General features: G+C 40.8%; 2 protein-coding genes and 2 long non-coding RNA genes across 11 annotated transcripts; 1 reads left to right on the top strand and 3 right to left on the bottom strand.

Moving 5' to 3' along the window:
• Positions 1 to 764: 764 nt before the first annotated feature.
• KCNH1 (potassium voltage-gated channel subfamily H member 1) lies at positions 765 to 180784 on the bottom strand. Of its 2 annotated transcripts, none has more exons than XM_066546469.1 (12): positions 180712 to 180784; positions 169500 to 169623; positions 169147 to 169253; positions 159257 to 159385; positions 151619 to 151737; positions 142935 to 143327; positions 130063 to 130492; positions 96131 to 96330; positions 92307 to 92559; positions 78226 to 78422; positions 6789 to 7832; positions 765 to 2890 (listed from the first exon to the last, which is right to left on the bottom strand). In XM_066546469.1, the coding sequence occupies exons 1-11, from the start codon at positions 180782 to 180784 to the stop codon at positions 6984 to 6986; spliced, it is 2874 nt and encodes a 957-aa protein (XP_066402566.1). In that variant the 3' UTR covers positions 765 to 2890; positions 6789 to 6983. The 2 variants fall into 2 exon arrangements, with proteins under 2 accessions (XP_066402566.1, XP_066402565.1); XM_066546468.1 differs by having other exon boundaries at positions 765 to 6735; positions 6858 to 7832.
• A 4774-nt stretch (positions 180785 to 185558) lies between these two features.
• On the bottom strand, positions 185559 to 189042 carry LOC136554476 (uncharacterized). Its single transcript, XR_010783337.1, has 2 exons — positions 187465 to 189042; positions 185559 to 185981 (listed from the first exon to the last, which is right to left on the bottom strand). It is a non-coding gene; the product is annotated as an uncharacterized lncRNA (long non-coding RNA).
• Positions 189043 to 189050: 8 nt separating this feature from the next.
• On the bottom strand, positions 189051 to 195552 carry LOC136554474 (uncharacterized). Of its 2 annotated transcripts, XR_010783336.1 has the most exons (4): positions 195363 to 195552; positions 191587 to 191660; positions 190903 to 190974; positions 189051 to 190240 (listed from the first exon to the last, which is right to left on the bottom strand). It is a non-coding gene; the product is annotated as an uncharacterized lncRNA (long non-coding RNA). The 2 variants fall into 2 exon arrangements; XR_010783335.1 differs by lacking the exon at positions 195363 to 195552 and having other exon boundaries at positions 191587 to 193264.
• On the top strand, positions 195407 to 222785 carry RCOR3 (REST corepressor 3). Of its 6 annotated transcripts, none has more exons than XM_066546464.1 (12): positions 195407 to 195441; positions 196638 to 196694; positions 202690 to 202767; positions 204257 to 204309; positions 206027 to 206188; positions 206545 to 206669; positions 208116 to 208212; positions 210854 to 211072; positions 212736 to 212813; positions 213425 to 213482; positions 218670 to 218911; positions 219340 to 222785. In XM_066546464.1, the coding sequence occupies exons 2-12, from the start codon at positions 196646 to 196648 to the stop codon at positions 219682 to 219684; spliced, it is 1506 nt and encodes a 501-aa protein (XP_066402561.1). In that variant the 5' UTR covers positions 195407 to 195441; positions 196638 to 196645; the 3' UTR covers positions 219685 to 222785. The 6 variants fall into 6 exon arrangements, with proteins under 6 accessions (XP_066402561.1, XP_066402560.1, XP_066402559.1 ...); XM_066546463.1 differs by lacking the exon at positions 195407 to 195441 and adding an exon at positions 195932 to 196149 and having other exon boundaries at positions 208116 to 208194; XM_066546462.1 differs by lacking the exon at positions 195407 to 195441 and adding an exon at positions 195932 to 196149.
• Positions 222786 to 225634: the final 2849 nt, after the last annotated feature.

Raw genomic sequence — 225634 nt, 5'->3', positions numbered from 1 at the left:
CCTCAAGAGTCAAACTTTGTATGCACTTCCAGCATGGCTTCTGGCCCGCAGGAATGACTGCTGGCTGGGATCCTGTCACGTGTGTCCCTCCTGATCTGAAAGGATCTCCCATTCCCATGACCTTTGGTTATCCTTTGCTGAGGTAGCCAAGAAAATAATATTCACTGCTGCCTGTTGCAGCAGGGTCACTGCCAGGGGCTCCCTCTGTGGGAGCTGTCTAAGTCCATGGTGAGGGCTCTCTTCTGCAAGCAGGTGACAGGAAAGCAGAAGGTTCTTTGATCTCTGGTTTCCATGAGTTTTGTAAAAGTTCTCAGATACTGCAGCAGTGAACACAGTCTAAAACACAGACCAACTACAGACATGTGTGCCTTCAGGACATGGGATGATCATTTCAGACAGGTCACAGCCAGTCCTCTGGTGATCTCTTTTTGCTCAGCAGATACCTGGGCTAGACTGAGGTCCACAGCACAGGACACTGCCTGAGGTGTCAGGATATTCACTTTAAAGGGCACCTGAGTTTAGTTTACAGTAAACCTGGAAATGTGAATCCCTTTGAACTGATACACAGCAGAAAGAAATCTAAAAAACAACCTGAATCATTTACAGTCAAAGCAGTAATATCCCACTGCTCCACTGGTAACACTTGAGATACAAACCAACAGCAACAAAACTGCTAGCCAGAAGTTCCAGAGAGTAATTTAAAACCACCTTGCTGATCTTGTGAGCACATATTCAACACAGAGAAAAGCACACCAAAGCAACTGTAATGTATAAAATAGTTTATTACTATAATAAATAAAATTAAACTTCTTTTTTTTACAAATATTATTTGTGCTTGTTTAAAAATGTTGACTAGGGATATCATTAATGGAGGTGGCTGCATTTGTATCTGAAACATTCCCAGACAGTGCGTATACATACACACACACACTGTCTATCTACTGGCAGCTGCTTTGCTGACCACAAAAATAGTATCTACTCATTCTCTGTTTCTAGTCATGCTTCATTGAACAAAGTGACAAATGCAAAGAAAAAGAACTGAGAGTATTTGGTGGATTTCTGAAAGGATAAAAACAAGTGAAGTACACTGAAAAGCGCCAAAGCAACTGCATTAACTGCATATCAATCAAGTGTCCATGCAGTGGTGGCTAAATATTGAAACGCAGACAGGTCTCCAACAGATGTACAAATATTGATTGTATGTAGGTACAGTAATATAACACATTCATTGGAAAACTTGTTATTTCTTTATATAGCAGTTCATCCTGATACAAGATTATTGAACTTCTTTCATCTACAGCTAAAATGATTCTTTTTCTATGTTAGTGGTCACAGATTTAGTGGGAAGAAGAAAGAAACCCGTGAGCCTTTCAGAACAGTTAGTGAAAACCCCGAACTGTTTTGTTAACATTAGGCATTTGGATCCAGTTACAGAGATGTTCTGGGATTACACATCAAATATGTTTACACAACACTCAACAATCAGCTTGGAACAAATTACAGTTGCAGGTAAATTCACATTAGCTTTGTTGATCTGTAAAAAAAGCCTCTGAAACACTTTTGCAGTATGACAGGTTGGCTCCCTGATATACAAAAGTGTTCAGACAATAGCTATGTCTCTTTGTTTTATGAGGGGAGAGGGCAATTGGAGTAATTAATTATTCTAATAAGAAGGCAATAAGTGGAGAAAGAAATGTGATTACCAGCAAGTGATTTCCATTAGATTTAGAAAGCTAATCAAAGTGCTTCATCTTTAGGCAACACTGTAAATACTACAGAACATTAGAAGGAGAAGAATGGAATCACAGTTTGAATTATATTACTTATGAAAGGGTCTTAAGGCTAAATGCTGGATATATCTTATTGCAAAAAAAGCTTTATTTTTATTTAATTGAATCAATGCTTCCCACAACAATGTGGTCAAAATGATGTCAGATTGGAGGATACAGTATCCTACTGTGCCTCACCTCAAATTTCTGGAGCTCCCCCTGCATGGGACTCTCGCTGAAAGGTTTATCTTGATTTATCACAAGTGCAGCAAAAACACAGACTTTGTTATTGCCAATACACCCACAGGAGACTATGTGGAAATGAAAAATTCAGTAGAAGATGCTTTTTGCCACCTAACACCAGGACAAGAAAGCAGAGCTGCAGCAACCATGTGTTATGCTGCCCATGAGAAGAAGGATAGGCTCAGCACCTTTGAGACAGCCCCTGGTACCAGAAAAAAATAAATCCATCTATTCCACCATCTCTCTTGCAGGAAAAGCCATGATAAACACTACCAGGGCAGCTTGGCTTCAGAGATACTGTGAGCAACAAACACCAGCTTGTAAGTCTTATCCCCACCAACTAGGATAAAGCATTTTTCCAATTTCACATGGATTTCTCTTTCCTGACTATCGTGACCCTCACCAGATCTTCTCTTAGTCACACTATTTACCAGACTCACAGTATGAAGTTGAGGCCAGCTAGAAAAATCAAAAATCATGGCCTTAAAAGTTCAACAGTTAACAAACAAGACACTAACAGGACACTCAGTGGATGTCTACTGGGAAGATTTAAGCTCCCTTCTTGGATTGGAATCAATGAGGAATGTGCTTTTGCTTAACAGAAATGCAATCCATAGACTTATCTATACACAGATATTATATATATATGTGTGTATGTACACGCATCTGCACAAGCGTAATCATACACCTTGTTGTTTATATAGTAAAGACAAATTATGTAGTCAATTTTTTCACAGATTGGTTAGGAGTGATTGAAAATATATCAGCAGATAGTCACAGTAAGTATCTTGTTCAGTTCATTAAAGGGAAGTGCTGTAGAAACAGAGCATCGCCTCCGAAGCTGTTAAACAGGGTGTTCGCTGGGGCTCAGGGCAGAACTGTGGAAGAGATTTAAAGGAAGAATGGTGTTTTCAAAAGTATACTTGTAATACCAGACAAAAGTAACTGTATCTGAACAAGGCAGGGGTGAGGGCTGGGGTTTGCTTTTTTAATCCTTTTTCATGTGCTGCATATTTGTATTCTTTGTAGCCATTTAAGCATGAACTTTCAGAAGTTCCCATTTGACCAAATCATAATACAGGCTCCTTCCCTCAACTACCTTCTTTTGGCTGAAATTTAATTACACCATATAACCAAAATGGAACACATCATCGCTTTTAGAATGATGCAGGTCGTTTAGCAGGTTGTTAAATAGCAGAAGCACTATGCCAGAACACAGTTAAAACTGAGGCTTTGGTTTTTGTTTGGGTTTTTTCTTTATACCATCTACAAACATTTGCTTGTGAAGGGACAGAGTCTTATTTTCAGAGATCCTTCAGTTCGGAACTGGAAAATAATTAAGTGAAAAGGCTTAGCCAACATGTAGAGAGGAACAAGAGAAAAAGGAAAAGCTGACAAATAAAATCAAAGAACTAATAACATTTATGATAGGTCCACATGCCATCCAGCCATAGGCATCTGTCTGAGTGTAAGGCTCAGTGGAGAAAGACAGATTTGTAACACAGGGGCTTTTAGCTACTCTTTAAAGGAAAAGTGCTGCATCAGCAGAGCCTGAGCACCATAGCACAGGTTCAGATTAGCCTGGGGTTCAAAGGAGTGGGCATGGATTTGTTCATTATTGAACCACTCAGTAGTCCAGGGAATCCAAACTCCAAAACTCATCCTAGACGGTATTTTTTTCAAATTCTCTTACAACAAATACAGGTTGCTAAGGGATGACGTACTCTTCTACAACCAGTTAGTGCCTGACAGTTCATAATAATGGACCTAATCTCAGTTACAGCTGTACAGGTCTGACTGACACTGACTCCTGTCAGGGCTCACCTGGAGCAGACACGCTGAAGGTGTCACTGTAAGGAGCAAGCAGAGTTTCTCTGCCATTTCATGACCATAGCAAAGTTAAATTTGGCCGTAATCTTCAAAGACGTTAGGTTTTAAGTAGAATTCAGGTGTATGTTACAATCTTTGAGGGCTTTACAAATAATACATGTCTTTATAGGCCATTGTAAGAACCTGAAAAAAGCCTTAGAAAAGGACTGAGTTCGCCCAATCACTGTTATACAGGGTGGGGAGGAGTTTGGTATCATTCTGAGCATCAGGCTACACAAGGAGCATCCCAGAAAATGGGGACTTGTCTGCCTTTGTTCACAGGCCTGGGCAGTTATTACAATTAGGGGGCTTCTGGGGCTGGTCCTGCTGGGGTTCCAGGCTGGACAATCAACAACAGCAGAATAACCTTTAACATATCCCTGAGGGCACACAAAAATATCACTGAGAAACAATTCAATTCAGTATCAGCAACAAAGGGCCAGTAACCTGCAACTGCACATTTACTTTTAGGTTTGCACTGCAGTTCTGGAGATACTAGGCACATACTTGGGAGGTTGTAAATATTTCCTCCCTTGTCCACCTGGGATAAGCTCAGGTCCATGTTTATCCAACTGCAGGTAAATGGGTGACACTTTCACAAAGGACTTGCTAAGACCTTCAGCCTTTCAAAAACTTTATGAAGAAAAGTGTTGTGAATATCATGCTGGTGAGGAATTTGCCTGGATCAGGAAACTGACTCCAAGGCAATCTCTAAAAACTTGCTGGAAATCAATTACAAATCCTTGGGTATCAGTACACCTGGGGTTTACTTAGGTAGTAGTTACTGTCTAAGCAGACTAGAAAGAAAAAAAAATCATGACAAAGTTTCTCACAGAAACTGTGGATGGATGAGTTTCTCACAGAAACTGTGGATGGATGGGTTTCTGTGGCAGCCATGCCTTTGCTGTTGCAGGTAACTGCTGCCACTTACAGTGATTAAAGCACCAAACACAAACAGCGTGGCTTTGGTCAGAGAGTGCCTTCCTCAGCACTGCAAGTCTGCAGTGAGCAACTGGAAAAGACACCACGTACCACTGGAAAAACCTAAACATGGAACCAGAAATAGTTAAGGAAGTACCTTCTTGGTTTCAGAGCAACTCACCTCCCTGCTTGCCTTTTCTTGTGGGAGGGAAGAAGGTAACCTACAGGTTTGAACCTGAGAGTTGTTTCTCAGGAGTATTTAAATCCTTGGGTATGAATTCACAGTCTGTGGGCACCTCCATACCAAAGCAAGGAGAAAGGCAATAAAAGCCAATCCTAAACCACCTGCCTCTGGACTTAGAAATGGTGGTGCTGGCTTGGAATAATTGTTATCTTTGAGAGCAAGGGCAGTTACTGCAGGAACAGGTACAAACAACCACTCTTGACAGCAGGACCTGAGCTGGGAGCTTTGCACAGCACAGCCTCACCACTGTGCCAGTCATCTGTGGACATCCAAGCTCCCCAGGGATGTCTGGCACTGTTCTGCATTGCACTGTGCAAACATCAGGCCAGCAGAAATCATTAAAATTGATCGTGTTCCTTGCCTCTTCTGTACTTAACATGAACAAAAATCTTCCCCCAAAAAAATCCTGTGTTTCTTTGTAAATGACTTAGTACCAAGGAAAAAGAACGAGACTTAACACACACAGTGTTAAGATCTGTTTACATTAAAGATGAAAACCCTTTAAAGTGTGGTATGGCACCATGCTTCTGAGATCTAAGCTACTGTTAAGCAGTGAACATACCAGATCAGTGGAGTGAATGTATTGTGAATATACACCTGTATCCCAAGGTGAGAACACAAGTCATGATACCATCTATGCTACCCTATGTGAATAATGAAGAATAGTTTTGGTAAAGTGCTTCAATCTTCCTCTGAAAAAAGTTATGAAAATATAAGTTTTGGAAACATCTCCTTCTTTAAGAAGCAGATCTCTTTGTTTCCTTGCTACAATAGCACTTGCATACAGTAAGCACTGAATTTCTGCCTCTACTATCCATTTGCTTCCAAGCTAGATTAGATCAGGAACAATATGTCTGGATGTAGAGGAAAATGCCACCGTCTGAAACTGTTAAAAATTCTGTGAAAGCCTTTGGCTTCAATGAACATTATCAAAACAGAAACTTCTGAATAATAATTAACAAGAATTAAAAGAGCAGATTCATAGCAGAACAGGACATAAATGCCACAGTATATTTTCACTGGGAGGCAAATCTGCAGGACCTGTTAGTGATATTTCAAATATGTTGTGCTGAGGGCTGCTCTCAGGTACACTTCACACCCAACCCTCCAGCAGCTGGAGTTGAAAGCAGAAGTATCAAATGCTGAAAGACATCTGAGACAGAAGAGAAGTTTTTTGAAAAAACATAAAAAGGTTTGAAAAAAACATATCTTTGATTCAGTGAATGACTGTGGAAGATCCCATTTATTAACAGATCTGAAATACTGTGGCTATTTTTGAAGATGTTACCAAATGTAATTGTTTTAGCAATATGTCAGTTTGAAATTAAAAAGCACAATTTTTTTTTATCTTATTAGCCCTTTCTTGACTACCCAAAAGAAACCTAAGCACACAATGAAATACATGTCTCCTACTGCTCTTTGCATTATTACAGCTTTATGAAAATATACTGTGACATCCAACGTGTTGTAGAGGTGACTGAGACAGTGACAGCAGCAACAAAACAAAAAAACAAACAACCCACCAAACACTGAAAATATAAGCACCCTGGCAAGTGCTTATTCATATAAGCATGACCCAAGCTAAGGACATAAGGCATGCTCCAAAAACCTCTGAGATCACCTGGGGCTCATGGGGATGGCTGCTGCTGTCAGAATTCTAATTCCAACATCCCGAGGCAGAGAAGGGGGCTGGGGGGGGGAATGAGGACAAAGGAAGGAAAGAAAAACTTTAGAAACTGTACCCTTGCTGTCAAAAAGGCTTCAAAGTCAGCTGCCATCTTGACATGAGGTTGCAATTCCTGTTACCATACCTTTTTAGACAGAGGGAACATGCTTAGTGAACGGATCCCTCATTTGTTTTCAAGAAAGATTAAATGTAAAGTGTTAGGGGGCTGTTTCTTTGTTTGTTGGTTTGTTTGTTTTTAAAAAGAAACACCTCAGCTAGCTCCAAACACGTCTTTTTCTGATTCTGGAGACTGGGGCCTCGATATTTCAAACAACTCCTGGGGTGACTGGGAGCTTCTTCTTGAGGTCAATATCCTAAGTATCTCAGCAAGCTGGTTTTCTATATTGGTCATTTTTGTGTTTAAAGCCTTGATGTCCTCTTTCAACTCATGCTTCACTTCTAGCATGGTGGCCTGAAGAGTCTGTTCTGGGATGGGATAAAAGGAATGCTTGACCTCGGTGAGGACCGGGCTGTGGTCCTGCGGGCTTCTCGTCTCCCCGGCGTTATCCAAGCGCAAGTCACTTTTTGTAATGCCACTGTCACAAGAGTCTGTCTTCTTCAGAGTAGCTTCTCCTGAAGCTTTAGTTCTCTCAGGTAAAGTCTCCATGGACTCTGCTTTAGAGACCTTGTTCCAGTCTTCACCCTTCCCACAGGCCTCCTTGAACTTGGCCCAGCCTTTCCGCCGGGGGTATTCCCCCGAGGCCTTGCAGGCCGCGTGCTCCGCCGGCGGGGCCTGCAGCTTGGCCTGGTCGGAGGCCGCGGAGGTGGAGGCGGGCTGGTAGGACACGGGCGTCGCCGGGCTCTCGCGGACCGTCACCACGCTGGCCTTGACCACGGCGCGAGCAGAGGATTGCTCCCCGACGGCATTGCCCTTTTCCACATCCAGCTCGTCCGGATCGCGGCCCCTCTCCGCCGCGAGCCGCGCTTCCTTCTGCTGCCTGAACCTCTGGAACAGCCGCCGCACCGGGTGGTCCGGGGGCAAGATCAGAGGCGCTTCGTTCTTCCTCTTCATCCTCTCCTCTTCTTCCCGCTTGACGTCGCTGATTTTCCGGAACACAATCTACACGGGGAAAGAGATTTCACTCTGTGATTAACTGCACGCTTGTTAAGGGGAAAAAGTTGGAGAAAGAATTGTTTGAAAGAATCTATTTTAACTGAGACTTGCACAACCTCTGCACATTTATAGCAACATTTTCAAATGTCTTATGTTGTGTGGAACATGGTTAATTTCATTATTTAAGAGCAGACACCATCTGTCTTATAACACCAAAAAGAAAAAAAAAAAAAAAAACAGAAGAAAAATACTTACCGAGCTCTGAGAGTCAGAGCAAGGCAGTGCCATTGTAAATATAATGATCCCAGGAAGATACTTGTTCTATTTTGTGTTTAAAAGTGACTTCTTGTATTTGTTTTCCTGACTATATGGTTTAGTACCAAGTTTCTAATGTTACAGAGCCATTCCCATCAGTCTCATCTCAGAGCTCACTCACTGCAAATGATCTGATACTATTTTAGTGCACCTTGGCCACTCGTGGTGCCAGTACAGCAGAGACTACTCTGGACTCTTCAACAGTAGTTTGCAGAGTGCTTCTTGCCCTCCCTTCCTCCCACATATTCTTTCAGAAGCAACGTGCAGTTTAAGGATGCAAAGCTTGAGTCAATCCCAAAGCCAGGGGAGCTGCTCATGGCTTGATTACCTCAGAAGCTTGTAGAGCTTCATGCCTTAATTTATCTCTTTATTCCTATGCAAAAGAGAACATTTTTGCACAAAGAAGCATTAATTTTCCATCTACCCTCCTAATTATATCTTCCTGAGGCTCTTAGGCTAAGTGCTCTCTATAGGAGCAGCCCAAGGATCCCACAGTACTCAAAAAGGCCTCACAGCATCCCAACCTGTAGCCAGGCAAGGTTTTTTCCTTGCATGTGATAGAAATACATTCCCTTCAAAAACTCTGTGCATTTTACATTAGTATTGGTATTTTCCAGGCTAATGAAGAACCAGTAAGTAGCCTACTTTGAAAATGAGAGGTCCCCAAAGCTAAAGTTTGCGATACAGAGGGTAAAAGATGCAGCCCACAGCTTCTATTGAACACTGATACCTAATCCCTTTAGCTGCTTTGGAGAAAATCCACTTAAAGACCTTACATTTCAACGCAGAAATAACTTTGAGATTCAAATCATTATTAGGAAATGTGTAAATAAACCCATCCCTCTGTTGCAGACAAATTTAAATTAAGCTAAAGTTAATAAGACTTCTTCACTGGCACACAAAAAATTAATGTTTCTCCAGACTCCAATGCTTCTTGACAGTTTTGTCATTGTGTAGCAGGGAGAAAACCATCTTAACAGTGCATCTTTGGAAGGAAGAAGTTGTCAGACTTGGCAGCATTTTCCTAAATACAAAAGAATAAAATTAGCAGGAAGGATATTTTATTTCCAAGCTGTAATTAGGAAACTAAATATGAGATAAGAATAAGAAAACAGGGTACTTGACAGTCTTTTTTTTTCTTCCCTCCAGGAAACTTACTCTGCAATGAGCTCAGTAGAAAGTGGACAAAGCAGTGTAATCCTTAGAAGTGAAAGACTAGCACTCACAGTGGGGGGAATTCAATGCAGTCCTGCAGGCTAATGGCTTAACTAACACACTGCCAGTTTCCCACTTTACCAGAGGGATGAGTGCCAGCCCAGCGTTAGGGCAACTGCCCCTCTTGCTCTGCTGGAGCCAAGTGATGCCAGGCAGGGTCCCAGGGGGTCACTCCAGCAGCATCCTGAGGCTGGCTCTGGGGACACAAAGCCCCAGCACACCAAGGCAGCTACCTGACCAAGCCAGGTCAATTTGTCCCTGCAAAACTCTGTGTCCCCAAGCCTTCCCTCTCCTGGGGCTTGTATGTTAGGTATGGATATCCACATCTGTGCCAGATGTAGCTAACAGGGCTCACTTTGTACATGAGCATGTTGTCTTGGTCTGACCTATGGATCAGGACTTGCCTTAAATGCTCAGAAGGGATGTGTGACTGACTGGTGCAGTGGTCACATTCACAGGGATCATCAGGGAAGGCTTTTCAGACCCAGAGGCCAGGATGCTTTGCAGAGTCCGTGTCTGGGCCAGCCACTGCTCCACACAGCCCAATCAGCACTTGTCTGGAAAGCACTGGAGCACCTCTCGCTGTTTAATGCCTGGTTTTTGGGTAAATGGTAAATGGGTAAGTTATGTGACAGAGGCTATCTCTGCTACAGCACCATGCAGGAGAGACAGCAACGACCAAGTCTCAAGCAATCAATCCCATACTACCGGCCTGGCCCAGTCCATATTAGCCCTAGCCACTGCACCTCAAGCAGTTAGTGATCTCTGTGGTGGAGGACACAATGATTGTACCAGCAAATGCAGAAAGGTGAGCACTGATGGACAGCACTTATCCACCCATAGCCGCCACTGCTCTCCATGGCACTGCCTGGAGAGCCCCCCTTGTGGATGCCAGGCACACTTGGCCATGGAGGAGCTGCCATCAGCCTTCCCACTGTGTGGTGGCCAGCCTGAGAGACCCAAACACACCTTCCCTGCTTTGCCTTCGGGAGATCCCACTGCAGCAGGAGCAGGTGTGTGCATAGAAGGAGATGTATAAACACTGCCTTTGCCATGGGTGCTGACACCACGCCAACGAGACCCCTGATTTCCATTTTCCACAAGGCTTTACACCAGCTCCAAGGGAAGTGCACCAGGGCAGCAGCCACTGCATGAATGCAGAAATGCAGCCCTTGGGTCTCCCACCCTGCCTGACATCTTCTACGGATACACATTTATGTGGCAAGCTGTGCTCACACAGTGCAAGTCAAACATACACACATTTGCCAGGGGACATCCCTCCAAATCTTGGGTTGGCTCCTTTTAACTGACTCCTGAGACACTGGAGAAACAGCTGTCAGAGAGCAACTTCTCTTTGGGAAGCTCAGACAAAGCTGTCACTTGTGTCCCTTTCTGCAAGTTCCCCAATGCCATATTTTCTCCAGACAGCTCCATATTTATGTTGTAAGCAAAAATATTATAGCTATGCAAAACTCAGCAGTAATTGAAAATGCATTCATAAACTCCATTTTGGATTTTTTCTGCCCTTTTTTAAGACTAAATGCTCCTTATAAATAAAAATACACATAACTTTAAAGTGGACTCTTTTCTTACAAATGCTAAGGAAAATACCATTTTCAAGTGGTTTATCTTCAGCAGCAGCCAAGTTATTCAGAAAATTTGGTTGGTATGCCAATGGATGTACACCTGCTCCCAGAAGCAGTAAGAGTACAAAGGAAAAGAGAATAGATTTCATTTGTTATAAGGAAGAGAAGTCTGGATCTACACAGAAATTTTCATATGGAATTTGATAGGGCTACAAATATGGACCTTAATCAAAGATAAAACCCAAAATATTGTGGCAGAGATACCAAGCTAGCTTTTAGAACAGTCCCTCTTTATCTCTTTCTCCAAGCATTCATGTCTGTCTGGGAAGGGACAGAGCTTTATACCCTCAAAATCTCCTAGCCCATGTATCATACACTGCTCAAACACAGGGGACTTCACAAGTTATGCAGTTCTCCAGAACACTGCACTCTTCAAGACCTAAGCACACAGGTCCCACAGAAAAAACCTAGTGGGAGCATTTTAACAGTATGTCAAAACCAAAAGGTTGACAAAGAACCTGAATTGAGATGAAATAACATGAAATTTAAACACCGGGCTTAAAGCTGCGTATTTCACACCTCCAATCTCAAATCTCACTTCATAATTCTACTTTTATTAAAAAGGTGCTGAATCTTGTACCTCCACAGGGAAGTTGCCCAAGCTGCCAGAAGTTGGAGTATTGTGGAGGTATCAACCTAGATTTGCCAAAACCTTGAAAAATAGCCCTGTTAGGCACAGATTCTTGCAATTGTATGAACATTTAACCAAGGCATGCAGTGATGAGGACTCAATAACAATTTCATTTTTTGGAAAATTCACTCAGAATAGTGGAGAAATGCACTGACACGTCCTGATGCACTCCTGCTCCCCTGTGTCCCTACAGGCCTATGACAGAATGTTCTCTGTGACCATATTCCTGCCTGTGCAGGAGTCCTGTCCAAGAAAGAAAGATGGGGTTACAACAAGCACTTTCCCCTTTCCTCAGTATTACCTAGTTGTGAAGTCTTAAGTGACTTTGGGTAAAAATTCTGCCTCTTTTGAATCATCATAGAATTTTCAAGTATTTCATTTCTAGAATAAATGTTTTTACAAATTAAAAGGGAAGTATTAAAAAAATGAGGTAGACATAATTGAATACTTGGTTGTGAAATGGGGAGTACCCAGCACTGAAACCCAAGCATCATTTAAATAACAGAGTGTGGACATTATTTGTGAATATGACTTTCATAATTTCTTTATGATAAGACCAGGAAAACAGATGGCAATGGGACCCCCAAGATTAAGGCAGGCCATAGGATTCCTCTGAAGGGGCATTCCCTGGGAGGAATCTTGTTACCACTAGATTGCATCCTTTAGAAAAACACCCAGTTTGATGGCAAAAAAGAATCCATTGTGACATCTAGATGAAACATTGCTTCAGTTTTTGATTCAAGGCTAAGTTTCATTGAATAATAGAATTATAGAATCATAGAATGGTTTGGGTTGGAAGGGACCTTGAAGATCATCTAGTTCCAACCTCTCTGCCATGGGTAAGGACACCTTCCACTAGACCAGATTGCTCAGAGCTCCAGCTAACCTGGCCTTGAATGCTTCCAGGAATGGGGCATCCACAGCTTCTCTGGCTGGCAACCCTCACAGTGAAGAATTTTTTCCTATTATCTAATCTAAACCAACTCTCAGTCTGAATCCATTCCCCTTGAACTGTCACTACAGGCTCTTGTAAGAAGTTCTTCTCCATGATTTTTGTAGGTTCCCTTCAGGTACTGGCAGGCTACAATAAGGTTGCCCCAAATTCTCTCCAGGCTGAACAATCCCACTTCTCTTAGCCTTTCCTCATGGGAGAGGTGCTCTACTATGTTGTCCACTGTCAGTAGCTGATGTTGTCACGAACAGCCCACTGTTGGTTGCTCACAAACTCCACCAGAACAGTGCTGCCTGCCAAGTCATGGCAAGTCCATGTTCTTTGCCTCTCCTCACACTGCCAGAAAGGCAATCAACAGAAGGGCAAGGCAGGAATGATGTATTAGCCACCAGATTTTGGACTTGCATGCCAACACTGCATGAGACAGACTTAAAGATCAGGGGATACTACATTTAGACATATTGTGAATGTATTGAGAACCTTCCCCTGCAAATCCTGAAAGAGACCTACCTGCACCTGATATGAAAGGATCTTTTAGTCTTGTGCAAAAACATCCGAGGTTTTTTTCAACTTTGATTTGTAAGGACTGATCCAAGGCCCACAAGAATAGATAGCAGTAGGATTTAGAATAGATAGAAGTACATATTTCATCATGTTTTGAATCAGACTGTCATCATGGGTTACAATTATGAAGCTTCTAGCCACAAAGCTGCTGCTATTATTAGCTCTGCCAGCTTCCCTTCTTTCCACCTCTATAGCATGCACAAATACTGCAAGATTTGGCAGGTCTTCCTCAGCATAACAGCAAGTAGCATGGCATTTTTCTCTGGTGCTTAATAATTCTCTTTCATAGATACAGAAACATTCCCAGAGTCTGGAAGTGCCAAATATCATAAACAATTAAAAGCTTAAAATTACTTCATACAGTGCTCACAGAAAATGAACTTAAGCGTGAGGAAAACAATCATGAAAAGGCATTCATTATTACACAGTCCATCCAGGATCTGCCAAGAACTGATGAAAATATCTTCAGGCTGATGTTAGTCCGATGAAAATTGGATCCAATCTTTCTTCCTTTTTTATTTAGTTTTTTTTAAGAAGCAAAAGGGGAGGAAAAATGGAAAGAGACAGAAGGCTCAACAACAAGAACGCTTTTGACACTGATGTTAAAGAAACCAAAGCTGCACGTGATCAACATAGAGTGTGATGATGAGGAATCCCTATAGCAGTGCATTAGCAGGTGTCAGGGCAAAAGGAGCCTGTGTCTTTTGCAATTTTATGGGATGGCTTGTCAGAAAGGAGGGAATCACTGGTCCTACATTCTCATTAAATACAGGATCAAGAGAATGTGCAAAAATGTTGCAGATGTCATTAAGTTCTCTCTAGCTTTACTGTCTATAACAGCAGGATTTCATTTCTGCTTCTGAAGAGGAACGAGTTTCTCTCCAGCTAAAGCCACATCCCTTCTGAGCACTCTCAAATATTTCTAGTTTTCATTAATTATCTGAAAATTCAAAGCAAACTAAGATTCAGAAGGTCCTGGCAGTGGGGCTGTACAGGGGTGCTGGTACCAGCAAACCTCAGGGATCCCTGGGAGACACAAAGCCCAAGGGCCAACACGTGGATGGGCACAGCCCCTTGTGCTGTGGGGTGTCATGACCCTGCCCTTCAGACAGAGCAATACCCAGTTACCTTCCAAAAACCAGGCTTCTGTGCACTTCATTAATAAACAAGTGCTCAGAAGAGACACAACTTCATCGTTTCATGAGCATCCGGGCTACCCAGATGAACAGAGGAAACAAGGGTTTCAGTCTCTACAGAACAACATCTGGGCTAAATGTTACTGTCAGGAGCACTATCAGCTTCAACAGTGCTGAAATTCTTCCCTGTGACAGCCTGCTTTGTAGCCTGATTACAAATTCTAGAAATATCAACTCAGATATTAGTGTTTAATCGTGTCACTATTACTTATTTAGAAGTTCTACACAACTCAAGGCTCCACTTCTCTATGTCAAATTCCTCATTCTAATTCAGCTTTACAGGCTGTGCTAGTGTTGAGAGAAAAGGGAAAAGCTTTTACAAAAATACTACTGAAAACAAGACAGAACTATGTCTAAAGCAATTAGTGAAAATAATAAAAAACCCCTGCCTGGTCTGCAACAGACTCCCTAGCAGGTTTTGAGGCATTAAGAGATGTCTCTTCCCCAAAACAGATTTCAAAACACCGTCAACAGTAAACTTAGACAACTACACAACTAAAAACCACACTGATTTGAATAGACACAATTACAGCACATTATAGCTAATTTAGCAACCTCCTTCACTAATAGAGAAAGGATGCAAGAGAAACAGAGAAAAAGAAACCATTGAAATACATATATTGCTAAAGATCTACTAGAACTTCATTATTCTGAGATGAAAAGTAGCTGTCACAAGCAAATACTTAATGTGCAAACAAGAGCTTAGGGAAATTATGCCAGATCTGAGTGGTGGAATGTTATACCCCCTGAGAGCTACTATGTCCATCAAAATGTGAAATGCTCTGTAGGACATTCTTGTTTCTAGTAAATGAGGAAAAAAAGAATGTTTATGGGTTTTGACAGCCAACTGTCAGCAGTTTCTAGCAGCAACTCCTATAAAATACTATATTCATGTTTGTTTGGGTGGGGGGGTTTGCTTTGTTTTGGTTTTTTTAATCTTTTTTAGCACATGGAGTGCTTTTCTAGCTGTGGGCAGACATCAGACATGCTACCAATTCATGTAGTGTCATCTTTTATTCCAGATCAACATACTACCTGCATTCTTGGGCAGAAAACACTGCCTCAAAAACTGCTTTAAGGAGAGCCCAAGGCACAGCAGGAACTTACCTCTCTGTCACCTAAATTACAACTATACAAAACGTCATATAATCTGTACAACATGCTTTCTCAGGACTCAGAGTCTGTTTCTCCAAGCTCCCTGTGGCTTGCTGCCATTTACTAAGTGTTTTCTGGAAGAAACCAGGCAATTTGTGAGAGTCAAGGATTTGGGATTTTTTTTCCCATCTCTAACTCAGACGCAATTTCACTTGAGATCTGAAATGGATGCAGAGGTCGTAGAGCTGAGAAAAGCAATGACGTGTTGAGGGAATAGTTAAATTGTATAGTTTGCGTTCTGTGATTACATTTGGATACTAGCTTGCTATTAAGATAATTTCCTCTTAGCTAGTGTCTTCATTCCCTTGTTTTTCCTTCTGCTTTCACTTATCTGCTTTCTGTCATTAGGCTTACAGTGATTGACAGGTATTTTACTTTCCAAGAGAGGAATCAAATGCATTTTCAAATGTATTCAAATTAATCAGAGCTTACCAAGAGCTTACAAGTCATTCAGCTACCTTCGAATGCCCACTCACAAACCAATCCACACAAACACAATGCTCCGTGCTCCCAATGCACAAGGGTTGTGCAGCTCTCAAAATTATAAATTGAGAATTACACTCAGATGAAAGTTGCCTGCATAAATTGCCTAAGATAACATGAACTCTCTTTTAATGTGTCTCTCTATGAGTTGACAGGCCTAAAGTTCAGCTATAATATTGAAGAAAAGCAAACTAACCTGCAGCCCTGCACAGAAAGAGAATAAATCTTCTACCCAAGTAGGTGGCCCAGTATGGCTGCACAGTCATGCACAGCCAAGCACCCAGTGCCACCCAACTGGTCTGTCCTTTTCCTGTTCAAAAGCTTGGATAACATTATGTGAGAAGGAAACAAACTATCAATAACTGAATGAGAATCAGCAACAGAAAAAGTGCATTGCTCACCATTTCCCAAAGCAGCTGTCAAACCCTCTCAGCCCTAACAGCCAGGAGCTTAAAACCTTGAAGGGAAGACAAGAATTGACTGTAGTGAGGTGTTTCACACTTTTTCATTACAAGAGCTCCTCTAAACTCTCAGTTCCTAGAAACATTCTCTGCCAGTTTCCCACAGCCCAGCTGGTTGCAGCTGGTGATGGTAAGTGAGGGCCCATCTCCCTAATCAGTTGTCAAAACTGATAGCTGTCTCCCATCCACTAAATCCACAGGTCAGCTAATTAAAATAGCCAAGGACTGGCTGGTCCCTCCAAGTAACTTCACACAGAATCCTTTAGAGCTGAATTTCTTGATTTTGTTTCAGGTATTTTAGTTCTGTGAAAGCAGACAGAACTATGTCCCATGCTGAATGTAGATTCCAATACCAGCAATGCTTAGGGCTCTATTGGGATTTCAGCTGATACACATACAGAGAAAAATGTCAATATTCAGTGAGATAAAATGGCCTGTTTCATGGACGACATCACAGGCCCAGCACATATTGCAGTGTTTCATGTCAGCCACACAAGTATTTATCAGCAGTTTGAACTGTTACTTGTGCAAGACATCCTTTCTGATACAATTGGTGAGAGTTCACCCTTACAAGTTTCAGATAAGAGATCCTCAATACAATTTGTCCAGTGATTTCAGACACGCTAAACTTTTATTAATTTCTCCTGAAGAAAACACCTGCTCTAGGAGAGGAAAACCAGGATAATTCAGCAGGAGAGCATTGTTTCTTCACAAGCAGACTGAAACCCTCATTTTTAAAATATTTACTATCATCTGTATTCAAAGAATGACAAATATTTGAATATTGAAAACCTTTAAATTTTGAAGATATTTACCAGGAGCAGTAGGAACCCCAAACTCCAGACTCACTGAGACCATCAAAGGAGAGTCTAAAAGCCAGCTTTGACCCAGCCTTTGTTTGTATCACACCTCTCCCTCTTATACAGACATGGGCAGATACACAGTGGTTCACTCATCCCCAAATGACTTTTCAATCACCATTCAGGCTGCATTTCCAACCCGTTTTGGTAAAAGACTTTGTTTAGAAAAAGTGTGTGCTTGCATCTGACTCTCGGGACACCACGGTCATGGTTTTGTCTACCTTTTTTTTCCACGAGTAGTTGCCAGTACTCAAAGACAGCAAAAAGCAAATTCCCTTCTCCCCTCTGCCAAAAGGATTTGAACACCCCTTTAGGAAGCACATCTCTTGTCACCACATTATGGGGACAAAACCTCAGTTCAAACTCTGATGTGCACAGAGATGCCATGAGGGAAGCTCTCCCTCCCCTTCCCCCCCTTCCCAGAGCTTTGCCCCGTGATGAGGTGACTGTGATGAGATTCCTGCCCACTGCAAGTGAGACACAGGCCAGGATGGCTGAGGTTACCCCAGGGAAAGCTGCTCCAAGTCTACCCTGTGTGTCATTTTGGAAACACACACAACAGGACATCACCAGAAGGGTGGGATCCCCACATTCTAGCTCCTGCTTCAGCAAATGCCTCCACCACTGATTCAAAACAGAAAAATCTCAGCTGGGGAGACAATGACACCTAATCCCAGAACCCTCCTGGACAGCAGTTTTACCATTCTCTTCATCTTCTCAAATCAGTGAAAAAAATTAACTTCCTGAACCTGAAAACGATGCCAGTTTTATTGAATAGTCCCCTCCTTCTGCTCTGCAACTCTAACCCTTCATTTCCCCGAACTAAAATTTTCATTTCATCTTACAGACAGCTTTTCATTTAAGCTTTCTCCTCTTCTCCTATTTTTCCACTTCACTGAGACAATGCAAAGCATTTAATTTTCACTGGAGAGGCAGGCAGGCTTGAAGAGTTCAGCTTCAGTAGCTGAAGTGAGGAGAGCACAGAGTGTACGCTGCCGTGGTTCGTGCTTTTAAGGGATCAATAAAATATTGATTGTTTAACTATCGTGCTTTGCCATCTCTACCTTCCCTGTTCTAACGTCACACTGGGCTAAACTTGAATACTTCAGGTGACATCTCCTTGCTTCCTCCTAAGGAGCACTGTAAAATCAGTTTTCTCCTTGATCCCCTGTCTGAGATAAGAGAGAGACGTGGCACAGAGCTCACCCTTGAGCAAACTGCTTCTCTTCCACTGGTAGTACTGGGACATTAAGCCTTCACCTCTAAGCATCACTGAAATGTGATACATTCAAGTTTCAGAGTTGTGCTAGTATCCAGGAGAAGCCACCACCAGTGCCATACCTCAGATTAGGAGTGCAGAGAAGCTTTGTAATCTCAGCTTAACTCCTCCTCACACTGCATCACAGGCTCTTTAGTTCCCCATGTGCATTTATGGTTTATATTTACACAGCATAATCTTCTTATTTTTAAAAGAAGAGAGGCATCTTTCAAGGAGCTTGTCATATTATGTTTTGTTACCCATTTCTAGTCTCATCTTTCACATGAAATGATTCTTATCCCAAGTGTAAAATGTAAAACACCACCATCCTCATCAGAAATAAAGTCTGTGAGCAGTATGCTATACTCTCACTTTCCTGAAAACAGGAAGAACTACAGCCATGGAGAGGTTGGAGAAGCTGCTGGAAGTCAGGTGGGTTTCATGTTGCCACAGAGCCATTCTGCTTTGTCACCACCACATTGCAAAGTTGTGCTTGAGGAGAGGAAGGCAAAGGTTTGCCATGTCCCTCATACAACTTGGGGGACATAACCAAGGCCTCAGGCACTTGAGATCCAGTTGGGAATGGTTCCCAATGCAAAGCAGTACCTAAGAGTAGACATTTCAATGGTGCTGTAAAATTTTTCTGTTATGACAATGATTGTACTTGACTACAGTATACAAATTTGTTTGATTGCTCAGAATTAAGAAAACAAAGGCAAAAATCCCTCTCTTCCTGTCTCCATGAGAGCACTTCTCTCCTTTCTGCTTTCTCTTATGCCTTTGTAAGGCATCTAGTCTGCAAGAATTACTAGTCCCAAAATTCACTTAAATTTGTCCTGGTGAAAAGATGTGTGATCCTATACTAGAAGCATAGGCTGAGACATTAGAAATATTTATCAAGGGAAGGAAATTATTTCCTTAGCAACTGAAGAGTGCAGCAGACACTTCAGCAGTTAAGTAAGCAGACTCCACAAAGAGAGTATTTCAATATAGTGGAAATAGTCATTTCATGAAAAATGCTATTTTGAGATCCAAAAAAGACAGTGTTATCCAAAATAATGTTAGTCATGGATCTAAACTCAAGGAAAGACAACAGCAGATATGGCCAGTGCATCCCCCTGAATCTGAGTAAACAAGGCTTAGATCAATCTGTTATGTGTGCACACCTGACAAAGACACAGCTGGACAATCTAACAGAGAGCTCAGAGAAAATAAAAGTGTTTGCACAAACAGCAAACCATGCTGGAGAATCTCTTCCTGACATTGTTTTCAACTAAGAGGTTACAATCCTCAGAAACACAGAGCAGTCATCATTACATAACCAGCACCAGAAACTGAAAGCTGGATTTTGGCAACAGCTTCATCATCCCACAGAAATGAAAAGTGCTCTTAATATTTTACATAATGACTAATCATAATCCTAATCAAATGAACTGCTTTTAAGACCATCTCCCTTACTGCATAATAACCCCATTTCTCATGGGAACTCTTTCACCAGTTTGAATTTGCCACCTAACTTCTGTTAGTTGCACCCACTTTCCTGTGCCATCACAACTCATGGGCAGGTGGCCCCAAGCCATCGCGGTGTTGTTCTAATTGCAGATTATCCCGGGGCTGGGAAGGACTGACAGATTTGAGAGACCCAGTGGCTTGTCAAAGATGCATCTCATCCTCTACCCCTGCTGTCCTCTCAAATGCTCCTGAACTCTCCCAACATGCATCTTCATCACCAGTCTGCCCACAGCATAGAATTATATCAGGCTTTATCTGGCCCTGTGCTACTGATCACACAGGGGCCTCACTGCAGAGATTTTGGCACCAGATTCATAAAAAGAAGCTACAGTGCTTTCACACTTCCAGCAGGTTTTTCAAAAGCCAACAGGAAAAAAACATTTTTTCTTGAGATGAAACAGCACAATTCCTGTAACTCCTGGCATGGGGACTCCATGTTGACCCTGCTGAAGCAAGCCTATGGCACACACATACACCTGGGTTACTCTGCACATAGTGTGCATGCTTTTAATTTATCCATTTCCCAACACTTGCAGCTACTATTATATCTACCAAGTAAAATCTAGAGAAACTTTAAAGATGTGACTTCCAACCCTCCCTTCATGATTTTTATCTAATGCTGCACTTTCTAGCACATACTTGACTGCAAAGGCACAGAAGGGGCAGAGATGGTGCACTCATTACACCAGCACACTGGCAAATCTGCTTCATATTCAGATGGAAACCATTTGGCTCAGAAGCATCATTGCATAGTAAATCAGCTGTAATTTCCATTATTCTCATTGTGCTGCAGCGGCATCCAGCCCAAAACGCCTGTTTGGCTGAAGTGGATGGAACCACCAGGCAACTGCTGGATCCAGCTTTTGTTCTTCAGTGACAGAAGGCTCTGGAAAATGCTATCAAGGAGGGCATGGCAATGCTGGCAGAGACCATTTAATCTCCCTAAACTCCAAAAGCTGCTCACTTATAACTTGGATCTGATGCCAGCTCTCAGGACAAGAGTCCTCCTGGCAGGATGCCAGTACTGGAGCATCTCTTGACATGCTGCATGCTTTCATTATGTGGAAAAGCTGTCCTCCAGCTCAGTGGTGGGTAATGAGCTCCCCACTGTGCTCCTCACCTGGGTGCCTGTCCCCATCCTCAGCAGAGCCCTCACAACCACCAGCCCCACAAGCAGAGGGTGACACATCAACATGTGGGGTAAGAGTGGTGTCCTCGCTGCAGGGCAACATGGAGAGGAGGAGGCAACAAGCTCAAGGGCTCGCACTGCCTCCAAAATGTGTCTGAGAACAGTAAATACACTGCCTGCCTTTGCCCTCTCAAAGCCAGGTCTTGCACCAAAGGAGGTCAAGAATTAAAATATTTGCCAACATCCCTCTTCTCTCTCTCTCTGCTCCCCAAAGCTCAGAAGCAGAACAGACAGGGCACAAAAATCTTTTTTCCAGCACACAAAGTTGAACACACAAGGCCCCTCTCTCATGCACAGACAGTAGGGAGTGCTGAAGATCACCAGTTTCACCTGCAGCCCATTTATGTCTAACACTGTGCCAGGCCTGAAACTTCTTAGAAGAGTTTGGGGAAAAGAAAAAAAAAAAAGAGTTTTGAAAAATAAAATAATAAAATAAATATATTTGACCTCTCAAATCCTAGAGGGCCCTTGGGAAGATTTGTCAGAAATGTCCTATGCTGTTGAGCATGGGCACTGGGAGGAGCAGGGGCTGTCTGCATGAGTGTGATGAGCAGGGTGGTGGGAGGTCTGCAGGCAGAGGTGCAGACCTTGGCAGCACATGAGCCCAGATGAAGAGGCATTCCTGTGCACACAGAGGCAATAACTTCCCCAGCAGACCCAAGCTATAAACTGTGGTTCAGCTGTGATGTTGGACTAAATGAAAACACCCTTTGACAAGTGGTGCTCAGGAATCTTTTCAATTTTAGTTGCAAATTCACTTCCCCCCCCTCAAATAATCTGTCTTACCCAGCTAGAAAAAGCCCAATCCAGCTGCTATTAGATATTTTTTAACAGGAGAGTTTATGAGATCTGGATTTTGAAACAGATTTTGTCTTTAATATTCCTTTTACTTAGCATTTGCTGTTTCATACATGACTTCTTAGGAAATGTGGTTTATTAATAAAGAGGATTATTTCTAGAACATTAGTTTGCATTAAACCAACTAAAATTCAAAGTGCCGCTCTTCAAAATCACCATCCTCAGAATACTATAAATTGAAAAGCTGTTGCTTCAGTAAGTCATACAATTTTTAGCATTTATCTTAAACATGACTATGTATCATCACCTGTTCTGCAACCCAGCTGCCCCCAGCACACTGTCTGGAACTCAGTTTGCTACAAATAAGAGTCTCAAAACCTGCAGGTTTATCTTGCTTTGCTTTTTTTTTTTTTTTTAATATACATTTATAGCATCTTCATCCAACCTTCCAATCTTGCTCAGGTGCAGGAGTGATTAAAAGAAGATCCTTTAAACTTTGTTATTAGAACTTGTCCCCTGTGAGAGGCCCAGGTTTGCTGCTAAAGGGTGCAGAGCTGCCTGTGAACAGCTGGCTGCCTGCTGCTGCTCTAATGTGCAGACCCAGAAGGACTCAGCAGAAGCACAGGATGCTGCTGCCATCATTCCCTGTTAGCTCAGTTAAATTACTTCACAGGACATACTGTAACTAATCAGCACACAAACCTCATCTTTGCTCAACTCAAGAGAAGAGGATTCCCCAGAGAGAAGAAGTTTTTCTGTCTTAATGGATGTTTGGCATTTCATATTGCATTTGATTATCTTCTTAAATACATCATTTGCTGGATACATCTACCATATCAGAGCTTCAAAGAAGCAGTCATCAGGCAGATGAGACGATTCAGATAAAGAGGAGAATACTTTTAGCCTGTACCTTGGGTGCAGGGAGAATCTAGGCTCATTTCTGCATCACAGCCAGCTCTGAAAACACTTGGTCCTTGTGCCTGCATTGGTTATTGGGAATGCATCTTGCCAAATGATCTCCAGCACCGGTGCTAAAGCCGTGAGTCACTCCTGATTGCGATTTTCCAAGGCATTTACCCACTTCAATACAACATTCTGTTCTTGTTCTCAGAGAGGCTTCTTCACGCTCAAACCTGTTCAAGGACAAACCTACTCCAGCAACTACTGACAGCAAAGCAGTGCTGAGACACCCCAAAATTTGTTGTTGCTGTTGGCTTTGTAGTTGGTTGTATTTGTCACAGACCTGTCAGAAGCTGAGCACTGCCCCGTCAGTGCCGCACACAGGGCTGGGCTGGGCTCAGAGCCCCGATCAAACGGGAGGCAGGGAGAGGAGGGAGCAGTGCAGGGCTCTGCTGCCAGCTCCCTGCAGCAATTCACTGACCAATCACCTCATCTCAGATGGGAATCTCTGCTCAACCCCACTGAAGTGGGAGTATGAGACAAGGCTGTTCAGTATGATGGCAAGGGTACCTCAGGTGAGACGAAGAAGCCTCCTGAACTGCATGAAAACATTTTGATGGCAGTGGGGACACCTGCCAAAGAGCTGAAATCAAACTCCAAACAGACCACATTATCCTTTCTCTACACACAGACCATTAATTCTCCAAGCTGTAGTCTGGCATGATGATGCCATATCTATTTTATGGAAAGGGAACAAAAGACAGAAGAAAATAAATTATTTCTTAAAGGCTGCCAGAGGCAGGTTTTTGCAGATCAGAGATGTAGACTGGTATCTCCCAAGTCTCACATAAATACACTGCACAAAGGTTGTTCTACCTCTTGCAGGCTTGGACTAAGTGATCAGAAGCATTTATGATACCAGGCACATACTGATACCAGGCACTGCAGAGGTCCTTGCAGGACCTGAGTGCTGCCCAGTGTCTACAGACTGAGGCACTGACAGGGTGATCCAGCTACGCCCCACTGAGTTTGTAGAGAGCCACACACAGGAGGCCAACTCAGAAGGCTTCTGGCTAACCAAAATGCCTCTAAACACAGCCACAATTCACAGATCAAACACCCAAGTGGAATACTGACTGGCCCACGTTCTCACTTTGACTGCAGGAATAAATCAGGCAACAAATCTGCAAATGCATCATACACTGCATTGAGATGTGTTTTGCATGTAAGGGAACAAGGACTGGGATACTTCAGACTCCCTGTGGCTGTTGGCAGCATCTCATCTGTTTTTTGTTTTTGTTAATTTGCCTTGACCAAAGGCACGAGGGTCAGGAGGCAGGACAGAGCTGTGCTCACTGCTGGGCAGGTCAAGCACTCCTGGGCAGCGCAGGATGCAATGGGAAAATTCATCACCTCTGATGAGGCCATTGCTCCAGTGAGGTCTTTTAACTCTGATGGTTATAAAAGGAGACCCAAATGCCTGAACAGGTGAGGATGGCAGTTGTACTTTCTCCTTTATGCTCTCAAAGCTGAGATAGGGTGTGCACTCTGCTGCATGTCTTCTGTCTGCCCACACTTCACTGACAGATTGAGCCCTAATTTTTGAGTCTAACTATAGCTGATGGCACCCTCTTAGCACTGGCAGTTTTAGACAACAAGCAGATGTCACTGTGCCTTCTAACACATCGGTGGACACAGCTTTAAAGCATCATGATTTTGTTGAAAACTTCTCCAGTTTGTACTAGTATTAGAAAACCAAACAAGCAGAATAGAGAAAAAGTTCGAAGTGTTTAACAGACAATGAATTCTGCTTCACAACACCCAGGAAATACATATCACAAACAAAAGGTTCAGAAAATCAAAGCCTGGCTTCAGCTGAGGAACCATCCATACCATTTCAATTCCTGGTCACTTTCTATCAATTCTGTAAATATCTGACAGTCAAAATGTCTCCTTCACTCTGTCATCTATAAAAAATGGTCCCAGAATCAACAAAAAATAATTGTCAGAAGAAAAACATCCCAAAACCCAACAAATAATTCAACTAGAGTAAGTGTTAAATTTTTACAGGAGTTTTCATGCTGAGATGAATCACCATACTTAAACCCCTCTGCAGGACGATTACAGCATATCTCTTAACTTTTTAGGTCTTCTCTCCCTATCTAAAAAGATCCTTTTTTAAGATGAGATCTGGATTGAAGTTCAGCTATTGTGTCTAGGTCACTAAAGATGTTTGGATATGCTCCAGCAATCACTGTCCTCCTCACAGAATACTCCAAGAAAAGAGCATTCAAAAGCTCCCACTGATGTAATGACAGTGAAGAGGAAGACAGAAGGTGTATGTGAAGCTCTTCATTCCAGCTGGAAAACTAAGCACTGTCAAAAAAGCACCTTCCTGCACACATAAGAATCAGTCAAAAATCCCAGTAAAATCCTTACTTTAGGATTTGATCTAAAATTTATAAGCAACAGCAGTGAATTTCACCTTTTTTGCAGGTTTTGTTTTGGGTTTGGGTTTGGTTTTTTTTTACTACCGATCTAGGCTGTGGAATAAGCTTTAGTCACTCAAACACCTTTTGCCTGGGAGTCTTAAGAAGATTCAACTTTGTAATAGCTTCTGAGGCAAGGAAAACACTGCTTTTGCTGCCTGACTGGAGAGTAAAGAGAGTGAATAATCAGCCTAGCCTTTAAACTAGATGCCTGCAGTAGAATGAAAAGCAATCCTTGTTTTCCCAGCAATACAGGATGTTCATTGTAAGAATAAATGTTCAAAGGAGTCATATATGCTTGCAGAACAGTTACAGATAGTGCACTGAATGACCAGTGCAGTAAATAAATTACTTTGACTTGTGTAACACAACAGGAATAAAAAGTCCCTACTTTTAGTTCATTGTGATGGGCTGCTTCCAGGCAAAAAGAAAGATATGGTGGTAAAGCATCAAACTGCTACCATCTTAATAGAAAAGTTCATTTATCCAGTTTGATTTAAAAGCTTAAACAGCTACATTCTCAATGGAGCTGAACACCCTCAACCTCTCCATTGCTCAGTGGCTACAGAGTGCTGCTCATCACTGACCTTAAGCAGATTCTCAGCCCCTGAAACCCCCCAGGCATCCCTCCCTCACACCCACACACCCACACACCCACGCACACACGGAGGCAGGCTCAGGAACTGCCCTGGGGGAGGCTCAGGCAGAGCTGCAGCACCAAGAAACCTCCAGCTGTGGCTGCCTCTGCCATCCCTCCTGTCTGCCTGATGTTTCTTATGAAAGCCCTGTGCTCTAGCCCAGGGCTCCTGTGTAGATGAGCAGTGCTGACTTCACCTGGAGCTATTTTTCACAGGGCTTTGCATGACCTGTCTATCAGCCAGCAGCATCCAAACCCTGCCCAGCCAACAGAGCCATTTCCCCACGGACTTTGGGGGTTGCAGGAGCTTTATGCTTTCCAAAGATTAATGAATTCCCCTTTGCAGTGCCCTGTGACATTTTACTACCCATTTACCCACAGAAGAAGGATTGTATGTCTGCTCCTAGTACGTACTCATGCTTTATAATTAAGCCAGATTGTTTCTGTAATATCAATACATGCAGTTCAGTTCATCCTTTAACTTAAATCAATATGGATCCAAACAGGTTATAATTTCTATACAACAAAAAAAAAAGAAAAGAGGTTTGAGACGGAGCATGAACAGCTGTATGGATTTTGTTGAGCCTGAAGAATGGCTTTGTTAAAAGCACGGAAAGTTGCACATTTTCAAGTAGTCAGAAAAGGATGGAAACGTCATCAGCTAGTGTCAGTGCAAGTGCACCTCTCAGGAATGCCAGAAACTAAATAGGACTGGGGAAATGATTAAAGCATACTGCAATGCAACCCTCAGACAGACACCCCAACCCATACTCCATTATATGTTAGAATTTAGGGAGAAACCATTGAATTATGCCATAATCTGTCTTCTTGTAAGATAGGTGTTTGTCTTTTTTCTAGGCTGCTCTTTTGGAAGAGCCAGATATGAAGGAGAAATAGCAGTTGGAAGCAAGAGATTTCCTGAGAATAAGAATTTTATTTTCAAGAAGTCTTAAAAACATCCAAAAGAAATAAAACTGTGAGTGCATTGATTTTTTTTTTTTTTGTAATGAGAACCATCCCTTGAAAATAAAATAATTTAAAAAACATTCCCCAAAAGCCTTTGCATGCTAGGCCAGTAGAAATTTTCCTTAAGTCTAAGGAAAACTGAGACAGAGCACAGCTATTACTCAAGAAGATGTGGCTTCCGCAATGTCTGCGCTACCAGTTTGATACATTTACATTGGAGAATGCTAAAAGCCCTGTGCAACGGAACAAAAACATAAGAGGCATGAGTCAGCAACAGGACAGGATCATCTTTCTTTTGATTTGAAAGAGCTTGAAGAAACTCTGAAACACAGAAGCATTCAGATGTAAGCAATTTGAGGAAGATTATATTTTTTTCAATCTATACAGCAGGACTGACCAGACAGAATTAATGGGTATTTTGCAAAAGCCCTGCAGTCATAGAAAGATGATTCATGCTACATTGTTCTTATACAGCATAAGTGCATGGAAATCTGTTTATCATATTTAAATGCTACCCTATATTTACATTGTATGCAAGATTTCATGGGATCAGAGCAAGAAAGCTTTCCTACACTGAAAAAAACATCACTTGTGTTTTATTTTAATGCAAGTGATACCAAGCAAAGAATAGTCTGACATGCCCATACTGTGTCATGCCACCCTCCCCCTGGAAAGAAGGAATTCTCAGCTTTCCAAAAGGTACCTGCTGTAACTCTGCACTATGGAGAGATCTGATGGGGATTTCATTCAATGAGATGGCTAATGGGGATTTCATTCAAAACAGGCAGTGCGACACCACTGAGCTCCAGTAAGGAACTACTTCCACTGCTGATGACAGGATAATGGAAGAATATCCTGGACAGATAATTTTTTGAGAAGAAACTTTCAGTTAATCACATAATGTGGAAAAACTGTACTCAGCTCATTTCAGATGGTACAAAAAGGCCAGATTTCTGAGACTGGCCACACAGAACCACAGGTTTCCTCAGTCTCCAGACTAGCTCCACCCCAGTGGCATTCATAAAATCATACAACCATAGAATAGTTTGGGTTGGAAGTGGCCCTTAAAGGTCATCTAGTCTGGGCCTCTGCAATGAGCAGGGAAATCTTCAACTAGATCAGGGTGTTTAAAGCCCTATCCAATCTGACCTTGAATTTTTCCAGGGATGGGGTATCTGCCATCTCTCTGGGAAACTTGTGCTTCTGCCTCGCCACCCTCATTGTGAAAAAATTTCTTCCTTATATCTAGTCTGAATCTACCTTCTTTTAGTTTAAAACTAATAACACATGTCCTGTTGCTAACAGGCCCTACTAAAAAAGTCTGCCCCCATTTTATAAACCCCTATTCATACTCTCCTATTCTTAGTTTTAGAACAACATAGTGGGAACATCTCTGTGAAGCATCACAACATGCTCCTAAAAGAAAATTGCAAGGTAAACATGGAACAGAAGCCAAACTTCTTGAACCAGAGTGAAATTAAATGTCTGACAAAATGGCTGAAGTGAGGTACTGAGTCCTCAACATATCAAGATGGCAACTTGATTGTTTGGTGCATTAGAATTACATTTTCAGAAGTCAATAAAATCCCTTACGCATGTCATTTCTTTGTTTTGGTTTTCCTGCTCGACTGAAATCTGTTATCTCATACATTTTTAATTATTTTGTCCAAAACAGAACTTATTCTCCATTGGTTCAATCACTCTTTACAATGAAAATTTTAGAAGAGATAATTTTTTTGCCTTGGCTTCACTTATTTTATTCTGTGGGAAGGATGAGGATGCTGAAAAGGGGCTTGTACACCTGCTGTCAGCAAAACAGGGTCTCCTCTGGTGAAATGGCCAATTTAGGAGGGGCCAAGCCCCCAGTCACATCCTTCAGAGGTGGCAGTTCAGCATACCTTCACTGGAGCTACTGGAAATATCTAAAGATGAAAGCAGATACCCCATAACTGAAACCCCTGCTTTCAGCAGTAAGAATAAATCTATACAAAAATCTACACATGGGAAAAAAAAAAAAAAAAAAAAGCAATTTGGGAAGATGATATTCCACCTTTATCTCACTTCACAGCTTGGCACCATCATACTTCTCTTATCAATTTCTCTAAAAGAAGTTTCACAATATCTTTGTGGCCACAAATATAAATGTTACAAAGTATATTTAAAGCTATAGTTGAAGTCACTTCCACAGCAAGCTGGAATCAGGAGGCCAGGGGCTGCAAGCAGCTGTAGTTGGAGCCATTCTGGAGTTCTTAGGACACCTGAGACATGGCACTCACAGGATTAAGTTCTCTACAAGTCACCAGCACGTCTGTTGAAGTGCTACATACCTTCATAGCTTTTAAAGGGAAAAAAAAGTTTTTGTGACAAATTAAAAGATTAAAAATTTTAAGTATCTGACAGCATCTTACAGTGATGTTCAAAAGTTGCCTCCGTGCAGTTATTATTCTGCCTTTATTCACTGACCCACTATGTCACTATTTTATTTCACTATTCAAAACAAGTAAAAAAGTCCAACTGAACAGCAGTGCACAAATGAGTGATTCTGCTACTTATTGAATTAATCTTTAATTTATCTTTCCCATCTGAGGGATGCTTTAAAGAATCAGTGTAGGCTCAGACCTGCAGTGCCAACCTGCTACAAATTCAATTCATAGTTCAGTGCAAGTATGCAGCCCAAGCCTGCATTTTTGAGAGATGTAACTCCTGGGAGTGAGAAGTAGTCAGAAACTCACCTAACCCATTACCATTCTGTCCTGCCTTTAAAATCCTACCAAAGCTGGTGAGGAAAGCAAGTGTGTGCACATGAGTGCTGTTCTGGGCTTCTCTTCCCATTCTACAAAGGAGCTCTTTTGAGGTTTTCTGGTCGAAAGTATAGATGCAGATGTTCAAAATTTCAAAACTGGATGGGTTTCCTTGGAGTTTTTAAAAGTGCAGACATGGAGGAGTTTTGTTTGGTTTTGGTTTTTTAATTTTTTGTTGGTTTAGTAGCTCTGGAAATCAGATCCAAACCCAAAATATAGCACTAGAGATGCATATGGATTTATTATGGGCTTATGGGTTCAGAATCCAAAAGATCATATTAAAACACTTCTCACAGATACACTTTGGGTTTCCTGTGAAGTAGATAAAATCTTATTCCACTACTGTTCTGGTGACTCACGAGAATACAATGCCAATTTTCTTTATTTCAATGCTTTGGCATTTAAGCAGGTAAAAGGTACTGCTCAGGCTCAATAAACTGGGAAATACAGGCCTTTTTGCTCATCCTTATGAGATCAGCAGTAAGGGTACAGCTTTTTAACTTTTTTATAACTGCATTTGTTCAATTGCTGCTGAAAAAAACCCTCCTGTGCTTGAAGTAGCAGATGTTTTTTGCATTATTTGTCCTCAATTCACACATAAGATAAAATAAATGCCATTGGGAAAAAAAAAAAAAACAACAACAACAACAAAAACAGCCAGGACAGAGCAAAGTGAGGGGACATCACAATTGAAACAACAAGATTATGCCTTGCGTGCATGACCCTTGTGTAAAAATACTTCATTTGTTTCTGCACGATGCTACCCCATAAAAAGGTCAGATCTACTGTATTACCAACCTATAAATAATTCAGGGTTCTAAAGCTTCTTATCTGATGTTGAAAATGCAGAGGGCACACAAGAGTGCTTTTTGAACAACGTCTCCATGAACCTTGTGAGCAGAGAATATTAAACTGCCCAGCCCCGAAGAACGATGATGCGCTGGTCCCTGAGCCTGCACAGAGCAGGTCCTGGCTTCCCAAGGTGCCAGGGAAGATCCACTGCAGGGCAGCTCAGCCAGCCCAGCTCCTGCTCCTGGGCTGAGAGCACAGCCCAGGCTGGGCTCAAGAGACAGGCAGAAACCTGGGATTTGCATGGAGGCTTTTTCACACCAGACTTTGGGCCAACACGAGGGAAGAGCCCATGTTTTCCACAATGAGTTTTCATCTAAGTGCCTGGGAGAGGAAGATCCACTTTCTACCATCACAGTCCAGAGCCAGGTATTTATCAGAAACCAGGCTAATATTAACTCCATATGTCCATCTCCAAACCCATACACTGCTGCACCTGAAACATGAATACATTCTGCTGACAGCTCTAATGCCACTACCCATACATTGCAATTATCAGTGACTGTTGCCACTTGCTTTCACTGGTTCCCTTCAAAGAGAAATTTTAAAGAGTAGCATCAAAATTTTTGTTTTCACAACTATTCCAAATATTTTAGCAAACAGTTCTTCATTTTGATGTTAAACATCAAAAGGCTAGTCATTTTACAGTACTTGTCATCTTCTGAAAATTGCTAACAAGAATTAAATCCTCTTTCTTTGTTTTCCTTACTTGTGACTTAGAAAATTCATTCTGATTTTGTATAAAACAAGGAATGAAGGAGATGGCTTTGAAAATGACTGGACTTTATTAGCTAAAACAAAACTAACTGCTTTTCTTTCTCGATGATGCTTTAAAATATTTGCAATAAAGCAAAAATACACCCTTAATCTGTTTGAACCATTTTCCCCCTGTATATATTTTCGCACTGTTTTTATGGATTTAAAAAATGCATCGAGATGAAACATCTGTTTGACCTTAAAGCATACAATCTGTCCATTGTCTCCTATGGAAAACAGAAGTTATATTGATTTTCCAGGTTTTTTTCCTTCTCTGCAGTGAAAAATGGAAAATTACTTCAGCATGCTTAGACCTTAGCCTAGACATGGAGAGCCCAGCTAGCAATTCTGTAGGCTACATTGATTCTTCAGGATTTTTTCTACCTTGCAACTATCTTTTCCCCAGAAGAGATTGGGAACAGCTGCAGGGGATGACTGCTCAGCCCTGACAGGTGACTGTGTCTGTTCCTACACCCCAGACTACAGCCACACGTCCACTTTGGGGGCAGGAGTGGGGTTATGATGCACCTGAGAGGCAGTGCAGCACCAAAGAACACATCAGTGGGATATGGGGGGGAGATGGAGGGGCAGCACCATCCATCTCTACCAACTCATGGGCATGGATTTGCAATACTTTTATCTGAATATGACACTATCATGACTGACTGGTTAAATAGCTGCTGTGTGCTCTACAGGCATGCAAAAAGAAAAATCCTTGGTTTAAAAGAAGGTGTGCTGTACAGCTAGCACACAGAGGCAGCCTGAATTGAATTGCCTCCTCACATCTTTGAGCACACATGGAGAGAAATGAACGACCTGCCCACCTGACCAGGGGCAAAACATGAGGGAGCCAGTCCCTGCCTCCTACTCTGATGAACCACCCACCCAACACAAAGGGGAAAACTCCACTGGTCAGGTCAAGTAACAAACACAATGCTTCTCCTGGAGGCTGCAAATTACAATTTTCTTGGAACAAAGTGGAGAGGTGATAATTTTTTTTTGGACGGCAAATCCTTTCTAAGGTGCTGTGAGGAGCAGCACAGCTACATACTGCAATTTATAGAAAGATGATGAACTGTGACCAAAGCCCATAGTCCCCAGGTTAAATCACTGCTTCTACAGGACTGAATTCTACCAGAGACCTACTGCAATCAATCACATTCTCATAGAGTTACAGCCCCAGAACGTACAGAGGCACAGCAGCATCTCAAATGGGAAGAGGAAAAGGAAGAAAGTCTACAAGCAGCAATTGTCATGACTTTCATTTTCTCAGTTTTATGCTTCCTTTTCACTTGTTTATCTTGTTCCAAAACTCTTATTTCTCATACAAAACAGGAAAGTGGGTCCCAAATGCATTATATAAGTGCCTCAATAATATAGTCTTAAAAATTTAAAATGAGTGCTTACAATGTTGTTTTCATTTTACTTTGGTAGAGAAATAATTAATATTAATGCAGGGAACACAGTATCATTTTACATTCATTTTGTTAGCTGTTAAATTGCTGCACATTCCCCACTCACTCTTATTACTCATGGCTGTTTTCCTGCTCCCGTGGTAGCTGTAGGAGTGAACTCCTGGCTGCTGCCTGTCCACAGCATGTAGCTGTCTCTCAGTCAGCTTCAGAGCATTTGCAGTCATGCTCTGATAAATCTGCCATGGTAGGAACAGGATTTGGACTTATGTTACTTCAGCAGGATCAGAACTAAGCCTTGAATCCTTGCATATGTTACACACACAACACACACGCACACACAAACGTGCCAGAAAGCAAAATACCTTCAGTGCTTCCAGAGCCCTGTAGCACCTCAGCTTTGCACCATTTGTTATAAAGACTCTTGGGCAATTCCATGGGCAGGAGTCCTGTGCTGTGAGAGTCATGGAGCTCAAATGAGTGGGACAAAGGAGTGCCACTGTGGTGCCATGGCAGAGCCAGGGACAGCGGGTCTGCCCAGGGAAAGCACAGCAAGGGATGCTGAGCACGAGGCACCCTGCCAACAGCCTGACCTGCCCCTGCCAACAGCTTGACCTGCCTCCTTGGCTGCTGCCATGCCCAGAGAATGGCTGAGGCACAGGTGAGTGCCATGCCCAGGTGAGTGCCATGCCCAGAGAATGGCTGAGGCACAGGTGAATGCCATGCCCAGAGAATGGCTGAGGCACAGGTGAGTGCCATGCAATGCCCAGAGAATGCTGAGGCACAGGTGAGTGCCATGCCCAGAGAATGGCTGAGGCACAGGTGAGTGCCATGCCCAGAGAATGGCTGAGGCACAGGTGAGTGCCATGCAATGCCCAGAGAATGCTGAGGCACAGGTGAGTGCCATGCCATGCCCAGAGAATGGCTGAGGCACAGGTGAGTGCCATGCCCAGAGAATGGCTGAGGCACAGGTGAGTGCCATGCCCAGAGAATGGCTGAGGCACAGGTGAGTGCCATGCACCAGAGAATGGCTGAGGCACAGGTGAGTGCCATGCAATGCCCAGAGAATGGCTGAGGCACAGGTGAGTGCCATGCCCAGAGAATGGCTGAGGCACAGGTGAGTGCCATGCCATGTCCAGACAATGGCTGAGGCACAGGTGAGTGCCATGCCCAGAGAATGGCTGAGGCACAGGTGAATGCCATGCACCAGAGAATGGCTGAGGCACAGGTGAGTGCCATGCCATGCCCAGAGAATGGCTGAAGCACAGGTGAGTGCCATGCCATGCCCAGAGAATGGCTGAGGCACAGCTGAGTGCCATGCCCAGAGAATGGCTGAAGCACAGGTGAGTGCCATGCCATGCCCAGAGAATGGCTGAGGCACAGCTGAGTGCCATGCCCAGAGAATGGCTGAGGCACAGCTGAGTGCCATGCCATGCCCAGAGAATGGCTGAAGCACAGCTGAGTGCCATGCCCAGCCAGCAGCTGAAGAGAACCAATCCTGTGAAGAGTTCTGCAGGTGGCAGCTGTGGCAGCAGCTCAGACTGGGTCCTGGCTGCACAAAGACCTGAGGCTTTGCAGGAGGCTTTCTCCTCACAGCCCCTGTGCTGAACACCCTCTGGCAGCCCTGGCCAAGCCTCCTTCCAGGTGCATGGGAGAGGAACACAACGGGACACATCCTGCATCAAACCCCTTGTGTGTATATACACATAACCCACGATTTGGGGAACAGGAAAGCCTCCCATGCTCACCATAGCCCACATGTTAATCAGTTTTGCCTTAGAGAGCCAATAATCTCACTTATCCAGCTGCAAAGACATGGCCACACACTATAGAAATGGTGTGAGAGCAAACAGTATGTTCTTGAGATCCCACAGCACAGGACAAAATTTGCTTTGAGGACTTCTATTCAAGTTTCCTGTCATCAGTCTCCAAAGGCAACTGTGGCTTCATGTCAGCACAGACAACTGTGACCCCCAGGTGGGGCAGAACTGCAATTACAACGTGAAATCACAACTAACTGGCTGTACCTACAGCTATCTCTTACTCCACAAAAGCAGAGTTAGACAGAGACAAATTATCACAGCAATATATACATAAAATGGAAAAGCCTCTTTTGTGCAAAACACACAGCAAGGGAAAGATGTAATGGGCATATCTACTGCTTTGTTTTCAAAGGAAATCTAATTTTTTGACATAGTAAAGTACTTCAAAAGACCAAGGTAAATCCTCTGTCTCCTCTAATCAAACGCAGATGCAACTACAGAATGAGCAATGGCACCAATGAATATTAAATCTAGAGCAGTTAATTGCTTAGCTGAGTGGACAGTCCACTTGAATATTTGGCAATCATACTCTTTTTTCAAACCTACCTGGTAACAGGCACATAGGCACACAACAAGATACTGGAGAGAGACTTCTCTTCTCATGGGCCTTAAATGTCTGGCTAAGCTACTCAGTTAATCATAATTCTGCAGTGACTTGTGAAACTTAAGATATCCGAACAGATAAACTTTGCTGCAACATTAAGGTAATGGGAATTTACTGTTTCCTCACAATAAGGAAAAATATGATTAATGCATTTTCAAAATAAAAATGGAATAAACAGATGGAAGTAGTCATTGCAACCACTACTTAACATGTTGCCTTAATCTGTCTTAATCTTAAATCACTCATTTATGAGAAAAGAGGGAAGGCTCTTTGATGGCACATCCCAGGCACAGGTGGCTTGGGGGCACATGCTCTCCCCATAGGCAGTGCCTGACCTCTGTTTTTGCTATTAAACCCTAAAACTGCCATGCAACTAAACCAGATATAAGCAGCAAATGCCTGATGATTCATTTGCAGTTACACTTTGCATATTAAAGGAATTATTAAAGAAAAATAAACAGTCAGAAAGGTGCAGCTTTAGTGTAGGGCAAATGAAACTTTTAAGCTTTCCCTTCCCCCTAAAAAAAGCTATTTCGAGCTTTGCTTAAAACTGGCTGAAAGATGTCAGACATGCAAATTCCCTCCCCCAGCATCAGCTCCAAGAGGAGCAGAGCTGCAGCAAGAAGAGGAGCAGAGACCAAAGCTGAGCATCTGCTGTGTTAAGTGGGAGTTCTGCAGCCTCCACAGATCTCTTCACTCCTTCCAAGCCCCTCTGCCCTGCACCACCCACCTCTCCTGGGAGCCACTGCTGTAAAACATGGGCCCTCATCCTTTATTTCTCCTTCCAGTCCTGCAGCAGCTTTCTTGGAGCAGTTGACTCCTCTGCTGGAAGGTGTACTGCTCTTCTGAATTAGGAGCACCCATCTCCCCCATGGTTGTCAGACAAAGCCTGAAATATTCCAGGTACTCTTCTCAGTGAGAGAACACTGAGCAGTTTTTGGCTGTCACTGCTGCAAAAGAAAGTGCTACTGGATTGGGGAACCATTTTGGAAAACCTCAAAGGGTCAGCAGAAAAAGGGCAAGCAGAAAGAGAAGCTCAGCTCAATCTCATCTGTAAAGCCCTGGGCTGAGTATTGCTGTATTCACTGTGTTCTTCTGGGACCTGTGTGTGTGAAAGGATCAGTCTGTGACATGTAAGTACATTTTTTCCACAAAGCACCTTTCCAGGGAAGATGCTCACTGAGCTCCAAGATCAGAAACTGTGACTTCCATCACTGTCCCAAACAACATTCATTAAAATGTTTGTGTGGTTTGTCACATCAGCCACTGGCTGAACATCCCCTCCCACCTCATCAGAAAGCAGGAAAGCTTCATTCTGTTTCTGAGGAAAGCAGCATCAACATTTGAATTCAACAACAGCAAACCATACTCATTCCTGCAGAAAAGCAGAGGCAAATCTCACATACCTGTGTAAGCATGCAACATCTATCTAACCATGAGGCAACACACTTCCTTCAGTGTGTCCCCTCAAAAAACCTGGAACATGTCCCTGCTTTCCAGCAAACCATTCTGCAGGCTCTGGTGAGATGCTTCCCAGCTTTCCCACAGAACATGCAAGGGGGTTTTTTTCAGCCCAGTGGCAGGGTTTTAGAGCACGAAAAGGCTTTAGACACTGCTTTTGTACAACAGAAAGGATCATCAATGTCCTTCTCCACTTCTCATATATATGCTACAGATGATCTCAACAACTAAGGACTGATGTATTTCACTTCAAAAAAGGAATGAAAAATTCTGATGAAAATTTGTTTCTGCTTCTCACAGGAGGCATTTTCAGAACCATTGCACTAGTATGGCACAGCTGCCCACAGTGGGCTTGCAACAGAAGGGCAAAACAACAGGAAAGAGGATGTACCAGTAGATAACCTTCCACAATAGGCAATATTCATTTGTATGAGACACCGTAGCAATCCCTTTAGTGCAGACCTCAAGGAAGACAAGAACTAGCCTGGCTGGAGAAAATTGAGTACCTCTCTCTGCAAGGTCTAGAGGATACATCCACTGACACATACCTCAGCACAGAGTCAGTACCTGCCACTGAGATTTCATTCAAATAATTTGATAAATAACTGTATATACGTCACTTCTGTTGCATTAGTCAAACTGACAGCCCTTGCTTATAAAATATAAATAGGATAGATAACAACAGGATTAGTTCAGTTTCATCTAACTCAGCACTGTTAATATCCTTTCATAAAAATGCACTCAGGAGTCTGCCTTGCAATCATCCAGGCATAACTTTGTTATCATGAACTAATTATTATAGACAGTTTGCAATGGCTACACATTTCTGTCTCTAGTAAACAGATTAAATCACTGAAAGATGTCTACAGCAATAATCATGCAAGACTTTCATGGTGAAAACTCCATTTGCTAATCTTTTTCCTTAATGCTCTGAATATTACAAGGAACTGATTCACTGGTGAGGCCTCCTGTAGGACTGTTCATACAGTGAATGCAGGACTGTTCATCTCTTCATACCAGTGAATGTTCTAGGAATGTCATAGGAGGAAATGCTGACATCTTTCATGGAAGAATGGGAGAAATATGGCCTGAATTTTGCAATTTTTACCTCACCATGATAAAACAGTGCTATAAGCACACTAAGTTAAAGAAAGTTCATTGTCTACCACTACACACATGATCAAAAACCACAAATACCAGCAATACAGGACAAAAGAGAGTGGACAGCCCACAGTAATGCAGCTACAGCATTGCCAGTGACCTATCTACCAATGTGCCATGATGTAAATGAAAATCCTCATCTCACTGATGGTTAATTTTCTACCTGGGCCTCACCACTCCCCTATAAATTCTTTCCTGGAATTTACTGGAGTTGATAACAGCCCAAGAGGCAGAAAGCAGGCACACCACCCATACAAACCTTTTCCAAAGCAATTCTTTGCTTCTGGTGTTTTGGCAGCTCCAAGTGAGTGACAATAAATCACAGCTGTTGGCTGAGTCAAGTGCTGCTTTAAATGCCATTGTCTGTAAAAACTCATACCAATTTACTGGTGCTATGCTCTGATGAATGGAAGACAGCAGTGTTGAAATCCATTTTAGAGTGACACCTTTACTGTCAGTATTTTGCAAACAATGTAGAGGCTGATCTGGGTATCAAAAAGGAGCATGTAAATATTTTCTTACAGCATTTGTTGATAGCATTTTATAGATAAATAAGTAAATTATATGAATGTATATACATAGAAATTGCATTTAAAGGTCTTGGTTGATTTTGTTCAATCCCTTTGTTATTTGAAGTAAAATTCAGTCTTGTAGAAACCTCACAGTATTGTGAGCATATGATTGGAAATGGTTATTTTCCACCATTTGCTTTGATTATCTCCCACAGAAATTTTGTTGTTCTGCTGGTGATGAAATAAACTTGGTCCAAAATTCCAGACATTAGTGACACATATCTGCAGAGCCTGAATTATAGATTTTTCCAATATTCAAAAAGAAAAAAAGCAGAAGTGGGTTGTGTACACAATGAACAGCTTTTTACCTTGGAATTAACCTGAGGCTTGAAACCAGACTGGCTCAATAATCCAAGAGTTTCCAAAAGGCACTTTTATGAAGAGGACAAAAAAATGAACATAACCGAGTATAATGCAACTTGGTTTTATCACTCAATTGTCTAGAAATTACCAGGTACATTCCCACTACTGTTGGAAAACCATTATCACTAACAACCATATCGATTCTCACTTAAAAAGAAGTCTTTGAAAAAGATAATTGCCCGGTCTGACTAGACAATTCCCTTTTAACCACACACAGAAATATGTGGCGTTGCAAACCCCCTACACAACAGTGAGTTCTCTACCTTAGCTGCGAGTGAAGCTGCAGTAAAGAAGCGCTCTGTCCTTTTGTGATCTATGGTACTATTCAAGTGATGGCACTGCTTTCTCCTTCACTGCCCTCCCAGTGGCACTTAACCAGGCTCAGAAGAAGGTATGTGGTATTTCTGTCTGCTCAAGCTGATGTTGTTTGTGCCAACAAACTACATCCAGTGTCTCTGCCTTAAACTGACAAGCAACTAATGGCTCTTGCCTTGGGATGTACACTTCCCCTAAAAAGGGGGCTCTTGGTATTGCTCTGCAGGTCCTTTAAAAAAGGAGACTGTGATGGCTGAGGTGCTTTGCTGAAGGGAACACTTTGTGTCACTTAGGGGTCCTGCTCAGATTTCATCAAAAGCTTGGAACAAATGGTTTGGTTCTGCCAAGAGTCTGGCAGCATGGTGGGGCAGACATCCAGGGAGGAGTGGAGCTGGCCAGGGGTGCTGAGCACCCACACAAAAAGGCAGAATCTGTTGCTAATTTTGATCTTGTTGCTGGTCTTGTGCCTACTGCCTATTCCTCAGATCAGTCTGTTCTGAACCCCTCGAGGGAGGAAGAGCAGCTATCAGGCCAACACTTGACCCCACCTACACGAAATCAGCAGGCAGTATATGTTCTTCCCAAAGCAAGCTTTAAAGAAATTACAGATCTCCCTGTGACTATCTCTTTCCTGGAAATAAAACTTCTGAGCTACAAATGTAAAAGCATAGACCAGTAACAGTGTCACCATCTTCAACAAGGATAATTTGCCAGCAAATCCTAGACTCTTAATTTGAGAAGGAAATAACATTTTTAAATTACACTGCAGGTTCAACAGTTCATAACAGATTTCTCTCAATTTCTATAAGGAAAAGCTTTTCTCTTTAGTTCTTTTATAATGCTTATTTGCTTTTAACTAGTTTTCCTGCAGGCATATGCTATAAAGCCATAAAAGCAGATTTTTATACGGCCATATCTTAAAAGTTGTGTGTATGCAGCTACCTTAATGTTATTCTTTATTGAAGACAGCCCCACCAAATTTATCCTTTCATCATTTGTAACCCTCATATAGCTGATACCACTGCATGAAGATCCAAACACATTTATTTCCAATGCATCTACATTTAAACCATTTATTTTGCTTGACTGCTGACAGTCCTACACAGTAATAGAAAACATTTTTGATTAGCTGAAATAAAGCACCCTTCTAGCAAATGAAGTCTTGATGAGGGTGTCATTTTCTATCATTGACTGAATTTGTTGAAGTTCTCAATATTTAAAGTTGTTTAGACTGGTGGTTCATTTGGCCTGAAATTTCATTCTTTTTACCTATTTGTGCTGCAGTTTATAAATTGATCCTGAATGGAACATCTAGAATGAAGTAACAGAAATATTTCAGTTGTTGTAGACTCAAATGTTTACAGTGCCTCCTTCTGTGTGCAGTATGGAGCCAGAAAGATCTTACCCATTAGAGTTTCTGGGATTACATTTTCTTACTATTTTAAACCAAGATCTTGGCTTCTGCTTTTCCTCTGTATAACATTTCCTACACATCCTCTTATCCACTAGAGCCCCTCAAAACCTATAGTTATTGCCCACTCCATCACCTGTATTGATCCTCTCTGGTGATGTGACACAAACCAAACATTCTTCTCTTCTTCTTTTCTCCAGGCTAAACATCCCCAGCTCCCTCAAGTGCTCCTCATAGGATTTAGTCTCCAGACCCTTCACCAGCTTTCCTAAAGACTACACAGAGAATCAGCAAAAATCTAAAAAACTGATTGCCTAAATAATTCTATAAAGGTTCCTTTCTGTTCAAAAATGCAATTTCAGCTAAACACACCCTACATATGTTGGGCCTTACGCTCTTACAACAACTCAGCACTGAGATTTGCATTGTCCTCAGCCTCTGCTGCATCTTTCACACTTCTTCCTTACTGTGCACTGGAACAGACTGTCCAGAGAGGTTGTGAAGTCTCCCTCACTGGGGATATTCAGGAATCTTCTGGATGTATTTCCATGTAATGTGCTCTAGGATGACCGTGCTTGTGACTCTGCAGGTCAATTGGAACAGGAATGCACTTCTCCCCGTCCCTCAGAGGAAAAGGAACATTTCCAACACAAAGAGCAGAGAACTTCCAAAATCCCCCTGGAAAACCCATGGCCTCTCCCTAGTTCTGTTCATCTTTTGTACTGTTCCTGACAAATACCATCAGTGAGTCCAAAGAAGAGGGATCACATGTTTGGTGGGCTGCTGTGCATGGTCCTCAACTGAGGTTCCTTGACACCTTAAGGACCAATGGAAGGAGAGATGACATTTATGATTATGGCATATTTCAGTTTCCCTTGGCATTTAATTCCCCACAGTCATCTTTGCTCCATCCTGACTGCTATTCTAAACATCAGCTCCTCGTTGCATTGAATGCCTCTGCATTCCCAGCACTGCAAGCTCCTGCACTGAAAGCACAGGTTCTGTCAACTGAATGGAAACAAAGAGCAGATTTGGAGTGCAGGGATGGAGGAGGGAACAGGGAGAGGTGTTCCCTAGCAAACAGCTCTGTGCTCTTCTATCTATAACATGACAGCCATGCCTTGGGGAGCACTAACAAGATCATGGCTAAAAATGGATTAGGAACAACATCACTCTTCTTTGCTGGGTTGTGCCTTAAATATGCTAGATAGAAGTAAATTAGTTTTGTAATTAATGGAGAGTTAAATCACAAACCATCTTTTTATCTCTTCATCAGGAATACTTTTGCATTGACAAAACATTAAAGCATACACTCAAAGTTAGCAAACAAAACCTGACACTTGTAATGAATGTTGTGCTAAGATTGATTTTTAGCAGGGCATAATCACCAAGATAAAGACCCTGTTACTGGAAGCCACAGTATAAAGCTGAAATCCCTTTAACATTGACTTTTCAAGTCATGCATAAGTGATAAAGAATCATTTAGACTTCTAAATGTCTGCTTTCTTAAAGTCTGAACTGCTGTAATTTTGTTCTCTGGAACATATTTGAACCCCAATGCAATAAAGCCACGTTTAAAATTAACTAGCAACACAACTTTTCCATAGAATTGTAAAATCGTGGAATGGTTTGAGTTGGAAGGAACCTTTAAGATCATCCTGTTCCAAGCTCCCTGCCATGGACAGGGACAACTTTCACTAGGCCTGGTCGCTCCAAGCCCCATCCAACCTGGCCCTGAACACTTCCAGGGATGGGGCATCCACAGCTTCTCTGGGCAGGCTGTTCCAGTGCTTCACCAGCCTCACAACAAAGATTCTTTTCTTAATATCTAATCCAAACCTATTAACTTTTCTTTCTCTAGAGGAGGTACAACAAATTCCCACTTTGCAATATTACAGCCTTGGCAACAAAGTTTATTTTTACTAATCTGTTATTTTTGCTGTTTGAAATCCATTAACACCACCATTTTAAACCAAGATACCCTATTTTTGCATTTTAATTTGCTGCTTTAAAAAAATTCATTAGGTTATTATCAAATAAGAATCTAGTCCAGGCTACAGAATAGACTTGAAAAGCAAAATGGCACAGAATCAAAACATAGTAATTTAACTTTCTATTCTGTAAGAGAAAGATTTCACTTATTTAATTGTCATAAATGAAAACACACACAAAAAAATATCCCTTAACTTATTCCCTTGTGGTAAGGAATCACATTAGAGGTTGATAGAGTGTTTCCCTCTCACTCTATTTTCAGTGTCCAGGCCAGACAGTCTATTGGCAAGAGGCAGATTTAGCACAGGGGGTGATTCCAGTGACTCACAGACACCTCACCATTGTATAATCATGCAGAAGAAGATGCAGAGGCTTCTGCACAAATTGCTTATTTGTGGAAGCAATTTCAACTAAGAGCAAAATAAGAGAGTTGGTAGATACATTTATGCAATTATTCAGGGGTGATGGATGCAAAAACACAGGCAGGACATTTGCTGCCTAAGTCACTTGACTGGTGTCTCAAGACTGATAAAAACAAGGAATGAGACGTAAACAGAAGAAAGCAATTCTGGAATAAACACTAAAAGGGGAAGAACCATAGACATCTCAAGCCAAAGACTGCTGCACAAGTGTGTGTGTAAACATTTGTACGCTCTGACCTGTCTGTGTAACAGCAGCAAGATTTGAGAGGGCAAAGGGAAGGGAAGAAGGGAAATGCCAGACATAGCTTTTGGTCCCTTCTGGCTCTGCCAGCGCCTCTGGCTGGGAAATACTGTGAAACACAGAACTGACTCAGCAGCTTTCAGACTTTGCACCTCCAGCACAAATACCCTCACGTAGGCACGATCCTAAATGCCCATGTGATTCCTCCAGTAACATGGAACAAACAGAGCTATAAAACAATTCTTGCCAGCAGGACAGGGAACACAGGCTTGGGAGGGAATGACACCTCCTCCAAGTCCAACTGCGTTCTGTCACAGACACCTGCAACCTCTTCATTGGCTTCACAAGTTCTGTCTTTGACCTAATTTGACTTTTACTCATATTTAAAAGCCAGTTTCAACATCTCATCCTTTCCATAATAAGAAACCTGATTTTGAATTCCATCTAAATTTATCCATGATCAATGCAGATCTATTTGGCATTAGCCTCACTCTTTTTTTAGTAAGCAGTGGTCATCAAGTCACATTTTATTTCCTCTTAGAATCCACCACTATGATGTTTTGTATCAAAAAGAAGACTATGCCATTCTCTGCTTTCAAATTAAAGAAAACATATTGTCAGAAAACTATCTGACCACCAACTCTAAAAGAGTTGGAAGAACAGTATGTCTTAAAAGCCCAGCACATGAAAAACAATGATTAATGGCAGATGCCATATTGACCTTGTTGCAGCCCATGGAGCATTCGTTGTGGCCAGGAAAATGTTTTCAAAAAGCCAAATTTGGCAGCAAGGCAGCCTTCCAGCTGGCTGGGCGGTTGCTCTGTACCTGCTCTGTACCCTATTTCCTATTACTTGGAAATTCTCCACAGTTTCTCCAGGTAGCTTTGAATGGGTTTTTTTGCTTTTGTACTATTCTTACTTATTAATTATAAAAAAAAGAATATTCCTAAAAGCAGCTTGTCACAATATGTTTGTTTGTTATTCAAGTAAATACAGTAGGTGGAATTAAAAAAAAAAAGGTTTAGGGCCTATTACTGAATATACATATATCAGTAAAGTGGAATTTCTACTTAGGGCTGTAATCAGATGCCTACAAAACTTAACTGTCCATGCATAAATATATATATATGTTTACATACATAAAATATATAAAACATACTTCTTCTATATGAGTGTATGCCTACATGTCTAGAACACAATAAAATATATTTCTGTGAAAACTTTCTCATATCCAAAATCTTTAATGAAAGTCCTTTGTCTTGTGACTACATTATTTTTCGTGTCCTTTATTTTATAATGATGTAGCTATTTTATAAATATCACAGCAAACAAATATATTTTTTCACCATTATTTTAGTGCTTTTAAATTAAAACTTAATTTAAAAATAAAATTGATGATTTAAACTATATTGGTTATATACAAAACAGAGGATCAATATAAGACCTTGAAAGTTAATGCTAAGATGGGTATAAAATAACCTTGATGCTTTTTTCTTCTTCAAAACCATGAGAAGACTATGGTATCAACACTAGTATTGCTTATCATGCAAGTAGGTTTGGAATTCACAAGATTAGGAACCAAAAATACCCTGCTTTTTAGGTTTTGTATTACACATTACCAAGTATTTATAACTGTGGGATTCCTAAATGTATGAGTTGTGTTCCTTGCATAGATGCTTGTATCCAGGAATTGTGCCATCAGGGGAAAAAAACACCAAATGCAATCTTTTCACGAAATTACAAGAGCTGGCAAGCGCTGCAACTCTTGCTATTTTATTGTGAATCTTAAAACATAAAGTGGGGGGTTTTGCAACAGCCTAGTTCTCAGAACCAAATGGTGCCTGCAAATGAAAATCCTTCCAATAAGCAGAAAGAATGAACTTGCTGTTGGTCTGTAACAGGAGGCTGGCTGGCACTCCCAAGTGTTACTTTAAATACGTGGCAGAAGAATTCTTCACCATTGTGTGAAATGAGATTTCTGGCACATCCTGACCCCTTCATCTTCCACCATCTGCTCTGCCTCTCCTATCTTCTGCAGGAGCTCCATCCCCACCTTCAGCCTCAGCGAGGCAGAAGAGGTTTGTGCTGCTGAACATTGGGCCTGTGCACCATTTTCTTCTCCAACTCTTCCATCATCAATATGACTTGTTTTCCTAACACTGTAGTTAAGGAAGCAAACCAGTCAAATGCAAGCCATATATCATCTGGACAGAAAGAGTGCTGAAAAATTAAGGGGGGAAAAAAAGAATGCATGGGTTTTTAACAGAGGTAAAAAATAAAAGTCCTTCAGAAAACAGGAAAACCATTGAGAATTTTCACAGCTTCACAATCTGAAAAATTCAAAGCAACCAAAGGGCAAAAAGGAAATAGTTTGGAGAGTATGTAGATTCATTACATCTAATTTAAGCTATTAATGCAGCCTCAGGTGGGTTTAGGAAAGGGAAGTGTACCTCAGAGTTAAAGGCTGCTCAGAACAAAATGTAGTTCTGCATTAGGATTAGATTCCATGCAGCACTCCCATCTCAGCAGAACCTGGAGGCAAAACAGTGGCAGGTAACAGAAGCAAATGGAGAAGGAAGAGCAATAAATGAGTAAGAGCTTTATGCCATGTTGCTGGAGTGCTGCTGTCAGTCTCTGCCTCACCATTTATTTGGCAGATCTCAACTAGGAAGAGACTTTTCTAGAATTCCAAGTATATTTTACCTTTCCTTCAAATTAAAATTTTAAAGCCCATGCCAAAAAGCAAACAATTTATATTGTAATATTTTCATTTTATTCTCTCCAATTTGGGAGGTTCTCAGTACTGAGGCTTTTAAAGCAATATCAGAGACATTACAACAATATAAGGAAAATCATGGGCTTTACTGCAGAAAAATGAAGTCAATTAAGCACCTGAAAAATTACCTGAATGCTGAGATACTGAACTGCAAAATGAATGGAACCAGAGTAAAAAGCATTCATTGCTTTTGAGTGCCATGATGAGGTACATTTGGAAAATTAACCCATTAAAGCCATTTCTATTAACATCAATGACTTACTTTCAGAGGAATAACTCAGACCAGTTGCTTATCCCCCTTCCCCAAGACTAATCAGTAATTTATCTAGAGGGCACCATGAAGAATCTTATTCAAAAGACAGATGTGCAAGGAGGGAAGAGGGGCTGGGAATGGAGGAGCCAGCCCTGGAATTGCTGTCATTGTGAGAGAAGGAGGCAGAGCAGGGTCAGGCCACAGTGAGCAATGAAGGGTTACCTGGAGCATCAGGTCACCCATGGCCCTGGATCTGAAAGCTGGAGCATCAACCTGAAAAGGCATCAATGTGAATAAAGAGTGCACTCCAATGAGGCTGGGTGAAACAGCAAAGCACTTCTCAGCCAAAGTCTTCCAAGCAGCTCCCCTGCCACTTCTGGTTGTACAGCAAAGTGTTAACAAGCCTGGACTCCACACAGCTCTCTGTGGCCTGGGAGCTGACCATTTTCCATCAGAAAAACTAATTTACTCGGACTATTCTCTGAAAAGGCTTGAAGCAGCTTGTTCCCATCATCTCACCCCTTCCATGTTCAGCAGCTCCCCAGAGCTCCTCGGTTTAACAGCAGCAAGAAACAGTCCAGGTCACTGCTCATTTTGTACCATTTCTCTCAGTATTGTTGGCAAAATAACACTGATGATAATATTACTGATTGCAACCAAATGCAATGAATTCATTACAGATTTCATTTCATAAGTAACTATTTTGCTCTTGCATTCTTTAGATGCTTTCAGAAGTAATAAATCAATTAAAAACCACAGCAAGTCTCTTCTTTTTCAGTGCTGACAAGGTACAAATTTTGTTAATTGTAAATGTCAAAGTCTGTCATTAAACTAGTAGGCATACTCTGCATAATAAATACCAAACAATCACCCTTAGTTCTAATTTAATTTCTGCACTACGACACTGCATTTACATTTAGAAAAAAAAAAAAAGAAGTTGAAAATTATGTCTGCTGTGACTACATATCGTGAAAGAAGTGAGAGGGGGAAAAAGCAACTTGTTATCAGATTGTTTAAATTTCATTATCTATTTTTTAATAATTCTACTTTTTCCAAACAAAACTTTGTTTCTCTCTGGAACGTTCTGATTGGAAATCGTAGAACATGTAAATTGGTCACAAAATTGTAAGCAAATTAGAAAACATTGGTAAGAACAGCAACAAATAGGCAATTCAATTAGAATGCCTGCTAACTATGAACTATGAAACAACTGTGTGCTTTATTCTGTCTGGAAGTGTTGATTTACAAGCACTGGGGCAAATAATATGGTTCTAGAAGGACATTTGTGTCTCATAGCAAAATGGATATTCACATTGTAGCAACAAAAATATTATTTCTTTGGTATCAGAGGTAGAAAAACTGCAACCGAAGCACTAGAAACTGGAGGGAAAATAAGCAGACTTGGCCTTTTTAAATGTAAGCTCAGAAAACTTGAAAAAGGCCATGTTGGGAGGAAAGTGCAAAATGGCACCATCATGTTGTACTGAAACACATTGGAGCCCCTTGCTCCATGCATCTGATTCCAGATATGTTTCAGAAAGTATTTCCATAGTGTCAAAGAGCACAGGTTGAACTTGGCTTTTAAACTTATTACTCTATACTGAAGAAAATGTTTCTTCATTAAAGACTTCTAAAAATCACCTCAAAAAATTTGACACTCATCTGCAGCATGTTTACCTTCCCAGCACAAAGTAATATAGGCAGAAATCTGATCTGATGCTTTTGTTTCTGAAATGCTCAATGGTATAACTCAAATGCAACCAAGAGAAACATGGAAAGTGATTTTGTCCATAATGAACATTTTTATGATCATCTGAATTTTGTGTCACTTTACAGGCCATGTACTTTTCAGACCTGAACAAATTAAACATGTCAGATACATTCAAAAACATTGTTAAAAATTTAATTAGCCCAGAATTAATTTCAGGAAGAAAGGAGTATTTTTTTTTTTCATTTAGAAGTCATAATAATGAGTATGTTTGGGGAAAAAATCCTGTAACTTCAAAAGTTTTTGTCATTTTGGAAGCTGTTCCCTGTCAGTAACTTCCTTCAAAATTTCTGCCATGCTTTTTGTAAGATTTACAAAAGGAGTTTGGATTGGTGGGGTTTTAGGACAAAAGGAAGATTCATGTAACATAGCACTGTCTTGCACTTCTACATGCTAACTTCAGAAGTAAGGTTTATTTTTAAGTTACTTTTCCAAATTGGCTCATTCCCTAGTTTTACTGACTGAAAAACTATGGTAAGCAGGGGAAGGACACTTAATTTTCCTCCTTCCAAGTTATTTTTCAGTGCTTCTTTTGTTTGTTTTCTTTAACAGGATAATTCTCCAAAGGAAACTTCTAAGGAGAGAGCAATCTTTTTGGTCATTTGCAGCATTGAATACCTGAAGGAAATGGGAGCTTACAGCAACAGCTCCTCTCACAGCTCAGACCATGTCTGATTTCTGATACCTGCTGATAAAGCACTGACTTCCCAGAAGAGACCACTGCTTAGCACTACACTGTTGGTCATCTCACAGGTTCTCAAAGTGCTGATTGAACTTTCAATTTAATTCATGGTTACATTAAAGTAATAAATGAATGGAGGCAGAGCATCTATACCCATAAGTTCTTCAGTGTATGTTCTTCAAAATAAGTTGTTCAAAAAGCATAATGCTGCCCAAAGCAAAATGATGTGGAATCACAAATGAAGGTCACTGCAATGGCAGCTGAGCCCCCTTGTCCCTCTGTCCAGCAGATCCACTGCAAGGAGGAGATGTGGTTGAGTCAGGTTCTGCCAGTAGGAAGCACACAGAATGATCTGGGGGAATAATTTTCTATTGCTACCACCATGGATGAGGTGGCTCAAGGACACACAGCTCCCCTACATGCAGTAAGCAGAGCCAAATGGCTGCTAAACATGACCACTATTGGCCAAATATTTGTGCCAAAAGCACATGACACAGCCAAACTTTAAATATAGGTAACTGTATTCACCAAGAATAAGATTAACAGCAGTAAGGAAACAAGTACTTCATGTACATTGACCATCTCACATGTTTTGTCACCATGCTATGGAAACTGAGGTTCACATCTTCAGTATAATTTCAATTCTCTGCAAATACAACTCTGGTATAGAGCTGTGATATTCCCACTTCAGCCTTCACATAGACAAAATGAGTTACATTGGCTGCCATCACAATGTTAAAAATGGAAAAGGGAGAGAACTGCCCGACCACCTATTTCACTTCTGAGCCAAGGAAACATTTTTGTTTGCTTAGTTTGAGGTTGGCTTTTTTTTACAGTATATACTTCAATGATCTGCCAAGAATAGATGGGCAATGTGATTTACATTTCTTTTGTCATACTTTTTAATGAACTAATTAATTCTGGCAGTAATGACCTAGATAGTGCTTGAAATTCTTCCTGCTACAGGAAACCATTTGCATAAAATAATAAAACAAGAGATTTTTTTTTCTTGTTGGACCTGCACTGAAATATGGCCCACAGAAAATCTTATCATACCATGTTGCAGAGGAACGTCTATTCATCTAGGAAATAATACAGACCCCACAAAGAAACACACAAAAGTGCTTGTCCCTTACCACTATTGCTATTTGTGAAAAAGCAAACTGGGAGAGACCCAATAGTTGCAATCTGCTGGCTTTGAACTACCCACTCATTGCTATTCACACAATTACCAGCCAATATGTGCATTTCAATTTCTCATTTCTTCTTGGAACTAATCTCTGAGCTGAATCATAACCACATGAAAGATGACTTTTCCAAGACAGCAGCATTTCAAAATTTAGTGTGTGCATCAAATATGGCTTGCTTATTTTGATCACATTGCTTTTACTGAACACTCTCTGAATTACTGCAAATAACACCCCATCCCCTGCTGCTCCTATAGTCAGTGGACTCTCTGCAAACCACTTCATAATGAAAAAAAGTACAAAGGTTTTGGTAAACAGGTACTTTTTGGACAGTCTGTCAGCCTTCCTCAGCTATAACAAAATAGACCCGTTTCCCTAAATTCTCTTCACAAGCAAAATGAGCCACATGATGAAGATCCTGGTTATGGAGGTTTCAGACAACAGTGAAAATGCTTTTTAATTGGAAAATCAATCCCAGTATATTAAAAGAAATGAAATCCAAATGTTCTAGAAAGATAGAGCTGTAAGAAGTTCTTATGAAATATAAAGCAAGGTCTCCTCTTTGACATACTTACACACACATCTCACCCAGACACTCCCATCTCATATGAGAGACAGGAAAGCAGTGACTGAAGGTCAGTCAGGCATAATCCAAAACCAGATTAGGATATCCCTTTGTGTTCCCACCCTTGAAAAGATGCAATGCATTACTCTAGAGTATTATTAGGCCTACAGTTGTACTACCCATGTTTTGGGTTTAAAAACAAGAAGTAAATTAATAGAAACATAAATCTGAAAACAACAGTGGGTTCCAAAATCATTCACTGTTATCCTGCTGGCACACAGATTATTTGTTTTTAATTTCCACCCAGTGAGCTGAAAGCACTATGCTCTTCCAGAATTTCTTACACACACATCCAGCATTCAGCAGCTCACTCCTCTGAGTGACTTTGCATTGCCATCTCTTGGTTTTCAAAATGCCTCTGCTGTGTGAAAAATAAATAGCTTCCCTCCTCCACAGCACTATTCACTTAGCATTGTGGTGTTAAATAAATATTATTATAAGACTAGGCTCGCACTGTTTTATTACGAGTAAGTGGTACCTTACTCTGCAAATATTTCCATTCCCTTTACCACAGCAAGGTATTCCTGTGCACAAGGAGGCAGAGCCTGGCTCAGCCCAGCAGCACCATTTACTCCTCTTGCCCCAACTCAGAGCACCAGGACACCCGAGCACATCAACCCCTTCCAGCACAGCACCATGCAGAACCCTCCTGTGCCTTCCTCTCAGCGCCTGTGAGCAAGGCCAGGGGACAGCAGGCTGGGCCAGACATTCCCAACTTCAGCTGGCATCTAAGCTGGACCCCCTTAACAGGCAGGCACAGAACAGTGTGACACAAACATGCACTTTTATGCACTTGTACCTTTTTTTCTCTCTTGGGTTACAAGAACAGAAATCCAACTCTCCTGCTTTTTGAGAAGGGGACAAAATACACTGTGGAGTCATGCAGGCTTTTAGCCACTCACTCACCTAACCAAGTCACCTTGCTGCATCTTGTCAGTTGGTAAAATATTCCCCTTGCTTCAAAGACTCATCTACTCTCTCCAGTTTTACCCTGTGGTACTTAGAATGAAACACCAAACACTAGGTTACTCTGTGACATTTCTCCACAGTAAAAAATGTTCAAAGCTGCAGCTTCTATTGCTCTGATTTTCTGCTGTTTGGTTTTTGTTTTCTTTCTTAACCATTTGTATTTTAATGCACACTGCATTTATTGAAAGACCATATTTTTTTTAAAATAAACTGTCTAAAGGTATTTAATCATTTGCCACATTCTGAATTTCCTTCAGTTTGTCTTCCAGCATTGTTCTAGTAACAACAACATGCCAGCAACTAAAAGTAATACTTAGGTTCATGCTATACACAAGTTACATTTTTTAAAAAGCACATAATTAAGAGTAAGTTTGAAAAATCCATCATTTTCATATCTGCATCCCCCATTTAGTGCTATTTTCAGATTTTCTTCCTGGTTTTATTACACTAACTTCTCTAGAAGCTGTTGACCATATGTTTTTCTTCTTTTAAACAGTGGTCTCTGACTTGCCACTTTAAGCTTTTTTATATGCCTGTGCTGCTTTGGGCTGGGATAGAGTGAATTTTCTTCCCAGTAGGTGGTGAGGGGCTGTGCTCTGGATTTATGCTTAATACAAGGTTGATAACACAACATTTCCACAGCAATCTCTGTTTCAACCATTTTAGACTTCTGATTGGAGACAGGCATAGATTGAAAACAAGGTCCAAAATATTCCAGTCAGACAACCAAAGATCTGGCCACCCAAAAATCAGAAGTATCAGGCCATGAGTGTTCAAGCAATCTTTATGAACACCTCTGCCTTAGTAGCTAGGAGCAAAATAATGTATTCAACTGCACAGTGTTTCATATTTATTGAGAAAAGTCAGATATCACAGTAATTAATTCCACAGAGTAATAGAGAATGTTTTATGATTCTGCAGGTTAGCTATAAACACAGATTAAAGCTAGCTGAATATACTGGGAGTTTCTGAAGTGGACAGTTTGGATGTAAGAAGACTAAAATTTGCCTTGTGTACATATTTGTCTGGAGCTTTGTAGTATTACCACAAAAATAAAAACTGAAAAAAAAAGAGAAAATATTTAAGCTGAGGGCTCTTTGTGCTTTATTTTTAAATTTCTAGTAAGCAGTCAGACTGAAACGTTCACAATTAAACTGATGATTAGATCACAGTTAGATGTTAAAGCAGTCAGAAGAGGGATGGCTACAAACCAGACCTGGCAAAAGCAAAACTTCTTGTATCAGTATCTGCATAAAGGCTGCAGGGAGACCAAATCCTTCATTGTGACACCTGGTCCTGAGCAGACCCTGAGCATCCTGGGTTTTGGCTAGAAGATGGTGTCCCACAGCTGGGGTGGAGCCAGCCAGTGCTGCCAGTTTGACCTGGCTCCCACTGTGGAACAGGTGCAGGTCTGAGAGCTGAAAAGCTGCAGGGCAGCACAAGGACTGAGAGAGACAATTCACTTCTTCAAAAGAGAAAACAAAATCCCTGTTATCTGCTACGTGCACTCAAAAAATTGAAGTAAGCTCCTGAAAGCATCCTCAAAAGATGTACTTTGAGGCAAGAAAAATGTTTCATTTTCTTCTCCAGTTTTTTTTCCCTTAATTATATTGCTTTGTGTTTTAATGTGTTTCGTGGTTTAATTTAACCATTATTAAATGAACAGCTGACTTTGAAAATGTGAAAACAATTTTGCATCATAATTTTTTTCTCATCACGCTTTATTAGTCAAATTCAACATGAAGCTGTGAATGACAAGTAGTCTCACACCTACCTTGGGGGTGGGGGAGAGGGAGAGAAGAGAGGGAATAAGAAGAAGGAAAACATGAAGGTGTCTACAGAGAGCTATAAAATCATTAGTGTCACATTAGAGGATGGCGAAATGCTGCTGACCCTCTCTTCTGATGATGAATTAAGTGGTATTGAATGGTATTAGCAGGTTCAAAACAAGAAAGGCAGCTTTTTTCACACAGCTCTCTAACCTTCTCATCTCCCTGCCATGGACTTGATGAATTTTTAAGTCTTAGTTTTAAGAGGACTCAAAAGGTACCAGGACAAAGTCACAGAAGAAAAATACACAAAGGATTACTAAATACAAACAGACTGCTTCTGATCCTCTCCCCTAATTGGTTGGGTGCCAGGAGATTATTCCAAACAGCACAGTGACATTTCCCTCCTGTACTTGTGCTGTCCCCTAGGCAGTACAGCTGGACACTGTCTCACACCAGACACCCAGTTAGATGGACCTCTGAGAGGAGCAATCTCTCCATGCTTGAAATCTCTCCTAAGCCAGTTGAGTAAATATTTAAGACACCAACTCAGCCTGAGCCCCATAACTGTGTGTTACCATCCTGGACCACACTTGTTTCCCCCCCATTTTACATAACTGAGAGGAAAGCAGAAATTCCACTGGCTTTGCAAAACTGCCTTTCCCCCCACCACAGATGAAGGTTTAGAAACCACAGCATGCAAATACATTCTCAAAAGATGTGCTGGTGAAAATGCAAGCACAAGCATTCTCATTTATCAGGACAAACTGAACGACTGCATGCACAGCTCTGGAGCAGGAATGAGCCAAAGGCATGCATGCATGGGAGTGCTTGAAGACAGAAAGGACTGTGGAGGAACCCTGGAGCTGCCTCCACCACCATGTGTGAATTACAACACTGTACATCAGCTTTTCACCAGGTCAAATTTCTTTAGATGTTTTAGGGCAAAGAGTTATTTGCCCTTACTGTGTTCAGGCACCGTTACCCTGCATAACTGACAACTGACAATATTCTTTGGACTTAATAACAAAGAGTGCATATTTCCTAAGAACATGATGTAAGCTTTTACTAAGGTAGCTAACAAAACCCACAGACGTCAGTTTCAGCAAAAATGTAAATTAAAAATTCCAAAAAGTCACAAAAAGGAAGGAAAGAATTGTAATTTGGGGATTTATACATAACAGACTTTCTCTTGATGTGCAAAATGGTTTCTATTATGTTGCTTTGTAATCTTGAAATTCTAATACAACAACACAAACCCTAGAGCTGGAGGTGGGCTGCATGTGTCCCTACAAGTTCCTTGGACTTTACTCCAAACCTATTCCTTCCGTGCAGAAGTAGGAGCCAGAAAGAGATGTGATTTATTTTTAACAGTTTACAGATCTATTAATTCTTACTAAGCAAACATGTCACTGAAAAGCTACATGCAGCCTGCCAACCTTTATCAAAATCCCTCCTTAATTCAGTGCTTATAGGCAAGGGACTGCCATCATACCAAGATCTGAGAGAAAAGCACAAAGATGTTTGCAAGAGGCACAAGATTTATACAAACAATTGTTATTTGCACTACAAAAAAAGAGGCTCAACATAACAGTGACAGATTACAGGAGCGTCCCATTGTGATTTTTGATAGAATAAGAAATACTTAGCATTCAATCAGAGATCTGTACTGTAATGTAATAGAAGAATGTAACAAAGGTGCAGAATCCTCCACTATTCAGGCTGATGCACAAGGCTAGAAAGAAAATCAACATTTCTATTTTTGGTGTCTGTGACGTTGAGTACAGGAGGTGCACGTAAGCCTACCAGCCACCATTTACTGATTGAAAACATTCAGCAGGCATGCTGACAAACTGTGGCTCTGCAGAGACAGTGCCAGGAAGGAGCTGAAACTGAGAGAAGAATAACCAAGGTACAAAGGATGTTAGCACAATCCCACATGCTGTATCTGAGCCTGCTATCATAGATGCAGCTCAAGGCACCTTCACACCCCAGAGAAGGGTGGTGAGTGGAAACTCAACATGGGGAAAACCCATCCAGCCCTTATTCTGCTCCTGAGGGGCCCAATGGGAAAGAGTTGGGTACAGCACCAACCAGACTGTCCTTGGAGGTTCACAGGTTGGACAGTCCTCCTCTAGGCAATTGATTTTCAATCTCATAGCAAGAATTTAACCAAAAAAAAAAAAAAAAAAAGATTTTAACTACTTTAATTTAGTGGCTGCACTGGAGACAGCAAAACTGTGTTTCTTGGAGCTCTCTTAGGGTGACAGAGCTCCGTCTCACTGTCTGAGCTGTACCCAAAAGCTGGCAAGAGATTCTAGCTCCAGCCAGCTCACAGAGAAACCTCTAAAGGACACAGTGCCCCACTACATCTTGAGGCCAAAGTCAAGCTGCCACAACAGCACAAGGCACAAGTGAAATTAAATTGCAGTCCCTCACTCTCTGGAACTTTACCATCAGATAAATGACATCACCACAAATTAATCATTGTAAATGTATATAATTAAGTCAAGGTCAATCGTCTCCAGATTGGATTGTCTAGCTAAGCATAGGATTGTGATTAAAGTAAGACTCAGAGATTTCTACAATTCAATACTTCAAATGGTAGCTTTCAATTATGTGTCATTAAAAGACACACTAATACTGTGCAAAAATGGCTACAAATGCAGGTCAGCTTTGTAGGTTTCTAGTTTGAGAGGCATTATGATTTGTAGAACTGCCACTTGACCTACAGTCTCTTTTTCAGGATCTAGCTTACAGAAGAGCCACCCCAGAAAGTGCCTAAGGACCTGGAAAGGGAATTTGGCCATCTGGGTTTAGTACCTGGGTCTGTCAGAGATTTCCTGTGTGAACCTTGGCAGGCCATTTAATGACAAGGGACGTACAATAAGAAATATGTAGAGCAAAACTATTAATAAGGTTAACTGACTTTTATGGGCAACTGGACCCTGAGAGGCTTAGGAAATCCCACAAGGCACTAAACTCTGTTCTAACTTCCAACTCTACAGAGAGAGAGATTAATTCCTTATCACTGCAACAGGAATAATGCATCCTCTGCCTCAACCACTCTTGCTTCAGAGCAGTATCTTGGACATGGTGACTGCAATAGGCAAGTCTGAGGGTCTCAATTTGCTAAGAACATTTTTCTGTTACTGATCTGAAATCATGAAACATCACCATCACAACCACTGTCCTCAGCCCTCAGTGAGGGCACAGATTAGCAGGAACTTCTCAGCACCCTGCAGTAACATGAATCACTGACCAAACCCAACTTTTAAAAATGAAATCTGGAATCAGAATAGTGTCAAGACAAGTAAAATAGCCATCACTGGCATATTTTGTGTTCTAGGACAGATCTCTTCAAGTTGAAAAACAAAGTAAGTCTGTGGTGGTTGGCATAGCAAAGTCAATTCATCTGCTCAGGAGGAGTCTGTGAACAACAGTACTTTGACCATCTCAGCTGTCTGACAGAGATTCTTTCCTTTCTTCTTTGATGCTGAGCTTGTTAACTGATCTCAATTCATTCTTAATTAGATTATAGGCTGACACAGTTTCTAATTATTGTAGACTACCAATGCAAATCCTCAATACCACAATTTTTGTGATAAAAACCTATATAATCTCACCTTCTCACTGAATTCTTAAGGAATGTAAAACCTTGCTCAGTTTCCCATTTTCTCCCCAGCTCCATAACTTCCAGGTCTATGTTAAAAGTATATCAGTTCTAGAGAAAAACACTTACAAAAGTCTTGTGTTCATTGGTATGGAACTATTTTGTACTGTAAAGGCAAACTGAACTCTCCCCCAAGGAAGAGGAGAGAGAGGAGGCATGCTGGGCACACTGCCACATGGCCTAGACAGGAGGCAGATCCTCCTCTAAAAACCTAATGCAAGAAGCTGCCCAGAACCTGAGAAAAGACACAGGAATGGCAGCATGACCCACAGCTCACTGCAGGACTCCACAGAGCTGGCAGGCCAGAGAGGGGAAAAGGCAGCAAGAGACAACAAACCTTTTTTTTCCATAGGGAAGATCACTGCAACAGTTGAATCTATTGGGTTGTTGCTGCCAGAAAGGGGGGAACCTCACTAACCTTCTTTCCACTCCAGCAGCTTCCTCACCCCTGCTTCCCAGCCACCTCTTGTCCCTTTCCGATACCCAATGGTGCTCATCAGACTGGAATTCCCATGGCCCATCCTCTCTCTTTCTGCCACTTCAGTGACCTGAATGTGGCTGCAGAAAGGGTCTGAAGAGTGTTGGAGCTGCCAGACACAAAAAAAGTGACAGAAACATGCACAGAAACAGGGAGGAGGAGACAGCAGGGATTCCTTGCTATCAGCCACTGAGATCTACCAGATTCAATCAAGTCACCTCATGCAATTTTAAATTATTTGCGACTACTCAAGCTTTTCAAATATAAATTGTCTTTAAAGAACAGCCTGAGAAGGCCTCTGCGTAACTTTTTGCATTGGTGGCATGTTCCAGAATCAAATAGAAGAGAATGCATTTTCAGAAGATTACAGGACTGCTGGAGTGCAGAAAAACTATCCCTCTGAAAAAGAATACAGAAAATCTCCCTACAGTCCTGAAATGTAATCCATTCATCATTGTTCAGTGGAGATGCAAAGCTGTTTTTATTGTGAATTACTAATATCTTTATTTTTATATATACAGAAAAAACTCCATTTTTCTTAATACTCACATAAGCTCCTCAGGTATGAGATTTCATAGAAGGAATTGCATGAATGGCTCCTTACCTTTCCCAGAAAAGTGGAATGCCTAAACAGGTCATAAGAATGGTAATAGGTCTCAAGCACTGAAGAAATGATCACAGCTAATGAAGAAAAACTGTTCTAGGAGAGGAAGGCAATTCAGAGTAGGCTTCAAAGTGACTTCCTGCAGTTCCCAATACTATTAAGGGATGAAAAAAAAGAAATTTGAGTAAAGGTAAGACAGATGAAACAAAGAGGGTGAAGATTAAAGAGCTATTAGGAATGGAAAGGACAGGAGCTATAAGCAAAAAGAAGAGTGATTTTCTAGCTTTCTTAATGCACAAAGTACCGGGACATTGAAGGAGGAGACGTCTAAAAGAAGCCGTTCCAAGGGACACCACCACGGCTGTGCTCCTGCCGGGACGCAGCTCATTAGGAGATGGAATTAGCGTTGGGAGAAGGATGGAGGAAGCGCCCCGAGGCTTTTCCCTGCCCGGCTCGGCCAGTAGGTGTCACAGCAGTCAATGCTATCGTGCACAGCAGCTCCAGGCCACAGAGGTGCCTAGTCTGGAGAACGCCAAATTACTGTACTTAAAATAAATCGGCTTTAATTAAAATTAAAGGTAAAAAAAAAAAAGGGAGTCATTAGTCATTTCTATGACTTTCTATCAGATATTTCAAGTATCCTTAAAGAGTTTGGAAAGAACGCAAACAGATTGCCAAACATGTCAGCAAATACCACAGCTCTTACACCTGCACTTAGGGCTGTAGTGAGGCATTAAACACTCCGTGCTGGCACAGCTTAAAAGAACAGAGATGCCTGCTGCCCCCTCCTCAGGTCTATTAGCCAGCCTAAGCAGCACACAAGGCTGAGGTTTGTTCCCAGACATGCCTGGTCTGAGAACCACAGCCAGAAAACATGAAGCTGTCACAGCACAAACACACAGACAGAGCTGTACAAGTTGCAGAAGCAAGAGAATTTTAAATAATTTTTAAAAATTTTCTACTTCAAAGGAAATTGAGAACATATCTAGGAGAGCTCCTTGGGTTTAGATTCTTTTGTCCTGGTGTGAATGCTCCAGCAGCAAAACTTAAGGCTGAGTGTTTTCCTACCCTTTCCCAGCACCAAGGGAAGCAGATGGGCTCTAATCATGCTCTGATATAGCACAGAGAAGAAAAGCATATGATGGCATTCCCCATCGTGAGTCTGCCTTAATGCTTGCCAGTCAGCTGTGCACATATAAAGCAATCATGACTTTGTTTGGCATTTCCTCTGGAACATATGGTGATTTACTATGCAGTTTCCAGCATGTATTGACACTGTTTTGAATTGCAGTTACATCCTTCCCTACTACACACAAAAGTGTAAATACATGTGGTCTATGTTCAGGGTCATGTCTACCTGATAGCAGAAGGGTCCTGCCAACAGGTGCTGGCAGCCCCCTGCCCACAGAGACCAGAGATTTCAGTGGGGAAAATGGCTTTGTTTTTGGGGGAGGCTCTGAGAACCTGCTACAAAGCAAGACAGCTTTAAACAGAGCACCTGTGCCTAGAGGGCCCCCACTGCCTGCCTGAGCACACCAAGCGGTGTCTGTTTATCAGCATCCAGTCCTGCCCTATCCTTTCTGCCTAGTCCCACTGAGTAGTGGGTTGCATAATGATCCAAAAATAGATCACTACAATATGAAAATTATTAGACATACTTAATAATAATCCCTGCGGCTAAATTTTTCATTCCAGGCAATTGGCTGGCAGGTTACACAATACGGCATCCAAGATGTGAGTCAGAGCAAAAAAGAGAGAAGCTGCAAGAACATCAGTTAAAAAAGCCCCAGAGACTTAGACAGTGCTCTCAGTTCATTACCAAAATACATCAACTGTGGCAACTGGACCTTCAAACCCTCTGCAATTTTGAAATAAGCAACAGTTTTCTCAGTAGTTGAAGAGACTATGCAATAATTAATATTCTCATGTGAGGAAACACACTTTTTTCTTCAGTAGCACTGGTATAAAGAACATAAGTTAGACTTATCAGAACCACTCAGATTTTGTAAAATCGAGAAAAATACCAAATAAAATGCCCTATGAAACACCAAGATGGAAATATTTTTTTATTATATGTTTTTCTTGAAACAAACAAAAAAGGAAATCCACTGGATTGCCATAGTGTCTGCTGATCTTTGCACAGTCATATTTGTAACACTCCTGAAACACTGAAGAGAGGAAATATTGTCTTATAAAAGACAGAAGTAATTCCAGCGAACAACCCTTTAGCCCTTCACTGCTAGGGAAAATAACCATACTGCCCACAAGATGCATCTCATCAAGAAAATGTAATTAGGTGTAATTACTTCACCTTGCTTTTAAGAAGCTATTACCATTTGCTGTTCTTGGTGCATAGGCACCACCTTCTTTAACATACATGTACTAAAAATCCTAACCAAAGTAAGCCAAGATACTGAATATACATTTACTTCTCTAAGGAAAAGAGGTGAGAAAGAATAAACTACATAAGGCAGATGTTCAGATATTAGTGGGTGTGCTTTGTGCTTCACCAAATGACCCTGGGATAACACAGTGATAAAGGCAGCGAAAGCCTTCATAAACCTGGACAGAACTAGAAAAAGAAGAAAAAAAAGCAAATATTTTAGTGGTACAAGAACTGAAACCAATCAGGTGAAAGCAGGTTATTTATAGAACTTTTAGAGCCTGAAAAAGTGCCATGCAAGCAAGAAACCTGCCTTTAAACATTTAATCTTGGATTGCATTAAGCAAACCAGATAAGAAGCACTCAGGATCACTCCAGGCACCTGGGTGAGTGGTTTGCTCACCCCAAGCTCCCACCCTGCTGCAAAAAGCTGCCACTGCTGCTTCCAGCTCTGAGAAGACCTACAAAGGCCCAAGAGTGACCTGAACAAGAGTTCTTCACAGTATCACACTCAGTCATCAAAACCTTGGTTTCAACAGTGGCCTTATCAAAACAGGTTTATCAGTTAAAATTGGGCTATTGTTGTTTTCCAAAGCTCCAGGCTCACCTAATGATGCACACATGCAGATCCCCAGCTAAAGGGGTAAGAAAAAGCTTGGCTGTTCTGCATTCAGTGCTTTAAATTACAAGCTTTGTAGAGCCCTGTAACTCCATCCCTCACAATGTAACTCACGCCAGGTTGTAGAGGGGAGATGTTTTCTGGAAAGCACAGGTTTCAAGGGAAATCAAATGGGAGCTCCTGCCTGGGTGGCAGCACTAGAATCATAATCAAGGAAATAAAAGGAGCTTGATGGCACCCTCACAAGCATGAGTCAATGTATTTCATGCTTGTCTGCCATCAGGAAAAGCAGAGATGCTTTACCAGTGCCCAATAAAAAGAGCAGTTTAATTTCCAAAGTCTAGCAAGCAGCTTGTTCCAAATCTGTTGTTTGTTTCATTGGAGTATAAAACAAAATCAAAATTAAATCATTTGTCTGTTTCTCTAAATCACTTAGGATGTCTAAAGGCAATTGAAGCTTTTTAATGTGGAACAAAGAATATTTATGTCACAAAACAATTTGAAACTATTAATATTATGCTATTAAAGTGTTACTTTTTTCTGCCTTTAATGCAAATTGCCATATCAATACTCTAAACAAAAAATAAAATGGGAAGCTTCCTAATGCAATCATGATTAGTATGTCCTAAGATAAGCACGTGGGAACTAAAGAGTCATGGATCCAGCAACAGGCAAATAATGACTAACATTAGCTTTCTTTACATTACAAAGGTAATTTGTATAGCTTATCTTTGTTATTACTGTTGCATCTTTGCACCCTACTCCTATCTGCTCAGCCTTGCCTTTCTGAACATGCAGAATACATATTCAGCATTTACAAAATAAAGAGACTAAAAACCTCTGGTTAAAGAAGGACCAAGAATTTCTTCAGTAGAAGTGTTCACCACTGGTGTCAGATCCATTTCAGGAGGCTCCCAGACATAAAAACTAGTCCTTTTTTTTTTTTTACTACACAGCTCCGTAAACCATGAAATACCCTGCACTGAACTGTGCTAGATTTCAAATCAAGAGGTTTTCTTTTGAACAGTTTGTGCTAGAAACCGCCAAATAGCTCAGAAGAATGGTAATTCTTTGTAAAAAACTTATTTTCTTCCAGATCAACTAGCTTTGACGCTTCTATAGTAAAATTACCAATATTCACTGTCAAGCTGCCCTTTCAGAAGATCTGCACATGCCAGATGGCCTCAGGCTGGACCAGGATTGTTGTCTTGGCTGCTGCCCAGCCTGGTGTGTCTAGGAGGCTGTACCTGGTCTTCAGTGCATCCCTGAGAGGGGACCTACTGCCCCAGACCCCACCACCCTTGGCAGCTAAGGCAGTCTAATCTGACTACAGACCGGTTGTCCACACCACTCCCACAACACAAACCAATCCTACGGAAGGGATCCTGCCTAGCTCAGCTACCTGCCAGCATCTCTTCAGGCAAGGTGAGGGAAATGGAGAAAGAAAGCAGGAGAAATCCAGATCTCTGAGAGGTCAGCCTTCCTTACCTGACTCCCCAGGCTCATCAAGGACTGCTACATGAGAAGCCAACCACCTCTGGTCTCTAGCAGTTTGCTCCAGCAGACCTGTTTGCTCATGTGGAGCAGAACCACCCTTCTCCCTGCTTCCTCAGACTCCTGGTTCCAGCCCTGTTCCCTGAGAAGATGGTCCCACAACTCAGAATATGACTTGGTTCATGGAGTGTGAGATGTCCCTCCTGTCTGAAGGGACACAGCTGGCCCGGGTCACCTTCAAAGGTTGCTCAGAAGGTGTGGGGCTCAGCTGCTGGTGGGCAGAGCACAGCAAATGACACATGCAGAGTACATCTCAAAGGAAAACATGACCTGCATTGTGCTCAGGCAGGGGTAGGCAGTGAGCATGGTGTGACAAGCCACTCTCATATCCCAAGCACACACAGTTGCTAAGTGAGTCTGGGGAGTCTCAGCAACCCACAGTTGGCACTCACCCAACAACCACAGAGCAGCAGCTCAATCACATGTTGTTTCTCTAAACTGGGAGGGCTGCAGGATGCAAGTGTTATATCTATTCTGGTCCTTAAAGCAGCTTTGTCACTCATGTTCACACAGGAGGAGCAGGAACACCAGGATCAATCATGCACTATTTGGGTATCACGTGGAAATACCATTTAAGATTGCTTTAGATGACCACTGTGGCACAGGCCCAGCAGCACAACCTGTCCAGTGGGAGACATGGGCCTCATACCCATGCCACACACACCTTTTGAAGCAGCATTTTTTACAACAAATGGTAAATCATGGGACCAGGTTGCCCAGTGAGATGTAGATGCCCCATTGCTGAAAACATTCAAGGTTAATTGAATGGAACTCTAGACAACCTGATCTAGTTGAAGAGGTCCCTGCTCACTGCAGGGCAGTCAGACTAGATGACCTTTAAGGGTCCCTCTCACTATTCTGTGATTCCATCTTGGGCCCTGGCTTAAGGATGTGTTATGGTAACCATAAGGCACAATGCAGAGGGTACCACTGTGGTCTCATGTCAGACTTTCCAAGTCTTGGGTACTAGACCAACTTTGGATACAGACAGCTGAAAAAGGACTTCAAGTGCAGTAATGTCACCAGATTTATTTATCTTCTTCTGCTGATTGCTTTAATAATATTCCTTGGGGATCATGAGAGTGTAGGTGTTGCTGTACTGCAGCTTCTATTGTCAGGAAGGAGTGGCAGTCAGGCTGTCAAATGGTGCAGCCTGAAGGGGTTCTTTGGGGGCCAGATAGGGAAAAAGTTGGTGAAATAATTTGAGGTCACTCTTTACTGTTTTTATTGTGTCCACCTGGCGTAGTAAAACTCCAAAACACTGAGCTGTCTCTCTCCCCAGTCACCAACTGCTGTCTTATAGCTTTGTGGATCACAGAGCATCAGCTGCTCCATTCATCCAGATTTCTTTCACCCACCTCCATGGAGAGATACCAGATGCTCCACTCATCTCCTGCCTCTTTCTCAGTCTAACTAGCTCCTCTGCTGAGAGGCTCTCTTGGTACATGCAGCATTCAACAAGGGGAAGAAGGCCAAGCCTGTGTTTCAAGCACCTTTTTTCTGGCCTCTCCTGACAACCCTGTCTTTGTTTTTGCTCATTCAGCTGCTTTCTTTAGCACACTTGTATGCACTATTAAATACTTACAGGCTGGGTTTTGTTTCAAAGCAGACACAAGGCCATTTGCAAGACTGTAGCACAAAACTAGAGTCTGCTCTTCCACTACACAAGGCATAATTTGACATCCTATGCCACGTGCTGCAGACCTTCAAAGGTCTTCTACACAGAGTAGAACATATGGCTAGAGAATCCTGGTTCCATTCCTCCTTGTCACTGAGGATCACTGTACAAGGCAGCAAGTCACTTAATCCTCTACATTTCAGCTTCCCCTCACATAAGGACAATAAATCATTCAGTATCTTATAAAAAAGAAATATAGCCCCATGTGAGCCCTCTGTATGAAGTACTTCATCTTATACCTTAAAATGTCCAGTAAAGAAATTCCAACATGTAATAAAATGAAAATATTATTAAAGCTAATTTGGTAGGGGCCTTATAATTCTACAAAGTGTGCTTTATCTGAACAGTTCTCTGAAGAGCATGATGGGGTTTGGAAAATCTTACTGATTGGAAAATGTGATGAAACAAGAGATTTGCAATATTTAAAGAAATTCTCGGAGAGTATACCAAGAAACACCCCCTCAGTATTTTTGAAGTTATGCCTTCACAATACTAACAAATATGCTACATAAATGACGAAGCAATTGCAAATTTAGGCAAATTTTATAAATTTTGGGAATATATTACAAACCAGAAGCCACAAGTTCTCCAGACTCCCTTCATGGCTGCATCTGTGTTACAGAATGGTTTGGGTATGAATGCTGAAGGTCATTCATGAACTATTTTGACTGTCAAACACAAATGATCATTTTCAAGGTTGCTGAAAAAGACCACTACAATGCTTTTATGCTACAGGATATAACTGATCCCAAATGACATTCCAAATAAAAACTTTTCATTATTTCTTCTTCCATTCACTCCCATGAATTTGTCATTGGACTAAATGGAAATCTCCTCTTTCATAAAGGGTACAGGATAATCACTGAGAACATGTAAGCCACTGAAACTTTTACTCCTACAAGACTTGCTGCTTGAGCAATTTGAAAAATGCAGGCAAGGAAAACCAAAGGTTAATATTTCTCGACTACACCAAATTTCTAACGGCAAAACCAATATCCATTTGTTAGAGCTAACATTATTTTCTTCCTCTGTTATTGCTTTGCATCTTAGCATGACCAAAGGTTACAGCATCCTCATATTTCCACTCTAGCCAACCATCTGATCAAGTATGTGATGGAAATCAACAGCAATTTTGTTTTCATTAATCAAGATAATAACTGGCCATAAATAACATCTTTCAGTTACTGTGAAGTAACAGCAAAACCTTGGAAAACAACAAGTTGCACATCTCCCTACTTAGAGGATGACTGCAACAAGCTCACTTCTACAGCACTACAAAGAATGCTTCAATTTACATGACATTTAAATTTTATACTAAATCTAGGCATCAACCTTGAAGGTGGGAGACACAGATGTGTCTATGCCAGTCAACCTGGGTATAACATCAGATCCTTTTACAGTATTTTGTTTGGGTTTGGTTTTTTGTGGGTTTTTTTAAGAATCAAAGTGAAAAAGAAGGTTCCAAAAGGGGAACATAATTCTATATTTTCACACAAAGACAATACTTACAAAAGTAAATCATCTGCCATATCACAAAATTATTGTGGCAGAAATTTTCTTGGTTCTCTGGCATCAGCTGTGTAAATGAATAATGAAAAAAATTTGTTGTGTAGTAAATTTATTACAGAGCATATGGGAGAAATGACCAACCATGAAGTACGCCAGAATGGTGGAAGCACATCCTCTGAAATTTTAAGATGGAAGAACAATATGTTTAGATGAATTGCAAGGCAAAGCCAGGTTGGGGAATGCTGGGGAAATGTAGATGTGGTTTGCCAAGTCACAAAGAGTTGGAAAAGTGCATGTGTGGAGTATTTGCTTTCTGTGCTTGGAAAAGACCCCAAGAGATGGCAACAAAAAGAACTACAAAGGTATATGGTAGTATTAAAGTCCAAACACTTCTTTAATTGGGTATTGGGTTTTCACATTCATAATGCTGAACTAATTAAAAATAGATTTAGCAGACTTAGCCCCTCATAAAAACCTGGTGAAAACATTATGCAGTCTCAGAGCTGCATAGAGAGACAAGGGGTTTGGACCTGTGGTTAATTATGATCCCTTCATGTCCAGCTGCATGGCTGTTTGTGGATAGTGAAATTCCTATTCCAAGTCCTATAAGGACAGCACTTGGGCACACTGAGTATACTCAGAGTAGCCTACCACTGTATATATACACATATATATATGTGTGTGTGTGTTTGCCCTTATATTTTTATTATTTTTATATATAGATATACACACAAGATGCTGAAGTTCACGCCCCATTTTGTAATGTAAAAAGCAAAAGAGAAAATTAATGGGACCAACAAAAAAAAAGCCACTAAAAGAAGGAGAATATTAATATTTTCAAGTGGAGCTAAGACTCCTCTGCAGTCTGCTAGTTTAGAAAAAATGACTCAAAAAACCCTTAGTACATTCACTTGTATAGGGATTTTACATTCTACATCAGTGTCAGATTTCTGTTTGAAAATCTGAATTCAGACAGATGTTTGTCATAGCACATAACAAAGTGCACTTCCTTTTGAGGAAGGAATCATACACAGTTTGAACAAAAACCCAGTTGCTGGTTGCAAAATTAATACCAAATAAGAGGGGATGATTTGTCATCCTACTCTCCACGTATTTCTCTAAGTTCTTACATTGAGGCACAGCTCAACACACTCCTTAACACTTGACTTTAGCAGAAGGAACAGTTGGTAGTACAGTTACAGCAGATGACTGGCAAGGTGCCCTATCCAGTTTTGTTTGCAATTGGTTCATTCCCATGATGGCAAATCGTACTCGATTTCAAATTCAGAAACTCTCACAAGGCCACACCTTGTTGTTACTCCACTTCAGAGGCAGCAATCAAACACTCCAAAGCCTGGAATGGCAGCAGCCTGTAGAGCAGGCTGACATCAGACACCCTGGTACCTGCGTGACTTCTGGCAGCAGGCCTGAGGCTGAGCAATGTGGCACACTCCTGGCTGCTCTCCCCCAGCAAGATGCTCATCCAGAGGCAGCTCAAAGGCTGATTCTCAAGGATGGATACAGGGAAAACATCAGCTGTCTACACACATAGGTTAGTTTGACCTCTCAATGTTTACTGTTTCTCTTTTCCCAAATCAAACTGGGAAACTGCTTTAGTTCACACAAAATCTTAAAAGGATTTGCTGCATTTAAGGTGAACTACTTCTTTTATGCCCATCATGTGGCATAGCAAATAGAGCCCTCAAGAGAGCCCTCAGAAGAACTATGGAGACCTGGCTGAGGCACACAGAGAGGGGAAGGACCTCCTTTGTCTCACTGTCCAAGAGCTCATAGTTATGATAAAAGTCTCAACTTTTCAGCAAGAAAACAGGAAAGAACATTTCAGCAAGAAAAGAGGACTTGGAGGAAACGTTTGGTCTGGGGCAAGGATCGCAAAGTCTCTACATAACACTAGCTGCAACCTCCAGAACTTAGCTTCTTCTGCTTTCCTTTTTTTGTTTGCTTTCCCATGGGGAGCAGTTATTTCAGTTTTCATTGCAGTGCCAAAAAGGATCAATTGGATCACATAGATCATAAAGTTTGATTGCTCAAGCATGTAGGTTAGCCAACGTAACTCAGCTTTCATATTGCACAGTTATCTATGTTTTCTTTCCTTCATGGAGTACCTTGAACAGGTTGTGTTTGGATCTGCAGTCATATGAGTTCAACCCTTAGTGACCCTAGAGAAGACCAGAAGGTCAAAGCTGTTACGCCAGGAAATCATTTCCTTTTAATAAGTTTTGTCCTGGACCCAGCTGCTTCCCAGACTAGAAAGATCATTTTTAGAAAAAAATGATACAGGAGGGTATCAAGTCACTGTTCTGTCATTTGCTTGGTCAGTAGTGCTTTACAGTGAAGCACCATGTTATACCAAAACATAAACCCACCAGGCCACAGAGGTTACCATGGCATTAATAAAATTAGTACAATTATAATACATGATAGAATGTGGCACACACATGCAAAAAAGCCTGGGCAGCAGCATGAATATATTAGAAAGAGTGTGTGACATTGGAATTACTTGGGAGCTTCAGCAGTTAAGTCAGTCACTGTATTATATATATATATATATATATATATATATACACTCTTACACACAGACAGAGATGGCAGGCACCAAAACAAAAAAACCTTGTACCTTGTTTTTTAAATTGGAAACACAGAAAAATTTTCAAACTCTCGCCATTCAGTCATGGTAAGCAGATAACTGCTTTGGAGAAAGGGTAGTAATTCCTTGAATTCCCCTGGAAAGTCTCCTCTTTGCAAGCTTGGTGAAGAATTGGACCAAAGGACCTCATTCCACTTGACTGTGAGCAGGTGGTGGAGTGCACATGCATACTGAACACACCACACAGAATACTGAACACACCACACAGACTGACTCTACATATTGCACTTCTACTTCTCTAAATCAACACATTAGTAAGGAAAAGCATGAGTTTAAAATTGGGATTAATCCTTCCTTTCACTGTTTTCACAAGGAAGACTAGATTCCCAGACTGTGTAAGAGCAGCTACACTCTTTTGGATTATTGTCTTCTGTCCCTGGTGGTGGGCCAACATTTAGAACTTCCTCAGTTCCTAGGAAATGCATTTTCTATTTTAAAAAGGCTTGGGGGAGCTATTCTGGGGAATCCTCATTCACTCTGAATAACCTTTCTCTGTATTAAAATTATTTCTACGCTTTAGTCTATGTGGGTGGAGGAGGGTAAAAATCAAAGTAATGCATTTTCTTCTGTTGGGATAAACAAGTTGGTGTGGGTGTGTGTCTCATGTTTAAATGAGACAAAACCTTTTTTTAATGTCAATTTTCTATTACTCATCTGAAAATAGCTTCACAAAAGCCAAATGTGTCTTTTTTAAGGATTAAAAGAGTATGAAAACAAATTTTATTTTAATTCACCATCAACCTTGTTAAGGGCATTTTTCATCTACTCAAAACAGCTTTCTCATTTATAGAAAAACTTTACAAACACTCGACAGATTCAAAAAAGTCAGAATTTTTTATTTTATATTTAAGACTGAGTATTTTATGGGTCACTGATAAAAAAAAACCACTTCAAAGACAATTCAAGCAGGTCTCCTCAAAATGTGATAAAAACGAACAAAGCATCAATTCAGTTTCTGGATTGATGAATGAAGTGCTTAACCCCAATTTCTGGTTGACCAGAATGCTCTCTGTTTACTGCATTTTCCTTCCAAGTACTGACATAGAATTGGAATGTCTTTATTGACTTAACATTGACATAGTTTTCCATGTTTTTATGTTTCCACATGTTTTTATGTTAGAAAACACATTGTCAAACAGTCAAAATTCTGGGCTTACAAATTTAGTCAGCACAAATTTAATTCCTAATTCAGTGATCAGAGTGCAAATGATAGTTAAGAATTTAGTGACCAGCATGGGAAAACCTATAAATCTACAATAGCACAGAATAGGAAATATTCTCTTTACTGAAGATACCTCAAGGCAGTTATGGTTTTAGCATCGGCTTCATAAAAGAATCATATTCTTCCATTTTAAGGTGATTTGGAAGTTGAATTTCACCCATAACAGCTCTTCCATCAATTTTATTGATGATTAATAATATCTATTGACGACTGCATTACTTTTAATGGGATTTGCTAGTGAATGGCCTATCAGAACTTCAACAACTCAATATTTCTATGAAGAAATACACAGCTTGCTCTGCATGGCATACTAAGTTACTTCTTTATAACAACTGCGCAGACATTATACTACAGCACCTAAATGTATGAAAATTACTCATTATTCATAGTAGCAGAAGGCATCTCAAACATGTGATGAATTCATTAAATCAGTTTAGAAGGGATTAGTCATTTAAGAGCATTCTGAAGAAGCATTTTGCTACTTACCCGCAGAGCTTTATCTAAGTCACAGCTAAAATTTACATGACAACATAGCATGCAGCGAGCAACAGAACAGCTTTGTTGTGCGGTTTGGGTCTATGTGGTGAGGGTTTGATAGCAGACAGGCTGCAGAGGTGGCTTCTGTGAGAAGGCACCAGGACCTGTCCCCGTGTAGGACCCAGCAAGTTGTGGTTTGCTCCAAGGCAGACCTGGCTGAGCCCATCAGCAATGGCAGCAGCACCTCCGGGGTAACACATTTAGGAAAGAGTAAAAAAGCACTGCTGCACTACAGCAGCTGAGAGAGAGAAGTGAGAACATGTGAAAGAAACTCTGCAGACAACACCAGCAGAGAAGAAGGAGGGGGAGGAGGCACTCCAGGGGCTGGAGCAGAGATTTTCCTGCAACCCATGGTGATGACCACGGTGGAGACTGTGGAGCTGCAGGTTATCCCCTCTGGCTCATGGAAGCCCAAGGTGGAGCAGACATCCACCTGCACGCACTGAGGGGGCCTAGGAAGGAGCAGGTCCTCTGGCCAGGACCTGTGGCTCCCCAAGGGATGCATGCTGGAGCAGCTCGGGAAGGACTGCCCCCTGTGGAAGGGATCTGCACTGGGAAGTTCCTGAAGAACTGCTGCCTGTGGGAAGGACACACATTGGACAAGTTTGTGAGGGACTGTCTCCCATGAGAGGGACCTCACGCTGGAGCAGGGGAAGAGTGTGAAGAGAAAGGAATGGCAGAGAACAAGCATTATGAACCAACCACAACCCCCATTCCTCACCTCCCTGTACTGCTCAGGGGAAGGAGATAGAAGACTTGGGAGTGAATTTGTGCCTGGGAAGAAGGAAGAAATGGGCAGAAAGTGTTTTTTAGATTTTTTTCCTTATCTGTCATAATCCCACTCTGATTAATTTGTAATAAATGAAATTATTTGTTTTGCCCTTGATGGCAATTAGTAAGTGATCTCCTTGTCCTTATCTTAACTCACAAACCTTTCATCTTATTTTCCTCTCCCTGTTCTGTTGAGAACGGAGAAGTGATAGAGAGGCTTGGTGGGCACCTGGTAACCAGCCAAGGTCAACCCACCACAGTGTTTTATACTTCCTAGTTAATTATGTTTTCTACTGTACATACACATCCCCACTACGTAAACTATTTGTAGCCAGATCTTCCTCTCTCTAGGGCTCCAGGCCATAAGCATTAAATAGAACAGAAACAAGTTTAGAATTTTGGAACTTTTGGAAAATAGATAATGGAATTACTTTGGCATGAACACAATCACATACATCAACAACCACTGTGGGTGTATGAATGTTAAAGGCTTGCAGCTCATCAAACCTTCTCTAAGGATGAGTGGTAACACTTTACCTGGAGGGATCCAACAAACTACAGAGGAGGGGAAGGAAGAAATCCAAGGGCACATCCTCCTGAGAGCATGAGGCTTCAATTAATTGACAGACATAGCACTAAAATCATCCACAGAAGATGTGTAAACTTTATGACACAAACAGTGCCTCAGAGCATTTTCAGTACAGAGTGTAAACTCTATTTGACCAAAATTCTGAGGGCTAGCTAGACAGTTCTTTGTCAGAGATAGAAGTTAAGATGTCCAAGGCCAGAGAAAAGATGCAGAAATGCAATATGGAATCTTATAATGATGAACCAGAATAAAATACGTTTTGTTTAGATTGACATAAAGAAACTGTGTACACAAGAGCATCCAACTCCCTGAACAGCTTTTAAAAAGCAGCATGGGAAAGAACAGAGTGCTTAACTGTTAATTTACATTTGGACAGTTTTTTTTTTTAAATTGACAACTTTGCCTCCTTGGGAATTTGGCATAATTCACAAGCCACAGGCCCTTCCAGACATCTCAGTCATGTCCAATGTCCTCAGTTTTCAGTGCTCTAAGATGCATGCCAGTCAAACATAAAAATCCTCTTCCCACAGGATTTGCGGGATTGTTTTGGTGAGTACAAACACAGGAGAAAAAAGCAGGCTGTCAGTTTGACCATTATGAAATCCATCATCAAATGGGACAATATTCTAAAATTAAAACCTTTCTCTTCTCAGTGTAAGAAAGCTTTGTTGAAACCTTCCAGCAATTCTGGTTTTTGTGTACCGGAAAAAATTCTGGGATACCATTTTGAACCTCTATCATGAAAAAGAATTTTAAAACTTGTCATGTGAAAAGGCAGAATATAAGGCCATGGACTGCCCCTTTGAAAACAAACTGCTACCAACACTCCCTGAGATTTAAAACCAGGGCTTGAGGCACTCCTAGCTGAAATGTATGATTTGAGAGAGGTTCTCTCTCTAGTTAGAGCTTACACTATCAAAAGAAGAAAGATTAGGCTAATGCTGAAGAGGAAAGCACAATTACATTTTAAAATTGCTTTTTGAAAGAGATGCTGGTAGTCCTGTCCACTGGCACAGCTGGAATACCATAGAATACACACACATGTACAAAAGCAAGCAATCTTACTCTGCCAAGGAGAGAGACTATTCTGTTACAATCGCTGCTCTCTCAAGTATGTTCTGACTAGGAGCTTTGGCTCTAACTAACTAAATCATGTTTGATTTGTAAAAATGCAGAACATTCTTTGCCACTTCTTTCACTCCAACAAAATCCCAGTAACACACCTAGATCCTACTGCCTTCCTTCTTTTATATCAGGGTACGAATTTCAGCTTCTGGGAAAGCTACTTGTGCTTTCTATCATGACACTCCAAAGTATTCAGAATTAGTCATTTAATCTCTATCCAGGCTAAAATGGCTTACTAGAGAAATCTCAGCTTAATAAATTATGTATTAGAATTCTCCCTTTTATGTAGTGTGAGCAGACATTTGAGCTATAACATCATTTATGGCTGCAGCAGAATGAAATGAGCAAATGCAGAGTGGTACAACCCAGTGCAAGTTAATATTGCTCACAAAGCTCATGCACATGGAAAGAAGCAACTGCCAAGGCCAGAACATTTGCCAAAGGCCTTTCCCATTCTTAAAGACAGCAAACTTGCACCCCACCACAAGCCAAAGACAGGCAGCTATGGAGGAAGCTTTTCTCTTCTTATAGCTCTACCAACCTGGAGCTATGACATCCAGTTTGGAAACCCAGAAGCATTTAAATATTTGGTGGGAATAACCAGACCTGCTCCATCCAGCCTGTGAATCCTGCTGCCCTCCCAGCTTGCAGCATTTCTTTTGTCCAGCATACCCTTCATGGTGGTGAGTTTGTCACTTGACTATCCCACAATACCCCCCAGTGTCTACACTCTGGTTTCCCTCAAAGATTCCAAAAATGGAGAGAAACACCAAGTTAACCTGCTGCTTTAATTTCAGAACATTGTTACAGCAAGTATTGCTCTGAAAAACCTCTCTCAGTTTCCTTTCAGCTGCAAAGTCTTCAAGTCCAACACATAGCACCTGGAGACACAGACTGCAGTTTCAGTTTCTTAGGAGGGTGGAAAGAGAGATGCAGCAGATGATTATCCCCCTGTTCCCACTTAGATGAAAATTTCAGTGACTGGCAGCAGAAGGAGTTAATTAAAGGTCTGCTTTCTCCTTTCCTTTAGGAAAAATAAAAAGTTTCCTAAGTCTGAGCTCCACTCTGAGGTAACTAGACAACTAATAACTTCAGGAGGGATTTTAGTCACTTGAGGAAACTGCTCAGGGAGTCACCTGACAGCAAGCTGACACTTTCAGAAAAGAGGATATTTCACTGGCATTTGTTGAGAAAGTGAGTGAAAGGAAACTGCTTTCACAGCACAGACAGGGACAATAATGACATGCCAGGCACAGAGCACTGGAAAATTTTCCCTTGGCCACAAAGTCTTTTAAGTGTCACAGGCAGTAACCTTTTACACCTGCAGACCTGTTCTGGGGAAGGCATAGAGGGGATACACAGACCAGAAGTGTCCTGCCCTCGCAGCCTCAAACCACATTCAAGTATGAAGAACAGCACAAGGCACGTTGCCTTTTACTTTGCCTAAATCCAGCTCTAGATTTAGCTAAGGTCAAGACCAACTGAGCAGTCTGGGTGCCTTCCAATGTACCTGCATGTCTGCTTATTTCTGTCACACTCATCAGCAGTGGGTCCAGACCAGCAGTGGGGGACCATTCCTTCACTGGCACCCAAGGGCCTGGGACAGGGAGCTCACTCCTCCAGGGATCACCAGAGGAGACCCTGCACCCAAGGAATATGTGAATATGGCTAAAATAATGGAGTGTAACTGTAAGAGTGATTTCATGCTTTGAAAAGAGTTTCAGCAGGTTTATTTTTACCCCAACTGGCTTCAGCAATGGCATTGAAACAATTGGATTGGGTTGGATGTTGGCTGAGTAAACAAGCTAATGTTACATCCACTGCAATCAGTGATATGTTGACAGATGTTAATAGTGTTACACATGCTACCCTTCAAAATAGAGCAGCAATTGATTTTCTTTTACTGGCACATGGACATGGTTGTGAGAAATTTGAAGGATTGTGTTGTATGAACCTGTCAGATCATTCTGAATCCATCCACAAAAGCATACAGAAGCTGAAAGATTTGACAGCTCAAATTAAAGAAGATGGCGGATCGCGGTTAGATGATTTGTTCCAAGAAAGGAGCTTTGCACCTTGGCTAAGAGAAGTTTGTAAGATAGGTCTCTATGTGTTGGGTGTTTTGGTAGTTATATTAGTAGTAATACCTTGCATACTTTGGTGTGTACAACAAATGATGGACAAAACTATCAAAGAAGTTTTTATCACACAAGAGAGAGAGGTAGGAAATGGATTCACAGAGTTCTCAAAATCTCACAGAGATGGTGGATGAAGGTGTAGACACGGAGGAAAGTTTTGAATTCAGGCCTTGAAATCGACAGGACTTTTTCGAACAACAACCTGTAATTATTGTCAGGCATGACTTATGCCCTTTGAACTGACTGGACTTCCACAGCATTAAAATTGCCACGTGGTAATATAGCAATGCTTAGTGTGAGTAAAAAGATGCTTTCAGTAAGTAATAAGCAGATATACTATAATAAAGCTACGAAAGGCAAAGTAGTTAATAAACGACACGGTTACAAAGGTTTCTTTTTAGGTGAACCGAGAGGGGGAATGTGGGAATCCATAAAATCAGAAGGTTTTGGGAAAGCTGCAAAAGGCAGGCCTCAGGGACAGCAGAACTATGATTAGAGCTAAGCAGCAGCCATGAGATAGGTCAGCAGAAAAATTATGTAAGTAGTAGAAAAGTAAGGACAAATAGAACAATGGTCTGTGCATTAACACTTGTCTAGAATAACTCCCTAAGCTACAGTTATCTAGCAAGATGTTAGGAAGTTCTAAGCTTAATAAAGGAGCTCTGTGCATTGTGTTCAAGGCTTACAAGCAGGTATTGTATTCGAAATAAGCAGGCATTGTTTTAACCAAAGGTACCTGTGCTTATAGTGGTTGGATAGAACTGCTGTCAATATGCTTTTGCTTTGTGTGATTGGGCAAAAAACTTAAAAAGTAAGTCGTAACATTAAGTTTTTTGTCTGCTGCCTGGGATGTGAGCTGCTGGCATCTTCCCATTGTCATAACCATGTAATGAGACTGATGCTGGAAAATAAAACAGCTCAAGGCACGTTCCGGAGCAGTCCTGTCCCATTTGTGATTTGTACAGAGACCCTGGCGGGGATAAAGCAGAGTGAAACCAGGCTACAAAGCACCCAGCCCTGCGCAGTGGGACTCAGTACCACAACCAGCTACAGGCATCTGTGCCCTGAAGATGGGGACACCTCACTGGAATAACCGAGTCTAAAAATATGAGATCTTTCTGAAAAAAATCCCCAAAGCTGCTTTTTCATGTATTTGGAATCTGCATTAATATACTTGGGAGGAATATACAGTATCTACATTTCAACTAGTTGAACACTTTTGGAGCCAGAGATGGAACTGTTTATTGAAATGAAAAGTGTAATTCTGGTATTTATACTCTAAAGGATATGCAATACATCACAAATGTAACCAACAGAAGGTAGCAGTTCATCTTAATTCTACAAAATTCCATTTGTAGAAATAGACCAGAGAAGTGTTAGAAGTGACAGGCTGGGGAGCTATTTCTATAAAAAAACCAAATCACAGATATTTAAACCAGAATAAATTCCAAATTCTAAAAAGTTGCCTTTTAAAGTGCATCACCTCAAATCGCTAAAGTATTGTACCTTCCACGCATTTCCAAGAGCATATATGATTCACATTATTTAACATTTGCATTCTGATTGCAATCAGCCTTCTTTTAATAAAATAGTGTTACAGTCTGTTAACTTAGAACCATCAAATTCTCACTTCCATTATCAATCAATGCCACTTTTCTGCTGACTGCAACTCAATTAAAATCCAATTATTTGAATAACTGGATGGAAATTGCTATCATAAGATGTACATTTTTATTAGGAACATTTTGTGTAGAAAATTGACAGCACAGAATTTCTGATGCTACAGTTAGAAAACGTTTCATAACCTGGGCTGGGAAAAGCAATGCCAATAAATATGGAGGGACAGTGGCACTTCTGGAGTAGGTATTTGATCCTAAAGCTGGGCCTTTTGGCTCAGATCAGGTCCAAAATTATGAGAATTCTGCTAGCATTACTATGAGTTTTGAAAAAGTTGGTTCTTCTAAGCCTCAAAGCTTGCTATTTCTACAGATTTTAAGAAAGAGTAAAGTAATTATATATTCTGAGAGCATCTTACCACATTAGCCATGGAGTTAATCATAAAATATGTCAGTCAGTGATACTGATTCTTGAGGTGACAGCAATGTCAAATTCTTTCATTTAATTTATTTCTTACATTAACTAAGACCGAGTAAGGAGCTGTTTATTAAGAGGACATCTCTCTTATTATGCTTGCAGCTGTGTACCTTCACTTGAAAAAATTACTTAGGAGGAAATCCCCAAGTATAAATTTGCTTCTTAGTTTTTAATCACATCAATTTTCTACCAGAGCTCTGATTTATTTCACCAAAGTGTGGATCACACATTCTTCTTTCATCCAACACTAAAAAGCTGAATTCTTTTATACTGATAACATATGGAGGTAAAAAATACCATCACACTACTTTACTTTCTGTATGCCAACTCTATATATTAAAAAAAGTCTTTAAAAATGTCTAGTTGTAAAGTGTAATTTTATAAAATAGATTTAAAATATTAAAATATTTCTCTTTTTTCAGGTCTAATTATCTAGGAGGCACTTGGCACCTGGAAATTACTATGGAGAATCATTTTTAGGAACAAAAAAGTTTCCTATCAAACATATTTCTTTAGCTGATCTCAAATACTCCTATAAAGCAGGTACAGGTTCTCTAATGTATTTCTTTTCAATGTAATATTATTGTCTTCTACCTTGCATCATAAAATCCTATCATCTGAATTATACCCACTACAGTTTTAATAAATTTCTGCAGAGGTTGTTCACTGAAGATTACACAGAGGATTTAAACTGGGCTATTAGATTATGATTACTTGCATTTGACAAAATAATTTTAAACGGCACACAACAAGGAATGAAAAGAGCCAAAAAATCAAGGATAAGAAAATGGAAATATTATAGATAAGCAAAGTAATTCCAAAATGTGATTTATAATCAAAGGAACAACTCTTGATAGAATGTCATGTTTATATTACTTTTCCATCATGTCTACTGGACTTGACTTTTGTTACATATATTATATTTTGTATCTTCCCTGTCATTTTCCTTGTGATTTCAGGCAACACCTCTAAAATCTTTTTTGCTGCTTTACAAACTGAAGCTGCACTAAGTAGTGAACACTGTTTATCACAAGGGCATGACAGTTTTCATAGATGCTGGAACCTGTTCACTTCCTGGAAATGTATAATACTTTCACATACACACAGTCTAGCTCCCTCTGAAGCTAGCACTGGAATAAATACTCATAGCCTTTTGACTCTATATGCCAGCAGGTCTCTTAGGCAAGCTCTGAAAAGTCATCTTATAAAAAGGATTCACAAAAAATTCCAGAATTCAAGCCATTCAGTTTTTTTGATGCAGACAGTCCTTAAAAGTGAGATCATATACATGGTGTATGTTAAAATCACAGCTACTTACCCTTTTTCTCAAGTTGTAGGTCAAAATGAGATTTCTGGAGAAGGAGTGTGAAAAGGCAGTGTAGAACTCCAGCACTTTCTGCAAGGCATCCCTTTTAATCACATGAAGATCACAGTAAGTCAAAGCCCTTACATTAGCACAGGACTGCGCGAGAGTCGACTCCTTCCAGAACACATCACCAAAAACGTCTCCTTTGCCTACAGAAAATCAACAGCATTGCTTTCATTAACAGCACTATTTCCATCAAAAATATAAAAGAACAGACATCTCATTCATGCAGTTGTTTCTTCTACTTTTGCACTCAGGAAAAAAAAACTGTCGGGGAAAAAAACAACTTTGAAATATTTAACTGATAACTTTTTTCCATTATCTTTTTCTTAATTACAACAGCCTAGCAAAACTTCATAAGAATAAATCATACTTTAAAAGTGTTCTATGTGACAAGTCTCCTTTAAATATCAAGAAAGGTCTTTTTCTAAAAATCAGGAAAAGTGCTTCATTCTCAGTTCATGTTGTCTTCTGATCCCTTTCAAAGAAATTAATTAAGGGGAAATGTTTTTTCCCTTCCTCCTTTTAACTGTCACACAAAGGATCTGTTTCTTACATCTGTGTTGCTGATTTTTCTTTATCTGGCTAACATTTACCCACTGTTGTGTCAATAAAATCATCCTGTATCACACATCAGTGCAGCTACAGGCTGCAGCTAAACAGAGTCCAAACCAAGAAGAGTACAATTAGTTATCCCCAACATAACAATGACAAGGCATGGAAGTTCAGCTGTTTCTCACTGGAAAGGATCCATTTCCTCACACCCTTCCCATGTGCATGTCTGTATGAGCTCGGGGCAGCAGTGAAATTCCTGCTGTGGGATACTGCAAGGATGGCATTTGCACCAGTCTGGGCACTACAGTGCAGGGCATGTACACCAAAATCCAGCTGAGGAGTGATCCTGAAATTGTCAGGGTTTCACTGACTGCACCCCATTTAGGCTGGGCACAAATGGACTGTGTAGGAGAAAGTTACAAGTTCATTTACAAGAGTAAAGGTCTTTTTCCCCTCTGTTTTCCAATACATAATGCTAACAAAAAAGGAATATTCGCTTGTTACCTTGATAATGAAAAGCTATACTTTCCTTGTTTTGAAATTAGTTTTCTTCCCAAACTTCTGCTGTGCTATATCATCACTGCCCATCTCTCTTAAGACCAATGGCATGGAAATACATTCATATCTATCAAGTTGTGATAGGAATGGTCCCTTGTCTTATAAGTAATACCTTGCCCGCAGCAATTCTTAAATCCAAAGCCTCAAAATATGTATTAGTTTACTGACTTCAACCAGGTTCTTTTAGATTCCTTCCCTAAATAAATCATCATTTTTGAAAGCCTATATGAAGTCAAGAGAACTATCATGAGTAAAGAGCTCAGAAAGAAAACTTCTAAATCAAACTCAAAATTCCCATCTCAGTCCTTCAGCTGTACTTCCACCCTTACCTAATCTCTTCCATTAGATGATAAGCATTTTTTCTTTGGGAAAAAGCTATCAGCTTGATGGTAAATGACCCTGAATTGCATAAAGTTGTTATTAACGCTGATGTGTTGCCAGTCTTCCACAGAAGACCTACATCACCCACATCACATGGATCAGTTTAGATCCTGACCGTTTTGGACTTTATTTTAGTTTTAAATGTGTCTATACACTGAAACCACCTGTTCTGTAACCACATTTTTCACAAAATTAGACAAAAGCACCATAAAGATAACCTTTCTTTCACCTCTAGTCTCTTGCATAGGACAATGCCAACATCTGGAAGAGTACAAAAGCTTCATATCACCAAGAATGGTGGTAATCCCACAGACCAGTACAGTAAACACCTTTTCTTTTTAATAGCAATGACTTTTCACATTTTCAATTATTTGTATGATTTTTGTTAGCAGATACATTAAAAATGGCTAAAGAAAAAAAGCTTCCATGCAGTTGAAACAGATCATCTATAAAGCTTTCAGACAAACACACGATATATTCAAAACTGAAATGAAACAATTTTTACGCACCATAAAAACCGATATGCTTCACTGGGTAAAAATGGATTGTTTGCCTTTGGAATAAATATGCTTTTATTCACAATCTTCCAGGCAATTAGCAAAACAACTGTTTTAATTAACGCTCTAGAATCTATCAAGCATTGAATTGTGCCATCACTGATGAGCAACAGTTAGAGCTGGTAGTCCAAGCACAAGGGAGAGGAATTCTAACTCATTTCTAAGTGTATTGCTTAACATCTCCAGACAAGTTTCCCTACCCTAAAATGACAACCATTATGTTACTGCCCCACAATAATGTGATGAATAATTAGTACAATCCAAGCACAAACACCATGGTGCTGCTGTGCCTACCTCAGAAAAAAGGTACAACAGAAGATAGTTATGTCTTACTCTTCTTGGAATTTAATTCTGCTTTTTCCATAACCCAGAAAGACATGACTTTGTCCTTCACTTGTGGCAGCCACCACAGTTTCCCTTCACTATTTCTAACTCTTCCCTCTGAAAAAATCTCCCTCCTGCAGTGTGCTGCCACCTCCCGTCAGAGGCAAGAGCAGCACAGGAGGGAGCTGGGTCTGCCAGGTGCCTGCTGAGCCAAACCAGAGAAAACCAACACATGAGTGACAAACTCAAGTCAAATCACAGAAGATCCTGCTTTTAAGAAACAAACTAAAAAAAAAAAACCAAAAGAAATTGTGCTCTTTTCTTTCATTAAAAATCTTTCTTGAAGTTAACAGCCAGTGATCTAGCTGAAAATGAACCCTACACTGTATTCAGTTTCCAAAGCAAGGCACTTGCAAGCACCTCATTGCTTTATTTCTATCAAGTCCATTTTCTAAATGATGTGTACCAAAAGTATCAAATGTGGTTGTCAGATTCTAAAAAAAATTGTTTGGCATTTATAGAAAAATGAGGCGGGGGCGGGGGGAAGGAGCAGTAGAAATCTATACAGCAAGAAGGAATTAAAATTCCACCCAGGATTCCCTGCACTGCAATAGAACAATTGACCTCTTATGCATAATAAGGAATTGCACACCATCTCCCTTTGTCTATATGTTCTCCACAAAGTAAAATCAATCCCTGTGGGAAAAGGAATCAAAAAAAAAATGGGGGCAGACTAAGTAGGTGTTTTATCAAAACCATCTGTAGTTGGAAAGCAAGAAGGGTATGGTGATACTTCTGATTCAGAAGGTGGTTGGCAAAGTCCAAGGGCTGCCTTAAGGAACCTGAGCCAAAAGCGTTTTTTTATACATAACTCCAGGCTTTAGATATTTCACCTTGCCTCTGAAGAAAGATTAAAAAGCCAGAGAAATGCAGATGGCCGTTTGTTTGTCAGTACTTTGCATTTCTCATTCCCAGCTTGCTGAATTCCAGATGTTTGCCAGGAACATTACCTGTCAATCACACTTAAAGTGGATGATCTAAGCTTTTACCATCAATCATTTATACTCCCTGCTGGATTTGTGGGCTGAGGACCTTTTCCACCATCAGCTCAGCATGCATTGGAAAGCCAAATAGTTTTCTGCCTTTTATGTTTCCTTGTTTGTTTTAATTATAATAACAAGTCCCCAAACCCAGATATATTTAATCTGTGAAGAAGTATTTTAGAAAACTGTCTGTTTCCATGTTTAATATTTTCCAGTTTCTTCTCCACATCAAGTTTGCTGTTTATCTTATAAGTGAAAAGATGATTTCTCTGTTACCACTGCCAATTCAGACTGAGTCAGGCATAAGGTCAGGCCACATCCACCCTGTCTCCTGAAAGCAGCACCAGTGGTGAAGATCTGATTATTGCAGCTTAGACATGTGTTCTGCTGATTCTGAGCAAAGAACCTCTCACATTACAACTGTACTGCCTTGACACCACAACAACTCTTGGCCTTGTCACTCTTACAAGAGGAAAGACTGAGGAGCTCTTCTCTCAGGCAGAAGATACTCTACTCCAAAACTCTACTCCAAAAAAATGACTCATGTGGAATATGTGTTTGGCTGACAACCAACTCAGTCCACTTTTGGGTTCTGGGTGTCTCGAAGTGCTGGTGCACTTTTGGTGTGATAGCTGGGGGAGAAGATGAGGCTATGGATTCATGTATTGCAGGTCTTCCAAGTCAGTATGGATTTTGAAGGCATTCACATGAGCCCATGGATTTTCAGTATATCAGACAAAATACTCACGTTTGAATCATTCTCAAAGCAATAGTAATCATTTTTACAGCAGCCACTAGCAGAATCTGGGTCATGTCCCTTCCCAATTTGCCTTCATCTGCATGTTTGAACAATAGAATTAGGACCTGACCTTGCCAGCAGATCCAAAGATCAGACAGAATGACCAAACATTGCTTATGGTTGAGCAATGAATGACCAGACACTGCTCACCTCAGTGGCAATGCAGCACCAAGCATATCTTGGCAACCAGGTGTTTAGCAAACTGTGGATGCTGATCCACAATGACTTTCCCAGCACCAGAGAGCCAGAGCTCCCCAGAGCCCCCACGCTGGCCTGCACCCTCAGGATTGCTCTCCACCTCCAAGCAGTGGGAGACACCAACTGCTATAAAAGCAAACACACGGATTTTCTAGGGTCAAACTCCCCCTGTGATCACCACATGATTATTTGGCTTCAACTGAAAATCCTTCCCTTCTCTCTTCCCTCATTTCCTCCAAACCTAAGGCATGCATTTTAAACTTTCCCACTTTACAGAGAGAAGAAAGATTCAAGGAAAGTAAAGATAATAGAGCAAAAGTAATTTTTCCCTCTTGGTGCATTAATGCAACAAAAACTGGCAGCCAGAAAAAAGCAAAGCTACCATTTGGCATTGAGGTGGAGTATTCAGTGTCTGTCCTACAGATAAATTGCACAACTTGTCAGCCACTCAATAGCCTTAGTTTGGCTCTCCAGCACAGTACAGCTGGCAGGAGATGATGCATGGAAGTTGTTTGCTGCTTTGGATTTTCTTAAGATTTCTCAAGTGCAAACTGAGACACGTAATGAAAAGTGAATGACCAACTGCACTGCAGAGAATATACTATTTTTCATTAACCAGAGGTTTTCACTAGTCTTTTCCTCTAATTAGACCACCAAAATGCCTGAGTATCTTTGCCACAGAAACCAAAGCAAGTGTTACAGAGATAACAAACTGAAGTTGTTCTTTCAGATTTGCCTGATTCATAAACAGAAACACAGAGTATCTGTTCATGCTGTAAACCACAGCCTGGCAACATTTTGCAGACAGTTTACTACACAACTGCATCAATTTTCTCTGTTGAAACACATTACTGTACAGACAAAATAAAAACATTTATATTAGAGATGAGTAGCAACAACACGATTAAGTTACAGCTAAATTTTCTATTATTGTTGCTGTAATTAAGGTGCTTATTTGTCTCACAGAATACAGAATATAGAATTATATTTCACTACTTGATGTTCTGTGAAAAAGAGTTTTAAACATCAACTGGGCCCTACCAGGTTTATTCACAAAAAAAGCCAGGAGGCTTCACCAGAATCTGCATCATTTATGCTTATTTGCATTTTAATGTTTACTATAAAAATGTTATAAGTATGTGGCCAGTTTGTACAAACTCAGAGGATATGGAGTAGTTCAGGTAACTGGAGTAATAAATTTATTTGAATGTATTTGCATTGGTTAAGTACTAGGAAAAACACAGCTCAATCTGTGTTGTCATTGCATGGGCAGTGCTAATCCTCTGACAAAAAAAAAAAGAACAAACCTATTTAAGAGGTTCAAATTGCATTATCCCCTGAGTTACTTCCCTGATTACTTAGGGACTGGCTTTATATTCTAGGTATTGCTTTAAACATATATTAAAGCCCCGAAATTGTATTGTTTTATTTCAGACAGAAAGGATTCACAAGAGTTTAAATAGCAAGTTTTGTGTTCAGAAATATAGAAAGTAAACATGTCGAAAACCTCATGAAATTTGCATCTATCTTGTATTTAATTTTATTTAGTACTCCTAGTAACTCCTTCAGTACAAATTTAACAATATTACAGAAACATATCTCTGAAAAAAAGTATTAATTTGAAATTTGGAGAAAAAGAAGAAAAGCTAGTGTTTCATGAACATTTTTTCAATTCTTTTTTAACCTGTCTCTTCAGTGAAAAAATAATTATTCTTCCTCCTCCAAAATTCTGGGATAGAAACAAAACCCTACCCCAAAAACAAAAAAAAAGACAAAAATTAGTAAATTAGTTCAGTGGTTCACCTGCCAGAAATCAGGGTCTTTATAGAAAGCTGACTTCCTTGCTAAATTATAATTTCTACCTCTTCACGCCTCTTGTTGCAGTATGCACACAAATATGAGTGCAAGCCTTCCTAACACAGATATCCTGAGATATCAAGGGACAAGCTGGAACAGAGCGCCTCATCCCCACCAGATCTCAATTTCAGCTTGCAGTGTCCTGGATCATTATTGCCAGCGACCTGCCAGACACTGCCAGCTTCCAAGAGAGACTTCTTCCACATGCAATGCTGTTGGACTATTTAACAGCACATTATGCAAAGGTGTATAAATTCAGCACAATCAAACATGAAACATGCCCAAAAGTTCCCTACTGAAGCCTCTGAATACGCCTCCTCCTCCTCAGTTACTCCAGCAAGTCATCAAATGTTTTAAAAATCTGTTTTTGCAATACCCTGTGCACTCTTAAACCACCTACAAACAACAGTGGACAGGAGCTTTGGCAATTCAGGCTTTCAATGTCTGTCAGAAATTAGACACAGAACAAACAAAAAGTTTCAACAATCCTGATATCAGCCCACCCCAGATGTCTGGAGGACAGGGATAAGGAATACTCTGTCTGAAACCACCATGTGGGATAAACCTATATTTCTCAATAAGAGTTTTAGTGCTGCTCCTGCATCCACCATGAAATTAAAATTTTATATTAATGTAGACCTCTTTATGCCATGTCCTTTTAAAAAGTTTAGCTGCATCTCCATCTGTAATGCTTTTGCTAAGTGTGCCTGGACATTCATTGAGCAAATCAGACTCTGAAAATTATTCCTTCAGTTGATGTTTATTGAATCACTTCACAGAAGCATGCAACCTGTCCAACCTGCCTATATAAATCAATCTAAAAAAACCCCACTTTTCAACCATAAATAGAAAAAAGCACAATGGAACTACTGAGGATAAAGATGGATTTTAATTTCAATCATTCCTTTGTCAAAGCACTGCTGGTCATTTTTCAATCTTATTCAATAGCACAAACAATGCTGAGATGTTAGATACTGTCAGAAAACTCTTAATGCCTTCCATAATCCTGCAACCATTTCTTAAGCCTGAGAGCTCAGCAGCTTGGCATTTTTAACACAGAGAGGTGTACCTAAATCTAAAATTCAGGTGAAAAATGAAGCAGAAAAGTAAGGGACTTCTTCAAGGGCTTGGAATTAGGCTCTAAAATAATAGAAGGCTCTAAAATTAGGCTCTAAAATAACAGAAGTAATCTTTGAAAATGGGTTACAACATAGAGGAGTTCAGGGAAATCAGAGTTAGCTCAGGTACTAGGGACAGGCTAAAGACAGCAGCCTGGGCTCAGTTAACTTATCTGCCATCTTCAGGTCTGCTGAGAAGCAGTTTTCACAGGACTGTGTGGAAGTTGCAATGTTTTCCATGGAGAGGGTCTAATGCAGACAATACTTCTGCACTGCTATTGTCCCTCCTCTAAAAGAGACCATCCCTGTGGCACAGTTGCCCTTGCAGCTGGCACTACCCTATCTGGATGCAAATCTGTCCCATCAAAATCTGAATGGGACAGATCTGAACAAAATGCTTACGGCTAAATGAGTAAGCTAAAGCAATTGTAAAGAAAACAAACAATTATTCTTATAACATTTCTTTAAGACTGCAATTAGATCAAATTAAATCAGCAGGAATTTCTCCACACAAAGCAAATGGAGCATTTAATATCCTGCTGAAACAAAACATGGCACACCAAAGTCCCCTACAACGTCATGTTAAAACCACAGTCTCCAATCTTGTCAACTTTGTAGCTTTGTAAATAACAATAAAAGATCTGTATTTCAGGGTCATGCAAATTTCACCTCCTCAGCTTCTGTGTGATCTTTATTGCAAATCTGTGTGCATCCTTTGTACACTCCCTGCCCCTCTCGCAGAAAATCCCATTCTTGACATTGTGTTACTGTACACTTATACCTATATATCTCCATGATGTTATTGCTTTTCAGCTTTGATAGCAGCAAAAGGACTAGCAAACGCAAACTGACCTGTTGGAGAAAAATTGTATTCCTTACTCACAATAAATTCCTGCCCTGACTTCCCTTCCTGTCTCATTCACTTTACCTGCCCTTTGTGGAGACAGGAGTCAGACTCAACAATTCCCACAGGTCCCCTCCAACTCAGGATATTCTGTAATGTTAAACCAAGTGCCAAGAAAAAGGTTTATTCTTTTGAAATTTTTTAGCTCAAATAAAGATAGCATGAACATAAATGCAGAACAGCTGGAATGTAATGCTTGGGACAAACTGTTTGGTTGGAGGGTGTTGTTTTTTCTTTTTAATTAAATCTTCTAGTTAATGCTATTCTTCTCATCCAGTGCTCAGCTCTGAAGTCCACAGTGGTTTTCAGGGATTTGGATTTTAGTTGTTAAACAAAAGCTTAAAGCTCCCTGTCTCTAATCAAGTCCACAAAACTAACCTCCAGTCTTACCATCCATACACACATTGGCTCCTTGCAGGAAGTGTCAAGACCATTTCAGCAGCTCTGAACATCTAATACAAGTAAAGACCTACTGCTCAGTCAAACCCTCTAGGAGCCATTAATTGACAAATTTTGCAGCAGTCTGAAAATTTAAGTAAAAGACACTGCTTTCCCCACTGCTATCTAGAAAAAAAAAGTTTGCCACCCTAATTTTCAATAGTCTTCTCCTTTCTCTCTCTAGTTTTTTACTGGAATGTTTTCTTAAATGTCAGAAATTACCCCAATTTCAGGCAGAAAGACTTTGAACCAACTTGGGTACTAACAAGGTCTCCTATCCAGTCCTTCCATGTATTTCCAGAAAATACGTACAAAATGTTATTTTGGCTGCTGGTGACATTCTTTTCTGTAATTTTCATTGAATTATCTAAGCACACACACAGTTGGAGACATAGCACAGGAATCAGTACTTGTTCAAGCAATGGTAAGAAGATATTGAAAAGGTTCAGACTAAATGACTGGAGGGCAGCAAAGTGCCTTTTCCCCTGCATATTCCAAAGAAGGCCACAGTCAGACCTTATGGTCTGTGCCTGGAACACAGTTAATTCAGGAGGAATGTTTTTAAGAAGTCATTTGATAAATTAAAACACAGCCAATCTCCTGAGCATGAGTAGGTTTTAACTTTTCAAAGACCCACAGTAAAGTCAGGTTTCCAGATGTTCAGGGTCTTAGCCTGAAAGATCTGCTCCAAAGCAGAGAAACTAGAGCTGCCAAATGAAATGCACATAAACACTTGAATGTTTTTAACAGAGGAAACAAACCTTCTTATTTTTTCTAACCACATCAGGATAAATGGCTAAGTCTTTAAGCAAGAGTAGTTCAAAGAGACATGTCAGTCTCAGGTGGATAAAGCAGCATCAGGCCAAGTGTGAGGGCTCAGGAAAGTTAAAAGCAAAACCAAGTTGAAAAGATTCTCTTAATGGAAGCCCTGCATGACCTGTGCTTCACTCAGATCTCTTCAGGGCAGGGACTGTGTCATTTGTCTCAGTCTTCCTCAAAGTGCTGAGTGTATGTCAGCACTTCATCCCACGCAGCAATAGCAGCGTCACTGGAAGAACAGCAAACTCCCAAAACTAGAATTTATTGTGCCTCATCCAGGCAGCTTCCAACCAGCTAAACTTCCCTTCTACATAATCCCACTCTCATACTTACACATTAACATAGAAAACATAGCAAGAGAGTGGCTTTTCCTGCTAAGTCGTCTTTTTCTGACTCATTTGTATTGGAATGAATCACAAATAAATCAATCACCTGGCTGAGAGGTTATTTTCTACATTTTTGTTTCTGTTTCTTTGACACACCAAATCCAAAGATTGTGTTGTGTGAACATCAGTAATTTCTGTATTTTAGCATAAATTTTGCATAGAATTCAAAACATGTATATTTCATCCTAAAAAATCAAACTTCATACAAAGTGCACCAATTTCTTTCAATTTTTACTAAAACAGGCAAAGGTTTGGGGTTGTTTTTTTTTTTTTTTTGATTTGCATATTTTTTGTATTTGTGTCTTAGTTTAAATTAATGTGAAAGGCAATCATAGGGGACACATAAAAAAGTACCTTTTTTCACTGCTGGCCTATGAGCAATTTCTTCCAACTCAGGACTCATATTAATCCAAGTCAATCGAAGTCAGTGCTTTGTCCTAAGAACATAAGCCTGAACTGAGAATATACCTGTTGCTGGGGTATTACATGGAAATTATTTGGAAGGATATTATGCAAGTGTACACAATACACTCCAGGGCTACACAATACACTCTTATATACCAGTCTGCAAGGTTAAATTATTTCAGAACTCGAAAATGTTTCCTATGAATTGGATCCTGTAAGCATTAAGTGCAGTTTGCCTTTGGTTTATGTAATGCTGTATAGCAGTCCCACAGACTGATTTAGAGTAAAAATTCATTTCTCCATTGTAAGGAAGATACAGGCTACATTGCAAGCTACAAAAGCTGCTTTATTACATGACAGCCAGAGCTGAGCAAATAATTCACCTTGAATAATTTGTGCATTATTTTTTTTCATTTTCATTTCCAGAATGCCTGAAAGAAGATTACAGTCTCTGTAACATACCTGTCAACCAAAATTACCCTATGGAATTCCTCACATGGGTTGCTATTATGTGCCTGATGTTCACAGCTATGCTTGGTTGGGACTGGTAAACAAAATTTATGGCATAGGTTGCTCTGGCTGAGTGATCAGCAAAAATCATGCTTCTTGTACAATGCACTTTTTTTCCCCCTTGTAGTGCCTTGTTTTTTCTGGTATACATTCATCAAGAACTTGGCAAATTTAGCTAACTATGAAAATAAAAACAAACAAACAAAAAACCAAAAACCCCCCAAAACAAACAAAATAAACACAAACACAAGAAAAAACCCCACCCCAAACAAAATAAACACAAACACAAGAAAAAACCCCACCCCAAACCACTGTTTTCTACAGATAAGAAAACTGAGAGTACAAAGAAGTTATAGAGGAAACCCTGACCCATGTCAGGGGTGTGGGGATTAAATTACACAATGCTGAAGGAAAAAGAAGTTCAACTGACTTAGAACAGTGAAAAACTTAGTTAAATACATAATTTCTTTTCAGGATAGAGAAACCTTCAGCAAAAGTCTTCACAGCCTGGAGGAGGAAAGGACACAAAAGTGTGGAAGGAAAGCGATTCCTTAGTCCAGAAACTGAAACACAAAAATTGATGCACATCCAAAATGAAATCTCACAGAATCCCAAACAGATCCCACTTCGTTTTACTTTCCTCTCCACTTAAAATATTCACAAAGAAAATGTGAATAAAACTCACCAACTTTAGTGAGATTCGGGGAACTGACTCCAAATTTTAAAGAAGAAAAAGAAAGAAAAAGAAGAAAATAAAAAGTTGTGGTGGGAAGAGGATCGATAGTTACATCCCAGGAGAAGAGCAGCAACAAAATACTTCTATTCATCCAGATCCCAAGGGAACAGCCTCATTTATCTGTAGCTATCACTCTGCAGCAGCAGAGATTAGGAGTTCGGTTTCCTTAACACTGATTCCTCGAGCAATCTTGGCTGAGGGTTTTCTAAAGTGAGTGTTATGATAAAATGCAGGAGTTAGCAGTAAAGATGAGGAGAAAATTGGTATCTTTAAAGAACATTTTAAAGAAATTTGATCTTAGTGCTTTTTTACCCATACTCAAATAGAGCAGCAAGATGTTTTGAGGTTTTCTGCTCATGCTGAACTCAGGTGGTGGCATAAAGGTGCACAAACTGAGGGATCTTAGCTTGTGTTCTACATTTGTCATTTGTTAATTCATGAGAGTTCAACATGGCAAAAGCTAGCAAGTTCTTGATGTGCAGCACAGACAAGCAGAAGTTACAAATGTCACTTAGCACTGAGCAGCACAGGTGATTCCAGAGCAAAAGGGAATTAGTTATCCTCCAAGTTCTCACTTTTTTAGCTTCTTTTGTGGCACAAAGTATTACCAACTTGATTCTCCATGACTCTAAATTTACCCTACGTTATACAAGCAATCCTATTCAAAAGTAGAGAAAAATGAAGCTCAGCATATTAATAGCCCCCTCATTTTTCAGTAGACATTCATTTTAGGAGAGATGAATGTATGTGTTCAGAAAAAAGTAAGATAACCAAGATGTTTTATTCTCTTTTTCCAGGCTGCTATGAGTGACAGTTACAGGATTAAGCCACCATGAGAATTTACCTTATCACAAAAGGGCTTGACAGAATCAAATGATAAGTATCACCTGCTCAATGCTCCAGCCACCCCATGATTCATCTACATCTATTGGATTATCACACTCTTTTATGTTAGCTTTGCCTCAGAATGCTGTTCACTACCCATCAGTTTATTTTCAATGCCTCCAACCCAAGTTAACACAAATCGGCTCTAAATGTTTTTAACTATTTTGACTTTAAAATAGATAAAAAGTATTGTAACACAACATCTTAATAAATCCACCTGGAAAAATTTCAGTGAAAGTGGATTATTATGGGAGGGTGGGAGTGAGGCAGAGAAGCCAGGCACTTCAAGTTCTCTGAAGTTCTACATGGAATTTCTAATTAGAAGGTGTAGGAGCACCAGAGGATAGGATGGTCAGGACGGACAGAGATTGCAAAGGGCCTGGGTGCAGGGGCCCTGCTTGGAGCTGCCAGCCACAGCTCAGAGCAGGCCCAAAGGAGGGAGAGGGAGGTAAAGAGAGCGGTAAAGAGAAAGAAGGCAAGAGCGTGGTAAAGAGGATGAGAGAGAACAAGGTTCCTGTTACAATACAATTAATCTTCTTCTGTGTTGAATACTCTAATTCTCACTAACTAATCTAATACAAGATACAAATCCTATAGCATTTACATACAGCCTATAAGAATCATTATATTACCATACTATGCTACATTTTAAACCCTAAAAACTACTGTTTGGACCCCTTCTGCCAAGCTAGCAGGGTCTGCTCTGACCCTTGGACCTGTCTGCAAGCAGAGGGTACTGTTTCATCAACAGGGGATTACCTTCAGCCAGCCATACCAGTGTTTTCCAGTTGCTCAGTAACTAAGGTATCTCAAAGCTTGCTTTCATTTCAATCTCACTTATAGTTTCCATATTCTCAAAACCTTTCACCACACAATCATATTTACAAGGCTTTCCTGTTTCATCTTCCCCAACAGAAGGAATCAAGACAGGGAAAACCCCAAGAATGACCAGGACCCCATGCAAAAGTAAGATTTCCATTGACCAGATGAAACAGGGTTGAAGCAATCTGGATATTAGATGGTTGCCCTTAAATCTCTCAATGGAAAAACAAACTTATCTGAAGCTCTTTAAAGAATGAGTAGAGGAGGCTATAAATTGCTGCACATATGTCACAGACATATTTTATGAAAAATCCTTTTGCTAAGATTTTTTCTCCTGAGGAGCTGAGAGGCCTCAGAAACGAAATGTAAACAATAATTATCTGCTGCTGTGGAATGCAACAGGTGGATCTTTGATTGGTCTCATGTGGTTGTTTTTAATTAATGGCCAATCACAGTCCAGCTGTCTCGGACTCTCTGGTCAGTCACAAGATTTTATTATCATTCCATTCCATTCCATTCCTTTGCTTGCTAGCCTTCTGATGAAATCCTTTCTCTTATTCTTTTAGTATAGTTTTAATATATCATTTTAGTATAATATATATCATAAAATAATAAATCAGCCTTCTGAAACACGGAGTCAAGATTCTCATCTCTTCCCTCGTCCTGGGACCCCTGTGAACACTGCCACACAAATATTTGGCATTTATGCAAATGCACATTAGCAGCTCTGAAACTCACCTAATATAGCAACGACTTCATCATCCTGGATCACTTCCAAGGAGCCCGAGACCACGAAGCAGAGGCTGTCGACGCTCTCCCCAGCATGGTAGATGAGGTCTCCTGGAGCACAGTGCACCGTCTGGAATTCCATGGCCAGCGCCCGCAGGCACCCGTCGCTGGCCAGCCTGAAGGCAGGGTGCTCCTTGAAAACCTTGCGGTTCAGGTGAACACAGATATCGGCTCTCATGTCCTTAGGGCAAATCTGCAAAACCTGAGAGGGAAACCAGGGGGGCAATCAGCTCCTGTGCATGGCTTCTATCTGCCTGCTATGGCTAGGCTACCACGCAAGGTTTAAAAACCACTTTCCTCCTTCTTATTTCTAATCTCAGACTTTATTTTTATATTATTTATCCACATAAGCAACAATACTAACTTAGTCTACCTTACAACATCTGAAGGAAAACAGTTTTCCTCTCAGCAACATGCTCTGCTGGATATTGAAGACCTAAGGTTTTTAAGACAAAAAAAAAAAAAAAACAACTTAGAGCCCAGCAGTACAGAAGGTGTTGAAGAAAAGCTTCCAGAATAATTGTTTCTAGAGGGTAGGTCATTTTTTTGACAGGCAGATTCCATGAAAAGCCTGCACAAGTCATATGCTTTAGCAACTAAAACAAATTACTTAAAGTTTAATTAACTCATAACATTGAGAATTGCAGGTATCCAAATTTACCCCCGAGTGGCACTAACAAGTTTTTTGTTTACACGGAAAAGGGACTTTAAGGTATGATGCTGTTTTGGGCAGCTTTTGATCTCCCAAATGGAATGTTCCTCACGGCAATTTATGATGTGTGGTCCTAAGAGAACACGAGCTGATGGAGCTGATGCTCAGCACAGCGGGTACCAGCCAGGGCCATTTCTGAAGGGTTTTAATGTAATACGGACAGCTAAGTGGAAAGAATACCAAATCACTGCTGCATGTGCAGATTAAAAGTGGAAAGAAGTGACATGAACAGGGTTTGGGGATAACAAAATCCTTGGGGGATGGTCTATGATGAAGCACGTCTAGGACATATTATTTGAGAGGAACATCGAGTAGTCTGAGTCTGCCTCTTTTTTCATTATTATTTTCTTAGTAATAGCTACTCCATCCAATTAAGGAGCACTCCAGTTGAGCTTCAGAATTATTCCTACACATTTTCCTAGGTGGAAAGAAAAGATGTCTCACTGCAAATACTCCTGAAAAACACAAAAGTAACACAGGAAGCACTATGGCTATGCCTACACTTTGAAATGGGCTTCTGTGCAAGATCTGAGCAGAGAACCAAGCTATTAATTCTGTGCATGGCACTGGTTTCAGATATCATGCCTGGTACTCCAAAGGCAAATAACTCCACCACCAATATCAACATCTTTGGCCCACCTCCAAACAGACATTTTATTACAGATACAACTTCTTAAAAGAGATGTATTTGTATAGTGCTTAGGTGTAGGGCACTCAGGGATGATTTTTCTTGGCTGCCCTGTACAGAAGAGCTGCCAAAACGGCCAGTTCCCAGTTTTCCAGGCTCACAGAAATGAGCTGGGGCAGCAAGGCCAGCATTTAACAGGGAACACAGGCAGTGGCCATATCTGTCTTTTCCATTATCTCATTTACTCTGGCGATAAAAATACTCTCTAGTGGCATATTCTTGCCAAATTTTACTACTGGAATTACACACACTTTCCAGTTACCTGGACATCACACACAAAAAGGGTTGTTGCAATAGAAATAGCAGCAAACCCCCCTGAGTATACAAGAGAATATTTGAAATGATGCTATTATCCAAAAACTTTTTGGTATAGCAGTCTTAGAGGAAGTTAACCAATTTTCCATTCTCCATTTAAAGAAGTTGTCTCCAGACTTCACAAAAATGAAAGCGATTAAAGACATTTGAGATCTACAGATAAATGGAAGAAGACTTTCATTTGTAAGGGAGGTAAGAAATGTATCTTCATGGATCAATTTTAGAATCTTTCAGTAGCTCTTGGTTAAATTTTGTTGCAGTGGCATTTTCTAGACCAATAACTTAGCGTGTCTGCAGTGAACACTGAACTGACTAATTCGTGGCCTACAAAATAGTGACAGGACCAGTTCTGTGCTCAGTTCATATTTAAGTCTCTGCCGCATCTGTAGGAAGCTGCACTGCCTTTCAGAGGAGCACAAGTACCACTGTTCTGCCTCATGAGCAATATATGTTTTATTCATGATAAAACATCCCAGAAGTTATGAACAGGCATCAAAACAACAGAGCTCAGACCTGGGAGTTTATGGATTGGCACAGCCAACCACAGCTTTTGCTGTGCAGATGAAAGCTGAATTCTTGATTTAGCAGTCATGGCCAGCAGCAGTTCAGCTATGAACACACCAGTTACTGAAAACAGCACTGTATTAAGATCTTTGGTGTCCTGACAATTGGAGACTTCTTTCCTGCTTATTAAGATAATTCTCAAAGGCTACACTGAGTATTGTTGTGCTTGGTTTGGTTATTCTGCTGTCTCCAAATGCATCCTCTTAAAGCATTTCTCTCCTTATCAAAGGAAGCCAAGAATGAACTTTGAAGATATGCTAAAAAAAAAAAAAAACCAACATGTTTTACATAGCAATTTTTTCTTGTTGTTTTGTTAAAATGATGACAGGAGTTTGTAATGGGGGCTGAATGAAAGCACCAGCACTCATTACACTATGTATCCTCAGATGTTTCCCCACCTTCTCCAAATGCACCTACCTCGAATCACAACCCCACACAAAGACAGATTGTGAGAAAACATGTAGAACAGCTTCTAACCAGTGCTATCCAGCACTAAAATATAATTTCTTTCTGAAAGCTAGTATGGCAGACAGTGCTTACAGAATCATGTCTGGGATCTAAAAATGGCAGATATGCTGAAGACCATTTAGGAAAGCAAACAGTGCCCTGTGTGCCCCTCAGTCTCCAGGCAGCTCAGTGCAAGGCCACATCTGTTCTCCTCCTTCATAACGATGCTGTAACAGCTGTACAGAAATGACACTGTTTGCTCTTTAACTGCATCATCCACGGTTCAGAATACTAAATTAAGCTGCCAACCAGAAGGCTGGTGACCAGAGCATTGGTATGATTTCCTGAATGATCCACCCCACAAATCACATCTCTTTACAAGCAGAAGAAAAACTGCCTATCCCCACAAAAATTGGCAACTAATATGAAAGCGACAAGGAGCTACATTTGCACATTTGTTCTGGTGAAAGGCCATCTGTTATTTTAAAAGACAGAATGGGAATTTATTTGTCAATTCAATGAATCAGAATGGTAACGCTTGCCTTACACAAAGTAGATTTCAAGCAATACGTTATTAAATACTTCCAGTTTTCATTAATATCTTTAACCTGCACACAGAATATTACATTCAAACTCTCCAATGACAAAAAAAAATTATCTTGTTTTCAGGCCCACAGAGCTGCAAGCAACCTCACAAGAAATATTGCAAAAAAAAATCTCATTTGGAAAAACTGTGAGGTTGTGTTACAGTCTGGAACTTGTTATTTACTTATCACCTTTATTTATAGTAAACTGAGCTTTTCTCTTTATCACTTTTATACTACTTCATACCATTTCACTAGCAAAACATACATACTTTTACCACTATCATATGTCAGTATGACAGAATAGCTGAAATACTGTATTTAAAAGTTAAAAATTAAGGGGAGCTGCTGCTTAGAACTATTTAAAGAATATTTGTCTCCTTTACTAAGACAGTACCTCCTGTTTATTTTAATGGACTACTTTCAGGATGTGACTTCTTTCCTTGCAGTTTAATTTACTTACCTTTTCAGTATCTATTCCCCTGGACATTGACCAGGTGGAAACGATGTAATCCATCACTCGTTCGCTCAGTCCTTTGGGGACCTGGTAGAGCTTCAAAAAGTCCCGGACGCTGTTCAGCATTTCATGGTATCTGTTTGTGTTAGCGTACATCTGCTGAAATATGGTTGTCACATTACCAAAAATGGTGGCATACAGAAGGGCTGTGAAAAAAAAAGAAAAAACACAGAGAAAATACATGGTAAGATGTGGTGATCAGTCTGTGTTCCACTGGGCTTTAAGGCTGGAAATGCTAGGTCATAAAAATGCATGCAAATATCGGTGCTTTATTAGGAGGGCCTGATGAGCACAAGCATTTTATAGGTCACCTTCAGCACTGCAAACTGAGGACCACCACCTTCTTTTTTGAGAGCATGTCCTGCATCCCAGACCTCCTAAAACACGATTGTTTGACCATTAAACAGCTCAGAGTACCCAAAACCTTATGAAACAACAGTAGACAGAAGAATTTTAAGAGAAATAACTCAACAGCAAATACTTTAATTTTTCATCTCAGGTTTATGGCACCTGTGTTGAAATACCACCAGTGACAGATTTCCAGGCTTTTTAAGTGCATTATCACAGCAGTAAGCTGAGTCATCGTTACCCACCTCGGAGTGACAGCAGCAGTGCATCAAAGCAGAAGATGGAATATGCAATAAACAGCTACCATGGGTCAGTAATTTATAGACATAAGTTTAATAATACATAAAAACTCACATTACATTTTACATTCTTCAGGCAAAAGAACAGCAAGGCCTGAGGCAAGATCTAGAGCCCTCAGAGGCAGACCTTTGCACAGCCCTCCTGACTTCACACAACACAGTTGTGAAGCCAGCTGGTTCATCAAGATGGGTTTAAGAATAAACACCAGGCAGAAAAAAAAAGGCAGTGTTTCCAAGCGTGGAGAGAAGCAGATGAAAACACACAGGACTTGAGAAGCTCCATCTGCTGAAGGCCAAGAGAGAACAGCAGGCTGGTGGCAGCCTCAGCAGCCAGCTTTGATGGCTTGCAGAGGCTGGGGCTGGGGCTCTTCCAGCCAATCCAGCCCTGGATGAAATGGAGAGACAGGAGGCCTCAAGGGGAGCTCTCTCTTATGAATCAGGTCAGTGATATGTGACACGTTGGCTGTAGAGGGAGAGGAACAGTCAGACTGCAGATGTGATGATAACCACCCATAAGTGCTCTGGCTTGCTGAGTAAGTTCTTCCTCTTAATCATTTCCTGTCCCCCAAAACAAGCACTAAATTGTGAGTACCATATCTCTTCCACTTGAAATAAAAATAAGTCAATGAGAAGACATATTTATAAAAAATATATTTTGCTTTACTGAAGTACCCCTTTTTGCTGTTTATTTATTTCTTCACCAGCTATTAAAAAAAAATCATCCCACTCCTTCCTTTGAGAATGCAGCTATTTATTCAGGTGAGTGTTATAGGCAGATATCCTTAAGCCAATTAAGATGCTCTAGGGTTCTATGACCAACAAAAATCTTTGATACTGTGCAAAAGAAACTTATGGAACAGTCTTTGCCCTGATCATCAAGAGATGTGATTTAAGTTAAGGTTCGCTCAAGGCCCTTACACTGCTGATTTTCTGTAGAATTCCTTCTTGATGCTGCATGACTTTCCTTTTTATGAGTTTCTGTAGAGAACAGGTCTCCCTTTTTCCATCTATTCCTCTGTACAAACAGGTATAAAAATATGCAGAAAAATGTGCTCTCTCAGAGGGGAGAGCATTATTACAGTGACCAGAAACATTTATTTTCCCTGTTTAACCTAAACTTGTGCTTGAACAAAACTATACTGGGCAGTCCAGTGAGTAGTGAAGAATGATAAAATGCTTTACAAAACAGATTTACCATAATAGCTCCTTAATTCATTAGTATTTCTGTATTAGAACAGCATTACCTATCCCTGAGTAAGTCCTGGTTTGCTCTCTCTTATGCAGATGCAAACATGACACTACAGGAGACTGCAGCAGCACAAGAGCCAGCCCAGCACTGAAACAGGTGACAAATTAGAGAGAGGATGGCAAGCAGATTTTTATCTTTGCTCTCTGGAAAACAGTGAGACAGTGAGACCTGGGGGTTCAGTACCTTGGCATGTACAGCTCCAGGCCAGCAAAGGTAAAATGCAGTCCCCACTCTGTCCCATTAATGTCCAGCTTTAATGTGAAGCCTAAAGAAAAGCCAGAAGTTTGATTGCTTATTTTGATTATTATAAAGCAATGAATTTCCACTGCAAACTGCAGTTCCAGTATGACAATTATCTTGGTAAGGGAAATTATTCCTGCCTAGATTAATTTTTTTTAATTCCCAAGCTTACATCCTTAATTTATCATTAGCCAACCATTTTATTACTATTAAAGACACATCAAAGCCAAGGATTTTTGCAGCCTAATATTGGGTAGATACATTAGCATATTAAACCTTGAACTCTTCTGCACTGAAGGAGCTGGCTCTGTGCCTTTCCTTACTTTCAAAGGAATAATGAAATGAGCCCACTGCAGTAGACTGCAGCCCCAGAATTATTTCAGAAACACATACTCTACTAAAGGAAGAAAGTTGGGCTATTTATGACAGAGCAAAATCTCCAGCATTTCTTCTCCAGGAATGTCAAGATCCCTCAGAAATGATGTGGCACTCACCCCCGATGTAAATATTATTTTCTTACAATAAAGAAAAACATGTTGTCCCCAACAATGTGGCTGCTCATTTACACTGCAGTCATTTAAACCAGTGTTTAAATAACATCACAGACAGGACCATAGTAATTGCAGCAGCAAATTACCCACAAGTGAATCATGAAGGTCAGACACAGATAGCAAAGGTCACCGAATCATCTGCTATTTTTAGCGATGTTACAAGTAAGAATATAGAAATAAATACAAGCCAGTGTAGGCCCACAGTAAAAGATCTGGGGTCTAATTTTAGACTTGTAACAGGAAGAAATTCTGTCTGTAAGAATGAGAGCTTTACAATTACTCCATTTACAGATGTAAGTGCTGCATTTGGTTCCTGAGATGAATCAACAGACTGACGATGATTTGTTCAAAACACACTCATGCAATGGCCTGGCACACAAAAGGTGTGCAGAACTACACAGCAACAAGTGAGACCAACTTCAACTACTGAACAATCTCTTATATCCTGCCCCTAGGACTTGCAGTACTTTCTGAAAATGAACTGCCTTCATTTTTGCTGCCTGGAAAGCTGATTGAGAAAGTCTGTCTGTCTGCATGTAAATTCCAATTTAACAATTAAAAAACCAAAATAAACCCCTTTTAGATACTGCAGTAACCTAAGTACTATTCAAAGAGCAAGCACCTGCATTTACAAATAGTAGATGATTTAAATGGATAATTGCACTTCTGTTTCGCCAACAAGTTCATAATATACAACAAATTTTTCAGTTCATAGAAGGTTGAAAGCACAGCCTTGAAAATTTGTTGCACTGTATCACTTCTTACTGAATATGAAACACAACTGTAAATTAACCAGAAAAACTGCATGTCTCAAAGGCATTTTTCAGATAACACATTGTGAGGTCACACAAAATTAACACGGATCAGATAAAAAGAAAAGCAGAAATTAATTGTATGGATCATCTCATAATTCTATGAGAAAATGACATTATTTTCAAATGTGCAATTAGAACAATGTAAGAGCTTATAATTGCTTGAGATTAGGGGTCTTGATTAGTGGTAATTATGCCTACTGATGGGTAGAGAACATGCAGTTAATAGAAAAGCACTGAACTGTTAAGCACAATATACAAGCAAATACCAAACTGAACAGGTATCTTAAAGAATTGTTCACAAAGCTAGTTTTGATAGAATTGTTCTTTGTAGTCTTGCAATCTGATACCAAAGCTTCTGAAGCGAGATGTACCTATCAAGTGTCTACACAACCTTCTAGAACAGTACAGACAGACCCAGAGCTGCCTAATTTGCTTCTTCTTAGGAAGTTTTGTGCATTATAAAGTTTCCTATTTGTAATCTTTTATCTACCCTTTGTTTTTTTACTAACACAATGTATAAAGATATAATTCCATTTAGCTAGTAAAGAATAAATGTAAACAACTTAGCCAAAATCGAATAGGTCAATTAATTTTCTGCACTTCATGACTTTTCACAATATATATCCAGAACATTCTCACCTGTTATAAAACAAATTACAATTGCTAGTCATAGCATGTACATCACTTCCTGAATTTCACAACCCGGGAAATAGCATTTTTTTTCAAGTGAAAGTAAATTCCCAGAACAGCTCTCCCCCTTGCTGTCCCAGTAACTGTTAAATCCTGCTCTTCCCACAGCTCTCTGTTCTTCTGGACAGAAACAATACACTGCTCCACCTCCCTCTTTCATGCCACCAGCTTCTAATTTGCACCTCTGAAGCAAGGCAGTAGCAATGGCAAAGATCAGAGAACTGGCACACTACTGAGCAAGTCTGAAAATCAATTTAATGGCAAAGAGCAAAGCAGGAAGCCTGAATAGGCTATGAGGGACATGCACATCAAACCATGTGGCGCAAGCACTTGACTGCTAGGATGAAAGATGAGAGACCACAGGCAAATTTTATTAAACTCTTAGTTGAATCCTACAGCAAATCTTCTTACTCTCATCATCACATTTGGTGAAATCACCCTGCTGACAGCAAAATTGGGACAGAGAAGGACAACACTGGGCTCCAGCTACAATGGAAATGTCTCCCCTGCAGAAGGGTAGGACACCAGTGATGACACAATTGATAAAGGCTAAACAACAGAGCATCAGCACATGGGGTTTTTTCATCGTCCCATCACCAAAAAAAAAAGAACTGCAATGAAATGAACGTCAGAGACATAAACAAGGGAACAGCTGCTCTAAGAAGCCACTTAAGCAACTACCAAGGACTAGAGTAGTAGAAACATCTGTGCACCTTAAAATAGGCTGTCTGCAGTGTATGAGGGCAGAAAGGGAAGTTAAGAACAGCTATAGAAGAAACACCAGAGGCAGCTCCTGCTGCTTCTCTCCTCACACCCTTCCCTAACTCTACAAAATAAAAGCAGCCTGCTACTACAGCAGCACAGGCATATAACCTCCTGTTACCTCACTGATTTGCAATGACTTATATTTTACCAGTTTAAGACTTAATATAGGAGAGGCAAGTTTTGGTAAACTACCAAACCTTCCAAAGATGTTGAATTCCAGCATCCCTTAGGATGCTTCAAAGCCTTTTTTTTTTTTTTTAAGATGTTGATCTGGAAGCACCCACACAGCTGATAGCAGCAATCACAGGTGTTTTGGCTGGCAAGCAACACGCACAGCAAAGCTCTCTTAACAGGTTTTGCTCTTGCCCTCAGCATGTTTGGGCTAAGATAAACAGCATGGAAAAACACACAGAGCACAACTGATCAGAGGAGCCATCAGAGCCACAGTGAGTACAAGCCAGCAGAAGAAACTTCAGCATCAGGCCTGTGAGAAAGCTCTTTATCATGAACAGCTCTCTCCTGTCAGCTGACAGTGAAGGGCCAACATCACCCTGGCTCTCTATGAAATGCTGCATCTTGGATCCAAGAGCCTGCTTATGAAAAGAGAGGATGAAGCCTCCTGCCAATCCAGAGTGGTGGCTATTACCTCCCGGGCCAAGGCTCCTACTTCTGCACAGCAGCACCTGACTAAATTAACACAGTCCCACTTATTAACACTGTAAAATCTAGGTTTTGGCAAATTGAGAAGTGTCCCAACTAGTAAAACAGCAAGAATCCTGATTCTGATTTTGACAGCTACAGTTTAGAATTGTATTTATCCTGAAAGGTACCAACAGTCACCAGAGGGGGATTTAAAGGCAGCCACAGACTCTACTGCAGCCAAAATGCTTGCAGAAAAGCAGATTATACTAAAGTAATCAGATGCAAAACAAGTCACAAGTAGCCTGTGAGGACTTAGATGTGTTCTTGGTTGAGAAATTAAGGAGTAACAATCTGGTCATACACTAACTTTCTGCTGTAAAGGGACACCAAGAGAAGACAACAGAAGCAGCATGCTGAAAGGAATTAAAGAGAAGAGCATCTTGGATACAGTGAGACTTCAAGCTGATAGACTTCAAAATCCCTAACCACGAGCATCTCTCACTTTCAGGGAAACAGGGTTGCACACTCTTATTCTATAAACAAACAGCACTTGCAGACCAATGAGTTCACCTGACTCTTCTTACTTAAATTACCTGAGGGCATCCATTTCTCTGCAAGGCCCAGCACTTCCACTGACTATAGTGAGTCCCAATGAGGGTAGCACTGTTTTTCATTTAAAAGTGCATCATAAACCAGACTGGAGGATGTACGTTCTGCCTCAACTTACAGGTAAATTCTTAGACCTGACAGAAAGCTATGACTAACTCCAAACACAGTAATACCTAGCCATTAATTGAAATTAAGGCCTTAACCCTTGATAACAAAAAGACTTTCCAAGAACTCGCACAGTTTAATCAACAAGTCCACAGAAAACTCCTTGCAGACTCAATTTATTTCAGAGAAAATGTAACAATATGGGACAACAAGATCAACAGGCAATATTTGAAATAGTGATAATGATAAATCAAAGGTAAGACTAGAGAAAAAGGAAGATTCTACAGAAAATGGCACTTCCCAGTCACCTCTCTAAATTTTATTCCCCACAAGATAGGTTTATCTCTGATAAGGTAAAAAAGAATGGCAAGAAAATGTACCAATTTTCACAACTACAGTTCCTGTAAAGAGCAGTATATTTATCACAACATCTTCAGGAATGTCATAAAGGATTAGTCTAGAGCAACGCTGAAGTACACATGCTCAAAACATGGAGCATCATCAAGATTTGCTCAATGTGCCAATTTGATTACCAAGAAGAAAGTAAGTGTACAAACAGATAAGAGCTACAAAAACTATCTCTGTTCCAAACATACCAGGGCAGACTCCCCAGTGGGACACTTTTACCAACACAGGATGAACTCAGCTCAATGAGTTCATGGTAAAACACTAGCAGGTTTTACCATGATGAGAATTAATAAAATGCCAAATCTGATTAAATCCTCTGCAATTTGTAAGAAAGGACACTCTTTTACTGTTTTGTAGAATTTTATGGACAATAAAATTTAAATTGTCTAGAAAATTGAAATGGATTTCCATTTCATTTCCCAGCACTAATGAACAGATCACCATTTAAATGACGACTGAGCCATTTAAGGGCATAATTTTTCTTCTACAGTTTATGCAGGGTAATGCATGGCCATTTTCAATTACTTGGTTAAAATTAAATCTCCAGATACTGCTTCTAGATTTTTACTCATTTGCACCCACATGAAAGCTTTTGCTTTCAAAGCTCAGTTTTATCTACTCTCAACTTAGCTCAAATGGTTTCCCCCAGTTAAACACCAACTCTCCTCATTGTAAAATCTATTACTGAAATAGACCTACACAAACAAAAGAACAAAAACAAAAGTCAAAAGCCACAATTAGGAAAAGTTCTCTTCGTGTGAAACTGCTTACCTACGTTGTTGTTAGCATTCCTGTGTTCATGCTGTTTCCTCTGTGACTTGTATCATCCTTTCTACATGGCCTTGCAGGAGGGAAATCTAAGGACACTCAAGGAGATCATCTGTTATCCAAACCTTCTGGTCCTTTCCCTTCATTGCTGCCACACATTCTGCTGGGCTTTGCACTGCTGCCTCAGGTCTGTTCCTGATAGCAACTATTGGGCCTCCTCTTGCAATAACCTACTGTGGTCTTTGAGAGTTCAGTACTGGATCTGAATTTTGCACACCAAAGCCACCATCCAGCACTTACACATACGGATTTCTGGACAAAACTTGCCCCCATCACTGATGCAACACAAGAGTTTAATGGCTAAAGTCACTTGCAAAGTTCAAGCAAAATTCTCCTGTCTGATTCCTTTTGGTCATTGCTTCAACCTCATTTAATTAAGGAATCTTACATTTAGAGTAATTCTTTGTTCCAAATGATAATTGGATTCAGGTGGCTCCTCTCTACTCCCACCAGAGCACCCCTGTGGGAAGTTCATAGCTGGCTGCATTCCTTGCTGATCATGTTCAGATCTGAAACAACCAGTGAGACCACAAGAAGGAAGGACCCAAGGCTTCCCCTGAGACTGCAGTGATCTCACTTCTCATTAGGCTTAAAACCTCTACTCAGCTATGCTTTAAGCACTACTGTAAGGTGTGGGCATGTCTGCCTGTGGTGGAAGTTAAGGACACAGTTCAGAGAAATACCAAGACAATGCATTTCTCTTCAACCCCTAACTTTCATCCAACGACTTACAAAAGCTTCTGCTGTCTATGTAGCAGTACAGCACAGTCTTTTTTTAGGTTTTGTCTTCTCTGAGAACAAAAGAAAAGGTAAAATTTTAATGCCTATAAATTACCCCAACATAAAAGCAGAGTGGGGTGGAGATACTCTGGTGTCATTTTGAAGAGAACCAAAGGTGGGTGGTAAGAGTGCTGGCCTCAACCAGATAGCTGATGGAAAAATTGCATACCCCTTGTCTCACAGACTCCAGAGAGAAGACACTTCTTTGGATTAACTGTATTGTCCCCAAACACAAAATCAGTTAAACAAAACCCTGAAAGCAACTGAAAGTGGGTACCTGGAAGCCTGTGTCTTCTGTAGCTCACCTGGTTTACGCTCACCAGGCCCTTCAAGCTGACTTTGCTCCAAGCAGTCTCACTGTGAAACCAGCAGTGACCTCTGCACCGCCCAGACACCAGGGAGGCTGTGCTCATCACCCAGGAGCTCCAGCTCTGCCCAGGTGACAGACCAGCCCGCAAGAGCTAAGGGCATGGCTGCACCTGACAGGATTAATGCAAACTGGACATAAGGACAACAATTCATTCTCACTTCAGATCTCCTCTACTGTGAAATTAAACCCCTAAAGCTAGTGCACTTACCTGGACTACACTGCACCTGCGTGCTTTGCCTTCTGCAGCTCAGTCTGAAGCTTTTGATGCAACCAAACCTTGGTAAGCCACCCTGGGGTGTTGTTACTTCAATAGCCACAGCCAGACTGCAAGGGGCTCATCACCAACCTGCCAATCCCTTCTTGCACATGCACAGATTTTACTTCTGGATGCAACAAGTACAAACAATTACGTGAGTATTTTCTGCACAGGGTCTTCAAACACCTCCCAAACAAACCTAAAGACAAAGTGGTCCAAAACTGTTGCCCTGATTTTTTAAGATTTTCTAAGCCTTCTGATGTTTACATTCTTGTAACGAACTTTCTCATACACTTTCTGTAAATAACTTATTGTTTTGATACTTTCTGTAAGTAACTTATTGTTTTGCATTCCTTTATGGAGGAAGAGAAATTTGATAGACTGTTAGTTTGTCCAGTGTCATTGGAGAGGTGGTACTTTCACCCTCCAATCCACTGTCACTTTTAGAAATCTAAAAATGTTAGAGTCAGAAAATAAACTTCTCTTTTCTTGACCTTGAGAGCAGCGGCGTGTGTGCTCATGTTGCTTCATGTCCTATAGTGACACAAAACCTCCCCTCTTCTGGTATCACCAAATAGTTACAAAGATTTAATACTGTTCATAACACAAATAAGAATAATGAAGTTTGGAATTATGTTGACTAAACCAGTGAGGTTGGAGACAAAGATGACATTTACCAATGAGGACTAATTTGGGGTGCTTAAAGAAGAATTGTCATTGGAATGACTAGGTCTGAGTCATGCTCCTCCCACACACTAATCACAGGTGTGCTTGCAGACCAAAATCAAGAGGTGCACACAGTATTTACAGGAATGTGACATGGGAATAACTCATAGACAGTGGCTTCTCAAGGGGGCCCTGCTTTACTGACAAGTGAAATGATAGGCTAGTGAAGACACAGAGGGTTTATCAAAAAATAACTGGAACCACTGTTGTGTTTTTAATGACATACCATGGATGACTGCATGTGAGAGGAACACTTGCCTCTGGAGTGGTGAAGAGGGTTACAGCCTAACTTTCTGAAACAGGTATTCATTTCTCTTCCTATGGCTCCAGTCTTAAAAGTACTTTTCTTCCAGGCTGAGTCTGCTCTTTTATTAGAACTCAGCAGGACTAAAAGCAGCAGTAAACATGCATACAGCTGGGAGTTCCATTCCTCAGTTCTAAAAAGGATAATCATGATATTCAGGGGTAGATGCTACTGGGTAAGAGATACTGCCTAAATTCTTTTTAAAGTAAATATTACACAGAAATCATCTGACCTCTAAAAGATATCAGGCAGCTGCATTTTGTGTTTTGTTAGCAAGTCACCAAAAAATGCAAATATATTTGCACATAAACAAACATAACCAGCCAGAAGTAAGGATGTGTTACTATCCCACTGGGACCTTTTTAGAGAACTGTCCTGCTTGTGCAGTACCTGCCAGGCACCCAGAAATGGCATTTGCAGATGCTAATAAGCTGAAACTGTCCAACAGAAAGTACAGAGGACTCTCAAAGGCAATGAAATATCTCTGTCAGTAATTTGCACTTACAAACCTCATCCAATAGTTAGGCACACAAAGCTTTTCCTTGCTTAGGGAAGAACGATTGGGGAGGTTATAGTACAAGTATAATCCCCTGCAGTCACTGAACATCTGGGATACAACAGGCCTGTTTCAAGTATCAGTGCAGGAGCAGAGATCTGAGCTTAGGTCGTCCATTCTTCTGAAGAGTTCCTTCACCTAAAGGTGACTGAGTATTTTGAATCAAACAGAAAGGAAAGGAAACAAGTTTTTACTAGTAGAACTGCTCCAATCTCCATAAATACAGCAGGGGTGTGTTCCCAATATTTCCATATCCTTGAAGCCTTTGAACCATGAATTAATGGATTAGAATGGAGGAGGCAGATATCTCTGGACACAAACACAGACTCTGCTCTCACCTCTCCACAGTGAGTAATGTGTTTTCTGGCAGGCTTGCTCAGAGAAGCTTTACTTGACCAGCCACAGCAGGTCAAGGACACCTACTATCCTAGCACTCCCAAAAGATCCTAGGAAAAGTAATTTCTAAGATTCATTGAAGTGATTTCACATACGTGCATGAAGAAAGTCTTAGGAATCACAAGAAAATAAGGCAGTTGTACCAACAGGTGAAATCTCATAATAAGTAAACCCTAGCACATCATCAGGAGTCGAACCTCAGAGAAAACTTCATCACTGTGACATAGGGTACACAATGTCAGAGCAATGGCTCCTCCCGAACTTAAATCCTGATCTTTTCATTCCAAAAGGAAAAGTGCCCCAGATGCCCACTGTCTGCTGACACAACACTGGATGTAGCTTAACCCTGCAGCAGTCCCAGGGCAGTCACTAAGGGCACATTCCCTGAGAATTCTCACAGATCAGGGAGAACTTTCACAACATCAGAGGACTTCTGAAGAGTTTTTGCAGTAGTCACAAGCATTTTGCTTGATTAAGCACTGAAGAACTTGCCTTCTGTATTTCAATTTTCTGCCACATACAGGATCACCTAAGTAGGATCTTAAATCTTCCAGATCTTAAATTCTTCCTTCCCACTGATGCAGGCAACAAGAAAATCTTACAGCTCATTGGAATATGAATAGTAAGATTGGAGATGAATAGTAAGATTTGGGCAAACGATTGTGGTAAATATATTCCATGTCATTTACAGGAATTTAAGTTGTCAAAGTATAAAGAAGTAAAAAAGCAGGAACTTATTTTCACACCTAAACTGTGGTAATAACCTGCATGCTCATCTTTTGAAAGCTATGTGAAGTGAAGAACTGTTTGTAAGCTGTGTGTGCTACCATGAATATTCATTTACTGGTTTTCAGCACAAGGCAAGGATAGAATGCTTTTCAACAGCTTGAATTTCAGATATTGCACAGCTACTACTGGCTGACAGATATTAATGATTCTTGACAGAATGCTTATCTTTGAGCTGTTGCTGTAATCAATCAGCACAAGAGGAGCAGGCTATTAAAATATTTTTCTGTCAAGCTCTCTTGACATGCTTTGAATGGTACACAGCCTCAATGTTGGGTTTGGATTTCTTTAGGTATTTTGTTTGTTGGAGTCAGTTTGTTTGTTTCTGCTTGTTTTCTTCACAGGTTTCGTTGTTGTTTTGGATTGGTTTTTTAATAAGAGAATCTACCTGAAACCACACAGCTGGACTTTCTTGATCAGAACCTCTTGAAGTTGTCCTTAAATATCAGCTCTGATGCTGAGCATTCAGAATCCAGTCACCATGGTTTCAGCTCCTTCTGACAAATGTCCCTCTGTCTTTTTTCTAACCTGCCTTTCTCCATCTACACATGCATACACACTCTTCTTTAAAATGATTTCTCCCTGTCAGACTCTCGTCATCTACCTGGCCCATAATTACTCTTCATGCTTCCTTCCAGAAGTTCTACCCTCCTGTTTTCTCTCACTTCTTCCAATTTTCTATTCAATCCCCTGTCTTCCTCCAGCCTTTTAGAAACCTGTCATGGGAGCAGTGATTTAGCAGTCTCTCTGCATCACAAAGCCTGAAAAATTTAAATCAACAGCTTAGCAAACCCATCAAAGAGGTTGCCAGACCTTTTTGGCCTCAATAGAGAAGCCTAATGACTAGGAGGGAATCGAAGTTAAATTAGATGGTCGGGAGAATTGGGTTTCTTCACAGACTGAAGGAGGGGAAGAAGGGAAAGGACAGGGTTACAAACCTAAATATATAAGCAGAGGGTGAAAGAGCAGAAAAAGAATGCAGGTGAGGTTAGGAACACAGAACAAAGGAGCAGCTGATAAATGAACTTGTGAAAAAAGCACAGAGAGGGCTTAAATGTCCAGTTTTCTGCATAGGCTTGGCTTTACTGACATCAATTCTGGCCAAGATTAAAAGACTCTTCAGTGGCACTGCAGAGGGAGGGAACAGATACACAATGGTATGGTGTGTACAGAGCACAGTGAAAGCCACTCTGCACTAGTAAGACATGAAGATTTAAGAGTGGCAAGACAGGCAAAGCAGAGACCTGGAGCAGTTTGCATATGGCCACAGAGGAGTGTGTGACAGAGCTGGGAACCCAGCCCAAGCCTGCCAGCTCAGGGGCCTCTCCCCTGTCCACCAGCCCCACACTGTCAGCCCTGAAGAGACAAGCAATAGGCTTTTTCCACCTTTTGCTTTGCTCTTTTCCTATCAGCTTATTTCCTTTACAGGAACACCTGTTTGCTGTATCCAGAACCTTCTGCAAATTCAAGAGGGCAACAAGCACCAATCTCTCTGAATGTTTGGTAAATTCCAGAAGAAAAATGCTGTCTATGGCTGAATCTCCCTTTCTCCAGTAAAAAGAAAATGTACCAAAAGCCTGCTTAATGAAAAAACAGTTTTGAGTTGGGACCACGTTCACCAGGGTCAGTAAGTGAAATGCAGCAGTAGAAGGCTGAGCTGAGGCTTACAGGCATCCCTAAAACCTTTGTTTTTAGGGATGCATGTGAGAGTGTGTCAACATCATGACTGCCATGCAAGTCTCTTTAGCCTGAGCAAGTCAGACCAAAAGAACAAAGTGCCAGTGATCACAAATACTCCAGGGAGAATGTTGTTTTTGCTAGTGGCTAATAAATAGAAATTAATCCATTTTTATATCTTAAAGCAAATACTGTATGATTTTTATTTGCTTTTCTCCGTTATTTCAATTATGAAAGCTTAGGGAACAAGCCAGAAAGATTTTAAAAACACCAGTTTAGAACAAGCCAAGGAACACTAGACAACAAATCCAGAGAGATTATTGCAAAGGACACTACAGAGGACAAAAACATTGGGTCCTAACAATATCCTCCATACAAAGTCTAAGTAAACAAATTGTCACAAGCAAGGTGAGAAAGAGAGGGATGAAGTCCTTTGTGTTAATCTGCAGACTGACAGGAAAGAGCTTCAAGAGCTTCTGCACAGCCACAAATCTCTTCAGAGCATTTTCACTTGCCCACATCTCCTCATCAGTGTGCCATCAGAGACAGCATCCATCCCATCCATTCAGAGACCACTGCTCTGCAGCTGGGGGGAGAGGAGACAGTGCTTCTTCTGAGCATGCTGCCAACATTTTGCAAGTTGAACCACTTCTCCTCCCCACCTCTGGGGATCTATCCCATTTCCATTATTCTTCTATCAGTGACAAGCTAGAGGTGTTAAATCCTCAGAAGTTCTAAAGGCTACCACATCCCATACATGTTAGTGTTGTTTGAAAAGGGCCCAGGAAAGAGGGAAATTGCTCAGAAAACCATTTTTGAATGGCATCACTATGAGGATATCCAAAATAGAATACACTGTGTTTTCACATTCCTAATCCAAATGCTGGAGGGGAAAAGACATATTTATGTATCACACAAAAGCCAGAAGATTCTTAAGGGCAACCTTTTTTACTTCGCCTCACACATTAACAATATGCTTTCACTTCCAGATGATGACCACTGGGATCTGAACATTTCCAGCATTTAATGGCCAGTCCTGACTCCCTCTGCTGGTACTTCATACAGTCTCCTCTTCCTCAGCCTTAGAATAAGAGTAATGTCCTTTTAGCAGTTCCAACAGTAGTGCATAGTGGTAAAGTCTTGTCACAGCACTTTCATTAAAATGTACAAATATTTTGTTAAGTCATAAAAAATACTTTGGAATCTTTGAGGGTTCATTCAGTTTTTATCATCAGATCATCAGTTTTTGTCTTTCCTGTATTATTCTGCTCTTGTACTTACAGTCTAGTACATTTAGACTTCCAGCTAGATTCAAGTTAGAACAGAATTAAGTATTAACAAACATAAAACCTCTCCTTGCCTTAATGCATGGTTTCACACTTCACACAAAAAGGACAACTGCAAATAAAAGTCTTAAACCAAATTTATCAACACTGCAATAAGAGTGAAGCACAAAGAAAGCTTCAAGTACTAAAAGTTGCAAGCTGGCAGTGTGGGATCTCATTAAAAAAGCACTGCACAAGAATGCTCAAGGCAAATGCCATTCAAACTTTTTCAACTCTGAAGTTATTTAATCGTCACAGCAATCACAAGGGATAAGGCGTTGTTTAAAGGAACTGGCTTCTGTAGGCTTGGTGCTGTTCAGTCTTCTGGAAAGGTATTCACTGTAAATGTGCCATCAATTTAAAATGTTCCTCAGTTCTGCAAAGCAATCTTTCTGACCTGAGGCTTGATACTGCCAGTTGCAGAGCACCCTCAGCTGAAGCAATCCAAACAACGTGGGGCTTATGAATGCCCCAAAAGACCACAACCACAAAATGGGGGCAATCTGAAATATTCTGCAAGTAGAAATACTAGTTTCACACACACATAAAGCTAAATTCATTCTTCTGTGCTTGGTTGTCACCAATTTCAATAAACAAGCATTAAGACAACATAATTTCTGCATTAGTACTTTGTACTCATTCCCTGAGCATTAAAAGCTATGGAACCAGGGCAGTGTCAGCAAAATCTGTGTTTCCATATAATATACATTTGCATGGAACTGCCCAGTTTCCCTTTTCATTGCATTTGCAGTTTCTTAGACTGCTCTGACTGGATGAAAGCCTGCTAAAAAAGCAGCATGGAAATTATTACAATTGCTACAAAGCTGTGGACAAGCCAGTCTGAAACATCTGCTTACTTACTCAAATTTAAAAGCTCTGAGTTATTCTGGAAAAGGTGCAAGCAGCATCAGTGCTGCCACACAACTCCCTCCACCACAGTTACAGTCTTTTCTTGCTGAAGTATTCATTTCTACACTGTTTTCTGTCAGCTAACAATCCACACAGAAGACCCACTTCTCTCCATGCTTTCAGGAAAACCACAACCTGGCCCAGCCTTCCCAGCTGCATGTTTGGTTCATTGCTGTGGTTTTGTCTCATGATCTGTGTATCCAGCATCCATAGGCATCCCGTGAAGTGCATACATGCACCAAAAGGCAGGTTAGCATAAACAGGTGTCATAGGCTCTCTCCCTTCACCTTGGGGAACACTTACACTTGGAAGAACTTCCAGAGAATCACACTACAGAAGTTGACCAATGACATTTAAATTTTTACCATAGGGTTTTAACAAGAGGAAGTTTAAAATTAAAGGGAAAAAACTGAATACACGGTTGGTGCTGACACTTGTGTTGGTATCACACACTCAGTACTCAACCCTGCCAACACAAACCAGCAGGTTTCAGAAGGACCCCAGCTGAGGGAGAGCTTGGAAGACAAATGCTTTAACAGCTGCCATGTGGGAAAAGAGTTTAATTAACATAATCACAGCCATTATTAGGTTAATCACCAATTAGCATCACCAGTTAACTCACTTATGGCCAGTCCCAAATATCTAAAAATCAGTGCCTGAAATGAAGCACACACAGCACCCTGTGGTATCACACTGGACCAGAGTGAAACACAGCAGAAAATAATTTACTCCCCAAAAGAAGACACAAAGGAGGATGCTTTTAAGGATCTCAGCAAACAAAACAACATAAAAAGCCCAAACTTTTATAATAAAAAGCAACAAGTCACACTTGGCAGAAAACCAGACATGCTAAAAAGCACCTGTGCACAGCAGCACAGCTTGGGCAAGGTCAAGCACAGAACCCCCATGCAGAAAACCTCAGCTGTGCTGTTTGAGGCAAGCTTACAAAGGCAGAGCTTAAAGACCAGCCTAGCTCATGCAGTAGGTACATACTACCCACTGGCTAAAAGCTCCATCTCTCCATGACCCATCACCTTTTCCCAGGTGCTCCTAAGCCTCCCCTGGGCTCCAGCAGCATCATTTCTTCAGCAGATGCTCCTGCTGCCACAGCTGGGGCCAGCCCACGCTGCTTCTTCCAGGGGTGCTTCCCCACAGCACGGGGCTGTGTGGGCTGGGCTGTGGGCACTGGCAGCTAAAGGGTGCCTGCATGTCCTAGCTTGTCCTCAGAGCTCTGACTTTCAGGTCCTACACACGCCCATCTTTTTCCATGATTCATTCTCTTGGGTTTCATCCAGAGAAGGCAATACATATAATTTTCATGTCTATTCAGCACTTCCACTGACATTAAACTATGTATATGGCTATCTCAATAACTGCATAATTTTGTGCATCTTTCAAATCAACACTTTCCAGTAGGTGACTATTAAGTGTCCTTACATTGTTAGTATCTTTCTCGAAAGAAGACTTGGGTTTTTTCGAAGAATTCTCTACTACGAGTATTCTCTCGCTGTCAAATTTTAATATCCAGCCCTGCTTTCTTATATACCTGCTCTGAAGATCAAAATATCATTTTTTAAAAATAGTTAAACACCACCCTTGCTCTCAGAAATGGCTGACCTTGATAATCTCAACTTGAAAATTGAAAGATTTTGAAAGTTACAAACATGAGTCAAATGGAAAATAGAGAGAAAATGTGTAGACAACCCTAATTATAGATGTTGTTACATTTTGTTCTAATGCTATCATGATGACAGCAGACAGATAATAGCAGTAAAATCATAAATAGTAGGAAGGACTCAGAACATAAGGAATAACACAAAGCACATCATCAGCCTGTGGAATGAACAAAGCCATCAGTAAAAAAAGCTCTTTGTTTTTGGGTTGTGTTTGTTTTCCCATTCTAATCAAGCTGTATTGAACATGATCATAAAATTGTTGAAGCTGGAAAAGACCTAAAGATCCTCAAGTCCAACTGCCACCCCTGCAATGCCATGTTCACCACTAAACCATTCCCCACCCAAGTGCCACATCCACATCTTTTAAATACCTCCAGGATGGTGACTCCACCACTCCCCTGGGCACTCTATTCCCATGCCTGAATACCCTTCCCATGAAGAAATTTTTACTCATATCCAATCTAAACCTTCCCTGGTGCAACTTCCTCTCATCCTGTCATTTGTTACCTGGGAGAAGAGACCCATCCCCACCTGGCTGCACCCTCCTTTCAGGGAGTTGAGGAGATTGATAAGGTCTCCCCAGAGCCTCCTTTTCTCCAGGCTAAACACCCCCAGCTCCCTCAGCTGCTCCTCATCAGTCTTGTGCTCCAGACCCTCCACCAGCTCTGTTACCCTTCTCTGGACTCACTCCAGCACATCAGGGTCTTTCTTGTAGTGAGGGGCCCAGAACTGAACACAGAATTTGAGGTGTGGCCTCACCAGTGTTGAGTATAGGGAGATGAACGTTTCCCTACATTTCCTGTTGGCCATCCAGTTTCTGATAAATAATTGTTATCATAGCTGTTATGCTCTGTTTGCTTATCTGAGGGTGATTTTTAAGGTCCACAGTTTGAATTACAGCATACCCAGTGTATTCACCACACAGAAAGAGCACAGAGATCACACACAAGGCACACAGGAGCACAGTAGGGTTTTGCTGTTGCCCAGATATCAGCACTAACCTTATCTGTTGATAGTAGCAGACAGTGCATATCTGCAAGGTGCAGCTCCTACCTGACAACACCAGAAATATTAGTGCCAGCATTAAAAGTGCAGTTGTTTCCACAAATAACTAGGGGGTTTAAGATAGGTAGGATTAGCCCGTGCTGCTGGGCTTCTCTATTTCAGTTTTTAATTTGCATTTTAACTTTTAAAGTTCATGTCCATTTTCTCTATTAAACATTCTGCTTAAGTGCCATTGATATACAGGTATGTGAATCCCTAATAACTTGAAAAATCATATACTCTTATGTCTCTCTTGTCTCCTGTTGTCTAAGGTCAGAGTCTTCCAGTGGGTCACCAAGACAGTTAAAATTCTTAATGCCGGGTTCCTTGTTTTTTATAAGTGTGATAATAACAAAGGTAATAAATTATAAATCTATTCTGCCTCAGAGGCATAGCAACATAAAGTCAGGTTTGCAGTGTACCAAGTAGGGAAAATCTGAAGCTAAACCCCAAATTATCAAGCACCCATGAAAAATACTGGTCAAAAAAGACAATGTGAAAGCACACAAAATAGTCTCTAATTGCTCCAACAGGCAATCTTTTGCTTGAACATTGAAAACTGACAACATACTTTCCTCCTAGCATTTTTAAAGTTAAGTGCATTTGCAAGCAGAGATTCTGAGTTAAGTTCAGAAGAAATCCAGCCCTTTAATGAAAGGTGTTTTACCTTCCTTTACTGCAAAAGCTCTCGAAACACTGGCAGTTCTCACAGGGTCCAGTCTTTGCAACTCTTCCCAGAACACTTCAGGAAGGGCATGGCTGAAGCCAGGAGAGGAGAAATTGATGCGAAAGTAAAATCTGACCCTTAGGGTAAATAGGTTTTGTGGAGTGTGTGTTATTTTCTTCAGCTGGAACATTTCTGTGCTGCCCTCCCTCTCCTAGGGGACCTGACCATTCAGAACTGGGGCACCAAGGAGCACCTCGCTTCCCCCACCCTCCCTGGATGTGGGCTCAGCAGAGACTGGGAGGAAATCTGCTGTTCCTCAGCTCTAACTCCAGTAAATGCTCTTTTTTCACTTTAGATGAATCTACAGCCTGTTGAACCAAGAGAAGCAAGAAATCCTGTGGCATTTAAAATTACCAACAACCAACGGGCATTTTAAAGAGCAGGTTTTTTGGGAAAGTAGCCCTCCTTTACAGGAGTGCTCTGGTTCACCAGGCAGCTGGCAACTGATGGTAAAGCCCTCCAAAAGTGCTAGAACAGAAGTACTGCTGTGTAGCTACTGAAGGACAAACTCTCCCATTAGCAACCAGCAGGAAATTTGGCTGTGTGGCCTCGGGCAAACATTACTGTGTATCAACCATTTTGTGCATCACTGCATAGAAAATGGTACAAAACCAGATACTCTTCTCTTAAATGTATAAAGCAGTATTCTGCAGGTTAAGGCAGCAACTGAAGGAGGAAAAAGCAGCACTAGCAGCACACAGACATGCACAAACACAGCAGTCTCAGATTTAAGTTCTTTCCTTTCTTCAATCCATATTGCCTTCTTCTGGGAAGCAGCTTGTTTCACTGCCCATTTACCCAAAATGAATCAAACTCTTCAGTCATCTCCAGTGTTACCTTAAAGTGTGGGCCTACAGATCCTGCTCCCTACAGATCCTGCCCCCAACCCCTGACAATAACCAACATCAAAAGCTTACAGGAAATATTTCTCATTCACAGGCAGCTGCTTTCCCAGAATTCTTCCCCCCAGCTCTCCCCTTCTGACACTGTCTTATATTAAATCTCTGGAGAGTGAGTACAGCCATGATGTTGCTTACAGAACAGCTGTAGGAAGGAAAACATGAAACTACTGCCACAAGGGTGGGATTTCTGTCATCAACACTGATTCAACATTCTGTTTGTGCAGAGTGTGCAAGGCTGGAGAGTTAGTTCTGCTCCAGATCAGTTCTACCACAGCTAGTCCCCCAAAGCAAGAGGAGACAAGCTTCACAGCAGATTGTTGTCCTTCCCAACTGAAGGCAAACTGCTTGAGAAATGTGGTTGCCCTCACCTTCCTCCCTTTTTGTATGTCTTACCCACCCCAGCATTTCACTGCTGAACTGCCCATTGCATTGTGCTTTGGACCCTTGCAGCTGTACCAGAACTCCATGTACTGAGCCATTCATACCTTTTTGGATATAGTTGCCTGCTGTATCATATTTTCCATTTCAACCCAAACTGGTAATGACTTGGAGCATTTTTTTCTGTATGGCTGCCCAGTGATACAACAAATGGTCCCATAAAGCAGTAGTCTTCCCTCCAGTCTTCTGTATTATTGAAGGCTGAGTATGAATAAAAGATAACTCCATTTTGGACCTGAACTGCACCCTCATGAAAGGAGATATTGTCTATGTTGGCATAATCACCATCTGAATATCATGTACTTTGTACAGTACAATATCAAACCTGATAAAATCAGCAGAGTCAACTGGCCATACTTACCTCATGCCCCAGCATGCATTTTTCCTCACATAAATAACTCTCTCAAATTTCCTCTTCAAGTCTTTGCTTTAATGCATCATCACACTCCAAACCACACTCTTTCAGCCATGAGGGCCAAAGAAGAGAAATACTATTCATCTTTTGGACTACAGGTTGTTTCCAGCATAAGGAAACAACCATCTTAAACATGCACCATGTTAGTTTCTGGTTTTTTTTGGAAAGCAGTAACAAAAGAAGTTTAAGAGTTTGTAAGGGAAAAGGGGAAACCTTAGTGTCAACTTCAAGTTCCATTTCTCTGTCTCAACACTTGCTCTTCCTTTTGCTCACCCACACACACCTCACCATAACAGCAAAGGAAGCAAGGGAATCTCAGTGACCTACATTCTTCCACCTCACACCTGTCAGTGCACTTAGAACTGACCAGCAGAAGCCCAAAAAAGCAGGCAGTCAGCTCTACTGGCCTGAAAAGACCTCCTGATGCCATCACTGGAAAACAGGAACATCCATCTACTTGGCAACTTCCAGTCATTCCCCAGAAGGTGCCTGGCAATGCCATACAGATCTCTGCCTCACAGCTACTGCTGTTCTCATACTTCTACACACACATGGAGAAGTTTTGATTTGACTCTTGCAGTTTTCACAAGTGTGCTGTCTATTCTTTTATCAGTGAGGGGAAAAAAAATTCTGACTCACCTGCCCCTCCCCTTTTCCTTTTTTTCCAGAAAGCTGCCTCTTGGTCAGATGGCACATTGCAGTGCCAAGGCAGCATCCACAGGTGATTCTCTGTTCTCAGGTGCCTCTTGGAAACACCTACACCAATGCATGCAGCATGGGGAACAAACAGCAGGATCTGGAACATGAGGCAGGTCCCTCCCTACCTCCCTGCACAGACTCTAAACACCTAACAATGGCAAAGAAGGGAAAATAGGTCATGGAAGGTGACAGCACAGCCAAGACCTCACCTCGATGTGGCCTCAGCTCCCCTGTGTCACACCACAGGGCACCAGCAATGGGATTGCAATGCCCCTTCCAAACAGCATCTGGCACAGCCTCCAGACACTTCAGTTCACCATATACACGAAGGTTCAGAGCACTATTAGACATTATTTTCACTGCATGGGTGGCTCAGAACAGCTTTATGGGCCAAGGTGGCACACTGATATGTCCTCTTCTCCTTTCCAATGCCCACAGTCTGTGCAGCACCCACACAACACAGTGGCTTGCTCCAAGTGATTTCCCTGTTTGGTAATTCCTCTATGATTTTGACAGGAGGTTGCTAACTTTATGTGGAATAAGGCTCCCTTCCAGAAAAATGCCCATTTCCCCCCTCACACATTCTGTAGCTGTCATCTCATTACTAACCTGCAGTCAACTCATTTGCAAGGAGTGTGAGAAACACAGCTCCTAAAATCTTTAGTTCTGGCATACTTAGTTCCTGATAAAATTGATTTTATAATTTTCTAGGTCATGAAAAGAAAGGCTTTTATGAAGAAAAAAGAAGTAGAATCAAAAATATTCAAAACAGAAGTGAATCAGGTAATGGAAACTTATTTGCACTGTTGCAATACAGAAAATCACCTTCCTTTCCCTTCTCCCACTCCCTCTGGATTTAAATGCAGGAAACTCAACAAGAATTTTAAAGTTCAGCAAATGGTTAAGGAATGAGAAGCTCAAGGAATTACAATTCGTAACAACTTCCTTCTCAAAAATCAAAGGGGCAGAACAAGTCAAATTGAGTATCTTTTCTGGTTCCTTGTTTCTTATTAAATTTTCTCTGTGAGGAAAAAAAAAATAAAGCCAGGATGATGCTGCTAGTGTGGGATGGCAAAGCTCAGAGTGGTGACAGGCCCAGAAATGAAGGTTTATAGAGAGAAGTGAGAGAAAAACGGTGGTCCATTTTAGGAAAGAGAAGTGGAAATAGGCCACATGAGATTTGGGGTGCAGTTCTGTGAACTATTCTCAGTGGATACTGGGTTATTTCCAAGACCAAATCGGTGCCAGATCTGTGTGTTTGATGCAAAAGGACCTGTCCAGGACCGCACACACAAAGTGCCACAGCAGGCCTGACCCTTAGGAGATGGAATTCCACTCATTTGCCTTCTGAATCTGAAAGAGGGGAAAGGTTTTGGAAAGGAACATTAGGATAGGGTTAGTTCAAAATTGGAGCAAGTGTGCTACTTCATATTTTGCAAAACTTGAAAGTACAAACTGTCAGTAAGTCATACAACTGTAATAAATAAGCTTACAATTTTCAGAATTCACTTGATGAAGTTTCTAGAAGCTCTGAGACTATGTAAGATCTTTGTGGACCAGGATGACCCAAAAACTCCAACATTATTTTTCATGCTTTCCTAGTAAATCTTAATTTTATCAGAAAATAATTTGCAAAAAAAATTTCCTCATTCAAGTTCAAAGACAGAAATTAATTATCTTAAGTCCAATTCTGTCTCCTTCCATTTGGCCTTGTTACACTTAGAATATATTATCAATCTCCAGTTCCCTCTCATTTTGCAGTGAAAATCCTGCAGGATCCTTGCAAAAACAATGAAGAAGTACCAAACCACAGCCCTGAATCATCCCCCTCACCTGCACCCATCAACCAACACATATTTGTGTTTGGAATGGGCATAGGGGAAGGCAAGGTTTGCCTATCATCTCACCAGAAAATTGAATTCCACACCACTTGGTACAGTTACTGGCTTGATTTTAAAGAAGGAAAAAAGCATTCCTAATTCATGTTGAGATGAGTCAGAAAAGTCAGGCCTTTATACCTCAACTGCTTCATTCTTTACTCTAAGACACTTGAGATTTTAGAACCTACTGGCTGCCAAAATCCTTTGGTTAGAAGAATAAATTTTCTACTTTTCTTCCAGGCAATAGGACCTATTAATATGTTACTTGTCTCCTTCCACATTTTTCACAGCAGTAGCAGCAAGAGTTGCTGCACAGTGGATAAAAGATACTGATATTTTTACATATATTCCATATTCTCTCAGTAGATCAGAATTTGTTCCAAGAGGCTGCTGCTTATGAGAGGATATGGCTTCAGATAAGAACTCAAGTTCAGATCTAGTGTATTTCAGAGCTTTCAACTCCAAGAAATAGACTGAATATGACCCACAGCAGCTTTTTCCTCCTCTAAAACATTCCCTATCACTTTTATAAACAGCCAAACCTTCCTTTAAAATATAAAAGCAGCCAAATGCACTAAAACTCACTGATCTAAGCTGGTAAGCGCAACTAAGCTTTATTCATTCTCAAGATGTCATGAGATCACTTATCCAAGGGGTTAAGGTCATAGCATCATCTTTAAACCACTCACACATTCCAGCTGGGCAAGCTATTTCCACTCCAACACTTTGTAACCTACAGCAGGCCTGTCTGGGTCCAGCAGAATGTAGATATTAAAATAACTATACAACAATGTTGATCTTAAAATAATTATACTGTAATTTTTGAAGCTGATGCAGAAGTGAAAAGTGCTTAGAAGATGCTTCAGAACTTCCATCTTATTCCACATCTTTGGTGACAAGTGGCACAATGTGTCATATGGGTGGTTGTGCTATTTTATTGTTTCCCTCCCGTGCCTATCTAATTGGGTTTTTCTTAGTCAGAAATGGACTTGTGTAAAACCAAATCCTTGTCCAGCATTGCCATCCTTCAGCACTACAGTTGGCTGCTTAAGGAAAGGCTTCCCAGGAATGCAGAGACAATGAAAAATCTGTGCTTTTTGTATGCTGCATATATTTAGCCAATCCCACAAGTGGGAATTCATAATATAGTTCGGACAGACCAACTATCCTCTTCTAGATTGCACTTGTGTAATTCAGCAATTTAAGAATAAATTTGTATACTGAACCCCAAGGTTTGCTGTCCTGCATAGCAAAGCACTGTGTCTCTTGCAGATTCTTTGTTTTATTGTAGAGAACAAAGTATCCATCTTGCAAATTATCCCCTGGTTCCTGCCTGAAATATTATTTTTTTTATATTCCTCTGCTCTCTCAGTCCATGTTCTGGATGCATCACCCTCTTCTCTCACAAGTTAACTTGTGTTAATCATGTTCCTTTAGATTTTAAAACAAGTTAGTTGCACACTCTGAATAAAGTTTGATAAAGCCAGCATATATCAGTGTTTTAAATCTACTTACAGGAAGTAATGTTAGAAATATCTAAAGAAAGCAAAATGCTGCACATGATATAAAGACATCAGATGAAAAACAAAAGATATCCACAGCTGGAACACCTAGTTATTTTCCTTATCCTTCTCCTTCCTATTAAAGAGTTAAAAGATAAAATTTAGAAATGCTGTGTAAAAGAAAGAGAAAAGGCAATTATCTATAACATTACTGTAGTGTGAGCTCTCCTCAAATCCTGGAAAAACCAAACTATTAACACTTCACAGCTTTCATCTTCTCTCCTGTCAAACAGAACTATTTTTTCTCCATTTGCATTTGAACTATTTTTTCTCCATTTGCATTTACAGTTCTTTCAAAAGTTGTCCAATGTCTTGGGGAGCAATGTTAAGCTCTGCAGGAGAGAAATGGACAGTAAAAATCTTGAGAATTAGAAATTTTTAGAAAAATCTCACTTCAGGAACTATCCTGACTGGATTTGCAGACTACTGCTAGAGATATGGACTATATCCTAGGACTATTCTAGCAACTAAATTCTAGTATATTCTGAGGTAGGATGATTCTCTAGCTCTATTAGGCTGAAGTACAGCCTGAAATTTTTAGTCATTATGGCAAGATAACATATCAAGGGACGATTCATAAAGCATAAAGGTATGTGATATGTAGCTCCAGAACATTTATGGGTTTTTTCCCTAGAGCCATAAGTACACAGGCAATTTACCCTTGCCCTTTCCAAATTATAGTTTGCCCATAAACATTAGTGGCAATAATTTAATCTAGCTTTAATCTGGTCATATATGCTTTAAAGAACAAGAAAGGGAATACTGGTTACTCATTTTTGCCTTCTAAGAAAAAACATCTCCCACAGAATTAATTTAAGCTTCCCCAGGCCAGGCCAGGAAACAAAGTATTACCATACTAATACACTGACAGAAAATACTTTCTTACTGCTTGCTTTGAAATGTGTTGGGGTGAGGAGGGGACTAACCCCAGATGAAGGGTCCACTCCTCATATGGCCATGGTCATTAGCTAAAACAGATTTATTACAGCATTAGCACTTGTGTTGTGAACCTGAAAAACAACCTTGAGTCCATCTTCACCCAGAGATGATTTTTGTAGGAATTTGCTATTTAGATAGGCGTCACCTAAAGGTTTTTTCTGATTTTAACACCAGTGTTTTATCATCGAACCAGAGAATCATTCAAATTGGAAAGGACCTTTGAGATCATCGAGTCCAACCTTAACCCAGCACTACCAAGTGCATCACTAAACCCAAGTGCCACATCTACATGTCTTCTCAGTACCTCCAGGATGGCGACTCCACCACTCCCCTGGGCACTCTATTCCCATGCCTGAATACCCTTCCCATGAAGAAATCTTTACTCATATCCAATCTAAGTCTCCCCTGATGCAACTTGAGGCTATTTCCTCTCATCCTATCATTTGTTAGTTCGTAGAAGAGACCATCCTCACCTGGCTGCACCCTCCTTTCAGGGAGTTGAGGAGATTTATAAGGTCTCCCCAGAGCCTCCTTTTCTCCAGGCTAAACACCCCCAGCTCCCTCAGCTGCTCCTCATCAGTCTTGTGCTCCAGACCCTCCACAAGCTCTGTTGCCCTTCTCTGGACTCACTCCAGCACCTCAGTGCATTTCTTGTAGTGAGGGGCCCAGAACTGAACACAGGATTTGAGGTGTGGCCTCACGAGTGCCCAGTACAGAGGGGGAAATCACTGTCCTTGCCCTGCTGGCCACACTATTTCTGGTACAAGCCAGAATGCCACTGGCCTCCTTGGCCACCTAGGCACAGGCTGGCTCATGCTCAGCTGCTGTCACCAGCACCCCTGGATCCTTTTCTGCTGGGCTGGTTTCCAGTCACTCTGCCCCAAGGCAGAGAGTTCCACAGGGTTGTTGTGACCCCAGTGCAGGACCTGTCACTTGACCTTGCTGAACCTCACCATTGGCCTCAGCACATCAGTCCAGTCTGTACAGATCCCTTGGCAGAGCCTTCCTGGCCTCCAGCAAATCAAGACTGCCACATGACTGGGTGCCCTCTGCAAAGTGGCTGAGAGTACACTTGACCCCCTCATCCAGATTATTCAGAAAGATATTAAACAAGACTGGTCCCAATACTGAGTCCTGGGGAACAGGGTTGGGCTTCAGTGCAAGCAATCCTGAAAAAAACAAGCAGGTCCTGGACATCCTTACCCAAAGAGGAGGCAGCTTTTATGAGCTAAGACTTTGGAGCTTGCTGAGTTGTGAAGCCTGTCAGCACTGATGGCATCTCTCCTCCATGGCCTGTCTGCACTGAATGTCAATGATGTAACTCTGTGCAGGCTCATCAGTGGGGCTGGAAATGCCACCACGACCCGGCACACCCCACGCTTACCGATGAGAAATACCGACGCGCTCCGCTGCAAACTGCATCCCTCGGGACTCAGATGTCTCAAGGATTGTTTATATACCCAAAAAGCCAAAAACAACGTTGTCTATCCATTTTGTTTCTATTTGTCACAATGACTTTGAAGTTTCGGTAGGTTTTGTTGTTGACTTTATGTTGGTTTTTTTTTGTTTTGCTTGGTTTTTACCCGTTCTTTACTCTGAACATGAAAAATTGAGATATTTTCCGCTTTAGAGATAACGAGACCAAATCCTGCCCTAATAGTTAAACCCTCTTCTACCATACAGACAAACTCTACCCACTTTTCTGCCAGCCTTATCACTTGGCTGAAACTTGCACAGAAATATATCCACAACACCTCTGGTGGTTTATTCTAGTGGAGAAAGCAAAATAACATTCAGAAATCCTAAACAGTTGCTTAACAATTACAGCAATAACATACCACCTCTTCAAATATCATGACTAGCATCAAATAAAAAGTAATAAGGCACAGCACAGAGGAGTGAAGGAACAGAACTGCAAAGACTGGACATACTTATTTAAAAAGAAATTTAAAAAAAAATTCCAGGCCTTTAAATTAGGAATTACTGGCTAGATGCTGTTGGCTAAGATAGATGAGAATGAAAATTATTGCAAAACTATCAGTCCTATAGAAAGCATGCCATCTGCAGCTTCAGGAGCTTGCAAGAGGTATGTGACATCTGAGGGATTTTTGTCACCTTGCCAGGGATGTGACAAAGACCAGGAATTCAAGAGACAGTTTTTGCAAGGCAAGGTTTCTTTTTCCTTTCCCAGCTTGTCCCCAAACCCAAAACACTGCACTGGCAATACCCATGAACACAGAGAAAGTTGCTTTGGATTTAAAATACCTTAGGCTTTTGTGCTGCACCCATTAATGATACCCTCAGCAAATCTAACTAACACTTGGCATGTGGCTGGCCCTTAGTTTCAGGCCACCAACTTCCAGCAAAAATTATTCCAACACATTCCCCCACCACCTAGAAGGGGTTCTAGAGTTAAATTTGTTTCTCTTTCCATTAGATACATGTTTAGTAAATGGCCACATCCATTTGCTTTTCAATTGATGACCTGCTTTATGAGGGGGAAATCATGCCTCAGGGAGATTATCAAACAAGATGCTGCAATGCCTCTATAACTTGTCCAGGTGTTTTGATAATAATAGTCTAGTTTTTAATCAGTTCCTCACTCACCTTGTTCACAAGAGCCACTAAACACTTCTTACCCTGCTGGAGGTCACCAAAGCACATGAACACTCTGTGAGAATGTGAAGGAGTAGCACTGACCTATGCATCATGATTCCTGCCACAAAGATTTTCTTAAAGCTCTCAGGAATGGTCACACTATTGTTCCTTTCAGCAGGAGTGCTGTAAACAAACCTGCCTATGTTTTCACATTTAACAAATGTTATTCACATTTCTGGATTGTTTGGGTGGTTTTGTTTGGTTTGGTTTTGGTGGATTTTTTGTCTAATGAGCAATAAACTATTCACAGACAAAGCTGATCAAAGCTGAGACAGCTACTCCATTCTCCTGGGACCTGTGTCTACCTTAATCAGAGACAGCAGCTGAAGTGCTGCAGGACTGCATGATGCTTGTGTTGCACTCCACATCATGCAGAAGAGGAGTGGCTTGGGTTTCTGGACTGTTTTGATTAATGAACTCAGTGGCTGACAATTCATCACGGTATGCAAGCATGCATGTTCATGAGTCTGACCTTTTAACTCCTGCTTTTGTCTTTTTCCATGATCCCTCTCACTATCTCCTCTTAGTGTTTCACAAGGGAATTTGTGATTTTGTTTAGCATTCAAAGATGTGCCTTTTCCTTCATATTGTGGATGTGTCCAGCCCTGTAGTTCCAGTAAGTTCCTACCTAACAAAGGAGAATTTAGCATAAACAGGCACCAAAAACTTGGAATCTTCTAATGCAACTGAAAACATCAACAAAAGGCTCCCAAAATGATGGATTTTGCTCCATTGCTCAAAATCCAAATAGGCAAGCATCCATCAGTATTATTTTATGTCAAAAGTCAAGAATGGCAAGCATTTTTAGAACTGCTCATCCATACTACACCTGCATAGCAAGGGGATTGCTGACAGTGCCCAGGTACAAAAATTGCAAATGAAAGTTCTCTGATTTTTGCTAGGGCTTAGGAAAAACAAACAATACCCAACCCAACCTGACAGAATCACTGAGAAAAATATATAAAGACTGTAATTTCAAGGCATATGTCTCCACAGGGAAGAAACCAAAAATTGAAATGGCTTTTTTTTTTTTCAAGTATTAAAAATGGAAAATATTTGTTTTTCTGCAGACCCAGACAGTGGTTTTAAGCCTGGTTTTATGTAATGTCAGCCTCACTGAAAGATCTGTCTGTAGACATCTTCCCTATTAATTAGCAATTTAGTGGCCATCTGTGGAAAGGGATAAGCAAATATGTTTTTCATTTAAAATGAAGCTGAGGAATTAATTGCTTTTACTTCCCCTAGTAACTCATCCTTCTCTCTCTATACACACACACATACAGTCAATAAAGAAAGTGAGGCAAAACCATGCAGGTCAGCTCACAGATGTGAAGATATTTTACTTTGCAAAACTACAATTCAACATATGTTCAGGAAAAGCAGCTACACAGTAACAAGACACATAAGCTTCCACAGAACAGAAATCATTAAAAGCAGCCACTGGGTATTTCATCTCTATTTTAAAATAACTTGATCTTCCCAAACAGATGTGCATTATTTGAGGTCAAGAATCAAGAGCAATTTTCACCTACCCCCTCCAGTGGAGCTGATGAAGTGACAAAACATCCCTGGGGTTATGAGTATGCCACAGCCCCCCACAAATCTAATTAGGGGCTTCACCTTCCCACATCAAAATAACCAGCAGCAGGACACTTTTCTCTCTGAAAACTGCAGCCACAATGAGGTCAGCAGGACAGCATGTGCATCACTGCATTTGAGAGCACAAGAACACCACCCTGCAGAAAGAGGCCCTGGAGCAGAGACCAGGGCTGCTGACAGAAGGCCAGGCTTTGTTAAACTCTATCCCAAGTTAAACACAACCAACAAAGCCAGCCCCACAGGCTCAATACCCACACACAGCTTATTCACCTCAATGATGCCTTCCCAGTGTCTGTGCACAACTAATATCATGTACCCAACTCCTCCTACAAGCTACATACATTACACTTTTTACTGGGTCAACATTTGCACTCAACTCAGCCAAAATTCCCACTGCTCCAGGACAGCTTCACTAAAGTATTTCTAAATTTTTCATTAAAAGCTACCTGGATTTATTATTTACCATAATGAAAGCTTGAATAAAAGAGAAAATGGAAGTGATCTTACTACTTTGGTGGTCTTACCTACTTTTTAAAACAGCCATCTGATATCCCAGCAAAGTACTATAACTGATGGTCAGTGTGTCAACAGAGTTAATGCAACAGGAATGAAATTCTGCCACACGATCAGCTTTACAGAGGGAGTGAGCAGTGAGCAGAAGGGGATATACCCATGGCTGAGCAGCAGAGCAAACCACATTTTGTCTTAAGAAAGATGGAATTCCAGTGTTAACTCCATCTCCCTGGGCATAAGCATATTAAGACACATGGAAGGACACTAGTTATGAACTGCTTATGCTTTCAAATATCTCTAATATTCTGGGCCTTTCTGGCACAAACACCCCATTGGGATGTCACCACAGGCCTGTGCTGACTGTAGCACAAACCTTTCAGCTGATTTGCCAGTGGAAAAGACAGCAATGCATGTCTTAAAAACACTTGTTTACACAGCAAGTCCTCTTCAGAAACACAGGCTCAACAGACAACAATCCAAGATCAAAGAAGAAAGTATCACTACTATTCACACCTTTTTTCTTCAGAAACTATTCAAGATACTGAGCCACTAAACAAAAACAAAACTAGAAACCAAGTTGCTAGAAACAAGGATCTGAAAGCCTTGCAAAGCCACCACACCACCTGGCAATGTACACACCATGACCAGCCCTTCCCAGAGGCACAAGAACTTTGCACAATCAAATCCATTGGATTAAAAATAATTCTGAGCAGGAAGAATTGACAATTCTAAAAGTAACTCTTCCTTTCTCTCTACTTGATGCCAGCAATTCCAGAGAAGCAGCTCTTGAGTGGCCCTACCAAACCAAGGAGGCACAGCTCATGGAGCAAACTGAAGCCAAACCATTGATACCAATAATCAGGGGAGGTTGCAAAGGCAGGGCTGCGACTCTGAACTGATCCAGGACCCACAGAGCTGCAGCTTCTGTGACAGCCACCAGTGGGAGGGCAAGGCCCTGCCATGCACTGCACCCTGACTTTCTGCAGGGCAGCCTCACACCCAGCCCATGCAGGAAAGGTGGGGCTTGAAGACATTTTCACACATATCCACCTTCTTCACTGTCATTTCCAGAAAAGTCAGTTTCTTTGAGAAATAAAAATAAGGTAAAAATTTCAAAGGTGATCTTGCTAATGAAATTGTGACTGTAAGCTTAGCTGGCCACAGTATTGTTTAAGCCACTAGTCTTTTGATACAGCACTTATTGCTATTCAAATGAGCAGAGGATGAAACACACAAAAAGAAAGGTTATCATTTTCTTTCTGCTGATCTAAATCAACATTATTTATGCATAAATTCAGTTTCTTTCTGCCACATTGTCATATGAAGAGCTTGGAACAGGTGCAAGTCCAAAATAACCCCATGTACATTCATGACTTTTTGAAGGCTATGCTTAATCATTATTCATAGTACTAAATAATAATACTGATCAATACTAGCTGTTCTTGTTCTAGCTAGTATCATGGTCATAACAATAAGCCAAAGACCAGGATATTTCCTATCCAACTGGCACCTTCCTCAGAAAATATGTTTGGAAGCCTGTTTTGTGCTACACCACTACATTGTCTAATGCACTTTCTCAAGAGAAAACTGCAAAATTTTATCCATATTTTATATAAATTTCCCTTCTCCTACAGGGTGTTTTATTAGGATGATGGGATTCTTGGCAGACAAAAAAGCTAGAAAAACAAAATTAGTAATCTTTATAGCTCAAATATCCCAACCCTGTGTGATCAACAATGTTTGTCTTGATAGTTTTTTTCACTAACCTTCAGCAGACTTAACACTACACACATAAGCTCAGTGTGTGACTTCAGTGTTGCTGTAAAAGGACACATCAGAATCAAAAGTTCACATTTCTGCAGCAGGCACTGTACTGCTAATTGAGTTTCATTATGTATTTGGTTTTCATTTTCTGCTTAGCAAGGACTGACTTTCTCCTCCTCTGGATGCAATGTTACCATACAGAAGCTTCTATCTTTCTCATCTATACAATGACAAATTTTCCCATGGACAAAGCAGATTTTTTTTTCCTTATTTTGGTTCAAACTCCACCCTTATCTAGAAAACCATGACCTAGTTTAACAGTGGCCACCATATGGTTCTTAACTCCAAGTAGCTCTCAAGGCACTTTGAATGCAGATCCCGCACTGAAATGACAACATGGCCAAAAGCTGGACAGCTTGGCAACTTGTACCCATTCTAACAAGGATGTCTGAGCCAGAGGTGCCCAAGCACAGCAGCACCCCCCTTGCTTCAGGACATGTCTGTGTGCTCAGCCCACGGCAGAGTTTGTGGTTCCTACAGAGTCCCAGTTCTCTCCCTTAGAAGATGATGCTCCCAGACCTCCTCCCACACTCTGACCCACTTATCAAGTGTATACAGCTCTCAGACGTGAAGAGTTTGCCACATACTAAAATGGAGGCAAAAAGGTGCATTAATTCTTAACACTTCAGTCTTTAAGCATTTTATGGATATTACAAGAGCATATTGAGGTGATATGGACAGAATATTTTTTCCAAAACAACTGAATTTTTGCTAGTCACAACAATACTCCTATTTGTGATTTAAACCTAACCAGTAACGAAGTGTGTAAGTAAATGCTTATACTGCCACCAAAAATATTTTTAGCTGCATCACATTTACCAGGATTCCAGATGTTCTTGTGAAACCAGCATTGATGACATGCAGCCATTTGGTGTTGTGCACTGATTTGCAGAAACAAACAAACTCCACAACTTTGTGGAAGTTGTAAAGCCAGTATGTTTATTATAGCGCTGGACACATGTGGGGACCGCTCCCCTCAAAAGACATGTGTGTGTGCCTCTGAGAACTCCAGATCCTTTTATTATCTCTCCCTCAAATACATGTGCATGCAATTTCACAGTAGGTTCATACATATTCATTCTACTGATTTCACGTGACATTTTCCGCTAATTCTTCTTTATCAGAAAGAATTCCTGGGTCAGTTTGCCCTCTCTCGGTCTAGCCCCCCCTATCTCTTGTCCTTTGGCTGCAGCAGTTTCTCCCAGCATAGGCTTTTTATGAGAACAGGCAGTCAGACTAAACAGCTATGTTTGCAAGCTTACAGACTTAACTCAAAGATGTACATTTCACCTAAATCAAAATGGATTTCTACTCTGGAAAATTTCCACTCTGTCTCAGTATGAAAAAGACAGAATCTCTAATACTTACAGCCAATCATCATCATAGCCACAGCGAAGATCTTCTCCCCATCCGTCGTGGGAGCGATGTTCCCGAATCCCACGCTGGTCAGGCTGGTCATGGTGAAGTAGAGCGAGGAGATGTAGACGGAGTCCTTGCTGGGCCCGCCCTCCCACTTGCCGAAGCCGGAGGTGTTGAAGCGGTAGGGAGTGCCGATGGACTCCCCCAGCTGGTAGAGCCAGCTCTCGGTGCGGATGGTGTTGGTGTCCTCGTCGATGACCTCGTAGTCGCCGATGCTGTACCAGATGCAGGCCAGCCAGTGCGCGGCCAGCCCGAACACGCACACCAGCAGCACCAGCACCGCCGCCCCGTACTCGATGTAGTGGTCCAGCTTGCGAGCCACGCGGCCCAGCCGCAGCAGCCTGACCACTTTGAGGGAGCTGAAGAGGCTGCTGATGCCCTGGAAGGACAAAGAACAGCGGCCATTAGGATTTCATGTGAAAGCAGCAATATTTATAACTGCGGCTTCCAAAGAAACAAGGTGATCCACAAAAAAACATAGTCACCAGATAACTGTGAAACACAAAAACCTTACTGACCCTTCCCAGGGATGGATATATGCACCCTTACCTTCATTCACTACCATTTTGGGGGTTACTCTCCCTTTTCAGATTATTTGAACAGGTTTACCGATACCTTTGTAAAAACTTCAAACGACAGGCTGTCTATTGCATATCCAGCTGTGAATTCTTATGCAACACGTCAGATGTAATGTCTCAGATATAAGAGAGATTACAATATTTAGCTCAGACATATCAGAAAGATAAATAAAGCCAAAAAATACTGGCAGTACCTGGCAATTTGTTATTTTCCTATTTCCTATAATGCATTTCCTATGACTTCACTTTTCTATACAAATTCACGCACTTATAATCAGTCCTCTGACATTTCTCATATGAACTACACAAAGCTTAAGTATTTCAAATATCTCACTAATCCCCAAATTATATCCTTTTTATGACAGCTTTGATATCAATGCAGTATTTCTGTACTGAAAATAATATGGTTCCCATGAAACAGAATTAAGCCAGCATGCAGGATTTTGTATTGTTAACTTTTATACAGATTTGCACAAGAAGTCAAATTAAAAAATTCAAACCCATTTGGAGCATAAGAATATCTGAATAGCCTATCATAAAAATCCTTCCTTTTTTCTTTCTACTTCCTCTTACTAAGACTCTTTCATACATAGAAGTCTGATTAAAATTTAAGCAGACTGGTTTAATGAGTATTTCTGGAAATGCATAATTGCATACTTCTGGTCACCAGCTTTTACTGGAAGTTTGTTTATTCCTGCATAAATACAACTGCCTCAGTATCTTAGGCTGCTTCAGTGCACTAGAAAAGATGTTTTATTAAATAATTACATAAAGTATATTGACTCATGTTCCCCAAGACTGCAGCAATATATTTTCCCTTTATTTCATGAATTTGTCATGATTACATTGACTCATTTTCAGAGACAGATGTAATTTGTTACCTGGGAACACACTAGCAATTTCTATTAAGTATCTGGACAAGATCTAATGCAAACAGGGGGTGGGGAGTAAAAAGAGAGAGAGAGAGATAAAAAAAGAAAATAAAAAGCAGCCTTCCTTTAAATCAGAGATATTTCCAGAAATCTAGAAGAGAGCAAGTGAACTACTCTTTTAATGAATATCTAAGCCAAACTTTTCAAGTCACTGATACAAAAATTGCTTCACAAAGCTAATTTCCATTTCCCATTCATTCCATACCTAGCTTTATTTTGTAAACACTGGAGCAAAGCCTCAGTGCCAATTCTGAGAATATGACACAAAAGACCTTCATTTCCAGGGGAGGGAAAGCAGGTATTTCTGAACACTCTGTATGCTGAGGAAAAGCAAAGTGGAAAATGCAAAAAATTATGACCACATTTTAGAATTGGATATACAAGTCCTGGACTGACAAGCACATTTAGTCTCTGCATTTTAAATATTCTGACATTACAAGACAGCCTTCTGGCTTTTTCCCTCAGGGCTCATGCCCACTTCTCCCTGTTCTCTTTGCAAACCTTAACAGTGAAACACTCATTTTTTTTCATTTTGAGAGGTCTCCAGCAATGATGCTCTTTTAGCTTCAGTCTTAAAACCAAGCCTTTTAATCACACGCTGCTTCAAAATTTCCACCCCAACATCGGAGAAAATGGTTTTATTTTTGTTCAAAAGCAGTGGTGCAAAACCTGTTCTTCAAATTAAACATATCCCTATGATTAAAAAATAAACCCCAAAAAATGCTGTTTGTCAGCATGAGTCCTACCAAAGCCAAAAAATAATAATGCTTTAGGAAGGACTTAATAGCTTAGAATTTGGTTAATTCTTAATTAAAAATTAAGAATTAAAAATTAGAAAGAGTCAAGGATTAGAAATACTTGGGGAAAGGAAAGAATCACAGGAGAGCAGCTCAAGAAATTGGATATGAAAATTGGGAATACTAATTAAAATACATTAAATCAGATTTTAAAAGTCTAAGGCAAAATACTTTTTTCAAGCATTCTCTTATCCTAATTTCCCTTGTGGAATTCACTAAAAGAAATTTTATTAAAAAATTTAAATGGGATTGAACTGTATCATTTGGGAGAAACTGATTCTACCAAATTCTTACCAGACATAGATAGAATTAGGCTTTTTGTACAAGAACTTGAATATTTACAAGAAATATATACTTGATTTAGTGGTACTGGAAGGATACATTTAATATTCAAATTTCTCCTAATGCTCACCTGACTGCATTGCCAATGAGATTCTAAAAGTTTAGAAAAAGCTCTATAAAAAAACTCCGATTTATTTTTATTTCAGCATGAACAGTGTTCTCTCTTTGATTTCCTCAAAGGAAAGGAGTTGTCTATCCTAAATGGATCAATATCACGAGCAAGAACTGCACAGGGAAATGATCATGCATATAACTCTTAAGAATTTCTAAGTGAAAGAATTTCAAATGGTTACAAACAACTGAAACTTAATAGACTGTTTCACAGATTATAAAGTAGGGAAAAAAAAATCAGATAGTCCTGCAATACTTTAAATCAGTACTTTTTGGCACTAGATTTAGCAAATTATATTTTAATGCTCACTGGAATAGATCTGTTGGATTGAAAAATTGACAATTTTAGATTACCACTTTCTGAAATAGAAATGTACTTTTAGATTATTGTCCATTTTAATGCTCTTATCAGTGCAGATTATTTTTATGCTTTTATCGTACAGATGGCTCCATGATGTCACGCAAAGGAGCCTGAACTCAATTTACTTCTCTTGATGTGTGTCCCACCCTCCTGGTCTGCTGCTCCTGCCAGTTTTGAGAGGCAGATGAGGAGACACCCAGAGATCCTTGTGCCCAAAGGAAACAGAAAAACCTCAGTTCATGAAGAGCTAGAAACGGCACTGCATGTCCCAGGCAGGCTCCTTCAGATGCTCTGCTCTAAAGGGTCACCATAAGGAATGTCTTTGTGGCAGCCAGGGAAAGGACAAGGCTAAGTAATATTCCATGGAGTTCTACTGGGTCTGATTTACCTCAACACAGTTGCAACTACTGGTACTCTATCCAACAGAAAACATCCCTTAAGGCTATGCAAAAATAAATTTTTAAAAATCTGTTATATGGTCAGAATAGACACATAGTACATTTTTACTATATTTTTACAGAGAGAACTTGGGTGCAGTGCTCACTTCAATATGCAGCACTTGGTCAGGCATGTCAGAAAATACTGAATTTCACACACACTTGTATTTCAAATGTTTTGAAGCGATTGAATGAGACTAAAAAATTCTACTGCTGATACCTGTGTATTGATGTTGATAAATATTTCATAGACTGGCAGGTTTACTCTCATTGCCAGTGATGGCTGCTGCATAAAAAAGGAAGAAAGTGTAGCCAGTCCCCTCCAAACCAAAGGGCAAGCTCAAGGCACTGAGACACTGAAGAAATCATTCCATAGCCACTGACTGAGCAGACTTGAATGTCAAAAGCTCTTAAAATAATAAATACAACCACTTCCCCTCCCTCTCCTTCTACACATTCTTAGCAGAGTAGAACTGAACCCCGAAAACAGAAAAACAGACCAGCCTCAGTCCCACAGCAAAGCAGTGCTCATTTTATATTCAAAGAAAAGGCTTCATAAGTTTGTCCATTAAATGCTGCCAAAAGTAAATTTCCATGTATAATTTGTCCTTAATTAGACTTCCTCACTATATTCTATGCACATTTACACAGGTTTTCTTCTGTATTTCCTTGCTTTCTGCAAGTTCTAACCTACTGTGAGTGCACTCCTTGTCTCACACTGATACCTCAGCATGTAAGCAGCCTTCTTTCCAAACACGGGATCCAGGACATCCATTTGTTGGCTCTCCCTCTCAATCAGACAATGTAAGATTTGTGCTATTACTCCCACACCCAGAAAAAGAGACAGAGGCACTGTGGAAACACAAGGGCTGTAAGCAGAGCAATTATTGTTCCTTGTGTCTTTGTGGTCCAAGAACAGTAACAGTGGACGCACAGTGATAGATGCTGTACAGACAAAAGCAGTTGCTGCTGTTCATTTGCCATGCAAAATTAAATTCAGCTCAATTCATTGACTAATAAAAGCCCACCTAGAAAAAAATTAAAATACAAATTGTTTAAAGAACAGCCATCAAAAGTAACCGAGGTCACCTCACCTGCCCCCCCAAAAACATGAAAAATACTTAGTTTTCCATTCCAAACAAGATACAGCATGAATAACTGCAGAAAATAACTAAAATGCTGCATTCACCCCACCTCCTACAGCTGCAGTAGCACAAGTACTTTAGTAATAGATTCAATCTACATGACAGTATTCACTTTTTAGGCCATTATTCACTTTCTACATGTACAGAAAGAAAATGCACTTAACCCAAGCATTAAGATTTTTTTTCTAGGCTCAAAGGCAGGATAATTTACTTCCTACTTACTACCTATTTTTAAAAAGAGAAACATTCAGTATTGGCACAAATCTTTCCTAAGTTTTTCAGCACTTTTCTCTCATATGGAACTGCTAAAGTTCAGGCTTCATCTCAATTAATGGGAGATGCAGGAGACTAAAAGCTAACCATTAAAAGAAAGAGAATGAAACAGACAAAAAAAAATTATTTATTCCAAAAGGGGAGGCAATGAACCAAATTTATCACTACTGTGAGGCAAAAGCTGCAGAAAGCACTGCCTTCTTTCTTGGCACTTTATTTGAAGCCAGCCATGCCACAACCTGGCTCTGCCTATCTGCAGTAACCTGGCAGCCCTGTCAGGTCATCATTAGGACTACACATTTCCGTCATTTGTCTCCTCTGATTTTCTTAATTAGGTCTGAGAACATGACCTTTCCTACAGATGGCCATATTTAGCAACCAAGAGATGAGATAGCGTTATGTGCACAGGTCAAAATCAATATCTAAGCCCTCTGGATACTGCTGTGGTTTTCAGCACTGAAGAAAACACATCTCTAGACCCCTGAAGCTTATTTTAGTCAGACATTTGTGAGCTTGGTTAGGAATGGGGGAGAAACAGCAATAATTCATGCATTAGAGCACAGGGTGTGGGAAGAGATGGGAAGGCTGATTTTTCATTTGTAAGACTATGTCCATGTTTGCCTTACATGCATACATGCACACTCAAAAAAAACCAAAAACCAACAAAAACCAAAACCAGGAAACAAACTCTATTTTCCTTTTACTTTAAGAGGAAGAACAAGAATAAAGATAACACATAAGTAACCTAAAGAAATCCTACTTTCTGTGGTAGCAAATAAAAATTAACCCCAACAACCTATTTCCCTATGCTTCTGATTCAAAGCAACAGCCAGTTCCAGAAGCTTTTTACTTATCTCAAAGAAGCAAAACACCCAAATAATATTTAGCGTTACTGGCATTTAATATCTCTCCATCTTTTCCAATTCTAATTCCATCCCTAATATGAAATAGACTACAGAGCAACCACTTAGCTACTCAAACAAATATCCTTTGTCATCTCATCTGACTTTCTGCCTCAGATCGATACAAGTGTGCTGAATGGGGGGGGAAGAGGAGAGTAACTGATCCCTGCCTCTGGAACATGCCTCCCTTTATAGACAGTGTAAATCTCACTCTAACAGCAGCTTTTTGAAATAATTCAGACTCTTAATATATTCAATTAGCTCTCCTTCTTGGAAAAAGGCTATCACCATATATTATCACTGAAAATGTAATTCAGCGTTTTAATTCTTTTAGCCTGATACAGATTGAATAGCTTATGTAGACTACTATTCTCTCTTTAACAGAATGATAAATCATGTCAGGCGTTTCAAGGCTATGAAGAAGTAGCCCTGAAAACCAGTAACACCCTTACTTATCTGTGACTTAGCAGAAAGACTAATCTGAACATTTGGAGTGCAGAAGAAGAGTGAACCGGAGTCTTAACAGCCTCAGTAGAACCTACAGAGAAGGTCAGCACCAGGCAGGGACATAGCAACACATCCTGCTCTGGAATTCTCCTTTGGTAGGGGCTATCCATCAGCAGACAGAGCAGATGTCTCTGAGCCACCAAGGTGTATGAGCCTGGGTAAGACAAGGGAAGGTAGCAGAATCAGGCTTACAGCATGGGAGAGAATTTAACCCTGAATGCCTGCAGTGGCTATATACATCAACACAACTTGGAAAACTGAGGATTTGGGGGGAAAAGACAGCCTGCCCCTTCACAGGGTAGCATAAAAATGGCATGTGATGGGTAGCATGGAGGTTGGGTTTTTAAGGAAGGAAGATAGAAAAACTCATATTTGACTGGAAAAAAAATGGTGGGGGGAGGTGAGGAGATGTGGAACAAAGCAGACAGAGAAGAGAGACACCCTCACTTGAATTCCCAAGAGTGTCTGAACAGCAGGTGCTTCTTTTGCCTACCTGGTTTATATCCTGGCTGTGCACTTTACCCCAGGAATCTGTTTTGTACCATTTGCATTTCCCCAAAATATTCCTTCCACCTACCTGTCTGCTAAGGAGTAATTCCTGGCTGGCACAGCCCCCTGGGGCCATGCTGCTGAACAGAGGCACTTACAGAAGTCAGACAAGCAGCCCTCCTCCTCCACCACTGCTTTTCCTTCCCACTGCACTCCCCCTTTTTCCACAGTTCAAGGCAGTCAAACTCCTTCTGAAGCTCCAAATACCACTTAGGAGGCAGAGCAAGGACCTTCCTCTGCTCAGAGGGTTTGTGGCAGGTTCCAGCCCCCAGCACGCACCTGCCATGGGTGTGTCCTGTTTCTCAGGGAATTCTCACACAGGGACACCCAACCAAGTAAAACCTTCTTCACCATCCCCAGCCCAAGGCCCATGTTCCAGCCCTCCCCTGCCCCACCTGGGCACAATAACCCAATTTCTTGATCCTTCCCCAGAAGCCCCAGTAGGTGTCACCCAGTCCACAGGGTCTCTCTCATCCCTCCTGGTCTACCTTCATCTCATCCAAGAACCACAACTTGCCAGCATCTCCTCCTCTATGTCTGGATCACGCTCCCTGATACACAGCTGGGGTTTTTTTTTTGTTAAACATGACATAAAAAGTAGGTTATGACTGCTTTAAAATTTCAATTAGCCATGGAAAATTATTCATTCATTGCTAGATTTAGCAATAGACTCACATGCAAAATACAGCACTGCCTCACTGGATAGATTCAAATAAGAGTGGTGAACTACTGTTTAAACAGATTTCATATTACTCAGCTGTTTACAGTTTAAAAATACTTTTTAAATTACATTTTCCAGTTTGCAAAATTCATCTAACACAAAATCTTTCTTTATAGGTCCCAGTTTATTCCATAAAACTGTAAATATGATAATTTATTTCCTTGCCCCTTGTTGCATGCAGTGGTAAAAAAAAAAAAGGAAGTTGCATGCTTTCCAGTGTAGCTGCTTCAGTAATTCCTAAATAGCTAATTTGTATTAGCATGAGAGATTATTCCATTAACAAGGTTTAAATTAATCTATTACAAAAGTACTGCCTCAGAGAGTTGCCAACAATTTGACCAGCAACACATTCATTTTTTCCTCTCTCAACTCTCTGTTTACTTTCCAGCTACACCACACTCACTTAGCACTAATTATCTTCATTTACTTCTATTATTCCATATTGTATTTTTTTCTGGGACTTCGTTTATCATCATACATTTTGGCCTTTCAAAGCTGTAGATCCTCTTTGCCTACATGCTAGCTTCTCTCCTATTCATTCACTTAACTGAGCACTAGATCATTTATATTGAATATATGTTTCCTAATGATCTTTTACTATGCATTTATTTGTCTTCTACCTCAACTAATTGAGTGATATGTGGTTCTCAATTTGGCATCAGCCAACAATTGATCACAGCTCTCTGCTCAAACATATATAGCAATTACTACTACAAACTCCCTATTTCAGAGATTTATATGGTGGTGACATGACTGGATTCCACTCCTACCATGAGATTTCACAACAGCATCACATGTAATAAGTTAAATTTTTTCCAATATAAATTATATCTTATGGCATTATGGATGAAAACCACAGTATAAAATTGCTCAAGCTGACACTGCAAAAATATGCTTTGGAATTCAAGGTCTAAAATTGCACTGTTCTTGGAAAAAATTGTGGAATTTTCTTTAAGCCTGGTTTTTGTTAAATTTACTGATTGATGTCTGAACACAAAAAGATAACATTATCCCCCAAAGTAGGTGGTATTTCCTTAAGTGAGGAATAATACTAATTACTGTAAAGAATTACTGACAAATGCTATTTTGATCATTCAAATTTGAAAGAGACTAACACCACATGTTTAAATTTTAGACCAATATTTTCTTTTCTTACTCAGACTAAATTACAGCATGATGTATTCTCTTAACAATAGAAAGTTCAAGCCTAGCATTAAGTTGATTCATCAATCAGTATGAATATGGTATATTTTCTTCTGTTGAAATTCTGTCAGGTCAAGAAAATAATTAGTATTTAACTCTATCATTTGTTTCCCATGTATAAAAGCCAGGAGAAACATGCATAACTTTACTTTCATTTGGGTAACAACAGAAATTTCTCCACAGCTATTTATTTCTTCATTTGTTGAATTCTGCTCATGTCTGAATATGAAATGCTCTACTGTCTCTTTGAGCACAGCACTTGAGATCAGTCTCTTATATAATTATATGGCCTTGAACAAAGACATTAATGTTTTTTCTTTCCTCTTCCATCTGTAGAATGTGGATATTCATACTTAAGTGCCTCTTGAATTAATTGTAGTTATTAATAGTTGTATTGATTAATAGTTAATGAATTCAAATTATTTTTATGGACCAAAATATTCTCAACCATGCAGAGAGGAGACTGGAATTTCGATTTTATTGAAAAATGTGAATTGAAAATATACTAATTTTCCAAACTGCAACAAACCCAAAGAATTTTGAAATTGTCTGAAAACCACAGAAGTCACACTCAATTTTGTTTCAAGAAAATATTTTTGGTTATATCTTATAATGGAATAATGAAGTAAATTGCAAAACAACAAGTTACTTCAAAATAGGAAAAAATATCTAGTACAAGATTTTTTTCAATTGAGTATCTGCTTGCCAAAAATATTGATCAACTGTAGTTTCATCTATTACAATTAGTGGATCATTTTAAAGATGACAAAAATGGTTTCACTATTAATCTAGAGATAAGTAATGGGAGAGTCCCAAAACTGCCCAGAGCAAAAAAAAAAAAATCTCAATACCCTATTATACAGTTTTTTACTTATTCAGTGCTGCAGTTTCTGTGTCCCTTGCAAATCAATTAGTCTCTATCACAGTAATTACAACAGTCTGAAGTACAAATTGACTTGTCAAGTTAGCTCCTCCATGGCATTCTCAGAGTCTTCAGTGCCTTTTTTTTAAGCAGAAAATTACAGCAGCCAGCAAAATAAGGAAGCTTCTACCTAGTCCAATCCCCCTTCATTATAGGGACTGCAACAAAGCCAGGATTCTATTTCTTCCTGTTTGAAATCATGTATGGAAAACATCAGATTGGGGAAAATAACAAGTCATATTCTTCATCTCATCTTAGCACCACTGTTGACACTGGGCATCATTTCAACTCTGGCCATTTTTTAAGAATACTCTCACTTGGACTTCCAAAAAGAAAAAATCCTGCAGCAGCCATGGCCAGCTCCTGACTCCATTGCCATGGCTCCAAGGGAATTCCCTCTAGAAAAATTAAAGTGACAGAGAGATAACAGTTCAGTTTGGTTATTTGCACACTGAGCAGGGCAGCTTTGCACCTGCAAACTTATATGGTATATAATCCAGGGCAAGAGAGAGGTAAATTTGAGCCAGCAAGAAAGGAAGGGAGTTGACCCACAAGGGAATGCTCTACACAACAGAAAAACAAGATAAAAGGCAAAGATTTTCTGCTTTCAAGATTCCTTGAATGTGGCTTTTATTTTTTTTCTTCTTCACTAAAAGGTTATCTTTCTCTCTACAGGCAGTTCTTGAAACAGTGATCAGCAGATACTGTCCCAAACCTCCTCCTGATGTGCACTGTTATTCTGCTGGCATTGCTGGCAAAACCCCTCAGGTGCCATAAACCAGCCTATGAGCCCTCAGTAGAAGCATGGCAATTTACACCAGTGGAAACTCTGCTCTAATGATCCTACAGCAATTTATACCAGCCAAATGTCAGAAGCCACTATGGGAAATGCAGATGAACAGTCTTTAAGGGACAGCATCAAGAAAAATCTTGATTTTTTTTTTCCTTGGGCACAACAGTAGAATAACTTAAACTAACACTGTTACACTGATTAAGGAGACTGTTGAAGAGCCAGGGGAAAACTGAAGTACCAATCAGTTCCTCATTGCTACAAGGCAACACTGAGATGGAGAACCTGCAGAAATACAAACTCACACAAGAATTTCTCTGCAGAATTGCTACCATGAGTCCAAAATCATCTCAGCTCAGTTCAAGGGCTGTCACAGCCACTGGTACAGACATTTTCCTGAGGGATGTTCTGTAAGTCACAACACCAGTCTAAAGTCAAGAAGTGTTCCTTCAGCAAAATCTTCACCAGGCTGCTTCTATCTGCCGTGGGTGAGAAAAGCTTCCTTCCTGGTTTGTTGGGGGTTTTTTTTGGTTGGTTTTTTGTCTCTTGCTTCGTTTATTTTTTACTTTTATTTATTATTTTTACTCTTTCTGTCTAAATGTCAGAACCTGACATATGGCCACTCCTCCCATCGCTCCATCAGTGTCACAGCAAAGTAATTTGTGAAAGCCCTGCAGAATAATCTGCAGTCTGGGTCTTTCATATGGCAAACAAATACTTAAGGACAGGTCTCACAAGGCTTTTTTGCTTGATCTAATTTGTGTTATTTCAGTCTACAGCTTGATATAAAATGAAAACCTCTCTAGGGAATTAAATATCAAATAACATCACATTTTTTCCACTGCATTTAATAGTTTGCCTACCTGTCCTCAAGTTATTGAGAAAACCACTTTAAATTTTATAAAAAATAGTGTAATTTTTAAAAAGTAATGGGGTTTGGTTTTACCTATATTTCACTTGGCATAGTTTTCTTTTGATAGATAGGCTGTCCTTTGTAAATGGGCATATTTTAAAGGAAGTCATAAAATTTAAATTTTACAGGCTAAAATTTAAATACCAAGCCCTGATGAGGTAGGTATGTAAATTCCTCTCCCTTCTCTGGAAGTATTCAAACCCACCTGGATGTGATCCTGTGCAAGTTGTGAATCTGCTTTAGCAGCTGGGTTGGACTAGGTGATCTCCAGAGATCCCTTCCAAGCCCAGCCACCCTGTGATTCTTACAGCTTTAGCATGTGTCACAGATAAACTCAGAGACATAACTAGTTGATGATTTTATAACATGTAACCAGAAAGCAGACTTCTGGAATCCTCTTTAAGATTGTATTAAAAAGTCATCAACTCTCTGAACTATTTAGGCAGGGAACTTTAATGTATTTACCTTAGGAATATTTTCTTGGCAGACTAATCTAAAAAAACAAGCAGTTAAAAAATACTAGTGTTCTGGATTTAAGTGTCTAAATGTTAGTTCATTTGCTAGGTTGTGATCTACTCCCAGAGAAATGAAGAACTAAGGAAGAGTCTAGATTTCCAGATTTCTCCCCACTCTTTCATTTAATTATGAAATCACCAAACAAGCACCTTCAATTGCTTCACCTTCCTCTAAAAATGCTGTTGCCAAACAATGCTTCACAGATAACCAGGTATCCACACAGTGCTTTCTGGTGCTCTAAGAAGGTCCAGTGAGTCACTGCCTGCCTCTTTGCCACCTGCCACAGTGTACTAGACGCAGCTGAGAAATGTGTATTTTACTTCCCAGCTGTTCCTGTGCAGAACTGGAATTAGCAGAACTGCCCTGATCAGTCATCAGTGAAAGCAAGCACAGCCTGCCCCAACAAACTGTCCTGAGACACAGGTCAAATTATTCCTGCTAAGTCAGATGGAGCAGTTTTCCTCAGAGCTGTACAAATTATATCTTATGGCATTATGGACAAAAACCACAGTATAAAATTTGGGACAGCAACACCTGTACAAAGGTGCTGCTGTCTGCCTCTACCTGTCCTCCTGAACCCTGAGGGTGCAGAAAGAAGAAAAATAAACATGGATTTTTAACACCAAAAACTACAGCAGAAATTAAAGAATGAGCCTTCTGGCTAGGATTCATAAGCAAACTTCTGTGCAGGTTGTGGGTGGCTACCAGAGACATATGTACAGTAATTCAATAAATTTAAAAACATACATTTCTTCTGTCAGGCACCTCCCCGCCAACCACTGAGTAATGAATAATGGATGGAAGTGGAAGTGATGTACTGACCTCATCAACATTCTCAAATGCATTGATGACATCATAAGGCAGGCAGGAGAGCAGGTCAATCACAAACCAGGTCTTCAGGTAATTCATGCGGATCAGCTTGGGGTCAGAGATCACCTCCCCTGCCGGCCCCACAAAGGTGGTGTGGAAATTGAGCACAATGTCAACCAGAAAAATGACATCTACAATGCTGTCCACTACTAGCCATGCCACGTTGTTCTGCTTGGTTTTAAAGGAGACATTGTAAGGGACCAAAATAGCAGTGTAGAAGGTTAAAATCAGGATGATCCAGTCCCAGGTAGTCTTGAATACACAATAATGCAAAATTATATGCGGTGGAGTCTTTGGTGCCTCTTGTTTGTACTGTGGGAGGATTTCAGAACCCAGCTGCAATACCTGTAGTCAAGAGAGATTTGAAAGGAAAAAGAAAACATGCTTAGTTTTTTCACACTAGATTCTCAAGCTCAGTACAGCAGTTCATAAAAATTCATGTCCATTAACTCCTTTTATCACCATCAAATGGTTAGCAAGCCAAGAAAAGTATTCTGTTACACAAATCAGCATCAAACTAAGAACAGTTGTTTCTTTTAATGCCATTAATTATTTTTTGACACTAAGTCTAACGTGTGGAGTGTCCAAGACAAACAGAGAAGAGAGAAAAACCCTTCAGCTATCTAGACAGACGAGACAGAAAAATGATGGGCAAGAATAGGCAGGGAGGCCAGGGCAAATAGAAATTGATGGCAAAACCAGGAACAACACACAACTGAGCTCCAGTCCACCACCAGGACCACTGGACCACATTTTTTTTAACACTGGCTATTTAACTCTTCACTACACCCTGTCTGAAATAGTCTCATACTACAATTTATCATCAATGCACAGGCCTCTTTTCCTCTTTTCTGGGCTGTGCAGGTCCAAAGCCCACAGATGTAGCTGCACCTCTCTTCATAGAGAGCAGGCAGGCACAACTTCCCAAGGATATTTCCTGAGAATTGCAGCAAGGAACCTCAGAGAAAGAGAAAACAATTCTTATCTCTATTCTCTGCTCCTGTTGTTTTTGGACATGTGGAATGTGTTAAAAAGATTGTTTACTTAAAGAGATTTTGTAATTAAATTCTAGGAATAGTTGTTTATATTAATTAAGCAATCACTCAAAGCCGTGTCCTGGCTGTCTAGAGACAGTCACAGGTTTTTCTTTAGTATCTATCTTTTGTATAGTATAGTATCAATATAATATAATATAATATAATATAATATAATATAATATAATATAATATAATATAATATAATATAATATAATATAATATAATATAATATAATATAATATAATATAATATAATATAATATAATATAATATTTTAATAAAGCAATTATTCAACCTTCTGAATCAATAGGCTCAAATACCAATCATTCCCTGCGTCAGGGGCACACTACTTTTCGATACAAGGATATCTATCATTAGCCTCAATAAACTCATTTTGGACTTCACCTATTCATTCAGAGTTCAGTATCTTAACTACCTGATGGTGTGGAATCACAGAAAGATAGAGTCATTAAGGTTGGAAGAGACCCCTAAGATTGTTGAGTCCAACAATTAACCCAGTACCACCGTGTTCACCAACAAACAAGTTGGAGAACTTCTCCCAAGTGCCACATCCACACACCTTTTGAACACTTCTAGGTACAGTAAGGCCACCATTCCCCGGGAAATCTGTTCCAATGCTTGACAACCCTTTCAATGAAGAAATTTTTCTTAGTATCTAATCTAAATCTCCCCTGGTGCAACTTGAGGCCATTTCCCCTGGTCCCGTACTTGTTGTCTGGAGGAAAAGACAGATTTCCCCTCGTTCTTCAACCTCCCTTCAGGCACTTGTAGAGAGGGGGCTGGTCCCCCCTGAGCCCCTTTTTCTCCTGGCTAAGCAATCCCAGCTCCTCCTCATCAGACTTGTTCTCTGCACCCTTCACTGCCTTCTGTGCCCCTCCTCGGACACGCTCCAATGCCTCAATGTCCCTCTGGCTGTGGGGCCTCCAGACTGAGTGCAGGATTTAGGGGACCTGCCAAGGCACACTGTTGAGTTACACTGCAGTTGGGTCTGAATTCAGAAAAGCACTACTGCAGAAGATGATCTGCCAGGATGCGTTTTAAACCCTGGACCTCAAGCTGAGCACACGCTGATACCGAGCACTATTCTGCATAACTGCACTCTCAATCAATGCTGCCCATTTTATGTCTGCTCTCTCTCCAGTTCTGCCCACTGCTGCAAAAACAATATTATCATGTATGTAATTCTTGGGAACTCAAGTTTCTTTCACATACCTATGAATAAAAATGTGTTTGTTTATATGCATGGATATACACGAGGGTGAAACCAACATCAAGAACCTGTGTCCAAATAAAGAGAAGTTAAATTTTAAAGCAAGTTTTACCCTGGATGAATTATGAATGAAAATTGAAAGAAACATGAAGGCTTGCTTGAGTGAAATGTGTTTGGTAATGCCAAACTCACAGAACCTGTGAGAAGTATTTAGGAGCATGGTTCCTTTTTCACATTTATTTACACATAGTTCAGAGCAATAGGAAGCAGGGAAGGAAATTAAATGTCTGTTTTTCTCTGGGAAAAGATAAGACAACACAGCTAGAATAGAAGGATGTCTTCCTTTCATTCTCCTTATCTCAGCTTTTTTAATGTCAGTTATTTAGACGTGGATTTTATCTCCAGGCTTTTCTGAGTGCCTTTTTTTTTTTCTTTTCTTTTTTTTTTCTTTTTTGGTGAACTGGTGAGATTTTTCCAACAGTTTCAGCCAAAGGGGACAAAAGAAAACGATCAGCTACACAAGATCTACTTGGACAAAACAGTCTCAGCTGAAATTCCCTGCTGCTTTGAACCTCACATAATCACTTACTCGTGTACACAACAGGGGTCAGACACTGTCAGAGCACAGCTCCTCACACACGTGCAAATGAGAATGGGAATTGCAAGCCTGCTGACTTTGAGCCCAGTATGTTCTCCTGAAGAGAATTAACATGACCTGCTCTGACAGACCTGCATGTTACCACAGAGGCATTAAGAGTTTGAAAAAAAAAAAAAGATTTAAAAAAAAAAATAAGAGGACTCTGTAGTTTTGTTAGTGTGTGTCTAGAATGACAGCAAAGAGGAGAAATGAACATTTTTCCAACAGACCCAACTACGACTCAGACATGTTCACTGCAGTATTACACAGTCTCTTGATGCTGACGCTGATTCATGTATGTTCTCCATACAACCAAAAATAAAAGGGAATTAAGCTGTCCTGTGCTGAGAGGAGCTGGAAGCAGCACAAGGCACATGCAGGCTCTCTTCCTGCAGGAGGCACTGGCCAGCCCATGCAGTCCCAAAAGCCCCTGGTGTGACTGGAAGAGGCAGAGGTTGTGCACCGAGTCCCTGTGTGTACTCAGAGCATCATTCCCTTCAGGCCTTGTTTGCAGTCCCAGTGACAGATGTTGGGATGTCTTTTCCCAACAAAAGCTCTACCCCAAATCAATACTGCAAATATCTCCTGCCCTCCCTTTTGCACATTGCAGGTGTACCTGAATCACTTGGAGAGCAATGAGCTACTACTGGCTTTCATGAGATTTACTACTGGTTTACCAGGTTGCTACTGGTTTTCATGAGCAGCAGCTCTAACGCAGAATCCTAAGCCTGAGATATGCCTCACTGGGCAAGGAGAGTCCTCTGCAATCCTCATTCACTGGAATAACTGATCAGCAAAACCAAGCACCTCCATCACACAGTAACATTTTTCATTTAGCAGGATTTCAGTTCTAGTGCTGAGATTTTACTGGTGTGGGGAGATAGGATCACCCTTCAAATGCAGCAGGAAAGCATAATTGCTTCTTCTGCAATCACAGGCCTACTATAGCTTTTTTTTTAGCCCCTGGTATTACATGACTAAATCCAATATTTTGGTAACTATTCTAATCAGCATAGAAACCTCAACCATGAAAAACTGAAAAAAAAATTGTTTGCTCTTGTCAGGTGGTTCTTATATATACATACGTAAGTTATAGACTGAGAATTGCATAATGCACTCTGTTTTGGTCACTGCTGCTCTCTTTATACACCAAGAATTTGTGGAAATTTTGTATCAAAAGAACTAAATTTCCTGAAAAATATACTAATGTATACCTGCATACCAAATTAGGGGAAAAGGCAAGAACAATCTCTGTTTGGCAAAAAAGAAGGGGCTAAATTATGGTGTTCATTGTTTTGCTGTAAATAGAAAAAAAGCCATTAAAATAAGGCCAGTGGAACAGTAAGGATGTAAAACTGAACTGTGAAAGCAGAAAAAACAGACTTCTAGTTCCAACTTGTTAAGGCAATAAACTGCTGCTTCAGTGTTTTAAAATGTCATCACCAAATACAAAGCACTCTCGCCTTACTTGTTTGAGATTCAAAGGCTACAGCACAGGAAAATAAAAGGATTGATGACTGATTGATCTCCTTCCCTTCCTATTTAGAAAGTAAACATACTCTAAACTATCTGAATAGCTAGGGACCTTATAAATAAGTCTTTTGAACTTCTGTTACCCCCCTGGAGTCTCTGGAGAAGCCCTAGCAATGGTTATTTAAAGAGACCAGTGGCTTTAGCTGGTCTCCAGCAGAAGCATTGTGGGCATGAATCCTGAATGGAGGGGCAGGAGACAGGCATCTAGGAATGACACAGGGATTCCAATCAATCACCAGATGGGGAAAGCCACCTGCAGAAAGCCAGAGGTGCCTCCAGTCCTCTTTTTGGCTGGGATGGAGGTGACAAGTTCTAGCCTGGCTTCCCTCTCACGACATCACTGACACACACCTTTGTAAAACCAGCCCATCTTGCTGGCACTGCTGGAGATGATTTCACAGCCTGAGGTGAAAGAAGGCACTGCCCCAGCTCACACTATGTCTCCCAGCAAAGGCAACTTGCTTTGCACACTGGCAAGAATCTCACAGTGCCAGCCAGGAGCTCTCAAAGGCACCAAAGTCTTAATTTCACTGAAGGAAGCGAAACACGCCTACAACAAAGCTTAATCTCAGAGAACAAGCATGTGTCTTTATCATAGAGCACACCAGAAGAGCTCAGTACTGCATGGAAACCATGGAAGGAGGTCCACAGAGCTTAGTGCTAAAGATCAAGGTTTTCTTAGGTCACTGCACTGGAAGTTACAAGAGCTCCTTGCTCCACTTTTCACACCAAGGGCCACACCAAGTCTATTTCCTCATCATCCTTCCCCCCACACACCACCCCTGGGTCATCTGGAGATTGAGAGCCATAAACCCCACTCTCTCTGCACCATCCAGCAAACCCAGGTCGATGCAAAGTGCCTTCTGCCCCATTCCAAGGTGCTCCTGCTGCACTTCAGCCTCTATGGAGAGCAGTGCCGACCTGAGACAGGTTTGCTGAAGTAGTTAAGCGTGGTTACACACTCACATGAACTAACCACATTCAAACTGCTTGTGAAGCTACTTATCCTGGAGAGGGAAAAAACCAAACCCCAAGAGACTGATAGAAAAGTAATCATGAAGAAAATGTACACAACTATATAAACCAATATGCTGAGCTTCCTTTCATGTGCATTGGACAATTTGATTACTACAATTTTCTGAATAATTGAAACAGCTCTGGTTTTGGAAGACTTTTCACTATTATACAGTTTTATCATGGTAAAAGAAATAAACTTATTAGTGAAAGTATCATTTCAGTTGGTTATTATTCATCAGATAATGCAGCTGTATTATCTGCATTTATTATTTGTGGTAATGATGCATGATGCTTTAATATCTCTCTAACGCTGAAGAATTTTATTCCAAGAGCAGAAATGCCAAATTTCATCACGAGTTTTAAAAGACTGTGTTCTTTTTTAAAGCAATTTTTTTTTAATCCTATTCTTTTTTTACAAAATGGTGAATATATCCCAAGTCAGGAGTCATAAATTGCGTCAAATGTGGTTACCATGATTTATTTATTTTTATGACAGTATGACTGGGGGGTAAAAAAAAAAGCTAACACAAGCACTCACTCATTTCCAGCTTAATCTCTCCTTTTCATGTTTTCAATTGCACCTATTTGCTTTCTCTCACTCCCCCCTGTTTTGTTTTCCCAAGCACTGACACAAATTGCTCCCAAACTAAGGGCTAGGTGCTAAGGCTCAATATTTTGATTGGCAGTTTTAATGGCAGTTGTAAGTTCCTGGTAAATAATGCTAAAAAAAAACCTGGCAGAAGTTCCATTCTTAAGCAGTGCTGCTAAGCACCATTATAATTTCTATGGTTTTATTTTTCATAACTATATTTTTTTTTAATTTTGACACAGTCTTGTTTGCCCAGAACTGCCTGGCAAAGGTGCAGAACACATCAGCTAAGACCACAGGCGCAGATGACACACGTACTTATTCAGATGTGACCAGGAAGAACCATCCCTATAATCAGCTCCTTGGTGATTTAGCAACAGAAATGCATCAGCTACTTTTACAAACTACTATTGCAAAATGTTGTCTCACAGTTACCTAACACCTTTGTGTTAATTGCATAATTAACTTGAGTAGTTTTCATATGACTGCTATTAGAGAAGTCAGGCTAAAAAAAAAAATCAGTGCCTACTGGCAAAATTCAGAGACTGAAGCTTCACAGACAGTGCTTGTATTATCCATGGCCTGTTAGTCTGTCACTAACACCTTTCCTAAACTGTTCCATAAACAATAAAAAATTGTAAGCTGTTGTGGCAGGCTCCAACACCTTGCTCTACTCAGGTTCTGGGACACAACAGCCTCCCAAGACATTCAAATATATAAGTGATAAATAACTAAGAGCAACACAAATAACACTGCAATAAACGTGGAGCTTTCTCACAGAAACAAGATTGATGTGAAATGTCATAGTGAGTAGCAAAAGAAAAAGGGTGACTTTTTAAATTTCAGATAGGCTACCGCAGGGATGAAGAAAAAAAAAAGAAAAAAATATTTGAAAATACAACAGGAAACTGTTAGAGATTCCATATTCAATATTATCAAAAAACCTTTGCAGAAGAAGCCCGGCACCCCATATATCTTCAAATAAAGAAAGGTGGTCTTGTCTGTATGATTTTCTGCATTCTTCTTTTCTCTGTAGTGTAGTTCTATTGGCTTAAATGGAATTACAGCAGGAAAAAAAGCTACCTAACATCACAGCTGGGGCTAATGTTCTTTGTAAAATTATGACTGCAATATTCAGTCAGCAATTAAAGAAACTCATTTCAGACATGTAAACTATACACTTGCCCTTTATTATTTGTAATGAATCAATTGGCTGTGCCAGTAAGAATACTTGCAAAGATTTGTTGAGCACATGAACTTGCAAAAAGTTTCAGTAACACGTAGTCACTGACGTCCAGACTGTTGCCAAACAGAATAACCTCAGGCCCTTTGTCTTACATTTTGCTGCCTACATTTTAGCATTAACTAAAATTCAAGGGCAGAGATCTAAAGAGAAGAAAGGATTATTTGATATGAAGCCTTGAGTAGGATTAGGAGGAAAACTGTTCCAAATCCCAGGATACTAAAGTAACATCAGGGTGGACATGTGTTAATTGCATGGTGTTCCTGCAGTACGGTGTCCGTGGGAATGTCCCCTGTGCTAGGATGATCCATGTGATTTCTCTGCTCCAACAGAAATTGGTTTCCCCTTCTTGAGTTCTTCTGTATTAAATACTGACTAGGTAAGATCCTGTCTGCAGGAATTTTGCCATTATACATTATAAGAAGACAGGTGACTTTTAGTTTGCACAGGAACTGAGACATATACAACAGAACGAGCAGAGTGTAGTACAACTGACTATGTGGACACCTCATGGAACCCATCAACACCTTACACCTCCAGCTGCACAGGAAGATCAAGAATTACTGCCAAGTCAGAGCTGCTGCCATGGCATTCACAGCAGGAAGTGCCATGTTATATTGGCTGTGCTGTCATTAACACCATGTCAAACCTCTCCCCAGGCTGTTTTTACACCAGGGAGACCCTGCTACTGGCCCAGGAGACAGCTACAGGAAACTTGGGACAGTCTCTCCCCCCTCGTGGCGAAAGCCCTCAAACCCTAAGTGCTTCAAGGGGCCTTCTCTGCCTGCAGCTTATCTCAAACCTTTGAGAGGCTACTTAAATCACAAGGTTTCACTTTCCTAATCTCCTTGCAGTGCTGCTTGTGGCATCTTACAACTGTTCTGTCCATAAAAGCAGTAACTTAAACATAGTTTTTAACCGGTTCGTAATGCAGGGATGGAATCCCACTGAAAAGTAACTAGACATGAATTAATATAGATAATAACCCCGCCATGGATTCTCCAGGATTTCCTTGTGTACTAAACTGAGTTTTTCTCACCTCAGTTTTACATAATTAGATAGTCCAAGATCCTACTCTTATTAAGATCCTCAGAAGAATGGAAACTAAGTGAGAAAGTATTATTTTAATAACACCTTTCTAAGACTTTGCTAAGATATGGAACTGCAGTTAGGTTACATGAAGTCTTTGGGACACCTGCTTTCATTCTGCTGTCATAGGACACATTTCACAGCACATGAACCAGATTCCCAGGGCAGGGAGGACTGACAGTGCTTGGCTCACACAGAGATGACATACCCACAAAGGCTAAAAACATTTCATAACAGCCTCCTGGGGAAAGCAAAAATTACCTCAGCAAGTCTTGAGTGCTTGTGAACGTTCTCTCCTTTCTGCACGCTGGGAGCAAGCTGCTGCAGCACCCCTCGGCTGCTCGTGAGCGCACGCGTCAAGCGGGCAAACTTCCCCCAACCTTGAGAAAACATGCAAGATTAGACACACATTACCAAAAAAAGCTGCAAGTGTACCTCATAAAACCTCTTATATGACTAAAGGGAGAAAAAGTTGTTAAAACAGAGCAATCTGCTTTAATATTGACCAGAAGGGAGTATAATTTAACCAAGTAGCAGATAAAAACAAGTCAGAGAATAGGTGTCAGCGTGGTACAGTAATAAAACCCATGACTGCTGTGACTTTGTATTCAATGACTCTACAAAAGTACTGCCATGTGAACTGCATATTTTGCAAGGATAAATGTCCACTATACAATAATCTCATATTAAATCTAATGATCCGATTTGGATCTCACAGCACTGCAGAAGACACTTCAGACTAATCAAGATGTAAGGCTAGAGTCGTGCACAATGAAAATTACAGTTGTCTGTAACAGAAGTGAATCTAGCCTCAGATGTATCAAGCATAGATCTGGAATAAGCAGAGAAATATACATAAGATAATAAAAAGCAGAGCAGAAAAGCAAAACAAAACCATTAATTTTACTCTCTCTAAACAAAACGGGGAATATACTAATAGATTTTCTCAAACACGAATTAAACATTTAGTAGCTTCTGGCAGAGAAGTCATATGCTGAATTTTAATTCAGAATATTTTTTACAGTGATTTCAAATATCCCTGAAAATAGAAGACCTTCAGTGACAGTCACAACAGCTAGCTACAGCTATAATTTTTATGAGCAGTACTTTCCCATAACTTGTAGGCAGAGTGTACATCTGGATATTTTTGGTATACTGAAAGGAAGAAACAGTGCATTTAGTCCCAATCTTGAAAAAATGCTAGCACCACCTGGGAGCTCTTGAGCTCCTACCCCTCATCACCAACTCCAACTAAGGATGCTCAGCACTTTGAAGATTCAGTTTATAATGAGAACCTGGCTCTGGAACACGTTGCCTACACAACTTTCTCGGAGACCCCTATTGGGTACTGGAAGGTGCTATGAGGCATCCTTGGAGTCTTCTCCTCTCCAGGCTGAGCACACACAACTCTCCCAGTCTGTCTGCACAGCAGAGGTCTTCCACCCTCTGAGCATCTTTGTGATCCTCCTCTAAACTCCACAGGTCCTTCTTACACTGGGGACTCGGGGCTGAGTGCAGTACTCCACGTGGGGTCACACAGGATTGGAGTAAGGCAGAAGTATAATTTTCCTTGACTGCTGGCCACGCTGCCTTTGATACCCCCCAGGATACGGCTGGCTTCATGAGCTTCAAGGGCAGCTGGCCGAGTCGCGGCCAGGCCCAGGTGCAGGGCTCGGCAGGTGCCGGGCCCGCTCCCAGGGGGCAGCGGCCATCGCCCCTCAGCGGCGCGGAGGGAGCGCGGCGGGCCGGGCGCCGGAGCGGGACGGGGCTGGAGCTGGAGCTGGAGCTGGCCGTGGTGCTGGAGCTGAACGAGCCGGGCTCGCTCGCACAGGTCAGCCCCGAGGGAAACGGAGCAGAGCACGGGGCTCCAGCCTCGCCCGGGAACTCCAAACCGGCCTCCCCTACCACGCGCAAAATGTTTCTAATGCCAGATAAGAGACAACTCCTTTTACTAACTCGAACCGGACTGATGGGGAGGGAATTCTCCTGGTAGAGGCGAAATTTGGTTCAAAATCTGAGGACAAACTTTCAGCGTGCGTTTTCTTCCAGACATTGTTCTAAGATTTGGGCTATTTGGAGATACACAGAGGGAAGATCAAAAGGAAGCACCTCACTTGAGCTTTTCTGCACAAAAGCACTGCCAGACAACTCTGTGCTATGATTTGTGGCTGTGAATGCTGAGCACCTTCGGGTGTCCCCCCTTCTTCCCAGGAGCCATCTCTTTTTGAAAGGAACAGCTCAACCCATCCTCTCTCCTCAGCATCCCCTGCAAGCACGTCCTCTGCCCTCCATGCTGAACATCTCACTTGTGGGTGCCTAAATGGCCCTCAAAAAAACCTGTTTCCACAAACATTAGATCTCCCCCTCCAAGCTCTGATCTGAAAGCAATATAGCTGTTCTAGGCAAGAGATTGTGTCTCTTTTCAGCTTGGCTTTTCAAAGCAGTGTGGACACAAATTGGCAGTACATACCCTAATTCTCTCCACACACAGGGTACCACACTTGGGAGCCCCACTAGGAGACGCTCCCACCACTGTGCCATGGTATGCCTAAAACCAAGCATTGAATCCACGTGCAACGTGTAAGAATTTCATCTTTAGAACACAACACCCTCCTCCTTTTGGGGTTCTGGGTTTTGTGAAAGAAAAAGATAAAAATGTGGCAACTCCAACATACAGTTAGACCTGCAGATTGTGGCATAGGAAAAAGAAAATAAAAATTAAACAGAATGCCAGTACTAAACCTTTTGAATCATAACATCTCCAGTAATGCCTGAAAAGACAACCTGTTGAATTTATTGCATTTTTTCATCCAGAACCGGAAGAAGAGACACAGTCAACAGCAGGTCAGTTATCTATCCAACAAATACAGGTCCAGTAATGGACTTAAGCCATAGGACTGAACACAAACACTAAATTTTAAGGGTCATGGAGCTTTCCAAGATGAGGAACTAAGCTTCAAAATGGTGTAAAAATATAGTGGTGTCAGTCCTGCTAAAACAGAGAGACCAGGTTATATGGATTAGGAGTTCTCTTTCAACAGAAGCAGATGGTATAGCCCTACATCCATTGTTTTCCTCTAGAAACAGAGAAAATATAAATTAAATTTAAAATCTAGTGATCCTAGGTGGTTTTAATACAGGCATATAAAATCCTCAAACAAGAGAGAAGAGAAGACAGCTTGAAATTCAGGAACCAAACATAAAGATGGATACCATCCCATGGCAGTGCTTGCCTGTGCCCCTGCTGTTGATTTTAACCCATTTTTATCATTGTTTGGTCTCTTTTTTCAGTTCTGCAGAAAATATCATGCATAGACAAAGCAATGCAATGGCATTAAAACATTTCCAGCTTCAAAAGGATGGAAAGCCTTCAAGATTACCAGCACTGATTTCAGCACTCCTGCATTCCACACAGTTCTTTCAGTTTTCCACCATTTCTTTGCAAAAAGGTGAATAGAAATTGCTTCTGATAACACCCAAGACAAGATGATTACAAAAGCTGTCCCCTGAGATTTGTTTCATGTGGAAATATGGCATTGAAATACACTTTCGTGCTGTGGCATCAAAACTTTTCTTCTTTAAAGCATGGATTTCATTTAACAATGGCCTTAAGTTGAATTTTCCATATTTTTAAGTAAGTTGATACTCAAGCACAAAGCACTTATTATTTATTTGTAGGTAGCCATTTGTTTCCTACCACTCTTCTCAATTCATTCCTGATAACTCAAGAATTCAAACATTGGGAACTGTGGCAGTCATAGAACCCTTGTTACCAGTTGCTGATCCATGACTTACACAATTCCTAGAGTCAGAACAAGAAGCAATTGTCTGCTAGAGAACAAGCTTGTTTGTCCACAGCCCTGTTGTTCACACAATTGTGTAAATGTGAACAAATCAAGATTCCAGCAGCTCTTGCCTCCACTCAAGCCACCTTTGTATTCCCACACATGAAAGATCCTTGCTTACATCCATTCTTCTCTTTGAAACCTCATGACTAAAACAGTATCATTTTTCCATCTGGACTGGGAATGCATACTGAAGTTTTTAATATACTCACTACTTCCCCTTCATTTGTTTCCTCTTTTTAAGAAAACATTTCATCCAAATGAAAGCAAAGTATATCTTAATCAAAATATTTCAAACACTGGCTCTGTTCATATAAATACATCTTTAAAAACAGAACAAAAAATCCCCCAAAAAATCCTCCAGAAACAAAAAGGGAAAAAAAAAGAGGAAATGTGAATTTTCCCCTGAATTAAGATGAAGGAGACAAAATGTTTTTTGTGTCTGTGCCCCTGCTTATTATGCAAAGGACAGCTTAGCTGCAACATGAACTAAAGCATCTTCTGCAGAGGAGATGGCAACTGATGATTGCTACAAAGCACAGAAGGCTACATCATCTTGGAGGATAACAACCATTCACTACTTGATTCAGTGATGCTGAATTTGACCACCTTTTTGTATAAAAATGAAGTATCAAAAGCATAAATTAGGTTCCAAAGCTTAGTTTTCAAGCTCTTATGCGACAGCATAGATGCTTCTGGGTATGTTCACCTTGTATTCATACATTCAAAACCTGTTCAGGCAAACTTCTTACAAGCCACTCAGAGTGCAAGCACAGTTTCTATTTGTCTGCATAACTAATTGTTTTGCATAAAGTGATGCATTCCACTTTATACACTACTCTCAAGCATCTCATACTTTGTGTGCTAGATCTCAAACCAGGAGAGACATATACAGACAAAATGCATTAATTCCAAATACAGTATAAACTTTAAAATTCAGCTAAGAAGGTGACCTAGCACTCGACAAGCCAAACTTAGCTATGCTATTGCTTGATTTTGCCTTCTTCTATTCAAGTAAACCTCTTTTACGCTTCCCTGATTTTTTTTTTTTGAGGGGCAAGCAAAGGGAAAAAAGTGGAAAGAGGTTGTTTAAAAAAATTATCAACATCACTGACACTATTTTTAAGTGGTTTTATTTAGAATACACTATTTTTAAAGCTGCTGCATTTAAAAGCAAGCTTACTTACCTTCCATGGAAATCATAAAATAAACATTTCTAAATTATCTGAATCAATTAAAGAAAGGCCACAATGAGAAGTCTACTTTTTTTGTGACTTACTTGTTCCATCTATTCCAATGTCTGACATTATTAATCAATAAAAAAACAAGTAAGCATGAAAAATGGTAATGGGACCTTCTATTCCTCTGAGTCACCTTCAGGGGAAAGATGCCTATTCATCTTTGTATAGTCAAACACCTGCCATTACAGCTCTACACTTTTCACTCAAGGAGCTGCATCATTTGCAGCTGAACAATCAGGCTTGAAATTGCCAGCAGGTGATAGAAAACCAAGATACACCACAGCTAAGCAGGCTTAGCCTGACAGATCAGTTGCTCCTTATGTAGTACAAGAACATGATCGATTTAATGGTTTTCTTTACATAGACATGCAGGCATTGATTCTGAAAATCTTAAATGCTTTTAACTAAAATGTCCTGCAACTGTGCAAAGAGCACATTTTATTAACATATCTGCATCTACAGATGTACTCATAAGCATAGGAAACTGATTACACATACAGTAAAAGGAAAGTATTTGCTAAGCTAACTGAAGGTGAAAGAAGGAAAAGAATTGATTTAGCAATCAGTTTTCAGTTCACAGTTTTAGTTTTTCAGATTAAGAGTTCATTTGGGTTGAGAATATGAGAAACATTCCTAAGAAAATTGCCCTCTTTCAAAAGCGTGCTACAGAGTTCCTGTGTAACGCTGCACACAGCACAAAGAATATGCCCTCTTCAAAGCTCATGTGTGTTAATGGTTCTCAGAACAAGCTAGTACAATTTTACCTTTTTTAGATCTTCCAAAAGCATTTTTCCACTCCGTGAATCCCAGAGCCTACTACAGATTATTATCTAACATCTCATATCTGCCTTTTCTTCCCCCTCTCACAGCATGCAATTGCACAACGAGATCTTGCATTAAAGACATGGACACACATGTAAAATTCTGTTTGACAAATCAGCTCCTCCAAGAAGTTGCTCATCTAGCCATCCAGTGATTAATACAATATCACATAACAAAATTCCTACAGCAAGTATATTATGGAAGAAAAAGGGATAAATTAAGGATGAAAACAGAAAGTGCAGTTCCATTTATATCAAGATTGATTTGTGTATAAAGTGACAGAGAACTCTTTACCAGCATGAAACTTCTGAAACTTTATTAATTTTAGGAAATCCAGAAATAATATTTGGAAGACTCATTTAGTGCACAAGTCCTTCTGTATATAAAGACATAGCAGTCAGGGAAAGAGTGAAGAGCTGTCAATCAGTGGCCTCTAAATAATACATTCAGTTCTTCTGTCTGCAACCTCTGTTAGTCATTTTGCCAATTTTCACGGGCCTGAGGGAGAAATTCTGCTCATCATCAACTCCTCTGCAAGTCCATGCACTTATGTGTAGGTTTAGTGCCTATACTGCTGCAGATGTGCAACCACTGAGAATTAGCATGCTCACTGCAAGAACAGCATAATTTCAAGATACAAAGGAGACTTAAAAAGAAAAACAAAATGATCATTCCCTTTCTTCAACAAACTTGTATTGAAAAAAAGAAAGTGTTAAAGTGTTTCTTTGTGTTGAAAGTGAAGGACAAACTGCCTATCTCTACCACATTAGGGAACCCCTGTGAAAGCCAAAGGACACAGCTAGCATTCCTGACTGAGTCCTGCTTATCAACTGACTAAATGAAGCAAGGGCCTTCACTACCAGCTAATAAATGAGAGCCAGCTTTACTGCATCATGCTTATTTATCTGTGCTGTCACTCCTCATCAGTATACAGTGAGCACCATTAGGCAGGAAAAAAATAGACCCAAACTTTCTGACAAGCTAAGATTTTTAGTTTTATTAAAACAATAAGGAACCAAACAAATAGTATTAACAGGAGAAAAAAAATATCCACATAGCCTAGAAGAGGGTATGTTTGTCAAGGTTGTACTTCCTTTTTCATGGTAACAGGTGTTTCCACTTTGAGAAACTATGTTTTTAAAGAATAACATTTTGAGAACAAATGTAAATCAGTTCATCTTCACAGTAAGTTTCCTGTTTAATTTAATACTACAAATATTATTAAATACTACAAAAATGCAAACAACAGGAGAACTTACATCCTTTTTCACCCCAGAGGATGCAAGTCTCTGTAATCCTCCATAGGGTACAAAAGGTCTGTTTCTGAAGGGATCTGAACCTGAGTGAAAGTTTATGCTGCTGTCACAGCTGAGTTTGCTGCCAGGTTTCCAGGCTGTAGCTCAGCAAAGGGTTAAGAGCAGAACACTGCAGTGCTACTTCACTCTCCAGGATAGCTTGAACCTGATTCCACTTAAGATAACTGGAATCTCTTCACATAGGCTAAAGGAAACTAGAACAGGACTTTAACATAAGAAATCCCATAATAATGACAAGCAACATCGAGTCAGGCAGAATTTAATTATTCTGAACTTTGCTAGACTCAGCCAGGGTTGACTCCTCAGTTTCTTTCATGCAGTTTCAACACAATTTGTACAGGGTTGTTGAGCAACATTGTGAATCCTTGAGGGCTATGCTGGAGAGTGGGTTAATAGTGTATTTTAAAGGAAGAACAGTACCTATTTACTATGTAAACTGGTCTTTCTGAAGCACTTGGGGCTTTCATTAGCAATGACCCTTTCCAGGGTGGCCAGAACAATTTTACTAAAGAAATCAGCAACCATTTCTTGCACAAATGCCATCCCCAGTGGCACAGCTACAAGCTATTTTAACATTTCATTCTTTGCCTTGGGTATTTAAAGGACTTCAGCTCTTTCAAGACCAGGGCAAACAAGCAAAAGCAGCATAAATATATAATTGTGAAAAAGACCAACCTTTACATGAATCATCCTCAATGGGCTGCTTGAAAGCTGTTATGTCATTGAAAGTGCAAAGAAATAAAACCACTTTATCCTGCTCATTTCGAATTGGAGCAATTTTCACAAAGAACCAGACAGGTGTTCCTAGAAACAAACACATCAAAGAGTTGGTCAATGGCAGGCAGAACAGTAAATGTGCCAGTTCAGATGTTTACATCTCAAATCAGCCATCTGTAAAAGTTACTTTAATGTTGGCTTTTTTTACAAACACCTATTTGGAAAAATAACAAAGCAGCTGACAAGTCTGTTATTTAAGTTCTCTGCTCTGTCTCTTCTTAGCTTTTTAATCTTCCAGGAATCACCCTATTTCTGAACTTCACCTGCAAAGTTAACACTTGAACTTAAGAACTGCTTTGTGATCTCCTTAAAGAAGAGTCCCACATATTTCCAAAGGCTGCACACAACAGTGTCTTACTGGTTCTTGAATGATTTGAAAATGGGCCAGCTGTGCCTAGGACATAAGCATAACACAGAGTCTCAACTCAGGAATATGACCAGTTTGGTCAACTTTATAATTCCCTGCCAACAGGGAATGCCCTAAAAAAGACCATGCCCTAACTACTATAGTAGTCTATGCCTAGCTTAAGAGCTGGGCTCCAAGAGCTCTGGCCCAGCCTGCAAAGCCCCCCATGCAAGGGAAACCCTTCACAAGCTGCTTTCAAGCTTGCCTTGGCCTGAGCCTGCTCCAAATCACTCCAGTGTGAAGCAAGACTCCCCTGAATTCAGGAGAGAACAAGCCATTAGGACCAGATCACATCATGCTGTGGATGGGATCAAGTTGCACTGCATGGAACTGCACCTTTCTAATTACTGCAGCAGATTAACTGCTAATTAAACTGCTTGAGAGATTAAAGTCTGCACATCACAGAAAAAGATGGTCCCACAATACGACCCTTCAGATGCTGCTGCTGCCATTTCTCCTTGACCTCTACCCACACAGATCACCTTGAGGAGAGAATCTGTCAGTCAGCCCTGCCTTTTCATATTTCTGGCAGTTCTCCTGACACTGCTGAGAAGACCCAATGCAGTTCCATGTATCAAGGCAGTGTCTACCACTCTTTTCACAGGACTCACCACTCAGTCCTGTGACTCACACTGCTTTTAGTGATATTTGAGTATAAGCTGATTGGAGAGCTCAGAACAAAGCACTTGGTCCTGTATGCAAGAACATGACCTCCCCGAAGGCACCATTTTTAAGTCTGCAGTCTTAACTTTAGAGATAAAAAGATGACTTCTCCAACTCTGAGGTACATCACAGTAGGGATACTCCAGACCTCAGCCTTCAGGGAGTTTGTACATGGGTTTTCAGATCTGTCCCTACACCCTCAGAGATGATGAAAACTCACCATTGCCTTTGCGAGCGCAAGAAGTAAGAGAGAAGATTCAGGGTTTCTTGCTGTGAGCAACATTTTTTCTTATACGTCCCTTTAGAGATTTGTTTGGAGAGAAAGGTCTACATACCAGGGGCCAAAATAAGATCAGCAGGAGCATGACCCTCTGGGAAAGCCAGAATAAAAAGCACCACACAATCTTTTTCACTCATGTGGCAAAGTCTATTTTAGAAATAGTGATCTTAAAGACTATTCCTTTTCTTTCTCACTCACAGGACCCATTTCTATGCTAGTGATAAGATTCTCTTTCACCTGAATTGTTCAGTATTTTAACATGAGCACGACATGGTATATTTAATGCAATAATTTTTTGTAACAAATGCAACTTGTGTTTCCTGGCTATCAAAGGGTCACAAGAAAACTTTAGGTATCTTACAAGTTACTGTCCAAAAAAAAAAGCAAAGGCAGCTTTTTTTCCCACCTATGTTAATATAAAAGAGATTGTTGTTACCAGGGCCTCACCTGGCTGTTTCCCAGCCTCAGTGCTGAGCAATCTTTTCTGGCTACAGAAAGGTAGGGCATCTCCAAAACCCATGGACAACATCCATAAACCAAGTTCAATTCCTAGGGCTCCCACTGTGTCTGCATAACACACAAGCAGTTTCAAACTCTGGCTGAGATTCCATACCATATGTACAGCCACTTCTATAAACAGCAGGGCCTATGATGCATGGAGGCCTCTGCTCAAAAAGCAGAGAAATCCAGATGGAATCACTGGTGGCCATTTCTGAAATATGCCTGCATGGCAGAAAGTATTCAAGGGTCAATATATATATTATTTTAAAGAGTTAACATTCCTGAACAACCCCTTCCAAAAAGTATGAACAAACATGCTAAGTGTGAAAGAAGATTAAGCAAAGTAACTGTGCCAGTAAAATCATCACTAACTTGCTAATGAGCTTAGAAGACACTGCCACAAAGCAGCCAACAGCAATTTTCTAGACAGTAACACCCTTTACACTACCCTTTCTCAAGAGCTCCTAAAATTGCCAATCTCAATTTCTTCTTGCCTACTTGTTTTTCCCAACTTCACATGTGAACTATTCTGAGGCTGATCAAATCCATATCCTGCTTTTACAGAGACTCCTTGGTGACTAACTGCTTTTCATTTTACCCACTTCAACACCCTTCACTAACACTGCAACTTTTTAATCAGCCAGGATCTCCATCAACAGCCTTGCTTTTTAATCTTTATCTACATGTGCTTTTTTTGATTAGGGATTTTTTTTCCCCTCCCCAAACCACTTTACTACTTCAAGCTGCAGCTATTCTGTATGGGCTGCTCACAATATTAACCTTCATAGCACTGAGGCTGAATTACACACTCAGTTTCTTCTCTGCATCTCATAGCCATAAAGACATACTGCTGTGCTTTTGAAGATGCTGTACTCAACATGAAATGATGCAATTCACCCTCCTATTCTGGCTATTTGTCAGATGAATGATGTCACCTTCCCTTTATGGTTATGCTATAATATGTTGTTGCCGGAATTTCCTAACATGTTCTGAATGCAGCAAGAGGACTTTTCCCAATAACCTGTCGAAGGCTGCTGCAGGGCAAGGAGCTTTTATCAGCAGGGTTTTTACTTTCTGGCTCCCTTGCCTCCCACTCATGTGTTGCATTATTTATAGGAAAAAGGAAGACAAAACTCTTTTTACCTAGAACCAAGTGTATAACTTAGTGATACACCCCACAGGCTAAAAGAAAGAGCCAGATGTTCTTAACAGCCAAAAGTAGGTGTGTTTGTATTTGGGTATCCTTGTAATTTCCAGAGAGCCACCATCAGAGCAAAATCCAAAATGAGGGGGACACGCAGGGCCTGCAGAAATCATCTTCCAGTTTAGGTTCTACACAGTAACACTACAAAGGCAGACATAAGTAGATGGAAAATTCTGTATCTGCCTCCACAACATTGTATTTTCCCTGCAGTGCATTCCCTAACATGTTGTCAGTGTCTCTGGTGAACAGGAGACAAGTGGATATAAAAATACAGTCATGAGGTGAGAGCTCACAGTGCTGGGTTACATGGGCTTTCCACAGTGCTCTCAACCAGCAGCTCATTCACAGCAGAACTGGGATCTGAAACGTGGGAACACACCAAATGGCTCAGCCAAGAAGTGGCCATGCTCAGCTTTTGTACTGCATGCTGATTTAATTATCAGAAGAATTTTACTTCTTAAACAGTTTATTTAACTATTAAACAGGAAAGCCTAAAGTATAAACTACTTATAAATAGGTCGGAAACCAGAATTTCAACGTCCTACAGGCAGCCCTCATGCTCTTGGTGTCAAAGCCAACATCCCTGCTCAGCCAGACAACCATGACTAGCAAGAGGACAAAAAGACCATTCTAATGAAAAATGTGATTTTCAGATTCAGCCTGTGGTTATTCAGGCAGTGAAACTGCAGCATGTTCCAGAGTTCTCACAGCAAAACAAGTGCAACTTCCCAGTCTGCACTGATGCACAGCCACACAGAAAGTGTTTACCAGTGTTTCCAACAATATATCTACTTCCATTTACATTTTGTCTTTAGTCCTGGCAACCTCTCTCCCTGGTAAAGTTCAGTGATAATACCAGTGCACAAACAAAAAAGTAAACACTCATGAACTACATTGGCTTCTGCTGGATTTGGAATCAGCAGTGAGAGAATCCAGCCTTTGTCTGGTGGCATAGCACCAATCATGCTAGAAAAGGGAATGCCCCTCCAAAGCTGCAGGACAAGCAGTGGGGACAACTGAGAAGAAATGAAAATCTACAATGAATGCCCAATAGCAGCCATAGGAGCAGCCTGGCTCGTGGTACCAAAGGTACATAGCCAATCCAGAATTAACAGGTGCAGCTCTTGATAGGCTTTTATGGCCTAAGCACAGTTCTTATGGTGTTGCCTTAAAGCAAAGACAATTTCAAGGGCTGTTATTCAAGTCCCAAGTCTTCTCCAGACTAACACACTCTAAATGTCTGCTTTCCTTTCAATTTCCCATCTGAAAGACAAATACTACTGTCTCTTCCCTATCCCTTTTTCCAGTCCTGTGGCTTTCAACAATGATATGCTCAGCCTCTTGCTGGGCAGGAACACCAGCATTTCACATGCTATTTGACTTTGGTTGAAGTCTTTCAGAAATTCTTACATGATCAAAGTGAGAGAGATCTTAAAGGTCTATTCCAGCCTCTCCATGAATACCATTGAGCTCTCCTAAGTTTTCCCTCCTGCCAAACAAAAATAGGCTATATGAAAATAAAAACTACTGTTTAAATGTGCTCTTTGCCCATACCTTGAGCCATTTAACCAAAGAGGCCAACTGTTTTTCAAAACTAGTTTAAATAAAACTGGAATACACAATTTTTCTTTCCACTAATTACACCAAAATTAATTTTAAAATACAATGAAAAAATGTTTTGACAATTTAGCTGACATCTACACTGCCATTAATGAATGGGTCAAGTTTCCTCTAAACAGCACAATCTCTGCATTACGTGATAATGTCTCAGTCAAACAGTCCTCAGACACCTATTGTCCTGAAGGGAAACAGTCTGGCAGTATGGAAATAGAAATGTGCCCTTTCTCCACCAATTCCTACATGCAGCAATGCAGACAGCAGGAATTAAGTTATATTAACAGCATGGTTGACCATTACAGCCACCCCTTTTAGGGTTTCACTTCTTCCCAGGTACTCAGTATGAGATTGTTTCTCTCTATCCCACACTGACTGAACAGTTTGTCCAATGTCAAACTAGCAACCAGCTGATGAGGTGTGATCAGAGAGAGTTTGGCAAGCCATTGTACCCACACAGATTTTAACCAGGTGTTCAGAGAAGCCCATGACATTTGACCATGCAAGACAAAGAACACAAGTCTTCCTATAGACTCTAGCTTTGAGCAGAGAGTGTGTACCAAATGAGAACAGACAAACTCAGCCTGCAGCTCACCACTCTTTTAAAGAGTAAACCTCTAAAAAACACTCCCAGCACTTTTAAAGCTGTTATCTTTGTGTCTTCTCTATCTGTTGCTTGGATGCTGTGGCACCTAATGCTGCTAAAGGTCAGATCTTTACATGCTAAGATAAGGAAAATCAATTTTAGTCCCCAAAGGTGGAATTGCTGTTCACAAGGGTTATCCTATGATACTGAAACAGCACAGCAGAAAACAAGGTTCAGCAGAGTCTTGTACTGCAGTAGTGCTGGCACAGTTCACCTGATTCTGAGCCCTCTGAAGAACAGAACATGAGTATAAGGAAGACACAGTAAAGTTTTGGAATCTTCTTTCCATCTACTGCAGGAAAAATACTTAAGGATTACTACTGGGAATTCTGTACATATTTGTGGAGATGACAGCAAGCCTTGCTTGCCAACACATTTGAAGACAATGACAAATGGGAATTACCAGTTTTATGAGTCCAAAATATTTAATTTGACCTTGCTGAAGGTAACTGAACTCACACAGATGGATTTCACAGGAGATGCAGGTGTGCATACTGCTTGACAAATAATGGAGCTACACTTCAGTGAGAGGTTGAGGAGGATACCTGTCACTTGACTCCAACACCCTCATTCTCTCCTGCTTCTGCTCCTATGCAACGATATGGGTTAGCAAAGGTTTCCATCTGGAGACACTGCAGGCACAGCACACACAAGTAAAAATGGGTTTAGATGGTTTGAACAGTTATGAGAAACTCTTTTCTCATAACTGGGGTGGTGGGCAATCACATGTCTACCACCCTGAAGTGAATTTTGCTTCCTATAAATTAGGATGGGGTGTTTGCTTTTGAACCTCTATAGAAAGCACTGGTCCCAAAGATAAATGCAAGTAGAATCTACCAAATCACTGTTTTAGGCTGATTTGTCATTCTCTGACATCTGGAGACTTTCTAACACACTGAGGGAAGAAGGGAGAAGGAAGGAAGGGAGAAGATTGTGTGCACATTAAAATGAAAATTTAAAAAATCAAACAATCAAATACAAAAACCCCACACACAAATATTCATGCTATTAAATTTGTTAAATGTTCAAGCACCCAGAAAACAGGGAAGTGAAGCCCAGCACAAATTGAAAGGGCATGCTAGCCTTTGGGACTCTCACCATAATATGTCTACTCAGCAAAGAGCTACTGCTTTGCAGCATGCAAAATAGTTACCTACAGCCAAGCCAGCATTCTGGCAAGCATCCTGCTGGTCCTACCAGTAGAGAACTTCTGAGACACAAAAAAAAAAAAAAAGGTGTCTTAACACTCTCTCTGCAGCACAGCTGCAGACCATAAGCAATGGGAATGCCTCTGCTCAGACAGGGGACACTTGAAGACTCTTTCTAACTCTTGATGCACTTCACCTTTGATGAGTTCACCCCACTTCAAATATTCTTCCACTAAAGTGGGTCAAGTACTGCATAGAAAAGGGGGTTAGATTTCAATTGGACACCACATGTTCAGGGGCAGATAGAAGCAAGTGAATTTTGTATTCTTACAAAAATATACTTCATCAGTAATGAAAGCAAGTGCGTATAGAACAAGCCTGCTTTTTCACTGCTTGTATGCCAGACCTACATTGTAGACTAAATACAAGACAAAGAAAATCCAAGTATAATTTATTCAGCCATTTTTAACTCATGAGGCTGAACATAAAGTGTAAAAACAACAAATGGCTGTCAAAGTCTCATAAGAAGTTAAATGTTTAAAACACATCAATTCAAGTAAGGTAAGATATGACTAAGGCTAGATATAAAGTATTTTCTAATACATAAGCTGTACCCTTCCTTGCAATAAGTTCATTTATCTCCACTGACTTCAGATTTAGTAATGTTTTCATTTTTCCATATAAAAATAAACAATACTTCCAGCATCACTGGGCGCTCACATCTAATTAAACAATGGAACTGAAGCTCTCGTGTGAAATTACTGTCAGTCTGTCTGTTGTCATTTTGCAGTCCTGATTAAAGAAAGCTTTCACTTTGTCTCCTTCCAGGTATGACAATGAATCCCCACTGAATGCAACTGGATGGCATCAAAGCAGCAATGACAAAAATCTGGTGGCTATGCACCTGTTTGCTCTAATTGCTTCCAATTATCCTGAAGAGCTCTGTATTTCTGAGAAGCAATTCTTCCAGAGAATAACAATGATTTTTACATATCTGCTAAGTTATCAAGGGCCTAGCCCAAGGAATCATCAAATCTCTATCACATCTTAATTTCAAGTTCTGAAAACAGGGAGTGCAGTCACTTTTGGATGTGGGGAGGAGTGAACAAACAAGGGAAGGCAGGGTAGAGGCAGCATCCATAAATGCCAACATGCTGAAGGCAGGAAATTGTATGTTATTTCTAGAGTTAATACTGTGAACTGCAATGAAGTTTGTGGATATACTGTACCTATCAACAGCTGGATGGGGTGTTCTTATCACGCAACCAAGTAAATACTAACACTGGGTCACCACCATGGAGAGTGCCATGTTAAAAAAAAAATATCCTATCACTTCTAGTAACATCATTAAATGTCTCAATCTGCTTTGACATGTAAGACCAGGGAATAATTGTTTCTCAGAGAAAGAAAAAAATAGCTGCTCCCAAAAGCACAAGATTGACTTGCACTACAGACGTCATTATTAACTCAAAACTCCTATTTTGTTTTCTTTTGTTTCCTTTTGTACTGGTAAAACAGCCAGAATTACATTAAATGTGCAGGCTGTGGAAAATGTACCAATTATCCAACAACTCAAAACTGGGAAAAAAAATTGCTATTTGTCATGTCTGTTAGTTTATAAAGAGGCAGTAGACAGGTAAAGAACAAGAAAAATCTATTTTCCTGGTTAATTTGAAAAAGAAAAATAGAATGAGGAAAGAACAGAGAGACCGAACAGAAGAAACAAAGAACAGGAAAAAAGATGTCTAACAGAATTCGGGGTCCTTTCCCAAGCTTTCAAACTGAGAGCAAGTTAGAACCAATCAGGTTCATTATCTGAACCATTGCCACAGTTGCAGGCAGAGGTAAGGCAATCACAAAGGAAAGGCCACTAAGAAGTCTGGGTGCTAAAGTGACTGGTAAATAGGACAGTGTTTTTCTGTGATGTGCCTTATATTGAGAAAAAGTTCCAGGATGTCCCCTTCTTGAAATTTTTCAGTTAAAACTCTCTTGTGTTATTAGTCAGTCTCTGTAACAGTAGTTAATGTATCTCCAAAGCTGCAAATCTAACAAACATTAGGTGCTCTGCAGTTTGTTAAACTTGAAAGCAAGCTCTGTGCTTCCCTTTTTCCCATGCCTGTGACCCTCTGTGTGCAGAGCAGAGCCGTGGCAGCTCCGTCCTTCACGTCACACAGCAAAGTTACTGCACAGCTGGGCTTCATTCCAGGCCACCTCTCCTGCACAGGAGCAGTGCACAGCAGGGCAGGAAACACTCCTCACTCCACGGGCACCTTGCTCGAAATCTGCATAAAAGACAGAGAGGCCCCAGGCTCCACTGTAGGCCATATGCTGCAGCGTGACAGAAGAGTGGCTGCATCGTCTCTCGGTGCCAAATCGCTGATAACTAAGAGAGAATTCCTGACTCTCCCAGATCCCAGGACTGCAGCTTATTTACTTGGGTTTGGATGCATAGATGTGAGCTGCATATGGTCCCCATGGCCACAAACTGAGCTAGGAACAGAAATCAGCTTTTAGAAAATAGGTAAATATTGGAGGCAGATAGCCCTAGGAGGAAAGCAGCACAAAGCAGGGCCATACAGACTGCATACAGGCAGTACCAGCTTCATTGTTAGAAGGCAAAATTGTTAAGAGCAAAATAAGTTACAGAATGCAATTTTTTCAGCTTAACATCTGGCTGGGCTGAAGACCTCAGTGTATTCACACTTCAGGTGACACAGATTAAGTAGATTATCTTCATTAATGAAGATGAAAATAACTGCATGACATAGTCCACACTAGGTGAGACACCAAGTTTGGGGCAAGTTCATCTGCTGATAGGTGCAGTTACAGACAGACTGAAGTTCCTAGGAAAAAATAATGTGCCAATTAAGGAATTTTTGTCCAAAACAAAAGACATTTCATCTGAAAACATCAGAAGTAGTTCAGATTCCAAAACAAAAGATGGGTTCTTTTTATTCCAAAATTACTATTGACTGGCTTTGCTATATCAAGTTGTCAAAAACTGAGAAAGTATGTTCTCTGTAGTGGAAACTTGCCTAAACCTAGCTTGTGTACTACCATTGTTGATGGAACCTTCAGTGTTGTCTTAAAGCATCACACACAGATTACTCTAAATGTCAGAACAAATCAGAAAGCTTCCTCTGCCTCCCTGAGTGACTTTCATCTCTAATGTTGTCATTTCTCCCTTTCAGATCAAGTGGCAGAACTGGGGCTTATTTAGCCCCAGATAAAGCACTGTCCTCCAGGGTGACAGAATTGCAGTTTACAGTACAATTAGGAACACCTTTACACACCTACATTAATGAACAAACCAATTGACTACTTACTGTTCTTCTTGTACATCAAGATTTCAAAGGAGTTCATCTCATAGTTCTCAAATGTTTGCCGGACCTTGTCAATTGTATCTTTGTCTGTCAGCTCTCCATACATAAAACTGCAAATAAAGGGAGAAATTCCAGTCAGATACCAGACAAAGACACAAAGCCATTTGTTTACTGTGTAAAAAGGACCCATTTAGAAATGGCTCTTCTTTGATTTTGTTTCACCTGGAAAGCATATTTGACAGATGTAGCCCCAGGAGACAAAATACAAAACTGGAATAAACAGATTACTTTTCTCCTCAAGTAACAGGCACAACACTACAAGTTATTTAACAGAAAATAAATCTGTTCTCAAATACCTGCAGGTGCTGCTTTTTTGCATAACTTCTGCTCTGTGATATCCTGATAACTTGCAAAATCCATCGTTGCTGTAGACAATGGGCCAATCCACGATCTGGGCATTACCCAGGACAAAATTAGTATCTGTTTGAAAAAACACATCAGTTAGACACTAGTCAAAGCTATGGTTGCATTAGAGGAAATACTCATTTCAGAACCCAATCCCAATTGCTTCAGCCCCTGCACAATTTTCCCAGCTATCATTCCCACTGCAGTCAACAGGATTGTTCCTGAATTTAATTTTAAGTAAATTTTTATTTTTAAAGAAGTGGTAATTACTCAGAGCATAAATAAAACACATGATGGTTAAGCAGGTAAAATTCATCTCTTGACTGAGGACAGATCCACCAAACTGTTTCCCCCTCTGTGCCACATGCAGTGATCCACATGACACTGAGTTTGAAGGTGAAGCCTCTGACAGGTGGCCAAACCAACCCATGAGTGATACTTCTCCTCCCTGAATGCAGGCACAGGGGCTCCTCTCAACACTGCCCTCACTGCCAGCCTCACAAGCCCAAACACTTGTGTACAGCACAGCACTCCAAACTAAGGGCTAACAATTACACCAGCAGAAGGAACTCCTTGTTTGCAATACAAGCCAGAAGCAGTTTCAATCAGTACAAAAAAAAAACCCAAAACAATCAAGCAGGATTCACGCCTCCATTCTTGCTGGGGCTGTGCGTGCCACAATTTTATGCTTGCCAACTCAAACCTACACCTGTGCCAAAACAGACAGCAGTGCTGCTCCCTGGGCACTGGCAGGCAGCAGGAGATGGTGGCTCCTGACACAGCTGCAAAGACCCTCTGGCTTTTGGAAGAAAGGCTGGGCACTCACATGAGATCAAGAGGCACTCATTTTTAAGGAGAGCCCTTACGGGAGTCCAACACACTGCCTACTTTTCAGTAGCAACTCCCAGCTGCTCACACATCCATACAGCTCATTAATGCTCCCTCCAAACAAATGACATTTCACCTATTAATTGCAGGGAGTTTAGTTTGCATCAAGTTCCCCTTTCAAAATCTTTCACCCCAAACTTCAAGTGGGTTTCAATAAAGCAGTCCTGTATTTAGCTAAATCCACTGCCCAATTCCACAAGCATGATCAAGTGTATTTTTACACACTCTTTAGAATGAAATACACCAGTAATATAACTTCAGGATATTTTAGCTGCTTTGTTCCTCACAGCCTCTTTTAAATACCATGGGTTTTGCTTAGTTGAAGTACTTTCTCCCCAAAACAGTATAACTCTTTTACCCCTTCCTACGAGTAAGTAAACCAAGTCATTTCTCACTGCTAAAGCAAGTGCTTTTGATTGTCTGTTATAAACACTACATTAGACTGTGTTAGGATATTTTAAAATTTCATCAGGAAGTACAGAAAATGACCAAAAAAAAGGCAAATACAAATGTTAGGTGGGGTCTTGCCCTGATCTTAATAGCGTTATTCCATGCATGAATTGCGTCAGAATTGCTTCTGACTGCCTTCCCTTCTCAAAAAGTCACTTTCCCTTCTCTCCACTTCCTAAAGAGTTCCTGTTAAGAATTTGCCTCCCTTTCACACTTAAACCTTTTAAGTTTTATTGTTTTCAGATAAATAATCTCTTGGGTTTTTTTCATTGAAGGCTATATAGGACACATTTCTGATAACCATCACTGTGATAATACTACTTTTATCTAGCCTTGCAAGGCTTCTGTGAGTTACAACAATGCTCTTATCTCCTATTTATAGGTGAAAACAAAGCCCTAAATCCACAAGGGATTTAAGCTCCAAAAGTTGAGACTGCAAGAGTCTAGTCCCTGATGCCCAGCTCTCAAGGACTTGGGAGCTGGAAGCTCTGTGAGCTCTGCTGGAGAGGAGAACTAAAAAGCTTTAGCACAGCAAATAGAAATCTGACCAAGTTAAATCACAGAAAACAATGAAAAAGGGGGATATTTTAAGGCTGGTTTTTTCCCTTTCCCATATTTGTTACAATACCTAATATTTTAACATAAGCCCAGTTCTCATAGTTAATACTCAATTCTTTGCCATTATTGCAGGAGCTGAAGAATCGTGTTCCCACTTATGTTTTTGGCCCAGCAAAGCCCATGACAGTTTCCAAATGATGCATAGAGAGCATGCACACATTTCCCTCCCTAAGCAGCAGTTTGGACATTCTCCTAGAAGATAAGGCTACCTTAGGGCAGTGAAAGCTCGACATTATTTCAGCTCTCAAATGACTGTTCTAATCATCAAGCCACGACAGCAAATAGATGTCAATACCCTCATCACAGGAGTTTTTAAGTCAGTATGACTTGGCTGTTGTATTTTATGCACCCCTATTAGCCAGCACTGGGTGAGCTTCTCTAGCATGTAGAGGTACAATGTTTCATCAGAGTTCAGGCTGGATTTAGTTGTGAGTCAGAAGCAAGCTGGAAGATCATTATGTACCCATAAAACTCTAAAGGAAAAATTTTGCACAACTATCAACCAAAGAACAAGTCAGAGATGTTGATGATCCCATTGTTTCTTAAGTGTCTCTCCCTTCTGGCTAATTCAAACTTCATGCATCTTGACCTTTCTTTGATCCAGGCTTTACATAGCTGACAAACACATCTCATTTCTTGAGAAGGGTCTCTGACAACACTGTTTTGCCTGTGTGAACGCTGGCAAGACACAGCACAAAATAAGGACTCCCACTTATAACTCCAGCGCACAGCCCAGGAGTAGAAGGGCTGTCCTCGCTGCTATCATTTACATTCAATTGCAGTGACAGCCCTGACAATGTGCTGCTTGGGGACAGCTCATAACCTGGTCATTTTTCCTAACATAAGAAAATACTGAATAACATCCACTGAGGCAAATACTGCCATTGCATCTGCAGGGACACAGGGTCCCTGAGACCAGGAAACAGCTGTGGCTTTGTTACACAACAAGCACGAGGGATGCTCTAGTGAACTCTGAGTATCACAGAGCAGAGACTCTTGGGGACTCACAAGTGGGTCAGCAAGGCCAGGAAAGGAGCTGGCCAGAGGAACACCATGAAGAAATCTATTGCTAAATTCTCTTCAAAGACAGGGATGAAATGGACATAATAGCAGCAGTATCAAAACTATTTGGTGACTTGAAAGGACTCAGTGAACTCCCCTACCTGAAAATCAATTTCTATCACAATGGCAGCTGTGTTAGCAGTACTGCCTGGCCCAAGAAGAAGCTGTAAGCATCACTGGCCCTTCCTATGAGCTAGAACTAGAGAGAGCAGGCTCATATAAGACCTGGGCTTCTGGCTTGTGCTGAATTGCTGACTTTGGCACAGTCTGAACAAGACCAAGGAAATATGCAGAGGAAATATGCAGAGGTGTAGCACAGAGCACAATGTGCTGCAGAAACACAAGTAAGAACTGTAACATCACAAAGGCAGCACAATTACTTGCATGAGTAGGGCAGGCTTCTGCAGCATGGATTACTTTGTGAAGTGCATCACTTCCTATTTTCTAGCCTGCATTTTCCCCAGGTTAGTTCTGCTCACTGCAGTATACCTACGTCAGCATCTACACACTCAAATGTCAGATCCAGTTTGGGTTATCACTTTAAAGTAGACACGGCCACTTAAAAGCAACAAGAAAAACATTTTAGCTCCTTCCAAAATGTAAGAATGGATTTCACTCAGTCACTGAAACCAGTACTTTCCTCCACTTAGAAAACACACCATCACAGAAGAATCAGAAAATGTCTTTCTAAATAAACTTGGTCCTTTTAACACTAACAATCACAGGTGTCTAGAGCATCCATTTTACCAAAACTACTCTATCTACTGAATCCTACTGTTATATTTAGTACTGTGTTTAATCAAAACTGTCCATCAGCTTCCAGAATTCCTGTAGATAAGTTGCACTCACAGACATTTATCTGGCCAGGACTAACTGACTAAGGAGTGTTCACCTCCTTGCATGAACGTGGAGCAAGTCACTGAAATGTTTTCCCCCTACCATTCATTGCCCTGCACAGCTACATATTCACTACCACTGTATCCCAGCCTCTCCTGTAGCATGGATCTTGCCAAGCTGAGACGACCCCTCCCCACCTCTTTCCAGAGGCCAGCACACAGGTTCTACCTTCCCAGTCCCACCAGTGATGCACAGGTCCTCTTCTGGGAAACAGTGGCAGAAGGTCAGAGACCAACAGACAGACATACTCCCACAGCACTGCCAGACACATTCCCACGCTGAAGGCGTTCCCTCATTGCACAGGGGAAGCTGAGGGGAAGCCTCTGCCCAGGCAGTCCTAGTGCAGGTAACAGGAGAGGCTGGTGCCCACTGCACTTTCCCATGTTTGGGTCAGTCAAATCCCCCAGGGTGCTTGGGTTTGTGTAGTGCACAAATGGGATTTAAATATATTAATATTTTTCCCCACAGTCATCATACAAATACAACACTCAAAAAGTTTGTTCCCAATCTATTCCCCCTTGAGGAAAAGGAGAACCAGGCTCAGTATGGTGGGAAGGCTTGCTCCTCACCAAACTTGCTTGTTCTCCCATGAGAGAGAAGGGAAGAGGGAAAGGGAAAGAAGGAGAAGGAGAAGGAGAAGGAGAAGGAGAAGGAGAAGGAGAAGGAGAAGGAGAAGGAGAAGGAGAAGGAGAAGGAGAAGGAGAAGGAGAAGGAGAAGGAGAAGGAGAAGGAGAAGGAGAAGGAGAAGGAGAAGGAGAAGGAGAAGGAGAAGGAGAAGGAGAAGGAGAAGGAGAAGGAGGAGATTGCCCTCCTTCAGCCTCCCTCATGTTGGGTGATGACAGCCCTGGTTATTGAGACCAGCAGGTCTTTCTTTATCCTGTCTCAAACTCTTCCCATGGATCTTCAGGGCAGCAAACCTAGTTCTTTAGCATTAACAAGCACAAACCACTCCTACAGCAGAACCAACAGAGCTGCTTCCATCTAACTAACAGGTTTGCTTCCATCACATGTGTCTCTCACCCTCCCCACGGAACAGGGGTGGAGGATACAGCTACTGCTGCCTGAGATGGGCACAGAACAGCAGAGATGCTGTGTCACAGCCAGGGTATGAAATGTGCAGCAGGCAAAAATCATGTGCTGCTGTCATAGCAGTAAAGATTGTATCATGCAGCTTAAGGACAAGGGACACGTGGTATCTACAAACTTGTGACTTTGCATAACAAACAGCATCATTTGGATACTGGGGGGAAATGAGATTGCATCATTTCTGTCTTATTTCTTCCCAGAGCATAGAAATTAATTGTGTATAAGTAGGCCTGTCAAAATTGCTAACAAAGGATAGGTATGTATGAATCTTTGCTCATGTTTAGTCTTAGCTTTGAAAAAAAAAGTAAACCAGAAGCACTTAGTCACACTGATTAGTTACATTGTTCAGATGTAATTTCTGAGATCAAAATATGGCTCTAAGTCAGTTCAAATAATTCACACTGAATTTCAATTATTTATTCAATCCTTTCTTTGCACACATGTGATTTGAGATTTGCACTTCTGGGACCAACCACATTTTCATCCTAACAGAAGTGGTGTAACTGTAGTCAGAGCAAGTATAGACCTGCTGAAATGACAGAAAGACTATTCATACGGTAAAATAAAAATAATAAGGAATAATTCTGCTCTTCCACCCACATCCTCCTGTGGAAGCCAGTGGTGTTACACCAATACTCACATTCACTCAGTATCCCCTTGTATTCATCCCTACAGTGGAAGTGCTTCAGTGCTTAAATATCCCATTGAACAACTTGATCATTCTATAGGATAATGATATAGTGGCCTCAAAATCATCTATCCTTAATATTGAGGTCAAAATTTTTCAGCTCACTGTAATACAAAAAACATAAACTCCAATAGATAGGTTCATTTGGGCTGTTTTATAAAAGTTTTATATAACTATTTAATTTCCAAACCAAAATTGATTTAAAAGTTCCTTGGTTGCTACAGCATGAGCACAATTCCCTAAATACAGATATTTCATGTTTATGCAAACATGACTTACACTGTCATGTGTACACCAGAGCAAAGTGCAAGCGCAAGTTGAAAAGAATTATTAAAAAATTTGTATCATCAGTCTTTCCACAAATAACAAGAGACTCCAACTAAAGCAACAACTTTAAGTGAGTCACTTTAAATCATTACAGAAAATGAATGCTAATTGCAGCCAGCAGAATAGACAAAAAACTACATTTTCCATCTCAACATTCTTACTTTGCATTGTTATAGAAAATATTTCATGGCAGGCATCTACCATGAGAAAAGCTTAAATTGAAAATTATGCATCATTCTAACACTTGTAGCTATAAAATCTCCATAATTATCTATCTTTTTAAAATAAAGCATATTACTGCAGAATAACAGAACAAGAATAGCTGAAATGGCACCAAACTTGCACCAAAGGTGTCATAGGTATTTTATGGACAGAATGATTTGTCACCTGTCCTTGAAGTACTGTCCATATTGAGAAACGTTAAAAATCCAGCACAACCCCCTCAAAAACCCCCCAAAAATAAACACTAAAACACAAATCCCACAACATTTACACACATGTGATGTTAGAATGAGATGATTAGATGATTTTCTGAAATGAGAAAGTTTATCAGCAGGTAAGAGTCAGACATTGCACCACTCTTATTAAAGGACAAAACCACTGTTTAGCAGTGAGGGTTCATCATTCAGCTGGTCAGGGGGTTTGTTTTTCCCATGCCATATGAGATGAACACTAATCCAGAAAAGGCATACTTTAGTTGCATCAATTATGAGTCTTTCTTTAGTTTAAAGAAGCCATTTGATTTACTGATTATAGCCCTAACTCCCCACTCACTTTTATCTATGAGTTACAAAAATGCATTAACCAATTCTCCAACGAGTGGGTTTCATGAAGACTTGTTTTATAATCTTGTTCTAGGATTTAATGCAAAACTGGATTGATACATTGAATTATCACAGGAGAAGTTCTTGAGCTTTCAGAACATTAATTTTAAAGCACATTACCTGTCATCTCTGTGCTGTACATTTTTTCCCTTACTATCTATAAAAGTAATTTTAACAAAATCAGGCCATACATTCCTAAATGCATAAAGGTGCACACTCAGAACTAGACTTCTGGCCTAGTAAAAGCCAGCAGAAAAAAAAACATTTTACATTCAATTCCAGTGATACTGAGAAAAAAAGACTGTCAGTAGTGAATAGGTATTTCAACGTACTGATCAACTGTGAGAAAAGCATGGATGAAAATGTATATGAAAATATATGTGTCTCCTTTCCAGTTGTTAACATGGGAAAGAAGGAAGATCAGGAAGCAAAAAAACCCATTGTTTCATTCTCTTCTGGGAAAATGTCCTTAACACAGAACCTACAAGCTGTCCTCTTGCAGTTTCTGAAGGTCTGCTGTTTTCATTCCTCATTCTCTGTTAAGTTTCCTTTGCATTTTTCTCTGGCTGAACACAAAAACAGTCTTTTCAGTCTCAGAAGTGTTTACAATAAAGTTAATTTCTCTCCTAGGTCTCAGATGATGGTACAAGGTTAGCATGCCCAGGATGCAAAATGTTTATTGTACTGGGACTTTATAGCCTGTAATGAAAGCAATGCCATAAATCATGCAAATGTCTGTTATACTCAAGATCTGTGTCTGAAGGTGCTTTTTCTTTCCCTCTACAGGGAACTCTCTGCATTCTCCATCAAAAGATGCAGGTTTGCTTCCATAACTGATGTCTCCTTAGTGTGTTCCCAGGGGATTTTGTGAAAGGAAAATTAAATTCACACAAGCCTTATGCCTTCAAACTTACTCTTCTTCCAATCTCCTCATTTTGTCCATAAATCAGAAAAGTGCCTGTGACTTCCATTGAAATTCCAAAGCTATGTAAATACAGGACTTACTTTTGCCATCCTTATACATGCACAATTATCACACACCTCAATGAGAATCTTGACCAAGGAAGGATTGAAGAATTCAGCTGGCATTTACATAAATCAAAAACAAATTTTTTCTCCAGATATTGATAAAGCATTGGAATATCACAAATAACCTCTACAACAAGCTGCACAAGTTGACTTGGGTGCCCTGGCCATGATCCAGGTTTATAACTGTTATTATTACAGTGCTTGTATACTGTGGATGTATTACATTACCAAGAAAAACATTAATATCACATTAGCAGTAACCATCAGGGGCTAGTGATTCTTTATATACTGCACTGTGTTACAGCATGGGCTCATTTTCTGTCCCACTGGGTGTTCTGGTCTTTAAATATTTCAATGCTTCAAAGAAATTTTTGTCAGCCAACCACTGCATGCAACATTTATTTTTCTAGCTCTGCATGGCTAGTATAGAAACATATATTTTGAACATTAAATACAAGATGATCAGAATTATGGTGTCCCTCATTTCAAAGAAGGACAAACCTTAAGCTCACACTTTGTGCAGAAGGTCTTTGTGTGAAAAGAAATCACAGAGGACCAGACAAGGTCCACAGATCTAGAAGATGACATGTTACATGTTCTTTCCTGTGTGTGCTACCTAAGGCCATCCCATGCTCTCTTTACTCCCATGAGTGGAGTGGGAAGGCAGTGCTTTGCAGCTCTAACCCTAGCACAGCTCTTTTGGCTGGCATTCAGTGCATGAGAACCTGTCTCAGTTGATTTGCAGCCTGTGAAGAAGCTCTCATTCCTAATAATGCTGAAGCAGACCATTCAGACCAAAGGAGCTGGAGGTGAGTCCTACTGCAGAAGGTGTGCTATAAACATGAGCCAAATTTTAACCCTAATGGCAAAACCCCTGACCTTGCACATCTACATACACTGCTACTACCTTTTGCCACAGAATGTGCATCAGCTCACCAATCCCACAGCTAACATCACAGAAAGGCTGTCCAAAGAACTCCTTGTCAAAATTACTGGTAAAACAAAGGTGTAATTAGTGCTGTCCTTAGAGCAATGCTTGCAAAAGAAGCTGCATGCCCATTCCTTTGTAACCACTATACAGCCCCTTCCACTGAGTTAACACCCCCCTGCCCCAAAACACTCTTTCCTCCATCCACCCGTGACTGACGATACCCATGTCATGTACAAGTTCCTTCCCACAAAGCACTTAGTTATTTCTGTTCAATGACAAAATTCCTCTCTTTTCAAAGGGAATCCTCTGCAAATTAGGAGCATTCCTATATCTGTATCACCCAATATCTGTTGGCACTATTCAACTTGCTTGCATGTGCCAGCAAATACAAACTTGACAAGAAGCCCAAGGTTTATTTGGCAAATCCCAAATGGCGTAGGCAGCTTCATTGTGGGTCACATTACTGCCCAATTGAACAAAACCAAGAAAGGGGAGCCAAACCTCAAGCTTTATGGGCCCATTTAAGCACTCATCCTGTGGGCATCCCAAATCACCTCAATGGCCAAGCAGGCAGGACAAGATGAGATGTGGCATGTTTCCATACTGCCCCCGTGCTGGTCAGCACAGCCCTGCCTCAGCATGAGAGAAAGGAGGCTATCCTTGTCTCTTCAAACAGACTAAGGGTAGAAAAAACTGATTCATCCAACATTGGTATGTGACAGCACCACATTTCCAGCAAAGCTGGATTGGGTCCAGCAAAAACTTGAAGGCACATCACAGAAGAAACAGGGTTCTAAACCTGAGTCGATTCCCTAAGCTTATCCTAGTATGTCTGAACTGTGCATCACTTCCTACCAAGCTTAATCTAAAACTTGTATTGATTACAGCCCTCAGGACTTGCTGAGCAATTTGAAATGGAGTGCTGTCATTCTACCTGTGCTGTCTAGCACTACGCTCTGGTATGACACCTTCTTAATAATGGGGGAAGAGAGGAAGAAACAGAGCACAGCATCTGCTGCATGATTCCCCCCATCTCCAAGCCTCAACTGATTTATTGCAGCGAGGCTTTGGCACTGAAAGCCAAAAGAGGAAATTGGTTTTTAATGAAGAAAATAATCTACAAAGTCGAGACAGTTTTTAGAAAAACCTTCAATAACTGTTGTTGGAAGATTAGAGAAGCAGCCTGAATGTGATGACATGTAACGTTCATTTTTAAAGACATTAAAAAAAAAAAGAGGGTAAGATTCACTATAAGACTGGAAAGTAATTTTTTCAGGAATGCAGCCTCCAGCCCCATTCCTTCTACAGGAAAGTTGCAGAGAGAAATAACCTATAAAAAGAGCCTCACAATTTTATGTGAAAATGTGGTCTTATCAAAGGGTAGTTCTCCACTCACACTGCCTAATTAAAAATATTTGAAAATCATTCTTGGGATCATTTGAGTTTTTAGCTGCTTATCAAGAGGGTTAATTGTCTTTGCCTTATCAGAACAAACTGACTATGTTTTTAATTAATTAACTCGTCTTGTCTTCAAAAGGAGCTTGATCCTCATATTCTCAACCATACTACAAGTTCTTAATCCCTGAAGTGACCCCATTGAAGTCACTAGAACATTAGAAATGGCACAACTTAGGCTCGGGGCTTTAAAAGAAATGCATATGCCTAGGTTAAACAAACCCACGAACGCTTGCATGGTCGCCGGCTCACAGAGGGAGTAGCTTTCGGTAAGTCCCTAAGTGAAAGAATCTGGATAGCATTAATACATATTTGCATGCAATTGTGAAATTCGAGGCATTTTCCACTCCACAGTTTTCCAAGAGACAGACCTGGTTACAGTGCACTAGGAAAAAAAAAAAGAACAAAAAAGCAATATCTGCGCTCAGCCCTTAAAATGGCAAACTCTCTCCTCACTTATGACAAACCTTCCCTTTCACCTCGGGCAGGCAGCCCTGGCCGATGCCCCCGCACCGGGCTCTCCCAGCCCAGGGACCATCTTGAATCCCGGCACCTCCTCCCGGTCCGGAGCCGCCGCCGCCCCCGCCGCTCTCTGGACGCCCCGATCCCCCCGCCCGGGGCCGGGCGCTGCCCCCGCTCGCCCCGGGGCGCGGATCCCGGCCCGCCGGGGCTCGCTGGGCGCCCGCCGTGCCGGCGCACCTGCAGCCCGAGCCCCGCTGCCCGGCCCGGGGGCTCTCGGCGGTACCCGGGCGGCGCAGCCGGCACCGGCTCCGGCACCTGGACGCGCCGCTCCGGCGGAGCCGCCCGGCAGCGGCCGGGGCTCGGCGCCCACCGCCCGGCGCTGTTCCCGTCGAGGACGCGGCGGGCTCCTCGCGGCCGGCGAGCGCTCGCCCGCGGTGCCCCCTTACCGTTAGACCTTCGCACGATGTTCTCCAGGAACGTGTTCTGAGGCGCCACCAGCCCTCGCCTTCCCCCGGCCATAGTCGCTGAGCGGGAGCGCAGCGCGGCGCGGAGGCTCCGCTCAGGGCCGCGCCGAGCCGCGCTCTGCCGCGCCGCCACCCGCCCGCCCCGCGCGCCTCATGCCCCCGCCGGGACCGGCACCAGCGGCTGTGCGGCACCGCCGCCGCCGCCGCCTCCCGCGCACCGCAGCCCCGCGCCGCCGCCGCCGGCGGCCCGCCCCGCAGCGACCCCCGCCGGCCGCCGCCGCGCCGCAACGCCGGGGCTGCAGCGCCATCGTCTGGGGCCGCGCCGCGCCGCGGGCTGCCGGCCCCGAGAGCGCTCGGCCCGACCGCGGCGGACGGCGCCTTCCGCCGGCCTCTGCCCCCGCTCGGGGGTGGCGGCCGCCGTGCTCGACCCCTCGCCGGTGAGAAACGCGGAGTGCTTAAAGACCGCTCACAAACTCCCGGCAGCCGCTCTCTTGGCGGCGGGAGACACCGCTCCAGAGCCTTTGCTCCCCGCCCTCATCCCAGGTCGCGCTCCACGCTAGCCTACGATGATTTCTGTTAGAAGGCCGCTTAGTAGTAAGTGGTCAAACTGATTAACAGCTCCGTGGAAGCAGCGAGACAAACTGTTTAAGTATAACCTTTGACAGGTCTTGAACTCTTTGAGATATTTAACTGACACCAAGTTTTCATTCAGAGATTAATTTGTTGTTCCCCCATACCAATCTATCAGTAAATGGAAAACACTCAGATCTTTTACATTTAAAAGGCATATTTTCTCTAGCTGGCACTGGCATTTACTTGCTGTAATGCCTCATTAAGTGTAACACCTTCAGGCTCCGCAGCTCAAGGCATATTGGAGACATGGAGAGTATGGTTCTGCAGGCTCATCTGCTAGAGGAAAAGCTATTTCTCACAATGTGAGCAAATAAAGCATGGCAAACACGATGGCCTGTGTCAGCTGGGATTTTTAACCACTACTACCTTTCCCACAGAATGCTGGCACTGCCCAGCCTGCTCTCTCCTGGGTAAAGATTGGGGCAGGACCAGCCAGGAACCACAGTCAGCTCCAGCACAGCCACACACATGATCCAATTCGGGGTGTTTTTCTAGAAGCACAGCTGTGACCAAACACTGACTGTGACACAACACTGCCTGAGAAGTCTGATCTCCCTGCCACCAGCCTTCTACAGCATTTTTAAATGAAGAGTGTGAGACTCGAGGGGTGAAGGCAGGTGACAATTCCATTGCAGCAGCAGCAGCTACAGACCAAGTCCCTGAGCATGCTGGTGCCATCAGCCCCTCACACAGCTGGGATCCTGGGAACTCCTAGAGATCCTGTGGGCCAACCCAGCTGCCAGGCAGCAATTAGCTGTGCCACAGAAGCCTCTTTTAAACTGGTGATTATTTCTATGCTGGACACCTGCATTTGCTGCCAAACAGAGGCAGGTTAGGAGAGAAAAAAAAAAAAAAAACACAAGACCCAAACCCCCCCCCCCAAAAAAAAACCCAAAAAAACAAACAAACAAAAAAAACCACAAGTGCCTGAAGCTGCAAAAAGGCCACCAACTGTCCCTGAAATGCTGGGATTTAAAAGAGCCCATAGAAGCATTTATTTGCATCTTTACACATCTAAGTACCCCTAACAACCATCCATGTGAGAAATGGATTTATAAAGAACTTTTAAAACTTGACAGAAAGTTCATATAATTTTGTATATTTGTATATAAACACTGAAATAAGGTGTGTTGTTTTCGGAAGGTCATGGAATAGAGACAACATTGTTGAGAGAAAGACTGAACTAGAAAAAAGTCATAATAAGTTTTAAAATACGGTTTTGTAAAAAGACTAGATATTTTAGAGAATTAGAACTGTGAAAGATATACTGTAATAAGATTATGTAGGATAAAAATATAGGTAATTAGTGTTAGAAGTAATAGCAGCATTGTGTGGTAAAAGCTAATAGGCTGAAAAACATTTATAAAGTATTGAAACCAGAAAATAAGTTAGCTTCTGATGGAATAGCATTGAGTTTTATGTCTCTTATGTCTCACCCTTCATCAAGAGTGACAACAGAATAAAATCTTTTAAAACATCTCTCAGTTGCCCCATCTCTATAAAAGCTAAGAAAACCAACAAATCCATTCAAAGCTGATTTAGTTCACACTAGCTTCAGCAGCACAGGCCAAACCTGAAGAGATTCTAATCTCTCTGACAAAATTGTAAATGTAAATGACAGTGAATTTACACAACTGCTAACAACCAAAAGTGAGATTAGGAAAACTGGGATGCAGAGTAGCGTTTCATTATTCCTCAAAGCCACTGTGCCAGAGGAATAAGTGCACACTGTATCTTAGCTTCTGCTGGAATATCTGCAGGAATATCTGTGACTTAGGAGACACCTGGCAGCTGACATACATTACAGGAATTTTGAGGTCTTTACAGGAAAAAAGTATCAAACTGAATCAGCAAGTACAGAATCAGAAGTGGGAACGAGGTGACCTAAGAGTAAGAAACTGAAGACTTTTTTTCTAGGACTCCATGAAGTGTGGGCTGGCTGCAGTTTATGTTGCATTGTGTGGTCCAGTCTCTGATTACCTAATTTTTCAGTGTCCTGCTTAATCCAAAGTTTCGTGCCAAAGGTGCTATTTTATCTACATTGGTTTTACATCTACCCTGTAACATTGCAAATGACTAAAATGCTATAGCAAATTGTAGTGGTTGACCTCAGCTGAGTGCCACATGCCCATCAAGCTGCTCTATCACTCCCTTCCCCAGCAAAATAAGATGGAAAAAAACTCTTGTAGGTCAAGAAAAGACAGGTTATTACAGCAAAAGGAAAAAAAAAGTGTGCACACAAGCAAAGGAAAAAACCAAAGATTTTAGTATCTACTTCCCATCAGTGAGTGATGTCTTGCCACTTCCCAGGAGGCAGGGCTTCAGCACACAGTGGTTGCTCCAGAGGATAAACACTGTAAATAACAAATGTCCCCCCTCCCTACTCCTTTTCCCTAGCTTCTGTATCTGAGCAGGCATCACATGGTATGGAATATCCCTTTGGTCAGTGAGTCTGCTGTCCTGGTTATGTTCCATCCCAAGATTTTGCCCAGCTCACCATCCTGGAGAGGGGAAGATGCTGGAGTGACAGGGCCGACACTGTGCCAGCACTGCTCAGCAGCAGCCAAAACCCTGCTGTCTTATGGGCAGCTCTACAGCTCCCAATGCACAGCACAGCTCTGGGGGCTGCTGGGGGGAAAATGAACTCCAGCTCTGCCAGACCCAATAACAAATGGAAGATTTCTCCTCTATCTTCTACCTCCTTTGGACTTTCTCCCCCCTGCAAAATATGATTCTTGCTGGCAGTATGAATTTTTCACCACTAGAGCAGAGGACACTGTGATGTCTTACTGTGATTATTTTGAATTCTGTACTCATTTTCTCATCATCACTGGTAAATTTTGCTAATGATACAGAGTTGAAGATAAAGCCCCACTTGAAGCAGGACATGTATTCTGTCCAACTTCATTATTAGCGGGTGGTTACATCTCTCCAGCTATCACTTTTTTGAAATTTCAAAACTGGAGTTGCTTAATTTGCATGTTTGCTTAAGCCTACTGGATAGAACTAAATATCTAACACTTCCATTTAAGGCTAATATAAAAAGTGATAGTTTGCTATAGAAGACATTCAGCTGTCTTGCATTAAGCTGTTCTTTCCTGAACAAGGCCCTAGGTCGGGATGTGTAGTATCAATAATCAGTAAGTGACCATCCTTTGGCTGCAGAGCCTTAAGCTCCTGTTCCATGGTCACACTGAGCAGCTGCTGCTGCAAAAGGGACAGATTTGCCTTCATCTAAATTGTGCATATTTGTCACCACACTGAATTGAAAACCAGCCTGAAAAGGGCAGCTAAGACACGTCCCTCTTTGGCAGCAGCCTGTGTTTACATCAACCCATTTACTAACATGACTGTCAACTTCCAGTGTTCATACACACAAACACCTTCAAAACATCAGTTCCAAGAAATCATTTATGGGAAGATCATTTAACCCCACGGCGTTTATGAAATAGACACACTGGAATTGGACAGAGCTCACTTCTTTCACTTTATCCCATGGTTCACCCTTCAGAGACACTAAGGTAACTTTAAAAACTTTCCCTTTGTCAGCCATTAGAGTCTCTTGGCAATCTGTTCCAACCTCTAACATATCTTGTGAGAAAGCTTTTCCTAAAATGCCACTAAGTCATCTGGTCTCTGAAGCCAGTAAAAACTCTTCCTTCTGCAGTCACAAAAATCACCAACCCTTTTGCAAGTTTTCAAATGCATGAAAAGTTACTGTAATGCTCATCTGTCACCTCTTGCTGCCTCACAGTCTGGACAAAACCAGTTCTTCCAAAGTTGCACAAGGCTTCTGCTCTTAGATTCTGCCAGTACTTTGGGACTTCTCATTTCACTGTCACAGCACCAAATGGGTAAAGAAACATGGTAGTTAAGGCCATCTCATAGGCTAAGAATTTAGCAGGTTTATATTGAAAAGAACTGGTTAATTTAAGGTCTTTTTTATTTCTTCTCTGTTTTGCACACTTCCTTTTGCTCTTTGTAAAAAATAAACTGTCAAAACCAAGAATCATAACACAACTATAACAAACTACCACCAACCCTAAAAAGAAAAAGAGCATTCAATCTTTAAATTGAGTTCAGTTTGTATACTACCATATGGCTTTTGATAAACAAAATTCATTAATTAATTAAATAACAAATTACAGAAGGTAATACACAAGTTACTAAACAAAAAAAGACATCTGAATTCCAACTAAGGTGGAGAAACAATTATAACTTTATTTATTTATTTTTACATTCAAATCAATAAAGCAGTCATTATTATACAAATTCTTACCCCCAAAGGAATGCAGGCAAAGGCTTCCTGTTAAGTAATAACATCCATGAATACTTAGTTGCTTGTGATTAACCTTATTTGCTATCTTGTGGGAAGAGCAATGAGAAACCAAAGTCCTTAAAACTAAGTCAAGTCAGTAGTTTAACAAGCACGTGTCCATCAAAAGGAAAGACTTTGAGAACATATCTGTGCATCTTACTGAAACTGTTCCATTTATTTCTACACTATCTTGAGATACTCACCAAGTTCAGCCTGAGGTTCCTAAAGGTCCAATTATTTCTGGGGTCTGAAATAAACTCAAAGAAAAATCCAGTCACACAGCAGACTGTAGACCTAGGAACTGAGATATGTTAATATTTTTAAGCAGCCATAACATTTGCCAAACAATAGATATTAACACTTTTCTCATTTTGGAATTACTGAATTTCCTCCAGAGTTTTTACGGGTAACAATTATGGAACAATAACTAAAAAAATCCAATGTTCTGAAAGTAAGAAAAAAATCTCAAAATAAAACTGATGAGGGAGTACACAGCCAGTTTTTATTTATACATCTAACATTTGGAGTGTGGGCTAACAGGGAGGAACTGTTCCTTCTTAAAGAACACCTCAAAAGGGCATAGAAATTTTTTCCCCATTTGGACAGCATGTCCATCTCCATTCTCCTTTCTCTTCAATAGGAGAAAGCATCTTGGATTTCCAGAGTAAGGGAGGGGAAAAAATAAAACGCCTAGAACCCAACAAAAAGTCACCACACATCTTGTTTGGGACAACAGCCACTATCACCCTTCCCCTCACTGCAGCTGTGGCTACTCAATCCTCTTGGCTCAACCCTGTCCTGGCATGGCCAGTCTCTCCCTGCCTCAGAGCAGAGGCAGTGACCTGCTGCTGTTGTTACTCAGAGAGAGGATAGAAAATACCCATAGTTTCTTTGGTTCCAGGTTTGGTGGGATTTTTTAAAATATTTAAATATTTACACATTATTTAAATATTGTGTATTGTGAAATATTGTGTACTTCACTGGTCTCATTTTTCCTGTGTCTCTCTATCAATATAAAACAACGCAAAATTAAACAGTTTGGATGCAGTTTGCTTGAATTCTAACAAAATGCAGGGTCCTGCTAAGTAATTGTTACAAATAACTTTATCTGCATGCCCTGTCCACAATAAACACAGGAACCCATAGTTCTGGATGATTGTTTTTTGTAAAGTAGCAAGGAGCTCTGAAGGCTGAATTACTGTATTGTTACTAATTGCATCCTTATCTCTCAACTGTTATATAGTAGTCTCTAATATAACAGTATTTTTTAAAGCCACTTTTAATCCTATGTTTTCGTAACATACTGTCCAAAGAATAAAACTGAAAATTAGATGGATTAGGCCCAGATTCAAAAAAATAACTCCTAGTTAGGAATATGCTTGTGCTAGCTAGCAAGTCCTCTTTTTTTTTCTTTGTATTCTACTATTCTACTAGATAGCATTTTCCAAGAATGTAATAATGCCAAGAATTCCCAAATAATACTGAGTCAGACTCCCCAGATTATACTCTTTGGTAAATTTAAAAAGCCCAACAGTCATAAAAGCCTCATTGTTTGTTTTCTGGACAGAAGCATCCCACCTGTGAGGCTGAGAGTGGTAAAAGCATTGCTAGTGCTTCTTTCCAAGCAGCCTCTCCAAAAAAATACACCTTAAAGAGTACCCAGCATAAAACTATCCTCAGCACAGTGAATAAATTTCTTGCACAGAGCTTATATTTTATAGATTTTGCCTTTTATGTACTCAGAATTCCTGCTTTGAAGTCACATATTTTATAAAGTTTCTTACCTTAAGACTTTACCATACCAGTTCCCTGTACTTTTCAGTTATGGAAGGTTTATCAACAGCCAGAAATCAACCTCTCCTCCAAAAAAAAAAAACCTAGAATAGAGAAGGAAAAAAAAGTAGACTAAACTCTTGTCACTTTATTTCATATTTTTTCTGAGTTTAGCATTTCATCACATATTTCCCACTTACTAATGTCAACAGGCTGCATTACTCACATTACTCACATGCATTACTGCTTTCTGTGTAGACAAAACCTTGCTGCTTTTCCCTCCCACTGTCAAAGAATGCAAAAGTAGCCAAACAACTGAGGAGCATAAATCTGGCAGGGACGGCGGGAAGGAAGGGTTTTGTAACTAGCATAGTACTGCCTTTTTTTTTCATTTAAAATTTAAACGAAGTGATACCAAACTGTCTCATTCTAACTAGTGTCTTACTGTTATCTCCAGCAATTGCACTGAGAAAAAAATTACTAATTTTCTAAATTTGATCATATCTTAAAAGCAGTTTTTTCCATGGTATTTATCAGTACTGGACTCATATTCATACCTAGTAACTAGTAACCCATGAGATGTTGGTTTTCATAAACACTTGCATACTTGCTGGGGGGGAGGTTTGTCTTTTCCAATTTTGGTTAATTTTTTTACAAGTAGAAGAGGATTCTTTTTTTTTTGCTTCCATCTATTATTGTGAAGCAAAGACTGCTACCAGTTAATTAATACAAAAGCTTCTTTGTTAAGTCACACAGTACAGAGAGGTATCAGGACATTCTTTTAGAATATCCAGACCTATCTGCAGCTACCAAACTAAAACACAGCATGTGGCACATGGGAAGGTGAAATAAGGGAACGAGTGGATGGGGTGGGAATGCACTTTTTAGAAGTGTATGTTTACACAACAAACCAGCAGAACATCACATTTCAAAAATGGCCTTGCCAGTTCTGCAGAATCCATAGGGAGGGATCTCTGGTAGTGAGCTCAGAGTGTAACTCTGAAACCTGGGTCATCTCTTTGGTTTTGTAGAACAATATGTGTCTAACACAAATGGACCTCATAACAGGTTCCCAGACTGTAACATATTTCAAGTTTTATTTAGTTTAATTTAACTGAGGACAAAAGCCACCTTCACTAAAAGGGATGTAATTTAGATGGAAGATAGTGAACTATATAAGAGCAAGTAAAAACATCATCTCCAGCAATAAGAGAATTTAAAGCACTGGCTGAGAGTGAAGTTGAGTGGCTGTTTTTCTAAAAACTGTGTGGAAACCAACAATAGCAAGGTCCTAGTGGTATCCAACATTTTCACCCTGAAGTTGTGTATGCTTGAGCTTTTGTTTTTCCTCTCAGTTTAACAAACACTCCAGCAGAAATTTTGTGAGCAGTTCATTCTTTCCAAGGACAATTTTGCTACTGTAGATTGACCCTTTATGTACCGATCCATACCCTCAAATGCAAAATTGCAGATTTCAGTTTTATATTTATGTTGTCATTATCTGCCTCAGACAGGAGAAGAGAGAACATCATTCCTGGAAACACTGTACAATACAACTTGAAGAGCCAGATACAGCCATATTGATTCATTTGTTGTTGAGCTGCTGGGTTTTTTAACAGGATACTTTTAAGAGAACCATTTGTACTCCTAGAAAATTCCAGTGAAATGGTATTATAATAACAATTTCCATGTGGAAAAGTAAATCTTACTTATATGAGAAAAAATTCATTAATGATTATATTTTTGTTGCTTGCAACTCCGTCTTACAGATATCCTTAAAACAGAACCTCTTGCTGATCTTTCCTAACTGTATATCTGAACTGTGGATCATTACATGAGCCAAACAGTAGTTACAGCAGGAAAAGATATGACTCTTAAATAGCAGTAATGTTTTGATATCTACACAGTCCAGCAACACCGACCTTCAAAATCCTGCACAGCTCCATAACACAGGGACTTCTAAGAAACAGTGTAGACTTTTCTATAGAAACAACAAGATAGAAAGGAGAAATACAAACTCTTGTAATACATCAGGGACCTTCTTTTGGCCCTAGACAGTGTTACTTTCTACTTTCCACTTCCCTCCTTCCCCCATCCTTAAATCACAAGAAGCCAGGTAGGATAAGTTATGGAGGACAAAATTTAGCAGAAGGTGCCAGTATGCTACAGCATAAAATGTTCTGACAGTCCAAGGCCTAAGACATACAGCAAAAAAAGCTGCCACTTCAGGTTACTACACCACTTCTTACACCTTTTTTCCACATGTAAAAATACATCATCTTCCTCAAGTGAAGTTCTTAACATTTGGTTCTTTCAGATCCCCCAAGATTACTCCTGCAATAAGACTTCTCTTAAATGGATGGGCAGTAAAGGGTTACAGTAATTTTATATAATTTGTCCAACGTATTACTGATGTTTCCTTTATTCTCCCTTCATTTTCCTTTCCTGATTGGAAATTCAGTTTCCAATTACATACACTGGCTGGATCCCAAACAAACTGTAAAGTGTTTGGGGCAAAGTTCTCTCTTTTTCAGGATTAGGCACACAACAATGGTAACACAGCAGAGCATTTTCTTTTCTTATTCTAGAATGTTTTAAAGAACATTTTTCTCAACAAAATAAGCACTTGGTACTATTAACTGCAAGGAGAAAATCTTGTACAGTGTTTGTGATGTTGCTTCATGGAAGGAAAAGGAGAAGAGATCCACAGGAGAGAGCATAAACATCATTACCTCACAGCAAATGGTCACCTCTTCAAGTTTTCAAGTTAGCACAGTGACAGGCAACCTGACAAGAGTAAAGCTAAGTTTAGCACAGTTTCCCCAACCACATGGAATCAAAGCACTTGCTTTGCGTTTAGAACAACAAACAAAACCCCTCCCAAACCACAACAAACACACAAAAATGTAAACATTGTGCAGGAGAACCAAACTACATTTCTTACAGAAGTTCAACAGCTTTAAGTATCAATTAGGTGACCTCTGCTTTCTGCTGAACAGTCCTATGAAAAGTGGTTTAGGTAACTGTGCAAAAGTGAAAGAGGACAAAGTAAAAGCACACTAGCTTACCAAAACAATTATGATCTTTTTTCCCTTTTGTGGGAAACAACTAGCCCTAAACCCCAAGTATTTGTACAGAGGTTCTACCATTTCAGCCATGTATACAATATCTTCATACACAGTCTGAGAATCTTCACTGACAATACTGAATGTCAATGCTCTGATTCAAAGACATACTGCCAGCTATTACCAAAATTTCCTTTAAAAAGGGTAGGCAAAAATATAAGTGGTTAGATGATATCTGTAGACTGACTTTCTGAAATGACCTATTGTCCTGAGTTGCCTGTGTAGCACAAGATGAAGTCAGCTACACTCAGCTTTTCCCACAGTGTGTTATCATATTCAAATGGACACAGAACCTCTTTGCTCTTTGCAAACAGTACAGCTCACCAGATATTTCGATTAACTGAAGAGAAATGAAACAATGATACTGAAGGGGCTGAGCAGGAACAGCTGTCTCTCCTGTCAAGAAAAAGATAAAATAATTTCTTTTTAAGGAAAAAAAAATAATCATACAGTGTCAGTAAAATTCACATGTAGGAAGTCACCGAAACAAGTCTACAAATACATAAAGGTGGAACAGAAGTTTCTGTAACACATCCATAGGAACAAGTTTTTTTTTTAAGATACCAAGCTTTACACTTCAGAGTTAAAATCTTTAGAAGACCAAGAATAGGCTTCTTGCCAACACAGAATGGAGACTGTGGCACCCACTCCAAAATGAGTTCCTCTGTAGAACTGTCAGGATCAAAGTACTGGGCAAGATGGATGTTAGCACTAACCCATTATGCTCATTCCTGAACAAGCCTTCTAACAGTGCAACAAATAATTTATCTCAAAATACTGTTTTTAACAGAGTGCCAAGTCCTAACACTCCCCACTCCATTCAATGTATCCACCATTAACACTGTACAACACAGTCTGAGTCTCAAATTTTGGCAATATGATATGATACCTGGTGACAGGCATTTAAATAGGAAGAAGTATCTACAGCTGCTGAAGTCCTTTAACTTCTCAAAGGAACTGCAACATGACTTTCTTCATCTCCCAAGAATAATTTACCTTATTAGTTACCTGTTCTGATGCAGAAGAATTCCATTCAGATCTGGAAAGCAGATAACTCTTGAAATCTTCAATTGGAAACAGCACTACAAAAAGAAAGAAAACAAAGGAAAAAAATCTCAGTTGGGAGATATTAACAGTAGAAAGGCAGGAAATGCTTTGCTGTTTCATTTTAATATAGAACAAATTTTTACTAACTTCTGCCTTAAAAGTTTAGGACTAGAATTCAAAAATACTAATAAAGGCTAGCTTGAGACTGAAGGCCTGATTTTCTAGAGCTGTAGAAAATCCACCATCTTCCCCTGGTTCCACTAAAATGTGAAGTCCTTGAAAAACTCAAGAATGTTGAATGAAACACAGCAACAACCATCATCAGTGTAAAAGAAGTAATAAATCTCACCCTGTCCACTCTAAGCCTCCCACTTACCACCCAGCAGGCCAAGTTGTGTTTCATATAAAAGAAACACAGGATTTGATGGATGACACCTATATATTTTCCAGCAGAGGCGTGAACAGACTCCAAGCAGTCTAATTTATCTGAAATTACCTTGATGCCAGGCATGCTTTTCCTAACGTGTTTATGACAACAAAGAGCTAACTTTTCTTTATGGAACAATTATAAACCTTCATATTAAAGCACAAGTTTCCAGGCTGGATATTGCCAAAAGGTTTCCATAGTCATCCTATTTTCTTTGGGTTTCACAAAACACACATCAGCTATCTATAATTTTTCTAGAGAAGCATCACAAATCTGTTGACCTGTTTCTAAAAATATTTAAAGACACAGATTTTAAATGGTGTAAGGCAACATTCCCAAGACAGGAAACTGTCAAAATGCTCTTTCCAAAAAAACTGAAAGCATGAAACTGTCACCATAAGATAAAAAGGACAACCATGTGATCTGCAATACTTTCCCTGACCTAGAATTTAATGAGTTAGAAATTTATAGTTGAGATGGGCATACAAGGGGTATGAAGAGCATCCAAAGAGCAATGAAGCTGGTGAAAGGTCTGGAGCGCGAATTTTATGAGGAGCAGCTGAGTGGGCAGGGGTTGTTAAACCTGGAAAGAAGGAGGCTGAGGGGAATATTCATGGCTGTCTACAACTGCCTGGAAGGAGGCTGTGGCCAGGTGGGGATTGGTCTCTTCTCACAGGTAGTAACAGGATGAGAGGAAACAGCCTCCAGTTGCACCAGGAGAGGTTTAGACTGGATATTTGGAAAACTTTCTTCACAGAGAGAGCAGTCAAGCATTGCAGCAGGCTGCTCAAGGAAGCAGTGGAGTCACCATCCCTGGCAGTATTTAAAAGAAGCATGGATGTGGCACTTAGGGATGTGGTTTAGCGAAGACTTGGCAGTGTTGGGTTAATGGTGGGACTCAATTTTAGAGGTCATTTCCATCCTAAATGATTCTAAAGTAATACAGGCATGTTAAAACCTCGTTTGAAGAATTTAGTTTCTTCTGAATAAACAGTCTTTACCTTCCCCTAGCTCACCACTCAACAGTGGTGAGGGCTCATCATTAGCCCTTACTGTAAGGTAATAATATGCAGGAGCCCACACTCCAATCAGAGTCTGGTTTGCAATGAACTCCAAGAACCCACACCAACAAAAATTGCACAAGGTCTCAACCCTGTGTGGAACATTCTGAGAAGCAGCTGTGTAGGTTTTATGCTGAGTTAATTGCTTCCTTTTGAGCTTCTGTTTCTACTTTTTAGCAACTTCACTAAAAGGAAAGAAGCAACTGGTTCACCTTCCTTGTCTTCAACTTGTCCATTCCCTAATTCCCTTCCTCTCTGTTGCAATCCACTTTGTACCCCAAGGATCCCTGCCCAAACACAAACCTTCCCCCTGAAACTATGACTTGGGAAACACGTTTTAAGAAGAAAGGCATAATCTCCAAGAACGAAAAACCGACGGGCTCCTAAAGAGAATCTTCAGACGGCCCAATCTGCACCTTCTGAATGCTTTGGTTGCTTTGCTGCCCTCTAGGGCTTATGTCCGGAAACAAAAATTACAAATAGGGATACAGGGAAGGAAGGATATACAGAAGAAAGGAGACAACATAAAGCAAGGAGAGGTTGTGGATGCCCCATCCCTGGAAGTGTCCAAGGCCAGGCTGGATGGGGCTCTGAGAATCTTGATCTAGTGAGTGGCATCTTTGCCCTTGGCAAGGGTTTGGAACTCGATGATATTTAAGGTTCCTTCCAGCCCAACCTGTGATTCTATATGCTAACATTAATCTAAGATGACTCCTTATGCATAGTTTCTGTAACAAATGCAGCACCAATCTCACAAACAACTATTTGATTATCATGTCACATCCAATCCAGAAGCACTCATATACTGAATGTGACAGAGGAACTGTGCAGAGAGGGATAAAAAACAACCAAACAAAAAAAAAAATTAAAACAGAAGACAAGAGAAGAAATAGCCCAACTTTCAGACTGCATGCAGGAAAATAATCATTATATGGATCTGCTAATATCTAAGTACTTGACTAAGCAAACCTAAGCCCTTTCATGTAACCTCCAAAATGCAGCTCCATCAGGAGCAGAAAGAGAAAAGGCCAAGCTCTTCTGACAATTCTCCTCCAAACCATGCCACAAGGAATCTCTCTTCCTTTCAGGTGGTTACTTTCATGACACCTGTAAGAACTTAACATTCCTGAAAGCTGTAACAGCTTACTAAAACTTCCAGCAGCTTTTATCAGTAGTTAAGTACTGTCAGACAAATACAGTCGTATGCCCAAATTTCACATCCATAGAAAATAAAGATAAAAAAATCTCAAATAGATGGCCTTACAACTAAAACAACAAATCCCAATTTCCTGCAAGTTTTCGTAATGATTTCCTGCTTTTTGTAAATTTTGTGTCTTAAAAGTACAAACTTCGGTTCAAGATTTTCCCGTGGCTCTGGCATTTCAGTGTTTTCCTATTGTGGGGTTTTTTTTGTGTACATTAAACTGTGAGGCTGCAAATCCTCAATTGTTGAGGTACTTGCAGGCAGTCAACCACTGCTGCTCCTACCTTGTCCTTGCTCATCTTTCTCTCCAGCTCATGAAAAACAGCAAGCATAGAGGAGTAACAGCTTGTTTACTTGCATTTTTGATAGCCATCGGCCAAAAGTTGTCACAAAACCAGTTCTTCAAAGACCACAAAACTCCCAAAGCAGGAAAAGTCTTGACAATATCTTCCTGACATATTCTAGGAAGCACACATATACGAAGGTTTTTCAAAAGTATATAATTTGATCATTACGTGCTGTTTTCAAGGCAAGCATCAAGAAACAGCAAACACAACTGCATCCAACTATAAGCCAACATGAACACTTAGTAGCCATAAGTATGGACGCAAGTGGTCATCTCCCCTTTATCTCACCTAAGAAAGCAGCTGCACTATTCCTGCTAGCACTCCTCAATCATCAATCAGTCAATCAATCAACCAACCCACCAGCGTGGGGCAGACAGCCGCCAAGGCAAAGTTGGGGAAGAATGCTGAGATGTGACAAAGGGTAATGGATTGTGTCAGACACTCTTAGCTGGAACATGAGACTTTAATTTGATATACAGCAATTAAAAGTTATACTTTTTTCCCTACATCTGGAAATCGGACTGACAAACTATCAGGGTATCATTAAAAATATCTATAACACATATTAAATCATAGCCACAAGAACATTAAATGCGTTTGCACAGAACAAACCAGACTAATAACGCATCTCCAGATTAAGCAGCAAGACTGTTGTCACACTGTAACTCGGTCTGGAGCCCGTCTCAGCCCTTTTTTACCTCCTAAAACGTGAATATTGGAGATAAACTGGATGGTAACACCGCAGCACTTGGTAACGCACCGGAATTCACTAAACAGGTAAATAAATAGATCACTTTTTGAATTTAGAAAGAAAAGCCAGCACAGGTTCCCACATCGTGCGATTTCAGCGATGTGACAGCACCGTCTTTCCCCGCTCCGCGGCCCCGGCCCTGAGGTGGCCGGGCCCCTCCCGCGCCTCCCGTCCCCGCTCGGCCCCTGCGCGGCCGCGGCTCCTCCCGCCCTGGCCGCGGCACCACCGGGCCCGCCATCCCGCCCGCCGGGATCCCTGCGCCGCCGCCGCCGGGAAATAGTCCCCTCTGTGCTCTGGGCCCGCTGGCCGGGTGAGCTCCACGGCGCGGCGGCACGTCCGCGGTCCGGGAGGAATCCTTCCTTCCTTCCTTCGGCCGCGCCGCCAGCGCTGCGGCGGCATCCCCGCCCCTCGGCGAGATCCGGCCGGGCCGGCGCGGAGGGATTCCCGGCGCCGGGGGAGGGGGGCGCGGCGGGCGGGGGGAGGAGGTGCCCGAGGGGGGGGCGGGGAGGGGGGCAACATGGCGGCTCCGTATTAACTTCCCCCCCCTCGGCAGCCAGCGCTGCCGCCGCTCTCCCCCGCTCCCAGCCCTGGCATGCCGGGCGCGATGGAGAAGGGCGCGGAGCTCTTGGGGGGAAAGAGCCGGACAGCCCCCAACGGCGCTAAGAGCAGCAGCCCCTCCAACGGGCACTACTCGGAGCCGGAGAGCGGCGGCGGCGACAGTAGCGACGAGCACGGTGCGAGCCTGGGGCCGCCCCGCCGGCGGCGGCAGGGGGGTGGCGGAGGCGGCGGGAGGGGCGGCGAAGCGAGCCGAGCCGCCTCCCCCTTCCCGGTGCCGGGGCTCCGCCGCTCTGTCCGTGCCGCGGCCGAGCCGCGGCCGCGCGTGTGCGGGGCGGGGGGGCGGGAGCGCGCGGCGCGGCCCCGCGGCTGCCCCCGCGGTACTTAACGATGGGGAGGGAGTGTCTCCCGGGAGCCGCCGCCGTCCCCATTGTTCCGCTGGAATAAACTCCCCCTTCCGCCTCCTCCTGCCCCCTCCTCGGCGGTCGTCGGGGCTTAATCCGCGGCGGCGGCGGTGGGCGGGGGGTGGCGGGGGGAGGAGGTGGCTTATTCCGCACGGCCGCGGCGGGGGCTCCGCCAGCCCGCCCGCCCGCCGCACGGCGGGAGCCTGGGACGGCGCCCGGGGACGCTCCAGCCCTTAATTTCTCTTCCCCCCTTTGCCTTGCAGATGTAGGAATGAGGGTCGGAGCGGAATACCAGGCGCGCATTCCTGACTTCGAGCCCGGTAAATGGCTTTTCGGCTGTAACCTGGCATCTCCCGAGGCGGGAGGGGTGGGCTCGCCGCCGGGGCGGGCTCGCCCAGCGCTCTCGGGCGGCGGGAGGCGGCCGCGGGGCTCTATTTACGGTGCTTTGGAGCCTTTGTGTCGGCAACCCGGTGCCGGCGGCGGGAGGCTTGGCCGGGGCAGCATCTGCGCTCCGGGGGCGGGGGGCTTCGCGGCGGGGGATTCTCACTTCATTATCGGCCGCATTATGTGTATCTGGCGGGAGGCGGTGAAGCAGAAAAAAGCTTGATTTTTCTTTTTTTTTTTTTTTTTTTTTAATTTTTCCCCCTTCCTGTCCTTAAACCGATAACCATAAAAAATATTTGCCGAGGGGTGATGGATGTTGTCGGGCAAGGGTGGGAAGTGATGCGCCCTGCCGGAAGCGGAGCAGACCTGGCTGCTGGGTGGAAGATGCGCTCGGTAGGAAACTCCTGCTCCTGGTTTTGTGTGCTGTAGTAGCCTGGCTGGCCCCGCCGTGGCAGGCTGAGCTGCTCTCCTCCGCCTTCCTCGGCCCCCCAGCCCCGCCCCGAGCAGTATGGGTACGCTCGCCCAGCCTGGTACTCAGCTTTAGCAAGTTAATTGCGAGAATGCTGCCGTGCCTTACTAGGCTGAGCAGGGAGGGCACAGGAGCGTTCAGCAGTTTCGCTGTAGCGGTGGGTCAGATGAAGCCTATGTACTTTGCTGCTCTCCAGGCAGGCTCCATGGGTGTCGGATGGTCTCTCACCAGAAGGGGATTGCTCCCAGGGTGCCTCCCAGGGCTGCAGCGAGCCCCTCGGGATCGTCGGAAGTCCCCACTGGCCAAAGAAAAGGCCGGGGGAAGCAAAGCACCAGGACGGGATCAAATGAATGCGTGATCTTGGCTTAAGGGAATGCCTTTCCCCTAGGAAGGAGCACGCAGTCCATGTCTCTTTGTTAATAAGGCTAATTGTTTGCACCCTTTATTTTTACATTGCCTACATAAAAATATACACGGATAAAAATGATGGTTTCCAACCTCCAGCCTGGATTTGCTTTTCCCATAGGCCACTTAAATTAGAAAAACACCTAGTGTTTGTTTTTCTTTTGATTAAAAGAACTCTTCAGCCCTTGTAGGACAATTGAGGTTCTGTGGTTTCAATTTTGTAAACTGTATATGCAATAGTACCATTACATTAGTAACTACAGAACTAATTTTATACTCTCCTATAAGCAGATTTTTTAGAGCTCCTAAGTGTTTCTGGGGGATGGTATTCAATTAATGCCTCTTTCTCCAATAACTGGGGTTAATATATACTCACCCTATCAGTTTCCTTAATAATGGAAATGTTTCTTTAATAATTCCTGAGTTAGAGGCATAATGTTTTATTATGAGTTATTAACCTTCTTGGTGTGCGTATTTTGCTGATTAGGGCAAGAAGGTAGTGATTTATTTTGGAACACCTAAGTCTTACAAAATAAATTTAAGAGTCCATCAAGTTTAAAAGTACAGCACTTACCAAGTTAACAAATTGTTTATCTGAGGAGATATCAGCAAGATCTCATTCTTTCATCTGTTTGGTTTTTTGGGTTGAATTTTTTTTTTCTGGTGAGTTTTGAGGCATAATTTCTTAGAGACAGAAGTAATGAGAGACAAAAATCTGTGCCCTTACAGGTACTTTTAGGTGACTTTTTTGTAGCAAGTAAGGTAATAAGCTCCCCTTTAGTTCCAGGTTTGTATATATGGACATAGCACAGTATTTGATTGTCTTTAATTATGTTTCTTCTTGGAATTGTTCTAATGCCTTTTTTTTAGGGTTTATCAGATATTTTAGAGTATGTGTTTATTTGCAGTACTCTTGAGTGCTATTTTTTAAGCCCCTTGAAATAAATAGGTGGGAGAAGGGAATCAATGATGGATGAAAGTAGATATAACTCTAAGACACGAAAGTCAGCCCTAATAAACCTACAAAATACTAAAATGAGTGGAATAATACCAAATCCTTGGGTTTCACTTAGCCTGTCTTGAAAAATAGCCATAAGCAATGCTCTAAAACAATACACTGAGGAACAAAATATTCATGATTAATGTGATGGCAGTAAACATTTTTTAAAAATTTAATTTATGTGTAAAACAAGATAATTTTTTTAAAGAAAAAGTGCCACTGTTTCTCTGTGTCTCATGGAAGAAGTGGATTGTGGTTGGGAGCAGCAATTACGCAAAATTCACGTTAGTGTACTCTTGCCCCCTCCACACCATATTACTTTTACAAGCAAACTTTCAGATACAGCTTAAGAGAAGTAGAGTTTTTAATTGTCACCAACTGTTACAGCAATGAGAGCGATTTTGTCACTGCAAGAAACAATTTTAATAAGTGAACTTCGTTTTTTTTACTTTATCTAATTTACTGAGTTAACATACCATCTCTTGCACACAGATTTTTGTCTCCTCCTCCTGGTTTTCCTACAGTATTTTATATTCTTGGTGAAAATTTTTCTGCTTGTGCTTTCTGACCCACCTATAGATCCAATGGGATGTTACAAAGCTGGTATCCTTATATTGTGGGTTGTTTGCATTCTTTTGGAAATCGCAGTAGAGAATGCACCACTCTGTTGTGTCACCCACAGAGAACTGCTAGAGAAGTTTTATTCTACTCAGATTTAGACTTCACAATGGTTTTAGTATGAATTTTGCCTACTTAATGCTGAAATACTTAATTTCCCATTTACCCTCTTTTCAGGGATGGAGTTGGGGCTGTCAAGAAGAATGTTTTATACCATTTAAGGTCACTTAGGAAAGCATTTGTCTGTATGTCTTTATAACTTCTCTCTCTAGTCTTCTAATAGGAAAACAGGCTTTTTAAAATTGAAATTATTAAATGGTGTGGGGAAGGCTTAGTCTTAAGCAGAGGAAGGTACATCTTCTGCTGGAAACCAACATACTTTTAAATTGCCATGCTGCCCTGCAATGCCCTCACTGTGTCCTATATGTTTCTGGAAGATCACCTTATTCTCAGTACCTGGAATCCTGCATGGAGCTGCACCAGCTGTGCATACCCAACTTCTAATGTGAAGCTGCAATTTAGAGAGGGTCAGTTTGCTGCTATGATTTCCCTGTTCTGGAAGTGGTGCAGAGTGCCTGTTGGTCATCTTCAGCTGGCTGCATTTCCTGACTGGTACTGGCAGAGGGGTGCAGCAGCTGAAGTGCAGAAGCCTCTTCCTCAGTGGCTTGGAGGTGTGTTTTGGGGAGAAGGGAGACTTGTTATTCTTCAGATGTAGCTCTTGGTCCTTCTCTTCCTTACTGGCTTACAGGTCTTCTAACACACTTTGGTTAACATGTTGCAGGGTATTTCCAGCCCCCCTCCCCTGTAAAAAAGATTGTGTTGCCCTTGAGGTGTAACACAGCCTCTTTGGGGTTAGGGCTGCTTCCTTGGGTGCTTGGGGCACAAAGGACAGGCAGGAAGTTCCCAGGAAGGTAGGTCGTGGTCTTGCATATGGGGATTATGCCTTAAGTTGTAGTTTTCATGTTTTTCAGATTCTGTGCTACCTTAATGTGTAGCTCTGAGCTTCATATTAAGTGTTAGTAAGTTCTCTTCACAGGGTAGTTAGACAAAACAATCCTTTTCCAGCTTGAGAACCAAGGATGCAAGGAACCAAGGTTACAAGCTTCAGGCCCAGAAAGCATAAACTACAGTGAATTGAAGGGAGCAAACAAGGAGGATGAGACTTCATAACCTGAAGCTCTAATTAACCTCAATATGCAAATGGACCAAAACTTATAAAAGTGTGAAACCTTGTGAGCGGTTGTCCATTTTGTGACCACTTTGGGTCTCTCTTGGGTGTAGCCCTGGCCAGACTCTTTTACTGCCCAAGGTGTATCCATTGAGGCCTTTTAATAAACACCTACTTTATTCTTTAAATCTGTCTAGTGTCTGTTCCAGATCAGCCTCTCAAGGCATCAGAGATGGAGAGATCCCTGTCCTACAGCCAGGGACATGCCGTGCTGAGGTCAGGGTGCCTTCCTTCAAGCTACCTGTATGCATCTCATTATTCCTTTGTCATCCTAGCTTTTCTATTGGCAGTGTGAAGGTGCCACCTGAATGGAAGCAGATGTCTGATTCCTGCTGGGGACACAGCACTGCTTTGAAAAGGGATGTTCTGGTGGTTGTTGCTTGTTTGTCGTGTGAGGGTCATACCTCATAAGGGGAGTGTCACCACATACATGATCTCCTGCAGGCACAAGAACTCTGAAACTATTTTTTTTTTTTTTTTTTTTGCTTTAGTACTTGAGTATTCAGTATCTGGTAATATCCATAATATTTCAGTTGTCTGCAGATATCTCAAGTTTAGACTTTTTTTCCTCATAACCTGAGACTCTAATACATTCTCTGGTCATCCTGCTTTCTCCTCATCTTTAGGTGGAATGAAGTGCAGGATAGTGGTCGTTTACTTGTGACAAGAGAAATGTTGTGCCTGTAACAGCTTGCCCTGCTCTTCATGAAATCTTGCATTCCTAATGACTAAAAATGTCATGCTTTTTTATTCTAAAGTGGAATGTTATATTAAGGAGTTCATTCTTGTATACCAAAAACCTTCCAGAGTTTAGTAGTGCTTATGCCTTGAACCTAGTGCTTTATGAGTGTATGTACATTCTTAACCTGTTACAGAGTTTATGCTGCACTGAGGTTATCTGCCTTACACATCTCATTTTGGAAAGGCGCAGGAGTTCTTTAATTAACTGTTTTCAAGTTCACAGTTGTGATGGATCAAGATTGCAGAGATGATAGCAAATACAAAACACTGCCAAACTGAAGAGAGAAGAGCAATAAAACATAGTACATAAAGGGAAAGCACTGCACTGTTCTTTTTTCCAAAGCACGGGGTTTGGTTTTCTGTTTGCTTCAAACAAGATGTAGAGCCTAAATATAAAGTGTGTAAGCTTAAAATGGAGTGAAAAGTTACTTGTTTCACTGAGTAAAAAAAGCTGTTCTTCTCCAATAAGGATGCAAGGATTTCTCCTCTGAGGGTGATTACTCAAGGAATTCATACTGGCATTAGATATAAATCCAATTGTTGAGCAATTTCTTAGCGAGATAAACTGTTGTGAACAAATAGATTATAAGGGGCTTTGTTTTAGACTACATTTGTGCAATAGTAGTGGAAAGTGGCTCTTGACTGAATGCTTTTGCAGTATTGGGGAGTTTCTTTTACAGCATATTTTCAAAAATCATATGCTCTGATGTAGTGCTTCAGTGTTTGCATCAGTACTGCTCTGTCCTCATGGGTTGGGTAATTTGTACTGCTTCCCTTGCTATGTTGAGGTGGGGGTAAAGAAATCAAAACCAAAAATTACTTTACCGTCTGACGGCTTTCTCCAGCTGTGCAATTTGGTTGGCTATGAGTATTAAAATTATAAAATTAGAAAAATCAAAACTAGAGAGAGATGAACAGAATTGTTTCTGGTATAGTTGTTAGTACAGTTTCTTCTTGAAAGGGATCAGGGATGGTGACTGAATTCTAGCTCTTATCTATTTTTGTTTGTTTTAAGGAAGTCTTACTGACCACTGCAGGTCCTAGTCCTCCTATGATAGTGATAAATGTTAGAGCCCTTACAGACACTCAAACTTCAGGAGAACAAGGTTGCATCTTTGCCAACTCCACAGGGGGTGTATTTAGATATGAGGAAGAAATTCCTCATTATGGGGTGGTGAGGCACTGGCACAGGTTGCCCAGAGAAGCTGTGGATGCCCCATCCCTGGAAGTGTTCGAGGCCAGGCTGGATGGGGCTCTGAGCAGCCTGGTCAAATGGAAGGTGTCCCTGCCCATGGCAAGAGGTTTGGAACTAGAAAAGATTCCTTCCAACTGAAGCAATGCACTTCAGTGGTTTAATTGTGGTAACCAGGATACTGTCTAATATTTAGTTGTACTTGAACATCCTAAGAGTAGTGTTCGGATTCAGCCATTTGATATCTTAAGGAATTAATTGTGAATTATTTCTTACAGGTGCCACAAAATACACTGATAAAGATAATGGAGGGATGCTTGTATGGTCTCCATATCATAATATTCCTGATGCCAAGTGTAAGTCCTTGCCTGCTTGGGAATTTGGGGGCTTAAGTAAACTAAATAATTATTTCTGGTGTGCCTGTTTGGTCTTTATTTTACACACAGTGAAGCTGCAAATAATTAAACACAAAGCTTCTTTTTCTTTATTTAGAGAGCTCCAGATAAAGCAAAGATGATCTTCTCTTATGCTAGTAAAATCATTGTTTCAAATCATATTGCCTATTTTGTACTATCATCATCATTGTCTGTGAAACCTTTTGTTATTAATTAAAGATTAAAATATCTGAACATGAGGAACTTGCTGCTTTAAATTCCTGGGAGAAGGAGTTGCAGTGGATGAATTTAGAAAAGATTTGTTGAGGCCCACTTCAAGGGGAAATTATTACTGTTGTCACAGAAGGAAAAACCAAACATTTTTTCCCTTTAGGAGTGACCCAAAATACCGGAGTCATCTGACTAAATGTGATCAGTTATCTGTTTAATCTAGTTTAAACTTGTTTCCTGTGTTAGAATTTCCCATATGTAATATAGGGGAGTAAACTTTGAGGATGCAACCATGAGAACCTCATCCTCAGGACAGTTTCTATCTAATACCAGTAGTTAGAGATTTGTGTCCCTCTGTTTGAGGGAATGCACCTTCAACTACTGCAGAACAGTTAGAAATAAAATACAGCTGTGATTATTAAACACTTTTTTCATTCCTTTAAAGAATAATTAACTTTTTGCAGCAACAGTGCATGGCAGGGATATCCCTTGTCCATTTAAAGAAGGAGGATTTCATTATTTCCTCTTCTTGATAGTACTTCCTTTCACCTATTTAGTTGCCACTTAATTTTGAGTTCTAGAAGGTGAATAGGAAAAAATTTTGTTTAAAAATAAAAAAGTGGGACTTAATTTCAAAATGATGAAAAGTGTTCAACTCAAAGCTGACTCTAATATTGCTAAATGTGATTTTTTTAAATTTTATTCCTTAGTTTCTTTATCTAATTATTGAATTTTCATACTTTCTATTGAAAACTGACTTTGTGTCATAGTTAAAATCCATATTGGTTAGTGAAAGCTATAGTAATCTTGAGGATATGCATAATCATTGATACAGGATCTCCTTGCTGTAATTTTCAACATGTTTGGGAATACAAGCAGTAGAAGTAGTTAAATTTAAAGCTAACCCAGAAGGGGGTTCCAAAAAGGCATAGTCTTTCAATAACCAGCTAGTCTCTGCTTTAACTAAATAAATTATGAGCCTCTGTGGTTTTGTTCTAGTAAAAATGTGAAAGAAAGCAGAATTAGCTTGTGTAAAAAGTTTATAAAATTAAATGCTTAGTAATGGTCAGTGGGTTTATTTATTATTAATAAAGCTGTGAGTATATTTAATATTTTGGGGGATCTGGGCCTATGCAGTGTGTTAAAGCATGGGGAGACTTTTCCCATGTTAGATGGCTAATTCTGTCATAGAGCAGAACTAAAATTATAAAAGAGTAATTCTGACATTGCTTTGTTACAGTGGATGAATATATAGCAATAGCAAAGGAAAAACATGGATACAATGTGGAACAGGTAAGTGCTGTGGAATGAGAGTGCTCATTTAAAGGATTTTTTAAATATAAAACTATAACACAACTCTTATTTTTCCCCTTGGTTACCATTAATTAACACTGTTTCTCTTCAGGCACGGCAGCAAACACTGCAGTTAAATGGATCTGCATACAGTTGTGGTCTGGATTCTCTGCAAAAGATTGAGCTCTTTGTTTTCATGACATGCTCAGCTTGTAATGTGCACTTTTGAAAGGTTTGGTATGTTTCTTGATACACTGGGCATGTCATGCACTTGTGTGTGTATATTTAGCTAAAGAGTTTCTTAGGGAAGCAGCTTACAAATTTAAAGTTTATCATTAGAATGCAAATGTGGTACAATTTTGAACCATTAATTGATAGGCACTGAAAAGGTTTCTTTCATATTGAAAAAAACCTGAAAACCAACCTCAGTTGAGTGGATTTTTTCAGAGGCAGGAGAACAGGCTCAAGTTTTAGCTCTGAAAGTAACAAACAAATTCACTTTTTATTTAACAGCCTTTGGCCACCATTCCTTAAAAAGTAAGGATAAAACTTTGCTGGTCTTCATGTAGTTCTATCACAAATTTCTTCATAAATTCTTCAATTAACCAATCTGTGTAAAAGTGAGATTACCTGTTGTAAAAAAATATTTGCTGTACGATTGAAAAGAAGTTGTATGATCAAGTTTTGGAGGATGGAAGCTTGCTCATCAGCTGCTGTCTGACAAAGAGGCTGCCAGTGTTACAATGTCTAGAGTATACCTGTGGTTTGGTGTTACTTCTTTATGCCTTGACTTCTGTTAGGCAAGAGGAGGAACTGATGGATCTCAAGTCTCCAAGAGATGGATTTCCAAAATAACTTCTGGTACACAACATTTGTAGACTCCTCACAATGGAACAGAAATTCTCTTTGCAAGAGGTGTTTGTCACTTGCCATTTTAACAAGAGCAGAGTTTGCTGTGTCCAGGTTGTCAGAAGATGTGAAATCAGGGGGTTGGAGAGATGCCTGGTGATCATGTCTGTGCTGTGTGATTGAAACTGAGTGGATTACATTGCCCAATTCCCATGCCCAAATCTTGGCATCAAATCTGCCTGTGGTTCTCTGGCAGAAAGTCCAATGAATGTAAAATCCTTTTAGACTGTCTAGAAATGAAATTGTATAAGAAAGTATATTTAAATTTCCCTTCCTTATTAGGTGCACATGACAAAGTGGCCATGCTGTTATTTGTGGATTGGAGAGTTATAGAAAGACCACTCTCACTTTGAACTTTCAGACTTGCATTTTGGATGATCCTCCAGCTACTGAAAAGTATTTTTATTTAAAAGTATTAATACTTAAAAGTATCCTTATTTTCTTTCTTGAGTGGGCTGGTAATAAAGGCTTATAAGGAGCTGTGTAGGTGATATATGCCTGTAAAGTAAGAAAGCAGGTCAGATTTGAGCCTCTCAGCCTAGTTCAAGCTGCTCTAGAATTACTGCTGCCATGCCAACCTTAAATTGTCTGGCTTTCATACCATTAATCAAGTATAGATGTGCCCATTGTCTCCAAAGAGAATTTTGTAACCTATAGTAAAGAGCCAATAAAATTGTAAATGCATTTTGAGAAGGGATTCTGCTAGTCAAATTTTATTTCAAACAAATAAATTGCCTGTTTTTATTTAACTTGTCTCAATGTTTTAGAAAATTGACTAAATCCAAAGAGGGATTATTTCTTTTCAAAGGCTCTCGGCATGTTGTTCTGGCATAAACACAATATTGAGAAGTCCCTTGCGGATCTCCCTAACTTCACTCCTTTCCCTGATGAATGGACAGTTGAAGATAAAGTCCTATTTGAACAAGCATTTAGCTTCCATGGAAAGAGCTTTCACAGGATCCAGCAAATGGTAAAGTAATATTTTAATCAGAAGCATTAAACAGCTCAAATGCACTAAGAACAAAGGCTCCTGTTGGGCTAAAATTTCATGTTGATTTCTGTGTAAGAGCTTCAGGAAGAACCTTGAATAAATATGAGATTTAATTTAATTTCATCATGTCTCTTGGACATGCAGCTTTTTCACTCTAATGAAAAAAGCCTTCTTCCCTTTTCAAAAATGTGTGTGAAATGCATCCCTCCTTTCAATCTTACCAATGCATTTAAAATATTTTTTAAGTTTTTATTTATTTATAAATGGAGCTGAATTATAATTCTGAGTGGAATTTTAAATTTTAAAAGAGTTAATCTGTTGATGAATTCTTCTAGCTCCCAGACAAGACCATTGCAAGCCTTGTAAAATATTACTATTCTTGGAAAAAAACTCGCTCTAGAACAAGTTTGATGGATCGTCAGGCTCGTAAACTAGCTAATAGAAATAATCAAGGTGACAGGTGAGTTTTATGTTCTTAAGTAGCTAACCAGAGACTGAAATCTTCCTAAGTAGAGATGTGAACTAATTTCTAGCCATTGTTTCCGTGTGAACCATGTGTTTCAGGTTTGAACCCCTGTTGTGCTGTCTCTGGTTTTAGCAAGGGGTTTGGTACCTGTGCTTTAAGAACTTTATCACTCCAGTCTGTGTGAGTTGTAATGGGAGATGGGAATGTTTTAATGAATAACTGTAAAAACAAGGATTTACACCCTAAAGTCTGTTACTGTCTGTGCAGGATAGTGTTTTTGTGGGAGGGGTTGGACTTGTTTCTTGGTTTGGATTTTTGAGCTAATATTTTGAGCTACAACTCAAAGTGCAACCACTATGAAGAGCTGAACAGTTTCAATGTTTATGCATTGTTTTACAACAAAAATTTATATAAAGTTGTTTTTTTAGAAGACTTACAACTGCTATCAGAGAGAATTAGAGCTCAGAGTAGTTTTGTCTTGCATAGAAGGGAATAACATTTCTCACAGTTATTATAAAATTAAAATTTTATTGTGCTCAGTATGTGCAATAATTAACTTACACTTTTTAAAAGGTGATATGTGTAGCATATATAAGTAATATGATCTATGTTTATATGGGAAGCTGTAATTTTATATCTATAGAAAATTGCTTAACTGGAGCAAAAGGGGTCTTTTTAATTATATGTTATTTTGAATAACTTCTGAATCTAAAGTTCATATGCTTAATATTTAGTGATTCTATTTCTGAAAAATTGCAAGCTAAAATTAGTTTGCTTTTAAAATAGCAGTTTGGAGGGGTTTGGTAATAACTAGAAATTTTAGTTTGTTTTTGCATTAATTTATTCAGTAATTATATTGTCAGAATGACTGGATTGGGCTCCAAATTGACTGTTTTCTTTTTAACCTTTTCTTTGATTTAATTCAGTAAATTTGATTCCCCTCCACTAAATTGCTAGATTTTAAGCACATTGGTGAAAAAGCAGTCCCATGTTTTCCCATCATATGCCCTATGCTCCCCACAGACTTCAGCAAGGGTTTATTCACCTGGTGCAGTGGTTTGAAAATTGGTCTATTAAAACTAATGGGGCAAATGAAAGGTTACTTCTACCTTTGGTATATAGCTGGCCACATAAATGTTCATGCTGGCACAAGTGGTTGAATTGAAGAAAGGTGACACCAAAATTCTTGGCAGCAGTACCAGCACTGCTTAAAGTAACTTTGAAACTGTGGTTTGTGGTTGCTTGTTTATCATAATAATTACTAGAATTTAATACTGAAAATCATGCTTATAACAGCTGTCTTTTGAAAACTACAAACAATTTGAGATGCCATATTCTCAGAATAGATAAATTCAAGTAGATAACTCTTACCCTGGTACATACTTAGATTTGGGTTTAAAAAGTAATAAAGTGACCAGCTTTTTTATAATCTGTCTTTAGTGATGATGATGTCGAAGAATCTCATCCAATGGATGGAAATGATAGTGATTATGATCCCAAAAAAGAAGCCAAAAAGGAGGTAACAGATAACTTAATGGTGAATGTCAGTTTGTTTGTTTTCAGTGAATGTGTTACTGTGAAGACTGAGTTGTAGTACAGAGGTTTAAGTTTCAACCTGTTGAACTCCCAGGGTCTTTAAGTAGTCAGGATCTTGATGATTTCTCACTGAAACAAAATTTTATCATATATTTTTGCCATTTTGTGGCTGTAAATGCATCTCTCATTACCTCCGCTGTGTCCTGAGAGCTCTTCAATTTTTGGGTGAGATGTATCCTCTCACAACCTAGTAAAACAGGTTGTATTTGCCCTCCTTCAGTCTTGTTAATATGTTTGCACTTTTACTGGTTGTGAATTATTTGAATCAAAACGTTTTCTTTGAATTTTAAAATTAAATTACATTTTTCAAAGAACAAATTTTGTTGTTTGTTCAAAGCCACAATGAGGTGATGCATTTCAACTTATATGTGGTTTTACTGAGATGCTTTTAACTAATAGATGTAGAGGAAAAACATTTTTGTCCTAATGAGCACTTACTGTTAGCTTTACAGATGACTGCTGTGTTCAGGGTATGTTCGGGTTTTAGGAGTTTGAGTTCTTGTTCTAAACATTAAGCTATCTATGAACAAGAGTAGAAAAACACATTTAAGTGTGTGTTTAGTTGTTTCTTTTATCAACTTTAAGCATTTGTGACCATCCTAAATCAGCCAGTTCATGCTTCTCAAGAGTGAGAGGAGAGGTTATGCAAAACTTCAGCACTCCCATGAAGGGGTATCTAGGATTATGAATAAAACTTTGCACTTTTCACAAAAATAATATTGAGTAAGAGAGTGATAAGTTTAGCTTCTGTTCTGAGCTTTGCAGTGACCTTCGATGTATCCCTTTATCTACTGGCCTTAGGGGAAAAAGGACAATTATCCCTTTCAGTGAAAGAGTTCAAGATTACTTTTTTAACATGGGCATGTTTTATAGTACTTGCAATGTCACGTGGTCTGATAATGTACCTTTTTACTTTTCTCTGTTCTAACAATGTCCCTGCAATCTAATGATTAGAGTTGCTGCCTTAGCCATGTCTAAATAAGGGCTATTTTGCTCAATTTACTTGGTTATAGTTTGAATCATGACATGCAGTCCAGAATGCAAGTGGTGTGTTAATAGACTTCTAGGAAAAGGACAAATAGATTTGTAGTTTCTGATGAGCTATTTGGATCTGCGCAAGATAATTTTGTGATCTAATAGTTCTGGTAGGATTTGCATGCTTTCACTTCCTAAGCAGAATATAAACTGAGTAGGCTGCTTGAGCACACAGAGCAATGGAAACTTTCTGTTACCAGATAAAACAAATATAACCTAAGCTCTCTATCTTGGCAAGACAAAATTATGAGAGAATATTTTCACTTTAAATCCAGATTGAGCACACAGGAACTGCAATTTCATACTGAAAGAGCAATGCAGAACCAAAACCCAAATAAGTATAAACAGGGCAGAAGTAAACTTAACCTTGAATTTTTTACATGTCAAAGATGTAATGCTCTATATCGGTTTTCTGGGGAAGAGCACATATCCTAAGTGCTTTTAAGGTGGCCTCTATGAAGTCTGTGGGCTGGATTAAGATGTTATATTAGCTGGGGAAAAGAATGTGGCACAAGGTCAAGTGTAGTAAAACAAAACTCTATTTTCTGCTCTGCACTACTACTACAGAAAATAATAATAATGATAATAATAAAGGCTGCTGCACTTGGTTTTGCAGTCACTGTGATCAGATGACCACGTCCTCTTAACATGCATGGATGCCAGCAGGCAGGAGCAGTAGGGAGCTACTTGAAGTAGGGAAAAGCCTGAATTCTCTTTCTGTTCTGGTACTAAGCATTCCTTTGAATTAGAATGTCCTAGCAGAGAAAGTAATTTTCGTGTCTCTGCTCCTGGGCTATAGGGAAACTACTCAGTTGCTCTGAGGGAGTCACATACATGCAGAGAATGTTTAGGTGCCCATACATACCAAAACAAAGACCTAATTTCCTCTTTGCCATTCCTTTTCTTTCCAAAGAAGCAAATAATCAAGGCCTATGTTTTCTAAATTACATAGATTTTTATAATGACTGCAGGGGTATGTCCAAACTCTCTTCCAAATCCCAAATCAGCTCCTTCCCATCCCCTCAAACCAAACAGTACAGTCTCTTTGTGGAGAGTGCTTACAGCAGGGAGAAATGTAATTTCGCATTCTTGTCTGGCCTAGTTGAATTTGTCATTCTTCTCCTTTAGTATTTGCCCAAATTCTTCATATCTGATCAGAAATAAATGTGTAAAGTCACTGATTATTTGTTTTAAAAGCGAGATACATACATGTATATTACTTATGTAAGAGATCCATAATGTTTGCCCTCTGTCACCATATTCAGACTGGAATTTCCATACCATTTACTGTATTTGTGGCCATACTAAAAAAGTTTTGAGAACTGACCTTTCTTAGAGTAATGCAGGCTTATCCAGCAGATGACTGGTATGCTCCATCAACTCATCTGCAAGACATAGTTGGATACTACATGCGAAGGAGGATGTTAGCTTAGGTTTTATTTGTCATAAATATGACATTACAATGCTATCTGATACTTCATTCTTTTTAGTAAACTTGTATACAAGATACTGTTCTTCTTTAATGATTTATTTCTTGTAAATTAAAGGGCAATAATGAGCAGCCTGTTCAGACCAGCAAAATAGGTCTGGGTAGAAGAGAGTATCAGAGCTTGCAGCATCGCCACCATTCCCAGCGTTCCAAATGCCGGCCACCCAAAGGCATGTACCTGACCCAGGAAGATGTGATAGCTGTTTCCTGTAGTCCCAATGCAGCCAACACAATTCTTAGACAGCTGGATATGGAACTAATCTCATTAAAGCGACAGGTACCATGGGTTATTGGTCTTGGTTTGTTGTTTTTTTTTTATCTCAGATTGTTCTGATTGTAATGGTTTTGAAGATTCTGAAACTTCTTTAGATTCTGTGAAGATTCTGAAACTTCTTTAATGTGAGTCTTCCTTGTTTTGTTCCACAGTTATCACCACAAATGCTGGATAGTAGCTGCTCTTCAGTTTTGTTTTTTACGTTCATCTGCTCTTTTGGATAAAATGAAGCAAGATTACTTTTTACTTTTTTCAAAAAAAGGGTAGCATTAAAACAGTGCTATTAAAACAGATTTGGGGACAGGAAAAATCAAAAGTCACATTTGATTTGAAATTTTTTTTTACTTTGTTAGAAGTATTTGTTTGAAAAGCAAAAATAAGACCAATGGAGCAGAGGAAGTTACATTTGTTATGCTTTAAATTGTAGCTTTTTTTATGGATGTCCTTTCCCACATATTACGAAAGTATGAGAGGTGTGTGGAACCTAGATGTGTGGACCTAGTTATTTCTCTGTTTGAATTGATAAGTTTTCTACTTCTTATTAAATTTAGAAAAGCTTTTTAGTCTTCACCTTTAAGAGGAAAATTGCCTGCGCCCTTTGCATGAAGAAATTAAATTTTAGCATTTAAAGTTGAACCATGTAATTATTCAGCTTCTAAGGGTACGGTAGTTATGTGCATGCTCGCTTTCTAGGAGCGATGGGGCTACAGAGCCAAGGCTTATCTTCTGGAATTTCTGCCTCCTTATAGAACTGCCATGTTGCAAAATCATGGAGGGTTTTTTTTTTTCATGGGGTTTTTGCTCCCTTATGTTCTTTTACAGGAGAAATAAGCTTCTTTCTGTCACAGCAGGACTCTGGGGCTAAATAGCATAGGTGGGTTTCACTCTTTAGCCTTAAGTGTAGGTGAGTTTCAGCCTTGAGGTTGTGTTTCTCTTTTTTTTCTTTTTTCTTTTTTTTTTCTTTTCTTGCAGTGATCTCAGAGATGCAGCCTTTGGAATCTCCCACTGAGTTGTCTGCTTTTGTGTCCATGCTTAAGAACCCTTGTAATAGCTGTGCACCATAGTATGCAAAACTATTTTCTTACCTATGTTATGTGCATCAATGTCAGATTTAAGTGGTTCAAAGATGTGTATATGTACAATTTGGAAGGTCTGTCCTTTTTAAAAACTAAGAAATATTTAAAATAATTTCAATAATCCCCCCTAATTAAATTAGAATGATCTCAGGTCAATGAAAAGCATCTGTCAGAAGGAACTAACTGAAAACATCTCATGAATTTATTTTTTTTAAGAAGGAAGAAGTTAATAATATATGCAATACATCTCACATGTCTAAGAATGAAGTTTTGTTTCTAGAGTATTCTTAATTCTTCAAGAACCTATGCATCTTATCAAAAATTACTTGTTGTGAACAGCTTTTAATATTCTTGCAAACAAACTGTTCTTCTGAAAGACTGGCTTAATTTTTTTCTCTATACTAAACTGATGTGTTTTGTTTTGGTTTTTTAAAGTTTTTTTTTAAACAGTTAAAAGTAGTGAAGCCTTAAACCATAATATTTCTCTTTTTAACTTAGGAGGTACACTTGTGGCAATCCTAGTGAAGATAAATGTGTAAAGTGACCAACTTTCTTTGTGGAGCTGATTAACTTTGTTGTTTTTGACCAAGGTTCAAAATGCTAAGCAAGTAAACAGTGCACTTAAACAGAAAATGGAAGGCGGGATTGAAGAATTCAAACCTCCTGAGGTAAATCAGAACAAACACTCAAACTTGTGGCCTTGCACTTCCGAAGTGTCATGTCTGTCCACAGTAATAGGGAGCTGAAATTGAGCCCTGATACATGGGGGCTTTTTGGATTAAAAATAGGTAATGTAGATTGCCAGTAATAAATGGTGTTCTGTGTGAAAACATGACTATATATACATTTTGGCATCTAAAATGAATGATCTATTACTACTGAAGTTCTGGTTTTGCTTGTTTTAAAGGCTTGGATATGAAACATAACATCAATGCAAAATGCTCTAAACACCAAGTCCAAATAGTTTAGACAAATGTTACTATAAATTCAAATTCTGTCTGCATAAAGATCATTAGCTTGTGCATAAGTTATTATGTAGATGATACTAATAATTACAATAAAACAGAGGAAAAACTGCTGGCATAGTTTTAAGCTTAATTCCATAAACAGTATTTCCTCTGCATGAAAGCAATCTTAAACTATAAATTTTTGGCTTATCAGCAAGAGGTTTTTACCCATTTTGCAAACTGTAGTGCAAGTAAAATAGGTAGATGCTCAGATATCTTGCAGCTGTTGAAACAATTTAATGATCTTTGTGCCATTTTTCTAATTTTAATAGTCTAATCAGAAAATCAATGCCCGTTGGACCACAGAAGAGCAGCTTCTTGCAGTACAAGGTATGTTAATAGTAGCAGCAAGTTGAAATCTGATGCAAAGGATTTGAAGAGGTGCTTAGGCTTATATTTGTATTTCCCTCTAATGCAAAGCTAAACTTTTTCTGGTCACCAGGAAAACAGCAAAACTATTGAGAATATTTAGGACATTTATCAAGCAATATGACATTAGGCTTTCTGTTACCCATGTTAAATTTCAAAGAGAAAAGCTATGCAGGATTTAACAACTGTATTAGTACTAGAAAGTCCCTTCAATCATCTTCTAAATCACATTGCATGAATTTCTCTAATGTAGAAGACTAAAGCAATTGTTAAAGTAATCAAATGTGAAGCATTTAAGACATTTCCAGTATCCTAAGGTAGGAAAAAGCAGAAGTGAATCTGCTTTACTGTTGCTTTTCTTTGTTCGTGAGGGAGTAATGGGCAGGTATCTACTCATTAGGCCTTTTAAGATCTAAAGATGGATATGGATGCTTGACTAACAATCTTACTGGGCTAAAACCCCAGCATTTTCTGATAAGCTATTCATACAGTTTATTTGCATTTATTTTATTTATATGAGGGAAAACTGACTCTTGTATTAGCATGCACTGCCAAATCAAGGAACATGTAAGGGAAATATCTGGAGATGCTGTCTTGAAGGCATGTATTGACTCACTTATGGGGATCATCTTTTATAAAGATAATAATTCAGTTATATCTATGTGCTTTATTCCTCTGTATTCTTCACCTTGAAAATGAGAGACTGAGTTTTAGTATAAAATATTCACTGTATCAGGATATCAGTGTAAAGTTGTCAGGTATGCCATACCTGGTACTTATTTATTAGTCAGATGACTGACTGAACCTAAAGTTAGGTTATTTTGATGTGTGAATGGAAATGCAGAAAGATATGGTGAGTCTTAAATCATGCCTTTCAACTTACATACTTGTCCTCTGTCCTAGGTTCATTCTCTCACCATTTCTAAATACTTCAGTATTTTGTTCCCAAATGCAGCTGAAGAAGATGTCTCTAGTATGATATACTAGTAAGATAGACTTGCTGGAAGAGTGGGGAAAATCCAGGGTCATTGTGCCTGCCATAGAATGAAAGGATTCAAACCATCTTGCCTTTTCATAGTTTAATTATTGGAGTTCTCTCTAAGCAACAGTCTGGGAAGTGATAGGAATACAGTCAGTTATTGTTAAGCTGTGACACTCTGTGACCAACAAGACAAATAAACTAGAGAGCCTGAGCAAAAGAGAATGAGCGTTGGTGGTGGCTCCTTGGAGAGGAGATCCAGTCTTCTGGTCTCTAGGGATGGTTCTGTGTTTTATAAAGGTAGTCAGCCTTAAGGATGGGGTGAGAAATCTGGCATTCTGGAGGAAATCTGTTTTCATTGACATGTGCTTCTTATATGTATTGTTTCCTCTGTGGACCCTTTCCCTTGTCACCATATAAAATGGAAATGAGAGAGAATCTTTATGACAAGAACCAAGTGTTTTAATTATCCCTCCCTTACTTAGTGCTTGCTCTCTCTCCTGGAATGAGAGGGCTGTCTCCCATGCCTCAGGCTAAGGACCCCGATTTCTTGCTTCAAAGCAATTCCTTGAGGTGGTAGACTCTAGGCATGAGGGAGCCATGCTGTGTTTTTCCCTGGCTTTGTTTTTAGAAGGTAGCCACAGTTGCTCTACTAAAAGCTTCTCTAATGTGCATTAGGCTTGGATTTGAACGTTGACTTGAACATGAGGACATTTAGTTCGTACACTTTAGAACAGATGAATTTCATTAAATGTATTGGTATATTTTGGCATCTGCTTTTAATAATTTTACAGAAATCACAAGCATTAAGCAGGTAGGTGGCACTTACATGATTTGTTCACTTGAATTTGGACAGTAACTCTGACCAAGGAGATTGTAAATATAATCTGCAATAATATAATTTTGGTACTGTTTTTTGTAAACATGAAAATACTCGTTATCTGTAGGCTAATCTCAAGGGATTGCCAGTAACTAAGGAAGAGGTAATGAGACAGCCTATCTTAAAATAGAGCTGTGTGTAATCTTAAAAGCAGTGTGGGTGCCTGCAATGGGGTTGTGGACTCAGATTTACAATCTCTGAGCCAATATAGTCACAATATAATTTATCAGCTATCAGTTCAGCTTTGAATAGTTGTTGAATGTAATGGGCTAGTTCATCAGTTAGTGTTCTTAAATTACAAAATTTTATCTACAGAATGATCATATTTTCAAACTAAGATTTTGGCCATAAAAATGCAATTGCAAAAGTGTTTTAACACTTGTTCAAGACAACAAATTTACATTGAAAAGCTGTGCATGACTTTCATGGCATTGCAGGGAAAAACAGTTGGGACAATCAGGATCTAACTCTACATAAGATAGTTGCCAGGAGCACTGTAATACCATCACGGTGGAACTGCAGTTCCCATTAACTCTTTCTGCCTTCTTGTGGTGCTGTATCATACTGCTTTGCACCCTGATTAATATTGTGTTGGCTGTGCTGTACAACATGAAGCAGTGTAAACAGAATAATCAAACTTGGATTTATGAGTTTCTCCAAGAGAGACATTCAAGATAAAATGCTGTAATCAAGAGCATGCACGTGTTCCAGTGCACCTTTGCAGCTGGATGAAGTTCTGAAGAGCTTGAAGGATTCCTGTGAGCTGGGCTGCTTTCAAATGAGCTGGGAGAAAACCATTCATTCATACATGGGAAGTGAGGCTATGCAGTCCTCCTTTTTGAGCTTCACTTTCATTAGCCTAATAAAATTATTGAATCATGGTTTGAACACGTGAGAAATAATTTGAGGGTGTTTAGCACTGAATTTGTATAAGGATGCATAAGAAATGTGCACCAGTTTGACAGGGATGGTGACTTGGCAACAACTCTTAGAGATATGCCATCACCTTATACATTGAAGTTTTATAAACACACAGTGAATTTTCTCTATTTCTTATGTGGCTTGAAGGGCTTTTAATACGTCATTGTGGTAGAGCAGTGGTAATAACATTGAAAAGAATCCAAAATGAGCAGTGCTGCATGCAGCTAAACTAAGGAAATTTTAGTTTATTTAGATTTTCTTTTTAAGAGTTGGGTTCTCAGTGAAGGCAAGAACACCTTGTTTTCAAGCTGTTTGCTTTGAAATTGGCTTTAAGACCTTATTTTTTGACAGCTTGAGTTGAAGATAGCAAACAGGCTCAGTTGTTTTGCAGATTAAGGGAGGAAAGAAGTGTAGCCACCATAGTAACATAAAAGGCTGAAATCACTAAAAGTCTATATTAGTTTCCTAACAGAAATGTGCTTTATTCTGCTGGGCACCTTGTTCACTTGATTAATTGTACAGGATGTTAGATATATTGCAGTGAATGTTCCATGTTCATTATAAATCAGTAAGGGTGGTAATTGTAGGGCAGACAAAGAATTTTAAAGCACTGGAGGCAATGTTGTGTGGGCACACACAGCTTTTAAGGAGTACAGCTGATACCTTGTACAACTGATAAAGCAGAGAGCCAAATCCCTGTCTTTGCTTTGCCTGGATCCATGCCCTCCCACGTGGCTCTGAAATCTTTCCAAGGTTCCTGCAATCAGGAGGGTTGTATTCTTTTGTACACTGCAGAAGATACTAAATAATGTAGCTGGGCTCCTGACAGCTGAAACATCAGCTTCAGCCACAGAATTTGTTACTATCCTGGAGGTGAACTTTTCTTTTAAATTGCACAGAGTGTACATTACCACATCAGAAGTGCCTAATAACAAGGAAAGTAGAAAGGAGCAGAACAAACTGAAGGTCACACTCTTCACAATTAAGTTGAAAAGGAACATTGCTTTCAGATTTGAAACAACTCTCAATTTCTGAACACTTTGCTTCATTTTCTGAAGTGAGGCATGAAATCAGGCATAAATTTCTTTTCCCGTAATGAGAAAGAGTGCCTGTCCTCTAAGAACTGTAATACGTTCCAAATGAGTTTAACTATCACAAGCTTCACAGGAGAAGTCAAATTGTAATCCTCTCATGCATAACTGACAGCAAAAAAAGTCTTCTGTTTACCTACTCTGGAATAAAATTGGTTTATTTCTTCAAGTTTCCAAACTTGTAATTAAAAATATACTTTGTGCAGCTAAAAGCTGTGTTCTAGGTGGAAGGAGAGGTTGAGGATTTTTTTTCTTAAGCAGGAGAGGGGAAGAATTAGACACATAGCCTAAATATAACAAAATATATATAATTTTTATTATAATTCAAATTTTAAGTTAAAAACTATGGAATGTTGTACTCTATTTTTTGTATTCTATGCAGATGTAGTTTGAGAAGTATTTAAAATATATATTGGGATTTTCATTTGAAGTGCTCAAAAACAGAAGTGACTACTGATGTCAGTACAAAAATTAAAGAACACTGCAAAGCTCACCTGTCATGCTGCTTATCAGTAGAGGATTTAATCATGGAGGCTTTTGCTGGGCCATCTTATAAGCAGGCACTAGTAGCTTAAATATATTTACATTCTCCAAGGTGGAGAATGCAAATGTAAACCCCCAGAGTTTTCTACGCAGGTAGAATGGTGAATGAAAGCTTCAAACAGGCTTTGGGGGGTGAACACTTGGCAGGTGCTCTGTGTAGCCTGAGTAGAGCGTGTCACAAGTGCAGGAAGGAGCAGTGATTACAGATCTGTGCCCCCCTGTTCTGCCCTCTGCCACTCCTGCCCCATTGGCCGTGGGAAAGAGCCCTCTGCGTGCAGCTGGTGTGGAGGGAACCTGTAGGAGCTGTCAGTGTTTGTCACTGGATACTTGTAGCATTTTATTCTGTTTACAGCCATTCACACGTGCTCAGTCACCCCTCCTCCCCGCTTGAGCTGGTCTTGGGCATCTGCCCTTACTGTGAGCACGCTGAAAGATGCACTCTGTCAGGGGCCAGATCTCTGTGGTTTTAGGTTGAGAGGCTTGGTGAGTAAGCCAGGATCTTTTAAGAAGAATGGGTAATGACTTTATAATAAAGTTCTTGATTTGTATGTTGATAGCTGTGCTATTAAGAATTACTTTGTTTTAATGGAAATTGAGGCCTTCTCCTAATTGAGAAGTTCTCCTAATTAGCAAGTCCTCGGTTTGCAGGTCCCATAGGTTCTCTCTATAAATACATCACACGTAGCTGTGTCTGACTGATCCTTCACAGCTATGTTATTTACTTTGCCTTCCAGGTGTCCGAAAATATGGTAAAGATTTTCAAGCTATTGCAGATGTAATTGGCAACAAGACTGTTGGCCAAGTGAAGAACTTCTTTGTAAACTACAGGCGTCGGTTTAACTTAGAGGAGGTATTGCAGGAATGGGAAGCGGAACAAGGAACCCTGGCTTCTAATGGTGATGCTTCTGCTTTAGGGGAGGACACAAAAAATACTTCTAATGTGCCATCAGGAAAGAGCACTGATGAAGAAGATGAGGTGTGTTTTGTGTACCAGAAATAAGTAAGCATGGGTTGAGGAACAGCATTTTATGTAGTGATAAAATATAAGGTTAACTGGTGTGGAGTGGCAATCCGCATTCTAAGGAATGATGATGAGCTTGCATAGAACTTCAGCCAATGTCGTTAACCAGCCGGGAGCAGGGCCGCACCTTTGATAGTGACGATCGCGTTACTGTTTTACTGTTAAAATACACTTCTTGCTCTAGAAGAAGACTTGCTTTGTAAATATTTTTAGTTCTGCTGTCCATAATGTTTTGGTTGGTGATTTCTTTTCAGTAACTTCTCGGTTCTTTGGTTTTATATTATTAAATGCTGTTTCCTGTGTAGTGGCCAGTGGCAGCCCAACCGCGTGAGGTCCCGGCCGGGCCGGCCGTTCACACCGTCTTCTCTTTGTCCTTTGCGCAGGCACAAAGCACTCCGGCCACTCAGTGTTTAGGCCCTTCACCTCCGGCACACGCCTCTGCTCCGGCCCCTGCCGCTCCCGTGGCAGCCCTAAACCAGCCGCCCCCGTTACTGCGCCCGGCGCTCCCCGCCGCTCCCGCTCTGCACCGCCAGCCGCCGCCGCTGCAGCAGCAGGCGCGCTTCATCCAGCCGCGGCCCGCGCTGAACCAGCCGCCGCCGCCGCTCATCCGGCCCGCTAGCTCCGTGCCCCCCCGCCTCAACCCCCGGCCCGTGCTGGGCGCCGGCAGCGGCCAGCAGCCGCCCTCGCTCATTGGCATCCACACAGAACCTCAGTCCACCCTGCACTGAAGAAATACCAGCGCCATTATGCTGACTCCCACCTTTGAAAAATTGGATCCATGTACTTTTTTCTCCCTATCGTTATTTGGAAAAAAAGAGCGAGCCTTCACAGGTATCAGACCAGTTTTCCAGAGGAGCAAGCTAAGAACTAGACACGGAACGACGTCAATGACCACCTGTATAAAAATATTTTTATGCCGAAGACTTGTACAGCAGAACAATGCCTACACTGCAGCTCTCCTCTGTATGAATAACCGTTGAAGGAAGCTAACTTCTTAAATGAATAAATGTTCAACACACCAAGATTTTGTTTAACTGATTTTTACTCTATTTATTTTATTACGGTTCTTTATAGTCAAGCATCTAACTACAGGAAAGTAGTCTGGCAAATCTAGAAATAGATAATATTGTAGGAGACTTAAATGTAGCGTTGGGGTTTTTTGTGTGTGTGAATTTTTTAATTTTTTTTTTTTACCTTTTAGTGACAGAAAATAATGGCTTTAGGTTCAGAATGTTTGACCCTGTTTAGATAACAGCATTTCGCCTACTTATAAAATGTAGGTCTTCTCTCCATGTTTTTCCCAGAACATCTTAGCTTGTTTTAAAAGGTACTGGCTTATTAAATACTCCTCTTTCAGAGTATTCTGAAGACTCAGTGAGCTATTGTACCAAATCTATTAAATCTCATGCGTGTTCTACTCATAGAATTTAACTGGAAGCAGGAGTCCAGTTTCTTGCTGCAGTCTTGTCTTGTGGGCTGGGCAGGATAGAGTGGCAGCAGCTTCCACCACCCAGGGGAATGACAGGACAGGAACCATCTAGCAAGAAGTATTAATTTAATTTGTTATCCCACTAATTCTTCTTATGTAAGTACAGTAGAATTCCATTCCTCTGAGAATGACTGTCTGCAGTTCGTGTGTGTTAGATCACTGATACCTTGCTTGAGCATTAATGAGGGAAGTGTAGAGGCTGGTGGTGCTGGTAGAGTATCATGAGAGTAGTTATCTCCTGCCAAGCCAGTCTTACTTTTAAGTGATTATCTCTTGACTCCTGCTATATTTCTGGCAAAGTTGATTACATGCATTGAGGGTATTGGGGGAAGGACAAAGGTGTTTGTTTATTTTATTGACTCAGTAAAACCTGCATATAGATATTAATATTGCTTCCACATTATAGGAGTTTGAAAGAAACTCATTTCACTGCATTCTCATCTGAAACCTTGAATGATGCCTAGTAGTCTTTCAGGGTGTGGGGGTTTTTTTGTAAAAGCAGATGCCTCTAACCTCCAAGTAAACCAGGCTCCAAATATGAGTAGCACTGTTTGAAACTGTGTGATCTGAATTAAGCTATTGAAAAATAATGCATTCTTGATTATGTAATAATATTCATGTTGACTGTTGTCCTATTTGGAAAGGTTTTTTTGCTTATAGCTGAAATGGTGTCTAAAAGTCATTTTAACTCTTTTTTTTTTTAACTAGATTTGCCCTTGACTAAAATAAGACTTTTTATGCAAATGGGATGTGCTCTCCCTAGGTTTTTTTTCACAGATAAATTAGGTGGTCTAATGATCAGTTTAGCAGCTAAATAAGGTCTTTTTTTAATGTGCAAAGGGAAGTTCTTGTACTATCAGATTCTATTTCATTTGAAAATCTAGTATTAAAGTTTGATAGTTGTAACCTGAATTGCAGTTGAAGTGTTGACCTTTATGTTTTAATTCTTCATTTTAAAATACTCTCAGATCAAACTTGAGAGATTTTTCTTTCTGAAGAGCTTTCACTGGTGTGCTGAGGTGTCATACAAAATGGTCTTTCTTACAAATTTTCTTTTGCATCAGAGTAGGTGCTTAGCCACTATGTGAGCATCAGATGATCCCGTGTCTAAATAAAGCAGAATTTTAAAACAAGCACCAAGGAGTTAGTGGTCATGGAAACTTGTGTTCTGGGAGTCATAAGTCTTTAGTGTGCCCTCATCAGCTGCACACAAATCTGGCTGCTCTCTGGTCTTTAAAACCAATAAAAAACCAAGATGGTACATTTTTACAGTTTAATTGTTAACAGTGGTAAGATTCATCTTCTGGATTTTTTTTCTTTTTTTTTTTTTTGTTCCTTTTTTGTTTGTTTGTTTTTGTTTACTTTAAGCATTGAGTCTCCCAGGTGTGTGTATTGTACATCTGCTAATTTTTGTCTTGTCTCTTGTCGATAGACTTCAGTATGCAGAATGTTGGGTGTTACAGTACAGTTGGCCACCACCAACTGCTATGAAACTGTTCAGTACATTGTAATTCCGTTTAATCTTGTTTAAATATTCTATAACTGGGCAAAGGTGCTGTATTTGAAGGGGGGAGGGAGGGTCAGAGATAGGTAGGGTAGTATTTCTTAATTTACCTACACTGTAGCACACAGTAGGGAACTCCTAGCATTTGTAGTACTAAATAAGTATGTACATAGCAAAATGTCTTTATTGTGTGCTTTGCAGAATATGTGCATACAGTTTGCACGTCCTGTTTTGGGGGGTAGGGTATGTTTTAAGCAGTGTTTGCCTGGAGAGTGATTTGCTTGCTGCTTAATCAAAGGATTAAAGTTTCAAAGAAATCTGTGTCTTCTATTTTTATGTACCTTGTAATGGTCTAATATGTTAGGGCCCTTATACTGTGATTCTCTTCTAAATTCATTTCTATTTTTTTAAGAATTAGAAATAAAATTATACAATGGTGTTGATTTCAGTGGGAAATTTCTTTTGCCATATCTAGTCTCCTGTTTTGTAATGTAGTAATGAACTCTGACTTCAAGGTTGGCTTAATTTTGTCACTTTAAAAAATGTACAATGTTTGCACACTAACGTTGGGCAGAGAACGTGTATCCTACATTGTTCAAAGCTAATGTAACTCTACAGCTTTTTGTACAGTTTATTTTAGTTAATAAAGCAAAACGGTACTAAAAAATTACATTTTACAAATGCAAGGCATAATCAGAACATGTATTCAAGAAACAACACTTGCAAAATATGGATGTACAAGAACTATCAGATTTAATTGTTGCACTTTAAATCAGAATGGGTACGAAGTTGAGCAGGTATTTCTGCATTTAATAAAACAATCACTAAACATTGCACATCATAGTAAAGCAGTTTAATTTGTTGCTCCTGAGCAAAAAGAAATAGGTACTTTTGTCCTTAGGGTTTTTTCATCCTTAGAGTGTTGGGATTTTTCTTTACTCTGGAAACCTCACAATGCATGAAGAACAGAGTGCACACCAGTAGCTTACAGGTATGGGAGTTTGTGTATGGACAGAGACAAAATGCAGAGTTTGGGATGAAGGTTACTAGGCCTATGTTGTGCCTCTTTAGAGCAAAAGAAAGGAATAGACTGAACTTACAGCCGAGGCCAGGCAGAAATGTGGTTGTCAGGCAAAAAAGCAAAGCCAAACATCATGAAATAGTGTGCTTGGAGATGTGTTTCATATTGCTAGGGAAGTGGTAGAGAAGTCAGCAATGTTGCACTGTAAACAGCACTGAATACAGCTCAGTCATCCAGCTAAATGTGGTGAACCTCCAGCTTTTCCTGAGGCTGAGGTAGAGTTTGCCTTTCTCAGAGTGAGTTAAAGCCAGGCACTGATGGGATAGACATCTGCTTTATGATCCTAGGCAGTTGTATATGAGATATAAAGGCAAACATGAACTGTTTAACACCACTCAGTCCATTGCCAATGAATTAGGTGTCAAAAATGTACAGTCAGGTAGGGACAAGAAGCAGAATATACAGGCAACAGTATCTGGACTATTTCATTAGCAGATGTCCCCTTTTATAGAACAGACATCCTCAAAATTAATTCTGAAATACAACTTTGGAAAATTACTTCATTTTCACCACTAGTGAAGGCTGCTACTTTTTAGTTCTGTCTAATTCTTTAATCTTAAAGCTCTTTTTCAATGCAGTTTTGTACACTGAAAGAATTCTGGCAGCACAATAAATCCTCATTGCTGTTACTGACTTGGCAGTTTTCCCTTGGATTGGCTCAAAAGGAAGCACTGAGATTCAGGGATTGTGATCTCTACTGCAGCTTCAAGGATGCAACTTTGTCTTAATGCAGACCAGGCATCCTGTTATGCTCACTGAACCTTAAGTGAAGAGGGATTTTTAAACTAATGCCTGCACCTTGATATCTGGTGGTTTTATTCATCCCCACAAAGCAGTGTTCTGGGGAATTATGTTCTGCACTGGGAGGATAGTGCAGCCAATGACCAGCTAGGGAACCTGATCCCATCTCTAAGCTATTCATTTAAACTTATAAATATTTAATTACAGAAACATAATGCTTGTTGTTCTGACGGATCTTCCTGTGAACTTCCGGCAAGTCGTACCCAGACTAATCAGGATATTCCTAAAAGCTAATAAAAAAAATGAAACCAACCTAATTTTTGCAAGGAGTGTTTTTAAAAGTGTCTGTCGTAGTAATGCCTTTGCTGGGTTCCCAGACACTATGCACTATGGACTGACTCCCTCGGGAGTGACAATTCTGAGTCATTTTAGCAAAAGAAGAATCTTTCTGAAACCATTTCATTAGTATTGGTTTTAGAGCTCCTTTGAAGACAATCCAGATAAAGTGACCCAATTGTTTCTTTTTTTGTCAGCCTTAGTGCTTTTGTGCGTGTGCTAGGATGGAATGTTCCTTAGAGACTGGTTTTCCTAGAAGTGGTTTAATGTGAAAGACAGAACAAAGTGCAGCAGCAGGTGATGTGGAACAGGCAGCAAAGCCCTCGCATCAGTACTGTTGGCTGGAGGAGGGCGGCGTTGCCTGCCTTTGTAAGGAGCCCTTCGGCACGTCTCAGGTCATTAGCCAGCAGTCCCGGCACGTAACAGTAATATAATAATAGCAAATAATAACAGGCATGTGGCACGTCCGTGTCCTTTGCCTATTTAGCGCGGGCTTTGTTTCGCTCCTTCAGTCCCGCAGGTGTAAATAGTGAAAAGAGCAATACCTGCCCTCCCTGCAGGCAGCGGCTGCTGCGCCCGAGCCCCGCCGCCGCTCCTCGCTACCGCTCCTGGAAAACTCCCTGGCCTGCCGGGAGGGCAGCGGCACGGCTCTGCCGCCCTGACCGCGCCTCACCGGCGTTTGGGGGCTGCGGGCCGGTGTGCGGAGCCCGGGGCCGGCGGCGGCTGAGCATGGGCTGCCGGGGAGCCTGCCCCAGCCGCGGCTCCCGGCGCCGCCGTCCCTCAGGAGGGGGGGACGCCGCCGCTCCCTCCCCCAGCCCGGGAGTGCCGCCGGCGCTGCCCGAGCGGGGCGGTGCCGCCGCCGCCGCCGCCGGGGTCTCCCCGCCCGGGGGTTGCCATGAAACCGAGAGCGGCTCCCGCCCGCGGGGGTGGCGGCGACAGCCGGGGGCGGCGGCAGTAGCGCGTCCTCGCCGCGCCCCCCGCCCGCCGGAGCCGCGCACGGAGCCGCGCCCGCGTAGCCGGGCCGGCCCCGCACCAACCCGCACCAACCCGCACCAACCCGCACCGCCGGCAGCGGCGGCCCCGGGCCCGGCTCGGAGCGCGGCGAGCGCCGGCACAGGTGCGGCGGGGCGGGACAGGGACAGGGGACGGGGCGCGCCGGGGAGCGGGCCGGGCCCGCGGTGGGTGCTGGGCGGGCGGGGGTGACAGCTCCTGAAGTGCCCTGCCAGCCCCGCGGGGCAGAGCAAGTCTGCGGGGGCCGGGGCTGCTCTCTCCGCTCCAGAGGCGGCCCGGGGCGCGCAGCCGAAGTTGGCGCCCCGGGAGTTGTGCGAGGTGCGGCGGAGCCCGCGGCCCCGGCTCGGGGCTCCTCAGCCCTGCCCGGGATGCGCCACGGCCGCCGCCCCCGGGGATGCCGGAGGGAAAGGTAGGCCCGGTGCCCGCCCCAGAGGCTGAGGCAGGGCCGAAATTTTGGGGGCTGGGAAGGAGACAAAGTCGGGACTGCTCGGATGAATGAAGAATGTCTTTGCAGCT

This window comes from Molothrus aeneus, chromosome 3, assembly GCF_037042795.1.
Source record: "Molothrus aeneus isolate 106 chromosome 3, BPBGC_Maene_1.0, whole genome shotgun sequence".
Classification (NCBI taxonomy): domain Eukaryota; kingdom Metazoa; phylum Chordata; class Aves; order Passeriformes; family Icteridae; genus Molothrus; species Molothrus aeneus.
Note: the sequence above shows the minus strand (reverse complement) of the source record. Positions and strands in the feature narration are given on the sequence as shown.

Coding starts and splice junctions, on each gene's coding strand:
- RCOR3 (XM_066546462.1), top strand. CDS start 196,008: ATGCCGGGCGCGATGGAGAAGGGCGCGGAGCTCTTGGGGGGAAAGAGC. Junction 196,695..202,689: donor CATTCCTGACTTCGAGCCCG/GTAAATGGCTTT, acceptor TATTTCTTACAG/GTGCCACAAAATACACTGAT. Junction 211,073..212,735: donor TAATCTCATTAAAGCGACAG/GTACCATGGGTT, acceptor TTTTTGACCAAG/GTTCAAAATGCTAAGCAAGT.
- KCNH1 (XM_066546469.1), bottom strand. CDS start 180,784: ATGGCCGGGGGAAGGCGAGGGCTGGTGGCGCCTCAGAACACGTTCCTG. Junction 96,331..130,062: donor GGCTATGATGATGATTGGCT/GTAAGTATTAGA, acceptor TTTTTTTCACAG/CCCTTCTGTATGCCACCATT. Junction 78,423..92,306: donor TGAAGTCGTTGCTATATTAG/GTGAGTTTCAGA, acceptor GATTTTCTGTAG/GCAAAGGAGACGTTTTTGGT.